The sequence below is a fragment of the Podarcis raffonei genome, chromosome 17 (genome assembly GCF_027172205.1).
Source record: "Podarcis raffonei isolate rPodRaf1 chromosome 17, rPodRaf1.pri, whole genome shotgun sequence".
Classification (NCBI taxonomy): domain Eukaryota; kingdom Metazoa; phylum Chordata; class Lepidosauria; order Squamata; family Lacertidae; genus Podarcis; species Podarcis raffonei.
In genome coordinates this window covers 17,720,489-17,975,485 of record NC_070618.1, presented here as the reverse complement: position 1 = coordinate 17,975,485, position 254,997 = coordinate 17,720,489, and the positions used below count along the sequence as shown (strand labels likewise).

The following is a 254,997-nucleotide window of genomic DNA, read 5'->3' as shown; positions in this document are numbered from 1 at the left end:
GAGCTGCTTCACTTTCAGTTGCCCACAACCTAGTATTGTTCTGGGTTATTGCAGGAAATTTGAAAGGAAAGTGGCTCACAGCTGCCATACAGATTGCAGAATAAGAATGGCAGCAATCCCTGCAAGGCTGTCTTAAGAATATGCAGCACTGGGGTGCAAAGATCCGCCTGGCGGCCCCTCCCCCAAATTATCCAGTCCCAGGCACACAGAAGGGTGGAGCCGGCCAGCCGCCTCAGCCTCTTGCTGGCTCGGTTGCCCCTGAACGTGTGGCACAGAGTCACCCGCAGCAGAAGAGCCCACCACAGTGCTCCGACCAACGGGCAGGCTCTTACCCGGACTCAGCTCTCGGGCCCCAGATTTTTGGCCTGGTGCCCCTGAGAGCCCGGCGCCCGAGTGCCCCGCACCCCTAGCGTCTATGGATAAGACGGCCCTGAATCCCTGGGGTGTTTGGGTAGGAAAGGCAAAGACTCCTGCCTTAAACTCTTGAGTGCCACCCTTGAGTGAATATCAGAATATCAGAAGAGGTTTTTACCTGGTCACAAAAGCGTACTAATGATGGTGCCTGCTGGACCTCACTAGGGAGCAGGGCTTGGCCCCCACCAATGGTGCAGGCCTAGGAGGGTGCAAAAATTCCCCCCTCTCCACTCTGGCTTGAAGTGGCTAGGAGCCTCTCCACCTGACTGTTCACCCCCTAGGCTGCTCCTCTGCTGCTCTGGGCGCACGGGCAAGGCTTGCAGGCTCCCTCTGGGTGCCTTAGCAGAGGAATCTGGTTGCTGGCATGGGCAATCACAGTAACCCTGTGGGGTCGCCTCCCTAGTCGGATGGTGGTGCGAGAGTTGCAGGAGGAGAATGAAGGGGGGGGGGAGAGGCAGAAGTGGAAGCAGCAAGTGGAGGGAAGAAAGCAGGTGGACAGGTGGTAGCGGAGAGGTGGAGCAGAGCAGACCCAATGCCAATGGCTGCAAAGAAAGTCACTGGCAGAGTGCAAAGGGCAATGAAAAGCAAACTCTGAGTTTCTGCTCCATGGTCTCTCCCGGCTTTGGTGGCACCAATTTATCTCACTGCTAAGGGTGCAAGGAGGCCTAGGAGAGCATTCCACAAATGGGGAGCCACAACTGAAAAGGCCCTCTTCTTTGTCACCACCCTCCAAAACTTCTTTGGGGTGGATGGGTAGGACCTAGCCGAGGGCTGCAGATGAAGATCAAAGGGTCTAGGTGGATTCCCAATTGCAGCTGCATTCCAAAAGGTATGAGGGTTCTTTTTAGATAAAAACCAGCCGATGGAGAGGAGCTCAGAGATCCACAGGCACTGGGAGCCAGTGCAGCTGTGTCAAGAAATGAAGCAATGTTCTGACTTGATACATGTTCCCACCACTAAGCAAAGATTAGCATGGGAAGCCAAGGTTATCAGTGTGCTACAGGAAGTGCACTTTCAGTCTCAAGAAAATGAAGTATTTCAACTATTTCTTTTCCAGCGACTTTTGTATTGTTCATTCATTTCTCAAAAAGCTTGCTTGTTAAGCTATGGAATACAGTATGTTGTACACACACACAGGCAACATTTCCTGGTGTGATGCATATTGGGCACACACCTGTCTAGTGCTTTCAAGTTATAGGCACAGTTCTCTACGATATCCCTGGGTACTCCACATCAAATGTAAACCTTAATCTCCCTGAGGTCCTCCTTTCCAACAGGTTGCCTTTCCTTTAATGAAATGCAAATACCTGTCAGCCAGCAAACCTTCCCACTCCTTGTACTTATGAATTGTTCTTTATTTTCTCTTGTACAAAGGCTTTCCCCTCTACTCCTTTTACTGAAGCTTTAGTATTAGAGCTGCTGATGGGGTGAAGTGCATAAGGCTTCCATTGTTTTCATGCTTGCAGGAGCACAATGCCCCTTCTTTAGATAAAAAAACTTGCCTTTCTCCTCATCAAAGCAACATTTATCTCCCCCCCACCCGGTCACTTTCCCCCTCCTTTCCTTTGCAATCAATATAGCCATCAGTCAGAATATACTATGCACACATGTTTACTTCTGAATATCATGTCTTTTTTATTTTTTGAAAAAGCTTAGGATCTAGTGACAGAGCTACTGCACTAAGCATATATGTCTTTTCTTAAAAAACCTTATATTCATGGCTTCTAAGGGTTCCAAAAATAGTTTACATTGCTTATGTGCGTGAAAATATTAGGACAGAATAACAGAGCAGGATAAAGGGGGAAAGGCTATGGTTTGAATTAAGTTAGATGTGTTTTGAGAGAGTAAATTCCCATGGATTTTGCAGTGCTCATGCATTCCTCAATAAAGGAAATCAGCCATAAAACATTTAAGCTAGAGATTCTCTTCAAACATTTACATGGCATCTAAGGGTAATGTCCAAACATTGACCATTTACTGAAAAATCTTAATGGGAATGGATTTCATTATAATAGGTAGGCAGGAAGGAAACAGAGTATGTCAGCATATGTCATGCACTCCAGTAGCAATGATAGAGATTGGGTTTGGCCCAAAAGCAGTACTTTAATTTTCATCATACAAACAAATAGCAACCACTCACCTACATCATGACATGCCCAGGCACAGTACTGAGTGGAGAAAAATTTGCTCCTTACCAGCTACTGAGTCCAGCCAAAATCAAGGCTGCTCTTATCTATGTTTTTTGTTCTGCTGCTGCAATAGAATGCCACAGAGATTATCCCAATATAGTTGGGGCTGAATTGGAGCCTGCACTTCATAAGCACATCAGTGACTAATGGGTTAAAAGGTAAAGAGACCCCTGACCATTAGGTCCAGTCACGGACGACTCTGGGGTTGCGGTGCTCACCTCGCTTTACTGGCCAAGGGAGCTGGCGTTTGTCTGCAGACAGCTTCCAGGTCATGTGGCCAGCATGCCTAAGCCACTTCTGCCGCACCAGATCAGCACACGGAAACACCGTTTACCTTCTCGCTGGAGCGATACCTATTTATTTACTTGCACTTTGACATGCTTTCAAACTGCTAGGTGGGCAGGAGCAACGGGAGATCACCCCGTCGCGGGGATTCAAACCGCCAACCTTCTGATTAGCAAGCCCCAGGCTCTGTGATTTAGACCACAGCACCACCCACTAATGGGTTAAGTTAGTATAAATGAGGGTGAACTATATTAATGTGTCTATAAAGTTTAGTATGACTGACAAGTCTGGTTATCATGTTTTATGCTAGGCATAAGTTTGAGAAGAAGGGGAGCTTTGCCAAAAGTTTATCACAAAGGGGCACATGCTGTATCCAATTCTGGGCACCACAATTTAGGAAGGATGTTGCCAAGCTGGAACGTGTGCAGAGGAGGGCAACCCAGATGATCAAGGGTCTGGAAACCAAGTCATATGAGGAGCAGTTGAAGGAGCCTGGAGAAGAGGAGACTGAGAAGAGATGTGATAGCCATCTTCCAATATCTCAAGGGCTGTCACATGGAAGATGCAGCAAGCTTGTTTTCTCCGGCTCTGGAGGGTAGGACTTGAACCAGTGGCTTCAAATTACAAGAAAGGAGATTCTGACCAAACATCAGGAAGAACTTTCTGACAGTAAGAGCTGTTTGACAGTGGAACTGTCTCCCTCGGGAGGTTGTGAACTCTCCTTCCTTGGCAGTTTTTAGGCAGAAGTTGGGTGGCCATCTGCCATGGATGCTTTAGCTGAGATTCCTGCATTGCAGGGGCTTGGACTAGATGACTCTCAGGATCCCTTCCAAATATACAATTCTATGATTCCATGATATCCCAAAAGCCAACAGAATGTATGTGAGGGCATTGAATGGTGTTAAAAAGCAGAGGATGTGCATATGTGTGAGAGATGGAAGGTCTGTGGGCACATGTGTGTGTGGTCCTCGATTTATTACCCCATCACACACATCCTTGGAATGAGAAAAGTTACCCACCCTGCAAACTCACAGATCGATAATGCAAGTAGAATGAAGAATGCCAGAAAGATCAGTAGTGTTAAGCTATGCAGTGGCTGCCTGAAAAGGGAGTTGGCCTGATGAAATTTGCTGGAGGTTGTTGGGGGTCTTGGAAATTACAGAATATTTTCTACATCATAATGTAATCCTATTATGCATATTTCCTAGAAGTTAAGTTTCACTAACTGTGTTCTCCTTCATGGAGAGCACGTGTTGCGGTGGGGGCCGCCAGGACACTCCAAAGTTGGGGGCGGGCTAATTGATTGTTGGCCACTGGTGCGATTGGGGCTTCCCTTGTTGTTGGGAAGAAGTTAATGTTGCCATTTGTTGATTGGCAGCCAGAAATACTAAAAGGCCTTGCACGAGGCTAGGGCTTCCTCTTTTCGCCCGTGCATCGGATTGCCTGTCCCCCCCCTCCCTAGAATTAGGGTTGTTCGCTTTGACCTTGCTATGCCTGTCATGGGATCGTCTGCTCTTGGGGCAGGGGCCCGGTAGGAATTTTGTCCATCTGGCTGATTGGCTGGGGCCATTTGGTTTTTGCCTACTGCGTAGCAAATCATCACAACTTGTAAGGTTGCAGTTAGGCATTGGTTTATGGTTTGCTTGGTTGAGGGGCATGGATTGGCTGTGCCTGTCCCTCTAATGCTGCTGCTGCAAGGGATTCTGTTAAGGAATCAGGGGCTAACTATTGCTTGTCCACTCTGTCAAGGGGGCTTGGGCCATAGCAATGAGCTCCTGGTTGCATTTGGGGAGGGCTGAGGGCAGGTTCCCTGCTCCGTCACTACCCCCAAGTGTATTCCCATTTTCTGACTTTCACATCGTGTGGAATGTCAGTCTGTCCCCCATGGTGGGGGCAGATAGTCGCAACCAATGCCTAAGCAACCACTCACATTTTTGTAGTTTAATAAAGTTGTGGCCAAAATTATGCCAAAAACCTTAAACAAAAAATTATGTGTGATGTCCGAGTTATTGGGGTGGCCCTGGGGACCTCGACACGCAATGTTTGACGGGGTGCGCAGGAGTTTTGCCTTGGATCTATAACTGTGTCATGCATCACACAGTCCTCAGACTATACACAGGGAAGGGCAAATATATGAATCCTTCCTCTTCCATTCTTTTAAAAGAAAAATGTGAACACAGAAAACTAGCATGCCACTATTTTCTTTGCATTTAAACTTTGGGGAAGCAAAGCTGAAGTGATAATATCTGGCAAGAGCTGTAACGTGATTCTCCTGCTCTGTAGCTTCTCTGTGATATTATAACATTTTGTCATCGTCGTCTTCTTCCTTTAAAAAAGCCAGCTCTTCCATATCCTATGAGACAAGTCCTGGACAGCAATAAATGGTTGGATGTTGTACAGAGATGACATTCTGTTCACCCTAGCACATCATTGTTAGTATCAAAACAACTATCCCACATCAAGGGGCAAGTTGTTATTTCTTTTTCTTGGAGAGCTCATTTTCCTGCAGCACCTGCACATTTATATTTCAACTTGCATACTCCTCACGCCAAAACACAGTATATGTTCTGGTCAAATCACTGAAGCTACACAAACCATCATTGTTCTCCATGCTCAGGGAACTGCACATACAGTTTGGTAAAGACAGTGTTTCTTTAATTTTAAGGGGGTGGGGATTGTGAAGGTGAAGTACATGTCAGGCTCACAGTGGGAACTAGTACCAGGGTCACAAAACGCTGCACAATTGCTGGCCACTGGGGCCCAAATGTATACAAGGAGATCTGCATTTGTGACTTTGGGGTTGAGACCATGACTGATCACAAACCAAAGCTTTAGCAAAGGGGATGTTTTGAGAAAAAATACGGCTAAACAGAGAATGTTCTAAAATGAGTTTTCAGAGAACTCACTGTCTTTTATATGTTGAAGTCTTTCCATTTAAAATTTGCTTAGCTGTGTTTTATTCCAAACGAACACATCCTCCATCCTTCCTCAAGTCTGTTTACTCAGCTGGATGTCCAGAGGGTCCAATTTTCCTTCCAATTGCCCTTGCACGCTAATATAATTGCTGCTCATATGGGTAATTGGTCAGCCTACAGCAGTGCTAGCATGCATTTGTTCATCTGTATTACCTGGCAGCTTCTCAAAATGAATTTTCAACCTCCAGATACTGTTGGAATACATGAAAAGAAGAGCAAGCTTGCAAATGATTTCCGTGGAAGCCATGCAGTAGACAGACAAGTGGGAATATGGAACATATTCCTAGCAAAATATACTTTGGATTCCAAAATACCAAAAGCAAATATGTGCACTCTATAGGCCAGCTCCATAGCTTGTTTACATGAAAAGGATTTCTAAACAGAATCTCTATAACTTCTGTACATCATCACACATTTCACATATGCCATGGGAACTGCTGTGTACATTGTCATTGTGATGGCAGAGTACATTGGAATACAGGAACATAAAAAGTGCCTTGCTAAAGCGATCTAATCTAGTCTTTAGTCCCCAGCAGCAGTCAGCCCTATGTGCTTTGGAAACAATATTTATGTGTGACATCCCTCTTTTATTTATTATACACTCTGGTTCTAACAAAGAAAAACCTGAGTGACAAAAAAACCTACTACATCATGTTTATTTCACCATTATATTTTGCAAATGAAACCACAAATGTGTTATTTTGTATATATAAGAATTGTACAAAAATACAGCAAATAATTAGCAATGTGTGCATTGTAGATGTGACTTTTCAAGGAATCTGGGATGCTTGCTTAACTATTTCATCAAGAGATTCATAAATCTGAACATATCAAAGTACTGCAAAATCAGCTAAATAGTGTGTGTTTTTCTACAGGCAGTGTCCTGATTTTAAAAGAGAAATTTAACATACAATTGTTTATGTTTATTTAAAAAATAAGATTTCCCAAAATACAGTACATAAGACATCTTAACAAAAGTAAATAATAATAATTGCTAACATAATTTGTAAAGAAAAATGGGGATGTTGCATGAAGGAAAACAAATACAAAAATGTTGTTTATAAAGAAGACACATATATCACTATACAGTAATAGCACAATATGATTCTCCAGTAATCTTTTATTAGTCAAATTCAAGTACTAGACAGCTTTACAAGGCCAAATGTAAATAATTTTTCAGTGTTGTTTTGTAGCAGTCTTGGTACAACAGATAAAACAACAACCACCAAGATGGCACTCAGATATGCTCTAAAATGCTGAATTCCTTGTTACAAAACATTATATGCGCCACAATAGAATATACTTTATTATGGCACTTTGGTTGAAGTTGGTCAGAAGAGATATACCATATGACTTTTAGTATAACAGAGAATGAAAAGCTGCTTCAAGTATATTCAGAAAGTACTAAGTTTGTTTTACCCCTCCCCCCCGCCAAAAAAAACCAAGCAAGCAGCTATCACAATACCAACCCTCTGGAAACCTCAGGCGTAACATTTTCACATTGTGTCCTGATAATGTGTATACAATTACATGTGTTTGACTCTATGGCAGGCAATGAGATTGTGCTAGACACAACAAGGAAATGATTTGAGTTTTAACAGGGCTAGGTTGTAGGAAATCCCATACCTAGGGTACCTTCAAGCAGTTTTCAGCTCCATTCTACATTTCTGTTAAGAGCAGTTATTGCTGAAGAACCACTTCATAGATACTTCTAGTTATAGATACAATGGTACCTTGGTTCTCAAGCTCCTTGGTTCTCAAACAACTTGGAACCTAAACACTGCAAACCTGGAAGTAAGTGTTCTGGTTTGTGAACTTTTTTTCGGAAGCCAAACATTCTCCATTTTGAGTGTTACACTTCTGGTTTGAGTGTTACGCTGAGGTCTGTCTGTTTTTGCTATTTACTTTGTGTTTTTGTTTTTGTGACTGAGTGGAACCCAGTTCAGCTACCGATTGATTGATTGTGTGACTGCAGTACATTGTTTATTGCTTTCATTTTATGGATCAATGGTCTTGTTAGATAGTAAAATTCATGTTAAATTGCTGTTTTAGGGGTTGTTTTTAAAAGTCTGGAACGGATTAATCCATTTTGCATTAATTTCTATAGGAAAGTGTGCCTTGGTTTTGGAATGCTTTGGTTTTGGAACGGACTTCCAGAACGGATTAAGTTTGAGAACCAAGGTACCACTGTAAAATGATTTATCAAGCTTCAGTGTGTAATTACAACACAGCAATCAAATGGCCATTATTGTTGGATCATAGATCTGTAGCAATCCTAGAGGAAAAACATTATTTGGAAGTATCCTAAGGAATTCTTACACATTACATTTCTAAGCTACAACATAGCAGCTCATGAGAAATCAAGCTGTCACGCGTGTTTCTCATATTCACTGACACAGGGAAGTAAAGACATGCTTTTTCTGCAGATCCAAAACATCTGCTACTTCTTCTCAGAGAAATTTTTGGTTTGAACCTATAACCACATTTCCATAAACCAGAACAAAACTTTTGACCTTCAGATCCATTCAAATCCCTGACCAGCAGGTGCTGGCTGCTTTAAGTTCCACAATTACTAATACTATAAACATTCCCTTTAGAAAGTTGCTTTACCTGGAAATCTTAGCTATCCCATCTAAGTTTGGGTATGTCAGGTAAGAGGAAACAGCTTTTGTCCCTCCTGTTATAGGATTTTAGCAGCCAGAGGCAGATGTTGGCTAAACAGAAGTATAATTCAATTTGTTGAAATCTCATCCCCAAAAATATATGGGGGAATGGTTTGGGCAACCAGTATCTCTTGCTAGATATAAGCGCTCTTTTATTTGCCCTGTACTGCAGCACTGTTTATTTCTCTTACTTACCTGGGAATAAGTCTCCATGTGTATAGGACTGCACAGTAAATAACTTGTTCAAAGGTTGAGCCCAAAAGATACAGCTCACATGGCCAAACTCCCATTGGTTTTAATGATGCTGAACTACACCCAGTTTTTATTCTACGTTATTTTCTCTTTAGAGCGGCTTTCTGCTACTCCTAGCATAGATTACAGTTATTTCCTCCTGAACTATAACAGAGGCATATTTTAATGCTGATCCACAATACAAAGCTATTAGCTATAAAAGTGAAATCTTTTAATCATTTCATTTCTGATTGTGTAATTTTAAATCACTGGAAGCAAAAAGTTTTAATGCTGCGGGTTTTTCCATTACCTAATACTTTCTAACTGCAAAACTCTACAGATCTTTCATCAAGCTTGCTTTGGTCATCTGTGTGGTGCCTCTGTATGCAAACATTTGTTGATTCCCAGAAATTGAAATTAATATTGCTAGTGTGAGAATAGGTTATCCGATTTACTATAGCAAAACATCCCATTTTGCATTAGAATTGCAGCACATATTTTGGGCATGCCTTTTCCACAATCAAGTCTTCTCTGCCATTTCAACCTATCTTGCCATTAACCTGTTTGCTGAGATACCGTGTGATGATTAAACAAAAAATGGACACAGCTCTCTTATTGGGTAAAATGTTTTCCAATCTTTAACTTGTTTTGTGTGAGGTAGAGAGGAGTATATATACTGTATATGAAAAATGAAACACACTTGCTGGGGGGGCAAACCCCCAAATGGGCTGGCCTCAGGTTTGTGATAGGCCTGTGGCAAAGTGCCCTCTGGTGAGTCTGCTCCTCCATCAGTGGGTCCTATTAGGCTGACCTAGCCATGGGGAGTGGCGATGGTAGGAAAGGCATTCTAAGTAGTGCCGAGTGATTGGCTCGAGCTACCCTTTCCATTTTTCACAATGCCCTGAAGCACTGGAATGGAGCCCCTGGGAGATGGTGCCAGGTGTGGGAATTGCTGGGTCCCTTAAAAAGTTGCTCAAGGATGGTGGGTGCCAATGCTTACATCAACAACTTCCACCTAAACCTGGATTCTTCTTCTCTGGCGATCACTCGTAGCAGAGTAAGATTGTCTTCCATAAACAGGATTTTAACAATGAGTCTGTAAGGGACTGTGGAGGCCAATTCTGGACCCACATGTCCTTCCACAGTGGGAACATTGGTTCCCAGGCGGGAGTTGATCACGGTGTGGATTTGCCTTTCTCCCTTGCATTCTGAGTTCGAGTGTCTTCAAAGTCCATGACACCTTTGGTAAAGGCTGTTCTCCAACTGGAGTGCTCGCAGGCCAGTGTTTCCCAGTTGTCGGTGTTTATATTACATTTTTAAAGATTTGCCTTGTCTTTAAACCTCTTTTGTTGCCCACCAACATTACACTTTCCATTTTTAAGTTCGGAATAGAGTAGTTGCTTTGGAAGACGATAATCAGGCATCCGCACAACATGACCAGTCCAACGATCTTTGCTTCATCCAGTACACTGATATTGGTTCGCCTGTCTTCCCAAGTGATGTGTAAGATTTTTTGGAGACACCGTTGATGGAATCTTTCGAGAAGCTGGAGATTTATCACACTGATATGGTGAGGTAAACACGGAGTACAACAGGACTGTGAAATGTGTGAAATGTGTGCAGAAAGCATGTTGCGCAGGGTGCATGTGTACCAAATCACACATGTAGGAGCTGCTACATGCATCCCTGATTCAACAGGCATGTGCAATACACATTTGGAACCCTACTCCAAAGTGTTGCCTAACTTGCAGGCTGCCCAGAGGGGAAACAGAGGCGCATGCAGATCTCTAGGCTTGATGTGAGCTGTGGCCCAGATGGTATGGCTGCAGTGCCCAGTCTCCATCGACAGGTGAGGTTTGTAGACTTTGTTCTCTTACTTGGTCCTAATGAATATGCTGGTCAGGAATCTCAGCAATCATTGCAGCTGAACATTGTCATTATATCTGCCCAGTGAACCTTCCCACCCACCTTTAGGCAGCTGCCAATAACTGAACTAGGCCTCCCTGAGTCTCCTCACTCACTGGTTAACCTAGGGATAGCTCAGTCAGTAAAGCCTGAGAATCTTACTCTCAGGGTTGTGGGTTCAAGCCCCATACCGCGCAAAAGATTCCTGAATTGCAGGGGGTTGGTCTAGATGACCCTCGTGCCCCCTTCCATCTCTACAATTCTGTGATTCTATGGCATCCTAGCATCACCCTTTGTAAGCAAAAGTGTGCTTCAGTCAGGGAAAAAAGAGTTAAAACTACAGGACACATCATCATGAAATCTAGTTGGTAACTACCCTAATGATATTGGAATGGAATGATAAATTAAAGGTGTTAAAATATATTTTTTTTTCTAATCAAATAAATGAATAAATTCTTCCTAAAGTCTGATTCTTATATTACATACATTTACATAGCCATTAATTATTTTAGGTGCCAGATCACAGGCACTCCCTCCCCACCCCCGCCAACTGCCTCGTTTACAATTATTAATGCTTAGCATTGCATGAACATTATGCACTTTTCAACTACTTCAATTCAGACATCCAAAAATTAAGAGATTATAAACAAACGGCACAGATGCAAAATAAGAGTAGAAAGCTAAGCAGCTGCCCTTGTCATTAAAACACATTTATTTCCAACTAATCTCTCAATTTATTATCCTAATGTTATGTTTTAGATCCACCAGGAAAAGCATTTCCTAGGATTTAAATCTGGGGTTTAGTGGTTATGAGGTGACTCCACAGAACTATCTATCATTATGAAATGGGAGGTAATATTACAGAGCAGATAGCTAGTCCAGTTCCTTTAAACTGATAATTTCATAGCGTTTTACTAGGGGATGGACACTAAATATTAGAGAGAGAGAGAGAGAGAGAGAGAGAGAGAGAGAGAGAGAGAGCGCTTACAACATTTCATTGAACTTTTACCATTTCAGTGGTCTGCTTGGATTTCGTAGCACTATATGCAGAACTGGCAGGAGTTAACCACCTGAGAATTGACAAAGGTTCAATCCCTAATACATCAGATGATGTTGCAAGGACAGATATTGACCACTCCAGGCAGGTTTATTACTAGATATGTCAGCAAAAAAACCTGCCAATCTCTGAGTGTCAGAATGAGCTCTTTGTTTTTTCTTTTCTTTTCTGGATACACAGGGACTGTTTTTCCAAGTCAAGTAATATAAGACATTTATTGCACCATCATGCATCAGAATCTAAACATACTTTCTGGCACAAATCTCAATATTCAAGTATGAAAAAGTGACACATAAAAATACCCTGAATCTTGTTTTCTGAAGTTAGAACATTATTTTTATTCGAGGGTGGAATACCATTGTCATTACATAATTCAACCAAGAGAGGGCACTTTGAGAACAAGAGAAATAAGGATATCTCAACCTCGAATAGTATGTATAGAAACTTTTAGAACGACTGGGACTGTTTTTCTGATGCATTCAAAATTATCTTAGATTTAGACTTTGCACAAAAGGCATGCATTCATAACAGTACCTTAGGCGGTAGAATGCAACAGGCATTTAACAGACATCATTACTGCTTCTGTCCCGAATTTGATTTTCTAAATAAATAATAGCAATAACATAACTGCATAGAGCAACTGTTCCAATTGATATTAAAAGGTGCTAAAATGGAGTTATGGAAACCAGCACACAAACAAGAAAAAAGGAAATTAAGAACTGTGTTCCTTAAAAGGGAAATGTATACCCTGATTCTGTCAAAAATCTGAATGGCTTCTGTGACTTTTGGAAGACTGGTAGCTCATCTCTTTTCTTAATCAATTTGCATGGAACATTTATATTAAGTCACTTATTTAAACTTTCCTAATAGCCTAACAGCAGGCTTTCTCAAAATGAAAGGACCAGAGGGACATTTCAAAACATGAAATAATTGCTGTCATTTTTATGGCGATGCGTGCAGAATTACCAGAATATCCCATTTTTAGAAGAGGCTGGAAGCTGGGGAAGGGGGCTGAGGAAAGGACTAGCCATTTCTTCGCTTGCACTAAAACTGCACTTTCTTACTTACTTGGAAGTATTTGCTAGCAACCACAATGTAATCAAGTTTATAATAAAGTTACATCTCTGTGAGATACAGTTTAGGATGTCTAGTTCTGTTTTTGTAGGACAGATCTCCTATCCGACATGAGTCACTTTAACCACATGCAGTATTTGCCTGCCCAGTACCACGCAGGCTGAAGATTGCTAGGGTGCAAAATCTGCTTGCACAGGTGAGCACCTTTTATATGCAAAAGTGGAGCACAGATCATGCTTCCATGGGCAAAGCGCTTATGCTGAAATCTGGGCATGCGGCAACTTTTGAAGAACCAGAAGGCGTTTGCTTCCTTTGCCAATGCCACCTGCCTGACTCATGTCTGATAGGGCTGGTCGTGCAGCAATCAGCAGCACAAAGGCTCAAAAGCGGGCCGCCGAAGGGAGAGCTGCACACACGCTGTACCTCGGGACGGTTACGACACAAGGTTTGAACTGGCTGACAACAGCACTCGAAAGGAAATAGATACGATAAGGCGGAAAAGCACCAGGACAGCAATGCTTCTTTACCGGCAGTACAACTGGGGTTAAGCCAGGGTTCTTGCTGCAAACTGTGATGCTGTCCTTGATTTAGTGCACTGCTGCTATCTACACAACATTTCTCAGAACTGTTTCTCTGGATCAGCCTTCTGAATAGGAAGGATCCTTTTAATGGGGAGCTATTTTGCTAATTTTTATTTTATTTTAAAGAATTTACCCATCCTCCTGATTAGTACTTGACATAAACCTGAAATCAACACCAACATAGATCTTTGACTCGGATTACCGTTTGATCAGGTCTAATATTGCCGTATAGGTATGCCTGCTTCATCTCGCTTTTAATCACCAACTGCAATTTAATAAATTACTACGATCTCATACACACTTAACTATTGTTTATCTTTTTAACATCCATATTTGCTATATATAAATACTATTTTTAAAAATATATCCCACATATATTACCCAACCTATGCACGCTTGTGATTTAAATTCTATATATTTCTAGCAGTGACTATACAAAACAAGTATTATTTCAGTGACAACACAGTATTTTATATGTTTATATTAGCTATATTTTATACCGATCAGAAAAACCTATAGGTATGATCCAGCCAAAATTAAGCAGTGCAGTCTTCTGCAAGTCTGCTTGGAAGTAAGTCCTATTGAGTTCAATGGGACTTACCCCCCAGGTAAATGTGTTGAGGATTGCAGCGAAAACCCACAGAAACACATGTCATAATAAATTTGTTAGTCATTAAGGTGCTATAAGACCTTTGGATATTTTTGCTGCAACAGACTAGCACAGCTACCATTCAGGAAACCGATGGGCAGGTGGCTCACATGCCCCCCCCCCCAATTAGGATTGAAGAGATGCGTAACTTTGACTCGATCATGCCTAATTTTAAAAAATACACATCTACCACAAAGGGCTAATTATTGCATTTACAAAAATCAGGAAAAGAATCTTTTTCTTCCTTTTAGACTTAGGGCTGAATTCTTCTGCTTTGCTTTACACAGGAACAATAGACACTTTTTAAATATATAAAACTGAGGACATAAGACACAAAATTGCCCTTGCTTTAAAAAAAACCCAGTGTTAAAACGCCACCCTTTTCTAGAGATGAACTGTTCAACTGATATCATGCATCATAAATAAAAGACAACTTTGTGGATTTTAAGCCAGGTAAGCAGGAAAAGGGTCTTGCCACATAATCTAGTAAGTATTATTGATTAAAAAAAAAAAGAATGAAAAAATTCAAGGCAGACAAGACACTTTTGAAACCTATTCATCTATGTAAAACATATCACACTGTCCAATATAAAAACAATTTTGTTCATAACTTTGTACATCAGCTGTGTTTGTTATTAACCTCAAATATTAAAGTAATTCCTCTAAAAAGCTAATTTGAAAGTAAGTACACTTTAAAAGTAAACAGAGAAATGTGCATTTAATCCCAATACGGAATCAAGATCATTATTATTAAAATAAAGCCTGGGGCACATTGTGACGTCTAAGATTGGTGGGTAGATTTTAATTGGCTTGAGGACTGTCATGGTTCTATTATCACAAAACCTGCAACACACTTCCAGCATGGAGGACCCATCTGTGCCCACCATCCATCTGTTTAGACGTGATTGGCAAAGTGGTGGGGAACTCTCAGTGGTCGCCTTTGCCTGAAAGGAATAAACCACAGGATCTTCCAGCGAGTGCCAAAAACTTCTGAGAAGGTCTGCTGCCATGGCTTTCGGGGTCTCGATCTACAGACGACAGCATTATTAGTGAAAGACAGCATTCCCATGGTGCACTTCAGTCAACGAGAACAATGCAGGTTGGCTGGGGAGCCATTACTTGACTCTGATGAATTGCATCCCAGCCACTACAAGAGCAGCTTTCCTTTCACTGCAGCATGCAGATGAGATTTAACTATGAGAAGCACGCACTGCATCTGTATCAACCAAAGGCAGCCTTAAAGCTACGGCAGCCCTCGTGATCCGCACAGTGTTTGCCAACAAAACAGAAACTTTCTCTAGAGCCCATGCTTTGAAAAGGCAGTTTTGATGGCTTTAGATAGGAAAGAATAGTCTGGTGTTGTTTTTCGCTAAAGGGTCATACGAATCACGGCAAAACAGGGCATGCAAGGCTTTCATCGGTGCCTTCAGAGTTTCCTAAATAGACAACCTTTAACTGTATAGGCCCCCCCATTAAGCCTTTAGCACATCAAAACAGAGATACTTACATGTCTTCGCAACAGTTTGCCAGTTTTTCTATGCTTGTAGTGTCCTGTTATAGAGAAGACATTCTTAAGCATTCCCTCGCACAGTGAAGATTGGAAAATAATTATTCCTGCAAATGCATATATAAAAGAACATACATACAATGTTCTAATTCATGGGTAGGCAAACTAAGGCCCGGGGGCCGGATCTGGCCCAATCACCTTCTAAATCCAGCCCTCGGACAATCCGGGAATCAGCGTGTTTTTACATGAGTAGAATGTGTCCTTTTATTTAAAATGCATCTCTGGGTTATTTGTGGGCATAGGAATTCATTCTTTTTTCCCCTTCAGAATATAGTCCGGCCCTCCACAAGGTCTGAGGGACAGTGGACTGGCCCCCTGCTGGAAAAGTTTGCTGACCCCTGTTCTAATTGCATTAGAGATATTTAACACGTCTTACAGAATGAATATGGATATTATTCTGTAGCCAAAGCCAGTGCAAAAAAAATAAAATGAATGCCACGTGAGTGAGATGAAAAAACACCTAGCAATAAAGGACAATGGGAGAGGGTTCACCTCAGCAATATCTCTCTCAAAATTACAAATACCTAAATACAGATGGGTGTTTACTCCTGCTAGATTCAACGTGCAGTTAAAATAATTATTAAAACCAGGCATTCCGTCAGGTAAGAGCTTGCTCCCCTGAAGAATGTAACTTATCATCCCCTATAGAAGAGATATATGAATAGCACCACTTAAAACCAGTGGTAAGACAAGTTTCCCATAGCAAAGGTCACAATCTTAAAGTGGTTTTGAATGTCAATCACCCAGTAGAAATCAGCATTTATTGCTTGCCTGCTCAGGTGGGTGAAGATTAAACACCATATAAACATAAGCAAAAACTTCTGTCTGCATTTGTGCTTCCCCGGTCTCTGTATAAGGCTGTCTATGATTACAGCCCAAGTGAATTTTATCACTTATTTGGTAAAGTGGCGCGAAGAGGTTTAGAAATACATGAGAACTGGGGTGTTGCAGAAGTTAAATTGGAATCTACCTGTAGCTCTTGGGATGATTTGTAGTAAAGCAGCAAGGATTTCTGACTCCCATTTTTCTTTTTAAGCAACAAAAGTAACAAAATTACTTCCCCACCAAAATTAGGCTGCTCAAATGAACAGAAAGCACACCAGGAGCAGATGTTTGTGTGCAAAGATTGCAAGGTCAGTTCAGCTCTGGTATTGAAAAGAAATTCCCAAGCTCAAGAAGTCTTCAAAGACACCTTGTTCTCCCATCCTAACTATGTATCTTTGGCACCTGACTCTCACTGGTAGATCTTGGGGTTCTAGTAAAAAATAGATTATCTCTGACAGGCCCAAAGCCTGCATTAGAGAGCTAACTGGTGTGCAATTGTTCACATGCTCTTTCTATCAGATATTGTACTGCGAAGATTTTGGTCTTCCATGAGCCCCAAGAAGGCAACAGGGTAGATATCCAAATGGATAAAAAGAACAATACATGATAGTATAATTTCCATAATATAACTGCAATAATCCTATTGTGTTCCTACTGTAAATAAAGAGGTATGTGTACAAATAGCAAAAAAAAAGCTTGACGACATTGCTAGGGTGGGGAGAATTAAACCAAATTGCAATAAATTGCAATAAAACATGCTCATATTTTCAAAGCCAAACTGATACGCTGCTCTATTTTGCTAATTCAGAACTTCTTCTATTTTAAAATACCTCCCTATTCCAGTAATATCTTTTTTTTTCTTTTCGGAATCTGAATGGGACTATCAATAGCCTATTTGATATTCAAAAAGGCTGCTCAGCAACCTCAGCTGAACACCATGAATAGAGGGATGGAGAAAAGAAACTACTGCCCTTTGAAAGTTAAATATGGAGACAGCTGAACACATGAAAGCAAGTTTGTCTCTCATCCACCTGCAAAGTTCTCCTACCAAGCAGATGGGCGAAATCTACTTTCAATGTGGAGCGAACTAATTTACCTTATGTGATTTTTTTTTTTTTGGACTGCAACTGAAAGTCAAGCCAGTAATTTGGAAGTAAAAGGATTGAAATATCATTCCTAAAAGAGCCCCCCCCAATGTGGAATGTCTCCCCCCTCCCCATTTGTGTCTCATCACAAAGGATGGGTAACTTAAAAGGGTTTTCCCCTTTTTAAGTTGCTTTTACCCATATGAAGGCCCTGATCATTTGGGACCTTAAGTCCAGGGTCACTGTGGGGGGAGGGGGCTGCAATGACAATACAGGGGCTGTTTAAAGTTAGATTTGTAAAACAGTCTAAATCATAGAAAGATTTTGCCATTCACAGTTTTGTTTATGACCATGTGTAAGTATTCGAGAGAAAAATCAGCAGCAAGTACAGAATACGGTGTCGGTTTAGTTTTAATTTGTGCAGTCTTCTTTTATATAAAGTGTAAAACTTGTAACTGCGCTAAAATTTCTCCTGCCCTATATTTTCATAACAGATACCATTAACAGTAAAGGGTGTTCTCTAGTGCACTCTATGCAGTCTTCATTTGTCACACTAAACCATGGTTTAGCACAAGCCACAGCAAACCATGGCAACATATACTTCCCCTTCCTCTTCCTCTGCAGATAGAAATAGGACTTTTTGTTTTCCCTTAAAAGCAGCTTGTTCTTTGATCCAAACTGTAGGTCATGGTTTACTAGCCATAGCTAACCACGGTTAACTTTCAAAAATCAGCTGTGGGAAACACCACTTAATGTTCAACCACAATTCCTTTCAAGTTGCTTTCAAGGCAAAAAGAAATACCGTATTTTTCTGTGTATAACACGCCCCCTATTTTTTGGGACTTCAAATTAAGAAAATGGTGGGAGACTTCCCAGAGTTATTCAGCTTTTTTATGGGGGAATGCCCAGACTTGTTGAGCTTGGCAATCGGTCACCCGCCTGAACGCAGCTGCCAATCGCATGCCTCACAGAAGACAACGATCGTCTGCCCAATCGCCAACAGCAGCCAGAAATCGCCCACCCAATTGCCGCGACAACAGCCCTTGGCGCATACACCAGTCACCTGCCCAATCACCACTGTATATCTCCTACTCATGGCTGCCAACAATCACCCGCCCCCCCATGCACTACCCTGTATAAGACAACCCCAAATTTTTAACAATATTTTTAAATAAAAAACCCTTGTCTTATACACAGAAAAATACGGCAAGTTTCAATCCTCAGTCATCCTAAGGCTTGGAAATCAGATATGGGGAGATTTAATTTTGTCTGCATATATTATATATATGGCATGGGGGGGGAGCGGTTGAAATATATATTTACACACATTGGGGACAGAGTGACTTTTGCAGCTGTTGTTAAAGTTGAAAAACAATGAAGCACGGAGCAATGGATAAATTTCTGGAACAACAATGGGATATCAGCTCCGCCCAAGGCATGGTGGATAACAGCAACAACCATGGGAAAGAAGGCCATAACATCTTACAAGGACAGGAAGAAACACCACGGATAGAATACCGGTAACTGCCACACACAGGAAGAACAAGGATATAGTTTGAGTTCCTCACTTGCAATTTTATGAATCATTTAATGTGAAAACACGAATAGAAGTTATTAATATCGCAGTTGTTGTATGGGGGGTTATGATGATGACTGGAATGCAGTGGAAATCAATAAGATTTTGGAATGCAGAAATAAAGCAAATAATCAATTTATCAAATCTAGCACGTGGGAGGCCACTTTACCTAAATTGCATAATTCGGTATTTGAAAGATTGTTATTAATAATTGTATTATAAATCGGTATTGTTATAATGAGGCTATTATTGGTTTGTGATTGAAAACTAATAAAAAATATTATTTCAAAAACCCTATGTATGAGAAAAAAGGAAATATATATTTACACACAGAGTCTAAGGAAATATATAAGTTAAAATGTCCAGGTTTTTTTTTTTTAAAGAAGACTGGGATCCTAACAGTTGCATACAGAATGCCAGAATCCACCCAGTTTTCATCCTTTAGCTCCTCACTCTTCCTTCCACAAGCTGTCCTTGATGACTGAGAGACATTCCAGAGGGAACATTTAATAAATAACAGCAACAAGTATAGGATTAGAAGAAACAATGGCCACAAACGCATGCACAGAAATGGCTTCTGCTTATGCCCAGGATGTTTAGATCCCTGCCAAAAGAATTTTTTTCCTCCAGCATTCGCCATTTAACATTTTAGAAGCAATATGACATAAATGCATCTTAAAGGCAGGAAGTGAAGTTAATTCGAACAACGTGGGAAAAATAAATGGAAAATGTAGGTAAGAATTAAACAATTATTCTGAACAAGAGGAAAGTTTGATGTCTAGATGCTTAGCTCTACTTGTAAGAAGGTACAGATGGGCAAAGCCTATGTTACATTCATATCTCCCATCCCAGCTATACAGCAGCCCTTAACAATATTGATTGGTTCAATACCAGCTCAGAAGGTATGTTTCACTTTCTGAATTGCCAATATGTCCCGTGGCGTTTCAGCTTTCTCTAGCAATCTTGTATCTAAATAGTGACCCAGAATGACCTTGCTTAGCTCAGTACATCTCAGGAGATCACAGCTTGAAGTGGGCAAGTGGGAATTCTTGTTCTTTCACTTAATAAGAGCACTTCCTGGTAGACGAGTTGCTTTTCATCTTAATGTCAGTAGTTAAATACTTAAACATTCTTGATTAATCCTAGATCTTCAAGGCTTGTTAAATGAGCCTCTTATACCAATGAATCGGGAATATTTGAAAGTAGGAATCGTTAAGACTAAAACATTACCGCCCGATTTTCCCAGATGAAGCATTGGATATGGTAGCAGGCAACTATCAAAAACTGCTTTGAAAAAAAGTTCAAGTGATTGACTCATCAGCTTGCTTGAGAATTCTGAACCCGAAGAGATTTCATGGGATGGATCCAAGTTGATTCAATAGCTCCAGATGGCAATGAATGAACTGTCAGAGAGGAAGGAGCCATCCACCAGGTTTCCTCAAGGACCAGTGCTGGGCCCAGTGCTGTTTAATATATTCTACAAATGAGTCAGGAGGAAACTCAGATCTACAATTGACGAAAATGAAAAATGGAGAGCCCAGATAACAGGGTACTAGAATAGGAGTACTTGGCAAACAAAATACGCTTTTTTATTTAGAACTCATAAATGCACAAGTGAAAGACTGGGTGCCAGGAAGAAGGATGTAAACGTTATGCTGGAAAATGAGCAGAGACTGGAGCTCTAAAGTTCCATGTACTTTATAGAGCTATATAGATAAATACCCAATATAACAAATTATGTTTTGTTAACAACTCTGCTTTCAGTACTCTAGACCGAGTACAGTCGTACCTCGGAAGTCAAACAGAATCCCATTCCGGAACTTCATTTAATTTCCAAAACATTCAGGAACCAATGCACAGCTTCCAATTGGCTGCAGGAATCTCCTGCAGCCAATCGGAAGCCGCAGAAACCGCGATGGACGTCCAGGTTCCAAAGAACGTTCATGAACTGGAACATTCACTTCTGGGTTTGCAGCATTCAGGAGCCAAAATGTTCAACTCGCAAGGCGTTCGACTTCCGAGGTACGACAGTACTGCTAGACTGAGGCCACAAAGCAGATCTGGGTCTGATCAGTGCCTGCATGAATAACTACCCAATAAACCCACATGGATATGATTTGGGTTCCAGGATGGATATTCCTATAAGAAAAAATCATTGAATAAATAAAAGCCTAGCACTTTTAAGCCCCATCCAGCATATTTCTGGGCAACAGAAAAATATTCACAAGGTAGAAAAAAATGGAGAAGAGCTAGAACTTAAAATAGCTTTGCAGGCACATTCTAGGTGGAATAAACTTTGATATAGCTCACGCAAGTAACTGCATTGGATTTTAGCCTTATATTCCAGACTTATATTACAACTCCCATGAACCACAGCAAGCATGGGCAATGGCCAGGGAAGATAGTAGCTGCAATTCTGCAATATCTGGAGGGCCAAAGGTTCTCCACACTGATAGAAGTGCAATGTTAGCTTTGCTTCATACACTGCTACAATTATTTAGGAGCAAATAGCAACAACATTGTAGCTTTGTTTAGCAGTGCACAATTTAAAGTTCAAAATATGTCCAAGCCAACGGAGGTGTATCGGGTTCTGTTTTTAGAATTTTCTGGACTTTTGAAAAATAATATGCACATTGAACCAAATGTATTCTAGAATATATTTCTAGAATTTCTAGCTCAATTTACAAGTCCCAATTACCACTGCATGACAAGGAGAGTACGGACGAGTCCTTTGTTTCCTCCCTCCATCGTAACATAAGTTTAAGGGGGGGGGAGCCCAAACCCCGATATGTATTTGAATCTGTAGCTTCTACAGTGGTACCTCAGGTTAAGTACTTAATTCGTTCCGGAGGTCCGTTCTTAACCTGAAACTGTTCTTAACCTGAAGCACCACTTTAGCTAATGGGGCCTCCTGCTGCCGCCGCTCCGCCGGAGCCCGATTTCTGTTCTCATCCTGAAGCAAAGTTCTTAACCTGAAGCACTATTTCTGGGTTTCTGTAACCTGAAGCGTATGTAACCTGAAGCATATGTAACCCGAGGTACCACTGTATTGGATTGAAAAGCTAAAACAAAACAAAAACCTGCCACCCCATAAGATACATTCTTACAAAGAGCTGTTTAAGAGGATCGCTTCTCTCCATATGAATCTACGCAGACCCGGAGATCAGCCTTTCTTCATGTGCCTCCTCTGCGTGATGTCTGGGTGGTGGCAACAGAAGAATGGGCCTTCTCTGTAGTGGCTCCCCGTCTGTGAAATGCTCTTCCCAGGGTAGTTCACCTGGCACCTTCATTATACACCTTTAGATGCCAGGCAAAAACGTTCCTCTTTAACCAGGCCTTTGACTGATCCAATTTACATCCTATGCCCTTTTAAAATGTGTTGTGGAAGGGGGGATTGTTGAGTTGTCTTTGTTTTTATTATATATTTTGTGTTTTCTTTATATTGTGATTTTATGTTGCAAACCACTGAGATCTGCAGGTTTGGATGGTATACAAATTTAATAAATAATAACAACAGGAGCCAAAGTTATTCTTTTGGTGGCTGTTTTTTAGAGCTACAGCTTCTTTATAGTTATAGCCATTTACCTAGGTGTAGGTCCCACTGAAGGGTCACGGGTGGCTCTGTGGGTTAAACCACAGAGCCTAGGACTTGCCGGTCAGAAGGTCGGCGGTTCGAATCCCCGCGACGGGGTGAGCTCCCGTTGCTCAGTCCCTGCTCCTGCCAACCTAGCAGTTCGAAAGCACATCAAAGTGCAAGTAGATAAATAGGGACCGCTCTGGCGGGAAGGTAAACAGTGTTTCTGTGCGCTACTCTGGTTCACCAGAAGCGGCTTAGTCATGTGACCACATGACCCGGAAGCTGTACGCCAGCTCCCTCGGCCAATAAAGCGAGATGAGCGCCGCAGCCCCAAAGTCGGCCACGACTGGACCTAATGGTCAGGAGTCCCTTTACCTTTATCTTTTAGGTCCCACTGGACTTCAGTGAGGCTTACTTCTGAGTAGACATGCATGGTTAATCTCATATCAAGAATGGCAGTGTTGTGTCTGAAAATTGTTTGCTTTGCACACCAATAGATGCAAATGCATGTTCCCAGTTGAAGCTTGGGCCCTTCTCATGAGTAAAGCTGCATCTAACATTAAAAGCAACAGGGAATCCCTCATTCATAAAAGAGTTCCACAAAAGCACTGTAGCACAGACTAGATAGACAACATAGGGCATCAAGATTTTAGTAATAAATGTACAATACGTGCCTTTCATGATGTCTGGAATCACTAAGATTTCTTAGATATCCAGCTATTTGAAGCCAAGCATTATTTTCATGCAAAGCAAAAAATTAGTAGGTTTACATCAGTTTCCCACTTTGGAACAAATATGTCTCAATTCCATTTCAAGGCTACATTGTGATTCCAGTTGACAATTTAATTTATAAAATCATTTAGCCCTCACAATGTCCATTCAGTTCAATTGGAAATTTAAACAGCTGAAAGTCACACAGTGCCTCTGAGATGGTACAACACACAAGTCAAATAAATAAATTGTTAAAATTTGTGTGTTTTTTAATTTACCCACTTTGCTGGAAAAGTCGTGTAAAAGAATGTTAATACATAAATGATTAAATTAAATTATCAAATGATAAATTATTGCTTATTGAGTAGTATATATGCCTGTAAATAAATAATCAACTAATTCAAAAGAGCTAAACGAGAGTAGGCTGAGAAAGCTAATAGGGTAAAAAAAAAAAGGCCTTATAATTCCACGATGAAGAAAAATATAGGGCAAATCTGACACAAACCATACATGACTTAATTATTTTATATTTCAGTAGATGTAGACGTAGACCATTATTGTCTTAGAAGAATGCTGACATCCTACACTGATCCTGATTGTTGCTCTACTAAAACTTAATTATAAGGATTAATACTGCCTTTGATTACATTTCTAGCATGTTTGAAAAAACAAGTAAAGCCCTAATTATTAAACTAATCAAAACAGTATTTAATAGATTATCAGATTGAGCATATGATTAAAATATTTTGCTTAATTATAATAAGATGCTTTTCATCTCCATAAATAAGTATTTTACAATATGGCTGTTCCAGGCTCTGGTCTGATGTTCTTATATGAAAATGTTTGGTATCTATTACAGACCAAGAAATCAACACTGTATGTAACAGGGATCAGAATATTATTTCCAATTACAGATGTCACTTGTTTTATGTTAAATAGTTGTTCTTCACAATCTTTCCTTTAAAGAAATTTTACTGAGCCAAACATGATACAATTTTTAATATTCTAAGGACAATTTTTGTATTCGTAATTTATATTTTGCCTGGTGCCTTTGTTTCATATCTTCAGGTGCCGGGCAAAAACATTCCTCTTTTCCCAGGCCTTTGACTAATTAAACATACAGTGGGAGAGGTATTACTTTTGTTTGTAACTGTGGTATGTATTTTTGAGTTTTTATATTGCACACGGCCTTGTGATTTAATAAATAGCAACAATTATGATAATAATCAATTAGGCATCTAGCAAGAGAGATTTTTAGGATAAGGCTACTTAAGCAGAAGTTTTGAAACCACACCTTCCAGCAATACTATATGTGCAACTTGTTTTATGATTGTAGCTGGAGTAGAATTTCCCAGTTGCCCTAAAAGTAAACACTACAATCCACACCAAGCTCCTCTGTGTGGAGGTAGTCCTGCTGATTACAATGAAAGCACCAAGTCATTGTTCACCGCTGTCATTCACTGAAATGGGAGTGGGCAATGAGAGAAATACCGCAAAGAACAAAAATGTAAATGGTTCGACATTTGGTACACAGGACAGAATCCTTTGCAAATTTGAAGGGGACTCAAGTTGTGCAAGAGCAGTTTAGTAAATGCTCCATGTATATTAGCATAGATAGATAGAAAGATAGATAGATGATAGATAGATAGATAGATAGATAGATAGATAGATAGATAGATGATAGATAGATAGATAGATAGATAGATGATAGATAGATAGATAGATAGATGATGGATAGATGATAGATATAGATAAATAGATGATAGATAGATAGAGAGAGAGATAGATAGATAGAGAGAGAGATTTAGAAATATATAGCTAAAATTTTAAGCATGTACAGGGCCGTCTTACCCATAGGCGCTAGGGGTGCAGGGCACCCAGGGCGCCAGGCTCTCAGGGATGCCAGTCTGAGAGTCCGGGGCCCAAGAGTTGAGTCCAGGGAAGAGCCCGCCCATCGGTCAGAGCGCCGTGGCGGGCTCTTCTGCTGCGAGCGGCTCTGCGCCGTGAGTTCGGGGGCAACTGAGCCAGCGAGACACTGATGCAGCCAGCTGGCTCCACCCTCCTGCATGCCTGGGACTGGGCAACCGGGGGGGGGCACAGGGCGGATCTCTGCACCCCAGTGCAGCATTTATTTAAGACAGTCCTGAGCATGTATAATTTTAACAAAGTTTATTTAACCCCTTTCCATCAGTTTAGATCATTAAACGAAGCACATTTCCGTGACAAAATTGGAAGGCCAAGGTAAATTTGTCCATACCGAAGGCTAAGTGCCTCTGAAAAAAGGACATAAAATTCCAGTCACAATCTGCTCTTTTCTTTCCAGAGCAGACCTCAAAATCAACTCACTGTGTCCAGAGTTGGGTGCATGCTGGTGGTAGAGATTGTCAATGCTCTGCTGAGTAAGTTAATAAAAATATAGCAAACTGATTCAAAAGTGTTCTTTTCTGCCCAAAGGCAACTTTTCTGTTAGCTTTTCGCTATCTGTCATACCCTTTGGTATCACTGATCTACATTCACTCCTTGATTTCCCCCCGTTACACACTATCACAGACCTTGTGGTGGCTGTTAGTGGACTCAGTGTCTATTATTCAAGTCTGAATCAAGGTGTGTGTTTATGTGTGCATGCACACCAATTGTGGAGAAGGGTGGGTCTACTGACCTGTAACAGAGCTGGCTTCCTGAAACATCAGTACCCAAAAAGTGTGAACTCAGGAAATGTCCAATACATGCATATATACATCCCAGTCTATTACTAGCCCTGCCAACATGCAGGAGATATTCCAGGACACATTAGGGACAATTTCCTTATATATCAAATTTATGGACTGCTCTTTCACTTTATATTTTTATAATGTTGTTTGTACCACCTCCAGTTCCGGTTCTCTATTTCAAGTGTAATATCCCATTCCTTTCCTCACATAGGTCTTGTGAAATCTTTAGGGCCTGTCACTGATTCCTAGACCCAGCTATAAATGCTGAAAGCCAGACCCCTAGTTATCCCAGCATAATCCAGGATTTCTTTTTCAAACTGTGTTAATTGTCTGGTAGCAACCTACTTTATTGCTGGCTTTGATGTAAATTAATGTACTTGAGCCCAGAACAACCAAGTAGAAGAAACTATGTCCTATATTCTTTTCAATGCATCAACAGTGAGCAATCTACTACGCTTGCAGAAATCCCAAAGTCTATAAAGACCTTTGGAGCATCAAGTGAAGCCTATAAATATATTTGGAGCACAGAAGTAAACTCTCCAGATTTAGCAGGGCGATAGGCTATAGAAATGGGATGTGGGTGGCGCTGTGGTCTAAACCACAGAGCCTAGGGCTAGCCGGTCAGAAGGTCGGCAGTGTCAGGGGTCCCTTTACCTTTATGCTATAGAAATTAAAGGTGACAGAGTGAGAGTAAGTATTCTAGTCCATGTTTTCCAACCTTTGAAAATGGTCAGTATTAAATGTTTTGCTATCCAATCCAAGGACTTGAGTCTGTGTTTCCAAAAGGGACACACATATGACCTTCCTTGGTACCTAAGTCAGTAGAGCATGGTTCATGGATTCAAGCCCCACTGCAAGAGTTGGACTAGAAGACCCTTGTTGTCCCTTCCTACTCTGCAATTCTATGATTCTTTATGTGGAGCCCTCCTTAGAAGAATAGACTCCAGTTGAACCCCAAACCTAGAGTCACCCTTCTCCATGAAAGCGACCATGTGTTTGATTTCATTAGCCATATGGTAGCTTTCCAAATAGTGTTCTTCACATACCCCTCCAGAGAAAAGCATATGTAACAAAGAATGTTGAATTCTGGAGGGGTTGCTACAATATGTAAATATTTATTTTCTTTTGTTAATGTTGCGGTTGCTGTTTGGGCACCCCAATTGCGTCACATGGTTTTGATGGTTAAAGGTAAAGGGACCCCTGATCATTAGGTCCAGTCGTCACCGACTCTGGGGTTGTGGCGCTCATCTCGCTTTATTGGCTGAGGGAGCTGACGTACAGCTTCCAGGTCATGTGGCCAGCATGACTAAGCTGCTTCTGGCGAACCAGAGCAGTGCACGGAAATGCCGTTTACCTTCCTGCTGGAGCGGTACCTATTTAACTACTTGCACTTTGACGTGCTTTCGAACTGCTAGGTTGGCAGAAGCAGGGACCGAGCAACGGGAGCTCACCCTGTAGCGGGGATTCGCACCGCCGACCTTCTGATCGGCAAGTCCTAGGCTCTGTGGTTTAACCCACAGCGCCTAACCTATCAAATATATAGTGGCTTTGCTTCTTCCACACAGCCACATCCCTACCTATGGTTTTCCAAAAATTTAAATAAGTTATATACAGTATATTATTTAAATGTATGGCAATCTGTATCTGTGGGTAACAGACACTGGAGCAGCAAACTGGAATATGCAACATGTAGGAGAATTACATTCAGATAATGTATCATGTTTTATTTCAGCCTGAGCATTTGAAAAAGAACCCTACAAAATTGATTAACCAATTTTGCTTTAAGGCAAGTGTAAATTAACAATGCAAAATTAAAAAAGGAGATGATATATAGCACTGTGTCAAATACAAGCAATAGTGTACAAAAATAACCAATACACAATATAAACACGAGCCCTCTACATCCACTAATTGTTATTATTTTCCTTCTCAAGCCATTATAAACAAAGTGAACTTTTCTATCTTCCCACGCAACTGTTCAGTATTTATGTTCCAATGGTGCCATCACATTATCATATACAGTTAAAACAATTAATTAACAAGGAGCCCCGGCAGCATTAATCAAATTACTAATGTCAGTGCACAATCAGTTGAGGGTATAGCAAAATACCTATTAAACAAAACTATGAGAATGTATTTGGAATTTTTTTTTTAGCAGATGGAGAAATGAAAATTACATTGTAAACAGTACAAAAAGCAAAATATGTCACCTGCATAATGACATATTTATGTTTGTGTCTTTCACTGAATAATATGTCGGGGTGTGAGCTAAATTTATTTATAAAAATCCTTTAACTCTATTAATCATTTGCAAGAGCATATGGAAAAATGAAAATGCATCCTGTTTAGAATTTTAAATAAAAAACAATCAAAGGTAATCCTTAAAATTAGGCTTCAGATTAGTCTCTTCAAAGGATGCAGTTCAACTGAAACATCTGGTAGTGTTATGTTGAGAGACAGACCTTTTTTAACTTTGGAAATGAGATTAGTAGATCAGTTATTTGTAAGTGTCCAAGTAATTTCTAATTATTTTATCTGGGTCACAGATAATCCGCTTTTACTGGCCTCCCACAATGACATCAGAGGATCACTGCTTAAGTGATTATCCTGTTACCTTCCAGCAGCCACTGGGAAGCTGGATTTTCCATTTGTACACACGGAGAAATGGCAAAATGCTCCAAACAAATGGTGTGTCCAAATCAAGACCCAGAGTTTGGTAAGAAAACATTCTGTTTGCAAACCACTGGCAAATCAAACAGTAAGAGCATTACCCTAAATTCCAGCCACCTGAAAGAAAAAGGTTATCTTGCACAACTCACATTCTGTGATTGCATAATATAGTACATGTTTACCATTCTAAATTATCACTCACTTAATTCAAGTTACTAGAAGGTGTGTCAGTAATGAATGACATGATGGATGCATGTACATATTCATACAAAACAATAATTCAACACAGATGAATGATGGTAACATATATTGATGAGCTTAGAACAAGAACTGAAAGTTAGCATACTAGGAAATTATTTCAGCAGCCATAAATGCCAAAAATCAGAAGCAAATGTACTCCATTTGAAAGTTTCTCACTGACCCACCTGCATGAGGTTTGCCAGATACAGATCAAGGGATCTAACCAAACCAACAAAACAAGCATGAAAATAAAATAAAGGGAACAATAAAGCAGCCATTGGGTCTTGGGAATGCATCAAAATTCCCATATGCACTTTGGTTGATATTAGTTTCCAAAATCTTTTCAGGACATGGATAATAGGAGTATGGATTTGGAGTTTTCCTAAGACATACTCCTATTATGTTTAAATATCATTTTTTTATATGTTAAATCAAGTATTTCCATTTTTTCAACGAAATACTGAGTCTTCGTGTCACCTTTGACACCTATGTGTAATTCTTTCAGTACCATTCTATTCCAAAATCTCTCTGTGTGAAATCTAAGACAAATAAGTCTATTTCCTGTTGTCCTACCAGGGCACTAGTCCAGCTCCTCAAAATAGGAGGCTTGTCATGCTAAGCCAAACCATGGCTTGGTGCAAAGCAAACAAGTCGGCTAGTTGTTCTAAGGCAAACCATGGCTTACTGCAAAGGGTACTCCGGAGGAGATTGCAGTCACTTTTGCTCCTCCCAAATCTTTCTGCTGCTGCACTGTGCTAAGCTGTGACTTTGCTTAGCACGTTGTCCAAATGCAAGCTTGTGGTTTATCTCTCTATCCAGGCTTACCACAAGCTGTATACAAGTTTGTCCTCTGGTTTACACAGCTCAAGAGAGCTAAAACCATGAGCCTGTTGTTCAGAAGACACACTAAGCCAGGCATAGGCAAACTTGGCCCTCTAGATGTTTTGGGACTACAACTCCCATCATCCCTAGCTAACAGGACCAGTGGTCAGTGATGATGGGAGATGTAGTCCCAAAACATCTGGAGGGCCGAGTTTGCCTATGTCTGCACTAAGCCAAGTCACTGGCCGAGCTTAGCAGCAGAAAGACAAGGATGGAGAAAAGTGGTTTAGATCTCCTCTCCTGGAACACATGTTGGCTTGGTGTGACATGAGGATCAGGCCATTTCCCCACTTGGATCATTGCAATATATATATTACTACTTTTCCCAGCTTTAATTTTTGTTCGAAAAGGAATGTTGGTTTAACTCCTGTGTCACAACAGTTATGGCATCTCCTCACAATAAGGTTTTCTTCCACTGATTCTAGACTTTGCTACTCTTTATCTCCCTGTTCTCACCTTAAACTATTCATTGCAGTCATGCTCCTTTCTAGTTCCATTCCTCGGCACTTTCCATCAGTCTTCCCTTTCCCAGGATGTTCTCCCATCCCCTGTTCTCTGCAGTGGCTCCCCATCTGTGGTATGCTCTCCCCAGTGAAATTTACCTGGTGCCTTCATTACACACCTTTAGGCGCCAGGCAAAAATGTTTCTTTTAAACCAGGCCTTTGGTTGGTCTGATTTACATCCTATGCCCTTTTAAGATGTTTTTTTTGGGGGGGGCAGCTATTGGGTTGTTGTTTTTATTTTTATTATATATTTTGTGGTTTTATAGCTTGATTTTATTCCGTAAACTGCCTTGAAATCTCTGGGTATAAGGCGGTATATAAATTTGAGAAATAAGAATATTTTAAAATTTAGGCCCCAGTTATTTTTTCTTCTACCTTTTTTTTTAAGAGCAGCTTTCCCATTTCTTACACAAACATTAAAAATCACACAATTACCATTTTTATTTTACTTCCACGACTATTTGAGGGAGAACTGATAGGACAGTTAAATGAGATGAAGGGAGATCCCAGCTTAAATTTGTTGACTTCCATTTTAGCGGCAGATGCACACACATCTGTTTACTATTGGATTCTAATGCATTATTGCATGTTGTTTTATTTGGTATAGATTGTTTATTTTAAAGTTATTGTGACTTTTCATCTAGGATCTGATTGTTACTATGAATGTTTGATATTTAATTATTGTGCGTGCGTGTGTGTGTGTGTGTGTGTGTGTGTGTGTGTGTTGGAAGCCGCCCAGAGTGGCTGGGGCAACCTAGCCAGATAGGGAGGGTATAAATAAAATAAAATAAAACAAAACAAAATAATAAAACAAAACAAAACAAAAATGCCAATTTTATATACCAGGCTTGTGTCACTGCAGAAGGGCATAAGCCATTTCTCTTCATACCATTTTCCTGGCTGAAACTGCCCACTCTCCCCACACTATAATTTCCCCCAACTCCCCATTGCTACAATTCTGATCCAAATCAGCTCCATCATCCCACTCTGTGGCTGCATTTGCCATATGGAAAAAAGAAAAAGAAAAACCCAGTTGTAAATCTCCAATAATCTTGTCTGGTTGTGTTTTGAGTGTACCTCAAGTTCTTATATTTGTTGATATTTTGCATTATAGATTGTGCCTGGTAAAGAATTACATGTTTTTATTCAATATACAGCTTAGCATACTTTTAAGCACTTACACAACAACATGCACAGGGGGGAAATGTTATTCTGAAGGAAAGAATAAAATACTTACATTGAATATACCAGTCAATTGAGTATAAAAGAGTCCCGTAATTCCAATCAGCATTATTAAACCCATGAAGGTAGATATTCTTATCAGGGCAAGTTCATGTCTAAATACAAATATATCCTGTAAATAAAGAAAAATAGAAACAATTTTTAGCTGTCTTTTGCATATAAGAAAGGATCTCCAAAACATGAAAAGGAAAGAAAAAAGACAATTAGAAATACAAGGAAATACAATTAAAGTGAAATTATACTTTTTTTGTTGGGTATTGTTTTGCTCAGCATCAGACTTTCTAAATATATACAAACCAATGAAGGATAACAATGTTTGGCCTCTTAATGCAAGAGGAAGTCTTTGAATTGGCACCCAATCTCAAATCTGAAACAACAGATCTCATATTCGTTCCACAAAATTTACAGCCTATCAAACGATTAGCAAGTTAGAAATGGATGGGTTAAAAAAAAGGGTTCTGTCCTCTTCAGGTTCAAATTGTTCTTCTATTTCAATTTTCTCTTTCTTCCAACAAAGCCCTTCTAGAGCCACATTTGCCAGTCAGGTACTACTGGTGTGGAAAGGAAATGATAGCTTTACAAAGCCCAGTATACACAGCTGTGCAAGCAAAGGTCATGTCAATATGTAGGGCATTATCACCTGGGAGTATTTCTCACTCTTTGAATGAGCTAGGTGTACTAAACTATATATACTAAACATGCACTTTTAAAAGGGTCCATGCAGACAGACTCATGCTTTTTGTACTTATGGAATAATGGAGAACTGTGTTTATAAGACTGCAGAGAACAGACTGTCCCTCACATCAACAGCATAAATCTCCACTAGCTTGTGGACCAGTGATGGAAAACAAATTTCCTAAGAAAACTACTGTGGCTACAAGCTGCAGTTAAAATCAGGCACTGGAAGAGGCACTTATAGAATCATAGAGTTGTAGGGTTGGAAGGTAAAGGTAAAGGACCCCTGGATTGTTAAGTACAGTCAAAGGTGACTATGGGGTTGCAGCGCTCATCTCGCTTTCAGGCCAAGGGAGCAGGTGTTTGTCCACAGGCAGCTTTCCGAGTCATGTGGCCAGCATGACCAAACCGCTTCAATGGCACACCATGACAGAAGCCAGAACACACAGAAATGCTGTTTACCTTCCCACTGCAGGGGTACCTATTTATCTACTTGCACTGGCATGCTTTCGAACTGCTTGGTTCGCAGGAGCTGGGACAGAGCAAGGGTTAGCTCACCCTGTTGTGGGGATTCAAACCGCCAACCTTCTGGCTAGCAAGCCTAAGAGGCTCAGTGGTTTAGACCACAGAGCCACCCCAAGGTCCAACCCCCTGCAATGCAAGAATCTCAGCTAAAGCATCCATGGCAGATGGCCATCCAACCTCTGCTTAGAAACCTCCAAGGAAGGGGAGTCCACCACCTCCCGACGGAGACCATTCCACTGTCGAACATCTCTTCTCAAGCTACAGAATGTCAGTTAAGTACAACCTGCTCTACACTTCCAGATTCTATATTCCCAATTCATTCTCAATGAATGACTCACCCCCCTGACGCCTACAGAGAATGAGCAAAAATTTATGCACACCATACAGCTGTGTGTTTAAAGGGAATCTAGGTAGCAAATAGCAGAAGAAAAGTTTTGGATGAACAGTATTCCACAAAGAGAAATTGGAGCAAGCCAAAAGTGGCACATCACTGAGAGCTTAAGGGCAAGATCAGTCATATATACCAGGCTACCTTGACTACTCTTCATCTGCCACAGCAAAGTACAGTGGTACCTCGGTTTACAGATGCTTCAGGTTACAGACTCTGCTAACCCAGAACTAGTACCTCGGGTTAAGAACTTTGCTTCAGGATAAGAACAGAAATTGCGTGGCTGTGGTGCGGCGGCAGTGGGAAGCCCCATTAGCTAAAGTGGTGCTTCAGGTTAAGAACAGTTTCAGGTTAAGAATGGACCTCCAGAACGAATTATGTTCTTAACCCGAGGTATCACTGTACAAGTCAATGAGAATACATTTGCCCAGGCTGAATACAGGGAGTGACCGATTTGCACTGGTCTGATTGACGAGTGATCACATGCATGCTTGGCACTGCCAACTCGGAAGTGGCCCCCAAATGGGGCAGGGTTATGCACGTTCCACCAATGCACACAGGGGTCAGGAATGGAACCCCCACCCAAAATGGTCGCTGTCTGGACTGCAAAGCTAAGACCACAGTCTTAACACCCTGTCACATTGACACACTGTCAGAAGTACTAATGAAGGCACACCTCCTGGCCTTTGACATCTGAGGTGTGTATTTTCAGGACTCAGCCTATTCCTGTGACTTTACTGTTTCTGAATTTTAAATTGTTGCAACTAAACCTGGGACCTACTGGTGAAGGTAGGCTGGTAATACTACTGCTACTGCTGCTACTACTACTATTCTGCGAACCGCCCTGAGACCCCTGGGTATAGGGCGGTGTATGAATTCAATAAATAATAAATACCACTACCACCACTACTACTATGAGTAAGAATAATGCACTCCTACTCAACCACTTGCTCCTGCCAGAGGAAGACTTTGCAAGTTTCAGCAGCGCCCGTTCCAAGGCCAAAATTCTGTACTCCCCTGCCTCTTGCCCTCTGATCAATCTACTACATCATAGTTGTGACATCATAGAACTGGTCCCTCTGCCCTAAATCCACCTCTGCTCCTGCTCTCTTGCAGCACAAGATTCATAAACCCCCAAGCCACACCTTAGCTCCCATGCATTGTCAAAACAGGAGGCACACTCTTCATACCATTTAGATTTTTAAGCATTGGCTATATCATATTATAAATTGTTGCACTTGCGTTTCTATTAGTACTATATAGCTCTGGGATGATGCCACCCCCCCCCCCAGTCTGAGTACTTTTAAGCAGACAAGTGGATTATAAATAAATGTTATCTAGATTCCTCAGTACATCCTAACCCAAAAGGATTGCAATATGAATCATTAATTTATTAGATATTTAACAAGAAGAAACATGCCCTAATTTCTAGATACAATCACAAGGGAGTATAAGCACTCATGTATCTTCCCTAACATATGGCTGTACATATTCCAAGATATGTTTGCTCATGTGAACATGCAAAAAAGGGTGGTGGTGGAATCACCTACATTCAAACCAAGGAATAATTCAAAAACATATATCACATCCTCAAAATATAATACAAGAAGCTGACCACAGTCATGGGCTCTCAACTGTTACCACTTGAAATCCCAGATTGGACACTTCCCTTTGAAGGGTGCTTAAAAACAAAAACACTCATGTGCACACCCGTGATGTTTTCACATGATCTAGTTGATTGGTCTAAATGGATTTGGAAAAGGAGTAAACCTGGTGTGGACTATGGCTTCCACCAGCCCTGACAAGTAGCATATGGAGATCCATGAAATTTTCTGAAGTTAGAAAGGGTTCCTCGTATTTGTAAAGGTTAGGATTAGAGATTGCCTTCCTCAAACCAAATCAACGTATTTTCCTCCCATATAGTCAGGATGACCACACTGCTTGTCTTAACCTACAAACCAGACGCTGTGGTTTACAACCAGATCTGGTCAGTTTCTCAGCAAGTCAGATTCAAACCAGGGGTCAGGAAGTTGCCTTGTTCGGCTAACCAGTGCTAGCATGGGTCCCTGATCTGCACTAAACTCTCCTGAAGCTCTCCTCCTGGCTGCGTGAGCCCAAGGATTTCAGAGGTTCTTTCCTGCTCATCCATGCAGTGCTGCTGGTGCCAAATCAAAGCCATCTCCCGCTGAACGGATGGATCTACACCAAAAAATATTTGGGAAAGAGTGCAGGCGCAACTTGCTTTTCTGCACAGTTAAAAGTTGCTTCAACTGGCCAGCATCAGGGCACAACCCAAGTTACAATGTAGAGGATCCAAAGCAGCAGATCCTGCTTTGAACAAGACCTTGGAAATCTTCTGCCAGAGCTAAATGAGACAGTGGTCTGACTCCACTTGGCATATTATCATTCCAGCAGATGTAACAAGACACAAAATGTACAGAGATGAAGACCCATGCTAGCCACTCTTACTGTAAGCTGGTCAAGTACATGATGTTGTTTTCATACTTTCTGGAAAGCACAACACTCCCTGGGAAAAGTTATACCTGTCAGATACGAAATAAGCAATCCTTTCTGACAGTGGCCAGGACACAAAAACCAACAGTCCCTTAATAGATTTGTGCAGTTTCTTTTTAGCTCTTGCAGTAACACTGCTCCTCCTACTGGAGGAAAATGTACATTATCTGCAGCCTACTAAACGAATGAGAGAATACATATTATACTTTTAAGGACTTCAATTTTTAAATACTTAAGTTTTTATCCTGCAAAAAAAAACCCAGAAGGTTCCTGTGGATCATACAAATAACAATCTCTTTCATTAAATTAAATCTTATTCAGTAGCTTACAAAGATAACAAAAGTCTTAAGGAACTGAAATGCCCTATGGCTATCAGTTGGAGAAGATTTAAGTGCCGTTTCACAAATTGCAATACAGGTAAATGCTAGTTTCATTCAGGTTTGTTTGTTTTTAATGAGAAGGCGGCAGATAAGTCATTAACAGTGTGATCCTACAACTTGGAGTAAGTATGTGGATCTGTGACAACCTTTGTACCTCTGCATCTTCCTGTCATCATTAGCATTACGGAGAAGCTAAACATTCACAAGAAGCAGTTGCGGCAGTGCAGTTGCTTTGGATCAAATTCTTAGAAAATGTACAAGACACAAAAAACATCTATTCAATGCAGTGGACATATTCTACTGCAAAACGTTGACCGTACTAAGCTATTGTCTTAAATTGTATGTAATTTTTATAGGACAATTACCGTATTTTTTGCACCATAACACTCACTTTTTTCCTCCTAGAAAGTAAGGGGAAATGTCTGTGCGTGTTATGGAGTGAATGCCTGGGGGTGGCGGGGGGGATCTGCTGCAGTTGTGAGCAGAGGATCCATGGTTCCCCTTCCTTCCCTCCTCCGTGGTTACAAAGCATGGATCCACATGGATCCTCAGGATTTTTGCATTGGGCTACTCCAAACTCACTGTCAGATCACATGTCTGTGGCCACAGCATGAACCACAAAAATCATATATCACTATTTCGTTTAGAATATTTTTTTTCTTGTTTTCCTCCTCTAAAAACTATGTGCGTGTTATGGTCTGGTGCGTGTTATAGAGCGAAAAATACGGTAAATGGATTTTGTTTGCTGTTTGTGTCCCTTAGTGTCAAACAGCAGAATGAGCGATTGGGTGGCACACATTTATGGGGGATACTCAGCTACACAGTCAGAAATGAGCCAAATAGTACACTTATCATTTCTGAAGCTGCAGATCTGGCTGAATTCCCATATATTTTCCACTCAGCTACCAATTCTGCAGATTTTTTTTTTTTTATATTGCGGCTATCAAATCATCTGAACCAAATCATTTGCAATATGCAAACAACACTGAATGCCAAAGGCGTGATTTTTTTTTGAAGCAAGAGGCTCTCAAAACATCCAAATCTATAATTTCGGACCTATAATCAGTTTAATAAGTTGAGATATCAACAAGAGTTTTGCCCACATATGCAGACCCTCTGTTTCTCCCTTTGTACGATCAATGATTAAACCAATAAATATGTAATAAACCATAGTTTCCCAAGACTCTGAGCTGCAAAAGTGTGGCCACCAGATTTGGAAACAGTCAGGATCTTAAACCATGGTTTTAAGTTGGTTTAAAATCCTGGTTTGCCCAAAAGCTGATAGCTATGATAATACACCACATTAATCACCTGAGGCCCTTATCTGTGTTCCCATCTCTAAAAGATGACATTTCTCCCTTGATCATTTTCCTTATACATAAAAAATTGTTTGCAAAAGCTGATATATTCCATTCTTTAATATTGCACCTCTCTATCGATTTTGTACGCAATGCCTACACTGTGCTCCTTATCTGTGAGGTCCTTTATGACAAAGCCCAAGGTCCTGTAAAAATACAAGTCTGCAGGGCCAGATTTAGGTTTGATGAGGCCCTAAGCTACTGAAGGTAATGGGGCCCTTTATATGTCCAGCTGTCCTTTGTCAACAACAAATTGTCCCTGTTTTCTGTGTTGAATATATGCTATATGGTAATTTATGGACCTAATGGGTATCTAAAGCCATTTGCATATAACAAAATATGTATTTTATCAAAGTAATTGTTGAACTGAAATACAATTAAGAAGAAGTATATTAAAACAGAGGGACGCGGGTGGCGCTGTGGGTAAAACCTCAGTGCCTAGGACTTGCCGATCGCATGGTCAGCGGTTCGAATCCCCGTGGCGGGGTGAGCTCCCGTCGTTCGGTCCCAGCTCCTGCCCACCTAGCAGTTTGAAAGCACCCTTAAGTGCAAGTAGATAAATAGGTACCGCTTTATAGCGGGAAGGTAAACGGCGTTTCCGTGTGCTGCTCTGGTGCCGGTTCGCCAGCTGCAGCTTCGTCACGCTGGCCACGTGACCCGGAAGTGTCTTCGGACTGCGCTGGCTCCCGGCCTCTAGAGTGAGATGAGCACACAACCCTAGAGTCTGTCAAGACTGGCACGTACGGGCAGGGGTACCTTTACCTTTATATTAAAACAGTGTTGCTGTATGAAGGTTTTATTTTATTTGTTTTTAATTTTATTTGTTTTTTATCTTATATTTTAGAAATGTACATCCAGGGGTTTTTTCCCTTTAATTTTTTTGGGGGCCCACAAGAGAGTAGGGCTCTAAGCTATAGCTTGTTTAACTTAAACGTAAATCCAGTCCTGCATGTTTGACTTCTAGACCAATTTTTATCTGGGGAATATAACAACCCCAAAGATTGTACATTCCTGGGAGAATATACGTTCATGGTTCTTCATGTATATGACATCCTACATCAGGGTGGTTCAACATTTGGCTCTTAATACTTGATATGCCTCTGAGCAAGTACATGTCTCCTGAAGAGGCCCTAATTCAGTAGGACACTATGATCATTGCACATGTGAAAGATGGTGTTAACACTCAGATTCTGCCAACCCCCCCCCCAACAGACTTGATCTGTGTAAACACCCAGGTTGCCACATCTGGAGAGCTTGACCATTGGTATGCCCTGATGTTATGTTACCTAGGTGTTTAAAGGTGCTCAAGTATGTCTCCAAGCTGGTATGGAAAAGAATAATGTGTATCATTGGTGTACATGTAACCATCCTATTTCCTGAAAACATGTGATAGTTGGCCCAACACTAATGTCCTGAGTGGCACCAGAAATGCATAATATAAATAACCATATATAAATAAGCAAAACTGTTATGTTTAAATGCAGTTTAGAATTGTCAGGTGTTAGAATCAATGTCAAGGGTCCAGGTTGCTTTATTTTCTCCCTATAGATTCGCTATAGATTCCTTTAAAAGACTTTGCATTTTGCAGCAACTTTCTGGTTTTGTAAGAGCTATTGTCGGGTGTTTGGCTCCCTCCTTATTTTCCTAGTTGCTAGATCGATGGAAACAAATCCATACATTTACATATGTCAAACCAAATTCACAACTCTACCCTAGAATGCTAGAACAGGTAAAACACACACACACACCCTTATCATACAGTTAACTATGAATAATAAACTGTGATTATGTTAACATTTATCCACATCTTGCAAGCATAATTTTTTTTCTTACCCAATTAACTTCTTTTAGTGGTTCAAAGTAATAACAGTGGCAGAAATCAAGTAGCAGCGTGTAAGAACTGAGAAGTTCTGTGTAGAAGCACAGCTGCAAAAACAGCCAGTGATTATCTTCACCAACGCAGTTATTAATCCTGCAGAAAACAAGTGTAAACACACACAATGGAGCATTAGTCGCTTTCTAAATTTTAACAATGAAATAAGCCTTTCAAGCCAAACCAATGACCTACCAGTTGGGGACAGGGCAGAAGGGAAAATGTTCACCACTTATCTCTTTGTACTTTCATTCCTCATCTACCTCTGTCCACAGTCTTCAGCTGTACGGTTCTATTAGTCATCTTGGCTTTTTATACGCAAAGGCAATTTGGCTTTTGGTAAATAGGGGAATTTGAGGAAGACACATTCTTCCACTCTTTATCTAACATTCTTAGTATAAAAGTAGGGGGTGAAGATTCTGTACTAAATTTTGCTTTGCTTTTGTAACTAGAATCACCACATAGGACAGGTTCAAATCAAATCTTTGGCTATCACAGCCTAAGACTTCCTTCAACCCTGTCTAATGATTTTCTAAAATCATTTCTAATTCTGCATTTTGTTACTATAATTATTGCTTTAGATCCAAATCCTAAATAAACTCATACTTAATGCCTTTTGCAGTAATTTATATAATTCTCCTCACAAAACTTCTTGTAACCCTACAAGCGATGTCAGTTCCAACTCTACAATTCTATGACTCTATGAAATGGGAAGCCATGGTTAACTGGAAACATCTGGGTTTCGTTGCTGGTTTAACGTAAATGGAGAAGAGAAAAGGTTGAGCACATGAGCAAATGCTTATATGGATCTTGGCACGGTATTTTGAAACAAAATTATATTCTAGTATTAATAATCCATTTCCAAAGCTTAATTTTGAAAACCAACATTTACACCTTGAATCCTAAAGTCACTTTTTTGGGGGGGACCTGATGTTTATGGTGATATCATTACTGTGAAATACACAACTATTGGGAAACAATGTCAAACAATGATTACATTAGCAGTCAGTGTGCCTATTTAGGATATGGTGAGGCAATAAACTTACCACGGGCAATGATGGTCCATTTTCCTAACACAGTGTCCACATCGACTGCAATGGTGGGAACGCTTTGGTCTCATCATATTACATTTATTACATAATTCCCAAAAGTCTCTTTCTAAAGAAAGAAAATGCAGAGTCGGTTACTACAAACTCTCCCCTTCCCCAGAATTGCCATTATGTTTTTGCTTCTTTAAGACCCATAAAGCCTTACTGTAGTTGATGTTTTTACAGGAAAAGAAAGGAACGTATAAAAATGTCCCTCGTTTGCATCCCGATAAGCCAAAACACACCAGGTGTTTTAGAAGACCACTGTGATGGCTACAAAAGAGAAAAAGTACAACCCCCCCTTTAATTTAATCAAAGCATATACAAGCTTTCAGTTTCACAGAACTCTTCATCATGCAAAATGGAAAGCTCACAGAATTTTAGGTAATGCGGTCTATAGATTTTACAAACATCAGAAGATGTCTTATACTGAGTCAGACCAATGGCCCATCAAGCAATCTGTTGTGTCCAAAACAATATTTTGTGGTGGGTGCTTGTTTGAGAGGTGCCTATGACAGTTTCTCTGGTTTGTGAAAAGGATAATGACACCTGCCATGATCAAACTACCTGCCTTCATTAAACTAGTGAAGTGACTACAATGAAAATAGCCTCTAAATGGTACTCTTGGTGTACATTAGGTCACTAGAACAGAATTGCAAACTGTTAAGTCCCATTTATTTCAAATTAACTAAGGTGCACCTAACACTCTCTAAATAGCACCGTATTTTTTGCTCTATAGGACACACTTTTCCCCCTCCCAAAATTAAGGGGAAATGTTTGTGCATCCTATGGAGCAAATGCAGGCTCCTTGGCTTCAGCGATAGCAACGCGAAGCCTCCGAAGCACAGAGGGAGCGCTCCCTCCGCGCTCCTTGGGTTCACGTTGCTTTCGCTAAAGCCACCTGAAGCCTCCAGAGCGCAGTGGGAGGTCCCGCTGCACTCCGGAAGCTTCAGGTTCCTTTTGCTGAAGCCAGGAAAGCAAGACTCTCCTGGCTTCAGCAGAGTGGGAGAGCTGCGCAGCGCTCCTTCAGCCAAGCGGGAGGAGAAATGAAAGGGGGAGAATATTTTTTTCTTGTTCTCCCCCTCTAAAACGAGGTGTGTCCTATGGTCGGGTGTGTCCTATAGAGCGAAAAATACGGTATATGTACAGCTATTTTACAATTAATTTGGCTTCTGATAATGCATTTAGTTTTGGAAAGGTGCATTTGCAGTGAAACGGATTTTCATCCAAAGGCTTCCCCCTCTGGAAGGAGACAACCCACAAGCTTGATTATTTGCTTTAAGTGAAGAGGAGACATAATTAGATTTTCATATTTGAGGATGACAAAAGGAAAGGTGACCCCTGAAATGGAAATGGAATTAGGCAAGGTGACATTTGCATGGTCGTATGCTTCTCACTAATACACAGGTCATATATAGAATTGTTTTATAGGGTTTTTCAACCATTTCTTATTGAATTTGCTTATACGGAAACATTTATATATTTATTTATTTATGTAGGCTCAATTTTAAGTCGGAGAGCTGCCATGTTTCTCATCTCGTTGAAAAATGACATCATTTGCACATTGGCAGTATGGAAACCCAATATTCAAGATCATTAAACTAGTAATAATGCCAGATGGGAAACTGATTTTCAATCTGTTCCCATAAAGCCAATGTCACAAAGGTGTTACTCTTTAATAAGAGAGTTACCATTAACAGAAGGCAAGTTTTCCAATGTGATTTAAAACAGGCAACAAATGAATCTGACCATACCAGTTTGTGCAATAATACAGAAACAAAGATAAAATTATCTCTGAAATGGTACAAAACAGTCTAAATTAACAGATACAAAATAACAAAATAATCAAAGCTCCTTTAGTTTTATTTTGCAACAAAGTTTGTGGAGTCGGTTGGGTTTCGTTGGAGGGGATTGTTGCTCTTGCTGTTTGTTTGTTTTTTGTATCTTTATTATAGATCCCATGATTTATGTAGCAATTGTTCAGTTTGGTTGTGTATTTTTAATGTCTTGTATACCATTTAGGACCACTTTTGTTAGGTTGTAGTTATGCTCCCCCCACCCCAAGTTGTAAGCTGCCTTGAGCATGGTTCGAACTGTGGAAAAGTGGCATACAAGTAAAATGATGTATGTAGGTATGTACCTAAAGATTTTAATTCAGCAAAATCCAAAGGAATGTGCATACCAGAAAGAAGAAGTCATGAAGTACATTATGTTTTATCAGAAAGCAAATCTGATAGATTTAAATATGTCGGCGCAAAGTTACTTGGAACCATTTCTAGTGGTACTGATGCAAGACCAGTGACTTCAAAATCATTTCTTTGCTTCTGCTAAACCCCTAAAAGAAATATATACAGTGGTACCTCGGGTTAAGTACTTAATTCGTTCCGGAGGTCCGTTCTTAACCTGAAATTGGTCTTAACCTGAAGCACCACTTTAGCTAATGGGGCCTCCTGCTGCCACCGTGCCACCAGAGCACGATTTCTGTACTCATCTTGAAGCAAAGTTCTTAACCTGAAGCACTATTTCTGGGTTAGCGGAGTTTGTAACCTGAAGCATATGTAACCCGAGGTACCACTGTAGTAGCTTACTGACTAATACACTTTGCTCCTGGCTACAGCAATTCTAGCAATTATATAATTGTATCCCAGTTTTAGAATCTGTTTCCTTCTGATAGGGCCTACACTGAACACCCACCTATCTCGCCTTTCTGTCTGTCTTGCATTATTGTTGCTTTCAGCCTGTGACTATTCCCCCACCCCAGAGCCTTTGCCCTTCCTATCCTTCCCCCCAACCCAATGAACAGACACACAGTTTGCTGCTTAATTAGTCATCTTCCAATCAGCTCAAGCCACCCATTTTAACTCTACACATGGGCAATGCATGGCCCCTACCCCTAGGTAGGAACAGGGGTTTTTTTCAGCTGGAACTCAGTTTTGGCACCTCTCAGGTGGGTGCCATTGCCATTCTAAGACACTAAGAGAAGTGTTTTATGCTGAGTTATGAACTTCTTTTTCTAGAAAAATAGCACTGGGTAGAAGTAACATATATCTATGACTACAATAACACTTCCTGGTGTTGTCGCTATAACTTAGTAGTTTAAAAACACACAGGACAATTCTATTTTTGAATTTTCATTCAATTAAGACCAAACGCCCCCCAAAATGACAGTTCTAATGCCCTTCATTCCTTTACATATCTTATCAAAGCACACATTTCTATCTCCCTGATAAAGATCCAGGTTGTTTAGTGTGCTGCAATTTTTAAAATTTATCTTTTGATGTATGAACCCCATTTTTGCTCCAAGTAGTTTAAGTAGCATATAAGATACAAAAACTATGACCACTATTTCATTTAAAAACTAGCAGGGCACAAAGTATTTTATATTATTGCAGCTAAATAAATGTTACCATCAGACCTGGTAGAGACAGAAAGGAGCAATAGAACTTGATGCCATTAGCGTAATGATAGCGCCATGACTGAAATCCCTTGACAAACCACATCAAGTGGTTTCATGTCGAGATTAAAGAGCAGGGGAGATAAGACAGACTCCAACCACCATGGATGTAAGTTCTACTCAAAGTAGACCCATTGAAAATAACATGGCTATCTTAGGGCCATTAATTTCAATGGGTTTGCTATGAGTAAAACTTGGTTGCATACAACCTCACACCCACTGCGTAACATTTAATTCTCCTTTCACCACATTCTGGAACCTCACTGTAAGATAAAGCAGAACCACACCAATGCACTGTCGGATCTCAGTCCATGAAGGCAGCTTGAAAACTGGATGGATATTGTGGTGAACACATTGGAAGCTGCTGAGAAATCTAGGAGAGTCAACCAAAGCACATGTCTTGCGAAGGGTAACCAAGGCAATATCTGCCCCAAACCCTGGCAAAAACTCAGACTGAAATCACAGAATCATAGAATCGGAAGGGTCCCCAAGGGTCATCTAGTCCAGCCCCTGCAATGCAGGAATCTCAGCTAAAGCATCCATGACAGATGGCCATCCAACTTCTGCTTAAAAACCTCCAAGGAAGGAGAGCCCACAACCTCCAGAGGGAGACCATTCTGACAGCTCCTACTGTCAGAAGGTTTTTTTCTGATGTTTAGGCAGAACCTCCTTTAGTTGGAATACATTCAAAACTGCACCTTTTTGAAAAACAACAACACCAGCAACATAAAGGAAGGCGAACCAAAACTGTACCTGTAACTGGTATCTTTGGGCTTTCAGGTAGTCTTCCTGGATCAGCTACTGAGGCTCTCAGTAATGAGACAACACAGAAAAATGCAACTAGGTAGTAACCTGTAAAATATAACGGCAGTCTTCTTAACGGAAATTTTAACGGGCTTTTCTCAAATTACTGAAGAAAATGAATTACATGCACGTCTCTGAAGGTTCAAATGCAGACTGCTCCACTTTTTGGAAGCAAAAGAAAATATAGGGAGAATACAGAATATGTCTTGCTGCAACACACACAGCAATGATATAACCTACAGGTGGACTGACCTGCCGCACAAATGGCAGAAGCAGGGAGGACTTGTGGCACTTCTGGTTATGAATAAGTAGACTGATGGGCATGGCAGATGGCAGAGAGTCTAGTCTGTGCTACCAACTTCCTCTCCTGTACCCCATACTGCTCCCCAGCTCAGTGGACTAAGAGTATAACCACTCCAAGATATTAAAGGGCTGCAGAGGTACTGCAGCCGATAATAAGGTACTACTTCAACCGCTGGACTTTTACTTGTGAAATATTTGTTAAAATATAATCTTACAGGTACAAGTGGCATTGATGGGAAATGGCAAATCGATTACTCAGAGAGTCAGTCAATATTTCTTGTACGTATCATTCTAGGATCAGTAATCTCAAAACACCCCAGTCAAGCCTAATCTTGTTTGTGAAATCATACATCCCTGGTACCACTCGGTACATCTTTAGAGGGTTAAAAGTTACTTCTTTTGGGAGGAAAGCAGAAGGGATAAACACTGCCCATGTGTGGATGGAGCACAGCGGGAGACACACACTCAAAAAACACGATGTTGCTGTGAAGAGGAAAGGGAAAATGTGCAAAAGAGTACAATGTAGAAGTTTTGGGTGACCTTTTGATATTCTTGAAAGCACTCCCAAACTTGTTTGCAGGCAGAATTACCAGGAGAGCACTCTCAATCACCCTTTCCTTTAGTTAGGGTTGCCATGTGTCCGAAAATTCCCGGACATATCTGGAATACTGTAGTCAGGCGAATATCGGCAAAATGTCTGGCAAAATCTGGACGTATGAAAAAAGCTCAACAACTTTTCTGTCCGGACTTATTGCAACTTTAGCATCTGATCTTGACTTTTAAAGCTATTCATCTCTCCGTCCAGATTATTCTTTCTCTCTTATCTCCATCTGTTCTGCACAAGCTCACCTACTGCCAGCTCCCTTCTCACTCTCTTCTCCCATTTGTATCTCCATACAATCTGTTAAACCGGTTTCTATGCCTCCTGTCTTGAGAATATAGTCAGTGCACAAAGTTAATGCAGAACATATTGGAAAAAAGCTATGGAAGTATCAAATTAGCTTACCTGAACACAGTTACAATAACTGTGGATTTGTTTATGAAAGTCAATGAAAATATTGCTATGATCACCATCTCCCCCCCCCTGCAGTTATTGGGAACTTTTTTTATTCCTTTAATCATGATATTAAAAGAAATTGACTCTTTCCTTCAGAAGCCTCAAAAAAAGCAAAAAGCTGCATACGATATATTTAACTGCTGTAATATGTCCATTTGATTGGCTTTTAACTAATTACCCAATTAGTCAAACAGATAATAATTAAAAGTTTTTAACTGACTGCAGTGGCACACTCAGTCCGAGTGAAATAAAAGATCTAGCGAGAAATGTGACTTACACAGTAGTGTAACCAGTGATATATGCTCCTCTTCATAGTGTGGAAAGAGGATAATTTTTGGAACGAAGAGCGTATTGAAAAGCCAAACAAAGATAATCAGGCCCATACAGAACCAGCCCTGAGGATCAACAACAAAGTGAATCCGTAGTCCCATTGTACATAATCTGAAGGCAGCTTGCTCCACGCAGAAAGGGGGGGGGACTAAGCCTAAGGAGGGGGGGAAAACATTAATTAGTTTAACAATTTTATGAAAGTTCCCAAGCTGTGTCAGTAACACACAAATGAATGGCACCACGCATGAAGGAAGCAACCTTCAGCTGTAGGTGAAAAAGAAGAAGTTAAGCCAAGGAAGCTACCCTTTCATGAAAGAGATGCCACTCCGGGGTTCACACTAGGAAATCAAATAGGATTCCACACATCACTGAATGACCTTTAGCCAGACAGGCTGCCAGGCCTCCATTTCTTGTTGTCCACTAAGTTTGAAATCCTATACACACTTTCTTGGGACCAAGTCACATGAAACAAAAAAATAATTACTTTTGGACAAACATTGCTTATCATTATTTTTACTTATTTATTTTTAGGGGCTTTACATTCAGCACATAGTTCCTGGAGTGGTTTACAAAACAGATGACAGTAAAACACACTAAGAAAAGCATCATCATAAAATAAACAATAAAACAGTATCTTTTTTTTTAAAAAAAAAAGAGGGCAACAGCTGAAAGCTTCAAAAGTTGGGGGGAAATTATAATAATAAGGTTTTTTGCTTGGTGTTGATAAGAGAGGAACATAGGTGCCAGGCAATTCTACCTGGGAAGGGTAGCTATATTAAAGGTAAAGGGACCCCTGACCATTAGGTCCAGTCGTGACCGACTCTGGGGTGGTGGCGCTCATCTCGTTTTATTGGCCAAGGGAGCCGGCGTACAGCTTCTGGGTCATGTGGCCAGCATGACTAAGCCACTTCTGGCGAACCAGAGCAGCACACGGAAACGCCGTTTAACTTCCCGCTGGAGTGGTACCTACCGTATTTTTCGCTCTATAACACGCACCCGACCATAACACGCACGTAGTTTTTAGAGGAGGAAAATCCGTAGGCATGCCACCCGTAGGCATTCCCTCCATAACACGCACAGACATTTCCCCTTACTTTCTAGGAGGAAAAAAGTGAGTGTTATGGTGCAAAAAATACGGTATTTATCTACTTGCACTTTGACGTGCTTTTGAACTGCTAGGTTGGCAGGAGCAGGGACCGAACAACAGTCGCAGGGATTTGAACTGCCGACCTTCTGATCGGCAAGTCCTAGGCTCTGTGGTTTAACCCACAGCGCCACCCATGTAGCTATATTACGTACAGCGCCACCCACTTAGCTATATTACGTACAGCGCCACCCGTGTAGCTATATTACGTACCTACAAAACCTGTACCTTATCAGGATTAAGCTTCAGTTTGTTGGCTCTCATGAAGCCCATTACTGATTCCAGTCATTGATTCAGCACTTCTGCAACTTCACCTGAAATCAGACTTTAAAAAGAAAGAGAGTTAGGTGATTTATTATCCTGTTTCTACTGCCAACTAGCGATGGGGGCTTTATGACATAAAGCATTCTCTACAAATATTTCCCTAATAAAAATAACGAAGAAACATTCCTATAGAACAGATAATTTATCTTAAAAAAGGTGAAAGTTGCACAGCCACCATCTACTTGATCACTTTGCCTAAGAACAAGATATTTGCAACTGGCCAGGTCTTGTTATAGCTTTTGGGGGGGGGGGGGTCTGGTATAGGTTTCGTTAGGAATCATATCACAAACAGCTTTTCCAAGCTGGCCAGAATTACCCACTCTTGCAAAGAGGCATTAACCACATCCACATCCTGGTATCAGCCGTGCCAGGAAAGGGTCTGGAAGATATGTTATTGCTGCGCCTCTCTAAGCAACTCATCCACATCTTCTGGTCAGAGAATCATAGAACTGTAGAGTTGGAAAGAACCACAAGGGTGAACTAGCCCAGTGCAGGAATCTTTTTTTGCTCAACACGGGGCTCAAACCCATGACACTAAGGTTAAGAGTCTTATGCTCTACTAAACCAGACTAACAGGTGTTCTCAACATCTCCCTTGACTGAGCTATAGAAACGGAGGCATTTAAGTCAAGGCAAACATGAACGTTCCTGGACTAGGTTTTCCACAGAAGTACTTGCTCTGCCAAACAGAGAACTTGGCAAGGAAACTAAAAAAAATCCCTCGGATTCCATTAGCCAAACAATACTCATAGATCCATCATCCCTGTGGAGACTACCGCCAGTGTAAACTTCATTGGAAAATGATCCGATTGTGACATAGAATCAAACTCCCACAGGTTTAGATCAACTTGTTTAGGAACAGGCTGTACATGATCAAAAACTTTAAACAAATCGGACGTGTATCTAAGCGGTGGCTTTACTCTACTCCTAATTTCACACTTTGCCTCCAAACCATAAGTACAGACCAACCAAATGTGTTTCAAATCTCTCTCAAGCAACCCCAAACTTCTCCTATACAAATTCTGCACCTGCATCCAATTAAGAATTCAGGTAGTCATATTTAAACTCCTACACCAGATGGGCAGGGTAATACATTATTATTATTACTACTACTACAAGTCAAACTGCATTTCTTCTGCTACACCTACACACTGCCACTGAACTCCACCTAAATTCCTCTCTTCCTTGAATATCACAGATTGCATGAACAGCCTTTCTTAATCTTCTACATCGCATCACAACTAGCTTTAAATAGCCATTGCAACCCCTTTGATTCTGTGAGCCCCATCAAGCACAGGAAACCAAACACAGAGCAGGTTGCCCGACACATTTTCCTGTACTGTGCCATAAGTGCTGAGAATTTCATCAACATGTGCAACAATAGGTGCTGTTTTAGCATATTGTGGTGTTGCTCAGATGAACAGATTTTGCATCCCTTATGATATCTGCCGTATCAGAAAATTGGCACAGGTGTTTTCTTTTTTGCCATAGTTAAAAAAGTTTTCTTTACAAAGGTGTTCCACATGTTAAGTGCAGTTGCTTACATTTGGGTAAGATGGCAAAGATGTTGCTAGGGAGGTTGTGGGAAAGGCCAGCATCACTGCTTCATCTGTTTTCATCATACCTGTCAAGTTACAGATTTGAAAATAAGGGACCAGCAGCCTCAAAAATAAGGGATCAGCAGCCAAAATAAGGGATTTTGCGAGCACAGGTATGTTCGACTTCTGAGCCCCTCCGAGCCAAAGGCAGAAAGCCCAGCCAGCAGCCAAATGAAGCCTCAAGTGGTGGTTCCCACAGCGCAGCAAGCCAGCAAAGGGGATGCAGGAAGGAAACCCACCGTCACCTCTCCGCTGGGAAGCGCTGAGCAAAGGCGAGTCCCCAGGCAATGCAGCCGATTTGATTGGCACAAGGCATGCAAGCTCCACCCCCCAGTCATTCTTAGACTCCTTATTGGGTGAGCAACGCAGCCAAGCAACAGAGTTGGAGCCTCCCTCCTCCCTGGCCAGCAGGGAGGGAGGAAGAGAGAGAGAGGAGCTGCTTCCTTTGAAACCTGGGAAATTTAAGGGACATCATCAATAAGGGACAGCAGCGGGACACGGCGCTGGGATAAGGGACTTTCCCGCCAAATAAGGGACGGTTAACAGCTATGGTTCTCATTTTTACTACCATAGAATCATAGAACTGTAGAGTTGGAAGGGACCCTGAGAGTCATCTAGTCCAATCCCCCGTAACACAGGAATCTTGCCCACTGCTGTCCTTAGGTGCATTATTGCAGTTTTGCCATTAATAATTGGAAGGAACAGCATAACAGCTAGGCATACCAGGGATGGGAAATCTGCAGCTGTCCAAATATTGCTGGACTCCAACTCCCATCGACCCTCAACCAGCATGGCCAATGGCCAAGGATGATGGGAGTTATAGTACAACAGCATCTGGACACCCACAGGTTTTCCACACCAAGGTACACTCAGGTAGGCTCCTGTACGGCTGTGAAGATCCTAAACAGGAAATTAAGTACCACTGAATTCAAAGTAAGCATGGTTGGGAACACGCTGCAAGTTGTCTATCAGCAGAACTCTGCCAATTAGCCTCCTAGTGACAGCAAGAGTGATTAAGCCGACAAATAATTAACGTAATAAAAAGAGCATGAGTTGTGAAACCAAGTGCCACAGAATCAAGAAAAATGCAAGCATTACAGAGGAAAGACTGCTATACTGCTATCAAACTTTGCATAGCTGTCAAAGTGCTATACAGTGGTACCTCGGGTTAAGTACTTAATTCGTTCCGGAGGTCCGTTCTTAACATGAAACTGTTCTTAACCTGAAGCACCAGTTTAGCTAATGGGGCCTCCTGCTGCCACCTCACCACCAGAGCCCGATTTCTGTTCTTATCCTGAAGCAAAGTTCTTAACCTGAAGCATTATTTCTGGGTTAGCAGAGTGTGTAACCTGAAGCGTATGTAATCTGAAGCGTATGTAACCTGAGGTACCACTGTACAGGAGGAATACTTGGTTATCTGTAGTTTCTGGCAACAGTTGGAGACATTTTTGTTTCAACAAACTTCTCCAGCTGCCTTAAGTGTTAATTTTGTAGTGTTTTTAAACCTGTCTTTAGTTATTTGCTTTTAGCATTGTTTTTTTTAAAACTGTTTTTGAAATTATTCTTAGCCATTTTTGTGGTACATCTGTAAAATGCCTTTGAGGCAATTAACACATTAATTTCAAAAACAAATGAATTCAACAAGTTTATGTGCAATCAAACCAAGGGAACTTCAGGGTGCTGGTAACTTTTCTTTGGTGTATGCATGTTTCCAAAGTGACCTTGCTGTAAACCAGCCCTTTTAGCACAAGTATCCATTTGTAAATAATTTAATTAAACAAATAATCTATTTTTTAAAAGCTAATCCCAGTGTGCCACACAAACGTTTAGCAGGCATTTCACACCTTCAGTTGTACTACCTATATCAAATATTGCTAATCTCAGCCAACTCCAAAACTAAAGAGCATGCTTTCACACAGCCAATAAAAATTATTCCCATCAGACCTACTACATCGGTTGGTACATGCTTACACATGGAGCACAACTGTGGTTAAGGTAGAAATAACTATTAAAACTAGGTATATTTTCTAAAAATTTTCTGCATTTTCTGCCAGGTAATATAACAATCACTTAACATTTATATTGGCATCCAGGCACTTCACAGTCACAAACCAGTAATTCAAAGCCATTAGTTCAATGGGTAGCTTGAACTTTATGATCTAATTATGGGCAAAAAAAATATGAACTGAAACAGGTCCGCGGTGACTTCATGGAGATCATTAACCCACTGCTAAGAGCGGGAAATGGCTCCCTGACTCAAACTGAGGATATTTTCTTACTGTTATCTGAAGGAAAGGAGTTTAGTAAACCAGATAAGGCATAGGTTCGTCTCCAAATGGAAGAAGAAGAAGAAGAAGAGTCAAGTTTCTGACCACCATCAACACTGAAAAGGGTTTGTTCCAGTGTAACCAATTGGTATTTGGAGCAGCACCTTCACTCACAAATTGGTAGACATTGATACTATGACCAGTTACAGATACAATCTGGATGACATCACCTAGTGATGAGGATCATATGAAGAATCTGGAACATGTTCTCAAGAGGCTGAAGGAACGTGGATTATGAATCAACTGTGATAAATGTGAGCTCTTCAAGGAATGAGTTATTTTTTGCTCTATAAGACTCACTTTCTCCCTCCTAAAAAGTAAGGGGAAATGTGTGTGCATCTTATGGAGCGAATGCAGGCTGCGCAGCTATCCCAGAAGCCAGAACAGCAAGAGGGATTGCTGCTTTCACTGCACAGCGATCCCTCTTGCTGTTCTGGCTTCTGAGATTCAGAATATTTTTTTTCTTCTTTTCCTCCTCCTAAAACTAGGTGCGTCTTGTGGTCTGGTGCGTCTTATAGAGCGAAAAATACGGTGCATACATGGGACAGACCGCAGGAACCAAATGACTATACAATTCACCTGAAGAAGTAGAACTTGGAGGCACTTTTGTTTCAGCAAGCTTTCCTAGGCATGTAATTTTAGCATGCAATTTTCAACCTGTGATTTTGGTAAAGATCTTTATTTTTAAAATAACTTAACTTATACAACACTATGTATAACCTGTGTTTTCTTTTTCAGTATCTTAAATTAATATTTCAAATTAAGTCACTTAGAGTTATAGAGTTGTAGAATTTGAAGGGATCCCAAGGATCATCAAATCCAATACAGGAATCCTGCCCACAACTGTCCCTGGGTGCCCTGGAACCACCAACCTTCCAGACGCACTGTCCCACTATGCCACAGGAGGGCCAGAAGCCTTTCGTTTGAGTAATCGGTATATAAATTTGGTTACTTAAAAAAACCCTAACAATTAAATAATTACTGCCTTTTAACTGCCCCAGGTGATTGCTTCGTTCACTCAGCACTGCAACCTCCGACCCTACCAGGCACTGGTACTGCCAGTCACTGGGATGGCCGCCCTGGTATTGGTGCTGCCAGTTATTCCCTCTCAATGAACATGCTTACTAGGCACTGGCAGTGCCTTTGTATGCAAGTTGGGCAGCCGCCACCATTCATCTCCCAAATTGTAATGCCCAACACAGGCAGTGCATTTTTGGAGGTATGAGATGAATGGGCGTAGCCAGGATTTTTGTTAGCGGGGAGCAGCCAAAGGGGGAGGCAAAATCTCAGATAATTGAGCACTTGCAACAATTTTCAATAATATTTGTGGATCTAGGCCCCACCCCCTTGGCTACGCCCATTATGAGATGGCAGCTTCCTAGCACCAGTCCTACACATCGCAGATGTAATAGAAAGGTATTAGCCAAACTGGTTGGCCAACCACCACCTTTTTCTGTTCCAAAACAATAGAGAGAGCCAGGAAGACTCAGGCCTGCCTCCCAGGAGAACAAACAGTGGGCTTTCTTAAACGTATGATACCAAGAAGCCAGGAACACAACAGTATTATTATTACTATTATTAATTTAATTTGTACACCTCCCCTTCAGCCAAGCAGCACAGGGCGGTTTACAATATAGAAACGCAAAAATATATAACATAGCAACAAACAAAAACAATAAAAACCTCCCCCCCAGTTTAAATGGACACAGATTGTTGAATTAGCCAAAGGCCTGGGAGAAGAGGAACATTTTTGCTTGGCACCAACCGAACCTACCTGGGGACACCATTCCACAAGCAGGGAGCTACCAAAAAAAGGCCAGTCCTCGTGTAGGCACCCTCCAGACCTCTCGCAGAGGAGGCACACAAAGAAGGGCCTCAGGTCATGATTGCAAGGCGCAGATTGGCTCATACAGGGACAGGCGGTCCCCGAGATATTGCAGTCCTGAGCCGTCTGAGGCTTTATAGGTCAAAACCAGCCCTTTGAATTGGCCCCGGAAACTAGCTGGTAGCCAGTGCAGTCAAGCCAGGATTGGCGTTGTATATTCAAACCATCTTGCCCCAGTGAGCAATCACAAATTCTGCACCAGCTTAAGTTTCCGAGCTGTCTTCACAAACAGGGACAACAAATAGTGTGTTACAGTAATCTAACCTGGTAGTTAGGCTGACTAGATAGGGACACAGCTGAACCACCAGCCAAAGCTGATGGAAGGCACTCCACACCACCACCGAGGCCACCTGAGCGTCAAGGGACAGCGATGAGCCAGAAGCACCCTCAAGCTACGTGCCCGCTCCTTCAGAGGCAGCGCAACCCCTTCAGGTGGGCTTTATTGGTCCTTGCCTGGCCGAGACACCTGGATCTCCTCAACTGCAAGCCAACAAGCTCCATAGAGGTGTCAAAAGGGTGTGTGTTCCTCAACCCCTTCCCAGCTCCAAGCTTGGGAAGAAGGGTTCATGTCTGATGGTTCTTTGGACCATGAGGTGGTGGTGGGGGACACTGGGCTTGCAGATGGCCCTGGTGGTGGAGGAAAGCGAGACTTCTCCTTGCCCAGATGTGAAGGAGAGGAAGAAGGGGAAGGAGAGGAAGAGGAAGAGGAAGAAGAAGAGGAAGGAGGAGAAGGAGAGGAAGAGGAAGAGGAAGGGGAAGAAGAAGAGGGACAGGGAGGAGGAGAGGGAGAGGGAGGAGAGGAAGAATAAGAGGGAGAGGGAGAAGGAGAGGGAGAACCTGGCCCCACACCACTCTCCCCTCCCCTTCCTCCCTTCCCTCCCTTCCACCACCTCCCAGTTTTGCCTCCCCTTGCCCACAAGTGCAGGGGGGCCCGGAGCATACCGGCCCACAGCGCCCCCTTGCGGCCCCTGGCGTCACTCCCCTTCCATCCACTCACCGGTGGGAAGCTCCGCCGACCCTCATGTACCCCATGCACTCGGCCGTACTCCGGCTTCCGGCTGCTGTTCTGCGCACGCGCACCGAGGGGGAAGCCAAAAAAAAAAATGCTCTCTCAGTCGGAGGAAGGGCACGGCGCGCTTCCCGCCCTTCGCCTCCTTTGCTGTCAAAGCGACTTCCTGGCGCTTTTGCAGGCATCCTAGCAACGGGAGCGCGGGCGCAGGGCTCGCTTCTCCCTGGCCCAGAGCTGGAAGTCTTTGAGCAAGCCTGGAGCTACGGAAGTGGAGGAATTGCTGTGTCCCAGGCGAGCAGAGCAGAAGCAGCTCTCATCATAATAACCCAGCGCAAACTTCCTTGGGAGCATTAAGCCCCCGGTGGGACTTGCTTGTGAGCAAACCTGGGAGACGTCGCCTGCAAACAGCCTCGGCGCGCTTCAATTGCTGATCCAAACTGCTCCAAAATAGTTGGGTGTTTTTTAAGCGAGCCAATGCTAACTTCTTTCTCTCTCTCTCTTTTTAAAAAAATATTATTTATTGGAATTTTATTTACAACATAACATAACCCCCCCAATACACAATCCACCCTCATTAAATATGAACATAACATACATTGAGCATAACATACAACAATACAAACAACGAAATAAAAGACTTCCTTTATCCTGTATCTGCCCTCCTTATTTTCTTATAAACTGTTTCCTTTATGAATAATTATTAAGATTTTTCTAATTATAACTTAAATATCCACAGTCTCCTGCAGACATTAATCGAAACAAGTCCAGGTATGTATTTTAGGGTACTGTCTTGTGAAGTAGTCTCTGCATTTCCCGCATGCTTTTTGAAACTCTTGTCTAGTGTGATCCAATGCTAACTTCTCACGTTAGTGTCATGCCTGGGAACATTTGTTTAAAGCGCCCTTTGTAGTTACATGCCTCTTTCTCGTGGTATTACATTTGCAGGCTGAATGTTACTGTTACAGTGAATTCGGAATTACAGTGTCAGGTGGGTGCAGCCACCAGTGTGGGTTACTGGGTGCAATCGGTGCCGGATTTACGTATAAGCTAAACAAGCTATAGCTTAGGGCCCCTCTCTCTTGGGAGCCCCCAAAAAATTTAAAGAGAAAAAAAACTGGATGTACATTTCCAAAATATAAGACAAAAAACAAATAAAATAAAACCTACATACAGCAATGTTGTTTTGTGCAGTGTAGGCTCCTATTTGTTATGTGCAAATGGCTTTAGATAACTATTAGGTCCATAAATTGCCATACAGCATTACCTTCAGTAGCTTAGGGCCTCATCAAACCTAAATCCGGCCCTGAAACTGCTCCAAAATAGTTGGGTGTTTTTTAAGTGAGCCAATGCTAACTTCTCACATTAGTGTCATGCCTGGGAACATTTGCTTAAAGGTCCATTTGTAGTTACATGCCTCTTATTGTTTCGTGGTGTTACAACTGCAGGCTGAATGTTATTACTGTTACCACAAATTCGGAGTTACAGTGTCAGCTGGTTCCATGCTTGCAGCCACCAGTGTGGGTTTCTGGGTGCAATCCTAAACAAGCTTTTTAGGAAATAAGCTGTGCTTTTTTTCTGGGGTGACACAGGGGTACACATACCCCTAAACATTTTGTGAATCTTTGTGCTTTTGCCCATTTGCTGTATTTATTTTTCCCAATTTGAACTATAAAATGGCAATTTTCTTGAGTGAAAATGAGAGTACCCCTAAACATTTTTTTAAAAAGAAAAAAAAAGCACTGGAAATAAGTACTGCTGAACTCTGTGGGATATAGATGCCAGCTCCCTGAGTGCCTGAGCAAAATTCCTCATGAAGGGGCTGTGCACCCACAAATTTCGGCGCCAGTTTCATGCACGCTGCATGGCACCCATGACTCGGGCACCCATAATCGTGGGGCCAAGCCAGCACTCCTGCAGTAAATATATTTAGGAGGAATAAATATGTATTTTGAGGAGGAGGGAAATATTTGGAACACACTGATCAGGAGTGCAACAGAGTGTCAGAAGATACCGGAAGATCATGCTTGTTACTCTGGAGTAAATGTCCTCCCTAATAGAAATTACAGTCCCACTTCTTTCATATAAATGGACACTGGAAGAATGGCAGGGGTGCAGAGTACATAATTTTATTTTAAGGGGCAATTCGCTTGTGATAAGCAGTCTGGAATATGCCTCCAACTAGAGACTCAGAAATGCTAAGAATACCCCACTGGAATCAATGGGAAGTTCCTGAGAGCTGTGAATGCCAATTGCATATGACTCAAATAAAAGAATAACCTACGAATAAAACAAATAATATTTAGAAGGGATGGAGTGGGCCACAGGAATGGAACATATCATTAATCGCATTGATAAAGGTAAAAGTAAAGGGACCCCTGACCATTAGGTCCAGTCATGGACGACTCTGGGGTAGCGGCGCTCATCTCACTTTACTGGCCAAGGGAGCTGGCGTACAGCTTCTGGGTCATGACTAAGCTGCTTCTGGCTAAACAGAGCAGCGCACGGAAACGCCATTTACCTTCCCGCCGGAGTGGTACCTATTTATCTACTTGCACTTTGACGTGCTTTCGAACTGCTAGGTGGGCAGGAGCTGGGACCGAGCAACAGGAGCTCACCGCCGACCTTCTGATTGGCAAGCCCTAGGCTCTGTGGTTTGATAGTGAGCAATAGTTGGTATTAGCAAGGACAGACCTTGAGGAACTGGAGTGGGGTGAGGACCACCCCAGTTCCAGGTACCATCATTCCAATTCTAGAGGGTGTACTGATGTGTTCCTTCTAAGAATCTATTCCTTGCTTTATTTGTAGCTTTATTTTATTTTATTGGAACCCAGTTGTGCCAATTAGAATTTGTAGCTCCCATTATTTCCTACGAGCATTCAGCCGGCTCTCGTTCTTTCCAGCGGGCATCCTTGCCATCCATTTTGCAGATCACAAAATATTTGGGGGAGTCCTAACAGAAATATGCAAATAAGTTGGGTATCCCACGTTTCACATCTGTAAAGTTATTTTCTGACAAAAAATTGCCAAATATAAGGTCAGCTACAATTTGCCAGCACATTATTCAAGTCCAGCAAATTCCCCTTATGTGACTATGGAACAGAAATATTTTAAGAGAATTCTGGCCTGAGACAAATCAGCGATGGCTGGTCGCCATAAGCAGCTCAGAATGGACAGGAGTTTCGCTGCTCCCAGCTGGGAATAATGCCTTGAGCACCCATAACTGATGCACATACACAATCTCTTGGCTATGGAAAGTCACCCCCCATCTGTCTGAGTGGCACGATGCCCACTCTAAATTAGTCTGACTTCTGCCCTCCAGCAAAAGTCCTAAGCAGATCCTAAATTGTAATAGATGAAATGGGTAGTTTAAAGATTATCACCACGCACTGTGATATGTACTTGGTAAAAATAAAAAAGTACTTATTGGATAAATTGTGAGTGCTGTAATATACATGCTTTTAGTAGGATTAGACTCAAGTTTGGAAATAAACTAGAACAATTTCAAATCTCACATTCACTACACATGCAGTGCATGACGAAATGCACAATAAGCAATGGTTGGGGCAGATATAGTGGCAGATCCTGGTAATATCTGCTTCAGCATTTACTGGAGTCGTGCATTCTGTGTATCCTGAACGACAATACAGCTCTGAAAAGGCAGAACCTGGGAGGCTGTAATCGGAAAGCAACTAAGCAGTGCAATCTAAACTGTGTCTACTCAAAAGTAAGTCCAAGTGAATTCAATGGGACTTACACCCAGGCAAGCATAACTCAGACTGCTGCTTTAACTATTTTTATTATGAAACATAAGGGGTGCAAGGAGGCTTGTAAGATATGACTGGCCAATAATTTGGAAATCATAGAATCGTAGAGTTGGAAGGGACCATGAGAGTTATCTAGTCCAACCCCCTGCAATGCAGGAATTTCAGCTAAAGCATCCATGACAGATGCCCATCCCCCCTCTGCCTAAGTTGCTCTGTGTAAACTTCCAGAGGGATAGCATTGTGCAGTAAAACAACAACAACGATGAAGAGTCTTGTATTATCTTAAGAACAATCCTGGGATAGCCCAGTTGATAGAGCATGAGATTCTTAATCTCAGGGTCATTTGAGCCCTATGTTGGGTGAAAGTTGCCTGCACTGCAGGGGGGTTAGAATAGATGACCCCGGGCTCCCTTCCAACTCAGCAATTCTATGGGGCCATGGGCATAGCCAGGATTTTTTTTCCATTTCCATTTTTTTTATTTTTTATAACATTTTTATTTTATTTTATCTTATTCACATAATATACATTCTTTACAACAAACAACTCCAAAATAAGCAGACAACTCCCAAATAAAATCATATGTAACAAAACCGTAAGTCTCATGTTTTCGTTTACACTGATCTCCTCTCCAATACCTTTACTTGATATTTCTTGCTGCGTTCTGTTTTCCTTATAAAATCTTTAGAAAAAATTAAATTTCTTAAATACTGTACCAATCTTTAACAATTTCAGTTAATCCCTTCACCATAGCTGTCAACGTTTCCCTTTTTTAAAGGGAAAGTCCCTTATTCCGAATAGGATTCCTCGTAAGAAAAGGGAAAAGTTGACAGCTATGCCCTTCACCTCCCTCCCCCACAGCCCAGTATTTTGGGGTGGGGTGGGGCAGTTGAGGTTTTTTGGGGGGGATAACCGGTAAAAATCTCCCCAAAAGAGGAGATTACGGGCGGGGTGGAGGCTTCTGCTGGAGAGGGGGCAGAACCTCAGTTAATTGAGTCTTTTTAATGCTTTTCAATAATTTTTGAGAATTTAGGAGGGACAGCTGTTCCCCCCCCTCTTGGCCACGCCCATGGGAGCAGCCAGGGTCCACTCCCAGCCCCTGGACCGCCTCTTCTTAATGGGCAACCCAGTTCTCTCGAAACCCACAACGACAAACTACGCATGCGCTCCGGGCTTGCAGAACATCCGGCTACCCAGAAAGAGGATCGCGGCGACCCTGTCTCCATGGCGACGGTTGGTTGCACAGCGCCCTCTTGCGGCTTGTGACGGAAGTCGGGCGCGAGTAGAAGTGAACTCGCTCTCTTCGCCAGCTAGGCTAACAGGCGGAACCAAAGGGAATGGTTTTGTTTTTGCTCGTGCAGCTTGGAGCATCGGGCTGGCCTGATCCTGCAGGACAACAACAACAACAACAACAAGTTTTCAATTACGGTACAACGGTACAATAATAGCCGCATTATAACAATGCCAAACTGTAATACAGTACAGTTATTAATACCAATCATTCAAATGCCAAATTATATAATTTAGGTGCCCCCTTGCCTGCTAGAATAGATGGTTTGATGATTTACTTTATTTCTGCGTTCCAAAATTTTATTAATTTCAATTACACTCCAGTCTAAATAACAATTCCTTATACAACAATTGCAATATTAATGACCTCCATTTGTATTGACACATTAAATGATTTATAAACCTACAGCTAAAGCAGTAATAATAATAATAGGTGTACCCTGCCCAACTGATTGGGTGTTACTCCACTTATGGTGCAACTCTTCTATGCTCATAGAGAATAGTGTGCATGTTACGTTTGTCACATGCTGCTCCTGAAAACAACCTCTCTGTGGCTCCCTGCCTGTGCACTGTCCCTGGTTGTGCATGCCCTGGTTATCTCCCGCTTGGAATACTGTAATGCTCAACATGGGGCTACCTTTGAGGGTGACTCAGAAACTACAACTAATCCAGAATGTCACAGCTAGACTGGCCCTTTCTCATGTACACAGCTCTTAAAAGGTAAAGGGACCCCTGACCATTAGGTCCAGTTGTGACTGACTCTGGGGTTGCGGTGCTCATCTCGCTTTATTGGTCAAGGGAGCCGACGTTTGTCCGCAGACAGCTTCCGGGTCATGTGGCCAGCATGATTAAGCCACTTCTGGCAAACCAGTGCAGTGGACAGAAACGCTGTTTACCTTCCTGCCGGAGTGGTACCTATTTATCTACTTGCACTTTGACGTGCTTTCGAACTGCTAGGTTGCCAGGAGCAGGGACCGAGCAACGGAGCTCACCCCGTTGCGCGGATTCAAACCACCGACCTTCTGATCAGCAAGTCCTAGGCTCTGTGGTTTAACCCACAGCACTATCCGCTTCCCTACACAGCTCTTACGACATGTTAAAATTCGTCCGTTGGCAGTTTGCTTCAAGCTTTGAACTGGTTTGAACATGGCATCGAAATCACACTAAGTACTGTACACTTTAATCGACTCTCCTTCCGAATCAAATATTTCAGTCCAACGACTTCTGCCTAATGGAATAACTTTTCAGATATTTACACTTCATATAAAATTAGCATCTAAAAAAAACATTTCTTCACCAAATTCAAGTGAAAGGAGCACACTTCATCACATCTCTATTGATTTAGGACACTGGAAAATTTCACTTTTCTTTCTTTCTGGAAAAGCTACAACTTCAGAAGGAATTCTATATTGCAATGGCTGTGGAGAAAAATGTTTGTCTCACAAAATGGGAAATGTGAAGCTGGCTTTTAAAAATAGTGGAATAGTGCTTTTAAATGATATAATAATAATAATAATAATAATAATAATAATAATAATAATAATGAGATGCTTCATACCCAGGCTGTTTGCAATCTTGTTGAGCCTGGTGGTCTTCAGTACAAAGTAGGAACCAGAAAGGTTAGACAGACTATGAGCTTCTCTTTGTGAATGAGAGGATTTAATCTTGTTTTCCACACACTTCCCTGGCACTAGTTACATGAAGTGACAACTTTGTCCCCTCTAATAACCATGCTGCTTGGGGGTTGGCAGTGGGGGGTGATGTGGTGTTAATTGTAGGAGCCATGCACCCCAGCGTCATAAATGGGGCCTCCAAAGGGGCGGGGAGCTGAAATACAACAGAATAAAACGTTTATTCTGCTGATTTTAAAAAGGGCTTGGGAAGAGAAAGGACTTGTGACATTGACCCTTGCTGGAGCAAGACTCAGTCCCAAATGGGTTTACCAGTTGGAGCGCTGAGAAATTCTGCTTCTCCTGGAAAGCAATTAAGTTGTCTGGAAGATTTAATATAGGTCTTCCAACCACAGGGCCAGATTTAGGTTTGATGAGGCCCTAAGCTACTGAAGGTAATGGGGCCCTTTATATGTGATATTTTAGGGAGCAAGCTAGCAGGCGGGGCTCATTACTTACATCATAGGAGCCTACACAACACAAAACACTGTTGCTGAATGTAAGTTTTATTTTATTTGTTTTTTCTCTTATATTTTGGAAATGTACATCCAGGTTTTTTCCTTTAATTTTTTTGGGGGTCCCCAAGAGAGTGGGGTCCTAAGCTATAGCTTGTTTAGCTTATATGTAAATCCGGCAATGTCCAACCACAGTGAAATTGCAGGCATATCAGGTCCACAGAAACAGGCCTGTGAAAATCTGGTACAGTACAGGAAGAATACAGACTCTGTATTCTGTAAGTCAACAGACAGGTTGTTTCTTAAAACATATCTGCTGTTTCAGCCCTCGAGAGAGAAAGCGTCCAGGTATTATGACTTTTGAGTGCTACAAACTTAAGTTTGAACTGTGCAGTTCAGCTGCAGAAAGTCTTTCAGCAATGCATTCTGCAATGATCCTTAAAAACCTGCAAAGCAAAGGAGAAAAAAACAAAAAACAAAAACCCTTTCCGTGTTTGGAAAAACAACCTTGTGTCTGATATTCCTAAATATTGTACAGCCATGCAGAACCTTCCTCGGGAGTTCCCTGATGTCTGTGTTATGTTGTTGTTTATAAATTACCACAGGAACCACCAGCTGTCGTCATAAAAATTTTATTGGCACTCTGTAAATATTAAATCAGCATGCTAAAATCATGCCATGTGTAGCGGCAGCTGATGCTCTCTTATGGAGGCAGCCTGCAAGAGAAGGGATGGCACTTTGTTCTATAAGCCTCCTACACCAGAAGGATATTTTGCAATGCTAATGCAGATTTTGGTCCTTCCAATGCATTTAAGGCATGATCTGTAAACCAGAATCTCCACCTTTTCGTACTTTAATATGCATACCTCCACATGAGCTTTTCACTCCAAACATACGCATTTAGCAAACTTTTCTGATGCTGATGGGCCAGATACATTTTCCCACTTTCAAATGATATGAATGAAACAGAACTAACATGACGTTGGTTTTCCACATCAAGGCAGAGTTGTGCACACCCATCATCTATTCCCCCGAAAATTACACTGGACACATGCTTTGGGTTACAATCCTAATCATATGTATTTGGAATACAGTGGTACCTCAGGTTAAGTACTTAATTCGTTCCGGGGGTCCGCACTTAACCTGAAACTGTTCTTAACCTGAAGCACCACTTTAGCTAATGGGGCCTCCTGCTGCTGCCGCACCGCCGGAGCACAATTTCTGTTCTTATCCTGAAGCAAAGTTCTTAACCCGAGGTACTATTTCTGGGTTAGCAGAGTCTGTAACCTGAAGCGTATGTAACCCGAGGTACCACTGTATAGCAGCATTGAAATAAGTAAGAATTATTTAGGCAGTTGAATAAGAACACTCTGTGGGTAACTATTCTTACGTTGTGAGAAATTTATTGAGAGGATGATTAAATTTTAGTTTGTTTTATTACCTATATATTTGTGTTTGTTTTGTTTTGTTACCTATATATTCATGACAAAATACTGGGTTTTGTTCAGAAGATGCACTAATATTACTACCGACATGGTGCATACAATATATGCTTTAAAATCTTTATCTTCACAACAATCCTGTAAGGTGGAAATGATGGCAAGGGATACTGGCTTTTCAAAGCATATCACGGAAAGCAAGCTCAAACAACTATGTTCTTCCTTGAATATCTGTAACAACAACTAGAACCACCTCATGCTATCTTAACCAGTATTTTTCAGTTAAGGTGTTCCACATATTGAGGAACCCTTGTATGCAGAAAATTAGATGTTAAGGATAAGGGTAGAAGTTTGTCTTTTCCCCTGACATACTGCCGGTACTTTTCTTGTTCATGGCAGGGTATTCAGTCATATGTGAGACTCACCTGTAATCTGAAATGGTTCGGATGAGACACAAGTTTGCCATTTTACAGGTGGCACTGTGGGTTAAACCACAGAGCCTAGGACTTGCTGATCAGAAGGTTGGCAGTTCGAATCCCCACAATGGGGTGAGCTCCCATTTTGCTCGGTCCCTGCTCCTGCCAACCTAGCAGTTCGAAAGCACATCAAAGTACAAGTGGATCAAGAGGTACCGCTCCAGTGGGAAGGTAAATGGTGTTTCCGTGCGCTGCTCTGGTTCGCCAGAAGCAGCTTAGTCATGCTGGCCACATGACCCGGAAGCTGTATGCCGGCTCCCTTGGCCAATAAAGTGAGATGAGCGCCGCAACCCCAGAGTCGGTCACAACTGGACCTAATGGTCAGGGGTCCCTTTCCCTTTAGAACTATCAAGTGATGAGACATGCAATGATACATCTGTACATGTGAATATGTCCTAAGTTTTATTAGAGGTTTATTAGAACACTATCCATGGTGCCAACTAGCCACTCATGTTACTAGAGTCACATACACGTGAATTTAGACTAATAGTTCCTAGGACTGCAGCCTAAATTATTAACATATATGCATTAAAAGAAGCAATACCATATAGTTACCAACTTTTTCACAAAGCAAGATCGTATATGCTTTGAAGCTATTAACAGGTAAATCTAATAATGGACAAAATGGTCAATTTTAATATGTTGCTGATCAAAAAAAAAGGCCTGAATAATTATATTACTAGTATTCTTCTTTTAATAACTTGCAAGCAGTGGATCTTTCAGTGTCAATGGCTAAAATAAAAGTTAAATGGCATTGAAAGGGTTTTGTGCTGAGTTTCAAGGTGTTACAGTTGTCTCCAACTGAACCTCTTCTATCAGCAACCAAAAGTAAAAAAAAAACCCATGCAACAAAGTGTTGATTAAACTTTACTGGCATTTTGAAACTGTGCAGGTATTTGTGGTGATTAATCTGATATTCTAAAGCAGAGAAAAAGTGTACTCTAGGGGCTGACAATTAACTTCATTTAAAAAGTCTTAAAGTTAACAGTCTCTGTATAAGATGCACCATTGCAATAATTGGAAACTGCCCCCCCCCTGCAATTAGGAATAGCTCTGAAAATCCTGTAAAATAAAATAGAACACTATGACAAATTAAAAGCAAAGGGAACTTTGCAGAAACAGTTACCCTGTCTACGTTTCAAATGTGACTACAGTTAACAGTCCCTGGGGTGTATACAAGACCACTGTCCTCTGGCTCGAATTTGTTTTTTCTTCCTTCCTTTTTTTTTTTGGAGCAATATTCCGTTAGCACCTGGGCTCAACTTGCTCTGAATATGGAAGTTGACTCTGAAAATCAGATCCAATTAACACATCCTTGATATAACAGAATACAGTGTTAATTACATGCAGCTGATCATTGCTGGGTTAATTAAACACTCACCCCCAAAAGCTAAGGCACTAATCTAATTAACAATTACTACAGCTGCTGTTTTCCTCTTTATACCTCCTTTCTAAATGGTGCATATTCACAGTTAGGGCCCAATCCGTCAAGTTCTCAGTATTGAAAATTCCCTTTGATCCGGATGGGATTTTTTTGGTAATGAAAGGTTAGAAAAACTGAGTTCTGGTTGCTTTATTCAGAGAACTAAGGACATAAGGATAAATGGCTTGACAAGGTATTATTGCCCATGAGTGCTCAGAAAGATTTGCATAGAAAGAATCCCCCTTTTTTCAGTTTGATAATTAATTAGGTGGCTCCATCAGTTAAGAGGCAATCCTGAACACATTCCTGCATTGTTGTGCCCAGAGTGCAGCTGAACTAACTGGGTATATGTGCACCTAATAAATAAACAGGGACATAATTTCAGTCAGAAATCACAATTACACACATGAAAAACTGTGGTGTGCACCTAAAAACAGATAAAGGGCACCTATAGTAGTAGCTGATAATAGATCAACTCAGCTCTTTAATCTCATGTGTGGAGAATCTCTCACTCACTCACTCACTCACTCTCACACACTCTTACACTTGCACAAACTGTACCAGAGGCTTCTTCAAGATGTTGTGTTGGCATTAAACTGAAGTCCTGGCTATTCTCGCCAGTGATAAAAATCTACTAAGAAAAGTCCGTTTTGAAAGGCTCAGTTTTGTTCATACACATTGGCATGCAGATCTGAGTGCAGAAATCCCATTTTGGGATCTGTTGTTTTCTGAACCTCACACTTGCATTCTTCGACGATCATGACGACCTTGATTACAGGAGCAGCGATTGTGCAATTCATCTCCAAACGTTCCGTGGAAAACTTGGTGGGCAAGCAGTGCGAGCAAAAGGTGTAAAGGCGATCTTCAAGACCGGGAACGTGAAAAGAGCTGCACCTGCCGAAGCACAAGTTGTTTTGCACCACCAGATCCTCGCAGTTCTCATGTGCAATGCTCTGAAAGAAAGCACACCGCTGTTAAAGCACCTTCTATGGCACTTCATTAGATAGCACATAAATACAAGAAATGGAATCATATGGAATACTTTTGATATATGAAGCCATTATTCAAAACGTATCTCAGTAATCTTTAGATCAATGCTCTGCAGTGGGCCAGTAATATTATTTCCATATTACAAATAGGGGAGTGAGAAATAGTGGCTTTGCATCTGACTACCAGTGAGTTCACAGCTAAACAGATTTGAGCCAGGGCTTGTAAGCACATGGCTCAGGCACTCAACTAGTGTGCTACATCAGCTCCATATAAAACCATTATCTTGAATACAGAATTACATTTTTTTAAAAAAATTAAGTCACTTTTTATATTTGCTGCTACAATTACTGGGGGTGGGTGGGAATGGACCCTTTTTCTATTTCAACAGGCATTTTAGGAGAGTTTCTGTTTATATATATATAATTTTATCCACTGTATGGTTTTTTTAATCATCTTTGTGTACACTGCTTAGAAATGTCTAGGATTAAGTGGTATAGAAATAGCCCAGATAAATAAAATGAAAATAAATTCAAGGCAGAAGTATACATTCCTGCATTCTAAAATCTAGCACTGTATATTGTTTTCTGAAACTTCCATCATATAAAATGGGAATCATGCACCTGAAGTATTGACATGCTTCCAAGTGTTTGTAAATTTTTATAAAAACAAACAAATATGAAGAAGTGTGCATGCACACGAAAGCTCATACCAATTACAAACTTAGTTGGTCTCCAAGGTGCTACTGGAAGGAATTTTTTTATTTTGTTTCGACTACGGCAGACCAACACGGCTACCTACTTGTTAACTAGAACAAACAAACAAACAGGCTATTGCAACAAAACTTTTTAGCAGCCCAAAGCTACAGGCTGTCTCTGGCACAGACACTTGTAATGTTTTTTGCTTCTATAAGCAAATTTTGCACTGATAAGACCACGGGCAAATCAGCCCTCGCACTTCTGTAAATATGAAAAACAATGGCCCGCCTCACAGGGTTACTATGGGTGTTTGTGTGTGATCGATTTTGCAAATTAAAATTGCAATGCAAATAGTAGCTTCACTGGATGTTCCTAAGTATATAGAAGGAGCGTTGGGTTAAGTGCTGATTTTAAGATTTAACTTTACCTGAGAGAATGGGATGGTGCTGCAGGTGTCCTGATACATTTCATTTGTCTTGATTGGAAGGACAATCACATCAGACCGTGACTTGGTTTTCAACATGAAAAGGTCCCAGAACTTCTTGGCATCTTTCCTGAAGGGCAGTTCTGCTTCCCTTTTCCTGTGAGGGTGGCAAGGAGCGTTTTGTGTTCTCTCTGGAGATGCGCTTGCGGAAGAAGTTCTGTTTCCCAAATCTTGAGGGGCATGGCTATCTTTATAGGCCAAAAGAAACCTAGGCACTTCTGGCGCATTTTGCCTCTCGCCCTCCATTTCTGCCAAGAGGTGTGTCCCAAACAAACCAGTATCTGCCAGAGTTCCTTCTTGGCCCCTTAGATATTTCAGTAGTGTATCTCTGTCTTGAGGCAGGAGGTGTAGAAATCTCCTTTTCTTCTGCAGTACAGCCATTTGCTCTGTTGTTCCAAGCCATGAAAGCAGCATCATATGGAGCAACAACAAAAACATGACCTTTTTAGAAAAATTCTGGCGTGCTTTCCCCTTCCTCACTTTCTTGCAGTTTCAAAAAAGGCTGAAGGCAGACTGCTATATTTATACACAGGGCCTGAAGTTTTAGATTCCAGCTGCTCCAAATTGTGGGGGGGGGGGCATGAGGAAGAGATAAAAAAAGGGGACCAAGAAGGTGACACCCATTAACACTCATTAACCCCAAACTCCAGGCCAAGGGCATCTTATCCTTCCTTTTCACTCTTGGAGGATGTGTATTCAAAGTTAGGATCTACAATAAAATGTGTTTTCCCTGCCAGGGAGTGATTTTAAATGTTTGGACTGATTGTTTAGCTGCTGTCTAGGAACTGTGGAAAAGTTCCCACTTGTGTATTAGCTTCTTTCTGCCCTGCTGAATATCTCAGGAGAGCACAACAAAGGAATGTAGCCGCTCAACACAACAAAAGGAAGACTGCCACATTTGTAGGTGTAGGTTAAAGCAAGGTTAAATCATCTCTCTGAGCACGATGTGCCTGTATTTGTAAAATTCCAATGGCATTTATGGCCAAACAGACAGCCCCCCCTTTTTACTTCAGGTGCACACACTGTGGCTAATACTGAGGGGAATGCGAGACATTAAATGTGGCATTTAATGCGGCTACGCAGAGAGTGATTTCTGTGACTTTATGAAGTGGCTATCATGTTAAAGAGAACTAATAACATTGTAAAAAACATATACTGTGTGGAGCAGTCCAGTCACTACTGCTAACAAAAAAACCCCCACAACAACGAAAAACAAACATGGCCAAAATTCTTCCAGCCCTGCTTTTTGTTGTAAGTAGAGATAACACCCCCTTTCCCACCTCAGCACAGTCCCACCTTCAAAATTAGCTATCGTGCTTCTGGGCTAGATTTTTTCCCCGCAGCTGGGTATTATATGCAATCCATGTCTGCAAACATTTTGCTTTGGGGAGATCCATTAGCACATCTAAATCAGTTTCAAATTATTCTGTGTAGACACACCTGCATATCCAGATCAGACTCACACCCCAGATAAAATTCCCAATTGTTGTTGCAACTTCCTGGGAGTTAGGATCAAATCTGTCCTCAGGAGTGTTCCGCCCCCCCCAAAAAAATGTTTAGGGGTACTCTTATTTTGATTCAAGAAAATTACCATTTTATAGTTCAAATCGGGGAAAGTAAATACAGTAAATGGACAAAAGTACAAAGATTCACACAATGTTTAGGGGTTTTTGTCCCCCCAGAAAAGCAGCACTGGTCCTTAGATATAAACTTTCTAGGTAGGCTTAAATCTTACCTGGCAGGTAAGCACAGAAATCTCCCCCCCCACCCCAAAAAACCACTCTTTATTGTTAAATTTATACAGTGGAATTTTACTTGGGAGGGTAGTGAATGTGTCTGAAAATAATGGTGTATGTTTTTTGAGGGGGAGAGAGAGCTGTTCGATGACGCTAAGCAAATCACCTTCTGCACCGAGTGGGGATTATACCGGCCTGTTTTTCAGATCCGTTGTCAGGATTGCTGAGACCATGTGCCTAAGGAACCTCAAAATATAATGTAATAAATTTGTACACACGACAGCACAATATAGCACACCCATTTACTGTAAAACCGACCTTGGGAGTCAAATGCAATGCTGCTGCCATGTGGTATCTGGACCAGCTCACGGGTATATTTGATTTATTTATTTGATTAAGTGGTATGTTTTATTATTTGTTATTTTATTATTTATTTATCGCATTTCTACCCCATTTTTCCTTCAAGGAGCTCAAGACGGTGCACCTAGTTCTCCTTTTCCTTATTTTATCCTCACCACAAACCTGCAAGGTAGGATAGGCAAAGAGAGAGAGAGAGAGAGAGAGAGACTGGCCCAAGGTTGTCCAGTGAGCTTCACTGCTGAGTGGGAATTTGAACCCTGGTCTCCCAGGCCATACTCTAAAACGCTAAAAACTACACCACACTGGTAAATACAACTTATGCAAGTTGTGAGGAGGGGGCAGGCTTGTTCTTGTGCCTCAGCTATTGTAGATTCTATTTATTACTAAGGAAATCACTTCCATGTAAAGGTGTACTTAATTAGTGTTGTAGCTTTTGCCGTATGAGTGAGGACTTGCCTGAAAACTACTTTCCTATGTTATTTTAGTTTTCTAGGGTGCAACATTTAACAAATATTACAGGAGAACTAGCCATATGCTAGTAGTGCCTTTCAAACATACACTAGAGAATATAAATTGCAGGATTGTGCACATCACCATATACAGTGGTACCTCGGGTTAAGAACTTAATTCGTTCTGGAGGTCCGTTCTTAACCTGAAACTGTTCTTAATCTGAAGCTAATGGAGCCTCCCGCTGCCGCCGTGCAATTTCTGTTCTCATCCTGAAGCAAAGTTCCTAACCTGAGGTACTATTTCTGGGTTAGCAGAGTCTGTAACCTGAAGCATCTGTAACCTGAAGCATTTGTAACCTGAAGCGTCTGTAACCCGTGGTACCACTGTATTGCATATATTATGCCAAGGTCCTTTACACTCCTCATCACTTCCTTTTTAAAATAAAAGCAAAAACTGAAAGTGGTGTGTCAATCAGCACAGAAATCACAATGGGCTAAGTTCCAACTAAGTTCTGTTCAGGACAGACCCACTGAAATTAATGGACCTAAATTAGTCATGTCCCTTAATTTCAACAGATCTCATCCAACTATTCACAGATTCACAGAATCTTAGAGTTAGAAGGGAACCTGAGGGTCATCTAGCCCAACCCAACATGCAGCTGTCATCCATATGAGGATCAAATTTGCATCACACCATAAACACCTATATCAGGCAATAACTTGTACACCTCCTGTCTTTTTTATTTAGAATGGCAACCCCCAGGAGTTCAGGTCTTGATACCTTCCCATATTAATGCAATACTTATCATGGGTGTAGACAGGATTTCTTTCTTGGGGGGGGGGCTTTTGGGGGAGATCACCCAAAAAGTTGTTGAGCTTTTTTGTGAGATCACCATTATAAATTCTCCCCCAAGATGACATTATGAGGGGTAGACTTATGAGGGGGAGGGCAGTCTTCTGCTGGGCAGAACCTCAGTTAATTGAGTATTTTTAATGCTTTTCAATATTTTTTTGAGGGTTGGGGGGGGGCAGGTGCCCTTCTATCCCTCCTTGGCTATGCCCATGACACTTATTCAACTCCATATATTTTCATCTTGATTTACAGTGCCATTGGGAGTTGCATTGGGCAAGAACCTCCTGGCTGCTATACACGTGAGATCTGGGATCATAACTGAAGTCTTTATATATTTACAGGGGGTGAATGGCAGAGTGAGCTACTCTTTTGCTTCCTGACTTTGGGAGCTAAGACAACAAAAATGCAAAAAGCAATTAAAGTAACTGATTCCAACATAGTTATTCCCTATCGTTCTAACGGAAACAATACAATCCTGTGTCACCATTTTATTATTTATTTTTGTATTGACTGAAACTCACTTTGAAAGATAACGGAAGTGGTGGTGTTGTTAACATTTATATCTCGAGTTTCCCAACACTTTGAGGAGCTCAAAGTGTATCCTGCTTTGCAGACAGACATGTGGCAGGCACGCGCGCGCGCGCGCACACACACACACTGCGTGGCACATAGAGAAAAAGTTTGTGATGGTTTGCAGAGTTTCTCCCAGCCGTCCCTGACAGACTGTAGCCTGGTTTCCATATCCTGCCTTATTTTGGGTTTGCTTGACTGTCTGAAAGCATTCTCTCCGTAGAATCGGATTGTGGATTGGCAAGAGTGAGCAGGATTGTGGATCGCATTAGGAGGAAAGCAAAATGAAAGCAAGCCGGGTGCTTGGGAAAAGCAAATGGCATCAGGAATACACAGACAGCTGTTTACACAGGGATTACAACTTCAGCGACTGGAAGGAAATGAGTTCGGAGGCTGAATGGGGGGAAAATCAGCTGGATTCAAAAGCATGCTTAGTGTTTGGTTTGGTTTGCAGTGTTATTAGTAAGGATAATACATCTTAGTTTGGATTTAAAGTATATTTTAGCCTAGCAGAGTGCCTTGAACTTTCCTTCCATTTTCTTAAAAATGTCAAGGAAATGAACAACTACCTGACTTTTAGAAGACATCTGAAGGCAGCCCTGTTTTTAATGTTTGATGCATTAATATGTTTTATATGTACCGTTGACCATCCAGAGTCGCTAGGGAAATCCAACCAGCCAGACAGGGAATAATAATAATAATGATGATAATAATAATAATAATAATAATGTGCTCTCTCTTCAGTTTATTGCTCAAAACACTGTTGGATGTGAAATAAACAAATATAAAAACTGTTGCCCATAGGCAGCTTCATATATGTAACATAAAGGGGGGGATGCGACTATAGCTTGTATTTTCGAAAGAGACACCCATTACCAATTTTAAACACATTGCATCTAATGTTTGTGTAAGCAGAAGGCAGCTTGTGGAACCAAAGGTGGCAAGTGATCATCTGAAGAAGGCGAACCTATCTTGAGCAATGTGTGCACTACATCCCATCTTTCTGGGTGGTCTGGAGATACCTTAACCATTTGAGGGCATACCTTACACTCTCATTTCATAGAACTTACAAATCTCTCTCTCTTGACTCTTCTAAACAGTAGTGCATGTTGGGACTGTCTGCATGTGTGCTCCAAATCTCAATCCTCAAGGAGCATTTGAAAACCCTGACTTGGGGTAACCGTTTGAGTCCTCCAATCTGAAGGAAAAATAAAAGTCTCCCCTTTTCAGATTCTTCTCTTTCTTAATGGACATCGTTTGGGTTACAAGAGCACCAGATTACAAGGTTCCGGCTGCTTGAGAAGCAGTGTCTCTCATCTACAGAAGTGCATGCATATCTTTTTAGGTCCAATCCCTCGCACTTCTCGAAGCCCCACCACACTCAGAAGGAAGTGCTTCATAAACAGTGAAATTTGCTCTCACAAGTGGTATTGATGCTCACCAACTTGGATGACCTGAAGAGCAAGTTTAGAAGGCTAAAACTAACAATAGCTACTAGCTACAATGGTTATGTTCAACCTCCCCTGTCAGAGGCACTATCCCTTCAAATACCAGTTGCTGGGGAATCACAGGTAGGCAGCTGTCTACCTGCTCCATCTGGTACGCAGGCTGAGACCCTACCTGCCCGCAGACTGTCTCACCAGAGTGGTGCATGCTCTGGTTATCTCCCACTTGGACTACTGCAATGTGCTCTATGTGGGGCTACCTTTGAAGGTGAACCTGGAAACTACAACTAATCCAGAATGTGGCAGCTAGACTGGTGACTGGGAGCAGCTGCCGAGACCACATAACACTGGTCCTGAAAGACCTACATTGGCTCCCAGTATGTTTTCGAGCACAATTCAAAGTGCTGGTGCTGCCCCTTAAAGCCCTAAACAGCCTCGGCCCAGAATATCTGAAGGAGCATCTCCACCCCCCATTGTTCAGCCCAGACACTGAGGTCCAGTTCCGAGGGCCTTCTGGCAGTTCCCTCACTACAAGAAGCGAGGTTACAGGGAACCAGGCAGAGGGTCTTCTCAGTAGTGGCACCCGCCCTGTGGATGCCCTCCCATCTGATGTCAAGGACTTTTAGAAGACATCTGAAGGCTGCTCTGTTTAGGAAAGTTTTTAATGTTTGATGTTTTATCGCTTTATTATTATTAATATTCTGTTGGGAGCCACCCAGAGTGGCTGGGGAAACCCAGCCAGATGGGCAGGGTAACAACAACAACAACAACAACAACAACAACAACAACAACAACAGGATGAGTGCTGGTGTGCTCAGGTGTTTTTTTTTTTCATTGTTAAATATTTTATTTAGGATTTTCTTGTTTTACAGAAGTGTAATGCCTCGTATTTTTTTTTCCCCATGTAACATTTTTACAAATCCGTTTCATTTGTTGAGGCATTGGGGGAGAAGAAAAAAGAAAGAAAAGAGAAAGGGGGGGTGGAGGGAGGGAAGATGGATGGGGGTGGGGTCGGGTGGCAGTGTTTCTATTATGCTTAGTGTATGTAGAGTTTGGTGTCAGCGTTGTTTGTGTTGTTCACTTGTGTTCCTTTGGTAGTGAGAGAGTTTGGGGTTGGCGTAGGGTGTGATTGTTTGTTTGTGATTGGCTGTGGTGATCTTTGTTTTCGTGTGTGAGTGAGGTGGGTGGGTGTTTTGGATCAGGTTAGCCATATTGATTTGTATGCTGTTGGTGGATTATTGTCATTGTCTTGTTGGGCTGTGTATGTGATAAAGGGGAGCCATACCGGGGTGAAGGTGTCTTCTTCTGTTTGTCCCCGTGTCAGTTTCAGTTTATTAGTTAATTTTTCCAGTAGGGCGTGTGCTCAGGTGTTGCATGTGAGCTTACCATTAAGGCATCTACTTGGCCACTGTTGAGAATAGAAGGCAGGACTAGATGGGCCTTTGACTTGATCCATGCAGAACTCTGCCTGTGTTCTTTGCACAGTGGGAGTCATTTCTGAATAAACCCACAGAGGATTGCATTGTTAAGGGTTGTAGTCCAAAACTTGTATTCCTGCATTCCGAGGGCTGGACTAGATGACCTTTGTTGTCCCTTTCAACTCTAGAATTCTACAATTCTATGAATATGAGAGCATGCTCTGGAGAGGAGTAGGAAACAGAGGGCTGAGAACACACCACTTGCTTCTTCTACACTGCAATGTAGCAGGGGCTTTGCGATGGAAAAGAGGGTGTTAAGGTTCTTAGCTTTTGAATTATGGTGCTGGAGGAGACTCTTGAGAGTCCCATGGACTCTGCAAGAAGCTCAAACCTATCCATTCTGAAGAAAATCAGCCCTGAGTGCTCACTGGAAGGACAGATCGTGAAGCTGAGGCTCCAATACTTTGGCCAACCTGGAAAAGACCCTGATGTTGGGAAAGATGGAGGGCACAAGGAGAAGGGGACGACAGAGGACGAGATGGCTGGACAGTGTTCTTGGAAGCTACCAGCATGAGTTTGACCAAACTGCTGGAGGCAGTGGAAGACAGGAGTGCCTGGCATGCTCTGGTCCAGGGGGTCACGAAGAGTCTGACGCGACTAAACAACAACTTAGCACTTTTTCTGCCCTCCTTTTTCCCCTACAACCTCCCCCCCCCCCACTTCCATGAAGCTGCTTTGTCCATTTGGCAAGGTGATAATGCATCTAGAAAACCCAGCTGGGGGGGCTATGACTGGTAGATGAAGGATTAAGCACCTTCCCCCATTGCAAATTGTTCATCCCTCTCACTTTACAGCGATGCTGCAGTTTCCAGCAGCACATTTGCCAGTGATTGTGTCACCTCATAGGTTTAGTGGACTCTGTATCAAAACAGCATTTACAGTACTCTGAAATGTTGAAAGATTATAACTCTATAGCCGAGATCCATTTATAAGAGCATTTTTTTATTAACACTCTAAGTATTACAGTAAATTATGGTACATATCACATGCTGTGTGTAGGGGAATAAAAGTTGATTAGCACCTTTTATTAAATAAAACCAAACCACATTGTTGATAAACAACATTTTCTTGAGCAGTCAGGAAAGAATGTGCACAATTTTTCTTTTCAACGGTCTTAAGAGGAGAAACAATTGTGCACAAAATTTATGATTACGTGTAATTTTATGACTCTTATTACATGTTTATTTATGTCAAAGTTTAACATGGCATTTTTCGCTTCCCTCTGGGAAATCATTCCATCTGGGAAATTATTCTTTTTTGAGATGTTGTATATTAAAGGCTTGCTTGTACACATCACCATTTTATTTCACATCGTAAAACACATGGTCGGCTGATGCATGGTAAAATGTCCTTACTACTAAACAGGATGATGTCATCTTTAGGGGTTTGACACATGTCATACCTCTCTTGGGGAGGTGGTGTTTTCCCTGGTTTCGTCCTCCAAATTCAATTGGTGTTTCTTACAGGGGCGATTCCCTTCTCTGTTGCAGTCCACATTATTGACATGGCTCAGAGAGAGGAAAAATAAAGAGCTTGAAGAAACAGTTTTCCCTGGCCCACACTTGAAAAGTAAGACTACAGTGGTACCTTGGTTCTCGAACTTAATCCATTCCAGGAGTCCATTCGACTCCCCAAACCGAAAACCAAGGCGTGGCTTCCGGTTGGCTGCAGGAGTTTCCTGCATCAGACATTTGGCTTCTGAAAAACGTCGGCAAACCGGAGGGTAAAGCTAATGATGGCTGCCTTTACTACCACAGAGGGAGAGCACATTTGGGAATTACAGAATGGGGAGAATGCTGTGCTAACAGAATGTTGGACTAGGTGAGCTACTGCCCTGATCTACCACAGCTTTTCTTATGTTCTTACTTAGAGTAGCATATCACTGATTATTTTTAAAAAAATACAATTTCTCTAGGAATTCTTTAATGCTGCAATCATCTTGGCTGACAGGTCACACTTATAATGATAGGTAAACAAGGTAAAGGTAAAGGACCCCTGGACGTTTAAGTCCAATCAAAGGCGACTCTGGGGTTGTGGCGCTCATCTTGCTTTCAGGTCGAGGGAGCTGGCGTTTGTCCACAGACAACTTTCTGGGTCATGTGACCAGCATGACTAAATCACTTCTGGTGCAACGGGACACTGTGACGGAAGCCAGAGTGCATGGAAACGCCGTTTACCTTCCCGCCACAGCAGTACCTATTTATCTACTTGCACTGGTGTGCTTTTGAACTGCTAGGTTGGGCAGGAGCTGGGACAGAGCAACAGGAGCTCACCCCATTGCGGGGATTCGAACTGCCGACCTTCTGATCAGCAAGCCCAAGAGGCTCAGTGGTTTAGACCACAGTGCCACCTGCGTCCCTACTTATAATGATATTGCTGGCTTACCATTGGAGTTGTCACCATGTGCCACTTGAAACAGAAGAGTGGCTGTGTGTACTTTAGTTTCGGTTACCATCATAATGTAAACTTTTAAAATCTCACAGAATTACAGTGGTGCCCCGCAAGACGAATGCCTCGCAAGACGGAAAACTCGCTAGACGAAAGGGTTTTCCGTTTTTTGAGCTGCTTCGCAAGACGAATTTCCCTATGGGCTTGCTTCGCAAGACGAAAACGTCTTGCAAGTTTGTTTCCTTTTTCTTAACACCGTTAATACAGTTGCGACTTGACTTTGAGGAGCAACTCATAGAACGCAGTGTACATAGTAGCCTTTTTTGAGGTTTTTAAAGACTTTGGTGATTTTTGAAGCTTTTCCAAAACTTCTTTTGCAGCCATTTGGTAAGTTAAGCTTTTAAAACTTTTTTGGGGGGTTTTGGATTTTGGGTTGGGGTGTTTGGAATTCAAGGACTTGGTGTTGGGGAGGGGTTTGCAAGAATCTGGAAGCTTGTGTGTTTTTTTCTGCATTTTTATTATTTTTTGTGACCATTGGGGCACTCTGCTGTTTTTTAAAAAAATTTCTGGATTTGAATTTCTGTGTGCTGGGTGGCTGGGGGAACAGTTGGGGAGGGGTTTGCAAGAATCTGGAAGCTTGTGTTTTTTTTCTGCATTTTTATGATTTTCTGTGACCATTGGGCCACTCTGCTGTTTTTTTAAAAAAATTCTGGGTTTGAATTTTGAAATGCTCTTTACAGTATGTGTGACTTTAAAGAGCACTTAATAAACTCTTGTTGTACCAAATTTGGCTTTGTTTGGACTTTTTTTGACCATAGGAACGCATTAATTGATTTCCAATGCATTCCTATGGGATTTTGTGCTTTGCAAGACGAAAAATTCGCTAGACGAAAAAATTCGCGGAACGAATTAATTTCGTCTTGCGAGGCACCACTGTATTACAGCTTTGGGCATATTACCATAACATAGCAACATGAAACCGTCATTCGAAAGAGTTCACCATGTTCCCACTTCCATATTTCTTCTCTGTGTGTCGATAAAAATGTTTGAAGGGGAAGGGAAGTAATTTTGATTTCTTTTTTTTTTTTACTTAAAGCTCCAAAATTTCTGTAGCCACTATCATGCATCTTTTATAAACTTTGACCAACAGAATGCTGGCTGTTTCCATGGGCATAGCCAAGAGGGGGAAAAATTAATCAAAATCAATACAAATTTGAGGTTCTGTCCCCCTCCCCAAAATCCTGGCTATGCCCATGGCTTTTTCCCTTTCAAAACCAAACAATTGCAGTGTTGTGAGGGGTAGTGTACCGAGTTCAGGAACGACAAGGCAAGTAACATATGGCTTAATATAAAAAAACTCAACCTCCGCCAACTTCTCTAGCTGTTTCATATTTTATATGTCTTGGAAGAGACTTGATAGAAAATAACTCTGGGGTGAACAAGGCTTGTTCTTCACTCATACTCAATATACCACAAACCCTGGAAAGAGATCAGTCACAGTGTAACATTTCCCCCTATCATTTTTTAATCCCTTCGTATAAAAACCTATTACAAATAGGTCACCTGACTCCCTACCTTCATGCCCTTTCAGCACCCCTGGCTATAAATAAATATAGCTATTTTTATACATGGTGAGGTTTGCATCAGCTGTCTTTACAGTTTCCTAGAGCATATATAATTGTGTCCTTTGCCCTTCCTGCAGTTCTTTCTTTGCCATTTCCCCCTCTGCTGTACTAAAACACAGTTCTTTCCTTTCTTTGAAAGTCGTGACGGCTCTTTCACCCAGTTCGTGAAAGCAACACGGTCTCCATTGTTCCATCTGAACTGGCCTGGATTTCTTCTGTCGTTGAAGCCTGTAACAAATTCAGATGTGCAAGTTGACAGTCATATAATTGACAAAGTGTTCAGAACAACTTGACCAGTCTCTCACAAATATTATTAGGCTGCATACATACCCAGACCCTCCAAGTGTCCCTGTTTTCCAGGGACAGTCCCAGATTTACAAAAACTGTCCCCGTTTCTGAATTGAACCTGTAATGTCTTGCTTTTCCTTAGGATGCTCCTATTTTCACTGGAGAAATGTTGGAGGGTGGGCAGTTATTTGACCCCCAAGCTAAGCAGATAAGGACCTATACAACCTTTAGAAGACATCTGAAGGCAGCCCTTTATAAAAACAAGGTTTAAAAAATATTTAACGCTTTATTATGGTTTATATATGTTGGAAGTCACCCAGAGTGGCTGGGGCAAGCCAGCAGATGGGTGGGGTATTATTATTATTATTAAATAGGATGTCCCTATTTTCATCAGAGAAATGTAGAAGGGTATGCATACCATACATTTAAAGCACATTCACAGAATCCTGGGAACGGACATTTGTTAAAGGTGATGGGAATTGTAGCTTTGTTGGGGGATAAACGACAGTTCCCAGAATTCTTGGTGGATGGGTAATCTGAATGTGTTTCAAACGTATGGTGTGCTTGCAAATCCAAAGAACGGGTTATACATTGGGGGTGCTTTCTTGTAAAAACAAACTCCAATTTAAAACGTAAAACTAGCAGGGGAAATAGGACAGGCAAAGTTGCTTTAAGTGTAGATTTAGTACCTGTAATAGGGAACTACAACAACTGGCTCCAGCTACTGACCCTTGGCCAGGGCTGTGATGCCATCTGGTTAAGGCCTGCTCCCCGTTAGATCCTGAGCCATATGAAGCTGAGCCATGAGCTCTTAGGGCAGGAGGGAAAAGCTCCAGAAGAATGAAGCTGGCTGGGAGAAAGGCCAAACCATTGAAGAGCTCCAAGGACAGAGCTGGCGAGCTGGGAAGTTCAATGCCAGAAACCTGGAAGACCAGAAATTCACCTTCTACACAACAGCAGCAAAGAGAATTTAAGCAGTGTAGTTTTAATCAGTTTTGACCGAATGGTATTTGGAAATTATCATCCTAAAGACCAGGAGAGGGAAAAAATGTCAAACTTGGTGCTATATATTTTGAGGGAAATGTGGGCCAGAGGCTGAAGAGTAGACAGCCTGTTGTACTGTATACCTACCTGTCCAGAAGGGTCTTCTTCCACTGAAGTCCCACAGCCACTGCATGTGTGTTTTAGAAGCCACACTTACTAAACTGCCATGGTACCTAAGATCAGCAAAAAAGAGAGGGATTTTTAGATTCAGAATCATAGACTTGTAGAGTTGGGACCCTGAGGATCATCTAACCCAACCCCCTGCATTGCAGGAATATTCAGCTGTCCCATATGGGGATTGAACCTGCAACCCTGGCATTATCAGCACCATGCTCTAACCAACTGAGCTATCCAGAAGAAGCATCTGTTCTGCCGATAAAGGGGCGATGTACGGTTACTATATCTCAACGAGCTTATGGATAATGAACGTCAAAACTGAGAGTCACTAAAACCCTTTTTTTCGGGGGGGGGGAAATATTGGGAAAGCATGCTGAGAAAAGATACACACAGTGGTACCTCGGTTTTCAGACATCTCAGAAGTCGAATGTTTCGGCTTTCAAATGCCGAAAACCCGGAAGTAACTGCTTCAGTTTTTGAATGCTCTTCGGAAGCAGAACGTGCCACGCGGCTTTCGTATTGGGTTTTCTGGATGTAAATGCTTCCGGAAATGCCTGCTTTGGTTTTTGAACGTTTTGGAAGTCGAATGGTCTTCCGGAATGGATTATGTTTGAAAATCAAGCTTCCACTGTATTGTGAGACAAGCTGTGATGTACATGTTACAGTGGTGCCTTGGGTTAAGAACTTAATTTGTTCCGGAGGTCCGTTCTTAACCTGAAACTGTTCTTAACCTGAGGTACCACTTTAGCTAATAGGGCCTCCTGCTGCCGCCGCACAATTTCTTTTCTCATTCTGAAGCAAAGTTCTTAACCCGAGGTACTGTTTCTGGGTTAGCGGAGTCTATAACCTGAAGCGTCTGTAACCTGAGGTACCACTGTATAAGGTTCTATTTACAATCCAGAGGTACATTTTGTTAAACAAAGGGTGTGTGTGTGTGTGTGTGTGTGTGTGTGTGTATGTGTGTGTGTGTGTGTGTGTGAAACTATGCTTAAGATGTAATGGCTTTGATCAAACAAACTGCAAAGAGAACTTTGGAGTAGGGGTTTAACCACCTACGCTCTACACTGAAATCCCTCACATCCTCCCTAAACCTTTGCAAAAACAGATCTAACTTTGGTATTAACTTTTACTGGCAAGAGTATAATTTCTACAGTAACACACTGGATGCGACATTAAACAGCAGGGAACCAATATAATCCAAACTCTTCTTCTTCTACTACTCCTTACTGTTCCCTGCAATCCCGGGCAGCTACGGTCCACGTAACTTTTGGATTGCTGATCAGGATGTAGCAGCTTCCATCATGATGGGTCCAACCAGGAGGGCAGGTAATCACATTAACACCCTAGAATTAGATGGTTTCATTTCAGTATTATTTCCTTCCGTGTTCCCACCTTCTGAAAGAAGTGTCCTTTGGAAGCTGAGCTAGCTCAGAGAATTCAGAAAATCTGGGCCCTGGCTGTTCCCTCAATGGCATTTGGATATCAGCTGGAGGGTTCAATCTCCTCCGGCTTTTGCCATGAGCCCCTCTGTCCTGCACCACTGCTTGCTTTCCCAAGTAACAACAACAGAATCATAGAGTTGAAAGGGACACCAAGGGTCATCTAGTCCAACCCCCTGAAATATATTCTTGAATGCTGCAGCAGTGACCCTAGAGATAATAATAATAATAATAATAATAATAATAATAATAATAATAATAATTTTATTTATATCCCGCCCTCCCCAGCCGAAGCCGGGCTCAGAGTGGCTAACAACAATAAAAGTAACACAGCATTCTAAAATCAATTTATTCTAAAATCAATTCAAAATCAAATTAATGTCAACCATTGGGCTAGAGTTCTGTGAGGATTACCAAAGGAGGGGGTCAGACTGCGCCTTGGCCAAAGGCCTGGTGGAACAGCTCTGTCTTGCAGGCCCTGCGGAAAGATGTCAAGTCCTGCAGGGCCCTAGTCTCTTGTGACAGAGCGTTCCACCAGATCAGGGCCACAGCCGAAAAAGCCCTGGCTCTAGTTGAGTCCAGCCTAACCTCCCTGCGGCCTGGGACCCCCAAGATGTTTTTGTTTGAGGACCGTAAGGTCCTACCAGGAGAGGCGGTCCCATAGGTACAAGGGTCCTAGGCCATATAGGGCTTTAAAGGTTAAAACCAGCACCTTAAACCTGATCCTGTACTCCACTGGGAGCCAGTGCAGCTGGTATAGCACAGGTGAATGTGATCCAGCAGCAAGGACCCCGTAAGGAGTCTCACCGCAGCATTCTACACTCGCTGGAGTTTCTGGGTCAGTCTCACGGGCAGCCCCACGTAGAGTGAGTTACAATAATCAAGTCTGGAGGTGACCGTTGCATGGGGTAGAGCCATGAAATTGCCCTCCTGAAACTGCTGTCAGGATGGGACTTGGGTGAGGTAGGCGACAGCAAGACTGAGGCTGGGCAAACATTTATTCACCCAAAGAATCTTGGGAACTGTAGTTTACCCACCACAGAGCTACAATTCCCAGGACCATTAACAAACTACAGTTGTCAGGAGTCTTTATGTGGGGTTTGTGTGTTTTAAATGTATGGTGCGCTTGCAGCCCTAGTACAACAGAGGGACAAGGGAAACATGACCAAACAGATCCATTAAATCAGTTTATATATGTCTGTCTGCTTCTACAATCCTGCTTTTGATTTGCTGAAAACTGGCTATTTTGAGACAAATTTAAAGTTTGTGTTTTATTTATTTTCTTTTCCTTTTATTTATTTTTTGAAAATAAACATTCGTCCAGCAGATTTCTACCTGGTCTGCATTACTCCACAGAGTCCAGGAATGACCATCACACTGAAACATCTTCTGAGCAATTCCTTCAAAATGCAAGAGACCCTTCAAATCTGGCGTGCATCTGTTTGGAAAGGAAAGGCTCTGGATCTGAAAGAAAAATGGATTTTTGGCAAAAAAAAGACAAAACAATCAATTTTTTATTTTTTTTTTTAGTCTCTGTCTCCAGCACTGCAAGCCAGTCTCTTGCATTTCTAATGCTAATGTTCTTCATAGCTTTTTAAAAACATTGTGCTGGACAGATTTTTGCTGATAGATGTTTGTACAATCTCAAATATGATATCCCTGAATAAATCAATGAAGATTTGTGATTCAGGTCTTTCAGGAACATCCTTGGAATAGTCTCCACAAGTTTATTGCTTTTACTGTTTTCTTAAGCTGAACAATTTGTTTTCAGAAGATACACACACATACATTATATATGTTTAATGTTGCTTTAAATATTCATCTTTTGGGTTTTTAACTTTTTCAGAATACTGTGCATAAACAAACAGGGAATAGAAGATACCGGAATGCTAGAGTCCGCTTGCGGAACTTCTATTTTCTCGAGGGGAGCCATATTTTTCCTTGGCTCTCTTTGGTTAATTACTGACGTGGCTGCCATTTTGTTTTTGTTAGGCAATGGGTTGTCATCCTCCACTTTGAGCACTGCCATCCCATGGTACTTGATGAGAAAGAATGACCAAACAACAAACAAACAAACAAACAAACAAACAAACAAACAAACAAACAACAAAAACAGATAGAGAGAAAGGATAATTCCTCACTAGTCAGCTCCAAAGCTGTCTTTGTCACAGAACTAAAAAGAGAGTTTTTAAATACAAGCTGTCTTTAAGGCTCAAATTACACATGACAACAGTTTGACCACATCTTTAAACTGGGTTTGCCCCAAATCATGTATAAAATGGAGTGAGGGCCCAATTTTAAGAAGAGCATGCAAATGGAGTTGCTAAACTCCTCACCCTGGTGGTCTACCATGACGTCATTTTTCTGTCAGCTATATTCACTTTTCACAGGAAAAGGAAGGGTTGTTTGGATAAAGGAGCTGGGGGGGGGAGAGAAAATAACGGCCCTTCTAATATATCATGTTTGCTCTTAAAGGAGCTAAACCTGGGCTGCACTTCTCACCTCCATCTTGTCTCAGACATGATTAGTGGCAGAGCCTCTTTAAAAACATTACCATCATGTGCAATTTTAGTCCAAAAGGGAAAAGGGTAAAATGGAATATGACTTTAAAATGGAATATAACTTTAAAAACTCAGTTACTATCAGTAATCAGGTTGTATATACAGGTAAGCTATAACAAAAGAAGGATTAAAGGTGTATGTTGCTGCAAAATCATGTTCTTACCTTAAAAAAGACACCAGTGCCATTTCTAAAAGTGAAAGAAGGACGAACCTGGAAGGAAAAGAAGATCGAATGTTCACAGCATTTCTTAATAAAGAAAGCAAAATACAATTTTTTTGTACTTTAGTGAGATGGCGGGAGTGGAGGTGACAACCTGAGTGTCTATATCATCTATCTATCATCTATCATCTATCTATCTATCTATCTATATCTATCTATCTATCTATCTATCTATCTATCTATCTATCCATCTATCTATCATCTATCATCATCTATCATCTATCTAAGGCTGACTAATAATTCATCTACCTCACATAATGCAAAAAGGAAGAGGGGTGGGGTAGGGTACCCAGCCAGTCCATAGATCACAGGAGGTTCTACAGTAGAACTTCTACCCATATAGCTCCCTATAGAGCTAAGAAGGGCAAATTGTGCCACAACTATTTGCAGCCCTCTAGAGAAATACCTGTAGAACAAACACATCCAGGTTAAGTAAAAGGTTAAGTAAGACGTAAGAAACTCAACCTCGTTTGGGTATTAACCAATCAGTCCTAGGGAACATTCCAAATTCCAAAAGCAGGGGTGGTGATGATAGTGATTCTTACAATTCCATAACACTTAAACATCCTGTCTCTAATTTGGTTAGTTTTATAATCTGTTATCACTTGGGAGCAATTTCTCATTGCAAAGGCAGGCTTTTAATAATCCACACATCTACTATATACTGTAGTTTTGAAAGTGGTTTGTCTGTCTGTCTGGCCCCCATAGGTTGGATGCCCCTCAATATATTGTTGCCAAACTCAATTCGAGGTTGCCACTTTGAATCAAGGTGACAGACTGAACCTTTCAAAATTCTGCACTGATTTTCACATCTGATTTCAAAATTTCTTAGAATTCCCATGCAATGCCAGGTTGGGGAAAAATTTGGACCCCAGGTGGCCATTATGTAGATCCCCAAACCCCAGGAAACATCTGCATAGAAAATTTGAAGAGAGCCTTATCTAGAATGGATTTTGCTCACTAGCTTCTTTCTTCCCACAACAAGACTTTAAATTTCCTAAAGACATGAAGGTGACATGGCAGAAGCATCATGTCATATGATGTACATGCCAATTGCACTGAAATCTTCGGTTTTTCAGACTTTGCCATTCTTTTTTTAAAAAACCCTACTTCAGCAACATCTGTTTGACCCGTAGCAAGACAAAATAAATGGGTACACGAAGGCCAAGAGTGTCCTAGTCACAAAACCTTTGTTGCTCTTGACTGTCGTCTCTGACTGTTGCCAACCTAATCAGTGCTCAGTTCAAAACGAATCATTAAATCATGTGAGATATTCATACAGAAGTACATACACACAGACACCCCAACTTTGGAATAATTGTATCCTCCCACTGTTTGAGAAGCAATCCTTACTATTTTGCCATTTCCAAGGGCTCTTAGCCGGCTCCTTCCAAGATTCACCGAGTTGAATTCTGGTAATTTGTCCCTTCTCTGCACTACCATCTCTTTGGAAGCAGGCAATGGGATCCCTTCCAAATGAACAGTGCCATGCCTGGAAGATGAAGAGGGGCCTGGAAGCAATGTTCCTTTCATCCATAAGTTGTGAATGTTTTGGCTTGAGGAGTGGAATGAGCTGCACTGACCTGAAAGCAAACAAGATGGCAGATGGTCAGTTCTTTTTATATAAAACAGATAGCTGGTCACATTGATGTGGGCGATGAAACAGCTTGTCATTAGGAGTAAGATGATTTTTCATCTGATGTTGATTTGTTGTTTTTCTTTTCTTAACTAGTCCTTGTTTCTGAACTTTATCTGCCAACTTAAAAGGAATTTTAGAAGTTCTAAGGAAGATATTTTTAAGCAACAACAACATCCTTTATTTCTTAAATTGCATACGCACATAGACCAGAATCAGGTTTCCATGGTGGAGCAAAGGCCACTTATTCTTCTCCATCTGAGTGTACTTGACGTTGTTTGAGCCAGGCATCTGCAAGGCCACTGTGCACATCAATTGCTCAGGGGTTGCCCTCCCCATTTTATCCTTAGAAAACCCTATGAGGTAAGTCAGGCTCAGAGTGTCTGATGTATCCAAGGTCATCCAGTGAGCTCCATGGCCTCAGCAGGAAGTTGAACCAAGATCTCCCAGTACACTGGCTCCCAGTATGTTTTCGAGCACAATTCAATGTCTTGGTGCTGACCTTTAAAGCCCTTTGAAATGGTCTTGGCCCTGTATACCTGAAGGAGCATCTCCACCCTCATTGTTCAGCCCAGACACTGAGGTCCAGCTCTGAGGGCCTTCTGGCGGTTCCCTCATTGTGAGAAGTGAGGCTACAGAGGCCCTTCTCAGTAGTGGCACCTACTCTATGGAACGCCCTCCCATCAGATGTCAAAGAGATCAATAATTATATGACATTCCATAGACATCTGAAAGCAGCCCTGTAGAGGGAAGCTTTTTAATGTTTGATGTTTTATTATGCTTTTATATTTGTTAGAAGCCTCCCAGAGTGGCTGAGGCAACCCAGTCAGATGGGTGGGGTACAAATAGTAAACAACTTCTTCTTCTTCTTATCTGCCTTGTCCTGGTGATTTTGGCTCATGGACCAGATGTTCCCCAGCCCTGTCTTAGTCCAAGTACCTTTAAACATGACACCACACTCTCTCTTCAAACTGAACCTGCAATACCTGGGTTTACATATAGTCAAGGCTGCTTTTTAGGGCATAGCATCTACAAGGTGGTATACACAACAAGATAAAAAATGCATTAAGACATATTTAGAATAGCTTATCAATAAAGGTATCCACCGAAACTGTTCAGGGCCTCAAAGCTAGCTTTACTGTTAGGAAAGGTGACCTGGAACAACTAGGTTTCTGTGCCTCCCTGTCTGGAGCTTGGCACTTCCTCCTGGCCATACCCCCTCACCAGCCCTGCCCCATGGTTTTGTCTAGCTGGAATGTGACCTTGAATTCCAACAATGCCTCCTCCTTGTCAGGGAAGCAGGAGTGTGTGTGTTTGTGGGGGGGGGGGAACTAGCCTGCTGTACAAAGTTAAAATTTACATTTGTTGTTTCGACTATTTTTGCCCCAACCCTGCTCACCATTGGCATGCGACTCTCAAAAGGTTGCTCCAAAGGCAACGTGAAAAGGTTCCTCACCCCTAGCCTACATTCCTGGTGCCATTCACAAATACAGTGGTACTTCAGGTTACAGACGCTTCAGGTTACAAACGCTTCAGGTTACAGACTGCTAACCCAGAAATAGTACCTTGGGTTAAGAACTTTGCTTCAGGATAAGAACAGAAAACACATGGTGGTGGCGCGGCGGCAGCGGGAGGCCCCATTAGCTAAAGTGGTGCTTCAGGTTAAGAACAGTTTCAGGTTAAGAACAGACCTCCAAAATGAATTAAGTTCTTAAGCCAAGGTACCACTGTAGTTTGGAAGGGGTTTCTACATCTCAGGGAAGAGTATGGCAGATTCCTTCTGCCGTAGACAAATGGTCTTCAGTCAGGCGAGGAGATGGAATGGGCCCATAATATAGCCTCATGCACAAAACAATGCCCATGCTTCAGAGTTACTGAGCTTCAGCTAATGTGCCCCTAATCCTGCTAGAGTTGTGGGTACATAACTACAGGTCTGAGTCAGTGGATAGGAATTTGCATTCCCACCCCACTTAAAATACAGATGGCACAACACAACCCTGTCCCCACTCTGAAGTGCAAATGGAAACCACAGCGCACATCTTGCATTCAAATGCTTCACATGATGTAGATGCACAATTAGATGCAATACGAGATCAAGATTACCAGCCACGCAAAAGAAACTGTTTACAGACACTTGTTTCTGCACATTGACATTGGATCTCCCTTGCTCAACCGGAGTGCAAATATTTAAGGATCTTTTTTAAAAAACAACAACACCATGATGAGTCCCAGCAATTCTTCTTTTAAAAATCAGCCAGTACATTAAGCAAATGTGTTTTTTTATATTAACAATATGGCTTTTAGAAAGATATGATAGTAATTAGGGACTTCCCCTGAGTACACAGCCTGTCCAAGAAGTGAAAAAGTTCTATAGTTAATAGAAAAGTGTGTGTGTGTGTGTGTGTGTGTGTGTGTGTGTGTGGAAGCTTCACTAGTTCCTCAAGAGGGGCTTCTCATGAAAGCAATGCTGCAAGCCAAAAATCAAACTCATCCATTAGGAAAAGCTCTTTTGGGGGGAAGAGGGGGAGTGCTGTTTTTCCCTCTTGCTCTCGTTGATTCCTTCAAGCTGTGCTTCCTAAGCAGAAGAAGAATAGACATTGCCAGAGGAGGAAAGGTTTGAAACTGTCAAGGCTATTTTCTTTTTAAAATAAAAACACGAAGCATTTTGATCTGAAGGTAAGTGTTAGCAACAACATTTATGTGTTGAAAAATAAGTCGCTTATCAGCCAAGATTGGTCCAGATTTTATTAAGAAGATCAAAAGAGAATACCTCCTTTTGAGTCCAAAATTTTCACTGCAGCTTTTGTCCTACTGCCAAGAACAGCATTCACAGGAGAGATGAGAACCACTTCAAAGACCTCATCGTCTTCCTCTAATCCGTCATAGGTAATTGCTATATTCCACATCTTGGTTGACATCCCTACCAGAAGTAAACATTTTAATTACACTTTAATTGCTTTTTCAATCAACCTAGGTGTCGAAGAAATATATTAATTAACATGTCTACAGCTACAACAGACTAGCTTGTATGTACCATTGTGCTCCTGCCCACTGATTGGACTCCTGTGGTTTTTCCAAATAACACTAACTAGAGACCAAATTTGTTCCTGAGCAATGATGATTCCATTCACACAGTAACAAAGATCTGTTTTCTATAGAGTGGGAAATAATAGCAGGCAGTTTAGGGGGAAGGGCCGGATCGTAAATTTCAAAAAGAAATAAAAAGTGCTCCTCATCTTGAAATCTTAATTACAGAGAATCCACTATTGTTTTGAAATATTGTCATTATCAATCATCCACGACTAGTTCTGTTTTCAGTGTCAAGTACTTTGTTGCAAAGCCGGAGTCTTCATTGCAAATACCACATAATTTGTTGGCATCGCACTGTCTATGAACTAAGGTAACTAGTACTGCATAAAGCTGCATCTGAAAATCACACAGGAGGAAGATTGAGATGGGAATCTGAGTTGCCACTAATACTGAGGCAAAACTGGAGGCTTCTGTTGGGCAAAAGGTCCAAGGAGTTTTGATGGAAGCAAACATCTGTTGGAAGGTATAACACCATGATCGCCACTGAATTTCGCTACGTGCAAAATTGCAAAGCCAATTCTGAGGTTCTCGCCTGGGCAAAAGATCAGAGGAATTTCAAAGGAAGCAAAAAAAGGGGGGGAGGGGAAGAGCCTTGGCGAGAGCGGCAAAACTTCTCACACAACCTTGAAGGAGAAGCTGGCAGGCTACAGCTCTGGAAGTTAAAAGCAAAGGACAATGCTTACCACCCTCCTAGACCATTAAACCCTGACTGGGCTCTGCAAAGGTGCCATAGTTTATTGTGAATGTCTCAGAGCATGGTGGACATGGGTGGCGCTGTGGGTTGAACCACAGAGCCTAGGACTTGCCGATCAGAAGGTCAGTGGTTCGAATCCCCGTGATGGGGTGAGCTCCCATTGCTTGGTCCCTGCTCCTGCCAACCTAGCAGTTCAAAAGCACGTCAAGTGCAAGTAGATAAATAGGTACCACTCCGGTGGGAAGGTAAACGGCGTTTCTGTGCGCTGCTCTGGTTCGCCATAAGCGACTTAGTCATGCTGGCCACATGACCCGGAAGCTGTATGCCGGCTCCCTTGGCCAATGAAGCGAGATGAACACCGCAACCCCAGAGTCGGTCACGCCTGGACCTAATGGTCAGGGGTCCCTTTACCTTTACAGAGCATGGACTGACCACAGGGAAAGACCAAATTCCAGTGCCCATGCTCCAGAAAGGTGCTAAGCTGGCACAGATGTTCTATGTCATGGAGCAGGTTCGTGTGGAGTATCACTTATATGTGTTACAGCAGCCGTTCATACAATAATCTTCCCACAAGACTGTTGGCCCCCTTTGTGGGCAGTCACAGAAATGAAAGGAACATACAGGGATCCTGTTTCCCATTAAGACAATTTGAACATGCAATGATTTCAGCCTGTGTATAGGGCAGCACCCACACCATGTATTTAAAAGCACATTACTTCCCCCAAAGAATCCTGGGAACTGTAGTTTAAATGTGTGGGTGCGCACAGCCTTGGATGGAACGGTTTATATATAAGCTAAGCTGTAATTTTAATTATATCTCCTGCTCTCCAACCCTGAATGCTTCCCAGAGCGGCAAGTGGTTAAAAACAGTTCATTAAAACAACCAGTTACCAACGGTAAAACATTAAAATGGCAGAACTCTTAACAAGAGGTACATGTTAAAACCACGTAAAATCAGCCAGTAAAGAACACACAGACACATATCAATAATGATTTAAACATCTGGACAAATGAGAAGATATTGAAAAGTTAAGAAACTCAATGGCAAGAAACATTTTCTTTTTTTTTTTGTAAGCAATTTTTCTTGAAAAATGTCAACATAGGTAAAGGTAAAGGGACCCCTGACCATTAGGTCCAGTCATGGATGACTCTGCGGTTGTGACGCTCATCTCACTTTATTGGCCAAGGGAGCCGGCGTACAGCTTCTGGGTCATGTGGCCAGCATGCCTAAGCCACTTCTGGCGAACCAGAGCAGCACACGGAAACGCCGTTTACCTTCCCGCGGGAGCGGTCCCTATTTATCTACTTGCACTTTGATGTGCTTTTGAACTGCTAGGTTGGCAGGAGCTGGGACCGAGCAACGGGAGCTCACCCTGTCGCGGGGATTTGAACCACCGACCTTCTGATCAGCAAGCCTTAGACTGTGGTTTAACCCACAGCGCCACCCGCATTCAATTTTTATTGAAAAATGTCAACATAGAATACAATAAAAAGCCAGGAGACTGGCTCTAATGGCTTGAGGATCCACTTCTTACAGGGCATTGCATCCTCATTAAGACAGGGTGAAACCCACCTCTCACCACAGTACCTCTGTTTTGTCTGCACTGAATGTCAGTTTATATCACACTACCTGTTCACCACTTTCAATAAATAAATTTTCAAGTTACTGCCCTCCGAGGCAGAGCTTACCTGGATCAAACTGAATAAGTTTAGAAGGAGCCGCAGTAAAATCCTTTCCTGATGAAGCAGTTACTTCATTGATCTAAGGTAGAAAATGGACAGAAAATGCACAGTATGAGGGGCTGAAACAAAGACTTAGCTGGATCTCTAGAACCAAAGCACACCTAAATGCACTCTCTGGCCAGAGAGAGCCCCTGGCAGAGTTAAAAAGTCACAAAAACAAGCAGCAGTGTAGTGTGGGGATTTAGGCTGTTACACTTTTAATGCCCCATTTAATCTGCGACTGGAGTTTCCCTGTTTCTACCCTTGAACAGACTACATACTTTAGTAAGTTTAAAAAATGCTTTACTTACACAGTTCCAAAATTCAAGTTCATGCATTTATTCATGCAGCAGCAAGTAAACACAGGCAGAAATCTTGGGCTACAAAATATAGTGAAATAGCTCTAAGCATGCAGTGGAGATTGTAGCAAGCAACCTCAGGCACGTCCGATCTCAGTGAGTTCCTTCCAGGTGAGGGGTGTGACCTAGTTGAGTCTAGCAATACAGATCTATGGTATTAATTCCTTCATGCATTGACAAGCAGTACACATGCTATAGTTACAGTATATGAGGCTGCAATATCCCAAAGATTTGTCCAGTTTCTAACTAAGACCAGACCTTATCTCAGAAAGGGGAAACACTTTTCCTAGGAAGGTAAGCATGCCATTATGCTTAATGCCATGGTCTAGCAGAGAAGTCTTTATCAACAAAGTCTCCAGACAAATTCTTAAGTCAATGCAATTTGTCTACAGTGTTTCATTACAGCAAGTTAAAGGTCAGTTCAAACCCACAAAAAAATCCTCCCTCTATGCACCCGAAGAGTAGATGGAGTTTAGAGATTCTAAAAGAGGTTTCAAAATGGTGGGCATTTTTTCGTTGAGTCATCAAGATGCAAGAAGTGACACATAAAATGCCACATGGGGTGAAGAATGCGGCGGGCGCTAGAAGTGGTAAACAGTTAACACGAGTTGAAATTTCCCCCCTCGTTTTTCATGCATGTTTGTATGTACATTTAATATGCTGATGAAGCAATCCAAAATGTTGTGACAACCTCTTGCATACAGTAGTATTCAATCAATGACTGTTGTGGGCAATGTATCTTGTCTGTGATACCAATGTGTCAGACCCTCCAAGTGTACCTATTTTCCAGGGACGTCCCTGATTTAGAGAAGCTATCCCAGTTTCTAATTTGATCCCACTTTTCCTTAGGATGTCCCTATTTTCATCGGAGAAATGTTGGAGGGGATGGAGTTATCCAACCCTAGAGTGTCTGCAGGCAATCCTGTATAGGGAAGGTTTTTTAAAAAAACGTTTAATATTTTGCTATGTTTTTATATACAGTGGTACCTCTGGTTAAGTACTTAATTCGTTCCGGAGGTCCGTACTTAACCTGAAACTGTTCTTAACCTGAAACACCACTTTAGCTAATGGGGCCTCCTGCTGCTACCGCGCTGCCGGAGCACGATTTCTGTTCTCATCCTGAAGCAAAGTTCTTAACCTGAAGCACTATTTCTGGGTTAGCGGAGTCTGTAACCTGAAGCGTATGTAACCCGAGGTACCACTGTATATTGGAAACTGCCCAGAGTGGCTAGAGCAACCAAATGAAATGTGTGGGGTTTATGGAATGGGACGTCCGTATTTTCATCCTAGAAATGATGGAGGGCATGGAGTTGTGTGTGTGTGTGTGTGTGTGTGTGTGCGCGCGCGCATGTGCGCATTACTATTCCCTTAAAACCAGTGGTGTAAGTCTCCCATGCTACACAAAGGGTGATTTTTCTTGTGTGCAGTGGCGTAGCGTGGGTTGTCAGCACCCGGGGCAAGGCAAGTAATTTGCGCCCCCTAACCCGTGGATTTGCGCCCCCTAACCCGTGGATTTGCGCCCGGTGTGGCCGGCCCCCCCTGCACCCCCCACGCTACGCCACTGCTTTTGTGTGTGTTATAAATGCTACCAAGCTTTTGAGACGAGCGTAATAATTCATTTTGTTTTAATGGCAGGGACCAACATTAAAGTAGGTAGCAGCCAAAAAACAACAACCCACCATTTGGTTTAGGGGATAAAACTGCACCCCAAAAGCCTGAGCAGGGTAGTTCTTTCGACACAAGGTAGGTCAGTTGGACTTATTCTGAGAAGACTTGTGAAGGACTGCACTTTGCAAACTAGCACTTTGCAAATCCTTCAACATCCTTAAACTATGCTTTATTTTCAGTTCCTTTTATGACGACGTTACCTTCACTGCAACAAAGGCAGAATCTGTGATGTACCCTGATCGGGTGATCCTCAAAGGCAGCACCTCCACATTTTCGCAAACTTCATAAACATCCTGTTCCATTTCAATTTTTGACCATTTCAGTTCCAGTCTATTGGGGCAAAGGGAGAGAAAAAGAAAACACTGTATGCAGGAGAGGAGGAATTTGCAGAGAAAATCCAAAAGTGAAGTCCCTGATAGTTCAGGATCCAAGACAGCTGACATTTCTTTCTTGCTGTCTGTGCAAACATACATTTTCTACCAATGTATCACTGTGCTCAGGAGGAAACTGGTCCTAAGAGAGAAGCAAACAGGACTTAATTTGATAAAAGGCTTACCAGAGTTAAACCTTGGTTGTGCTTTCACTTTAAGGCTCAGCCCTCAAATTGCAATGTGTATTCACGGGAACAGAAGTGCCTTTGAGAATGCACAGAACATGCATTCCGCTCACCGTGAAGTAGTGACAGCTGGTTCCCATGTTTTTAGAAGGCATTTAGGGCAAACACGCAAACTTGCTGAGCTCTTTTGGGCCCCCTGGCTAATAATTTGGCTGAGGAAGAGACCCTCCCCCCAATGTTCAGGGGGCAGAGGAGGATGAGTGTGGAGCCACAGCTTCTATGGCTGGGTTCTCCTCCTGTTGACCCTGGTGCCTCCTGACTTTTAGAAGACATCTGAAAGCAGCCCTGTTTAGGGAAGTTTTTAATGTTTGGTGTTTTATTGTGCTTTTAATATTCTGTTGGGAGCCGCCCAAGAAAAACCCAGCCAGATGGGCAGGCTATAAATAATAAAATTTATTATTATTATTATTATTATTATTATTATTATTATTATTATTATTTCCACTCTGCTGAGACAGGCAAGAGAGCAGCATTGTAAAAGTAGGCAGCATTTTCCCATCTCCGCCAAGCTAAGCAGTTGGCTCCTTACCTCTCTCGCCCTGACCTAGCCACTGTGATCCACGCGACGGTCACCTCCAGACTGGATTATTGTAACTCGCTCTACGTGGGGCTGCCCTTAAGACTGACCCAGAAACTCCAGCGGGTGCAGAATGCTGCAGCGAGACTCCTTACGGGGTCTTCACTGCGAGATCACATTCATCCGGTGCTATATCAACTGCACTGGCTCCCGGTGGAGTACAGGATCAGGTTTAAGGTGCTGGTTTTAACCTTTAAAGCCCTATACATCATAGGACCCTCGTACCTATGGGACCACCTCTCCTGGTATGTCCCACAGAGAAACTTACGGTCTTCAAATAAAAACATCTTGAAGGTCCCAGGCCACAGAGAAGTTAGGCTGGCCTCAACTAGAGCCAGGGCTTTTTCGGCTGTGGCTCCGACCTGGTGGAACACTCTGCCACAAGAGACTAGGGCCCTGCGGGACTTGACATCTTTCCGCAGGGCCTGCAAGACAGAGCTGTTCCGCCAGGCCTTTGGCCAGGGCACAGCCTGACTCCCTCCCTCGGCAATCTTCGCGGAGCTCTGGCCCAATGGTGGCCAGTGGCTTGAATTTAATTAATTTTATAATGAATGATTTTAGAGTGTTGTTTGTGTTGTACTTTTGTACTGTTTTGTTGTTGTTGGCCGCCCTGAGCCCGGCTTCGGCTGGGGAGGGTGGGATATAAATAAATTTTATTATTATTATTATTATTATTATTATTATTATTATTATGTGCCATAGTCAGACTCAAAGGCCTTCCTACTCTCATATGAGAGTGCCACATGCTACCTTTATCTGAAATGCGGAAGGGATAATGCCACCCAGTGTAGACAATACTACTACTACTACTACTACTACTACTACTACTACTAATACAGCGCCTAACACACTGATGGATGATTGGTCCAGTTTCCAATCATTCTACTCCCTGTGGCACCAGTAGGCTGCTCAGAATCTATAGCTTCCCATTGATTAAAAAGCTTCTGGGCAGCAACTTCTGTTGGATGAAACCCGGGGCATAAATATCACCTGCACCCCACATATGGAACTGCCTGTAAGATCTCAACAGTTTGGAGCAAAGTCACTACTCCTCATTCATAGGTTAGCAATCCTTTTTGAAAAGCTGAATGCAGAGTCATCTAGTGGCCAGTTATAGAACGGAAGCGAATTCTTTACACAACACCATTTCCATGTGCCCCCAAAACAAATGCTTGATTGCTGTTTTCCTAGGAAAAGCGTTGCCGGAACTCACCGTGAACACCCCCTGCCTTGTTTTCTTAAAATGGCAATGGTACCCACCTGAGAGGTGCCAGAACTGAGTTCCAGCTGGAAAAAAATGCCCTGGTTATATCCATCAAGGTTTCTCCTCCAGAAAGCTTGGTTCGGTTACACTAAATTTAGTATCTAAAAGATCTGATCTGATTTAAAAGCCTTCCAAGTTTAAAAAAAAAGAGCAAAAAGAAAAAAAGTAAAAAAGTTGTGCACACAAAACAGAACTGCATGCCCAATTTTTTGTTTGTTTCAGTGGAAGTATATCAGATTTTTGGGACGCGGGTGGCGCTGTGGGTAAAACCTCAGCGCCTAGGACTTGCCGATCGCATGGTCGGCCGTTCGAATCCCCGCGGCAGGGTGCGCTCCCGTCGTTAGGTCCCAGCACCTGCCAACCTAGCAGTTCGAAAGCACCTCCGGGTGCAAGTAGATAAATAGGGACCGCTTACCAGCGGGAAGGTAAACGGCGTTCCGTGTGCTGCGCTGGCTCGCCAGATGCAGCTTGTCACGCTGGCCACGTGACCAGGAAGTGTCTGTGGACAGCGCTGGCTCCCGGCCTATATAGTGAGATGAGCGCACAACCCTAGAGTCTGGCAAGACTGGCCCGTATGGGCAGGGGTACCTTTACCTTTACCTTTATATCAGATTTTAAACACAGGAAGAAGGAGGCTCCCCACCATCTGAGTCTAATACTTACCATAGTATCGGTGCAGCATAAACCAATGAGAGTAAACGGTATTTATAGAAATGCACCCAAAGCAGCCTAAGAGGTTGTAAAGTTGTCTCTACTTAAAATAAAGCACAAGACCAAATAGATGTGCAGCAAGCTTAACTCTGAGCAGGTATGGATGTTGCATTGCCCTTCTTGGAACAATGAAAATTGGGGACATTTAAACAAGCAAGCTTCCCCCAGATGTGGCGCTAATGCAGCTCAAAATGTCCCAGGACCTGCAGGATTCTTTCTTAGATTCATGCTGTTCTACACACCCACTCAAATTACTTGTGCTGCAATTGGATTTGTACGGCTACCTTCTTTATTCTTTATTTGTCATAAACAGAGCACTTGCAGGCAGCAGTTAGTTAAACATTATTAGAGGGAAGAAAGAATTTGGAGGGATATTTCAACACATAGCTTATACCCTTTTGTTATGTGAAGTTTTTAAAAAACTCACTGAAAATTATTCCATATATTTGGGACATGTTACCAACCCAGATCTAGAGTGACCTCTAGCTGCAGAAGGCTGCATCTAGATGCAATTTTCGCATGCACAATTTAGCAACAGAATGTGCTTAATTTACAGTCAAACTTCACATCTTACAAGCACATATATAACTAATAATTGCCATCATTAGTATTATTTCTGTCATATTTCACAGCGGGCAAATAGCTTGCCAGCCTTTCTCTGCTACCATGAAGACTGTGTGTCTTGTCAACAAATACTGACTTAGTAAGAAAAGAGGATAAACCTTCCTAAATCTGAATGCTTGCATATACACTGTGAAAATGAAAAAAAGAAAGAAAACATGATGGTGTTATGCCACAATCCATTGCATATTTGTGCAAACTGAAAATATCACTGTATACTTAAGTACAGGCTCTTTTCACAAATGTGAAATGCCTGGATAGCTCAGTTGGTTAGACCATGGTGCTGATAACACCAAGGTTGCAGGTTCGATCCCTGTATGGACCAGCTGCATGTTCCTGCATTGCAGGGGGTTGGACTAGATGATCCTAAGGAACCCTTCCAACTCTACAGTTCTATGATTCTATGATTCTATGCTTTCTAGAAGTGAAATCATCTGATTCTGAAATCCTTCTCTTTAATCTCAGAAATTTAGATGATTCAGAAAAGATGATTTGTGACTGGCCAATGATATTCTTCTCATCATCCCTTCAAAGTTTCAGGATCGATCTCCAGTAATGAAAACAGATTCCAAGGTTGAAGGTGTAAGGCCATGTTAGATAATGCCAAATACTTTTCTAAATACATAAAGCTGATAGACTTTCTTGAACAAGTATGTAAACTCTGATAACAAGAGTTCCGTGTATTTCAAAAGTCTTCATCTTACTTCAACAGTAAAATGTCGCATTTACCTATTTTCTGCCATTTATAGTCGCATAAATGTTTTCTCTGACAACTTTTACTGCAACACACCGCTTTCTCCTAGCCTGGCATCCTCACAGAATTGATTGTAAGGATAACAGGTTAATGTATGTGGAACACTTTGAATGTCGTAAAAGTCCTAAGTATAATGTACATAATCACTAAGAGCCAACATAGCACCAACTCTCCAGACAATTCTCTTTCTAGATTTTTTTTAAAGGCCTACAATTATTTTTTCTAACTGCTTCCTTCTAGCTCCTGTAAAGAATCCTGTCGCACAAACCTGTGACCCAGTAAAAGGTCTTTGCTTCAAAACCTTCAGCAAGTGACCTGACTTAAGGGAGGAAACAAACAAATGCTATGAGCAATGCAAGTGTTCAGAGAAAGGAAGCTCTAACTTACATCTGAGGCATTGCAGAGTTTCCTTCAGGATCGGTAACTTGAATCTCCAGGTCTTCTGAATTCCCCTCCCAGTAACGGTCAATGACATAAAGTATGGTTTTGCTCTTTAAATCCTTCTGACTGAATTCATGCTGAATAAATCCACCTGAGGAAATGAAGAAATGTGACGTCAAATATAACTCACCATATTAAGGGGCCCTGAGGAATTGGAGTTGACTCTCACTGTATCAAGCACTGAGGCAAATCTTCAGCTAATCTTCAACTGAGCTGAGTTTGGGTGTTTTCCTATTATTTCCTTTGCCCAAGGATGGCCCCAGCCATCTTGGTGCCTGAGATACCTGAGCAAACAGTGCTCCTCCCACTCTCAAGTCAAGAGGCATGGTTCTTAAAGACGTTCAAATTATTTTAGCACCTGAGGCCTCACCATCCCCTGCCTGACAGCAAAAAACCCCCACCCTACAACAATAAATTTAATGATTAACCATTTCCTGCTCCTTCATGATATCCCCGCCTTTGGCAACCACCTCACCCTGTCTAACGGTAGGCCTGGCCCTGCCACAGCACCTGAAGTCTTCAGGTGCATCCAACACATACAATTCCATAAGCCTTCACAGCATTTCTTCCCTACCACTAGTACCTTATGATCAGGGGTGACATTGGGGGAGGGGTGAAGGTCCCTCAAAATTTTCAAGGAAGGGGCTGGGCCCTTCAATATTCTGTGGTGATGTGTGCACACTGGGCATGCATGCTATGCGACGTGCTGACGTCACTCGTGCATGCTGCATGGCATGCTCACATCACACGTGCAAGCCACGTGGCTTGCACACAACATGGCACCATGTTGCGTGGCAAGTCAGTGCTCTTCAGGTGTTATGAAAATTGGTGAGTTACCACATGATGTGTGTGTGTGTGTGTCTGTGTGAATGTGCTAGCTCTGCTCCTGTTTTTGGCGCCTTCCATGAGTTGGAAGACAACCATCTTTCCACAGAGAGCCTCAGGGCTCCATGCGCAAGTGAGAGCCCTGATTTTTACAGGGTCCCACAACACGCAGGGAGCCTCCACAAATACAAGAGGCTCCTTGCTGCTGGTAGTTGCACTACAACTTGCAGAAGGCAACAAAAACGGCGAGAGGCTGTGTGTGAAGCTAACACACTTGTCACTGCTGCCTTTTCGTCATGTAGTAACTTTTTTGTAACTGTATCTGAAGAGGTCTTTTGGTTTTTTTTTTAAGTTCCACACTACTTTGATTAAAAAGCCAACACAGACTGCAAGTGTGGTTTCTTTTTAGGAAGGAATCGTATGAATTTCGTATGAATTTCTGAGTCCCGCTCTGAGTTCATAGAATATAACTGGGTTATACAGCAAAATGAAATAATTAGGTTATGAAAAGAATCAATGACTCCCACAAACTTGGGTCCTACACACTTTTCTGCAGAGGTCTATTTCAGTCTGCTTTTCTGACACTTCATCCCAAAATAAAGTTTCCAGGAAACTTCTTCTGTAACAAGTCTGCTTAGAAGGATCAATTACAATACTACCCAACACAATGTATCTTGTGAACTACGTGGAAAGGGGAAATGATACTATACCTGTTGTTATATTTTGCAAGTAGCCGTACCGAGGTCCTCGCAAAATCTTGAAAATTATTTGTTCATCATCTCCATCACAATCTGATGCCTTCAGGGCCCGGGAAGTAATGTAAATACCAAAATTGCCATTTTTCAGAAGTTCTACATCCGAAGCAGCACAAAGGTGGACAATTTCTGGTGCTGTTTTGGCTGGGCTGTCCACCTAAAACAAATATTAATGCTCACTATCACTGATCAAAGGTTAGATATTGATGGAAGGAAGGAAGGAAGGAAGGAAGGGAGGGAGGGAGGAAGGAAGGAAGGAAGGAAGGAAGGAGCAACACACTCCCTTACCCTTGCCCTATTATAGCCAAGGCTCTGCTTTTGAAGCCATACATATCATCAAAACAGGGGTCTTAAACCCAAACCAGTTTGACGAATTAGCTTATATAAGTCTCAGAACACTGAAACTTGAGATACATGCAATCTAAGGTATGCAAATTACTACAACTTTGTGTATGTATGTTTATGATGAAAAGCCCCCTTCATGCAAGAATCATGTGAAGAGGCATAGAAAGAGCCTATGTCTCTAGCCCCATGCCCCAATTCATGTGGCTTCTCAGTTCCTCCCCCAACATCCATATGTCACCATGGGGAAAAGTGGATGTGCCATTTCTTCACACATTCTCGAAGCCTATATGACTGTGAGCTTGGATGCCTCAAGTTTACACACACAGGCTTTTCATGTTAAACATCCATGTCTAATGTGTGGGCAGTGGGAAATGAGCAGAGACAGAAGCACAGTCCCTTAACCACCATCTACAATTGACGCCCTTTTATGCAATTCACACATGAAGGGGGCTAAAGAAGACAGCAAAAATCAAGGCAACATAAAACACTTCATTTGGCATACAAGCAGTTCAAGACATCCTCATTGATAGAGAAGTAGGAATGTTCCCAATACAAAATAGTAAAAATACAAAGGGAAAACAAGAGAAATAGAAAAGAGAGAAAGAGAACAAACAGGACAAAGTTAAAAGGATAAAAGAAGGAGGAAAAACAAAGAAGGGAAAAACAGAGATGTACTTGCACATCTCTATCTGCCAATTGTAGGTATTTGGGTGGGGGAAAGAAGTCATTTTCCTTGGACTGAGGACACAAACAGGAAGGGGACAGTTGGAGGAGGGGAGTCCCTGCATGAAAGGCAGGGTAGAAAGGGTCTCCCAGGGTGAGAGACTGGGAGATGATGGATGCTCCCAGGTGGGAGATGGGAGAATCTACCTCTCTGTATGTGGATAAATGACAGGATATATATGATGTAATATGGTAAAGGGCCTTACAGGTATTTTCTTCCCTCTTCCTCTTTTTTTCTGTTTTCTCTTTCTTTCTTTCTCTCTCTCTTTTTTTAAAAAATATTCTCGTTCTGTAGACTAGTTTGATTCTTATTTTATTTCATCTCAAAAACTGTCAATACCAATATTTTAACAAATTAATAAAGAAGTATGGAAATGGAATAGCTAACAGTCAAAACTTGGGATATTAAGTTTACTTCTTTATTCTACAGAACTTATCTACCAACATTCTGTAGTGCTTTTGGGATGGTTTTTTTAATAATAAAAAAAAAAGAATAAAATACAGCACAATAGAATCCTAAAGCCTGCATCAAAATGAAGCTAAAGACAATAGTGTGTGTGTGTGTGTGTGTGTGTGTGTGTGTGTGCAGGAACTTGCCTGGATACTGAACGCCAAGGGCTCTAGTTGCACCTTGTTATTTACTATGAAGCCTTCATTCACTCCATCTGTTGCCACAAATGTAAATCTGTCAATCCGAGAGTCCCCTCCTCCATGTCTATAAGCAATGTTCAGATTGTCCACATCTTGTTGGCTGAAGCTTTGCTGCCATAGGCCAGACTTTCTGTTGAAGAGCTGGCCGTACTGTGGGAGCTGTGCTAGGAGAAAGGAGAGGTTTTGCGGATCTGTGTCTGGGTCCGAGAGCTGGAGAATGTCTGGAGAAAGGAATGCAATGCCACCTTCGAGTAAGGTCAAGCCTTTGTTCTTGGCCACTGTGGGTAAGGCTTGGTCCACTGTCTCCAGGATGATCTCAAACTCTCCGTGTTTTGTCCTTAGTCCATTGCTGACGATGAATCTGGCAAAAAGAGGCAAGTGTTCCTGTTTCACCATCTACTGAAATGAAATATAACAGACACCTTTACTAAAGGGTTTGCCTCTCGGTTACTCTGAGAACATATCAAGACCCCAGTCTCTGAAAGAATGACACTCACGAGTGGCAGACACAAAGTCTGTGAACTTAAGAGACAGCATTCAAATGATTTATGATCAAACCAACTGCATAAATGGACTGCAAGTTGTGGGAATGGTTATGAGGATGCAGATACGTCATTGCACCCATGTTTCAGTATTCTGTTATGTTTCTTTTCAGTGACCCCAAATTGCCGTGGAAGTGTTTGTTTACTTTAAGGATCGACATGCCACTTTTATGGTGTTCAACTCTTGTTTCAAAATGTTAAAGTGTAACTGATAAACGAACACAGCTATGAGATGCCCAAGGGAGGAGGCCAGCAGCAATGGCCATGGAAAGAATATGGAGAGGTAGCCGCTGCTGCCACTGCTGCCAATCAGGAAAAGCGCCGGCTCATCCTCCACCCCAAGCTCAGCAGAGATGGCACTGGCGGGGAAAACAAGGACGTTCCGGGATCAAATCGGAAGCCAATATGGCTTTTGTAATTCTGGGACTGTGTACACACACACACAGTAGCACCTTAGAGACCAACAAAGTTTATTCTTGGTATAAGCTTTTGTGTGCATGCACACTTCTTGGTGTATCTGAAGATGTGTGTATGCACACGAAAGCTTATACCGGGGTCAGCAAACTTTTTCAGCAGGGGGCCGGTCCACTGTCCCTCAGACGTTGTGGGGGGCTGGACTATATTTTGAAAAAAATATTGAACAAATTCCTATGCCCCACAAATAACCCAGAGATGCATTTTAAATAAAAGCACACATTCTACTCATGTAAAAACACCAGGCAGGCCCCACAAATAACCCAGAGATGCATTTTAAATAAAAGCACACATTCAACTCATGTAAAAACATGCTGATTCCTGGAACGTCTGTGGGCCAGATTTAGAAGGCGGTTGGGCCGGATCCGGTCCCCAGGCCTTAGTTTTGCCTACCCATGGCTTATACTAAGAACAAACTTAGTTGGTCTCTCAGGTGCTACTGGACATTTATATATATATATATATATATATATATATATATATATATATATATATATATTGTTGATTTAAAGTCTGCTACCACTGTCAGCCAAGTTTCCTCTCTCCAATGAACTATTATTTTGTATAAAAATAAAAGCTGTCTGGCCTTCAAGGTCACAGCAGGCAGGGGTCTTCCTCAGCTCTCCTATCTGAGTGCCTCTGAGACAGGAACAACTCTTAATTGGGGTGTGCATTGAGCCACAGGCATTTTGTTCATATATACAAACCAATGAATATTTGAAACACTTATTTCACCTTAGCCCTAGGTCAAAGGCCAGAGCTAGAACTCTTGAGGTCAGAAAAGCCTTGATACCATTGGGGTCGTGTGCCTGATTCTTGATGTAGAGTTTGTGACCTCTTGGCCTGAGAAAGTGCTGATATTCAAGTTACTACCCTGAAAACTTCCACTGATGATTCAGAGGTGACTAACGTGTGTAGGCATTATGCCATCAAACGGATGGGGAAACGAGCAGGCAGGTTTGATGATTTATAAGAGTAAGAAATATATTTACTGAAGGTAAATATATTCCCATCTGAGAAAAACTGCAGCAGCTGTCTGAACTGACCTAATGCTTGTTCCAGCGGTAAAACGGATGTCCTGTCATCCGTTTAGTTATATCACAGCTTCAGCTGGAATGAAAGCAATGATGTGGATGTAGTCATACTTTGGTTCTCGAACGGCTTAGTTGTTGAACAAATCAGCTCCCGAATGCCAAAAATCCAGAAGTAAGTGTTCCGGTTTTCGAATGTTTTTCGGAAGCCGAACGTCTGACTCAGCTTCCACTTGAGTGCAGGAAGTTCCTGCAGCCAATTGGAAGCCGCACCTTGGTTTTTGAATGCTTTGGGAGCCGAACCAATTAAGTTCGAGAACCAATGTACCACTCTGTAAGGGCATTTTGTGAATTTTGAGGGTGAAGAGGGAAGATGATACTCAAGCGTCGGACCAAATTGTTAAGCGACTTTCCTACCATCAACAAAAATTACTTCCACCCACTGTTCTTGTAAGCAGAGGGATGAACTGTGCTTTCTCCTGAAAGGTTTTCCTGACTGAAGATGCACTTTCCTATTCCCTGCAAACAAATGGAAGTTTGCCCACTCAATTGAATGGAATGAATAAAAAAGGAGCTGACACTAGGATAAAATACTTCAGACCATGTTGCCCTAAAGGACTGCAGTGGCAATTTGCCACAGAACACACCCCCTAAGCAGTCTGGAGACCTCAGAGTTCTGCTGCCCCAAAGAATTGCCTATATGGCTCATATAGTGCTCGTTCATGATGCAAAAATATTAATACTAAAGATTTATTAGATTCTTGCTTTAGAAAGGCCCACAGATATAGTAATCCCAAACCAGAGTAAGGTAAAGGACTTAGCAAACAGTTCAGCACATGAGGATAGATTATCTGTGGTCCAACTTTCAAAGGCAGGCTAGTAATTGCCATGCAAATGGCGTGCATTGCTAGGTCCCCCCAGACAATGAGGTTGTTTGTTTCAAGGAAACACCATGCCCCTTTCTTCCAGCGTGTTGTTTATTCCATGTTTAGTTCTGTTCCACGTTTCCCTCAGGAATGGGAAGCAGCCAACATTCTCATCACTCTGATGAAATTTTTTTTGGGGATAACTCTCGAGCTTAGTTAGGAGGCTGAGTCACGTGACTTGATTTCACCATTACCAAGGTTTTCAAGGCTTTCTCTAGTTCATGGCAATAGAGCTGGCTGCAGGACTTACCATCTGTCATGGCATTTAAAATATAAAAATGGAATCAGGAGATAGTGCCAGCTTATTACAAAACTGATCCACCGTGTCAAAATGGAGGACATTAGCATGTTCTTTTAGCATCCTGCTGCCAGCGTCTGATGTCAGATTGCTAATCACTTGAAGTCATCTGTCCAAAACAAGCACTGCCAAATCCTTCTTCCAGGCCAGCAGCATCAAACAATGCTGTGAGGTTTACGATGAAATAAAGTGCCTTAACGGACGGTAAAAATCTGATCATTTAAACCCTCATTTAATTAAATGTCACCAGCCCTTGGTGTTTTATTTTTTAATAATCTGCCACAGTATTTATATCTCAATATATAACCAACTGCTTGGCCAAATTCAAACAGCCAGGAACATCATTTTAGAGTGATTGAAACAGACACGTATATCTTCATTTCATTAAAATACCTCGTCAAAGTGTGTCTGGTCTGGGCATAACACTCTGGGCATGTCTATAAGCAATGTCACACGAATAAACACACACACATAGTTAGACTGGTAGCTACATCTATGCATCTGAACATGAATATGTACCATCTTAGTTAAACTGGAACAAAAACAATGGTGTGAATCCAGAATCTGGCTTTTCCCCAGTCTACTAATTAATTAAAAAAAGCAAAATCCCAGATGAGGACAGCAAATTGACACAGAACTGCCGATAGATACAAATTTGTTTCATTAATCAATGTCTCTGCTTTTTAACCGCCTAATCAACGAGTTTAAGTAAAGAATTTCAAATTGTTAAAATACCTCATTACACTATATTAAATTAAAATATCTCTTTAAACCACAAAAAAATAATCTTAAATGTGTTGCCTGAATCAAGATATGGAAATAAGTAGTTTGCAAGGCAGTGGGTGATATTCAACTAAGTTTTACTCAGAGCAGATGCATAAAAACAAATGGGTCTAACTTACTCACATCCATTAATTTAATGGGTCTATTGTCAGTAAAACTTAGTTGAATACCACCCAAAATGTTGCCCTGAGCATGCACACCAACTTTATTTGCAAAGTCTTGGTGTTTAAGGAGATCCAGCATTATGTTACATTCTGAATTTTTCTTCCAGCTTTAAAACTGAGTGCAGAAACTGAGCAGCCAAATTAGTGGTGCAGCTAGGTAAAACTTCATTTACTTACGGGCAATAATGCTGATGCCCTAGAAAGGGTTCATGGGCGACCTATGAAAATAATTAACAACCTAGAAAGCAGGTTCCAAATGAGCTCGGTTATACCATATTTTTAATGTGTGCTTTTAGGAGACAACTAAAATGTTAACACACAATCCATTTATGTATCTACCACGTTCCCATTATGGACAACTCCTTAGACCACAAAGACATTGGTAACTATTTCCCATGCGGTGCAGGGCACTGTTCAAGTGCTATTCTTATTTTAGATGAGGAGTGGGAAACTGGTGGCCCCTCAGACTACAGCTCCCCTCATCCCTGACCCCTGGTCACATTGGTTGAGGCTGATGGGAACTGGTGTCAAACAACATATTGTCAGAGTCATGGCCGGCAGAGAGGAATCTGCAGAGGGGGAGGAAGAGGCAGAGGAAAACTTGATTCTTTCACACAACAAAGGTGAGATAAGCCCCCCTCCAGAGGAGGAGGAATTGGCTGCGCCTGAATCTCAAAGAAGTAGGAGGCGGAGCAAGCAATTAGAACAAAGGACGACCAGCAGGAAGAAGGGCTGGAAGCCAGTCGAGTCAACTGATGCCGACAGTGAGGAATGAGTTGTGGGAAGCTTGGATTGCTGTAAGCCTGTTATTGCTAATAAACCTCAACTTGTAAAACTGCCAGTGTTTCGTGTCTTGTGTGAGAGAAGTGCTAACATGGAATATATGGAGGGCCAGAAGTTCTTCAACCCAACATGGATCTCTTTGCATGAAGATGCCATGCCCAGAAGGAGAATGCTGTACCACCTCCTGCCATGCATTGACTGTTCCTACTTCCAATCTTGATGCTACTTTTATTAAGAAAAGCAATAGATTTTTCACTGCTTACCTGAACGTATCCCTTGGAGAAGCTGCCTTGCTATGGTGGACATAGCAGACGGCCTGGCCTGCCACATCCATTTGGCTGAAACTTGTAATGGCAACTCCAGGATAGGTGACATACTCAAGCTGCCCGTACTGAGGTGGGGAGGTTATCACATAGAGGATCTCCTCTGACTTCTCAGTGCCATCGACTGCAAGGAGGACGTCAGTCATCAAGTAGCCTCTGTCGCCCTTCATCACAGTGAGCGGCTTTGTGAAAACTGCAATGTTTCCTATAGGACACATGGAACATAAATATTAACGATATTTTTTGGTTTGGATTCTTACTAGGCTTCTGCTGGTGGGAGTGCTCCTTGAATGAAATTCCATTCACAAGATGTTCCCATGAGCAGAAAAGGAAGAATGTGACTTATATTGATTAACCCTCCCCATTGAAATGTATTCTGAAGGGTTGCCCCCCCTATAATTCTGATGGAAATAGAAAGAGGAGCATAAATTGCGGGTGTTCCTTTATTTGCCCCATGACCAGAATGGAAATCAATCTGCTGAATATGAAAGGTATTTGCTGCTATCAATATATAATTGATAACTCCCCACCCCAAAATGCAGTGTGTTTCCTGTGCATTGAAATGAATAGTGTAAGCTAATACTTAATTACAGTATGTAAAATTCTGCTATCGTAGACGATGAGATGAATAATGTTAGTTTTTGTTAGAAGCTGAACTGCAGCAGAACAGAAACAGGACTGTTCGTGAAGAACATGGGTTGGAATGGAAATTGATGCCTTCTTACAACCTTGTTTGTAATAAGCGTAAAGTCTGTACAACCTCCTTGTGATGAGCTCTATAGGATTAGATCACTGTGAATGTGTGAAGCTATCAAGGGCCTGCTTGGACCTAAATTCATACATACCCAGTGCCATTTTTCTGGAAAAAGAGGTGCTGGAATTCAGCGTGAATGCCACTCTTGTTCTCTTATAATAGCAATGGCACTTATCTGAGATCTGCAGGAATTGAGTTATGGCTGGAAAAAAGCCCTGTACATACTCATATACAAGATCAAGTATGGGCTGCTCCTTAGGAGAAAAAAAATACTAGGAGGAATCTTGCCTTACATGTGAAGATTAAATATAGATATACCTTTTTCCAAGTCCTTGATGGTAATAGGGAAAACCACCTCTGGTGATCTATTGCCTCCATCCCACAGATGAAACACAAAACTGTCCTGCTCCTTTGAGCCAATTGTTCCGGTGTGTATGTATCTCACAGAGTTCATGTCTATGTCATTCTGGGTGCACTTCATCCCATTTTGGAGTGTCTCCCAGTCATGGCCTACCTAAAAAAACCAAACAAAAAAAACCCTGTCACTAAGCAAAAGAAATACTATTTTAGTGATCAACTGTGTGTAATGCTAGTGACGAGAGCTTATAAGCCAGGGGTCAGGGACCAACAACACCTTGGCCTAATTTCATGTGAATGACAAGGAAGAAAAACAAAGGGGAGGGGTAGGTGTCCTGTCCACATTTGACTGTGGCCCTGCTCACTTTTGGCTCTAACCCTGCCTAGCATTGATTCCAGCCCCACCCAGTGCCACATAAATTGCCCTTGAGGGGAAGCAGGATGAAAGACTTTCTGCCCCAGTTTATAAAGCATAGCCCAGGAGTAGCCAACTCTCATCAGCTACCACGGCCAGTGTTCAAGGATGATGGAAGCTGTAGTCCACAATATCTGGAGCCCCCCTTACTGGCTTACCCTACTGTTGTCCGTAGCTACTGTAGAAAGGTAAAAAAAGATAAATGACCCCTGGACAGTTGCGTCCAGTCAAAGGCAACTATGGGGTTGCGGTGCTCATCTTGCTTTCAGGCGAAGGGAGCCTGTGTTTGTCCACAGACAGCTTTGCAGTCATGTGGCCAGCATGACTAAACTGCTTCTGTTGCAGCGGGACACTGTGACGGAAATCAGAGCACACGGAAACACCGTTTACCTTCCCGCCACAGCAGTACCTATTTATCTACTTGCACTGGCGTGCTTTCGAACTGCTAGGTAGGCAGGAGCTGGGACAGAGCAAAGGGAGCTCACCCCATTGCGAGGATTCGAAATGCCAACCTTCTGATCAGCAAGCCCAAGAGGCTCAGTGGTTTAGACCATAGTGCCACCCTCCATATAGCCACTGTGGCCTATGGCAATTATATAGTTCTGAAAATATAAGCAGGGGTACATATTTGGCTCCTGCCAACCTAGCAGTTCGAAAGCATATCCAAGTGCAAGTAGATAAATAGGTACCGCTCCAGCGGGAAGGTAAACGACGTTTCCATGCGTGGCTTTGGTTCGCCAGAAGCGGCTTAGTCATGCTGGTGACATGACCTGGAAGCTGTCTGTGAACAAACGCTGGCTCCTTCAGCCAGTAAAGCGAGATGAGCACCACAACCCCAGAGTTGTCCACGACTGGACTTAATGGTCAGGGGTCCCTTTACCTTTACATATTTGGCACACACAGAATTAAAAAGAACAAGAGCCCCAGTGCGTGCTCTTCACACTTCCTATAATCAACTTCCTCTGAAACAATTCTGCTGGCAGAAGTTCCACTGATGTGAACAGAACATCCACTACTGGATTGTTCCAAGGATCAGAGTGGAAATTATCTTAGGCACTGCAATGTGTTTCAAGCCATGAGAGACTATTAAGAAACAGGAGGATTACACTGATTCCTATTCTAACCCAATAAGTCTGGGTTCTTCCTTTCCCCTCTCCCCCAAGCAATACTTTGTTCGGTTTTTGTAGAAATACAAAAACTGACCTTGAGCTGAAGATGTCCATTTTCTGGGACACTCTCAAATAAATAATAAATTTGTTCCCTTGGGGTGTCTTTATCTTCAGCTGACAGAACAGCACTAGAAATAATTTGGGCTTCGCCCATAGTCACCTCTATCTTACCCTTCCTGCAACAAACAAACAAAGGATCCATCATGTTATTTGTTGAAAAGGAGGATAATTACAAAAATAATGAGAGGAAGAATCACTCAGAGAACACACACACCCCACACAGATTTCAAGCATGCAAGGCGTCATTCTGTTAATATAGATGAAGAACGAGGTCTTCAAATGCAGTACTAAGATCCTAAATTATGGCCCAGTTCATACAATGGCATGAGGAGTTAGGGATAGAGGAGAAATCCAATTGCATTTGAAGGTGAACCTACATAATTTGCCCTTTCCAGAGCAATACACAAACTGAAACACAGTCACCTTTCTAAATTTGCACTTCCCTGGTCACGTGATGTGTAAAAATAATAATGCATACACAGTGGCAAAGTATGCTTGAAATGCATATATTGAGGTTGCTTTGCAAAAAGTTATATATTAGGCAAAAATGCCTATATTGGGAGATGTTTGCACTAAAATGGAAAATACACAAATTTGCCTGCAAATGTGGAGAACTCAATTTTAAATGAGAAACTGATTTAAACTGAAATGGTCAGAGTAACCCAGATAGAAAACTACAGCGGAGAAAAGGTCTGAGCCAAAGTTTGGAATGACCACCAGAGGGTGCAAACATTGTAAACTCGTTGCCTTTGATTTGTATACAATATATGTATATGTGTGCGTTATTTTGTGCATACAAGCTGTGTATCTCTGTTTGTAGGTACCTCGGATTCAGATTTGGCTACTTTGCTCTCTCTGATCATAACTGAATGTCCTTCACCAAGGATTGTTTTTGTGGAGCGCTGTTGGCATTAGTCTGTGGTTATTTACAAGAGATGAGCTCTATTAATCACTAATTTGCTGTTGTGATCACCGCTGAATCACTTTGTCAGAACACATGCACCAAATTGGAACATGAACATGTGGCTTACTTGCTCAGCACTGGTTTCTCGTCATTAACTGGAATGACCTCTACCGAAATGGTTTTTGACACTTTATGTTTCCCATCTGATAGCTGGATTGAAAAGCCATCCGCTAGGCTGTCGGAGTCATCATGCATATACATCAGCCTCATTCCTGGAAGGTGGGATGAAGGGGACAGTAACAAGAGAGAGGGAGAGGGGAGAAGGAGAGGGGGGAGAAAAATTAATCGGTTTCCCTCAAAATCTCTCTCACATCATTTCCCACTGTTTCCATCCTGCTCCCCGCCCCCCACAAGTCTGCTGGTCACAGCCAGCTTGCTTCAACTAGCATGGGACAAGCCTTGAATACAGCAGCTGTTCATTAATCCATCAGCACACCATTGACTCAAAAACACATATCATGGCCTGCTTGACTAATAATGTTCCTTTGAAAACAATCTGCTTTTTTAAAGAGAGAGAGAGAAGAATGTATCTGTTTTGTCATTCATCCATCCCTGTAAAATTTAAAAAATGTTCACCTTCCCTTTTGAGCGCATATAGAAACCATATTTCAACTACTCTAGTGTGATTTGATAAAAATGTTGGGAGGTGCCCCACTGTGGCTCTTCCCAGTTAGCCAATGCAGTATGGGAAGAAACCAAAGGGGTTCCCACACACCAAAAGGACTGTGGTGTAAACCACTGAGCCTCTTGGGCTTGCCGATCCAAAGTTTGGCAGTTCAAATCTGCATAACAGGGTGAGCTCCCATTGCTTTGTCCCAGCTCCTGCCAACCTAGCAGTTCGAAAGCACACCAGTGCAAGTAGATAAATAGGTATTGCTGTGGCAGGAAGGTAAACAGGTTTCCATTCGCTCTGGCTTCCATCACAGTGTCCCATTGCTCCAGAAGCGGTTTAGTCATGCTGGCCACATAACCCATAAAAGCTGTCTGTGGACAAACGCTGGCTGCAACCCCATAGTTGCCTTTGACTGGACTTTACCATCCAGGGGCCCTTTATCTTTTTTTTTTTTAACCTTAATTGGGAGGAAGCTTCATCGAACTCAGTGGACCTGACTTTAGAACACAAGTTGTGAAGCTCAGGCACACAAACCTTTCTGAAGATGCAATGACTCGGGGTGGAGATTGGGGAGGGGGGGGCTGACATTGTGCGTGATGCATGGACGACAGATGTGATGCCATCGTGTGACAGCTTGGCCTCCGTGGCTGGTGGCTCGTCTGCCTTCTGCTCCTCCTGCCACCACCACAGGCTGGGGGCTGCTTCCCCTCTGTGTTAAAAGGAGGAGGAGGAGGATCCATCGTGTCCCTGGCGTCACACACAACAGTGTTGCACCTGGGCATCACGTCCAACTTCGTGATGTCACATCCAATGCCCAGATGAACATTGCGACGGCTCAGCTAACAAATGTTGGGGGGCGCAAAGGGGTCCAGCCTCTAGAAGTCAGTGCCCTGCCTCCCTTTCTGGCTCTTGTGACTCCCCAGCATAGTCTCTGCCCGCTTTCGCCATGCCAAGCATTATTTTATAAATCAGGCTGTGCTTTATAAAGAAATGTTGAAGCTTTGTTGATTGATGGTTTCATTGAGCAGTCTTGGTCTTTTGACAACTCCTCTTCTCACAACCAAAAGCAGAGGGCCTTCCTCTGCACAGCCAACTCAGGCTGCATCTAGCAATTCTTTCATATTATTACAATGCCTTCAGCCACCTATTTTCCAAACTAACTCCCAGCATCTGTAGCCTTGCAAGAAAAGTCCTCCAGCTCCCTTGATCCGTTTGGTTGCAGAAAGACCTGAATGCCATTCACAGTGTAGTTTTATGCATGTCTGCTGAAATGTGAGACTCACTGAGTTTGAGGGCCATATTCCCACCGAATTTACTGTATTTTACTCTGAGTAAACATACGATTGAATTGTTTACATGTCTTAAACAGATTTGTAGCCTGATCCTATCAAGCATCCTTTATTCAGTCAAAGAAAAGAAAAAACCCTAGCAAATTATGGTTAGGGGTCCCTTTACCTTTACCTTTATTCCCATGCAAATATGCATAGTACTGTAGTTTAAATATGATTTTCTCATAGAGATGCTGTGTACACATCGCCAACTTAAAATACAGCTTTTCCTCAATTCGGATCAAAGCTGGTTTGGAGAAAAAAGTATCAAAACACAGCATTTCAAAAAATAAAATAAAATAAAATATTTTTTTAAAAAACACAACATTTCATAAGAAATGACAGTATAAATAGGAAATGCATTAACTATATGTACAGGAAAAGTACAGGGCTAACATGTGTACATCACTTCCCAAACAGTGGGAGTACACTGGGTGCAGGGTAGATGTGTACACAACCATAGATATATAAAAGACAACCTTTGAACCAGGTGCAGAAATAAAACATGAATATTTCTTATTATCCCACCATCTGGCTGTAACTGTTCTGAAGGACAAACAGGCTGGGAGAGCATTTACCGTTTTTCAAAAGCTCCATGGAAAACTCATGCATAGGAAGTTCGTGGTGCTGGCGACCGTCAGTTGCATGTTTATAGCGGATGATGTCATTGCCATGATTCCCATTAACAAGGAAGCCGTGCTGGGGTTGCCGGAGGACAGTAAAGATCAGGGGATCTTGAGGTATGTCCAGATCAACAGCACTGATTACAGATGGATCCAGTTCCTTCATCTCACCCTCCTGAACCTGAATGGTCAAAGGAAGTCAGAATTCTTTTGCATAATGAGGGAATAATATAGACATGGAATTTGTAAGCTTGCTGATGCTCATCTAGTCTGTTCCAATAAGCCATCATTAAATTTTGCTGGTGCTCAAAAGTCCACCTGATCTTAGGTTAAGGTGTATTTTAAAGCATGCATCTCAAAGGTCTCAGGCTCAATGCCTATCTTCTCCATGTAAGGCTGGGAGAGACCTCTGTCTGAAACCATGGAGAGTGGCTACCATTCATTGCAGACAATTATTGGAGGAATTGTTGGAGGAAATGTGGAGTGATGGGAACGTACAGTCATATGTGGTGGGATTGTCCATTGGTTAATGAATTCTGGAAACAGATTGGTATAGAAATATCGGGAATTGTGGGTAGGAAGGTGGAAATATCTAAATTAATGGTTCTTATTAGCCTGAGTAGCACCGAACCAGAAACAAAAGAGGAATGTAAATAGGTAAAACTGATGGTAATTGCAGCCAGACAGGTTATAGCGAGTAATTGGAAAAACGCAGAAGAGCTAGGGGTGAACCAATGGAGGAAAAGGCTGAAAAATATTATAATCTTAGAATATCTGTGATGATACATAAAATCAAATGGTTTAAGGTCAGTGAGAAGGAGGAGGATTGGTTTGAGAAGATATTGAATTATTTGGGTAGGTTTGAACACTTTGGGGCAATTAAAATGTTAAAAGTTAAATAAACCTTGTGGAGGGAGGAGTGTTAATGTATATAGAATTGTACATATGGTTGATTTGAATATGCTATTATTGATTATGTATACCCAATGTATCAGCCGCCTGGGGGGGTTTCACTGTTTGTGTTTTGGTTGTTGGTAATATATATATATATATATATATATATTTAATTAAAAAATCATTCATTGTAGACAATAGTGAACTAGTCTGCCTGGACATATGTTCCTAACTCTACTGCCCAGCTCCAGCCACCATTCCTCTAAAAATGCTGTGCAAACAAATGCAAATAAATGGTGGAACTGTAAGGTAGTAAAAGGATTTTGGGAGTGGCAGATAAAGTTAATGGACTATGCTGAAATGGCTAAAAAGAGCGAACGAGTCAGAAGGAAGACCAATATTTTAATAAATGTATAACTTATCTTAAAGACCATTGTAAACTGTTAAAAATCATTAGTAGGATTGGAATATCACTTGTAGTTCAAGGGTGAATTCTGGACATAATGGGAGAGGTAAAGGGTTTGGATTATCATAAAAGATGTGGGAGGAATTGATTAATAATAGGACCCACAAAGGGGAGGATGAAAGTCCAAGAGATTCCTTGAAAACTTGTTTTTATTATTTATGTTTGTTATATTTCTGTAAAATTGTAAGTTGAAAAACCAAATAAATAAATTTATTTTTTAAAAAACAAATGCAAATAAAAAACATGTGAGCCAAGGGATAGGAGATTGGGCAGCTAAAGAAAATGGAAACAAGAGGCAGAAAGAGCACCCAGGTGATGTTTAGGGACCAGGACAGGTAGCAAGGAGCAGAAGAGCTAAGTGATGGATGGCGACTATGAAGAGTAGGGAAGCTGAGTCTTGAGCCAGAATAAATCCAGAGCAAGCTTGGAGAAAACTGTGACCCTCCAGGTGTTGTTGGGCTACAACTTCCATTGGTGATGCTGCCTGGGGCTGAGGGAAGTTGGAGGCTTCCCATGCCTGGCGTAGAGGATAGAGAGGCAGATGTGGGTTGATGAGGACTGCAAGGAAACCAGAAACTCAGATTAAGACATCTTGAATCATGCATAGTGCACTGGTTTACTTGGGGTTGACTGAATACACAGGCATAAAAGATGGTGTTCCCAGAGGACGGTCTGAAGGCACATGAGGCCACCACCTTGCCGAAGCTAAGCAGCTCTTGATCTGATCAGTGCCCAAACAGCTGATCTCCTGGGAATGACATGATGGGCTTCATGATGGAAAAAAGGCAGGATATAAATGCAAGGAAACAAATAAATGGAATATGCTGGAAGAGTTGTGTGGGGAGGAAGCGAAAGTAAAGACGAGCTATGTTATCTTTGAGAAAGGAACAACCAGAGGAACACATTATATTTCAATCCTTACTGTAATATTCCTTGCTTCAAATTCTGGCACTTCATCATTCATCGGGTTGATCAATACATAAAACGGTGTCTCCATCGAACGATGCTTCCCATCAGTGGCATAAACCATAAACTGGTCTGCGGTTGGTTCTATTCTCCTGTGCCTGCTCTGGACATAGTTTATGTGCAGACCCTTTATGTTTTTCAGCTGAAATGAGGCTAGATGAAAGAAATGCAAGTTCATACTGGATATGCATCTTCTCCTGTCCTCTTTGAAATAACCTTGCCATTCCCTAACATGTACACTCGTTCGGGCTACAGGTGTTTGTAGAAAAGAGGAGGGATATGCTCTAAAATGCTTCTGTGGATGATATTTACACAAAATGTGTTCTGAGACCTGGGGTGGAGCAAACCCCTCAAAACGTTGGGACAGTTTTAACACCCAGTGGCTGTGGGAAACCAACTAGAAGGGGCTCCCAATTCAGGGGTCCCCAGATTTTGCTTTTGTTTTACCCCACTATTCAGCAGTAGTCCCAAACTCGCCAACAAAGCCTCACAAAGCATTTACATGGAAACAATAACCATAAATTAAAACTGCATAATAGGAAAGAAAAGGCAACTTCTAATGAAAAAAAAAAACACATTTTGAAAAGGCAAGTTGAAACTTGCTTCGACACTGAGGATGGGTTGGAATCCACCAACATACTTTAAGGCAGCGGATGGGTTAAGAGGCCCAGGAGATGCTGTATGGCCACAGACAGAAATGTTGGTGGCTGCCTCACTGAGACTCATTCAAATTCAAAAACTCCCCAGCAAGAGTTTTTTCACTATTCCAGGCAAGGTTGGTTCCAAGTTTAATAGACGATGCTCAATATAAAGCCTTCTGATGCTCCCCCATTATACCATGCAGGGCCGGATTTAGGTTTGATGAGGCCCTAAGCTACTGAAGGTAATGGGGCCCTTTATATGTCCAGCTGTCCTTTGCCAACAACAAATTGTCCCTGTTTTTTGTGTTGAATATATGCTATATGGTAATTTATGGACCTAATAGGTATCTAAAGCCATTTGCGCATGTTGCCATGCAACCAGTCCATGCAGAATGTAGGCACCCTATATATAGAAATGAGCAAACCAGTGATATTCTAGGGAGCAGGCTAGTGGGGGGCAGGGCATTCTTTACATCATAGGAGCCTACACAACACAAAACACTGTTGCTGTATGTAGGTTTTATTTTATTTGTTTTTTATCTTATATTTTGGAAATGTACATCCAGGTGTGTTTTTCCTTTAAATTTTTTGGGGCCCCCAAAGGAAGTGGGGCCCTAAGCTGTAGCTTGTTTAGCTTATACCTAAATCCGGCACTGGCACCATGCAGCCCAGCCCCCTCCTCCATATATTTCTGGCAAGTACAGAAATGAGGGACAGACATACCGATGAAGGCAGACAATGACAAAGGAGGGTTAACTTGTCATACTCTGTATTTACCCACATTGTCCCGAAGAGACTTAGCATCACTCTCTTCATCACAATGGCATCCACCTGGCATTCATTGGAAAACCAGAAGAGGTGGGGTCTTAAGGCAGCAGCATTGCAGTGGTGGAGTGGCTCAGCTGGTAGAGCATGAGACCCATAATCTTAGAATTGTGGGTTCGATCCCCACTTTGGGCAAAGGATTCCTGCATTGCAGGGGGGGACTAGATCAGTGTTCCCCAAACTCAAGTCTCTGTTTTTGGGACTACAATTCCCATTATCCCTAAGTAGCAGGACCAGTGGTCAGGGATGATGGGAACTGTAGTCCAAAAACAGCTGGAGCCCCAAGATTGGGAAACACTGGGCTAGATTATCCTAGTGGTCCCTTCCAACTCTACAATTCTTTTGATTCTTCACTGGTAATGGCCCCTGCATACATTTGACCACAGGAAGGCAAAATGGACTGCAGAGGTGTTGGCAATGTGCCTAGATTTAAATACAAGTTGCCTTTTCCTGTAGAACACATACCTATGCTTATTCCCACATTGCTTTTCTCAAAGCCAGGGGAAGGCAATATATACTCTATGTACCCAAATTGGGGAGGAGAAGCTAAAACAAGCTGTAAGTCATCTGCTTTCGTGTCGGGATCAGTGGCAGACAAGTGGTTAATTGTAATGGCAGCCGAGGTGCCCTCGTCCACAACAAACATGGCACCTGCAAACAAATGATACAGTGATAAGTACTAGTCACAGGTAGGTAGCTGTGTTGGTCTGCTGTAGCCGAAACAAAATAAAAAAATTCCTTCTAGTAGCACCTTAGAGACCAACTAAGTTTGTTATTGGTATGAGCTTTCGTGTGCATGCACACTTCTTCAGTGATAAGCACTGTGTGACTTAAGGAGCCGGAATTGCAAAGCTAAAGAAATGTCTCAGATAACTGGTGGCAAAAGCCATCGTTCATCTGCTTGATAGCAATGTTTTCCAGTTGTGCCGTACCAATGACTCTTCATCCTCACCAATTGAATGAGGAGGGAGAAAGAGGGGGGGGGACCACACTTGCAAAACAATTCTGCTGATAAGCTATTCAGTATGGTTTATGCGGTGCTCAAGATTGGTTGTTACCTCTGTTTGTCACAGCATTAATTGCCTGAGAGCTGTTATAAATTGCTCATAATGAACCATTTTTCATGCATCAGTGCTTAATTTCCCTGCTGGGACAATCCTTCATTTCCAGAACATTGCTTAGGTGATAGACTGCAAATCACAAAGTTACTCATACATACCTCATTGAAAAGTAGTGGACATGCACACATTACTGGCAAAAGAGCTGCCTTTCGTATAACGGCACTCAGTTATAAAAAACAAACAACTATTGAAATTGTCACAGAGAATCGATGTAATGTCTGGTCTAGGCATGTAGGACTCATTTAGGTTATGTGATTTTTTTTCATGGAAATCCCTTACTTCAACATTTTTAAGCTAAGCATGCATGGAACAACCATCTTAAACCGTCTTAAAAGAAAGAAAGAGATGGAAAGAAGATTCTGTACCAACCAAGGAGGAGTGGCAGATTAAATTAATGGACTATGCTGAAATGGTAAAACTTACTGGAGCAATAAGAAACCAAGAAGAAAAAAACTTTATTAAAGAATGGGGGAAATTTGTGGAATATTTGAAAAGTTATTGTATACATTTAAGTTCATTGGCAGGATTAATTTAAAACCAAGCAGTTAAAATTAATGTTAAAGGAAAAGTAGGGAATAATTAATAATTGGAATAATGAGGAAAATGCATTGCGAAGAATTAAAAAATATAAGAAACCACAAAGTGGTGGGGTAAATATACATATGTCTATTGGGGAAATATTGGATTTGTATGTTTGTAAAAAAGTTTTAAAAACTGAAAAACAAATTTATATATATATATATAAAACTTTGTACAGTGGCTTGAAAACCTTAAGTGCGTTGTAAATAAATTAGCATAGACAGTTCAGCATTGTCCTAACATGTCCTGAATTATAATCTTAAATTCTCAACAAGCCAGCTGGGCATACAAAAAATAAAATAAAATAAATGTAAAGATGTTTTACCAGTAACAATGGATGGTGGTTGGTTGTCTATAGGAAATATTGTGATGTTAATATCATATACTGGAAAAGATTTATGGAGCGGAACAGAAGGAAAAGGAGATTTGTCATAACAACACTCATTTGTTGGTCCAACTTCATCATCCGAGACAACAAAGGTAAGGATATCAAATAAAGGGGTCAAGCCAATCTCTCCACCTGGGGAAAACAAAGAAAGAAACAACAAGAGATAAAACAGGATATTTTTGCAATGCAAGAAACATTTGTTTAAAATGCCGAGGTGCAAAATATTTTCAGCAATAGTCATGAAGAAGAAACAAGAAGAATGGGAGGCATTTCTAAAATTACTCAATTATGGTAACTTATTCCTTCCAACGATGATGGCTAAACTGTGGTGCTCCAGATTTTGTTGGACTCCACCTCCCATCCACCATGATCAACACAGCCAACGGTCAGGAAGATGGAAGTTGTAGACCAGAAAGCCACTTCCGAGCTGGAGAGGAGGTGGGGTTGTGGGCCCCATGTCCTCCCCATGTGCGCGGGGGCTGACTCACAGCCCCCGTGAGACTGGGGGAATCCTCAGATGCATCATCTCCCTGGCCAGCCAATCGGCTGGCTAGGGAGGTGTGGCCCGGGCTATTTAGGGCCACGCTCCAGCTGCTCGCATTGGTAAGGGTATTGTTATGCAGATGAGAAAGGGGGGAAGGAAGCGCCATCACCTTCCCCCAAATCGAAGGGTAGTCCGGTAAAGGATTCCGGGGGGCGTTGCCCTGTCCGAAGCCTATGGAGGTGTGGGCCTAAGCGGTGACCCCGGGGAGCTCCTAGTTGATGTACATCAGCAGGACTCCCCATACTGGCGGTTAACTCTGATTCAAGCAATCAGGCTGAAGCCGGTTAGTCGATAGGACCAATGCCTAAGCCAATACCACTCAATTCCTGCAATCAATAAAGTTGTGGCCTTTTTTCACCCATTAACCTTAAACACTGTGTCTTGTGTCTTATTTTCCAAGGGGGGAGACGGGTACTCGCCACGCAAACAACTGGAAAGCCGCAGGTTCCCCATTCTTGTCTTGTAAGGAACAATAACAAAGACATCCACATGGTTGTACAGACATCTTTTCTGTATCATACAAATAAGATTAAAAGACTACCCCCAGGAAAAAATGTTAATCTAATGATCTAGAAATCAATACATATGTCTATCACTTAAGAGATAAGCCATATATAGGAATTATTAATGTTAAAGCAATTCTATGTTCATGTTTCTGTATTTTCCCCAATAACCATTTGGGAAACAATTGGCAAGGATTATGAAGTCCCATTGCTTAAAATTGGTATGTTCCAATCTCTTTTACAGAAATAAATGAAACTGATAAGCGCTTCCAGTTGGCTTGGCTATGGCCAGTAAGTTTTTATTTCCAAGATATGAACCAAAAGATTTTAATTTCCAAGGAACATCCATTATTATTCAATAAGGGTTGGATCCAGAGATCGACATGAAGAAGTGGGCAGGTGGAAGCTGATTTCTCTCTCACCCTGCAAACTGCCCCCAGCAGCTCCCTGAAAAGTATCTGCAAAATTACATAATATAATAACAAACAAAACCAATACCCCCCCACACACAATGGAGCATTTATCCCCAAGATAGGGTTGCAACCACTTATAATGGAATTTCATGTAACAGGAATAAAGACTTGGCCTGGATAGATAAAGGTTGCGATACGTCCAGAATTTTCCGGATAGAGCCGGTATTCGGCCCTCGTAAACAGCGTAAGGGTGGAAATTGGTAAAAAAATGTCTGGGAAAATCTGGACGTTTGGCAGCCTATGTAAGAAGTATAGATTTTGGCGAATTTCATTTAAAAATAGCTCAAAACCTTTTTTTGAGATTTTGCAAAGAAAGCTCAACTACGTTGGCCAAACTTTTTGAAATATGGCAACCCTATGATATATGATCAGAGCATTGCTCACACTTACTTGTATGTTCGTATTCCACTGCTCCAGAAACAACATCTACTTGTGGAAAGCGATCCACCACAATCCCATCTTTCTTCACAACCCCATATTTAGGATTTCGAGCGAGCATGAACATCAGCTGCATGTCTTCACTGTCTTCATCAGTAGCATAAAGGTTCTCCGAGGTGATGGCCACTGCCTGACCCTCTGGGCATTCGATGGAGGGAATGAGGTCAGCATTCATGACAGGAGGTTCATCATTTACTGGATTCACCTGGAAAAAATATGCTTGATAGCAAAACTGTGCTGGCCATTCATTTCTGTGTGTAAGCATGGTTGCAAAGACGGGAAGCTATGATAGGATGAAGGGAATGTTTTATTTACAGCAAAGAGTAAATGCTGGTAGATTTGGGTTCAGTTAAGCAGAACACCAGGGACGCAGGTGGCGCTGTGGGTAAAACCTCAGCGCCTAGGATTTGCCGATCGTATGGTCAGCGGTTCGAATCCCCGCGGCGGGGTGAGCTCCCATCTTTCGGTCCCAGCTCCTGCCCACCTAGCAGTTCGAAAGCACCCCTAAGTGCAAGTAGATAAATAGGTACCGCTTTATAGCGGGAAGGTAAACGGCGTTTCCGTGTGCTGTGCTGGTGCTGGCTCGCCAGAGCAGCTTCGTCACGCTGGCCACGTGACCCGGAAGTGTCTTCGGACAGCGCTGGCCCCCGGCCTCTTAAGCGAGATGGGCGCGCAACCCCAGAGTCGGTCACGACTCGCCCGTACGGGCAGGGGTACCTTTACCTTTACCTTTAAGCAGAACACCAGCTACTGACGCTGCTGTTGAAAATAGGGATGTCCTATTCTATTATTATTATTATTATTATTATTATTATTACTATTATTACTATTATTACTATTATTACTATTATTACTATTATTACTATTATTACTATTATTATTATTATTATTATTGCCTAGCCCATCTGGCTGAGTTTCTCTAGCCACTCTGAGCAGCTCACAACACATATAAATTCATTGTAAAACATCAAACATTAAAAACTTTCCAATACTAAGGAATAGAAATTTGGAAAAAAAGGACAGATTAACAAAAAGCAGGTAAAGAAAACATTACCTTAAAAAAGTTATAGGCAACAGTTGTGCCTACAAATTGTGAAAACCCATGTATTCGCTTACAGATAGGCTATCCTAAGGCAGATCTTCGCATTTCATGGTAGGAAATTTGTCAATGTTTCTAAATATAGGCGTGACATCTCCACATGTGCAAACATGAAAGGGAGCACTGACATAATATATTAAGAAAAGAAAAGCAGCTTTGGAATGACAGATATTGAACGGTGGGGGAAGGAGATGTTTAACCTTTTCCCAGCCCATATATTAACTCAAAAGCAGGGACCAAGCAACGGAAGCTCACCCCGTCATGGGGATTCGACCCGCTGACCTTCTGATCAGCAAGTCCTAGGCTCTGTGGTTTAACCCACAGCACCACCTGTGTCCCATGCATTTGGATATAACCCCATAAACGTACACTTAAAAAAATATATATAAATTTTGATGCAGCTATTAAAAAAACAATGCAGGTTTTTGTGTGTGTTTTTTGCTGTCTAACGCAAAAATTCAGAATATCTGAATTTCTTGCTAAGGCTCTACAGATCCATGCTACATTTTAAAGGAGGTATGGGAAATGATGTATCCTTTAATGGTTAAGGACTATAAATGCAGATCACTACTATTATTATAGTATTATTATTTCTTATGTGTATATTGGCTGTTTGCTAAAACGCAAAAAACTGATTGACTGACTTGATGCAGCACCTATTTGTCTCACTGAGGGTCCAGAACTGTAGAAACATAACCCTCTGCAAACACCCCTAGTGTACTGATATCTTCCTAATTTTTAAAATAATGGGCTTTATACAATTCCACGTAAACCTACTGAAATGGATGGACCCAGTGCTTTTTTTCTAGAAAAATAGGTGCCAGTATTCACCATGAAGTTGTTACAGTAAGTGTCACATTTTAAAAAATAAATAGATAAAAGAAGTGCCGGTACTACGTACCCTTCAGTTACCCCCCCCCACAAACAACAACAACAACAACAAAACAACAACAACGCACTGAATGGACCTAAGTTAATCACACCCATTAATCTCCATGTGGCTACTTTGACTAAAACATCCCAATATATCCAACCTGATTTTTGACTTTTAATAAACTAGGGAGTTTTAGCAAACAATGGTAGAGCCAAATTTATACAAAACACAGCACAGTGTTTATTTGCAAGTGGTTTTAAGTCCTTTAAGGATGAAACATTCATACGTAAAAATAAAGCATCTCTCTTTTGCTGATGCATTGCATTTTTCAGCATTTAATTCTGAGTGGATTCATCCCTGACAGTATAGGAAAAACTGAAAGGTGCAGGTATCTCTTACAATAGTACCCATCAAACACATATAACATAATCCTCAAAAGTGCAGAAGAATCCTTATCTCGTCCAAGACCTCCCAGTTTCTAAAACAACCACAAAGCCCCTGAAAATTGTCATCTTCTAGAGAACTAATATTCTGATGAATCTCACACTAACCTGAACTTGCAGATTGAACTCGAAGGAATTGATACCATCTGTAGCTGCAAGCAGGATACGGTCCAGCAGAACCTCAGAACCGTCGTGAAGATACCTGCAGGGATAAAATTCTGAACTCATTTCAAATGTTTGCATTGTTACCACTGCTGCCATCAGCACCACACACCTATTACAATGTGCAATATATAGGAATTCACAGTCCTTGCCCAGAGATCTAACGAATCTACGTTAGTAGTTAAAGATAGAGGTGAAAGGCAAAGAAAGGGGATGGGGCATCAAAACTTAGGAAGGAACATAGGAAAATGCCTTATACTGAGACAGAACATTGGTTCACCTAATTCAGCATTGTTTACATTGAGTGGCAGCAGTTCTTCAGGGTTTCGGACACCCCTAGTCCCAACTGGAGAAGCCAAAGATGGAACCTGAGACCTTCTGCATGCAAACCACTGAACTATGGCCTCATGGTGCATGCTCTAGTTATCTCCCACTTGGACTACTGCAATGCGCTCTACGTAGGGCTACCTTTGAAGGTGACCCGGAAACTACAACTAATTCAGAATGCGGCAGCTAGACTGGTGACTGGGGGCGGCTGCCGAGACCACATAATACCGGTCTTGAAAGACCTACATTGGCTCCCAGTATGTTTCCGAACACAATTCAAAGTGTTGGTGCTGACCTTTAAAGCCCTAAACAGCCTTGGCCCAGCATACCTGAAGGAGCGTCTCCACCCCCAACGTCCAACAGGGACACTGAGGTCCAGCGCCGAGGGCCTTCTGGCGGTTCCCTCATTGTGAGAAACAAAGCTACAGGGAACCAGGCAGAGGGCCTTCTCGGTAGTGGCGCCCGCCCTGTGGAACGCCCTCCCATCAGATGTCAAAACGATAAACAACTACCTGACATTCAGAAGACATCTTAAGGCAGCCCTGTTCAGGGAAGTTTTTAATGTGTGACATTTTAGTTTATTTTTGGTCTCTGTGGAAGCCACCCAGAGTGGCTGGGGAAACCCAGCCAGATGGGCGGGGTACAAATAATAAATTATTATTATTATTATTATTATTATTATTATTATTATTATTATTATTATCTCTCGAGTACAGGTGGACTTCGCCTGTAGGAGAAGCTGGGATACCAAGCAGTTGTTTTGTCTGCTAACCCTTGCCAGGCCAGAAACAGAGGCAAGCTTGCCTTTTGCCCAGTTGCTGAAAAACATCGCTGCGCATTTCAGCAAGGAGTCTTTTGATTCGCAATAAAACCTAGTGCCTGGAATAGATGGGATTGGCATTTGTATGCTTGAGAATCCAATTTCTTACTACTTTTATCGTTCTGCAAAATAAATTTGGGTATTTATTTATTTATTTCAATTTCTATACTGCTTTATATTTTTAATAAAAATCTCAAAGCGGTGGTATTTTTATGTAAACAAAACAAAACAAAATAGGTCCCACAAGCCTGAAATCTGCCCTCTCCTGCTTTTCAGTGGAGCGGAAAAGGCCCTGTCTCAAAAAACAAACACAACCAACCAACCAAAACAAGCATATCAGAGACGATGTTCTGTAGCAGCCTTCACTGGCATTCTAGCTTTGTAGCTGCAGGGTGTGTGTGTGTGTGTGTGTGTGTGTGTGTGTGTGTGTGTGAGAGAGAGAGAGAGAGAGAGAGAGAGAGAGAGAGAGAGAGAGAGAGAGAGATTCCAACCTTTGATCCTCAATCTACAGGTCAATTGCTGGAGTTCATCAAAACTTACATCACAGTCATTTGTTTCTGCTCTCAGTACTGTTTTGATTCATGGGCTGAATTAGCAGAATCTACATCAAGAACAGAGCAGGCATATATATATTCAGTGCCTTCTAACCTGACTTTGGACAGGTGCAGGTCTTCACAGGTGAGCCAGTCCCCCTGATTCATAGGAATCCCAGCCAGCTCAACAGCTCCGTGAAGAGGTGGCCTTAGCAGATCGATGCGGATGTTCTCCTGTTTGGTGTCCACATCTGAAATCAAAATGTGACCCTCTGTAATGGTACATGACTCCCCTTCTTCTACTTTCAAGTTGTTTGTGAACACCTGAACAGAAGGAAAGAGAGAAAAGTTCCAATGTTCCTCTCAGAGGATGCTTTTGTTGATCCTTTTACCTTGAGGTAATCTTTTTTTTACCACATCATTTTGCACAGATGAAAAAGGGGAGATGATCTACCTACAGTATTTGCAGGACGGCCACAGTGCAAGCTTTATACAATTGTAATTAAGCCAGGAATACGATTTTAGAAAAAGAAAGAAACTAGGGTAACCAACGACACACATAAACACACATATATTGGTTGCGTTTTGTGAAATTTGCCCCTGTTTGGCTACATTTAGAGTTAGTGAGATCCCATAAATTTAAAGAAATATTATACAGTAGTATGATGAACTTGTGAGCAGAATTTGAGCTATGGGCAATAGAAGTAATTCGAGTATATTATTGTGGTTATGATTTGATAGATAGACGATCAGGTGTGGCAGAAGGAGAGAAACAACAACTCCATGGAAAAAGAGGTGGGAAGTTGGAAAAATAAGAGAAAATACAAAACTGTGTTTTGACTGCATATGTTAAAAATGTTGAAACAATAAAATATATTTTTTTATAAAGGAGGGAGTAAGCGCTCCCATTACAGCCCACCAGAATTTCCATGCAAATGATACAATCTGCCCTGTATTCACATTAATGAAAAGCCACAAGCTTGGGAAACACATGTTTGTCCAAATAATGTGTGGTTTCTATTCTGAGACAGCAGGATGGAAAGCAAAACTTATCCTTCTTAAATGTGTTTAGGGAAGACATGATCTAATGCTAAAAATATTATACTTTGATTTCATCATTCAAGAGCTGAAACAACAAAAAGGAAAAAAAATCACAAGCCCAAACAACAGCTTCTTTTTTAGCTAAGTTCAACCCTGAACAATGTCGAATATCTAATTTTCTCTTGTTCCTGTTAGCATTACAGTCATACCTCTGGAGCTTGATTGTCTACTGGGACAATGGTAATGTTAAAACAGATCCCCTGCAAAGTGTTGCCATGTCGATTGCTGACTGAAAATGTGAAATGGATATACTGAGGCTCAGGGCCAATATCTTGCAACGGCGGCATGTAAGCAACTTTCATGTGGTTTATGGCATGCTAGGAGCAAAAAAACAAACAAAATGTAAGGGATATATTCACCCCCCAATTCCCAAATCTAAACTTGCATTACTATCCACGGCATAGTATACCTTGTGTTCAATACAGTAGGGTTGGAGAACCTACAACTTCCATCAGCCCCAGCCACTTGGCCAAAGGATGATGGGAACTGTAGTTTAACTACATCTACAGGGCCACAGTGTGCTACTCCTGGTAAACATAAAGGGTATAGTAATAAACTCCACTGGTTTTCTAATCATCATATACTTGCAGGTATATGGCGGTACCAGTGGTACCTCGGGTTACATACCCTTCAGGTTACATATGCTTCAGGTTACATACGCTTCAGGTTCCAGACTCCGCTAACCCAGAAATAATGCTTCAGGTTAAGAACTTTGCTTCAGGATGAGAACAGAAATTGTGCTCCGGTGGCGCAGTGGCAGCAGGAGGCCCCATTAGCTAAAGTGGTACTTCAGGTTAAGCACAGTTTCAGATTAAGTACGGACCTCCAGAACGAATTAAGTACTTAACCCGAGGTACCACTGTATACAAATTTAATAAATAATAATAATAATAATAATAATAATTACAGTAAGATCCCATATACAGTCGTACCTTGGAAGTCAAACGGAATCCAAATCATCAGAAAACCAAACTGCGGCTTCTGATTGGCTATAGGAAGCTCCTGCAGCCAATCAGAAGCTGCAGATGTTCGGGTTCCAAAAGAACGTTCATAAGCTGGAACAATTACTTCCAAACGCTCAAGTTTCAGGCGTTTTGACAACCAAGGTACAACTGTATGAAGTGAGGCTATTGGGTGACAGGTTTTAACCTTGATAACTAACCTGTGTGAATGATATCAGTGACGGAGTAGCAGGATCCTTAATCAGTTTAGGAATGCTGTCAACCATAAACAGTTTCCCAGCGTCCATGTGGCTGTGCAGAATGGTATTGTCATAATAGAGAACACATATGCAGAATCATATAACTTTTTAAATAGCAAAAGAAGATACAAATGTACATCCCAAAACTATTTTCTCTCACCAGAAATAGTCACCATCTCCCCATTAGGGTTATATATTTTTTATTCTGCCCCAACCCCCTCACACAATTATTTCATGTATCATAAAGGGATGGACTTTTGCTTAGAAACACTGAAAAGGGGACTAATTCTTCTCAGTTGTGAAAAGGTCACCCTGAAATGCAAAGTTGGAATCACTGTATTACTACTCATAAATATTAGCACTTAAAAAACCCACAAAAAACTTTATGGAACTCTTTTGAACTTTTACAGCTTTCTGGAACTTCCTAAAACTGTTTTGAACTTTCTAGAAGAAGAATCCAAATATTGGTCTATATAGAAAGCTTTGTGAGCAAACAACTAAACTTAACTTTTAATATTTGTTTCAGTGGCAATATACAATGTCACACAAGAACCTCGGTTTATTCTAAGCAATAAGAAGTGATACACAATGTTTGAAACATTGTACAAGCATTAGAAAATTTGCAAGCTCTATTTTTCCTGTATTATAATACATACTATGCATGTTACATAATACATTATAGAGTTGCATATTCAAAATCGATTTATTGATTTCGGGGTGACCTTTTTTCAAAAGATTTGGAAATGACACTTCATTCCTTTGTTTTTAGGCAAATGTTCATCTAACTAAGCTACAGGAACATGAGGTTGCAAAAAAGTTATAACCCTACTCCCCATCTCTACTGTTTCAGATAATTTCACAATGGATTGGGAAATCAAAGCAAGCAAAATATGAAATGCAATTAGGATTAATTTCCTGTCATTTCATCCATCTATCAGTGCTATGTGAAGTCACACAGGCAAAACCTTGAATGGTGAACTGATTGTAGGGTTCATGCTTTGTGGTCTATATCCATTTGTTTGGACTGTGCTTGTTGCTTCAAAAAAGATCTGAGCAGTCGAATAGGAGACATCAATTCTCAGAACCTAGGGCTGCTATACGTTTGAGATTTCCTGATTTCCTTGGATTCGTCTGTCGGAAGTAGCATCTGGGTGAGTTTTCCGAAAATTGGTACAAATGTCCAGGAAAACCCAGGCTTATGGAAATCCATGTCAGAAGTGTTGATTTTTTGGAGTAAAAATATGGGGGGGGGGGGGAGGTTGCAGAAACAGCTCAACAACTTTGGCCCAAAAAACAGCTCAACAACTTTTGTGTCCAAATTTTCATTTATTTTTTTTAAAAATGGCAACCCTACAGAACTGTACTTTCACATCTTTTCTCAAAGCAGATTTGAATTTTTTTGGGGGGGGGATTTGCTTTCTGCTGGCTCATTATCTTCTGACCGCTGCTGTGCTTCACCATATTAGTTTGTGTGCATTAACTGTTTTACATCTGTTCATAAATTAAGGATGGAAAATGACTTAACTTTCAACTTTCTTGGGCATATGAAATTAACCACAATTATCTTGAATTTTTGCTTAGTCCTCAAGAAAGAAGGGCATTTTCGCTTGCCAGGTTTAATTCAAATCCTTCAAACCTCCTATGGAAGGTTCTTGGGAATGGTGGAAGGAGAAGGAATTTGCCCATGTGAAGACCATCAGGTGGAAACTCTTACACATATGGTTCTTAAATGTAAACTATATGTTGATTTCCGCCAGCAGTTCCTAGATCAACTCTGCATCCCCACTGGAAACCAGAGTTCGAGGTCATACATTATCTATTATTGGGGAATAATCAGGAGCTCACCAAGTTAGTGGCTAAATATCTTTACCTGTTTTTTTGTCGTTGAAACACATTGAAGACGTCTGATCTCCCTGGAGACCTAGAGATGTCATGTTAGACTGCTTTGCCTCTTTCAGTTGACGAATGTTTTGTGTCACTGGGAAGGTGGGAATTCTGTATTGATTTGCTATGGATGTTTGTATGTGATGCCAATAAAAGGTTTGATGATGATGAAAATGACAGTGGTAGCTAGCAAGACCGAGACTGGCACCATGCGGGCAATGAAGAAGAAGGGGAAATGGGCTTTGGTCAGACTCCTTTGAAAACATTCTTAACTCCCCTATCCGAGGAACACAAATACAAATGCTAATTACTAATCACAGTTTTGCTAGGTTATCACCAGCTCTGCCATGCAACATACTGAAAATGCACCTTTTTCTTATGACAAGTAACCATTCACACAAGCCTTACTTATGCACAGAAGAGAAGAATGGGGGAGAAGTTATAGTATAGATGATCTCCCTTTCCTGTGCTTCTCTGTCGATATAACTGAGATGTTTCTTTGTTAGATGGGCGATCTCAGTTTCCTTGACAATTAGATGGCGGCTCGTCCCTGAAATTTCTTTGGGAAGTTGATCATCTGAAGGAATTATGTGCACTCTGACTTCCTAGTGTAAGGATTTAGAAAACCATTATATAGTGGTGGTGGTCAGGACACCCAGGTCATTGGAAATAGTGCAGCAAAAAGGCCATGGTGTTTAGACAGTGTTAGACAATAAGCATTTAGCATCTGCTGGAAGAAATGACAAGACAGAAAAAGATGCTAAAATATTTCTCAAGTGTCCTGTGATTCAATAGATTTCTGTTAAAGTCACTATTTGAAAACTTTACAATGTATTTTTTCATGAGATCTTAAACTTGGGTTCTAGAACTGCCCATGACTGTTGTTTTTAAAGATGTGTACATACAAGTTCAATTTGTTGAAACCCAGACAGACAGAACAGACAGACAGACAGATATTACAAATAAATCCCAGCATTTTCTGTTATCCAGATTGTGTCTAATTATTCACCATATTAAGGCAATTTCAGATTTTCTGTTTGCCTGCTATGCAATCCCTTCCCTGAAAATTGATACATAGACTTGAAATTTGTGAAGCACTTTAGTAATATAATGGGCTGAATTCTTCTGGTTTAAGGAAAAGTAGTCTATCACATTTTACAGTACACTCCTATGTATGTTTACTTGGGAGTAAATCCCACAGTGAGCATGTTTAGGAGTGCAGTCCATGATTATAGATATATTTTATTGATTTGTTTCATTTGCAAAAACAAACAAACTATGCTGCCAACATTAAGTGAAAAGCATAAAAAGTCAACAATAAAACGACATTCATAAAACACAGGTGTCATTGTGTTCTCCCTCGTGGCCTTGCAATATATCCCCCAATAACATACCTGAGTTTCTGAAAGATTGGGAGGATCATTACAGTCACACAGAACAAATTCAATGGAATCTTCAAATATTTCTCCTCCTAAGTGGTGGTAGTAAATGATCCCATTGAATAGATCTTTCTGAAGAAATTTAGTGACAGGATAACCTGGTGAATCACAGAAGAAAATATATTTTAGACCTATAAGAATTAGGGCCTTGTATTTAATGCCATAATGGTGCTCCTGTGAAGGCTTTGTGGTTTTTCTAAAATAAAAAACCCAAGTATTTTACTGATACCTCCACTATGGAGAAGAATATGACCCTTTATAATAAAAAAACAATGGTCAAACTCTCTGCCACAGGCCTCAGTTATCTTCCATTTAGCACTTCTGGCATTACCTTCTCTCTTAAAGCTGCCAGGGATCTTTGGACCATGAAAATATCCTTGGCTGCCCAAGTCCTTTTTAATGAAAAGCAAATAAAAGAAATTTCTCCTGAGAAATAAACATTTATGAGGAAACGTTTGCTGTGCAGTTTTACCAACCAAACTCAAAGCAACTCAGTAGCAGTCTTGGGCATGACTGAGGTGTACACTTTGGTTTTCTTCATTGGCTAGGGATTATTAGACAAAGGACTATAGCATCTAGCTTGCCTGAATGCAAGATAGAGGGGATTTGTGAGAAACTAGCCTATTGTAAAAAGGTAACAGTTACATTTGCTGCACTGCCTCCCACTGGCATGAATGCTGCCCAGAATGGAATGAGTTTCTTAATCTTGAAAAGGCTCTCAACCCCTCGACCCAGGGCCGTCTTTAACATATGTGCCATCAGAGTGCAAAGATCTGCCCAGCGCCCCCAAATTAACTTTTATTGAGCTTTTATGGGGAGGAGGGAAGCCCAAAGTTGTTGACCATCAACGCAGCAGAAAAGCTGCTTTTGTTTCCTTACTCATCAGGAATATTTGATACTACGGAGTAACAGAGCAACGGAGGAGGGGGCTAGGGACTTTTGTTCCATTGCTTTTCACTGCAACTGATCAAGAGGGACTGGTTGGCGCCCCCCAGAATTTGGTACCCAGGTGCCCCACGCCCCTTGCACCCCTGGGTAAAGACAGCCCTGCCTGGACAAGAGTCTCATCTTAAACAAATTCATTATGCAGGGTGCCCCCAAATTTATGCGCATTGCCACTAAATCGTGTGTGCACACCACATCTTGTGATCGATTACGCAGGGTGTGGCTTAACTTGCATAATCAAACCAAAGCTGAAACTCACAGCCTGTTTACTAAGGCCTGGAAAACAGTTGAAATCTCAAGCGTTAAAAATGGATATGGGAATATATCTGAAAGCAAGACATAGACATAGCACACACACACACACACAAGCAGAAAGAAAGATGCTCTCCCCCCTTCAGATTGTCTAACATTTTACCAATTAGGTCTGGTCCAGGTTTCTTCATGATTTCTCCTGCCTGTGATGCTTTGGTTATATTGAAGAGTATGTAGTCATCGCTAGAGTCCATGTCGGAGGCTTGAAGCATTGAGCTTTGGATCAGAATTGTCTGTCCTTCAGGCACTTCTATTTCAACATTACTGATGAGAAATGGAGGGCTGTCATCTTTAGGTAGAATGTTGATTGGAAATTTGTGGCGACTTCTGTGTCGGTTATCAAAGATCCTGAAGACAATATAGTCCTTTGTGGAATCACTGTCATCGTGATGGTAACGGACAAGACCATCCTTAAGGTCTGAGACTGTGAACATGAATCCCTTTCCTCCTGTCAGACAACAGCAGGAACATGATTCATAATGGGTGTATGCTTTTAAAAAAAGTAATACTACTTTAGAAGGTGTGAAGCTTATGAACAGAAATGATTAAGTTTATAAGAGGTAGAAATTGGAGGGCCAAGACCAGGAAATCATAAAAGATTTCAGCCCTGTACAAATTCACTCACTGGGTCACCATTGGTGATCATCCCTCCTCATGAATTGCAGAAAACAATCTTGTTACATAGAAGAGAAGCTTCCAGACTAGCCAGGCCAAAGAATAACCACCATTAAATGAATATGATTCCTTCACTACAAACATCAGAACTGCTTACTGGATCAATGCTGGTTCACTGAGTGACAGACACAACATCGTTTTTCTCTGGAATGTTAGTGAAGCAAACAAGAACATATTGCAACAGAATCCAAACTATGTTGTGAATGCAACAACATATAGGCTTCCATGTCACAAGAGCACATTATCTGGAAGAGTTAATGAGTTACCCACACTCAAAATTGCAGAATAATAATTTTGCAACATGTGGCAATTAAAATGCACCAAACAATTTTCCACAATTTTTTATACAAATAACATGGGGTGCAATTTGACATTCTATCCCTTTTTTTGGTGTGCTTTTAAAAAATGTACATGAAAAATGTGCATTTAAATTAGATATTTGTTCCCTAAAATACATGGTTTGTTTTTGGGTTTTGTTTTACACTTTTCAATGCATTCCCCCCACCTGAAATGGAGGGATGATCACCAATGGTGACCCAGTGAGTGAATTTTAAGTTTTTGTTTTATGTTGTTGTTTTAAAAAAACTGCATTGGAAAATTCATAAACACACATAATCAGAATGACAGCTGCATTCCAATCTGCATATAAATTTGGGACCTGCAAATTAGGTTTCTTTGCTTCGAAATGCAGACCAAACACATTTCTCCTCTATTCCTAGTATCAAGCAGGGGGTTATGTCCAATGTTAGCCATACTCAGAGTGGACCCATTGAACTTGATTTTCATAATTAATTTAGGACTGTTAATTTCAATGGGTCTATTCTGAGTAGCACTTAGTTGGATACAACTCAGTCTTTCCCATCACTGGCTAGCTAATTCTTTAAAACTGTGATACCAGGGACTGAGCTTGGAACCTTCTGCATGCAAAAATATGTGTTCTACCACTAAGCTATAGTTCTTCCCCTAACCTTTAGGGTCCAAAGGTTTAAGAAATACATGCATGTGTCTTTAGTAACTTCATGTGGGGCCAGTACTAGACTTACAGCTGTGCAGAAGTCATACAAAGGCATTTGTAGAAACCATGCCTCACCAGGGTGCTGTGTAGTTCTCACAAGTGCTGTCTTGTCTAGGGTTGCGATACACTTGGAATTACCTGGAGATATCCAGAATACTGCAATCGGCAGAAATTGGTGTCTGGACAGAAATTGGTCAAATGTCCAGAAGAAGCTCAACAACTTTTCTGTCTGAATTTTCACTGTTTGAAAAATATGGCAACCCTAGTCTTGTCATGAGCCCACTAGCGGCTTCCTCCTCAAGTCCTCATTGTCATGGCAGCTGAAAAGGTGAACTGTTGCATGAACTGCACTGACCAATAGTAACATCTGTATACAGACATCAGGGAGGACACAATACCTCTTAGAGTGAGCTGTCCATGCTGTAGACCATCAACAGTGACTATGCGAACACCGTTGATGTCGTCATTGTCTACAATCTGAAACTGCTCCCAAGTTATAGGGCGAGACTGTCCTTCCAGCAGATCAAGACCTAGAACAGAAACCCTGAACCTGTAATTTATTCAGAACAGTAAGAACAATAAGTGCAACCCAGCACTAATGGTGAATTCCTTTCTATAACAAATGCCAACCACTTGCATGGGGCCTTTGCATAAACCATATTCAAACAACCATATGATTTACTCAAAGGTCCCATGCAAGTAATTGGTGTCTGTTAAAGAAAGGAATTAATTTCATCTGTATAGAGCTCTGGAGGTAACTCTTTGAAGCCTCATTTAGCACTGACCCCATCAAGAAACTTCACTGGGGACAATGGCAGACCCTCTAATTGTCCCTATTTTCCAGGGAAAGTCCCAGATTTACAGAAGCCATCCTGGTTTCTGATTTGATCCCAAAATGTCCTACTTTTCCACAGAGCGTCCCTATTCTCACCAGGGAAATGTTGGATGGTATGGAGTTATCTGAACCTCGAGCCATCTGAAGGCAGCCCTGTATAGGGAAGCTATTTAATGTTTAATGTTTTACAGTGGTGCCTCGCAAGACGAAAATAATCCGTTCCGCGAGTCTCTTCGTCTAGCGGTTTTTTTGTCTTGCGAAGCAACCCTATTAGCAGCTTAGCCATCCTGGTTTCTGATTTGATCCCAAAATGTCCTACTTTTCCACAGAGCGTCCCTATTCTCACCAGGGAAATGTTGGATGGTATGGAGTTATCTGAACCTCGAGCCATCTGAAGGCAGCCCTGTATAGGGAAGCTATTTAATGTTTAATGTTTTACAGTGGTGCCTCGCAAGACGAAAATAATCCGTTCCGCGAGTCTCTTCGTCTAGCGGTTTTTTTGTCTTGCGAAGCAACCCTATTAGCAGCTTAGCGGATTAGTGCTATTAGCGGCTTAGCGGCTATTAAAGGCTTAGCGGCTTAGCGGCTAAAAGGCTATTAGCGGCTTAGTGGCTTAGAAAAAGGGGGGGGGGAAGCGAAAAAAAATCGCAAGACTCGCAAGACGTTTTTGTCTTGCGAAGCAAGCCCATAGGGAAATTCGTCTTGCGAAGCGCATCGAAAAACGGAAAACCCTTTCATCTAGCGGGTTTTTCGTCTTGCGAGGCATTCGTCTTGCGGGGCACCACTGTATTACGTTTTTATGTATGTTGGAAGCTGCCTAGAGTGGCTGGAGCAACCCTGTCAGATGGATGAGATAATAATAATAATAATAATAATGGAATAGGACATCCCTATTTTCATCAGAGAAATTTCAGAGGGTGTGCAGTAGCTTTCAGATCACATGCTCGTTTTGATTCAACAAGGGACACATGATACAGATATGAGTTGATATCATGAACCTCCCCTGGGTCTTCCTAGGAGGCAGCACAAAACTAGTGTCACACTGAGCCTGGTTAGCTAGGTTGTGGTGCTAATAACCCCAAGGTTGCAGGTTTGATCCCCGTAGCTGCATGTTCCTGCATTGCAGGCGGTTGGACTAGATTATCCTCAGGGTCCCTTCCAACTCTACAATTCTACGAGTCAACGAGTCTATGACAGAAACAAACTCAAGGACGATTTCTTTCCCCACAAAATAGCATAATCCCATTTGGCTTCTCATTTAAAAAGGCTAAAGAACCTACGGAAAGAATATTGGTTTGTTGCATTTGACCTCTGCAGCCACATCCTGTCTTTTAAAGAAAACTATCAAGCATAATATGAATTCTCACCAGTATTCCATGAGACCCGAGGAGCATTTGTGTGTGCCGTTCTAACAGAGATATAGATAGTAATTGGTGAACTTCTTTCAAAGTACAAATCATGAACTTCAAACTCCACCTGTTACACAAAAATGGAAACAGCATTTTCTAAAGATTACCTGGGAAGATGAAACAGCAGCTGACAAGAGACTATTGCAGAGTGGAGTACCTGTGGCCCTACAAATGTTGCTGGGCTGTTGCTACTGCCATCCCTGACCATTGGGGATGCTGTCTGGGGTTAATGGGATTTGGTGTGTAACAACATCTGGAGGGCCAATTGTTTACCAACCTCTGAACTCGAGAAATCTTGAAAGATTTTGAGCTCAAAATAACATAGGAAAACAACCACAGAGAGGTTTAGAGTGCTAAATGGAACCAGAATGTTTTAAAGACCATATGTTTTCCTCCATAATCTCCAATATCCCCCCTTTTTAAAAAAATGCTGTTCCCTGTAGTCAGTTTGTACAATATACGGCAGGGGTGTCAAACTCAAATTCATTGGGGGCCGCATCAGCAGTTTGGTCACCCTCAAAGGGCCGGTTGTATCTGTAGGACTTACAGTACAGGAGAGAAGGGTTCAGGCAGCCGTTGGATCTGTCACATCACAGGATGGCATGCACTCAATATAAAAACAAGTGGAGGTTTCCTGAATGCATGTAAAGTGGAGGTTTCCTGTGTAGAACGGCCGGCGCCGCTCGAGGGCAGCTACACGGGCCACATGACAAGGTCTGGCGGGCCGGATTCGGCCCGCGGACCTTGTGTTTGACACCCGTGATATACGGTAATTCTTTAAAAATGTTTCACACGTGAGACATTCATTTTAACTTCCACAAGAGGGAGCACTAATTATACTTCCATGGTATTTTTGCAATTGAAAATGAAAATGCTAGGGATTCTTTAAAAGAATAGAAATCTCCCCCCTTTTAACCATTTTTTGAAAGAAAAAAACCCAAACCAGAAATAATTAAGGTAATAGATAAAAATAGGCTAAATAGCAGCTTATGGAACACATTTTCACTAAGGAAAGGGCACTGATGTCTTGGTTCCAACCATACTCACGGCCATTGCTATTTGCTAAAATTTAAAGAGATGACAAAATCCAGTCATAGGTGACATTTATCTTTTCTGTTAAAGCTCTCATAAGCATTTATGTATCTCATAATTCCTTTCTAATGTTATTAAAATGTATAAGTTCTTTCATCTTATTGCCTCTCAACATCAACCACTCCTCACACAACATGCACAACAGAACACGACAGATTCCCTGAAAGGATTAAAGGACGGCATTGGATGAAAAACATTGGTAATAATAATCATAATGATCATAAAGCAACTATATAACTTTCAAATGCTGTGATCCACATTTTTAGTAACTTGGGAATTTATAAGGAAAGTGGGTTTCATGTTTATTAAGGGGCAAATAGCCATCATGATTCTGACAAATTAACCAAGACAGTTGAACAAACTTTAGTGACACACTGAGATGTCATGTTGGTTCACATGTGCATGCAGGTCACCCGATTCCTCATGATTTAACAACTTAACATTTGATGACCTGTAATACAATGTGTGAAATCACTCTGTTGAAAAGTGCTGTGATGTAACCAGAGAATGAGTCAAAAGTCCAGAGTCCCACTGAACAGGAGCCCCCAGTCCTGAAATGAAGTAACACACATTGCAGTCTATAGAGATGGGGTCTAACAAAGCTATTAAGCCCAGAGTCCAAAATTACCTAACTGCCACCACCATGACTGGAAGTCACTGATCTGTTTCTGGGCAATGATACTCAGCATGGTACTCCTCCTGCTGCGTTTCTCAGCCTTGGATCCCTAGATGATGTTGGACTATAACTCCCATGATTCCTAGCCAGCATATAATGAATGATCAGGGATGATGGGAATTGTAGTTCAAGAACATCTGTGACATCCTGGGTTGAGAAAGGCTGGGCTAAGAGATGGCAACTGGCCAAAGGTCACCCAGTGACTCACACAGCTGAGAGGGGATTTGAACCCTGTTCTCCCAAGTCCAACACTCCAGTCATTGTGACACACGAAGGGGGGGAGCTCCCATTGCTCTGTCCCAGCTCCTGCCAACCTAGCAGTTCGAAAGCACGCCAGTGCAAGTAGATAAATAGGTACCACTGTGGCAGGAAGGTAAACGGCGTTTCTGTGCACTCTGGTTTCCGTCACAGTGTCCCGTTGCACCAGAAGCAGTTTAATCATGCTGGCCATGTGACCCGGAAAGCTGTCTGTGGACAAATGTCGGCTCCCTTGGCCTGAAAGCGAGATGAGTGCTGCAACCCCATAGTCACCTTTGACTGGACTTAAGTGTCCAGGGGTTCTTTACTTTTATCTTTACGTACTCAGCAATGAAATTCCCAAGTACCCTATTCGACAACAGAAGTGGAAAGAGAAAGGATTGCCAACGAAGGAGGAATGGCTTGTGAAAATGATGGAACGTAATGACATAAAGAGGACATGATGACAAAGTTTTTAAGGAGTAATGGAGACCACTGATCTATCAAACAATCACCAATATATGAAGTTGCAGGCAGGATTTGATATACAGTCAAACCTTGGTTGTCAAATGCAATCCATTCCAGAAGCCCTTTCAGCTTCCAAAAAGTTCGACAACCAAGGCGCACCTTCCGATTGACTGCAAGAGCTTCCTGCACTTAAGCGGAAGCCGCATTGGATGTCTGCCTTCCGAAAACATTCAAAAAACAGAGCATTTGCTTCCAGGTTTTCGGCATTTGGGAGCTGAAACATTCCAAAACAGAGGTGTTTGGAAACCATGGCTTGACTGTATAAGCCAGGCATAGGTGAACTTGGCCCTCCAGATGTTTTGGGACCACAACTCCCATCATCCATAGCTAACAGGACAAGTGGTCAGGGATGATGGGAACTGTAGTCTCAAAACATCTGGAGGGCCAAGTTTGCCTATGCCTGGTATAAGCAATGGATTACTGAAATATTTGATGGTAGCGGGGTTTAGATAATAAAAATATGTGTATTATAAAACAGCTAATAAAAAGGAATAACAAACAAACATCAGGACAGTAGGAGTAGGAACTCATCAAGAAACTGTCTATGTTTTTTAAAAAGTCTATATTGATAAATGCTTTGAAACCTTGTGAGAGACTTCATTAAAATCTCTTTGGTTACCTCATAATTTCTCCTCTCTGTGTGGCTGCTGTTTGGTGGCTGATAAGCAATAAGCATATCATTGAGGCTGTTCCAGGTGAAGGATGAGATGGGTCTTGTGTGGTCTTGCAGATGAGTAATGTAGCCTTCCTGGGGTGGTTTGGTGATGTTGAAAACGAGCAGGGATTTGGCTGTTTCACTGTCTTCGGCATCCAGTATGGTTGTTGACAACAGGCTCAGAATGAACTGGTCTGCTTCTAGGATTTGCATAGCCATGAAGGCAGCTTGGGGCGGCTGGTTAGGAAACGCACCTCCAATGTGAACGGGAAGCCAAGCATGCTCAGACTGCGGAAGAAGAAGCAGGTGACAAAGTAAGCATCTAATTATGGCTGAATGCTCTTCTGGCAGCCTAACCCAGTGGTGCCATCCAGGTATTTTGGACTGCAATTCCCATAAGTCCCAGCTGGCATGTCTGAGGCTGATGGGACTTGTAGCCCAAAACATCTGGAGGGCACCAGGTTGGCGAAGGCTGGCTTCACCTAAGCCTGGATCTGTCTATGCCACAGTTCCTTCCTATAAGGCCAGGGGTCAGCAACCTTTTTCAGCCATGGGCTGGTCCACCGTCCCTCAGACCATGTGGTGGGGCAGACTATATTTTGAAAAATATATATGAAGAAATTCCTATGCCCCAGAAATAACCCAGAGATGCATTTTAAATAAAAGAACACATTCTAATCATGTAAAAACCCCAGGCAGGCCCCACAAATAACCCAGAGATGCATTTTAAATAAAAGGACATATTCTACTCATGTAAGAACACTCTGATTCCCAGACTGCCTGTGGGAATTGATTGAGAAGGCGATTGGGCCACATCTGGCCCCTGGGCCTTAGGTTGCCTACCCCTGTATAAGGCTTTTACCTTGTAGATGGTCTTGCTTCTGCTGTCTGTGAGATCCAGCCTGATGGGAATGTAATCAATGTTGGGCGAAGGAGGGTCCAAATGCTGGTATCTTAGGCCCATCAGGAGAAAATCTTCACAGCTCACTTTAATGTTCTGTATGGTCTTCAGGCCTGAAACACAGCTCCCAGATGGACAGTTTTCACCTCTCCTACGTCCTAATGGCCCAAAGGAAATCACAGTGGGTTTTTTCTCTCTCAACAGAAACATGGACAGAAGATGCAAACCAGACACCAGAAGCTAGGAACAGTTCACCACTGAAACACCTATGGGAAGGAATGAGGGGGCTATGAGATGTCCTGTGAATAATTTTAATAGTGAGCTCCAGTTCTAAGTTCTGTGTGAATCAGATGGAGTATCTCTCTGTTCATAGAATGCACTCCAAGAGAAGCCCACCAAGGACACTTGCCTGGCGTCCACTCTTATTATTTTTTAGGCATCATGTTAAGGCACATCATTCTATTGGCCATGGTACAACAATAAGTAACCAAACAAACCTGTGTTGCAAAGAGAATGTCAGCAATGTCTACGTAACACGATGACCATGTACATACGCAATGGACAATCTTTTAGGGAATTCCTTCAAACCATAACAAGTCCAAAATGAAATCTTCAGTCTCAAAGTTTCTGAAAATCTTTAAATGAAGCGAGGTACCAGACTTTGTACGATAGAAGACAAGCTGTGAAGCTTTGTGTATTCAGCAAATATGATGTCCAACACTGAACAGTGATTCCGGATATTGACTACTGTTTCGTAGAATTCTTCGTCAGTGTGGTGGGAGGATATAGAATTGCTTCATAAACCCATCTTATTTCGAATGAATGTATGTAAATGAAAATATAAAATGCTGTGGAACTGTGCTCATGTAACAATGTACATGGTCATCGTGTTGCATAGACATTGCTGACATCATTTATTGGGCAGAGGCAGCAGCTTACAAGGGCAATTGGGGGAACTAATGTTGTATGCATGACGTCAGGACGTCGGTTGGAAGGAGCTGGGGCAGAGCCAAACACAGTGGCCATTCAGCTTTAATGGCTGTTGGCTCCTCCTCCCATGATGTTCCATGATGTGTCATGTCATGCCCCTCCCCATAATGTGGAGGCAAGTTGGCGCCCCTGTACAACCTCATCACTGAATGAAGATATTTGTGATGATATAACAGGTGCAGAGAAACAAAGTGTACATACCGGTTGTGGGAGGGAAACTATGAGGCTGATCTCCACGAGGTGGTTCTTCTTCTTCTGATCCTCTGACAAGTTGCCCATGGGCTGGTAGGAAAGTTTCTACAGAAATCAGGCTTATGGTACAATCCAAGTTTATTTTCCTGTTGTAGTCTAAAGTAATTACGTTTTTGTTAATTACATTGGACAAGCCATGAAAGCCAGCGACTTGTAGGGCACTTGAGCTCATCTTGATAATATTACAATCTGGTTCAAGTAACTTTACAAGGAAGGGAACCATTTCGGTAAATGTCTCGGTTTCCGTAAATCTGCAAAGGGCAAGCAAAAAGACAGTTGAATTTTAGCAAGCAAAAGAGTTGGGCACATTTTGGAATCTACAGTGGTGCCTCGCAAAACGAAAAACTCGCAAGACGAAAGAGTTTTCCGTTTTTGAGTCGTTCCGCAAGATGAATTTCCCTATGGGCTTGCTTCGCAAGAAGAAAGCCCATAGGGAAATCTCCGCCGGCCTTCAGAAGAGGTCCTGGACCTCTTCTGAAGGCCGGCGGGGGGCAAAAGTCTTTGCTCCCCCCGCCTGCCTTCCCGGGACAGCGGAGACTTCTCCGCTGTCCCGGGGCGATCTGAAAATGCTGGCAGGCGGCAGCGAAGGCTTCTCTGCCGCCCGCCAGCATTTTAAAAGCCCCCGGGACAGCGGAGACTTCTCCGCTGTCCCGGGCGATCTGAAAATGCTGGCGGGCGGCAGAGAAGCCTTCGCTACCCCCCGCCAGCATTTTAAAAGCCCCCGGGACAGCGGAGAAGTCTCCGCTGTCCTGGGGGCTTTTAAAATGCTGGCAGTCGGGAGGAAAGCCCTCCTGTCCCCGGAGCTTGCGGGGTGGGAGGTGGGGAGAAGGGCTTTTCTTCCCACCGCCAGCCTTCAGAACAGCCTTCTGAAGGCTGGCGGTGGGAAGAAAAGCCCTTGTCCCCCCCCCCCAGCCTTCAGAAGAGGTCGGGGGACAGACTGTCCCCGGACCTGGTCTGAAGGCTGTTTCCATAGGAACGCATTGATTGATTTTCAATGCATTCCTATGGGAAACCGTGCTTCGCAAGACGAAAAACTCGCAAGAAGAAAAAACTTGCAGAACGAATTAATTTCGTCTTGCGAGGCACCACTGTACAACATTTGGTATATTTTAATTAGGCTCTTGAGCTTGGAACCTGCTTGTGGGTTTCCCAAAGACTTGTCTACTGTGATAATACAATGCTGGGCTATATGAGCCTTTGGCCTGATCCAGCAGGTTCTCTCATGTTCTCACAAAAATCAGAAAACCTATTTATGCATTGAGGTGGCTGAACTCTTATGAAGTTCTGTCTCAAACTTCAAGAGTCATCCCTCTAGTTATGCCAACTTATTAATTCATCAGGTAAAAAGGTAACGGTAAAGGACCCCTGTACGGCTAAGCCCAGTCAAAGGCGACTATGGGGTTGCAGCCCTCATCTCGTTTTCAGGCCAAGGGAGCCAGCGTTTGTCCACAGACAGCTTTCCGGGTCATGTGGCCAGCAGGACTAAACCGCTTCTGGCGCAACGGAACACCATGATGGAAACCAGAGCACACGGAAACGCCGTTTACCTTCCCGCTGCAGCAATACCTATTTATCTACTTGCACTGGTATGCTTTCGAATTGCTAGGTTGGCAGGAGCTGGGACAGAGCAAGGGGAGCTCACCCCATTGTGGGGATTCGAACTGCTGACCTTCTGATCAGGAAGCCCAAGAGGTTCAGTGGTTTAGACCACAGCGCCACCCGCATCCCTAAGTGCATGGTTCCAAGTGTATGGTTAGGCAAACCTATTATTTCATTTAATCAACAACATCCTACAGCAGAAATGCAACCTTGAAAACTGGAAAGTATGAGCAATACCAAATGAGCCAGTGAGCCAGTACTTTTCTCCTCACTGGCTTAATCATTTATTTAGATATTTATATGCCACAGAATCGTGGCAACAAAACGGCACTCACAGAGGTGGACAAACACCACAATGGCCAGCCCTTCTGCTGCTGGAGAGGTTTTAAAGAGAGGATCTTTTTGTTTTTGAGTAGGAAGGCCTTCAACAACCCTCAAAGCCTGATTTAGCTCTGTTTGTGTTGTGAATCTAACCCTCTGGGGTGGGTTCACTATCTTGAGATATCTCATTACTGGAACCATAATTCTTCCCTGCTGACAGTAGCAACAGGCACAATCAGTGTTAAGTAAATTATCCATAATTTTAATTATGGGCCAAGGAATAGGATGAACGTACATAATTTGTTTAATGCGTTTGGTTTTGCAACCAATGGGCACCTTGGATTTTTTATTTTCTTCTTTTTTGCACTTAATTTATTTATTATTAATGTTGCAATACATATATGAAATCTTTACATATTTATACATATATATTATATTCGTAAATTCACATTTTCACATGTCATTATGTACCAACATTTATCCATTTCTTATTTCTTGCCCTGTGTCTTCCCTCCACCCGTGCGTGACTTCCTTGTTATTATTATGTACCGGTAACTTTATTATTGAGATTGTAATTTTGTATCTTAATAATTAAGCATTCAATCTTATATATCTGCTTAGCTTAGCTTAACTTAACTTTGTGACTTAACTTTCTTGTTGGAGCATCTTTTGGTCATGTATTCTTCTACACATTTCCATTCCTGTTTGAGATTTTGATTAGATTGCATTCTAATTGTTGCCGTCATTTTTGCTAATTCAATCATTTCAAAAAAATTATTTTGCCAATCTTTCAATGTTGGTACTTCTTCTAATTTCAATTTTTTTTGCAATCAATAACCTTGCGGCAGCTGTTGCATACAAAAAGATTCTCTTCATGTCTTTTGGGATGTCATTTGTTATAATTCCTAAAAGGAATGTTTCCGGTTTCTTACCAATTGTCGTTTTAAACATTTTTTCCAGTTCCTCATGTATATTTCTCCAAAATTTCTTAATTTTATCACATCCCCACCATACATGATATAAGGTATCAGAGGGATCCTTATATCATGGATTTTTTATTTTCTTTGTGACACAATATAAAAGAAAACTCAGAAGAGATCATTCACTTAGCATTACTTTTTAATATTAGGTGAATGGTAGAAACATGCTTGTTCTTTCATAAGAAACACTCCCTGAGACATCACCCCAGTGCTGCTTACCTGTATAACCTCAGCATGACTACGTCTTCATTGAGAATTGGGCATCCGTTGTGAGTGTACTTGACTTCATTAGGAAGAAAATGGCAATCGAACACCTGTTGAAAAATGGGCTTTGTTTAAAGAGGAGGCAGCATATTTCAGACATTTTCCCTTTGGCTCATTTTGGTTTGTCTCGACAAAACGTTTTGCAATGCAGAAGTGATTTACATAATTACCCTGTGGTATAGCGTGTTCTCCTTCATGGAGAGCACGTGTTGCGGTAGGGGCCTCCAGGACACTCCAAAGTTGTGAGGCGGGCTAATTGATCATTGGCCACTGTTGTGATTGGACTTCCCTTGTTGTTGGGAAGAAGTTAACGTTGCCATTTTGTGATTGACAGCCAGAAATGTTAAAACGCCCTGTACGAAGCGTAGAGCTTCCTCTTTTCGCTCTGTGCATCGGATTGCCCGTCCCTCCCTCCCTATATTCAGGGTTGTTCGCGTTGACCTTGCTATATCTGTCATGGGGTCATCTGCTCTTGGGGCAGGGGCCCGGTAGGAATTTTGTCCATCTGGCTGATTGGACTGCAAGAAGATCAAACCTATCCATTCTTAAGGGAATCAGCCCTGAGTGCTCACTGGAAGGACAGATCCTGAAGCTGAGGCTCCAATACTTTGGCCACCTCATGAGAAGAGAAGACTCCCTGGAAAAGACCCTGATGTTGGGAAAGATGGAGGGCACAAGGAGAAGGGGACGACAGAGGACGAGTTGGTTGGATAGTGTTCTCGAAGCTACCAGCATGAGTTTGGCCAAACTGCGGGAGGCAGTGCAAGATAAAAGTGCCTGGCGTGCTCTGGTCCATGGGGTCATAAAGAGTCGGACACGACTAAACAACTAAACAACAACACAGACAGACTGCTTTGGCCAGAATGCTCATTCATATTACACTTGCCTTGCTTTCACTATATTTTCCCCGTATCCAAAAATGGTCCAAGGCATTTTTTGTAACTGAGCTAAATAATAATAATACCCCATCACACACACTCACAGGGTGGCAAAGACATAAGAAGCTAAACAATTTGTCACCATTAAATTATTCCCCCATATCTGTCACCTGGCGGGGCCAGCATCACCTTGCCTAATGGTAAAGGCAGCCTCGCCTGCATTGACGTTGGGCAGTGCATTCCCACCGACCCCACACGGGACACAAGGAAACACATCTGAGTCCCTCTTGCCATTTTCGTCTCACAAATGCAGCCAACGCAGGAGAGAAACCAGATGCACCTCTTAGTCAATGCAGGTTTACATTTCTTCGAAGAGCTAATTTAAGCCCCGCATGTGGAAATGACATCAGGTGCTCACTGAAAGAGCGCTAGGAAGTCAGAGAAGCAATTTAAGGCTCACGTCTCCAAATGCTCTTAGCCCTGAGAATTCAGCTTCCTTCTAATGGAAGACGAGAGCTGCAACATGGTACAGGCAATGCTATCCATCAGAGAACTATGGCCATAATAGTCATAAATTGTGTTTTTCCAGAAGACATCATTAGTTCCTCCACTTAATTGATAACGAGGGAGATAAATAATGAAAGCTTTTTTCCTCAACATGACTCTTGCCGTAGACAGACAATGATTATAAAATAGACACAATCTGCTTTGTTAAAGGGAAACAGCTGTTTTATGCTTCCTAATATGTTTTTCTTTCATATGAACAGGCAGCCATAATTGTCTATAAATTTAACAAGTAAAACAAAGGAGAGCTAAATCTTTTCCTAATTACTGTCTGGCTTTGCTTTTATTTCCACTTCAACTACTTTTCAATTACAATTTGTAATTAAATTGTCACACATTCCTAGCACATTACTCACTTTAACGACAGCAAAGGAAATAATAGGACAGGTTCTTGCATAATGCAGTGTTTGTTGGTTAAAAGCACAATCTCTTTAGCAAAACAAGGGCAAGTTCTGCCATGGCGGGGTGTGGGGGGGTGTGGTGGCAGTTAATAGTTGCCAACTGACCAGAGCATGTTCTGCTTCTATGCTATTAGCATCAGCTCAAAATGAACTGAAGGCATGGCAATCAGCATTATTACCTGATGATAACTGCATATTGCTATTAGGTATAGGTAAAGGTAAAGGGACCCCTGACGATTAAGTCCAGTCGCGGATGACTCTGGGGTTGTGGCACTCATCTCGCTTTACTGGCCAAGGAAGCCAGCATTTGTCCACAGACAGCTTCCAGGTCATGTGGCCAGCATGACTAAGCTGCTTCTGGCAAACCAGAGCAGCACACGGAAACACCGTTCACCTTCCCGCCGGAGCGGTACCTATTTATCTACTTGCACTTTGACATACTTTCAAACTGCTAGGTTGGCAGGAGCAGGGACCAAGCAATGGGAGCTCACCCCATCACGGGGATTTGAACTGCTGACCTTCTGATCGGCAAGCCCAAGAGGCTCTGTGGTTTAGACCACAGCGCCACCCATGTCCCGCTATTAGGCATAGGGATATGCAAAAAACAAACAAACAAACAAACAAGCAAACAACAAACAAACCCCACAACCCTATGTCTAAACTAGAAGGATAGCAGAGGTTACAGATATACTGTGTGTCATTGTTCCAAAATCACTTGCTAATTTCCAATGTCATATTTGTTTCTTCATCATGGCAGCTTTATTCACAGTAAAACATCCCCACACAATGCTTCATCTTAACAAATGAAGAATACAAGTCCTACTGGAGCAAAAAAGAAAAAAGAGGTCTACTTAGTCTAGCATCCTCTTCTCCACAATGGGACAAACAAAGTTTCCACCTAGATTGCTATTTGGTTCTTAGGGCTAGTTTGCAGAAATTAATTTCTTTTAAATGTATGTGAGTAGCCATGCCCACTTTGGGCCGCACCCACCACTGGCATACACTCCTAGGCTTGCCATACGTCTGGAAAATTCTGGACATGTACGGAAATTGGATGCCTAAAATGGCGTCTGGGGGGAATTATTGAATTTTAAGCAGAGATGCTTCTGTTGCTGCCGGTCATCTTCCTGTCCAAAGGCAGCCGGTGCCTTTGAGGGTCCCCCTCCTGCAACATAATGAGTGCAGCCAGATGAAATGCGCAGGGCTGGAATTTTAATTTTTGAAATATGGCATGCCTATGCACTCCTCTAGAGTGAGATGAGCGCACAACCCTAGAGTCTGTCAAGACTGGCCCGTACAGGCAGGGGTACCTTTACCTTTATGCACTCCTAGAGAGCTGGCCGATGCCAAATCAAATTTGGCCACCAAAGCTGTTGTAGGGGGCTGCACCTCTGCTAGGTAACTAGAAGGACTTCCTTTGTGTAGAGAGCAACAAGTAAGAGATATTCGGCTTCCTCTAAAGTATATTCATCCAATCATTTGATGAGGCAGATGGTGAACATGCATTAGTCCACATATGGGGTGAGCTTGGTGCATCTCTGAGAAAGGGCGCAACTGGTTGGTGCACGAGCAGTATTCATTGAAGCAAAATGACCAGAACAATGTTCCTGTTGATAATTGGCCACATTTTTATGGGCTGCTTACTACATAAGAGTGAAACTTCATATCGCCATAGCCAGAAGAATATAAAAAGAGCCCAGAGGAGTCAGAACAAAGGTCCATCTAGCTCTGGATCAGGTTCCCACAGTAGCCCCCAGTAAGCTCATGAACAAGGCATTCAGGCAGCAGACTCCCCCTACCCACTGATATTCCAAAGCGAAACTAGGCATATGGGATTTGCATGACTGCATAGGTTGCATACACACCATATGTTTAAACTACATGCCTTTCCCCAAAGAATCCTGGGAACTGTAGTTTGTTGAAGGTGCTGAACCTCAGGCTCTCTTTGTGTGTGAACTACAGTTCTTAGGATTCTTGTGAGGGGGGGGGGAGCTGTTTACTTTAACTGTTTGGTGTGCACATAGTCCTCAAATCAGACATTTCCCCACCCAGCAGCAGGAGGAGCCAAGTATAATTTTGTGCACCTGACACGTTTATGTTTCCAATACCAGGGTGGCGGAAGAAAACACACATGATCACCGCTCTCAGTGCCAGCCACACTGCTCTCAAAGCATCCCATTCTATTTTGTATTAGTAACCAGATCGAGAAAACGTTGCTTTCTCCACACAGGTTCCCATAAGTAAACCCAGATGGGACAAAAGTAGAAGAAAGGTGATATGGGAAATATGTCTGATGTGGAAAGGAAGCATAAAAAACCCCTTTGTATGTTTACCATCTGTTGATGGTAATTCTTGGGAACTGAACAAGTCCCATGGTATGCTGTGCATTCACATTTTAGTCACGCCATTACTACATGGGGAGCAATTAAAAGGAACCCTTGCTTGTGGTTAAGAGCTGTACAGTGCTGGGCTTTGCCCTGGGGGGGGGGGTCTTATCTAAAATGTACATGAACAGCTGACTTACCTCCTGGTGGCTTTTAATAATAGTTTTGAAAAAACCAAAGCAAGCACAAATTAGAAGCGTTTGAGGGCAAAGTGCTGTTTCATTCAGCAGCAGTGGAGAAAAATTAGAGATAAGTCTGCTTTGCCCATCGATATATAGGTGGGGCTGTATGCAGTTGCTTCAGTTTGGGAAAAGATGTATCAAAAGCTTTTAACTAACAAACAAGCTTCACTCACAATGAAAAGCCACTGAGAGCCAGTCACTGAGAGCCAGTGTGGTGTAGTGGTTAAGAGCAGTGGACTCGTAATCTGGTGAACTGGGTTTGATTCCCTGCTCCTTCACATGCAGCTGCTGGGTGACCTTGGGCTAGTCACACTTCTCTGAAGTCTCTCAGCCTCACTCACCTCACAGAGTGTTTGTTGTGGCCGAGGAAGGGAAAGGAGATTGTTAGCCGCTTTGAGACTCCTTCGGGTAGTGATAAAGCGGAATATCAAGTCCAAACTACTCTACACTACAATGGAAGCCAATGCTATGTTTGAGAATGGCCATTCCGCCGTTCCAAAGTCCAGTTACTTCCAATAAGTCGTCCATTTTCCTCCTCTTCCCAGTTCCCCAAATTGCCATGCCATGATATTTCACATACCTGTGGGGTTAGTTTCCCAACCCTCTGCGTCATCGGCTCGTTCATCACAACTTCCACTTTGCAAGCGTCCTTCTCTCGGGGAATGGAAAACTGCAGGTCCTCTTGCAACAGGAAGATGGACTGGCCCTTCATCACTTTCGCCCCACGGTTGACGTTGACAAAGGAGGAGTGGATGCTTCTCAGATTAAGTGCAAAGACCAAAAGGAGCCAGCTGTTCCCCAAAGCCTTCATAGTGTGGTTAGCAAAGGAGAAAACTCTTTAGGGAAAGGGGGTTGTTTTCTTAGTCCTTCCTGGGAAGCTTCACCAGCTGATCATGGGCATCAGGCTACAGTGTCCTCCATGTGCTTTATCAAGAATATTTCCTGCATAATGGAATCTGGACACGGAACCCTTTTAAAGAATCCTCAGGTAAATGAATTCATGGATCAATCCCAACATTTAGAACAACGGACACGGTTTCCCCCCAAAATCTAGGGGATAGGGGGAAAAGAGAGAGAGAGACAGACAGACAGACAGACAGAGAATGACAGTAATGAAAAGGAAGGTGCTATGCATTGCATCTGTTGCTACAAGTGAACATCATCCCTTGACATCCCACATAATCATATTTCATTTCAGACAACAAATGAGCTATGTTGATGGGAGACAGGCAGCTGAAGAGCTTTATCCAGGCTGCTACAACTCCCCATCTACACCCCCATGCTCAGACCAGGGTTACCAGGCTGCAGCAATTCAGGTATCTTGTGTAAAGGGGGGGAAAGGTGCCGTACTCACCATGAAGTTGTTACACACTTTTAACATTTGAAAAAAAGGTGCTGGTACTTTAGTACCCCCAGAAAAAAAACATTGGTCTTGTGTATGTTACACAAAGCTGGGAAGGCCTGAGATATTTTGGGCAATTTTCAACCAAAATGTCCCCAAAGTACAATGATTGCTGCTTGCAGTTTGGGACTTGAACCCTCTCCTGCCACCAAATCTGCTCCAGAGGGTTGGGGGAAACCCAAGAACAGATTGAGGGGATGGCTTTTTTGTGGTGGTGGTAATGTTCTATTGCACTGATGTTGGTGCCTGAGGTAGAAAAATCCAAATCACAGGGTATAATATAATTAACAAAACAAAACCAAAAACCAGGCATTTGGGTGCCATTTAATGTTACCCTGATATTTTCTGCTTGAGGCAGGTCATCTCATGCTGCCTGTGAATAGAGCCAGACCTGATTATGGACCGGAGATCAATAGTCATAATCATAATCAACAACTCAGACTTCCTCATTATACAGTTCTGTCACCAGCTTCCACTGGGAGATATGGAAGCTTTTTCCAAATCTGGATCTCATGCGTTTATCAGATAGTCCTAGGGAAAGCTTTTCCACCCATATCAGTGTTCACCCATAAAGTTCTACAGACCCTCCAAGTGTCCCTATTTTCCAGGGACAGCCCCTGATTTACAGAAGCCATCCCACTATCTGATTTGATCGTAGAATGTCCTGCTTTTGCTTAAGGTAAAGGTAAAGGTACCCCTGCCCGTACGGGCCAGTCTTGACAGACTCTGGGGTTGTGCGCCCATCTCACTTAAGAGGCCAGGGGCCAGCGCTGTCCGTAGACACTTCCGGGTCACGTGGCCAGCGTGACATCGCTGCTCTGGCGAGTCAGCGCAGCACACAGAAACACTTTCCCGCTAGTAAGCGGTCCCTATTTATCTACTTGCACCTGGGGGTGCTTTCGAACTGCTAGGTTGGCAGGCGCTGGGACCGAGCAACGGGAGCGCACCCCGCCGCGGGGATTCGAACCGCCGACCTTTCGATCGGCAAGCCCTAGGCGCTGAGGCTTTTACCCACAGCGCCACCCGCGTCCCTTTTCTGCTTTTGCTTAGGACGCCCCTATTTTCATCAGAGAAATGTTGGAGGGTAGGCAGTTAAGCAACCCCCTAACCAAGGAGATGAGTAACTATACAACCTTTAGAAGACATCTGACGGCAGTCTTGAATAGGGCAGGTTTTTTTTTAATATTCCATGTTTTATTAGGTTTTTATATATGTTGGAAGCTACCCAGAGTGGCTGGGGCAGCCCAGTCAGATGGGTGGGATGTAAACAATAATGTTGTTGTTGTTGTTGTTGCTGCTGTTGTTGTTGTTGTATAGGACATCCTTATTTTCATTGGAGAAGTGCTGGAGGGTATGAGTACATAGGGAAATTCACAATGGTACACACCATAAATTAAGTTGTACGTTGGGTTGCCATATGTCCTCTTTTTCCAGGACATGCCCTCTTTTCAATGGGTAGAGTTCTCATAGCAATCAAAAGCAGCAGTCAGCAAATGTGTCCCCTTTTTTTGCTCTTCAAATTACGGCAATCCTAAGAGGGGAATGAGGAATTCAACAGGAGACTGTCGCTTAACGGTTGACCCATGCTCCTCTTTATAACACACAGTTCTGTGCAGATCAGCAGAGAACCTAAGAATAGCTCTACTGAAGCTGATGGGAGCTGTAGCCCCAAACAGCTAAAGGACACAAGATTGGTGAAGTCTGGTTTAGTCTATGGCAGTGCCCTGCAGACACTTTCCCATGAATTCCATCATACCACCCACTCAGCAGACAGATGAAGCAGATCCTCTTTGAAAGGCATGGAGTGTCTTTAATTATACAATAATAGTAATCAAGCAAATGTGCTTTGATCCCACACTCCAAGTTTTATATGCAGTTAAAACAAATACCACCCCCCATCAAGACTATAGTCCGCAGAGCATCTTATTTAATCATAGGCGGGCAGCTGAGCCCTGCATAAGTTTTGTTTCATTTCTTAAGTGAGGTAAAGGTAAAGGATCCCTGGACGGTTAAGTCCAGTCAAAGGCGACTATGGGGTTGCAGTGCTCATCTCGCTTTCAGGCTGATGGAACCAGCGTTTGTCCACAGACAGCCTTCCGGGTCATGTGGCCAGCAGAACTAAACCGCTTTTGGTGCAACGGGACACTATGACGGAAGCCAGAGCGCGCAGAAACGCCGTTTACCTTTCTGCCACAGCGGTACCTATTTATCTACTTGCACTGGTGTGCTTTCAAACTGCTAGGTAGGCAGGAGCTGGGACAGAGCAACAGGAGCTCATCTTGTTGTGCGGATTCGAACCACCAATCTTCTGATTGGCCAGCCCAAGAGGCTCAGTGGTTTAGACCACAGCGCTACCTGCATCCCTTTCTTAAGTTGTCATATACAAATCCTGCCTGTAGTAATTAAAAGTGAGCAGTTTTACTTATTAATTAAGGGGGAGATTGTCTTTTCTTATTCCCCCAATAAAAAGAAACCAAGAACCTGCATGCTCTGCTTCTTTCGATAAGTTCACAGTGGGGGGTTGAGTGACTTAGAGGAAATGCATGCCGTGCCCCTAACTGGTCTTCACAATTCTGGAAGACTGTGAGCAAGGCAGAAGGCTGCACCCAAAGCCACGCCACAGGTGTACCACTCATGCAATGGATTTCCCCCTTCTCTCCTCTCACTCTGCCCTCCCCAAATCTGCTCCAGAAGGTCCCTCAACCCTTTAGGGCAGGTTTTGAGGACAGGGGGGCTGCAGGGGAGAGGTGATGAGCAGGGAAGTTGTGCAAGCGCAAGTGGGACATTTGATACAATCAAGAGTCTCAGTATTCTGGCCAGAGCCATCCTAAACTGGCGAGGAATGGCGCTTCCCATCCCCAGTTCAATCTTTAAGAAAAAACCCTTCCATTTCCCCTTCTGTTGACACCAACATGACCTACATACTTTTTCATTCTTTGGGGCTGTGTTTGTGTGTGTGCCAGGGAAATAAAGGAGATCTAAGATGTCCCCCATCACCCCCTAAGACAACATACCTGACCCACCCTGTTTCTGGGTCCACAACCCTTAGAGCATAGCCATTCATAAAGCAGTAGAATTTTCCACAGCCATAGCCTCTGCCTATGGCTCTCTGTCTCTGCCAACAAAGAAAGTGATCTATCATATCCTCTATGCCCTCAGCCACAGTCCCAGGAAGTCTCTTTACTCTATTGTCTTCCCTGTGTCTCATTGTATATTGCAATATCTGTGGGGCAGGAACCTATCCCCTTTCCTCTGTAAAAGACCATGTGCATTGATGGCGCTATATAAAATATCAATACTGGTAGTATAATGAAATGGGAGATTAGATGGCATGTGAATGATGCTGACCTGCTGCTAAAAAACTTTCCTCTATTTATTTATTTTTTACCATGTCCCTAACTATAGGACTCTCTCTCTCTCTCTCTCTCTCTCTCTCTCTCTCTCTCTCTCTCTCTCATTATTCGTAAACTCTTTAGCAGGCCATGTTGTGCTTGCTTTCTATACACTCAACTATTCTGAAAGAGCACTGATAGCCTTATCTTGCCTGCGGTGACTTCATGCACTCAGGCAGTTAAAGTTTATCTGAAAATCAAAGGAAACACAGCATCCGTTTACCTTCACAGCCAGCTTTTATGGAACACTTTGAAAGGCGGCCACAGGCATTACAACAAGAGCAGGCTAACTAAGATTCTTTGTTAGGAAGTGTTTTTTTAAAGCCTCTTAAATGTTGCCGATTCAGGCTTTTTACTTAGCTGAACAATGGGCTGCTAGATCCTTTGCGAAGGCTTATGTTGCCATTTGTGAACAAGGTACTGTACTTCTACCATCAGGTTGGGCTTAGAAGAGTTAACTACAGTAAGCACTAGAGGCAGTGGCATAGCACGGTTTGCTGGCACCAGGGAGGCCGGGCATGGAGGGTGAACAGAGCCTGCAGTGCCAGCTCAGCCCTCACTCCTGATGCTGTCGGAGCGACCCCAGCCCCAAGTCACTTTGAGATCCCAGCCTCACAAAGCGACTCAGGTCTGGCAAGGGGGCATGAGAAGGACACAACAGTCATGCACCCTTCAGAGGGCAAGGCTGGGATTGAAGGGCACATGGCTGTTGCATCGTTCTCATGCTGCCATGTGATCATTTAGAGCAGTTCCCAGACTTGCAAAGTGGTGTGGGGCTGGCAGGGTGGCGTGAGCAGCCCCCCCCCCCGAAAAATGTGCCCAGGACCATTGTCCCAACAGCACCCCCCCCACACACACTATGCCCCTGACTTGCAGCAGGAAGCTAGATGGGGAGGGGAGGAGGACATAGAATTGTCATTGTGAAGGTTGCACTAAAAATCAAGGAAGGTAGTGGTAAAGAACGCCCAAGAATTGTTTGTTCATTTATTCATTCATGCAGGGCATTCATAATTTTCAACCCCGCCCCATATCTAAAATAAAGGCACATGATGAGCACATTTTGCTGAAGCTAAGCAGATCAACAGTGCCTGGATGGTTCATTATACAGAGCTGCCTTCAGATGTCTTCTAAAGGTTGTAGAGTTACTTATCTCCTTGGCTTGGGGGGGTGGGATAACTCCATATCCTCCAACATTTCTCTGATGAAAATAGGGATGTCCTAAGGAAAAGCGGGACATTCCAGGATCAAATCAGAAACTGGGATGGGTTTTGCAAATCTGGAACGGTCCCTGGAAAATAGAGACAATTGGAGGGTCTGCTGTCCTAAGTGGGTTTACTCAACAGTTAATCAACAGAGCTTACTCCTTAATTATTGAGTTTAGGATTGTAGTCTAAATCCTGTTTAAAACTCTATGAGACATTAAGCAGCCTGTTATGCTGGACTGTAGCCCATACCTTGCTTTAATAATGAAGGACATGCTCCTTCATTAGATATTTCATAAAATTATAGATCTGCAGAGTTGGAAGGGACCTCATGGGTCATCTAGCCCAGCCCCCAGAATGCTAAGGCAATTTGGCATCTTAAAATACATTTCATGTCATCTTATGTAAATTTAACACAGCCCCTTTGAAAAGTCTGTCTTTTGCAATACAAAAATCTTCTGACGCGGAGGAGGGAGGAAAGAGAGTGTTTTTCACTAGGTTTTATCATGACATACACATACAGTGTTGCTTGAGAGTGTTGGATATGGGTGCTAATGCATTTCTCAGTCTCACCCACCCGTTTATGGAATGCCTGGGAGAAAGAAGCAAGAGTATTCCTTCTTCCAGGTTTCTGGGGATTCTATATAGAAACCATTTGGAATGTAGGCAGCAGAAGATCTCACTACGTGCCTCGTCGTGAAGAGAGAGTGGGTGCAAGTGATGAATTTGATTTCTCGGTGATCTTGTTAGAACTTAAAATGCTCACTTGTGAGAATGGTACCTCATCCTAAACAAGTATTATATTCTTCGACTATATCACTTAGGAAAGCCTCTATGCTATGGCAAACACAGCACTGTGAGCCTCACAATATTCACAAGCACACACCATGCATTATCTTGCAAACATGAAACCCGTACCGATTCATTTATATGTGCAGCTATCAGATAGGAAAGAGGGAGGAAGAGTACTTACAGGTAGCAGTAGTCCGTGAAGAACTCCAGCTCAAGAAGACAGCACAGCCTGGGAAGGATAAGGAGTCACTGACCCAATAATCTCTGGTTTAAAGGACTTGCAGAATGAGAGAGAGGGAAAGGGAGAGGGAGAACTCCAAGGAGGTGGGGTGGAGGAGCTGAAATTCCAGTCTTTCTGGTCAGCTTGCTTGTATCCTCCTCCCCCCCCCCCGCCCTGTACTAAACATCCACATTAAAAAGGACTTTCAGCGATAGCTGGCTGCAAGACAGCTGCTGGCTTGAAACCTTCCAGAATACAAAAGCTCCAGTGCTCTCTACGATAAGGACATTCTAAAGATGCCTTCAAGTGTTTACACTGAGCTATTATTTTTTTGGCAGAGAGCCCTAGAACTTCCCATTTTCTTCCTTGCTAGTTGACTGCACTGAAGCTGCCTCTCTCCACACAAACACACGCCAAAGACACACACACGCACAGAGCCGAAGAGGCTATGCTGTTCACTCGCAACCACCACCTCCCTGCTACTTTTGTACCCCTTGCATCAGTCTGTCACCCATGTTTCTGAGGCCATCGTGAGATTCGCCAGCAAATTTCAAAGTACTGAGGAGAATGTCCTGGCTGCCACTTGGCAACTCAGCCATGCTGAGTGATCCCTAAAAGGCTGGCCGCAAAGTACCCACAACGTTTCTTATCAAAATCTTGTGATTAATATCATGGTTGCAGATGGCTTGAACTTTCAGATGCGAATCCGAAAGGACATCAGGCCAAGATACTTTTTTTTACAGGAAAGGCCTCAGAATTAAACTCTAAATGGAAGAGCAATGTGAAAAAGTTGAGAGGACAGTCTCTTATAATCCCACTGCAAGTGTAAACAGAGAATATGTCTTATTCTGAAGACAGACATCTTACCTCTGGGCTTTGTTAAGGAGGCCCTGACTGGACTTGAGATGCCTGCCTTTCCATATTGCCTCACACACAAAACCAAAAGGAAACTCTTTAAAGAAAACGGCTCATTAGAGCAAAGCAGATGTTCTTATTTTTCATTAGGAAAGGTATAGGAATACAGGAGGTTGCCTTATATGGAGGTCAGGCCATTGGTTCATGTAGCTCAGTATTGCACATGGGCAGCAAGTATTCAGCTACAATCATACCTCGGGTTATAGACGCTTCAGGTTGCGTGCTTTCGGGTTGCGCACCGTGCCGAACCCAGAAGTACCAGAACGGGTTACTTCTGGGTTTCGGTGCTCGCACATGCACAGAAGTGCTAAATCGTGCTTTGCGCATGCTCAGAAGCGCCGAATCGCAACCCGCACGTGCGCAGACACAGCACTGCGGGTTGTGAATGCTGCGGGTTGCGAACGTGCCTCCCGCATGGATCACGTTCGCAACCCAAGCGTCCACTGTACAGCTGCAAATATAACGTTTTAATCACATTATACAAATGTGACACTAGATGGCAATGGTGTGCTAATGGCAAATTCAATGTTATTTTTAAAACTTTTTTTAAAGCGTTTTCACAGCGTTTTTAAAAAATATTTGTAGATTCCACCCAGCTCTCCAAGGTGACAGGCACTTTTCTCCAGCAGTGCCTGGGAGACAAGGGATTGAAACTGGCAGCTTTTGCATGCAAAACACAGGTTGTGCCCCTGAGATGCATGCCTTCCTCATAACTATGTAATGCACGCCCTGCAGCATTCCTCATAGGGACATTTCTCACACCCTAGAACTGGCCCATCTTGACCCATCATTTTTTGTCCCCCACCCTCCATCACCCTGAGAAAACTCCTTAATCCCTATTATACAGTGGAAAATCAGATGTCAAGACGCCTCTGCTGTGGTACATTTTGGTTCCTGGAAAACCCGGAAGTAACTGTTTCAGTTTTCAAACGATTTTTGGAAGCCGAACGTGCTACGTTGCTTCTGTTTTGAGTTTCCCCATTGCACTGAGACTTCCACTTTCAGTTTTCAAACATTTTGGGAGTTGAATGGTCTTCCAGAACGGATTACGTTTGGAAACCAAGGTTCTGCCGTATGTTATTTGTTTTCTTTAGTAGATTTACAAAAAGAAAAACACACACCAACAAAGAAATTTTAGAGAGGGGCAAGATTAGATGCGAACACACAAAACATTTAATTCCTTAAAAACACCAAGACTCCTTGAGCTCCACTTCACTCCCCATTTCTTCATGCCCAGGGAGACCCTGCCCTCTGCCAACCCCTCACAGCTGGCACATCACACTGGGCTAGGCCCTGAGGGCTGCAGCCTCTCTTCCTCCTCGCCTGCTCTCCACCAGCTGCTACAAGCTGCCCAAGGTAGGAGGCTGGCAGCAGCAGCCATGGAGAGGCAATGGGATGCTCCCTCAGTCCCGCAGCTACTACTATCGCTTGGGACAAGTGCTGGCTCCTCCTCCTTCCCGATTTCAGTGGGGGCAAACTGGCAGGGAAAATAGGGACATTCTGGATCAAATCAGAAGCCAGGACGGCATTTGTAATTCTGGGACTGTCCCTGGAAAATCAGGATGCTTGGAGGGCCTGTGTATACAACCTGCAGCTTGCCCCCACAACCAAATATCATTCATGTGAGAGGTAAGGAAGTTGATCCCAAATGGACTGTAAAAGTGACAGAACTGGAAACAAAAGGAGACTTCTGGAAATGTTGTACTAACTCATTAGAAAAATTCATTTCTAGGTGCAAGGCACTTGCTCCTTGCTTGAGTTGTCTTTATGGACACTGGCTGTTGTTAGAGCAGTGTTCTGTGTGCAGGCATATAACTTATCCTAAGCAAGCTGAAAGAAAAGAAGCAGCTGACAGCACAATCTACCTGCGTTTACTCAGAGGTAAGTCCCCCTGTATACAACAAGACTTACTCCCTAGTAAACATATTTAGATGGTATCCCGAAGAAGGGACCATGTAAATGAGACTTTCAGCAAATGTATATGTTCAGCCAAATCACATAGCAGAATTCTTCTTGGATCATACCACTTCAGATTGCATATTTTGAATGCTCCTACATGGGGGAGGGAAACCTTACATGTAGCGGGGTGGGGAGCTCTTTAAATGTACCAGAGTACTGCTAATAAATCTCCAAAGTTTATGTCTGTGTTAATGTGTACATACCTGTTTGTCAAGGCAGGGATAACGTCTCAGATTTTAGAAATAGACCTGATATTTATGAAATTCAATACATTATTTCTGCATGCTACATTCTCTCTTCCTGTTTTACTGCTGCATTTTGTGGACTAGCTTTCTCATCAGAGCTGCGAAAACGTTTTAACGTGTTAAATCTGCCAGACATAATCAACATTCACATATATCCTGTAACTAAATCCTTTTGATGGGTGGTCTCCCTCTCTATTATTCATTCCCATGCTTGGGATCTGGGTTATGTCTGTTTAACAATAAGCATGTGTGCTGTCAAAAAGCCCCACGTACTGTATTTGCTAGTTAGAAGATCACTTTTAGGCAGTAGCAACAGTGACACATCTTGCCAGGTTCAATATTCATAAGTGCAGGAAGTTTACTTATTGCTCCCAGTCGTACTGAAGTTAGTTGTGATCATGGGCCACTGCAAGCTATGAAACTTGAAGTTGTGATTAACTAATGGCTTAAATGGAACTTAAATATACTGTAGAGATACATATATGCAGTCTTGAAAATTGCTATTCAGAATAACTGACATCAAGAGTTCAAGAGTTCAACTATGGAGTAAATCTTGTAGATAAGACTGTGTACATAAAGGACTCAGGGTATGGTCCTAATACTAATTGCATTGGGACATTCAGTGCATATTATAGTTCCATTGTATATGGAGTTCTGTTTGTTTTGATTAGATTCTATTATCTATATTCCTTCATTGTTGGATACTTAAATGGAACTTAGACATGGGTGTTCATGTCCTCAATATCCCACATATCATATGCCAACTTATTAATTCATCAGGTAAAAAGGTAAAGGTAAAGGACCCCTGTACGGCTAAGCCCAGTCAAAGGTGACTATGGGGTTGCAGCCCTCATCTCATTTTCAGGCCAAGGAGCCAACATTTGTCCACAGACAGTTGTCCGGGTCATGTGGCCAGCATGACTAAAGCGCTTCTGGAGCAACGAGACACCATGATGGAAACCAGAGCACACAGAAATGCTGTTTACCTTCCTGCAGTAGCGGTACCTATTTATCTACTTGCACTGGTGTGCTTTCGAACTGCTAGGTTGGCAGGAGCTGGGACAGAGCAATGGGAGCTCACCTCATCGCAGGGATTTGAACTGCTGACCTTCCGATCAACAAGCCCAAGAGGCCAGTGTGGTGTAGTGGTTAAGAGCGGTAGTCTCGTAATCTGGGGAACCGGGTTCGCATCTCCACTCCTCCACATGCAGCTGCTGGGTGACCTTGGGCCAGTCACACTTCTTTGAAGTCTCTCAGCCCCACTCACCTCACAGAGTGTTTGTTGTGGGGGAGGAAGGCGAAGGAAAATGTTAGCCGCTTTGAGACTCCTGAAGGGGAGTGAAAGGCGGGATATCAAATCCAAACTCTTCTTCTACAACTCCCATCATCCCTAGCTAGCAGGAGCAGCAGTCAGAGATTATGGAGACTGTAGTCCAAAAACAGCTGGAGACCTAAGTTTGGGAAATATTGATTTGGAGTGATTTCTATTGAGAGTCCATAGAATGCATAAGAAGCACCCCTACTGTTGTTCTAGGAGTCAAAAAGAAGTAACCCCGGTTCTGTTAAATGAAGACCCCCTAGAAGGGGAAACACATCCTCTCTTTTTGCTTTTGAATGAATGAAATCTTTATTTGCATCAGCCACCAGCCATATCAATAAAACAAGCAAAATGCAGTATACAGAGGATAAAGGTAAAAAGTCAATTATGCAAAATACATTTTGGGGGTTTGGATCAATAGTCAAATAATGGATCTTATTCTAATTGCACTGGCTAAAAACCTTGGACCTTTACTGTCAGCTGCTCATCTTGATCTGCCCAGAGAAAGGCCACCGTAACAGTGGCTGGGCGACCCGGAATGGACAATAATAGAGGGGTGTGATAACCTCACTTCTCAAATCTTTATATAGAGTGCAAGCCAGGAGGACATGAGCCACCAATTCTCTTTTTGCTGTTTGGTTGCAAACACCTTGAAACTTCTATTTGGGTATGATTTCAATCATAATTTTGAATTTCTGTGTGGGGAAAAAGAGAGTTTGGTGTTTTAAATAATTTTAATTTTGCATCTATTTCAGATCATAGTCAAGTAAATCTGATCTCTGCAGCTGGTGGTGGGACTGGGGGGGCACTAAAGGATTCCTGGAAATTTTTATCTTAATGTGGCCTGGTTGAAAGGTTTTCATCTTTCTTTGGTTAGCAGATAAGGATCCTGGGGAGACCTATTCTTTCTGCTCACAAATAACAGTGAAGCTTTGGTAAGAAGGAACACCAAATGATAGCAGTACGTCAACGCACCACTGATGATTCTTCCTCGATAAGAATCGAAAACATTCCTTTCAAAGGCTTAATGTTACGGAGACCCAAAAACATTTTAAAGGCTCTGTTTCAAATACCTAGCCTTGGGGGAGTTATTTTCAGCTTCAGTGACAAAACAATTGACCTCTTAATTCATGGTCCGTAACTGCCCTGTTTTCTGAGAAAAGAAAAAGCATGTAGCTGTGACCTAAAGTGAAGTTTTAACAAGCGTGTACTTCCATTAGGAAGACAGAAAGGCATGCTTTTCTTCTCTGGGGAAGAAAGGAAGGCAGTTTTTGCTAGGAAAGGCTGCTAATAGCTTATTATCTGATGCCAGCCAACTCCTAAGCACAAAATTCAAAGTGGCTACATTTTGGAACAATAGATTTCAAGATTCAGTATATCCGTTCATGTGTCCCCCACCCCTATGCCATTGCTGTTAAATAACAGTACGTTTTTCCTGCTTATTTTTTGTAATTTTTCATATATGCTATTTGTTTTTTCTTACGTTTCATGTATTTGTGATTTACTGTTATTTTATGTGATGCTGCATGTTAGTGATTTTTGTGATTTTTGAAATTCAAAATAGGCAAAAAGCAAAATAGAGTAAAAGAGAAAGAGATCACCTTGAATGTAGCCAAACGTGTTGATCACTGGGACCTAGAAAAGACCCTAACACTTTGACAGTTTCAACAATTTATGCATCAGGGCAGGGTTTGTTTTTTCAGCCTCACAAAATATTAATGCCATTTTCAAATCAAAATGTACTTTTGCATACTCTTCAACATTTCCCCAATGAAAATAGGGATGCCCCATTCCATAATGATAATTTTTCTATTTATACCCCACACAACTTATTGGTTTGCCGCAACCACTTTGGGCAGCTTCCAACACATATAAAAACATAATAAAACATTAAACATTTTTAAAAACTTCCCTATACAGGATTGCCTTCAGACAGCTCAGGGGTCGGATAACTCCATACCCTCCAACATTTCTCCAATGAAAATACCCTAAGGAAAAGTGGGACATTCCAGGATCAAATCAGAAACTGGACCAGCTTCTCTAAATCAGGGACGTCCCTGGAAAATAGGGACATTTGGAGGGTCTGCTTTTGGGAATAATGGAGAGTTCCATATTTTGAGTTGATCAGCCTAGCTTGCAAAATATAGTACCACATGATTTCCTTGTTAAAGGAACCTCCTTTTGGTCTCTCAATGAGTGGGGAGCTAGGACAAAAGGCAAAGCATGCATACTCCATTTTTCTCTCTGTCACCCCTTTTCCCCATTTTCATGCCACCTGCATGAAAATAGGCTCAATGAGGGCTGCAGATGCTCATTGGCGCCCCCTGTCTTAAAGAAAAGCCACCAATGGACAGGAAGAAGCTAGTAACAGGGGAAGAAACTGTTTTAGAGGAAAGGGGCAAGGAGAAAACTACTAACTAAAAGGCCAGTGGCACAGAGAATTTGAACCATTTTCATAATAGAACTTACTTCTGATTTTTAGTAAATATGTAGTAGTAAATATGGCAAATGACATTGTTGGATTTTTAAAGAGGAAATACAGTACTCCATTAGCTGTGCAACCCGATGCATGGCTACTTAGAGGTAAACTCAACTGAGTTTAATGAGACCTTCTCCTGAATAAGGTTATATAGGATTCCAATCCAAGTGCCAAATGAAGCCACCATTTTAATTCTGCTTGCAGCTGATCGAGGAAAAGCAATGGCCTAGCACTGTTAAAGAAGCACATTGTCAAAGCAACAAAAAACTCACCACACTATAAGCAGGAGCCTTTATATTTCAGTTCCTCTGCCTGCCCTTTTGGCATATACGTGTGATAATATTTATTATGTGACAAATGCAGAGAACGATCCCCACATCCGAAGTGTGTGCAGAAAACACAGTTTCATTTAATTCAAGTCAGGGAGGTTAAGCCACATGGCAAAGCAGCGTAAAGGCATGTCGTATATACATTTTGTTAAATAAATTTAATAAAATGCACAGTGAAGAGGCATAATTTTCCAAGAGAATCCAGGGAATAGGTAATGAAAATGTTTCTGGGCACTTTTTCAGCCATTAAGGAAATAGCATCACTGTCCTATAGTAATCACACAACTATTTGCATGATTTGCAAGCAATGAGATTTTGCTGATTAATTGCTCCTGATTTTATTCCTGCTATATTTTATATAGGGAGAGTGGGAGAGTGGCCAAAACAAGCACACAAACCAAATGAAAGGAAGATTGATGAGAAATAGTGAAGCTGATTATTAAAATATTTACAACTTGGCTGAAGCCAGCTGTTCTCTTATGGTTGATTCTTCAGCAAAGACCAGCTGAGTAAAAAATTGTGTGTCTTTGAGTGTGTGTGAGAGAGAGAGTGAGTGTGTGTACTATCAGCCTGCAGAATCTACTTCTACACATTGAAACTGCCATATTTCTTTTGCTGAACAGCTAATCACAATGGGCAACACCCCGTGATGTCCTCTCACTTGTACAACAACCCACTTCCCTCCAGCACCCCCCTCAAAAATCGGATGTTGGTCCCAGCAGACACCTGCTCATGCTGTGTTGGATCTCAACCAATGTACCTGGATGACATATTCTCCAACATTTCTCTGATGAAAATAGGGTCGTCCTGTTCCATAATAATTCCATTCTGCGTGGCTTCCAATATATAAAAAACATAATAAAATATTAAGCATTTAAAAGCTTCCCCGTACAGGACTGTCTTCAGATGTCTTCTAAAGGTTGTATAGTTACTTATCTCCTTCGCTCAGGGGTCAGATAACTCCATACCCTCCAATATTTCTCCAATGAACATAGGGACGTCCTAAGGAAAAGCGGGGCATTCTGGGATCAAATCAGAAACTGGGACGGCTTCTGTAAATCTGGGACCGTCCCTGAAAAATAGGGACACTTGGAGGGTCTGGGATGACATGTTTTAAAAAGATGGCGGTTATGAATGCACCACTAATAATTGAATGGCTGATCATATTTGTGTGATTAAAAAACATAAAAGCAATGCATTTACTACTTTACTATGGCCCATGATGAACTTGGATGGGACAGTTTAAATATACACATTTAAGCTCTAAATCCCTCACTGCTCATGTTATTTATTTATGTATGTATTTATTTTCCTATTTGCATCCTAGAAGGCCCTGAAGGTAGTTGGTAAGTTGCAACAATAATATGGTAACTAAAACCAAATATTAACCATTTGTTAAAAACAAAACAAACAATCTAATGCAATTCACGTTGACAGAGGCCATGCCAGAGACCAGTGAAGTTTTCAACACTGAAACACACTGCCAGGATATGTATGTGATCCCCCCCGCCTTGTTGGTTTTCGAGGAAAGAGGGAAGAAAAAAACAGACATTAGGTTTAATATATCCATCTTTTAAAAATTACTTTGAGCCTGATTCAGCCACAATTAAGCAGATTGACCTTGCAATTCTAGACACATTACTCAAAAGTAATCCCTGCTGTTTCCAGTGGGGCTTGTTTTCAGGCTGTGTATACATTATTGACTTAAAACGCAACTAAGTGGTTCTTTTGTCTCAGTTCAGGTGCAACCTGGGACCTGTGCACACCCCTTTCATTTACTGCCGTGATGCAGCCCTACATGATATGAGACATAGGGTTGTGTGCAGACTTCAAACAGGGCCCAAACCAAATCAGGCTAATTTGGGGGTCAGGATGGGTTGAGGCAGCCCTGGATCACTGTGAGTCAGGCATCCCAGGGCTGTCAGGGTATGTCATCAGGGAGGAAAAAGGAGAAACTGTGAGAATCATAGAATTGTAGAGTTGGAAGGGACCACAAGAGTCATCTAGTCCAACCCCTTGAAATGCCGGAATCTTTCACCCAATGTGAGGCTCAAACCTGTAGCTTGGCACTGTAGCTTGGCATTATTTGACACAGAACATAAAAGTCCTTGTGAAAGTGGCACAGGATTGTGTAAGTCTGTAGTGTTGTATGTATAGACTGTCTTGCTTGGAACACCATAGAATATACATGACCGTAGGTGGCATTCATCTGCTACGTAATTGTTTTTCCATATGTGCTCTTCCTGACCATTTTATGCCTGGATGATATGTCTCGTGTTCCCTTTTTGTAAAATTTGAAACATGCAAACACTTAGCAGTGGAAGCCACTGCCTAGCCTGTGCCGACCCCAGTCAGAGAGATGATGGACAATACATTGACACTCAACATAGGCAAGCCCCTATAGGCCCCTGTTCCCCAAATCCCATGGAAGATGAGAAGAGAGCAAAAAGCTGCAAAAAGCCCCTACCAGCCTTTTGTTTTGAAGAGTTGCAAAGACAGAAATGTAGCTTGCTTAGAAGTTCCTTTTGGGGATGGAAGGAGATTCCCCAGGCAATTGGCTGCCAGCTTTGTGTTCTAAAGGGCTGAGCCTTTTAACAGCTCGTGGATAATTAACAGGACTTCTTAACAACATATATTTAACAAAAACAATGTGGCTATAAAGTTCCATTGCCCGAAGGCCTTGCCAACTGGGAGAGAACTAGAAACGTGTTATTGCTTTATAGGACTAAAAAGAAAAAAATGTAATAGCAGGCCTGTTTCAGGGAACAAGGAAATTGTATTCTCCAGCACAGAAGAAAGACTAAGGATCTATATAATATTGTAGAATCTAGTGCCAATGTTAAATGTTCAATTTTAACACCTTGGTCCAACATGAGGGTGCTGAGTGTGTATTTGTTTGAGCTGAAAAGTCAGGGAGATTCAGAGTTTTGGCAATAACGCAAGGCCAACTAAAAGGGGAACAAAGAGGGGGAGATTGGGGTGACCGAATTGAGACCTCCTCCCCTGCCCCCCTCCAGCATTCAATAGATATTAGGCAGTTTTGTAGAGCGACAGTAACTGAAACTTATTCTTGAATCAAGGCACTTGGTCTGGAGAGATGTACACAGAAAACATATTCAGATATGTGGCTGTGTACATACCATACATTTAAACCACACACCCCATCCCAAGAATCCTGGGAGCTGTAATTTGTGAAGTGTGCTGGGAATGGTAGCTCTGTGAGGGGTAAACGACAGCTCCCAGAATTCTTTTGGGTCATGTGCTTTAGATGTATGGTGTGTCTACAGCCTAGATTTCCTCCCATTGAATCAAGGCTTGATCGTGTTCGTCCGTGTACGTTGGAGGTGGCTCTGTGTGTGTGATGTTTGTGTATGTTATATGCAGGAGTGTGGCAAAGTCACGCCCAATCTTTGGTCACATTGGCACGCAGGGTTGGACAATGCTTGTGTTACCAGGTGGCGACAGCCACAGCCCCCACGCTTCAGAAGAAAGGAATAAAGACTCTGACAACATTTTATGGAATTAAAATTAGGCCACAACTTTATTAAACTTCCAAATGTAGGAAGACCTTGGCTTAGGCATTGGGCGTGTATCCCTCCCAGCCCCCCAGCCGGGGGGAACTGAGGCTCATCGGGGTAAATGGGATATGGCGGTGTTCTGCGAGATGTAAGTGTAGCAGGCAGCCAAGCCCATATCCCCACACGCAGGGTAGTTCACTGATGACCTTTCAGTGTATGGCCAGTGACACCCAAAATATAACTCATTTAAGAGGGGGATCCTGGAATCGCCAATGCAGGGGGGTGAGTCACCACTTCATGTTCCCTCCTCCCCATATAGGGAAGAAAAGACTAAAGGATTACACCCAAGGCCATAAACTGCCCAAGTTGTGACGAATTGCTATGGGGAAAACAAAACCTGCCAGTGCAGGAAAATTTATTGCCAGTTCTTCAACAGCAACCAGTCAAAGACCGTAGCAGCAACGGCTAAACAGGAAGAAAAAGTTAATCTGCAAACAAGAAACGTTAAACAAAGGGAGGATAGGGAGGGTGAATCTCCAGAGCTGACTGCCTGGCTACTGTTGTCTCCATCCCCTATATAAAAATGGGGCTGGCCCCATGTCCCAGCAAGAAACTTGATTACTGAGGCTGGGCGTGTGCCTCCAAAAATTAACATTGAGAGGCAAGCCAGCCTCTGTTTGCCAGTAAGATCCCTGGAAACTGTAGCACCATGCGCGATCCCGCAAAGGGCACCCACAATGTATAGTGTGAGTGCTCATTTCCAGGGACAGTCCCAGATTTACAGAAGCCATCCCCAGTTTCTGATTTGATCCTGGAATCCAGTTTCTGATTTGATCCAGGACCCCTGAAATGATCAGGGGTCCCTTTACCTTTGTTTCTTAAAGGTAAAGGGACCCCTGACCATTAGGTCCAGTCGTGACCGACTCTGGGGTTGTGGCACTCATCTCGCTTTATTGGCCGAGGGAGCCGGCGTACAGCTTCCGGGTCATGTGGCCAGCATGACTAAGCCGCTTCTGGTGAACCAGAGCAGTGCACGGAAATGCCGTTTACCTTCCTGCCGGAGCGATACCTATTTATCTACTTGCACTTTGACGTGCTTTCAAACTGCTAGGTTGGCAGGAGCTGGGACCGAGCAACCGGAGCTCACCCCGTCGTGGGGATTTGAACCACCGACCTTCTGATCGGCTGCACCTGTCCAAATTTTTATCCACAAGGCTTTTAAAAGACACAGAATCTCTGCCAGGAAAGAAGATGGCATCACTATTGCTTTGAGATTTATGTTATATTTGATTATCACAGTTAAACAGGCCAAAAGAGTGATGTGGTTCAGTTTAAGCAATAAATAAACTACAGTGGAACCTCGGGTTACAGCGGGGATCTATTCCGGAGACCCCACCGCAACCCGAAAATGATGCACATCGAAGCGTTGCATCTGTGCATGTGCAAGTGGAAGTACGTTCCAGTACTTCCGGGTTTGCCGCAGACATTCACTGAAGCGGACGCAAGTGGAGGCAGACGCAGAACGAGGTTTGACTGTATAAGTGTTCCTTTATGTATTTACAAAGGACTTCAAAACGTTAGGAAAGACCTTTCATTTCTTTATGACTTTTCAGGACAATCCTGAAATTGTAAAGTGCCTCTGCCACTTTATAACGCTCTCCCAAACCCAGAGTGGCTCCTTGATGCTTGGGAGGTATTCTGAAGTTTCCAATCTAACAAAGCAGCTTAAATCAACCATAAGCCTCTAAAAAGATTAATTTCCAGGGATTCTCATACCCTGGTGCCTCGCCAAGAGTTTATTAAGACGACAATTTAATTAGAGAAGATTGAAGGACTCTCCTGAGATTTAAAGTCAGAAAAGCCTACCTCCAGACAATGAGGAAGCACTTTCAGAACTCCCCAAGTCCTACTTGTTCATTTGCACAAAAGTGAACCAATCCAGATCACATCAACGTAGTTTTTACAAGTTTAGATCACCTTCATTGCCTCACGCCAGGGATCCTTTCCCCAGACTCAAAAGGGAATGATTATTTTTGCCTGCAACCTAATGTTATTAACACAGTTAGCGCAATGCTACCTTTAGGTTTATAAGATGCAGCGTACTGTCTGTTAAAGGCAGCACAGGGGACCCAAGAGCCCTGCTTCAATAGGAAGTTATTCTCTCTCAGAGAAAGAGAGAGAGAGTGAGTTTTTATTTGGTTTTACATATTCATTCACAGAAATAGTATTCTTGCAAATATTAATTTTTTTCACAAGATTCTTTTGAATCCTAGGACTCCCCTCCTTCCCTCTGTGGGTTCTTTAGGTAACTTTTTCAACTGCATATTGTAAGTCCATCTAGTTTACAATCCTCCATTATATCCAAAGTCTATGTATCATTGCAAGAGTTATTTAAGGCTTGCCAAAGAGTTCAAATGTTTCCAGTGGTCTTTTAAATACAATCTATATTTGTCCCATTCTCTGCTGAAGTTTTTATCCTGCTGGTTTCTGATTTTCCCAGTTAATCTTGCCATCGCTGCATAATCCAATAATTTCATCTCCCAGTCTGCCCTCATAGTTACCTTCTCATATTTCCAGCTCTGGGCAAGCAGCATCCTTGCAACAATAGGATGCTCTTCTGAAAGGGCACAAGCAGTTTGCTTTTTTGCATCAGGAATCAAAATCTCTTCAGTTTTTTATTTCTTTCCCTTTTCTCTCCCATCCCATCCCACTCTCTCTCTTCCCACTTTTCTTCTTCTTTCTGACTTTGTTCTTCTTTAGACTAAGTAGCGGCTTTATCTTAGTATATCACAAAAAATGATACTTTTTGTATAGTTACTAATAAGTAGCAATAAATAAGTAAGTAAATAAAAAAAGGAATCAACATCTCTTGGGCTTGTAATTAGCCATCCTGTAAGTTCAATGTTAGTGCTCTTCAGATGAAGAGTGGTAGGTAAATTTAATCAATATTGACAACAACAACAACAACAACAACAACAACAACAACAACAACAACGTCTAACTCTGGGCGCAGAATCAGAAAGGGAACTAATAGCTGACCCACACTGACATAAGCTATTCAAGTCCCTTCCAACTCTAAAGTTCTATGAAATTAAGTGGCTGGTCAGTGGATCATTCCTGAAATAAGAGATCAGACTAAATGTATCTTTGTTCTTTTGATCTCTTCCATTTATACCCCAGTATTCTTACCCCAGGGAACCTATAGTGAAGTATGTGGTGCCCATCTAGGCACTTACCAGACTTAGGCGTACTTCACTTCAACAAGGTGATGGTTTCAAGTGCTGTTTGGGACTGGACAGAGGAGGAGTGATGGTGGAGACAGTAGCGTATCGGCAGGCAGCAAGTGGAGGTGAAGAAGAAGAAGAAGAAGAAGAAGAAGAAGAAGAAGAAGAAGAAGAAGAAGAAGAAGAAGTTGTTGTTGTTTATTGGGTACTCTGGGCAGCTTACAGCTCTGGTGCCTGTTCATACAATTTTGTGGACCCCCATTATACATTGAAATGAAAGTTAACTATAAAGAAGTTACGTACAATTTCATAGCTAGAAATGTGTCTGTTCATGTACATATTATGTGTACCTCCAAATTGGAGATTCTATTTGCTAGGGAGGGAGTCCCACTGAAATATGCATTATTTACTTTTGAGCAGACATACTTTAAACTGCAGGTGAGGGGTTATTGTTTTTGTATGTTACTATGCATTTTTGGGTTTTTATATTGTAAACAGCTCTGTGATCTTTGGGTGAAGGGCAGTATAGAAATATTATTATTATTATTATTATTATTATTATTATTATTATTATTATTATTAAATAATACTCAATGCTTTCTTTTGAGGTAAAAATGGTGCTGGTACTCACCATGAAGTCGTTACAGTAAGTGACACACTTTTAACATGGGGGGAGGTGCCAGTATTGCATACCCCCGAGTACCCCCACAAAAACCCTATAATAATAACACATAGGATCACACTGTTCATGTTCAAAGCTTGTGCCAATATAAGTTAACCCTTCCCCCCCTCCCCCGACTTGGCAAACCCACCCATGGAATTCACTGAAGTATTCATTGTTCAAGCCAGTAACTTTATTAATTCTGCCTGATCTAGACAACAACAAAACCCCTATTAAGAGTCTAGCCAAAGACTGTAGTTTGATCCTTTTAAGTCATGGACTCAAGTCAGGTATGTAATTACATGGAAGAGAATTACACAGACGGTATCAAAGACTCCTTACGTGTGGCTATGGATATGATCTTGGCTCACAACCTTTTTTAGAGCATACTGGGTTTCACTGCTTCTAGGTCCTTGTTATTCCACTAATTACTTTTTGAGCCTGTGAGAAGGAGGGAGGAAACACTTTTAATACAGTGACAGTAAACAAGATTGAAAAGCCTGATCAAACGTTGACTGTGTGGTACAGCCATTGCTTCGACCATGGAAACCGAGAAATTAATGGGTGATAAGTCCACTAACAGGGGACGCGGGTGGCGCTGTGGTCTAAACCACTGAGTCTAGGGCTTGCTGATTGGAAGGTCGGAGGTTTGAATCCCCACGACGGGGTGAGATCCCGTTCCTCGTTCCCAGCTCCTGCCAACCTAGCAGTTTGAAAGCACGTCAAAGTGCAAGTAGATAAATAGGTACCGCTCCGGCGGGAAGGTAAACGGCATTTCCGTGCGCTGCTCTGGTTCACCAGAAGTGGCTTAGTCATGCTGGCCACATGACCCAGAAGCTGTAGCCTGGCTCCCTTGGCCAGTAAAGCGAGATGAGCGCCGCAACCCAAGAGTCATCTGCGCCTGGACCTAACGGTCACGGGTCCATTTACCTTGACTTTAACTCCACTAACAACTTCGAGCCACAGTAGGGAATGGCTCGGATGAGCAGGGCTGGCCCAATACATTTTGCCGCTTGAGTCAAATGACAAGATGGTTTCCTCATTCCACTCAACATAGTCTTTATATACTGGTATGATTTGCTGTGGCTGGGTGCTAAGCTGAAGCATATCTAGGGCTCTGTCATAATAATGTGGACAGAGCAGTCATTAATGTGGGTGGTGGAAGGGATGAGTTGCTGTTGTGTCTTTCTTATTTCTTAAAAAAACCTTCCATTGAAGCCAATGGAAAAGAAATTTCCCATTGTAAAAAAAAGGTAAAGGTAAAGAACCCCTGGGCAGTTAAGTCCAGTCAAATGTGACTATGAGGTTGCAGCACTCATCTCACTTTTCAGGCTGAGGGAGCCAGCGTTTGCCACAGACAGCTCTCCAGGTCATGTGGCCAGCATGACAAAACCGCTTCTGGCCCAACAGGACACTATGACGGAAAACAGAGCACATGGAAATGGCGTTTACCTTCCTGCCACAGTGGTACCTATTTATCTACTTGCACTTGTGTGCTTTCGAACTGCTAGGTTGGCAGGAGGTGGGACAGAACAACGGGAGTTCACCCCATCACAGGGATTTGAACCGCCAACCTTCTGATCGGCAAGCCCAAGAGGCTCAGTGGTTTAGACCACAGCACCACTCCTCTCATTGTGCACATAGCTTATCATTATTATTATTTAGTAAATCACCTGAAGACCACAGGGTAGTTCACAACATGACTCAGCATGACTCAACCCTATTTTGGTTGTTCCGCTGTTATGTGTGAACATGCACATGCCATTCAGAAATGGTACTCCTGGTTGCAATCAAGTAGTCCAGTAAAGGTTTTAAATGTTTATTTGAACTCTAATTTTCTTCATAGGTCTCACTTCACTACTTCAAAAATATCTAGAAAGTCTCTGAAAAGAAATAATAGTGTTTCTAACACTGGAAATATGGAGGTGGTCGGGGGACTTTGCAGTTGTAGGAGTCAGCTGGTTTTCTAATCCCATTTTGTGACAGATGGTTACAATCAGCCTCACCCTGATAAGCACAAACAGAAACACAAGTTTACATTCTTAGCATCCTCTGGATAATATCGCACGGAACCATTAGTAAATTACATCTACAAAATGGTGCATTTGAGATGTTTTCAAAGGGATTCTTGATTCGTTCAGTTCCTTCTGTTAAGATATGGGTGAAACTGACCACAGTTAAATGGTAGACACATCGCTTAATCATGGAATCATAGAATTGTAGCATAGCTGTCAACTTTTCCCTTTTCTTGCGAGGAATCCTATTCGGAATAAGGGAATTTCCCTTAAAAAAGGGAAACGTTGACAGCTATGATTGTAGAGTTGGAAGGGACCCCAAGGGACATCTAGTCCAACTCTCTTGTAATGCAGGAATCCCATTTGCTTCCACACACATTTGATAATTTTTCAATTTTTTATGGCTAGATTTTCAAATTGATCTTTAAACCTTTTTCTAGACCTCATTATTTGTAAACTGTTTTCACCGGTGTGGTTGTCACATTAATGCCAACATATCATGTGGTGTTAATCGTATTTTTTCTGTCTTGCTTTTTGTTTTGTTTGTTTTTGTTTTGTTTTGTTTTGTTTGTTTATTTTTTTTTAGTCAAATATTGGGTTTCGTCTTATACATTGGTGGTGGGTTTCAGGTTCGAGCTTGGACTCTTGTCCTATTTCTTAATTTTGGATTAAAAAAAATAGGGGTTGTCTTATACAGTGGTACCTCGGTTTAAGAACAGCCCTGTTTACAAACTATTTGGTATACAAGCTCTGCAGTTTGCGAACTTTACCTCGGTCTATGAATGGACGGTGGAAGGGCACCAGCGGTAGGAGGCCTTATTAGGGAAAGAGCACCTCAGTTTAAGAACGGCTTTGGTTTAAGAACGTAAATCCAGAACAGATTAAGTTCGTAGACTGAGATACCATTGTACACGGAAAAATACGGTACTTACCAAAATAATATTGTAAATATACATTATATTTTGTCCCCAGAAACAGGCACAGACCACTTACACAAAGTCATGCATCAGCATTTTGAAGGATTTCACCCTCCTTAATAACTTATCTACAAGTTCTGTTCTATACAAGGAGTCCCAAGAGAGCCAAAACATGAACTATAGGAGGCGTATCAGGTTTATATCACTTCCCACAGTTTATCTTACCAAGCAGGAAGGCAATTTGTCCTGTGTCACTAAGCACATTCATAACATCATACTGATAAGGTAGTCTTGGGGGCCTTGATTTATCCCCTGAGAAGCGAAACAAGAATTGCCAGCTTGACTGTGTCCCTTCCATAGAACCATCTGTAACTGATAAAGGCAGCTCCCCAAAGGAGTTTCAGAAAGGAGGTGGGCAGAAGATGAAAGCCAAAGCAGATTTACATGCAGCAGCCAAGCACAGTTAACCCACAAAGCTCTCCCCCAGGCCTTCTGGCAATTGTTTTTGATTTGGTAATCTGTCTTAAAGACCAGAGGAAAAACATGTAACTCTAGTTGCATAAATAACTCTGAGGGTGTGCAGCAGGAAGGAGAAAAAGCAAGCCTCGGGCAAGTTCTGTATGGCAAAAAAAGTTTAAAAGGGGGGAATGTGTCGTATGAAACAACTCAAAACAACACAGATAAAATGCTCAGAGCAAATGCAATAGGTTTAGATGCTGTATCGGGTGCTTACAGTAGGTTGGAACTGATCTGGAGTAATTCCCCCCCTGGTGTTCATAGGGTAAACTTGCTATTTTTTGAAAACAATTCCATGAAGCTACTTTCTGAATCTCTCTCAGGAAGTGAAAACAGCAAAGAACTTGTGGACCTTAAAGACATTTACGATGGCATAAGCATGGGACAGCCAACATAGTGTGTTCCGAATGCTGTGGACTACAACTCCCATCAGCCTCAGCCAGCATAACATATAGTCAGAGACGATGGGAGTTGTAATCCGAAGTTTTCATGGACTAATTTAACTAGAGTGCACTTTAGCAGATGCATGAAATAGTATCCTGGTTGGCAGGCAGATAATCATGCTGCAGTCTGTAATTCTTGCGTTTCATTTCTTCTCCGATCTCTGGGTCACAGCAGTGGATAGAGTGTTGGACTGGGACCTGGGAGATCAGGGTTCAAATCCTCACTTGGCCATGAAGCTCAGTGGATGACCTTGGGTCCGTCATTCACCCTCAGGATCTGTCACTGGGTTGTTGTGATGATAAAATGGGGAGGAGGAGAACCATGTGTGTCATCTTGCTCATAAGTAACCCCCCCTCTCTCCACCTCTCTCTCTGTGTGCACACACATGCACATACCTCTGAGGGTCTCTGGTTCCTTTGGAAAATTTCTAAGGAGAAGGAGGGGGAAACAATAAATAGCGGTACTGACTTTGCTATTTTCACTCTCTTAGCTCCAATCTAATAAGGTAAAGGCAAATGTGTGTGGATGTCTATCCTGTGGACATGTGAAAACAATTACAAGTATCCAGTGTATTAAACTGGCTAGCTTTACTAACTTTTTAAAGTGTAGTGCCAAAATGTAATCTCAAACTATGAGTAATGGGGCTGCTCCTGAATAACATTTTGAAGAGAGCCCTCCACCCCACCCCGGCCAAAAAAACATTGATTTTCAGTTGGTAGAGTTGTGCTGTAGGCTTCACAGCTGCAGTTGTACTGTAAACCTAGAACTGAAATTTAAATTTCATGCAGAATCCAACATTTGACACTAATTTATTTGCTGAAATCAAAGGGACCCAGAGTCTCTTTAGTATGGGCTAGTGACCCTCCTTACTATGCAAATGTCAAAATAAGAGTAACTCTGAAGAATAAATTAAGATATAGCCCTGGCTAGCATGACAAGAGATTATAGGAGTTGTGCTCCAACCACATCTGCAGGGCTGCAGGTTCCCTGTCTTTAATCTAGCCAAATATAAACTCTCAAGTTCCAACCATACTGTATATTTAAATGGGAAATGTTTCTGGATGTGTTTAATTCTCCCACTGGAACAAATGGGACTAAGGCTGCAATACATGCCTCTGCAGGAGCAAATCTTACTGAATTCAGTGGAATTTATCTGAGTAGACATGCTTAGGGTTACATGTTAGATACTTAACTTTTGGCTGGATTGTGGTTGTGCATTTTCAGATACATAATGGCGATTGTCACCATTGATCTATTATCAAGACAACCACATTGTACATAGTTCTCAGCTGTACTGAAGACTCCTGCCTCTCACCTGAAACACTACTGAAATAAGATCAGGCTATATAGAGCATTTGTTGGAAAAATAGCCTGGATGTTACAATTTAATATATTGGGGGTTGGGGAGAAAGAGAGAATATTCCCACAGCATACATATCACACAAGATTAGGCAAAATTGTTAAGCACCGTATTAACACACTCTTTAATGAAAGAAAAACATGCTTGTGAATTTTTCAACAATGTGGGAGAAAGGAGTAGAAAATTATCTTCAAGATGGGATACCAATGTGACAGTCATGGATGGAAGACAAATCAGAAGGCAGCTGCAGCCCTGGGCTCAACTCCCCCAGGGGCTTCCAGTTGTTCAAAGACGCACCATATGCAAGGCTCTGCAAGTTCCATAACTTGAGTTCCATGCAACATTCAATAAATTACTCACAGACACACAAACTACCCTTGGAATAAAACTATTCTTTGTCACTTAGCAGTAGTGTAAATCTAGACTGAAGCCGACTGAGGCTAAGTAAGAGGATCTGACCCAGAAGGGACTCTAATGTTTTCATCTGCCAAGATTAAATCATGCAAGGAGCACTTAAATTTCAGTTTCCTGGGTTTGACAGCGCAGAAAAACTGTGATTGAACAAACCAGGCAGGAATGCTACATCTGACTCAGGCTACTATCTCCCTTGAACACTGAGATTTTGAGATGAAACTGAATGCCCAAAGCACGCAGTAGGGCTGGGCGATATCTGGTTTTCAACTTCTCGATATATCACCAGCTAAACATCACAATATACTGATATATCACAACGTCTGAAATCAGGATGGAGCTATGCAGAAGCATTGGCTGGCTTCATGTTTCCCTCCATGTTTTAATTTTTGCATAGCACACACATCATGAATTCGCAATATATTGCCAGCTCAAAAATAAGGAAATCAATATCATGATAAGGACTTGAAACTGGTTTTGGATGATATATCGCCTAGCCCTAACACGCTTCATGATTCGTGACATATTGCCAGGTCAAATATTAGGAAACCATTATCACAAGATGGACTTCAATCCAGTTTTGGATTATATATTGATGTATCGCCCAGTCCTAGTACACAGGACCCAAAGCCCTTTCATTTCTCTGCCATGCCCCTGACACAGTAAGAAAACTGCACCAGCCCTGGAGTTCAGAACCAATGGGAGGAAAACAGGGAGTGGGAGAGAGGGAAGACAAACATGAGCACACTGGAATAATCTGAATAAAACCTGTCCCTTCCCCACAACTTCCCCCCTGGCTGGGGCAAGGCTTGAATCCAGTCCACTACACTGTGGCTCCTACACAGATTCAGTGACGGTATAGGTTTCTTCACACATACACAGGTACAAGCTGTCTTGCGTTTATGTGAAAGTGGTTGATTTGTAAAACTCAGCTACTGTGTACATAGGTGCACAGACCGTAGGCCTGCTAATGTTATATGGAAAAAACTCTAGGAGTGAGTACACAGAATAGGGTTGCCATGAGTCCTCTTTTTCCCGGACACATCCTCTTTTTTTAGGGGTAGAATTTGGGACAATTGCATTTATTTGCTTTGAATGGCACATTGATTGAAAACTGATTTTGAAAACTCTGACTATACTTTCTGGTATGAGACATAGACATAACTGGTGGCTGAAGACTTGCTTTCCTCTTCTCTTTTCCCGCCTCCCTCAGCAATATATCACAACTTCTATCGCCTACATATAGCAGGGATATTTAAGATGAGAGTCGTCATAGCATCTTCTTTTTTGCTCTTCAAAATACAGGATAGTACATGTTGCTGGGAGTTGGCAACAGGATATGACTGTTACTTTCCTGTTGTCCAGAAGTAACCGGGTGGCAGCGGCAGGCAACTGTGCTAAACAAGATGGCGGACTAGGCAGTCTGAACATGCAGGATACTTCTTGTGTTCTTGTGGGAGAATGCTATTCTATGCATCATTTTACATTATCCTTAAACACATTTGAATACATCAGCTGGGGGCTCCGAAAGACCAGATTTTTGTGGCTGGTGTGCACATTCTATGTGCCATATGGAAGAATTAATAAGCTAAAACATCACAAGAAATTACCGACATTTTGACTGGCCTTAGGGGGCTTTTTACTGGCAATAAAACTGGTTCGGTCCCAATGGAATTTCAAAGTGTTTCAGACCGGAGCATTAAGAGATCTTGATTGCAGCCTTGTCAAAACCACTGGAGACAGAAAGAAGCCTGCTTGGTGGTCTATATTACAAGCTCGTTTCCAGATGCATCAAAAACTTGCTGTGCTGGCTTTCTGGGAGAGGACAATGAAGTCAGATCTACTGAATCCTAAACTCATAAAGGCAGCTCAAGCTCTCTTAACCAATCCCCAAACCTATTGCTCATCCTGACTTGGCATTCCCCGATTCCTCCTATGCTGAGGCACCAACAGACATGTCTAGAAGCTGTATGAGTACAAAATCGTAGACCAGGACTTAAATGGGGTAGTCCCCATGTTGGATCCTTTCACTCTGTAGTTTCTAAACAAGTTTCTGAATGCTTTTGGCTTTCTCCACTGAGTGATGCTACCAGCAAGGGCCTGGGCCTAGAGATAAGCACTCAGTTGTGTACTGTAATCATCAGGGCCAAATGTCTACTATCCCTTGAAGCAGTTCTGAGTCAGATAGTGCTCGGATCGTCATACAACTCACACAGAAACTCACTACTTGCTCACACTACTCATCTGCCCACCTGCCTAGAAATTAACTACAGTGGTACCTTGGTACTTGGTACTCAAATAGCTTGGCTCCTGAATAAATTGGCCCCTGAAAGCCACTGTAGGAATAATGAGGATGACAGGAGGTTGGATGCAAGTGAGCTGTGCGTGAGCAAGCTGAAGAGCAAGCTTTGCAGAGCCTCTTTTTATTAGCAGAAGTCAACAATTGGAAACAGTAGTGAAATCACCCTGAACATGACATATTTCTATCTAAGCACATTTCCAGCATTATCAAATACACGTGTCAGCAGGTGTTTCTCTAAAACATTTTCCCCGGTACTTGATTGCATCTGCGTCCCCGGTCATGCTCCAGCCAAGCGTTAGGTCTAGCAGCCAAATCTGTGAGAGGACAAACGGTCAGGGGGAAAACCCTGTTTGCTAGCCAAGAGGCACAAGTTCAGGGAGTGTGGGCGCAAGGCTCCTGGGCACACTGTTGCATGCTGGGTGCGAGGTGTGCCTCAGCACAAGCAGAGCATTACCTCCACAGACACAAACCTGGAAGTGAGTGTTCCGGTTTGCAAACATTTTTCGGAAGCCAAACATCCAACGTGGTTTCTGCTTGAGTGCAGGAAGCTCCTGCAGCCAATAGGAAGCTGCGCCTTGGTTCTCAAATGGTTTCAGGAGTCGAATAGACTCATGGAACAGATTAAGTTCGAGAAGAAGAAGAAGAAGAAGAAGAAGAAGAGGAGGAGGAGGAGGAGTTTGGATTTGATATCCCGCTTTATCACTACCCGAAGGAGTCTCAAAGCGGCTAACATTCTCCTTTCCCTTCCTCCCCCACAACTAACACTCTGTGAGGTGAGTGGGGCTGAGAGACTTCAGAGAAGTGTGACTAGCCCAAGGTCACCCAGCAGCTGTATGTGGAGGAGCGGGGAAGCGAACCCGGTTCCCCAGATTACAAGTCTACTGCTCTTAACCACTACACCACACTGGCTCTCATCAGTGGCGTAGCGTGGGTTGTCAGCACCCGGGGCAAGGCAAGTAATTTGCGCCCCCTAACCCGTGGATTTGTGCCCCCTAACCTGTGGATTTGCGCCCCCTAACCCTAACCCCCAGATGTTGCGCCCGGTGCGGCCGGCACCCCCTGCACCCCCCACGCTAAGCCACTGGCTCTCATGGTTCCGTGGTTCCACTGTGCTGCCTTTGGAAAACAGTGTAAGAGATCAGACTTACTACTGCTTCCCATTCCCTAGACCCAGTGATGTCTACTGTTGCCCACAGCAAAATGCATGGACATTTGAAGTATCCGCCCTCCTCAGCAGTTTCCTTTTTTCCTACACACAAAACGAAGTTGTAATGTCATCAGTAATAATACAGAAAATACCATCCAGCTCTTTTTTTAAAAATGAAGAAAACGGGGGTAGGGGTGGAAATGGGAGGCAAATATCAAATTCCGTTAAATTTCAAATTCCCTCCCTCAACGGCCTGGTAGGTAGGAGGACAAAAGCAAGAGGGTGGATCTACACATGGGGGGGTGGGGGGTGGGGGGTGGGGGTGGGGAATACGTTATAAATCAAATCATTATACAGTCAAACCTTGGGAGTCGACGTAATCCATTCTGGAAGACCTTTCGACTTCCAAAACATCCAACAACCGAAAACTGAAAGCGGAAGCCTCAATACAATAGGGAAACTCAAAACGGAAGCTGCGTAGCACGTTTGGCTTCCAAAAATTGTTCAAAAACCAGAGCAGTGACTGCTGGGTTTTCGGTGTTCAGGAGCTGAAACGTTCCAGAACTGAGGCATTCGGGAACCGTGGTTTGACTGTAACAAAAGAAAGAAAGAAAACCTCTATGTAAAACCACATAGAAAAGATTGGTTCTCTACAGCGCCATCCGGTGTTGCATGTTTATAACACATTTAAAACACTGTTTTTTGACTAATGTACCTGAGACCAGAGTCTAAGTGTATGTGAGCTAGACTAGAAGCAGGCAGAAACTGGAGATGTAGAGCGATGCTTGATTTCTGTTTGGATCCAAGGCTTCGGCTATGGGAGAAGAAATACCTTCTTGGGGTGTTAATGTTGTGAACTCCTCTATCAGGCTGTATATAGGTATAAGAAGAAGAAGAAGAGTTTGGATTTGATATCCCACCTTTCACTCCCCTTCAGGAGTCTCAAAGCGGCTAACATTCTCCTTTCCCTTCCTCCACCACAACAAACACTCTGTGAGGTGAGTGGGGCTGAGAGACTTCAAAGAAGTGTGACTGGCCCAAGGTCACCCAGCAGCTGCATGTGGAGGAGCGGAGACACGAACCCGGTTCCCCAGATTACGAGACTACCGCTCTTAACCACTACACCACACTGGCTCTCAACCATATATCCTAAATAAATAAACCATATATCCTAAAGTCTCTGCTGTGCCTCATTCTGAAGAAACTGAACCCTGGGTGAGTGTCAGGAACCCCTGAAATCTCACACTGTTTGGAGTCTGGGGTGGCGTGCAACAATATGTACCTTGGCTACCAAAGGTATGTCTTCAGCATGTGATCAGCCACACCTGGTGGTGGTGGTGAATGGCTTAGGGGCTGTGGATAATAAAAATAACATGTGGTGAGAAACCTGTTTAGTGTTTTTAATCTGAGAACACATCATCAAAAATGGAAACAGACAACCTCCACCCAAGATATCGAGGATTATTTCTCATAGTGCCTGGGGGAAACTGCAAACATACAAAAAATGGGACAAAGATCCAGTTGCCAATCAATAAATGAGAAACAGGGACAGAGGCTGCCTACACGACTTAGTAATAATAATAATAATAATAAATTTTATTTATATCCCGCCCTCCCCAGCCGAAGCTGGGCTCAGGGCGGCTAACAACAATAAAACAATACAAAAGTACAACACAAACAACACTCTAAAAACATTCATTATAAAATTAATTAAATTCAAGCCACTGGCCACCATTGGGCCAGAGATCCACGAAGATTGCCGAGGGAGGGAGTCAGGCTGTGCCCTGGCCAAAAGCCTGGTGGAACAGCTCTGTCTTGCAGGCCCTGCGGAAAGATGTCAAGTCCCGCAGGGCCCTAGTCTGTTGTGACAGAGTGTTCCACCAGGTCGGAGCCACAGCCAAAAAAGCCCTGGCTCTAGTTGAGGCCAGCCTAACTTCTCTGTGGCCTGGGACCTTCAGGATGTTTTTATTTGAAGACCGTAAGTTTCTCTGTGGGGCATACCAGGAGAGGCGGTCCCGTAGGTACGAGGGTCCTAGGCCGTATAGGGCTTTAAAGGTCTTCAAGTTGTCATTGTTCATTTCTGCACATTTGAGTTTTTCTTGCTTGGGTGCCAGACCAAAGCACACTGAAGGAAACAGCTCAGAGTTTGCAGGACCTGTTCATTATTTTTCCCATTGAGGTTTTGAGTTGTGAAACAAACAAAAGAAAAGAAAAAGCCTTTAAATATTGGACACTTGGCAAGACAACCTCCCGGTTTACAGAAAGTAAGACTCATCTCTCTTTCTCACAGAACTAGAATTCCACCCCCACCAAAGAATGTGCTCAAAGCTGTGAATAAGATCTGCCAGAGGGGCCTTTTGTCTTAAGTGAAATAAATTTAAAATTAGGCCCAGCAGCTGCAACAGCTGTTTCAGCAGCCTGGCTTCCTCATGCTCAGCACTCACCATTCTTTTTCTGTTTTCACAGAATCACAAAGCAGGAGGGAATCAAAACAGAGAATCTAGTCCAATTCCTAGCTTAAATAGATTTCCTAAACCTTGTGAGGCAAACTATGGAGTGCACAATTTGTTTCTCATGCATTGGTCACAGGCACTCCAGTCTACTTGCTACCCTGATAGCACCTTGGAAGATGATGATGGACTTCCATTGTAAAACTCTCTGGCCTTTTAGAGGTATTGCTATTTGCACATTACTGGAGGTGAATCAGGGGCGCCGTGCAAACTCTTTCTGGTCCTTGAGTAATTCTGGCAAAGCAAACCAAAGAGTCCAAAGAACACTACAGCTATAGGCCTGTGCAATAAGCTTCATTTGGTATGCAAACATGGAAGACTGCGATTGAAAAGGAACTTCTGAATGTTGTCTTACAAAGGCTAAAATGTGTTTGGGCCATGGAAAAGGAGCGAAGTCCCAACTAAAGAAGATTGGCAACTTAAATTGATGGAATATGCACAGCTTGTGGACCTAACATATACAGTATAAGAGAACAAGAAGAACATATGCTTAAAGAAGATTGTTGATTCAATATATGGAGGAAATTGCGTTTACAGTCATACCTTGGGTTACAGACGCTTCAGGTTGCGTTTCTTTGGGTTACGGACCCGCTGAAATCTGGAAGTACCGGAATGGGTTACATTTGGGTTTCAGGGGTCACACATGCGCAGAAGTGCTAAATCGCGCTTTGCGCATGTGCAGAAGCACCAAATTGCAATCCGCGCATGTGCAGACATGCCACGGTGGGTTGCAAACACTGTGGGTTGCCAACGTGCATCCCGCACGGATCATGTTTGCAACCTGAGCATCCACTGTATTTGAAAACGTGGGCAGTATTAAGATAAATTCAACAGTGTAAATAAGTTTTGATGGCTGTAATAATGGAATACTGAATGGTTTAGTTTATATAAAATATGCAGGGATTTATGCTGTGCAAAATGAACCATGTAAGGAGAGGAAGGGAAGTCATTGATATTTTAAGGTTGTTTAAGTGAATATTCTGAAATATAAAACAGAAATTTGATTAAAAAAAATAAACTCAAATGTGTTTGGGCTATGTGTTGTGGGACAGGTCACCCCATACTTAAAATATACAATGCTTACCTCTTGACGATGGAGCTTTCAGCTGTCAGTTTAGCATTGTTGATAGCTTCATCCTCTATATCACAGATGGGGAACTTATACCCCACCAGAGGTTGCTGTGCTGCAATTCCCCTCATTCCTTACCAAAGGCTATACTGGTTGGGGCTGATGGCAGTTGTTCAACAACGACGGGAGGACCACACATTCCCTCATTCCTCTTCTGTATGATCTATTCTCCTGCATCCTCCAAGCTAATCACAGCCAGTATTTCTTTGTGCAATTAGACTTCTCTATGCCCTTCATTGTTACAGCTTTCATGGGAATTCTTCCCATTTTGTCAGCACCATTTTTGAGCTGCACCCCAAATTAAGCACTGTTCTCCAAACACCCAGCCAGTGGCTGTGGCAGCTTGAAGAATATACTATTCCTTCTCAAACCTGGGCAGTGTACAGACAGTAAGGAACATTGGCACTCAATATTTTCATGCCACAACCTAAATGTCATTTAATTTGTATGGTCATCCAAGTATTGCCTCTGTATAGGTTCAAACACATGTGCCAGTTGACATTGGGATCCTATGGATTGGGTTTTTTAAAAAAGTGCCTTGTGCAGGCATAGGCAAACTCAGCCCTCCAGATGTTTTGAGACTACAAATCCCATCGTCCCTGTCCACTGGTCCTATTAGCTAGGGATGATGGGAGTTGTAGTCCCAAAACATCTGGAGGGCTGAGTTTGCCTATGCTTGGATTAGTGTAAATATGCTGCTTAAAGAAAAAGAAAAGGCAGCGGGCTTAATGTACGAAGGGTTCTCTTTTCCTGCAATTCCCAATAGAAAACTCTTCATCCTGAGCAAAGGGAAAGGGGTCAGAGAGATTAACACATTCCTCCATAGGTGAAATAGTAACTGTTACCCTTTCAGAATAGCAAGCATGGGGAATTTATTTTTTTAATGTATTTTTATTAAATATTTTCTTGCTTTACAAAAGTATGTGCAATGTATCTCTCTTTCTCTCCCCCCCCCCGTAACATTTTTTTACAGAGCAGTTTCATTTGTTGAGACATTAGGAAGAAAAGGGGGAAAGAGTTGGAGGGGGGAAAGGTGAGTGGGGGTGGGGAGTGGTGGCAATGTTTCTATTTTACTTAATATATGTGGGTTTTTGTGTCAGCGTCGCTTGTGCAGGTTCTCTGCTATTCACTTGTGTTCCTTTGGTGGTGAGAGAGGTTGGGGTTGGCCTTGGGTGTGCTTGTTTGTTTGTGACTGGCTGTGGTAATCTTTGTTTTCATGTGTGAGTGGGGTGGGTGGGTGTTTTGGATCAGGTTAGCCATATTGATTTGTATGTTGTTGGTGGATTTTTGTCATTGTCTTGTTGGGCTGATAAAGGGGAGCCATACCGGGGTGAAGGCATCTTCTTCTATTTGTCCCCGTGTCAATTTCAGTTTATTGGTTAATTTTTCTAGTAAGGCTGTTTCCCATACTATTTGGTACCACTGGTCCATTCTTACTCCTGACAGGTCTCTCCAGTGTCTGGTTATGATGTTTCTGGCTGCTGAAAGTAGGTGGGTTATGAGTCCTTTGTGGTGTAAATGGGCATTATTGTCTTGGAAAATGTTTAGTAGGGTCATTTCTGAGGTAATTGCATCAGGAATTTATGAAGGTTTAGTTTGGAGAAAGCAGACAAGAGCAGTTTGACTTTGTGAAGGTTGCCACCTGCTGTGGAAATTAAAGCACAGCACTGAGCTCGTGATCAAGAAGTAAAACACAAGCAGGAAAGACCTGAATCTAGGGCTCTTTTGAACGTCCCTTGAGGACACACCATTTCCCTACATCCATGTCATTGCAATATGCACATTTTGTAGAATATCTGAAGAACTATTATAATTGCATGAAAACGCGAGCAGGATTTGAAATATGAGCAACAGTTGAAAGACATTATGGCTAATTATAGACTGTTAAAAGTTAAAATACGCAGTATTAAAGGATAAACATGGGGTGGATGGGAAGTCAATGGATTAATTTGTTGAAAGTAAAGTATGTAAACTTTTGAGAACTAAATAAACAAAATAGTTTTTTAAAAGAAAACCTAAAAGGTGATAAGTAACTCATATCTTCCAACACAATTTGTTGTCTTCTGTTATTTATGATGAATGTTTATGATACAAAAATGCACAGTCTTCCTTCCAGGACTCATGGCAGCAGCAGTTTCAGTGAAAATTTTCAACTTTCTAATTCCCAAAATGAGCGTTGATAAAAAGTTGTAACATGACCAGGCAATTCAAAAGATATTTTAGTTAAATTAATTTAGTTAAATTAATATAATTTAGTTTCACTTGGTAAGTAAAATGTGTGTAAAATTGCACGGAAATCATTAAAAATGATGGTCAAGTACTTGCAGCTATATTATATTATATTAATTATTTTTATTATATTATATTTATAATGTAATATTGCCTGACATTTTCAGAAGGTAAAATTTAAAAAATGTAAAGTCAGACATAAAGTCAGATTATTGGCACAGTCATTTTTTAGAGGTTTGGCAAAACTTTTTGCAAAAAACCACAAATTCGAGACCAGGCATAATGGCGTTTTATTCCTGTTAGTTTATTATAACACTTGTAAGGTATGTTTTCCATCTTTTTCTCATGCTGGGACACCGTATGAGATGTTTTAAAAAGAAAAGCAGAAAAGGAATGTGATCACTTTCTCAATAGCAAGTTTTTGCTGCCCTCTATAGAGCAGTTTTAGAAGTGGAGACACTCAAAAATGGTCACCAATTGTAGGTAGCTGTGCTGTCGATCTATGGAGGGGAGTAGAGATACCATACCTTTCTGTGTACAAGGCTATGTTTATTTCTTTAAAAATCATGCTAAAAAGTGGGGGTCGTCTTATACATGCGTGGTGCATAGGGTGGACGTTAGATTGGTTGTTGCCGAGGCTGTCAGCAGCTATTGTGCGTGTTATTGGTTGCACTTCAAGACCCCCAACCACCACCCAAAAAATGAAGAGACAGTGAAACGGGATTCTAGTTTAAGTTAGGGGGCAAAATTTGAGCCACAACTTTATTGAATACAGAATGTGAGTGGAATTGGCTTAGGCACTGGAATCATCCAAACTAGATCAGACTCCCACTTGCTTCGTGGGGAATCTGATAAAATGGTGAAACACCACCAGAGGCAGCCCCGCAGATGCGAACCGACTCAAGCTCAGCCCCGGTGCCCCTGTATGGCCCTAGCCCAGGGGTAGGCAACCTCAGGCCCGGGGGCCGGATGCGGCCCAATCGCCTTCTCAATCCGGCCCACAGACGGTCAGGGAATCAGCGTGCTTTTACATGAGTAGAATATGTTCTTTTATTTAAAATGCACCCCTGGGTTATTTGTGGGGCCTGCCTGGTGTTTTTACATGAGTAGAATGTGTGCTTTTATTTAAAATGCATCTCTGGGTTATTTGTGGGGCATAGGAATTCGTTCATTTTTCCCCTTCAAAATATAGTCCGGCCCACCACATGGTATGAGGGACGGTGGACCAGCCCACGGCTGAAAAAGGTTGCTGACCCCTGCCCTACCCCTACCGTGGGGTTTCCAACAAGACCCAGGCCCACCCCTGATTCCTTCAACGGAATACCCTTGAGCTTGGAGGGGCAGGTGATGGACACACCTCCCCTCCCCACACATTGCTGATCCAACGCCTAACTGCCAAACCTTACAAAGTTGTGATGATTGCTACGTGGTAGGGGAAAACCAAATGGCTCTGCCAATCTTCCGGATGGAAAATTTCCAACCAGGCCCCCATTGCAAAACAGGCAACCAACAATGTCCATAGCAAGGCCAATGCACCAGATAAAGGGGGGGTAAGTGGGTGTGTGTGTGATCCGCTGCACGAAGGCAAAGAGGTCCAGCAAATATCGTGCAGGGGTTAAATACCCACAGTTTGTTTCTCACTCTTCCCCTTGCCAATAATCTACAGACCAGACTTTCATTTGGAATAAGCAATCTTTCCCCTACCAGGAGAGCTAAACAGTAAAATAAAAATAGAGTTTGTGAGCAGGCACTGAAAACAGCATGATGAAGGCACTTGCTGGGTGCCAATAAGCATTGAGTTCCAAAGAGCGGCTGCGGCCACACTGAACTATTGATCCCTTGCCAAGTGCAGAGGTGGGGTGCTTATACACAAGTCAGGTGCTCCTACTATTTTGGGTTAGGATGGGGGAGAAGGAGGGACAGGGAACAAAGAACAGCACAGAGTTGGTTTCAAGAGGACTTTCTAGCAGCCCCACATTTTTCTTTATTGCTTCTTATCTCTGATCTTTGATCTCATCTCTGATCTCATATCTTATCTATTATCTCTCTTCTTATCTTTTTATCACCTCATTTTTATCTCCTCTGCTGTAGAATGGAGAAATTTCTGGGGCTATTGAGCTAGAGAAGGATGCATCAGCCACACTGTATGGCAAGCTCAACATCTATAGAAATGTAATAATTAATAAATAATAATAATAATTTTATTATTTACACCCCGCCCACCTGGCTAGGCTTCACCAGCCATTCTGGGCAGCTTACAGCACATAAAAAATTGTAAAACATTAGACATTAAAATTTTCCCGGTAGAGGGTTGCCTTCAGATATCTTCTAAAAGTCAGATAGTTGTTTATTTCCTTGTTTGTTTATTTACATAATTTCTAGAAATTTAATAAAGATATAAATAACCAAACCATCTTGTAATGACCAACTCTCCCCACCCCCCTTTTAAAGCACAGAGTGAAGAGGAAGAAACTGGGCGTTGTGATTACAAAGTTATTTTAACATCTACTTACAATTCACAGTTTAGCATCTCTTTGCCTGTTGTCTGATTTCAATATCTGGCCTTTTTTTTTTTTTTGCTTGTTGATTGAATGTATGTGCAGGAAACATGCTGTGCCATTAGCAGAATTTTAGAACAAGTGTGTCTCCTGATTTGTCGGCAGGAAGATTATTCTTCCCACCTACCCTCACACACATGCACAACCTTAAAGCACACCAGGCTCCTTGTGTTTTCTGAGACACGGCAGAGAATATCATAGCTTTAAGAAATATGATTTATTTACCTATTTACACCTTCAGACTGCATAGAGGGAGTCCAGATCTTAGAGCATGGGTAGGCAAACTAAGACCTGGGGGCCGGATCTGGCCCTATCGTCTTCTAAATCCGGCCTGCGAAATTAGCATGTTTTTACATGAGTAGAATGTGTCCTTTTATTTAAAATGCATCTCTGGCTTATTTGTGGGGCCTGCCTGCTGTTTTTAAATGAGTAGAATGTGCGCTTTTATTTAAAATGCATCTCTGGGTTATTTGTGGGGCATAGGAATTCGTGTTTTCTTCTTCTTCTTCTTCTTCTTCTTCTTCTTCTTCTTCTTCTTCTTCTTCTTCTTCTTCTTCTTCTCCAAAATATAGTCCATCCCCACACAAGGTCTGGGGGACAGTGGACTGGCCCCTTGCTGAAAACGTTTGCTGACAGCTGTCTTACAGCATGGTCATTTGAAGAGGGGCTTGTTGCCAGAGTAGTGCAGCCATGAAGTCTCTCCCTTGGCTCCCTTGAGCCAGCCTGGTCCATACTAGACAATCCATTCAGACTGAAATGCAGATGAGCATGCCAATTTCAGTTTCACTCAATTTTTCATTTTTGCAGTCTTCTTTTTCCAGGCTGTGAGTCCTGGAACACCTGTTCCTTGTCTTGCTGGTCTTTCCCTCCTGGCCTGGAAGGAGCTTGGACTGACTCCAGCTACAACCTACACGCAGCTTACAGCTGGGAGGCTACATTGGAAAATCTGAAGACTTGCGTATTTTGATGCATAGCTGTGCTTTGATTCAATGTGTAGCCAGGGTTTCGAACCGGGGAACCTCCCAGCCCTACCTGGCTGGCAATGCTAGTGACTCTTGCAGGCTGAGGTGATGCTCCACCCGTGAGCAATTACCCTCCCTCAGGGTCTCCTTCAAATCTATTTGTAGAGTCAGTAGCAGAGCCGTAGCTAGGTGATCTTGTGCCCCTGGCAGAACCATCCAGATTGTGCCCCCTAGCCGTGGACAAATTAGCTCTTCTTTCTACTTCTCCTCCACCCATTCAATCCACTGTCTATGGTCTAAACCACTGAACCTCTTGGGCTTGCCGATCAGAAGTTCGGCGGTTCTAATCCACCCAACGGGGTGAGCTCCCGTTGCTCTGTCCCAGCTTCTGCCAAACTAGCAGGTCGAAAGCACACCAGTGCGAGTAGATAAAATAGGTACCACTGTGGCGGGAAGGTAAACAGTGTTTCTGTGCACTCTGGTTTCCGTCATGGTGTTCCGTTGTGCCAGAAGTTGTTTAGTTATGCTGGCCTTATGACCCAGAAAGTTGTCTGTGGACAAACGCCGGCTCCCTTGGCCTCAAAGCGAGATGAGTACCGAACCCCATAGTTGCCTTTAACTGGACTTAACCATCCAGAGGTCCTTTACCTTTACCTATTTAAAACCATTTCTTATGAGGCAATAATCAATATTTATATTTATGGACTTTTTAAAGCCAATTTTGTGCCTCCCCCATTGCCTGCGCCCCTGGCAGGGGCCCACATTACCACCCCCAAGCTATGGCCCTGGTCAGTAGACCTAAGTAACACTATCAAAATAGCATTTCTTGCTTCTTCAACTAAGCAGCATATAAAGCTGCAAAGTTTCTCCTTCCCCAATTGGTGCAGTGCAGGGGGTGGGGTGGGGGAGTATATTTTTGAAGATCATTTGCCTGAGAAATACAATACAGTGGTACCTCAGGTTACATAAGTTTCAGGTTACATACACTTCAGCTTACAGACTCCGCTAACCCAGAAATAGTGCTTCAGGTTAAGAACCTTGCTTCAGGATGAGAACAGAAATCGTGCTCCAGCGGCGCGGCAGCAGCAGGAGGCTCCATTAGCTAAAGTGGTGCTTCAGGTTAAGAACAGTTTCAGGTTAAGTACAGACCTCCGGAATGAATTAAGTACTTAACCCGAGGTACCCCTGTACTGTGAAATGCTTTGATTTTTACCAAAATGGAAAACCCAACTGTCGTTCTTCACCATGCATAAGCCTGACGAAAACCACTTCTCTGGCAAATGCTTGTTATATTCCAGATTCACCTACACAGCATTTCTCTGCTCATCAGGCTTTGTTTCTTCCGCTTTTACAATTGTTCGCAATGATCTGGTTTTCAGGGTTACTGCGTAAGACTAGGTAAACAAGGTCCAGTTGTGGCCTACCTCACAGGGTTGTTGTGAGCATAAAAGAGAGGGAGGAGGACTACATATGCCACCTTGAGCTATATGGAAGAAAGGTGGGATATCAATTTCAAAGTAATTATTTTTAAAATGGCTGGAAAGCACTGGCTTGGCTTGGGTTGTTGTTGTTTTAAAAAATCCATTACAGCAGTTTGATTTCCGTTTTAGTGCACGTGTCTGTGCTTATTTTTAGGGCTGTGTTAAAGTCACAACATTAAATATACACACAATTTCACAAAATGAACATATGTAGACCAGCAGGAGGAAAACTTCCCATGCAAAGGATGGCAGCCCTCTGCGTCTGCTGCTCGATCCTGCAGGCATTTGGCAAAACACCTTTGTGGTGTAGTTGGCTTGCTTAATTGTGCAAAACAAAATCTTGTCAAAAACCTGTTCACAACGGTCAGTGAAAACTGCAGAGCGCTTCAGTTGCTTCACTGCCGCAGAGCAGCCAAGGCACAAGTCTGCTTTGATCAATAGGTGGGGCTGTTGTTGCATTACTTGCGATCAAGACTGGTAGCATAAAACATAAAATGCAAGTTTGCAGAAAGGCTGAAAACAAATTTACCTAATAGTGTGTGTGTGTGTGTGTGTGTGTGTGTGCGCGTTACAGGGAAGGAAACCAATGTAGTTAAAGGCTTTCAACAGCAAAATTTATAAAAGGAAGGTTACAGCATAGGCAGCCCCATCGTCTTGTATCATCATCCTCACCCTGTGTATGTCTTCTAAAAGTCAGACAGCTGTTTATTTCCTTGTTTGTTTATTTACAGAATTTATGGAAATTTGGGAACTAAATAAATAACAAAACCATCTTGTAATGACCAACTCCCCCCACCCCCTTTTTAAAGCACAGAGCGAACAGGAAGGAATTGGGCATTGTGATCACAAAGTTATTTTAACATCTACTTCCAATTCACATTTTAGCATCTCTTTGCTTGCTGTCTGATTTCAATATCTGGCCTTTTTTGTGCTTGTTGATTGAATGTATAGGCAGGAAACATGCTGTGCCATTAGCAGAATTTTAGAACAAGTGTGTCGCCTGATTTGTCGGCGAGACGATTATTCTTCCCTCACACACATGCACAACCTTGAAGCACACCAGGCTCCTTGTGTTTACTGCACATTATCATACGAAGCTGCCAAACGCTGAATCAGACCACTGCGCATCTTGCCCAATATTCTCAACTCCAGCCTGCCCCAATATCAGACATGGCAGCTATTGAATGTTACATATGAATAACTGTATGAGTGCTTAGTTTGACACAGATTGCACACTCAAATGTTCATTTGGTTCAGGAACTTTATTTTCAGTATCAACAGGACTCCATTTTTTGCACCACACACAGAGACACTTTTAATTGTTCTCCAAGGTGAGGGAAGGGACAACGCGGAATCAAATCAGAAACTGGAGTGGCTTCCATAATACTTGGACTGTCCCTGGAAAATTGGGACATTGGAGGGTATGCTAACCGTGTGCTTGAACTCAAGCTGAATTTCATCTTTCCCAAAGCCATTCCCCTTGCTTCTTTTATCCCTTTGGTTTCAGTGACAAAGACCTCAGCCTTATGCAGGAATTCGCCCCGCACCCCAAATCAAGTATCTCCGTCTGCTCATGCAAATTGTCTCCACACAGTAAGGGAAAGACTGGCGTGAAGCTATCATTTACTCTGAAGCTGGAGTCGGGTGCTGAGAACAGGCATCAAAGCTCTTTTAAGTCACTTCGTTCAAATGTTATCCTCTCTGTGATGTCCGTAACACCAGCGTGCCCATACTAAGAAGCCAGCCTCCTGCACTGTCAGAAGATGAGCCAGTATCTAAGGTTACGGTTGAAAGGAAAACTCAGAGCTTGGAGCAAGCGGCTCAGCCTTGCCTCACCTGTCAACCCTCCTGGTGCTGCCTGAGTACAAATCAAACAGGAGGGCCATTAGAGATATTGGTAAGGATGGGGACAAGAACTTCACTGAAGTTGAAAGGCTGGTGCTCGGTTCAAGAGTAAATTGCAAAAGAGCAGGCAATGTCAAGAGCTTTCTTTATACCTCTCTTTGGCTCCAGTTGGAGTCTGCTCTGGATTGCTGAGTGTTTGGGCAAGGTGTTCTCAAACAGGCAAGGCAAGGCATACACCATTGGCTGCTCTTTGTAATGGTGAGTTGCTCAGACTGACAGGCCAGGGCTTTATTGTGGCAGACACTAATACAGTGCAGTTTGAAGTGACTGGAAGCATAATAACTGGCCAGGCCCATAAAGATATTCAAATTTACCAGCAGAATCATAGAGTTGGAAGAGACCTCATGATCTAGTCCAACCTCCTGCAATGCAGGAATATCAGCTAAAGCATCCATAACAGATAGCCACCCAACCTCTGCTTCAAAACTTCCAAGGAAGGAGAGTCCACAAGTTGGATCCTCCTAACAGAGGGTCCATGTTGTGCTGGGTCCTGGAACTCTTCCCCAACCGCTTGTGGGTGGGGCTTGCCCCGCTCCAAGCCGGTGGTGCCTTTAGCCAATCGGCAGCGTGGCAAGGTTGGGGGTATTTATTTGGCAGTGCGATGTAGGGACCTCCTGCCAAGCACCTGCCCACCCACCTGTTAATTAGGTTGTGTTTGGCCTTGCTTTGGACTTCAGTTGGTTGCCTGTTTTGGAACGAGGGCTGGGTAGGAATTTTGTCCAATGTGGCAGATTGGCTGTGGCCACTTGGTTTTTGTCTACCTCTTAGCAATCGTCACAACTTTGTAAGTTTTGGCGGTTAGGCATTAGGGTAATGTGGGGAGGGGAGGTGCGGCCATCACCTGCCCCTCCAATTAATAGGGTATTCCATTAAAGGAATCCGGGGGTCTGGATCTCATCCGAAGCCCGGAGAGGGGCTAGGGCCATGCCAGGACCCCCGGGAACCCCAGGGGTGAACACCAGTCAATATACATTGATGGAGCTCCCCCTGCTGGTTGTTTGACCTTCCAGGCTTCCTGCAGGGTGGGCAGGAGCCAGTTATAGTTTTGATACCAATGCCTAAGTCAATACCAGTCACATTTGTGTATTTAATAAAGTTGTGGCCAAAATTTGCCCATTAACATTTAAACTAAATTCTGTCTCCACTGTGTCTTTATTTCCATGGGGGATGGGTTTCGGGGCTCGGAGCACAACCTCCAGAGAGAGACAGCTCTACTGTTGAACAGCTCTTACTGTCAGAAAGTTTTCTCTGAAGTTTAGTCTGAATCTCTTTTCTTGTAACTTGAAGCTATTGGTTTGAGTCCCCCCTCCTCCCCAGAGCAGGAGAAAACAAGCTTGCTCCATCTTCCATTTGATAGCTATTGAAATATTTGAAGATGGCTGTCATATCTCCCCTCAGACTCCTCTTTTCCAGGCTCAACATACCCAGCTCCCTCAACTGATCCTCATAAGGTTTGATTTCCAGACCCTTGTCCATCTTGGTTGCCCTCCTCTGTACACATTGCAGCTCATCAACATCCTTCTTAAATTGTGGTGCCCAGAATTGGATACAATATTCCAGGTGTGGTCTGACCAAGGCAGAAAAGAGTGGTACTATTACTTCCGTTGACCTGGACACTATACTTCTATTGATACAGCCTAAAGTAGCATTAGGGATGTGGGTGGTGCTGTGGGTTAAACCACAGAGCCTAGGGCTTGCCGACGGGGAGAGCTCCCGTTGCTCGGTCCCTGCTCCTGCCCACCTAGCAGTTCGAAAGCACATGAAAGTACAAGTGGATAAATAGGTACTGCTCCGGTGGGAAGGTAAATGGTGTTTCCGTGCACTGCTCTGGTTCGCCAGAAGCGGCTTAGTCATGCTGGCCACATGACCTGGAATCTGTACGCCAGCTCCCTTGGCTAGTAAAGTGAGATGAGCAGTGCAACCCCAGAGTCGTCCGCGACTGGACCTAAGGGTCAGGGGTCCCTTTACCTTTACCTAGAGTAGCATTAGCTTTTTTGCTACTGCATCACGCTGTTGACTCATGTTGAGCTTGTGGTCCACCAAGACCCCTAGATCCTTTTCACACGTACTGCTAGTAAGCCAGGTGTCTCCCATTTCATATTTGTGCATCTGGCAGGGCTGGCCAGAGCAAGAACTCCTCCCAATACAATACACAGGCATCCTAGCTCAGTGCAAAGGGGTTATGGATTGTGGCCTCAGCATACAGGGAGCCAAGCAACAACCAAACAACTACGCCCCCTATAACATGTAGAACTGTAAAACAAATAGAGCGGTGGAGCTATTCTGCACACTGGGCCATCAATAAACTTCTTTAAGCTCTGATTTCAGGCTCATTACTATTCACAATGATTTTCAAAGCAGTTTAATTTTTCAGACCAAAGGTGGGGATGCATCAGTAGGAGCGAGAAATATCTCATCCACTGTCAGTGATCTAAGCAGATATGACTCCCAATGATACCTTAAGGATATAGTGTTATCTTTCCCCGCACATTACTCCCGTTTGCATTTACAAACAGTAATTTGCAATGATGTGTGATGCTTGGTGAGATGTCAGCATGAAAGATTTTGCAAAACAAGCAGGCAGCCCTAGTGATGCATTGCAAAAGCAAGAAAATGTAAGCCAAGATTCACAGAGTGGGAATAAATGTCCGGGATAAGATGTATCAGCTCCCTCACTTCCTGTTCTCCCTCGCCTCCCAAAATGACCCCTCTGGGCTTCTTTATGGCTTCAACATGTGTCTGGAGTTGCAGTTTTGCGGCACAATCCAGTGTCTCTTTACTAGGGCTGTTCACAGTCTACTTTGATTCACCCTTTGGGTTCTGGCTATGACTCCTGGATCAGGCCTATTTGCCTTGTACAAGCAGGGGACCACCTATCCCACCCTGGATTTATCCCTGATGGTATTTTTTAAAAAATCCTATTTTAACATAGTGTTACAAAAGTGGGGTGGTACCCCCCATTCTCTGCTGAGCAATAGCAAGATCCTAGGGGGTTCCAGGCACTCACCCAGAATTCTCCATTATGGAGAACTGAGACTCAGCAGAGAATGTCATAGCTTTAAGAAATATTATTTATTCACCTATTTACACCTTCAGACTGCATAGGGAATCCAGATCTTATAGCATGGTCCTTTCAAGAGGGGCTTGTCACCAGAGTAGTGCAGCCATGGACTCCAAGTCATCTCTCCCAGCCTCCCTTCAGCCAGCCTGGTCCATACTAGACAATCTATCCAGACTGAAATACGGATGAGCATGCCAATTTCAGTTTCTCTCAGTTTCTCATTTTTGCAGTCTTAAATTCAGTTCATTCCATTTCTGCGTCTTTTTTTTTTAAGCCAGCACAGAAATTCATCTGATTTTTTTCATCTTGGCCATGAGTCCTGGAAGACCTGCTCCTTGTCTTTCTTTTTCTTTTTAACTGATTAATCATTAACATTTATTGAAGAAGCTTTCCCGGGATAATAAAATTGGGAAGTAGTTAATACCATTTGCTTATTTTACATTCCAAAATATTCATTTAGACAACCTTAAATCCATGACTTCCCTTCTTCTCTTTTCGTGGTTCATTTTGCATACCATACATCCCTGCATATTTTACATGCACTAAACTGTTCAGTAATCCACCGTTACACCATCAAAACTTATTTACACTGTTGAATTTATCTTAATGCTACCAGCGTTTTTAAATGCACATAGTTTTCACCCATATATTCAGTAAACATTTCCCAGTCTTCTTTAAACATATGTTTTTCTTGTTCTCTTATTCTATATGTTAAATCTGCAAGCTGCACATAATCTACCAATTTAAGTTGCTGTTCTTCTTTGGTTGGGACCTTGCTTGTTTTCCATTTTACCTGCTCCTTGTCTTGCTGATCTTTTCCCACCTGGCCTGGGAGGAGCTTGGACTGACTCCAGCTACAATCTACACACAGCTTACAGCTGGGTGGCGACATTTCTGTGTCTTTTTTTTCAGGCTGTGAGTCCTGGAAGACCTGCTCCTTGTCTTGCTGGTCTTTTCCCACCTGGTCTGGGAGGAGCTTGAACTGACTCCAGCTACAGTCTACACACAGCTTACAGCTGGGTGGCGACATTTCTGTGTCTTTTTTTTCAGGCTGTGAGTCCTGGAAGACCTGCTCCTTGTCTTGCTGGTCTTTTCCCACCTGGTCTGGGAGGAGCTTGAACTGACTCCAGCTACAGTCTACACACAGCTTACAGCTGGGCGGCTACATTGCAAAACCCAAAGATGTGCATACTGTATTTTGAAGCATAGCTGTGCTTTGATTCAGTCTGTCTCCAGGGGTTTGAACTGGGGAACCTTCCAGCCCTACCTGGCTGGTGATGCTGGTGACTCTTGCAGGTTGAGGTGATGCTCCACCCCTGAGCAATCACCCTTCCCCAGGGTCTCCTTCAGAGTAAAATAGTGTTGCATGTGAGGGACTGGGGACTGAGGCAGAAAGGCTTTGCTGCACCAATAGGGTTTATAAAGCTCAATATTCACCTATGGAATGGCAGAGGGCATGACACAAAAGAGATGAAAAGGGTGCTGGGAGAAAATAAGAAGTTCCTGGTTTGTCAGCTTCCCGGCAGTTATTAATTTGTATGGCTCTGCTGAGTCTAGCAGAGTTTGGCCTGTCTATATTAGCTGGGGACTGGACTGCCTATCTTTTCTACCAGTTACTGAGGGCGGTGTAGGAATTAATGAACTAATTCATCTATGTCTCAGCAACTATCAGCACTGGTGTCAGCTTTAACAGGGACAGTGGTGGAATGGCCAGGACTCTTTTTAACCTTTCACATCCTCCCAGGCTTCAGTGGAAAGGATGCATTTATTCTGTGTCTCAGGATACCAAACATTTTCCTCGAGGGCTAGTTTGGATGCTTTGGATGCGAGAATTGATGCCCTTTTCTCTTTCTGCTGATGTACACCTTGTTAAAAAAAAAAAGCTAGATCTGGTAAATTTTAAAATCTCTTTTTTAAAATGAAATTTGTTTTTTCAAATTAAAAATTTACAGAGATATATCAAACATAAATCATAAAGACAAGATTCCAAGGAATCTCCTGGACTTCCAAGGAATCTCCTGGACTTCCATCCTCCCCTTTGTGGGTCCTATTATTAATCCTTTCCTCCCGCATCTTTTATGGTAATCCAAAACCTTTACCTCTTCCATTATGTCCTGAATTCAACCTTAAACTACAAGTGATATTCCAATCCTACTAAGGATTTTAACTCTTTACAATGGTATTTAAGGCAAGTGCACCACGGGGCCTCTGGAGTCTGCCTGCCTCCTCCTACTCAGCCGCCCTGAGCTGGGGGGGAGGCAGCAGGCGGACCGTTTGGGCAGTGTGAAGCCTGCGTGCACCCAAGCCCAGGAAAGCCCAAGGGGGGGGGCATTCTTCCTCCCTGCCAGAGTTTGCGTCTGCTTGGAAGATGTCCAGAAGAGGGGGGTTAGGAGGAAGAGGAGGTGCCCAGAGCCAGTCTTGGCAACGTCTTCACAGAGGCAGCCATGCCTGAGTGATCTCTCTTGTCTACTAATTTCTTGAATAAAACAGCTGACTTTACTTTGAGTCTCCCTTCTGACCTGTTGATGAATGTGCTCCCCTGACAGCCCCCTAACAAGTGGGCACTTTCCTCAACCCATCCTCCACTCCTAGAAACTAGCAATTTTGGTGCAATATATCCGGCAAAGCAGTTTGAGCATGGGAATAGTCACTTCCCCCTAATCTGCACGGTGCCATTATTTCTCATGTCTGCCTTTTAGGTGTCCCCTCCCACCGTTGAAAACCCTGCTACTTCTTCAGATTAGTCACATGGAAGAGTTCGTTCAGTTGCATGGCGAGTTCCTGCCCCCCCCCCAGGTGGAAATAAAGACACATGACACAATTATTAAGGTTAATGGGCTAAAAAAGGCCACAACTTTATTGGCTACAGGTGATGAGTGGTATTGGCTTAGGCATTGGTTCTAACTGACTATATCTGGCTTCAGCCCATCCGCTTGAAGTCCGGGAAGGGTTAACCACAATAGAGGGAGTCCTGCTGATGCACATCGACTAGGAACTCCCCCGGGGTTACTGCTCAGAGGCGTGCCTTAGGCCCTCACCTCCCTAGGCTTCAGAGAGGGCCACGACCCCTGGAGTCCTTTATCAGACTACCCTTAAATAACGCGGGGCAGGTGATGGCATTACCTCCCCTTTTCCACCTACAGAACTATATCAATGCCTAACTGCCAATACCCAGAAAGTTGTGACAATTTGCTACGAGGTAGGCAAAAACCAAGTGGCTGGTGCCAATTTGCCAAGTGGAAAAATTCCTACCAGGCCCTTCAATGGCGACCAACCAAGGTCCATAGGAAGGTCAAAGAACAAAACCTTATAGGGCGGGAGGGTGGGAAACAGAACAGCTGGGAGATCCCCGGCCGCGTCCTGCCTTTATAGGGCAGGCCACATCCCCTGAGCCGGCCGATTGGCCGGCCAGGGGGTGATGCGGCCAGGAATCCCCCCAATCGCGCGGGGGCTGGGCTCGACCCACTGCGTGTGTGGAGGGGTCGTGAAGCCCGCAACCCCACCTCTTCCGAAGGGCGGAAGCGGCTTTATGGCTCAGTGAATTGGATGACATCTCAGTACTTTGTAGCCAATCATATCCCAATTGTCAAGATAAGAGAGATTGCTGTTAGTGAAGGTAAGTGAAGACAATATGAAGAACAAGTAACTTCCCCCTTCCAAAGACCTGCTTAAAAAAATGATGCTTTTTTGACATTGTTGAAACTTGAGTTTTATCTCAGTCCTAGTAGCTTATTCCAAGGCTTTATTCCATGTGCTTACATGGGTCCTCCCCCCCAAAAAAAGGGTCACTTAATTTTACTTTTTATTATTTCAGTGTAACTTTAGAGCTGTTAGACACGTGCCAATTTCATATTTCATATTGATTTTAGTCTCCCCAGATGAGCTTCTGCATGTCTCAAGAGTGACTTGATATAAAGCTGACATACATCTGGCTGATCTAAAGGGACTTTGTCAAGGATTCTGTGAGAAGTGCCTTAAGTTATGTGCTGATATGCATGGATGAAAAGTGACATCAGAGGGACACGAAGAGAAAATGGAAACACATTTTTCAAGTTCAGGCCGAGGTGGAACTCAGTGTGGCTTCAGAGTGGTTCACACATTTTTTGCCATTTGATGGGCACTTCATTCACTCGCACCATTGAAACCGCACTGTGCCTTTGAGGTGATACAAAAAGCTCTCTCTGTGATGACTTACTCACACTTGCAAGGCATTATTTATTGCTGCAGTCATCAAGTGCAAAGGAAGCACGGGTGAACCACGCCTTAAAATGCAGGTGATAAGAAGAAAGCTGAAGTAAAGTACTGCATACATTTAAAAGTAAAGATGTCTTCTTAAACGCACGCACAAACTTTTCAGAGGGGTGCAGCAAACATGCAAATACCATTAGCTGTGCCATTGAGGGAATGAACTCTGATCTGAATCATAGCTGTCAACTTACAGATTTGAAAATAAGGGCCCAGCAGCCAAAATAAGGGATTTTCCCAGCACAGGTATGTTCAACTTCTGAGCCCCTCCAAGCCAAAGGCAGAAAGCCCAGCCAGCAGCCAAACGAAACCTCAAGTGGTGGTTCCCACAGCGCAGCAACCTGGTAAAGGGGATGCAGCAAGGAAAACCACCGTCACCTCTCCGCTGGGAAGCGCTGAGCAAAGGCGAGTCCCCAGGCAACGTGGCCGATTTGATCGGCACAAGGGATGTAAGCTCCACCTCACCAATCATTCTTAGACTGCTTATTGGGTGAGCAATGCAGCCAAGCAACACAGTTGGAGCCTCCCTCCTCCCTGGCTGGCAGGGAGGGAGGGAGGGAGAGGAGCTGCTTCCTTTGAAACCCGGGAAATTTAAGGGACATCCTCAATAAGGGACAGCAATCGGAGACAGCACTGGGATAAGGGACTTTCCCGCCAAATAAGGGACGGTTGACAGCTATGGTTCAAAATTCCCTACTTATGGATGTGAGCTGGGAGAGAGGAGTTTTGGCCTAGCTTTACCCTGACATGCTAGCTTTCTACATCCAGGTGGCTTTTAATATGAGGCATTCAAATATATTATCTCCACTCGACATAGGGGGTGGAGGGGGCTTCAGCTCCCCTAATATTTTTGGGTAGGGGGCAGCACCTCCCAAAATTGAGGGGGCCGCCATCCCCCGCCACTGCTAGGGACCCTCCGTGTGCCCCAGGCTCTGCCCAGCAGCCAAGTAGCCAGGTGGCAGCAGGGACAGGCATGGGAGATCTTTGCTTCACTCATCTCAGCCTCCACCCAGCAGCCGGGAAGCCCAGGAGCTGGGGCAGGGACTGGGACAAGCAAACACGGAGATCACCCTCCATGTGTCCTCCTTAGCACATGCCAGGCAGCGTCATGTGATGTGTCATGTGACATGTCATGTGACCACACCCCCTCAATGTGGGGGGCAAGTCAGCACCCCTGTCTCCTCCACTCTGATTCTTGGAGGTTTATCTTTTTATTTTTATTTTTAAAAGTTTTTTATTAACAATTTCAACATAACAATTTCCCTCCCCTAAGAACCCTCCCCCCTCCCCCCAAGACTTCTCTCAGCTCCTCTCTCTGATTTCTCAACTCATGTTATTCTCTGCATGCTGTAAAATTGTATATATCCTTTTATTATCTGCCTACTATATTAACCCTCAATAAATTTGTGTATGTTTATTCAAAACCTGCCATGGACTCTAATTCATTTCTCTTCTTCCTTCAAGTTTTTAACTAATAACTTAGATTTATTTCTGTTTAATTTAAATCCTGCCACTACCCCAAATTTTTGAATCTTTTCTATAACTCTAGGGAGAGAGATCTTTTTATTTTTTATTTATTTGCTCTATTGATTTCAAAAAGAAAACAAACTGTCAACCAAAACACTTTAACACATTATAAAAAAGATATACTAATAGTTTCATAATAGAGATCTTCTGTGGCAACTTCCCACCACGCCATCATCGTTCCTGGTTCCTTAGTTGGTTTGTTGCAGATATCTGATTCCTGGATGTTTCAAAGCTCTTACTTCCAACCTTATAATTCTATGATTCTAAGATGGTACAATCACTTGAGGGCAGTACCATTTATCTCCCACTTTTTGGAACATTTAGGGTAGCTGTTAAATATGCCGCTGAAAATTAGAAGACAAACCTGACATTGTTACTTAGCGTAGGAGGGACACACACACACACACACAGAGAGAGAGAGAGAGAGAGAGAGAGAGAGAGAGAGAGAGAGAAATTCCCAGTGAGTGAGAGTAAAGAGGCTGTTGCTGAGCCGGAGGAAAGCCTCGGGAGAGTTGCGCTACATGCTTCAACGCAAGATGAGCTGAATACATTGCTTGAGAACGTTGTAGCTAGTGGCCTCATTTATCATACTGACAAGGATACTGACAGCTATCTGCAGTAATTCATCAGAGCAATGGTTGACTAGCAATGAGGGCTAGCTAGCCGGGAGCTGATGTGGGCTGCCTCTCTCTCTCTCTATGAGAGTGTGTGTGTGTGTGTGTGTGTGTGTGTGTGTGTAAGAGAGAGAGAGAGAGAGAGAGAGAGAGAGAGAGAGAGAGAGAGAGAGAGAGAGATGGAGCTGTTTGAAACAAAAATCCCAGGGTTTTCAACGTTTGCATTGCTTCTGTCATGTTTTATTCATTGTGCTTAATGGAAAGCAAACAGGGTCCCACATTTAATGCAGATTATTCCACTGAACTGTCTTGATTTGCACAACCCTGCAGGGAGGTATTGCTGTTCTTCCTTTCAACTGTGTACATTTGAGTTGCTGCTTCCAGCTGTTGATCATCTTTGCTCCCATGGACGACATAAGAAAAGAGAGTTGTTGCATTTTAAAACAAGTTCAGACTGCACAGACGTGGACAGAGAAGGAATAGCTAAAAATGGAAGCTGGCTTTTTGCACAGCCTGCCTTGGGAATTCAATTGCTCTGACTCATTAAATAGCATGGAATAATAATAATTATAATTATTATTATTATTATTATTATTATTATTATTATTATTATTATTAAAAATCTGCTGCTTATGAAGAGGCAAATGAATGGAGCTGTCTGTCTAGTGACTGATGCATTTCTAAGAGCAGGCTAAGTTAAAAATCCATGGCATCAACGAATGTGTAAAGATGCAATAGGAAATATAACTTTAAATCTAGCAAAGATATGCTGGAAAAGTAACGGGTGCAAAAAAGGCGTGAGTCAAATGCATGCTGACAACACAATGGCTTTCTGCTCTTTATTGTGTTCTTTAGCTGGGGATTCTGTTAGGCTGCAGTGATTCTAGGTCCCTCTGCAGTTAAGTCCGTGTTGCTTCCTTTTAAGAAAGCTCCATGCTTTTTAGCTTTTTTGCAGAAGTGTAGTTCAGAAAAATCACTCCAGCCAAGAAGGTTGCTATGCATAGGAATTTACTGAGGGGTGGCAGCGATCGAGCAAGAGAATATTGAGGTGAATAACTGAAGAGGTGTGATTGCTCACTTCTCTGAGTGATGAGAAGTTCTAGGAGTGAGGCGTTTGGCTTCCTTTGGTAGGAGATCACAGAAAGTTTACTGGCATTTGAAAATACATGAGTTTAATTACAAGTATCCAGGTTGAATGTAGGTGAAGGCATATCTGAAACATTCCAACAGCCAAATCATCAAATCTGTACAGAGCGACATCAAAATGCTACTAGCATATAGAACCAACACACAGTTCTCTGTTTCTTTGTCTCTCTTCGTTTCTCTTGGTCTGACTTGAAAACTGGACATTGTCTTCTTGGGGCAAATTGACACTCATGGTTTTTAACATTAAGGAATGGTTTTCATGAACTGGAGCGGCACATGGCATTGTACTTTTAATATTTATGATGCATTATTAAAATGTGATGCCAGAGGGCATTGCAGAACAACCAGTGACCAGCAGTAAGGAGATAGACATTTTGGTGAAAAAGAACAGAGGTAAGAAACACTTTATTTTATGCCCTGTGACGTTTTAGAACAATATATCCTATATCGTTCTGATAACATTAAACAGATCAGTGTAGATCCAGCCTTGGTTTCCTTCACAGTTACTTAGACTAGGGGTAGGAAACTTCCACCCTACAGGACAAATCTGACCCACAAATTTGGTCCATGAGGCTGTTTTCAGCCAAGTTACACCTAACCTGGCTCAACTGAAATGGGGTTTGCAGGTGCCTGCAAAGCTGCTTGCAAAGCACTCCACATGATTTAATTGTCGGCTGATGGTTGGGTCTTGGCAAAGCCCTATGCAGCTTGCTCCAAAGGATAGTGCTTTGCAAGGGACTTGGCAAGATGTGACAATCAGCTGGTTGTCGGGTCCCTTTCAAAGCATTTTCATGGGGTTTGCATGGGTTTGTTGTTGTTGTTTAGTCGTTTAGTCGTGTCCAACTCTTCGTGACCCCATGTACCAGAGCACGCCAGGCACTCCTGTCTTCCACTGCCTCCCGCAGTTTGGTCAACCTCATGCTAGTAGCTTCCAGAACACTATCCAACCATCTCGTCCTCTGTCGTCCCCTTCTTCTTGTGCCCTCAATCTTTCCCAACATCAGGGTCTTTTCCAGGGAGTCTTCTCTTCTCATGTGGTGGCCAAAGTATTGGAGTCTCAGCTTTAGGATCTGTCCTTCCAGTGACCACTCAGGGCTGATTACCTTAAGAATGGATAGGTTTGATCTTCTTGCAGTCCATGGGACTCTCAAGAGTCTCCTCCAGCACCATAATTCAAAAGCATCAATTCTTTGGCGATCAGCCTTCTTTATGGTCCAGCTCTCACTTCCATACATCACTACTGGGAATACCATAGCTTTAACTATACGGACCTTTGTTGGCAAGGTGATGTCTCTGCTTTTTAAGATGCTGTCTAGGTTTGTCATTGCTTTTCTCCTAAGAAGCAGGCGTCTTTTAATTTCATGGCTGCTGTCACCATCTGCAGTGATCAGATGGCCAAGAAAGTAAAATCTCTCACTGCCTCCATTTCTTCCTGTTCTATGGTTTGCATGGGTACCAGCTGGTTGTTGGGTCTCTTTTGCAACTTTCTTTGCACTTGTGCAGTAAAAATGCAGAGTTTATGGGCAACAAATACTCTTTTCTCTGCCTTGAGCATGCATTTGTTCAACGGAATAATCGCTTTCAAAGGTTCCATAGGCAATGTGTTGAACAACATGGGTGCCAACATTTTGTTGTATTTGCAGTGAAAGGTGTCATTTTGAGGGGTAGGAAACAATCCCCTGGGGTGGTGGGGATTCAGATTTTATTGCAGAACTGCAGCCCATCTCCTCCTTTCTGTAAAACATACATGACCAGAATGGGTAGATCACACTTTGGACTCACTCCCTTTGAGTGACCGTTGCCAGTTAAAAGGAAGCCAAGCTTTCTGTCCTTGTTTGCCTGCCTCTGGAAAGATTGCTACAATGGGCCCTACTCTTCACAGAGAGCAAAACACTCCATGAAAAAAACAAACCAAAAGGGCTATTCAACCCTTCATGTTGCTTTTGTGCTTCGTAATAATACCAGTTGCTTATGTTTCAGCACCAAAATAGCTTCACACTGTCTATTTGAAATGAGGAATTGTGCAGCAGGAGACAAGCACGCTGTTTGCAAGGCAATTATGCAGGCATTATAATTTCCAACCTGATTGCAAACTTGTTTTGAATTGCTGTATTGGAGGGCAGCATAATCTAACTCTCCCATTTCTTTAGCTCCTGGTCCCACAGAAAAAACTCCCTTTGTGTGAAACAATGCAGTGCTCTCCATTGATTACTCCAACAGATAACTCCAGGAAGTATAAAACACACACACACACACACACACACACACACACACACACACACAGATAAAGAGACACCTCTAATTTAGATGAGAGTAAAAGGCTCATGGCAGGTATGGTACTTAGTCACTAGAATAAAGCCATCAACATGGCTTTAAGGAGACATAGAGATTAAGCGCTTTTGCTTAATGTCAATATGATGAGTTGGGAATGTGGGGAGCCTCTCTGCACTGAAGCTAGGTTTAGGAGGGCTCACAAGAACTCTCTTGTGGGTTACATCCACACCTTTAAAGCACTCTTATTCTAATAATAAGAATAAGAATAAGAAGAAGAAGAAGAAGAAGAAGAAGAAGAAGAAGAAGAAGAAGAAGTATATGCTGCCTTTCTGACTGGGTTTCCCCAGCCCCTCTGGGCTGTCATAGCTTCCTCCAGAGAATTCTAAAAACTGACTTTTGTTCAGGGCCTCCTGACAGCTCTTAGCACCCTTTAGGAACTACACTTCCCAAGAGTTTTGGGTGGGAAAACCAATAATAAGAGGTGGGAGTAGACCTATGATGTAAAAGTGTACAGAGGTTGGATGCAGCTGGGAAAATAACCCATAAGGTAATGTGGCTGAAAGGAAAGCGGGGGGAGGAAGGCTGCCTTTAACATAATCCGTTCCGGAAGACCGTTCAACTTCCAAAACGTTTGACAACTGAAAACTGAAAGAGGAAGCCTCAGTACAACAGGGAAACTCAAAATGGAAGCCGTGTGGTACGTTCGGCTTCCAAAAATCGTTTGAAAACCGAAGCAGTTATTTCCAGGTTTTCGGCGTTCAGATTCCAAAACGTCCATCAATGGAGATGTTCGAGAACCGACATTCCACTGTACTAGTGAAAAGGGTCTACAAAATATGTTCTCAGCTGCATTGCTACAGACCTGGATGTCATGACCATGGCTGGATCTACAGTTACCTGTTTAACATTATTAGAACGATATTAGATATATCGTTCAAAAAGTCACAGGGCATACTTGTATAATGAAGTATTTTTACCTGTTTCCCTACTGCTTGTTGCTCTGCAGTGCCCTCTGGTATCACATTTTAATAACACATTATGAATGTTAAAAGTTGGATGTCATGTGTCCACATGGTTATCAATACCCTTCCTTAACCTTTAAGAACCATGAGTGTAGATCTGCCCTAAGTATACCTCTTGATACTTTTGTTGGAGATGACCTTGTTGCGGATGCACGCTTCCAAACAAACCTGCTGGAATAACATAGGGGTGGGGAGATAATTGAAAAGGCCTTCTCTTTTGTGTTGTTGTTGTTTAGTCATTTAATCGTGTCCGACTCTTCGTGACCCCATGGACCAGAGCACGCCAGGCACCTCTGTCCTCCACTACCTCCCGCAGTTTGGTCAAACTCATGCTGGTAACCTCGAAAACACTATCCAGCCATCTCGTCCTCTGTCACCCCCTTCTCCTTGTGCCCTCCATCTTTCCCAGCATCAGTGTCTTCTCCAGGGAGTCTTCTCTTCTCATGAGGTGGCCAAAGTACTTGAGCCTCAGCTTCACGATCTGTCCTTCCAGTGAGCACTCAGGGCTGATTTCCTTAAGAATGGATGCGTTTGATCTTCTTGCAGTTCATGGGACTCTCAAGAGTCTTCTCCAGCACCATAATTCAAAAGCATCAATTCTTTGGCGATCAGCCTTCTTTATGGTCCAGCTCTCACTTCCATACATCACTACTGGGAAAATCATGGCTTTAACTATACGGACCTTTGTTGTCAAGGTGACGTCTCTACTTCTCAAGATGCTATCTAGGCCTGTCATTGCCCTTCTCCCAAGAAGCAGGCGTCTTTTAATTTCGTGGCTGCTGTCACCATCTGCAGTGATCATGGAGCCCAAGAAAGTAAAATCTCTCACTGCCTCCATTTCTTCCCCTTCTATTTGCCAGGAGGTGATGGGACCTCTCTTTTGTAGTCACCTCCATATTTCAGACTCTTGTGGCACTTGGGAAAGGTCTCAGTTTATGATCTCAGGACCTGGATAGGTATACATAAAGAGATGCAATATCCACCAGATGCTAAAGTCAAAAGCCATAAGAGAGGGATTTATTAAGGAATGTCTCAAGATTAGGATGTCTTTTTTGAAAGGGGAAATCCTAACTCAATTTCCACGGCTTCACATCAGACAATTAATGTTATTTCATGTTCAGTTTTATTTCTTCTTACTTACTTTTAAGAAAAAAACACCATTGAAATTGTCTCAGGGGTGCCAAAGACAAGCATTAGACCTATTTTCTGCATGGCTGTGTTAACAGACATGGGTGGAAGGAAAACAATAATATACGATCTAAATTTTTCACTTCTTTGTCAAAGCGAACAAACACAAGACAAGCCTGGTTTAGGCCCTCCGGCGGTTTTTAAAATGAAATTCACACATCTCACTGAATTGCTGATCTTCGGCGTCCACATCTTGTTGTATATATTGAGGAATTTCATGGTGGCTGTAGAAGCCGTGGAAAACTCGCATGCTAGCAACCTGGTTATCATTAAGGAAGCTGTAGATTTTGAAGCCATTCATAATTTAGCTGCAGCACAGCAGCTCCGAGATCCCTATGAGGATCAAAGAGCCTGTTTGTCTGCAAGCCGTGATGATTCACAGTTAAAGATAAGCCATTCAGTATTACGAAACTATAAAGAGGAGATTTAGGGGTGGAGGGAATCTTTCCTAAGCCCAAACATTTCCAGATATTGACTCATCTTTAGACTACATGATCTACATGATGAGCAACAACTTTTTCTGAATGAAGAGCTGAGGTGTTTAGGAGGAAATGTTATTGATCATGTAAAGTGCTGCCCTTTTTATTATTATTATTATCAAAGGGTTGGATTGTAGTGTGTGATGCAGGAAATGAACAGTAATGAAACAACCATTTCTTGAAGGAATGCAGAAATTGACAACATGCTAGACCCCTAGATAAGATTTGCTAAGCCATTTTGCTTTCTTTTATGCTGTCTCTAATCCCTTTTTCCTTTGGATATACAGTGGTACCTTGGGTTATGAACTTAATTTGTTCCGGAGGTCCGTTCTTAACCTGAAACTGTTTTTAACCTGAGGTACCACTTTAGCTAATGGGGCCTCCCACTGCCGCCACACGATTTCTGTTCTCATCCTGAAGCAAAGTTCTTAACCCGAGGTACTACTTCTGGGTTAGCAGAGTCTGTAACCTGAAGCGTCTGTAATTTGAAGTGTCTGGAACCCGAGGTACCACTGTATCTCAACAAAGCTAAGAAAGGCTGAATGTGGATTTTTGCTTTGACAGGTGAAGCTACTGACCCGAATTTTTCCCAAGCCAGTAGACCAGGAGACAGGAAGTGAACTGTTGAGGGGAGAAGGGAAGAACATGGATCTCTTCCACCGACCAGGAGATCAAAATCCTAGTTTTGTGTGGGGGCTATGTTCTGAAACCCCGCATGCATTGGTGGGGTCTGCATAAAGTGTTCCAACGCCCCCATTCTGGCCTTTTAGTGATCTATTAGTGACATTTTCTGGCCACTTCCAGGTTTGGCGCTGCATGATTGAGCATCAATTGGACACAAGTAAATTAGCTGCTGAAGGGATGTGGGTGGCGCTGTGGGTTAAACCACAGAGCCTAGGACTTGCCGATCAGAAGGTTGGCGGTTCGAATCCCCACAACGGGGTGAGCTTCCGTTGCTCCGTCCCTGCTCCTGCCAACCTAGCAGTTCGAAAGCATGTCAAAGTGCAAGTAGATAAATAGGTACCGCTCTGGCGGGAAGGTAAATGGCATTTCCGTGTGCTGCTCTGGTTCACCAGAAGTGGCTTAGTCATGCTGGCCACGTGACACGGATGAGCGCCGCAACCCCAGAGTCGGTCACGACTGGACCTAATGGTTAGGGGTCCCTTTACCTTTTCCTAAATTAGCTGCTGCCTGTAATAATTTTCTGGAACTCCCTGCCTATTAATATTAGGTAGGTGCCTAATATTAAGTGCCTAATATTAGGTAGGTAATATTTTTGTTCAGCCCAGTCTACCAAGACATGTAAAATTATTATGTATATTTGTTTTTTAACTATTGGATATTTACACACACACACACAGTTACTACAGTATGTCTACTTGTTTTCAAAGACTTGATTTTATTGCTATTTTCTTATGACTATTTTATGTCAACTTTTTAGAGATTTTTTTTTAATCCAGTGGTATATAAATCTTGTTATGTAAATTGTTATGTACTGAACTTCTCACCCTGGGCCAGCAGGGGGATACTTTTCACTCAGGTCCACATATGCAAATAAGGGAACGAAAGTGACGTTCAGTGATTGGATAGTTACAGAAAATGGTTACTATTGCGTTCTAGTGGAGCTCTATATAAGCAGGCTGGCTGAACCCTTCAGTTCAGTTCTGTTCTAGCCTGTGAATAAACAAGAGTTGTTTGAAGAATCACTGTGTCGTCTGATATGTTCACCCACAACTTAGCATAAATAATCATATAAACGATCAGTTATTGAAACAAGCCTCACCAGAATGCAAATAGGCAGGTTGTACACTTACCTGCATGCATATCAGGTGTTGGCAGAAGGTGGGTTGGGATCTATTGCTAGGCCACAGTGAACTCAGCTGCATTTTGTTATGCAGACTATAGTTCTGGGCTCAGAAGTCTTTCATTCTTAAAGTATGATCACATCCACACCATGGATTCAAAACATATGTCATGAGATCGGGCATGGATTGGTGGGCTCAGACTGGCTCATTCATCCTTGAATAGTATCCCACATCAGTCACCTGACTTGTCCATTCTCCCTCTGCCTCACGATAGGGGAAGGCTCTGAGGTATGAAACCTGAAAGCTTTGGTATGAACACTAAGCTTTAGAAGTGCAGCGCGGCTCACCAATATAAATGCTTATGAAATGCTGGTTCCTTTTCCATGAATGATTCCATGCTGGCTGCATTGTGAATGCTAACCTGTGAATGGATTTCTAAAACACAGATGAATGGACTGTGCTCCCACAGTCCTTTTTTTCTTGGTTACTGTGCAGGAAGAGAGAGCAAGCTACAGATGAAAGAGGAAACTGATTTATTACATTTGTGAATCCAGAGACATATTTTGCCCCTCCAGAGTGTAACCTGCATCGCCCCCCCCCCGCCTGCCTTATTCATGCCGCAGCCTCTTTCAAGTTCAAAGTTGCTTCCAAATTCTCATCTCGTGGAACTTGTAATGAGATTCCCCTTGACAAACCTTTAGGGAATCTTCACTGGCCGGATTTTTTAATATATATATTAAATCGTTGGAAGAGATGTGCTTCCAAGACTGAGAAATGGTTTATTAAAAAAAGAAGAAGCTTGTACTGAGAAAACATTTTCTAAAAAATATTGTCAGGAACTAAATGATGGTAAAACTTTGAAGATCAGGAGCGGATCTACACTCATGGTTTGTAACACTAAGGAAGGGTTAAGGAACAATTCCCATAATGTAGATGGGCACATTACGTTTTGCTTGTAACGTTCATAATGCGTTATTAAAATGTGACACCAGGGGATGGTACAGAGCATTCAGGAACCAGCGGTAGGGAAACTGCATTGTTAAAGGTAAGGAATGTTTTTAATTGACCAGTATGCCCTGTGACATTTTAGAACAATATATCTAATATCCTTCTAATAACATTAAAAAGGTCAGTTGTAGAGTAGGGACACTGAGGCAGTAGTGAGTACCGTACTTTTCCCTGTATAAGATGAGGTTTCCTTACTCCAAAATAATGTTAAAAAACAGGGCTCGTCTTATACACGGGCAGTGCATTGTGGGACCACGTGATTGGTTGCAGCTGCGAGCTGCAGCTTGTAAGTGGCGATTTGGTGGGTGATGGTTGGCTGTGGCAAGGGCTGCTTTGGATTGGCTGCTCCTGCATTAATTGTTTGGATGATTGGTTCCCTTGGATCAAGGGCTCCCTTGGATTGGCTGCCACTGTGACAACTGGGTGTTCGATTTCCAGCTGCTATTTGCGAACAGGCAGACGCTTGTTGGCTTCTGCGACACGAGCGATTAGGAGCGTTTTTCATTCGGGTTAGTGTTATCTGGGCAGTTCTCCCCCCCAGTTTCTTTAAAGTGAGTCCCCCAAAACAGGGGGCGTCTTATACACGGGGACGTGTTATACATGGAAAAGTACGGTATGTGTGAGACAGAGATAAAGTGGTTTAGGGTGCAAAGCTGCTGGCTGGGAGAGGAGGCAATTGGCAGGGGCGAGAGATGCTTGTGATGGTGAGTAGAAGACAAGGTTGGGAGGGATGCTGCAGATATAGCACAAGCAGGTTTAGCTGCTCCATGGAGTTAGGGGAGTTCAATGGTTTGAATGCAGCAGAAAGTGGGAAATAAGGCATAGGTTCTTGGAATCGCCAGGACCATAGATGGGGGATACGGATGTAGAGAGGCTGGTGAGAGGCAGAGAAACTCTTAGGTCTGTAGTTCTCAAACTTTTTACTCTGGACCACACTTTCAGAAGAAAAACTTGCCCACGCCGCACTGATTTTTAAAAACTGATAATAAATACATTGGAAAACAAAAAGAAACAACTCCTAGCAGTGCTTGATTTACAACATAGGACACAACTACTTTATAATATGTTCACGGGACATTCTGAAACACAAAACAATGCTGCTAAATAAGGACATGAATCATTCCCAAAATATAATTGTAAACAAGTCTTCTCCAGTGCTCTGTTTGAATGGCAATTGTGGATCACAACCAACATTGACCTCAGTATCACTTGATGCTCTTGCTCTCATTTTGAAAATATATCTATCCTGTGCTTTTCCCCCCTAAAAAAATGTTTAGGGGTCCTCTCATTTTGACTCAAGAAAATCACCATTTTGTAGTTCCAATCGGGAAAAATAAAGACAGTAAATGGACAAAAGTACAAAGATTCACAAAATGTTTTATGCTTCCCCCCGGGAAAAAGCACTGTATCTAGCCATATTCTGAAAATAAAAAGAACTATATTAATACCACACTGAAATGACTAAATGTTTCTTTGATTGTCCTCCATGCTTAGCGATGGCACTATATAGATCACCCTCAGCCTAATCATTTTTTTCCTTCCAGTAGCACCTTAAAGACCAACTAAGTTAGTTCTGAAGAAGTGTGCATGCACACGAAAGCTCATACCAAGAACTAACTTAGTTGGTCTTTAAGGTACTACTGGAAGGAAAAATTTTTTTTTGTTTTGACTATGGCAGACCAACACGGCTACCTATCTGTAGCCTAATCATTGTACATGAGGCCTGGGCTGGTAAAGGTTTAGTGAGGGAAAAGCAAGAGTTTGGCTGCAGTTCTCCTAGAAGCCTCAAGATGGAGTGAATGATCTATCATAATGTTTGCATTTCTTCAACCCAACGCCCTTTTATAGTCTGAGCTTTTATTCATCTTGGGTATAGATGCTAGTCTCTTCGTTAGGAGTCACACTATATTTTAGGAAGTGCCACTTCAGGCAGGAAGGCACACGCTGCTTTTATTTTTCATTCATAGTCTTCATGAATGAAATATGATGGGTTAGACTTTGCAGTTCTTAGATCCAGGGAGCTTTGGGTGAAAACACAGCAACCGACTTCCAGCATGCTAAATGTGAGAAAGCTTTTCGTCTTCTTACATATGTGCTTAAAGTGTGGCAGTTGAGACAACTGCGGCTGGCTCTGTCGTTTTCTCTACAGAGAAAACAGAAACGATTTCCAACAGTTTCTTATCCAAATCTCAGACCTGAGCTGTAGGCAGCTGTCAGAGGTGAAGTAGCAGGAACCAGGAGCAGAGCCAAGGGGGTGAAAGGAGAGGACACTGGGGTCCAGCAGGACAAGTCTTTGGGACAGAAGTCAAATGCCCCACTAGGGATCCAGGAAAGCATCAATTTTCCCCATTGCTGCATGCAGTGCTATTTCCGTATCACTGCAGTTTGGCTTCCGAAAAAATACTGCATTATTCAGTGCTCCACACACCATTCATTTCAATGCAAAGGAAACTGAATGGAAATGGGTGGGAAGAGGTGGGGAGCCAACAATTATTTATCTTTTCATGTAGGAGAAGGCTACTAGAGATGACAACATTTCTACCTTCATTGCTGGAGGCAACAATGCTTCTGAATAGCAGTTTCTGGAAACCACAGGGAGGGGCAGTGTGCTTCTGCTTGGGTGCTGCTTTTGGGCTTCCCCAGGAGGGAATCTGGCTGGTCACTGGGAGAAGATGTTTGCAGGTTGACAACAACAGCATCTAATACAGATCTTATTCACTGGACTGACTTCTGTTCCAGATGTTACAAGAATTCTAAGGTCTCAAATATAAATTAAATGTTCATAAATGTACAAGGCAAACACATACGTAAGTATATAAACCACGTATCTGAAATAGTTACAGAAAGGTAGCCGTGTTGGTCTGCCATAGTCAAAACAAAAAAAATTTTTCCTTCCAGTAGCACCTTAAAGACCAACTAAGTTAGTTCTTGGTATGAGCTTTCGTGTGCATGCACACTTCTTCAGATACACTTGAAACAGAAGTTGCCAGATCCCTCTATATAGTGAGGAGGTGGGGAGGGGTATTACTCAGAAGGGTGGTGGGAATGGGTGATTGGCAGATAGCTGTGATGAGCCTGTATCTGAAATAGTACAGGAGAGCAATCCTGAAGCCATTTTGACTCTCCCAAATTGACCTCAAATATTTCTCTGCAAGGAGAAAGGAAATGGGAAAGCCTCCCCATTGTCTTTTGCTTACAAATCCTGTCTTAAGGGTGTATTTGTGTATGAACAGGGTGAGCCTGTGACCTGGATTCAGGATCTAAACTATTAACCATCACAAAAGAATGGCCAGACTGTCCAGGTAAAGCAATCAATGACCATTAATAGGTATCCTGGGAGACAGGATTTCTGCTGTAGATCGCCTCTGGTGATGTATTTCTGCTGTAGACCGCCTCCTTCTATGATGTATGTATGATGTTTTGGGGGTGGTGGTCTTGGGCTACAGGGTGGACAATTTCAAAAGTCTATATAAGGGCTTGCACACCATTGTTCTGGGTTCTCTACTCCCCCCTGAGTGTGGTGAGTGAGGACCCTGTTGCAAGAGTTAATAAAGATCAGGCTTACTAGCCGCTTTGCTTCTCAATATACTCTGGTTGGCCTGTGTGTTTAACCTGCAGTGTTTAAAAGAGTATATATTTAAAGAAGATGAATAAATGAGTAAAGTAAGTTAATTTGGATATGCAGAAGATATCAAAAACAAATTTAAGGAACCGCAGAAAGAGGGGGAAGGAAGTCAAGTTTTGAAATGTCAAAATGATTGTAAAATTAGTGAAATGTATAAACTTGAAAAGTATAAATAAATACATATAAAAGGGGGGGGGGGGACAACAACAAGGCTGAAACACCTCTTGATCAACTTGCTTGCCCTTTCATGAGATCTAGTTCCTGACTTCCTTGATCACTGGCCACCTCCTACAGCTCAGATATTTCTTGGGGCTCCAAATATGCCTCCCTCATCCTGTGGGACTCTCCCTCAGGTCATCTTGCTCAACATGGTTTCCTGATATCCTCCCACTCCTGCTCAGGATCTGAAAATCCCTTCCACAGGGCTTGTGACACTTTCACACTTCGTGATGCAGTTCAGAGAAGGAAAGAAGCAAAAGGAGAAACTGGTGTGCCACAAAATGCTCCCATTTTTTTTGCTCTCTTAGATGTGGCAGCCATTATGCCACATGGCAGGCATTTCCTGTAAGGCCACACCCTGACAGCAGCTGTGTTGTGACTGGTAGCCATGATACTTGCTCAAAATCCTGAAGCTGGGTGAGTTTTCTAAAGGGCACTCGTGCGCAGATTTTGCTTTGTCAGTTTGGATAGGTTTGGAGGAATACAGCCCCTGAGAAATAATCTTCGTTCCTTCCTTCCTTCCTTCCTTCCTTCCTTCCTTCCTTCCTTTTGCAGAGCTCTTGGTTCCCAACAATCAGTGACAGAGGACTTTTATTTGTTAGTTAATTTGCTGTGTCTTATCCGTTCCTCAGAAAGATCTAGGCGACTTACACAAATACATTCAGTGGGATCATGTTACAAGAATTGCAATCTACGTCCAATACGGCCTAGATTTTGTGTCTCTCCTCCACCCCAGCCCAGCAATACTTGGGGGCTGAGGGCAGAATGGGGTTGGTGGGGAAGTGCCCCATTTGCCCTAAGGAAGCATCTTCCACAGCAGTTTGAAAGCACATCAAAGTGCAAGTACAGTGGTACCTCAGGTTAAGTACTTAATTCGTTCTGGAGGTCCGTTCTTAACGTGAAACTGTTCTTAACCTGAAGCACCACTTTAGCTAATGGGGCCTCCTGCTGCTGCCGCGCCGCCGGAGCCCGATTTCTGTTCTTATCCTGAAGCAAAGTTCTTAACCTGAAGCACTATTTCTGGGTTAGCGGAGTATGTAACCTGAAGCATACGTAACCTGAAGCGTATGTAACCCGAGGTACCACTGTCACTAAATAGGTACCGCTCTGGCGGGAAGGTAAACGGCGTTTCCATGTGCTGCTCTGGTTCACCAGAAGCGGCTTAGTCATGCTGGCCACATGACTCGGAAGCTGTCTGTGGACAAACGCCGGCTCCCTTGGCCTGTAAAGCGAGATGAGCGCCGCAACCCCAGAGTCATCCACAACTGGACCTATGGTCAGGGGTACCTTTACCTTTACCTAGCATCTTCCACTGTGAGAAAGCCAGAGAGCAATAATGTTCTGATTATGAGACTCAGTAAGGGGCTGCTGCTGCTGCTGCAAAGATCTGATGGTTTCACCACAGAATTCGCAGAAATCGAATGCCTGAATCATGCCTAGGTCTCATTCGCTTGTCCTGTGACTAGAAATCATGGGTTTCATGCTCATCCCATGCTCTTTCTAGGCACAAATCTGAGAGGTTTTGCTTTAGTCCCACTGCTTTCTCCCAGAAAACCCACTCCTTAGCGCTAATCCAAAGAATTAGCATCTACAATACTATTATGTCCCTTTCTGTCCAAGCAATATGAAGGGGAAAGAGGAGAGCCATCTGTGTATCTGCAAACCAGGGCAAACATCAGGAGTTGCATTCTGGTGTATCTCCCAAGGCCCACAGTATTGGGCCCACTGCTGGAAGCCCTGACCCTGACCCTGCCTTCTCCCCTCCTTGCTATCACTGCTTGTTCACTGGTTGGCTGTAACCCAGTGGTCCCCAATCTTTTTTTGGCCTTACCCCACCTAAGCATCTCCAAAATCCTGATGCCCCACCCCCTGTGACATATAATTCTTATTACTCAAAAAGTGAACTCCTATTCACGTGGAGAAAGCTGAAAGGGCCATTGTCCCCTTTAAAAATCAAATTGGGGATTTGGCTCTGACCAATCAGCTATGCAGGAACAAGGAGCCTCTGCTCATATTTCTCTCTCTCTTTGGAAGGAGGGTGGGGTTTTGACGGACTCCAGCTGAGGCTGCTGAACAGACTCCTGGACTAAGGTGTTGTTTGGGGTGTTGTTGTTGTTGGCATTGTGTGTGGGCGTGTGTTGTTGCTGTTGTTGGTTTTTTGTCTCTTTATTTTATACATTGTAATTTATGTGGAAATTATTTTATTAATTGTTCATGACTACAGTGGTACCTCGGGTCAAGTACTTAATTCATTCTGGAGGTCTGTACTTAACCTGAAACTGTTCTTAACCTGAAGCACCACTTTAGCTAATGGGGCCTCCTGCTGCTGCCACGCCACCGGAGCCCGATTTCTGTTCTCATCCTGAAGCAAAGTTCTTAACCTGAAGCACTATTTCTGGGTTAGCGGAGTCTGTAACCTGAAGCGTATGTAACCTGAAGCGTGTGTAACCCGAGGTACCACTGTACTTTTGTTATGCTGTAGTTATGTATTTTTTTTATGTTGCAAGCTGCCTTGAGCATTGTTTTGAACTGTGGAAAGGCGCCATACAAATTATTATAAATGGCAAACTGCTGGAAATTCCAATTCAGTGGGGGGGGGGCGGTGGAGCAAACAGAAGGGTGGATGAGGCCCTACTTAACTGTTAGGTGTGAGCTGCAATGTATGGCTTGTAAAAGTGACCTTCAAAGTGACTTTATTTCCTCTGAGTGAGATGGAGGGGGGTGGAGAGGGAGAGACTGCAAAACCACAGACATATTGGCTCCCGATAACTGACGGCGAAAAAAAGAGAGATGCTGTGGTTTATTGAACCTTTCAAAGAGCTGTTCTCTTCCCCTCCTCCCACTCCTTCTCCTTCTCTCCCTGTCACTTCAGGGTTTTCTGCAAACTTCACATCTCAGAGATTCATGAAGTTGGTTGCCTTCTCAATATTTCTTTCAATGTTCGGCAACTCGGGATAAGCCAAGATGGGGGAGTGCTCTGGAGGTTGTAACCTGAATTTACAATCTTGACAGCTTCGCTCAGGCGCAATGCCAGAAAGAGCTGGATACATTTAAATAACGATAGGACGGGCTGATATCGGCTCCTGAGGGACAATAGGAAACAGCTTGGCCTTTCAGAAATGTTAGGTTGATGTGCTTTCCTAGGAACATCAAGCTTAAGTGTGGCAATCTTATAGTAAAATATCTCGAGGGATCTCAAGTGAATGAAAGAGGCGCTGTGATAAAACTTCACGCATTCCAACAGGAATGCAGTCAAAATAAGGAAGAAGGATGGATGTGGCAGAGTTGACTCTGATTAGATAAGCTGTAAGTCTTGAGAAATAATGTCTCTGTTGAAAGAGAGATGCTTAAAAATATATAGGTATATATTTGCCTTCACACTGTAGCGTGAATGGACATGTTAATGGGAACTGCTATATGGTTTGGCTGCGCAAGGAATATATACTATTATCTAAGGTTTTGACTTGTAGGAAATGTTATATGATTCTCTCGCTGGGCGCTTTTAGATGGGGCTTAATATTGGAGCTACTGGGTGACTTTTGGCTGTGATGTTGCACTGTGATTTCTTCCTGAAAAACGTTTTTGGGAGCTGCGCACAGCACCCCAATATGCACGTTTTTGGGTGCTGAACCCGAAAAATAATTATTTGTGTGTGGGGGTGGGGTGGATCAAGGTGTGAAATCACGCGAGGTCACAGTGTTCAAAATGGCCGCTGTTCTCTCACGAGAGAAAAACACACACAGGAAAATAGAGTCTGGCAAGATTGTGTTCTGGATTTTGCTGTCAAGGCATTGGAGGATATCCAGCACTGACAATGCAAGACAACACAGCCAAGGGCAGCAGGCAAAATGTCCTCCACAGAGGGCAATGACCCCACTGCTCCCCACCACGCACCCCAACATTTGCCACCTGATGATGGGGCCCTGAATCCTAGGAGGGGAAATGTTGCTATGTTCATCTCCCCAACACAAACACACACATTTATCATTTCAAGTGAGCTGGTTCTGTCAGCCAGCTTCTGTGCAGACTTACCTGAACAGATAATTGTCCACTGTCTCTCCTGACAGTAGTAGATCTCGTAATGATAGTGGCACCTTGGCTGAGAAATGAGCTGAAGCAAGCGATGTAATTTGATGTAGTACAAAAAAAGGGGGGAGGAAGTTTTAGAGCCAATTTAACTTAGCAGATGTAACATAAGGCTACTGCTTCATCTGGTAGTTTCCCAGAGGCTGCAGCTCTTTTATTGGTACGCAGAATAATTTGATCTGTGCCCTCCTTGTATCCCCTCTTTGCCCTGCCTATTTGCTGCCCTTATGTCTCCATGAATATTTCATTGTTTCTTTTACAAACCATAACCCGGCAGGTTATGTGCCGGTTAGTGTGCTGGAAGTTGCATTCTTGTTAGAAGCAGTTTCTCCAAGTTGTTCTTTCATTTCTCTCCCCCACCACCCCGTGTATGCATTTTTCCAAAACACCGAGGCGACTCTGCTAATGCAGAAAATGGCTGACCAGAAGTTGGAAGCCTCTTAATCGCAATGGCCAAGAATTAGGCATGTCTCATTTCCTCCTGTGTAAATGTCCAGGACTGCTAAGGTGGTGGTATTAAGTAACTTTAGACCCTGAACTCAGTGGCATGGGGGGGCTGGGGCTGGGGGGGTGTTGCCCCAAGCCAGTTTTTTGGGGGGCACATTCCTCATGATGCTCTGCCATGTTGTGAGCTGTTGTGTCCTTCTCACACTGCTCTCCAGCTGGACGGTGCCTTGAGAAGGACGCAACAACTCACACTGGGCTTGCAAGGTGCAGTGAGTGTGACCCTCAAAGCAGGCCAGCATCACCTGTGTTGACTGGCTGAGCTCCCCACTTCACGGCTGGGCAGGTGGCACAGCTCCGCTTAGGTCCAATGCTCAGGGGTCCATGATGTGGCATAAGCCAACCCGCCCCAGAGGTCAGTTGGCAACATTCCACCACTGCCTGAACTTAATGGTTTCAATTTAAAAAACTGAAGCCTTCCTTTTAGGAATTCTAGGTGCCAAAATCCCAAAGGAGCAGAAAAGACTATTTATGTATGTGACCACAGCTGTCTGGATTTTACTGACCCAGAGATGGAAAGAAGATAAAGTTTCTACCAGAGCAGAATGGCAGATGAAGTTAATGGACTATGCTGAAATGACCGGAAGAGTTAGAAATCAGGAAGACCAATATTTTAATAAGGAATGGGGAAAGTGTATAACTTATCTTAAAGACCATTGTAAACAGTTAAAATTGTTAGTAGGGTTGGAATATCACTTGTAGTTCAAGATTGAATTCTGGACATAATGGAAGGGACAAAGGGTTCGGATTATTATAAAAGATGTGGGAGGAATTGATTAATAATAGGACCCACAAAGGGGATGGTGGAAGTCCAGGAGATACCTTGGAATTTTGTCTTTATGATTTATGTTTGATATAGCTCTGTAAAATTTTAAGTTGAAAAACCAGAGAGAGAGAGAGAACTTAATGGTTTTATTGGGGTGGAGGTCAGGCATGAGCAACTTCAAGCCTGTGGGCCGAATGCAGTCTTCGAAGATTTTCTATCTGGCTTTCAGGGATTTCTCCTGGCCACACTCCATATGCAATCACCCCCTTCAGTGAAACCTGCTGTGCACCCTCCTTAAGTGTTTTTGCCTGACTGGAATGTGTCATTGAATTTTGATAATTCATTTGGCTTGCCTGGGTGAAAAGAAGAGCCGTATGTGTGTGTGGAGATAGGTGGACTAAATTGCAGGTCTACTGTCTGTCTGGGGAATGGTTCAGCAAGACAAATTTGGAGTGGAAGAGTTTAGAGCAAAATCTGGCCTGGATCAAAACCCCTGATGTTCTTACTAATTATCTCTTGCATTTCTCATATTTTATTCTGTGTCAACAGAAGTATACCATCCAGATCAAGGGAAGTACTAGTACTACTCTGTTCTGCTTTGGTCAGACCACAACTGGAATACTGTGTCCAATTCTGGTCATCACAATTTAAGTAAGGATGATGACAACCTGGAGCATATACAGAGGAGGGCAACCAAGATGATCAAGGGTCTGGAAACCAAGTCATATGAGGAACGGTTGAAGGAGCTAGTTATGCTTAGCCTGGAAAAAAAGGAGAATGAGAGGAGATATGATAGTCATCTTCAAATATCTCAAGGGCTGTCCCATGAAAGAGGAAACAAGCTTGTTTTCTCCTGCTCTGGCTTCAAGTTACAAGAAAGGAGATTCAGACTAAACTTCAGGAAAAACTTTATGATTGTAAGAGCTGTTTGACAGTGGAATGGTCTACCTCAGGAGGTTGTGAACTCTCCTTCCTTGGAGGTTTTTCAGCAGAGGTTGGATGGCCATCTGTCGTGGATGCTGTAGTTGAGATTCCTGCATTGCAGGGAGTTGTATTAGACGAATCTTGAGGTCTCTCGAACTCTATAGTTCTATGAGTCTATGATTCTAAGATTCACTTCTCTTTACCTGTTTGCAAGCAATGGCAGGAAAAGCATGAGAAGTGAATCAAAGCAATTTCCTATGATGTATCAGCTTGCCACACATAACACCTGGTCTGATTTTGGGTCTTTCATAATCCTGCAGAAGAGAAATAGTTGGAAGAGCGAAGTGTGCTTTGGGGTCTGTAGGTGTTGCTGGACTCTCATCACTGACTACTGGCCATGTTGGCTGGGACTGATGGGAAGTGGAGTCCAACAACTTGCTCCAGAGGCATGATGCTGACAACATATGCTATATAACGGTCAAACTAACAGGCGAGTGTTACAAAGCAAAGGGGAATATCTTTTCTGAACTGTGCTTGCTCATTCATGCTATGAAAAACAAAAATCTCTCATCACGGACACAGCTCACCATTTGTAAATGTGTTGTTGTAGCACCCCTGCCTCATTGAATCTGTGCTGTTTGATGCGACTCCTGTCATGCTGTGAAACAAAGCATCCGAGCACCGTGCAGAGTCATTTGACAGAGACAACTTAGGACAGAACTGGAGCGTACATTGTGAGCACGACGCGCAAGCCGCATGAAATCGTTCCACGTTCGGACAGAGAGTGCTTTGCATGGAGCCACACAGGTTCACCATGTCATGAAGCTGATTCCCTCCATGCTGCCAAAAACAACCAAACACCCCCCCTCCCCCCCAAAATGAAGAAGAACAAAGTCTGCAGCTTGGCAAAATCCCTCAGGCTACTGTATACAAATGGCCAACCACACAGTAAGAGCCGCCATATGGAACAATGCAAAATGGCTTCCAGATGGCAGCTACAATATGTGCACCAGCCTGAAGATCAGGGGTGGGGAAGATGTGATCCTTCATATGTTGTTGGATTCTCCTGGTTCCCACCAGCCCCAGCCAGCACTCCCATTAAGCGTGATGGAAGTTGTAGTCTAGCCAGTGGCGTAGGAAGGGGGGTGTGGTGGGTGCAGGCTGCCCCGGGTGTCATCACGGAGCGGGGTGACAAAATGGCAAAAAAAATAGGGAGGGGGAAAGGGAAGGAGGGAGGAGGAGGAGGACGATGGGAAGAAGAATAATGGGGGTGGGGAGAGATTGATCATTTTGTATTTCCAAGAAATCATTTTTTATTACAGTGGGCGTTTGGAAAGCAGGCTCTAGTCTGGACATTATCCACAGAGAAAGGAGGTGGATAGTAGGGAGGAGAGAGAGAGAGGAACAGGCTGCTGCTGCAAAAGGAGCCTGGCGGTTGCGCACTGCTGCTGCTGCAAAGTGTTTTGCAGCCTTGGGGGGGCATGTGTGCGCACACATTCCTGGGCTGGCACTCAAGCGCACAGGGATCTCCCTTTGCAAACTTTCGCCTTGCTATCACTGCGCACACCGGGATTTCTTTCCTGCTCCACTACGCCGCTGCAACCTTGAACTTTGGCAACGGGGTTTGACAGTACCGTGGTGTATCAACCTCCATGCGACAGTTTCTCCAAGAATGATTTCAGATCGGGGAGAAAGAAGAGAGTGGTAGAGGTGGTGGTGCAAAGGGAGTGCGAGCGAAGGAAGGAAAAGTCTCACCAACCCCCCCTCCTCCTTAACTCCTACTGCATTCCATCCATCCAGCCCCCCATCCAGTTTCTCCCCCCCCCTACAGCCCCAATCCACCAGCAGAAACTGTAGCAGCAGCAGCACCAAGACGGAGTCTCTGAGAATAAGAGGGTTAAAAAGTTTAGGTTGGATTTTACCCCAGGAAATCCAGCGCTCAGAGTGAACTTGAATCCCTTTGGCTATTTAAGGAGGATTGCGGTTTGTCGGGAACTCGCGCTGCTCCGCGGTCGCTTCTTCTGATTCTGATTCGCCCGATGACTGTAACATGAATAGATGAGACCGTTGCTCTTTTGATACTTTGTCTCTCTGCAGAAGTGCATTTTCAGAACTTGAGGCTGTGTATCTTTTAATAATTTCAATTGGGGGGGGGAGGGGTGACAAGAAATTTCCCGCACCGGGTACCACCTAACCTTGCTTCACCACTGAGTCTAACAATTCATATATGCTGTAGGTGAAAGGTTGGTTTTTCAACAAGTTTTCTCTAAGTCCTTAAGAAACTAGTGCAACCCATGTGTATTTTTTTTCCCAAAGCAGAAAGATCGGGGACATCCTTAGTGTCAGACATATATTATAGAAATACAATCATGCAGGATACAGAAAACCAAATATTAGCAGTCATCTAGTGACATAGATCATAACCTTGGTTTTGCAGTGAAAGGTGCTGGATTTGGCAGAGAGCCCAGCAGCAAGCAGACCTTGATGCAGGGCAAGGTAAATCCCGTGACAGATATATAATTTCACAGCCAGCGTTATGAAGGAGTTCATCTATTCTGAGATAAAAGCAGTCTATTTTTATAGCCCTGAGCGTTAATAACAGACCGCAGTCTACACTACAGCATTCGAGATCTGTGTTTCAACACCAACTCCAAATGCATCGGGACTCATGTGCCCAGATTATGGAGACGTCTTTTCGAAAAATGGAAGCTAATACCCAAGTGAGCCAGAGAAGACTGAAGGCACTGAGGCACCTGAGTCAGAAAATCAACATGGTGTCCCCACCACGACAGCAAAAATATGCAGTATGATTGTGTCTTTAATTTAATTTGTCCGCTTTGTGGTTGAAAGCTGGCCAGTTGAAATCAGACAAATTAAATGCATGGAAGGCGGAGGACTTAAAATTAAAAAAAAAATAATTGCAGGGTTTTAAGCTTGTGCATGTGTCAGCATGCTGTCAGCGGCTCCTGACTGGTTGCCCAGGAAAGTATAAAGACAAGGGAAAGTTTCTTACAGTCCTTTTTTGTTTCAAACTTTACAGAGAGAGGCTATAGAACCCAGCTTCTTGGATAATGGCATTGTTCCGAGTGAATCTCCACCCCCCGACTCTCCCACTTCCTCATTTGTCACTTTTATGGGTGCCACTAAGTGCCCTCTGTCTTTGAGCTCTTTGCTCTCCTACTTTTAAGGCTCGCCGGCTTCTGGGAGATGGAATCTTCTGGAATGCTTAATAATAATAATAATAATAATAATAATAATAATTTATACCCCACCCTTCCCGGTTCAGAAAAACTGGGCTCTGGGCGGCTAACAACACATTTAAAACACTTAATTGATGCAACAAAAAACAGCATAAAATACAGTATAAAACGTGAATAACAATAAATTCAGAATTCAAAAAACATTTAGGGGGAATTCTAGTGACAATCTGCTCCTCCTCTCCCATTATTTCCCAACTCTTCCCAACATCTGCCTCTGAGCTGTGACTTCCCACAAACCACTGTTGTAAATCTATACCGTCTTCCTCTTTCTCCTCCCTGGAAGGGTCAAGCTGGGGAGGCGGTCTTCCCCATACCTCCTCTGCCCAGTCCCTGACATCATGGCAGAATATCAGAATATAACCAGGGCCAGATTTAGGTTTAATGAGGCCCTAAGCTACTGAAGCTAAGGGGGCCCTTTATATGTCCAGCTGTCCTTTGTCCACAACAAATTGTCGCTGTTGTTTGTGTTGAATATATGCTATATAGTAGTTTATAGACCTAATAGGTATCTAAAGCCATTTGCACATGCAGAATGCAGGCAGCCTATATATAGAAATGAGCAAACCACTGGGAGCAGACTAGCAGGCAGGGCCCACTACTTACCTCCTAGGAGCCTACACAACACAAAACACTGTTGCTGTATGTAGGTTTTATTTTATTTGGTTTTTATCTTATATTTTGGAAATGTACATCCAGTTTTTTCTTTGTTTTTTGGGGGCCCCTAAGAGAGTGGGGCCCTAAGCTATAGCCTGTTTAGCTTATATGTAAATCCGTCACTGAATATAATCAACAAAGAGTAGCTTTGTGGAATGGAATCATATAATTGCAGAGTCAGAAGGGATTCCTGTGGGTCATTTAGTCCAACCCCTTGTGATGCAGGAATCTCAACTAGGTCATACATGGCATGTTATTATTATTTCCCACTCACTGGATCATCACCTTGTCGTGGTGAGTGGGCTTGCATGTTCCTATGACCCTTGTGAGCGAAGCCATCGGGAATCTCGTACTCCCAACAGGGTCACCCAAGGTGGTAAGGTCAAAGGGAAAGAGCCAGACAAAGAATGATCCCAGAAGTCCTCAATGGCAGAACAGGCAATGATTCTTCAACATCAACTTCGTTGGACTGGTCATGTTGTACGGATGCCTGATGATCGTCTTCCAAAGCAACTACTCTATTCCGAACTTAAAAATGGAAAGTGTAATTCTGGTGGTCAACAAAAGAGGTTTAAAGACTGTCTCAAGGCAAATCTTAAAAAATGTAGTATAAACACCAATAATTGGGAAACACTGGCCTGTGAGCGCTCCAGTTGGAGAACAGCCTTTACCAACGGTGTCATGGGCTTTGAAGACACTCGAACTCAGGACGCAAGGGAGAAATGTGCTAAGAGGAAGGCATGCTTGGCAAATCCACACCGTGATCAGCTCCTGCCCAGAAACCAATCTCCCCACTGTGGAAGGACGTGTGGATCCAGAATTGACCTCCACAGTCACTTATGGATTCACTGTTAAAACTGTGTTTACGGAAGACAATCTTACTCAGCTATGAGTGATCGCCAAAGAAGAAATTATTATTATTTAGTAAATTATCTACACTGCCTTTTATCCGGGGATTACAGGGCGGTTTACAATATAAAAACACAAAAATATGTAACATAGTAACAAACAAAACAAAAACCTCACCCACCCACAGCTTAAAAGGCCATAGGGCTAGGCTGTTTAATTAGCCAAATCACACATCAAATGCACCTCAAATGGGAAGCTAGTGGGAAGCTTTAGTGATAGGAATTCTTCAGTAAATGCTACCGGGCAGTGAATGAGCATGAAAAAATGATGACCTACCTCCTCCACTCTGAAAAAAGAGGGAGGAAAAAGGGGGGATGTGTGTCTCCATTTCTTGCATAAACGAGTCCTTTCTGAATTATTTGCTCCGCTCCGCTAATAGGTAATTGCTCCATAAAGCTTTCGAGCGGTGTCGGTGATGTACATTACACCTACTTTTGCTACAGTATCACTGTCAAAAACGAAGGCTGATAAATAAGCCTGATTTAGAAAATGCTCCTAATAGCCAGGCGAGCAAATGCAGGTAATGTTCTGTATAACATACACCTACATTCATAAATTGAAGAGGTGTGTGTGGGGGGGGGGACAAGAGTCTCCCTGCTCCTTCCCTCTACCCATGCAAATGACTCCCAACATTTCCACCCCCCATAGCGAAACAAACGAAACGTGCATCAAACTCAGCCCCCCCCCCACAACAACACAATGAGAAGTAGGATGTTAAGGGAAGGGGAAATGGAGGCTTTAATGACGACAGAGAAGATACTTTTGTTTCGGTGAGACTGCTGGCATGGGGCACTTCCTTTCTTGAAAGGGAGAGTGAGAAATGGGTTTAATAACGAGACCCATACCACCACTCGTTCAAACAGGTACATCATCTAGGCTGCCGATGGCCTGTTTTCAAACAATGGCCCTGTTCGTATTTGGTCATTGAGGGAACCCCTTGCTGTGGAACAACCTAGATGAACGCAATAGTTCTTTTCAAAAAATACATTTATTTTATTTTATTTAGTATGAAGCCATGCAAGGGTTACTGCTTCTTGGGTGGCATTCGGGGACAGATACTTCCTTCTGTGGAGGAAGCCAGAATGAGTGATTCTTTTGCTTTATGACCTCAATTTTGCTTCCATTGAACTAGCGGGCCTGCGATTTTTATACTCCATAAAAGAGAGACATATTCAGAGGTAAAGCGTCATAAAATCCTAATAATAAATAATGTGCACGAACATGTGGAGGCGTAAAGCTGTACCTACATCTTGAGATACAGTTCAATTATACCCCATGGCTGGGATCCTCACCAAAAGGGCTAAGATGAGGAGGCAGCCGATTTTCCAGAGATCTGACGTGGCCACAGGCCAGATTGGAAGAAGGTCCATTGTTCACATGTGTGCGAAGGTCGTAACATGCATTAGGCACAACTAAAAAAACAACAATAACAATATTTCCAACCCACTCTCTCCCGAAAGTACAGAGATAGTGTTAAGGAATAATAAGATAAGGATCAAGATTTAACGTAATAGATCAAACAAAATGTCATTCCACAGTGTCCCATGAGAATCTGGTGGATGGAAGCCATGTTTAATAGATTGTGTGTTATAATTGCACTAGTATTATACCCAGGAATGCTAACACAATAAGCTCCATGTCTGAATGCAGTCTGGGTGGCCTTCTAACTTATACAACCTCTAAAGAAAGAGACTCCACCATATTCCTTGGCAGTCTGTTCATGGTCAAACAGCTTGTACCATCAGGACATTCTTCCTGCCCTTTGTTGTTGTTTAGTCGTTTAGTCATGTCCGACTCTTCGTGACCCCATGGACCAGAGCACGCCAGGCACCTCTGTCCTCCACTACCTCCCGCAGTTTGGTCAAACTCATGCTGGTAACCTCGAAAACACTATCCAAACATCTCGTCCTCTGTCGCCCCCTTCTCCTTGTGCCCTCCATCTTTCCCAGCATCAGTGTCTTCTCCAGGGAGTCTTCTCTTCTCATGAGGTGGCCAAAGTACTGGAGCCTCAGCTTCACGATCTGTCCTTCCAGTGAGCACTCAGGGCTGATTTCCTTAAGAATGGATGCGTTTGATCTTCTTGCAGTCCATGGGACTCTCAAGAGTCTCCTCCAGCACCATAATTCAAAAGCATCAATTCTTCGGCGATCAGCCTTCTTTATGGTCCAGCTCTCACTTCCATACATCACTACTGGGAAAACCATGGCTTTAACTATACGGACCTTTGTTGTCAAGGTGACGTCTCTACTTCTCAAGATGCTATCTAGGCCTGTCATTGCCCTTCTCCCAAGAAGCAGGCGTCTTTTAATTTCATGGCTGCTGTCACCATCTGCAGTGATCATGGAGCCCAAGAAACCCTTTAGCTGAAACCCTTTTTCTAGTCAGTTGAACCCACTGGACTGGGCATGCTGCCTTTCCCCTGCGATTGAGGAGGCTGGCACCAAATGACGTCCATGAGTGACATTAGCACACTGTGCAACATGCCAATGTCATGCGAACACATTGCACGGTGTGCTGATGTATCGCGTGCATGCCATGGGGCATGCATGAGTGACACACCATGCGGGCTTGGCAATTAAGGTAAGCATGTCACACGGCATGTGTGTGCGGCCGCTGCAACTTTTTGGGGAGCCCAGCCCCCTGCTTGATTTTTTTTTTGGGGGGGCTCAGCCCCCTGGTCCCCCCCTAGATGGTGCCTATGCACTGGATGGAATTCAATGTTGTGCTAAGTTGAATGTTGCTTCTGTCCAAGGATTTCTGCTTGTGCAGGGGAACTGTTTCCCCAGACTCTACCTCCTGCGCCCCTGCAAGTATGTTCAAGGGGTTGCTCCGAGCTTCTGGAGATTTCAGGACAGCATGGGGAACAGGGGCAGGAGGGAAAGAAGTCCCATTGTGTTAGCAGCAAGCCTTGAGCTTGTATGATGCAGTACTTGAATACTACCCTCAGAAGCAACAGACAGCAAGTTTGCTCCATCAAATATTTGAAGATGGCTTCCATATTTCTTCTTATTGACTCTACTCCAAAGAACAAGTGAAAAAATAATAATGAACTGGGTGGGAAGGTGTATGTGTGTGGGAGAGATGCTGTCATGGATCTGTAGAAACAATGAGAAATCCAGGAAGGTTCATCTCATTGCCAGCCGAGAAGTTCCTCATGCTCTGCTGCTCACATATATTAAAACAGAGGAAACATCAATAGAGCAATGAGCTGTGATCTCAGAGGTGAATAGTAAGCATTCATCAGGGGGCCCATAATGGGATAAATGAGCTACAAATGGTACAATTCCATTAAAATAAGAGTTTTAAAATGTGCCGACTAATCTCCCAACATGCCTTTTTGATGTCGGCAATTGGTGCAGCTGCCCAAGTATGTTATGTGATTGCCGACAGGAGAGGAGGTGGTTCAAAGGACAGAAGCCAAAGGGCAAGTGGTGAAGCAAAGGTTTAAGCCCAGGCTGTGCAGAAACTGTTCTCTGAGGTTCAGGTTTTCCCCTTATCACCCCCAAGGATGCCAGGCGTGCCATCTTCTGAAAAAGATTGTCACATGTGTGATGTCCTGATGTCACATGTGCAATGTCACGCAATGTCCTGACATCACATGTGTGACATTGCAAGGAGCCATGGGTGGTAGCAGAGCCCCAGGCCCAGAGGCTGGCAAAGGTGAACAAACTGGACAAGGACAACATTGTGGGATTTAAAATTGGCCACAACTTTATTGATTCTAGATGGAGGTAGGATTTGGCTCAGGAATTAGGTGTATATCCCTTTTCAGCCTCCTCTGCCCGTGGAGGGCTGATGCATGACAGAGTTCGAGGATAGGGTTAATAGGTTATCTGCAAAATGCAGGTCTACTGTATAGCCTGCCCAAGCCTCTGGAGGAAGCTCTATGGACCATATGCTGCACGCCTTGGCTTTTGGACAGAGACTTCCGACTAGACCTCTCTAACACAGGGGTCAGCAAACTTTTTCAGCCACGGGCTGGTCCACTGTCCTGCAGACCGTGTGGGGGTCCGGACTATATTTTTTTTGGGGGGGGAATGAACGAATTCCTATGCCCTACAAATAACCCAGAGGTGCATTTTAAATAAAAGCACACGTTCTACTCATGTAAAAACACGCTGATTCCTGGACTGTCCGTGGGCCGGATTTAGAAGGCAATTGGGCCTTAGTTTGCCTACCCATACTCTAACAGATTACCCTGATAGTGTACTGTTCATGGGTGAAGGGTGATGAACAACTTCACCCCCTGCCTGGTGTCAGACTAACAGGATTACACGCAATGCCTTATCTGCCAACGTTGTGACTATTGCTATGAGGAAGGCAAAACCTACAGATGGGGCCAATCTGTTTGCAGGCAAATTTCTTCCCAGCTCTGAATACAGCAACCATGAAAGGACCACAGGAAAGCCAATAACACAAAGCTCTAGGAAGGAAAAGGTTAGCGTACAAACTCAAATCATTGCTAAATAGGGTGGGCTGGGAGGGATGTTCTTCAGCTGACTGCAGTTCCTGGGGTCAGGCACTTCTGGCCTTTATATTTTGGGGTGGAACAGAGTGAAGTCTGCTCCTGTCTGTTCCCAAGTGCCGCCCACTCATCACAGCCAGATTGGTCCAGGATTTGAAAGTTCAGAGGGTGGGAAAGTCCACCAATTAAAGCAGCCGGCCAGGGAATTCCCAACTGCTGGCCCCCTAGCCCCAGCGTTGCTTCTGGGAGGTCAGAGCCTGCTGCTCACCTCTGTAAGTGGATAAGCAGCCATTATGAACCATAAAACTGGCTTTAGTAATGCATGCCCAAAGATCATTTTCCTTGATGAAGAAATAGATTAAAAGATTTGTGCTGCTCTGGTTATTACGAGGTATAACATAGCATCCCCATCAAATGCTCTTAACACCTACATTTTCTTTTTCTGCAAGATATCCAAAAGCACACCTTGAAACCACATATGGTGCTTTACGGCTACATCTTTGTCAATAGCCCATGTGCATTAGCAGAGGCTTTTCTATTTTAAATGATGCTAAACGCCAATGCTTTAGGAGCACTGAATAGCACTGAGACATAAGAAAACATTGTAAAGATCAGAGACATGTTTCCTGCTACCAAGAGGAAATGGGCGTAATTGACTTATGGGATGCTCTTGATATTGGAAAGCCATTTGGAAGAGAAAAAGACGATGTGGAACAGCTGTTGGCAGAAACATTTCACCCTCATTTGCATTTATTTTAGACTTGGGGCCCACCTGAACTATACCTTTCAAGTGTATATCATACCCCTCTAAATAGCCCTGGCCAATTAGGTACAATACATAAGTTATGACATCAACCCATTATCCCAATCTGTTCATTTCAAAGCAAAGGAAAGCCAGGGCAAATGGGAAAGGGAAATGTAATCAATTCTATATTGTTTGTGGACCAAAGGCAGCAACAACAGCCAATACTGAGCATAGTTGCCACATGGACTTCTGTTCTGGACATGGGACGAATAAGCGAACCCTTGTCTCTAACCCAAGGTACCACTGTACTACTACTCAGTGCAATTTTTCTAGAAAAAGAGGTGCTGGAACTCATCACAAACATTTCCCTCATTCTCTTAGAATGGTGCCCACCTGAGAGGTGCTGGAACTGAGTTCCGGTGAGTTCCAGCTGAAAAAAGACCTTCTACTGTATGTGTTGCTCACAAAGTGTCCTAATAATAATAATAATAATAATAATAATAATAATAATAATACAGTGGTTACATATGCTTCAGGTTACATATGCTTCAGGTTACACACTCCGCTAACCCAGAAATAGTGCTTCAGGTTAAGAACTTTGCTTCAGGATAAGAACAGAAATCGGGCTCTGGCAGCACGGCAGCAACAGAAGGCCCCATTAACTAAAGTGGTGCTTCAGGTTAAGAACAGTTTCAGGTTAAGTACGGACCTCCGGAACGAATTAAGTACTTAAACCGAGGTACCACTGTAATAATAATATTTGTATGCCACCCATCTGACTGGGTTGTCCTAGCCACTCTGAGCAGCTTCCAACAATTTTAAAACATTCAGCACAGTAAAGCTCAGAACTAATTAAGAACATCCAATAGAAATCTTAAAAACGCAGCTGAAAGGCAGAACTTAAGCGATCCCACTCTGCTGAAAGAGGAAGCAATGCCACTCGTCAAATTAAGGGTTTGAAGTGCTGGGCGAAGAGAAAACTATTTGCCATCAGCCTAACAATAAAGATGGCAGACAATGCACCTCTCTGGAGAGAGCATTCCACAAACTGGGGTGGGGTGGGGGCAGAGGTGCACCACTAAAAAGGCCTGATTCTGTGCTCCCACCCTCTGACCCTCTCAAAGAAGGGCCTCAAATGATGATCACAGGGTCTGAGTCATTGCATATGTTGGCTTACATCTCATCAGCGCTATGGCAGAGCCATTCTCTGATGGGGGGCAGGAATTAATCCCCCTGTCCTAAATCTGAGTGTGTCAGAAGAGGTGGCGGGTGGGTTAGACACAAAGCAGAAGATCTTCCAGTGAGGCCTTTCTGGTTCGGTTACTGGCACTTTGGGCTGATTGAATTCCACCACCGCCCTAGCCACAAAGCTGCTTAAAATCTCTTTCTCATTCCAGCGATAACAGGGTTGCTGGAAAGGGCAGGGCAGATCAACCTCAGCATTCTCCGTGGCTAGATTTGCTCACAAACTTGCCTTGACTTTTTAATCATGGGAGTAGGAGGCTTCCTTCCCTCACTCTAAACTTCCCCGCTTCTTGCTTTACTTTAATTCTCATCTCCTGGCCTCTCTAAATGGATCTTTCTGGGAATCCAGAGCAGCCAAGATTGCCCTGTAAAGCTCTGCAAGCTCTTTTTAAGTCTTAGCGGCCTGAGCAAAAGCACACACGTGACCTCTCTGAACAGCAAGGAAATAAGGTACAGGGATGGGTGGGAGGCTCAGGGTCTGTCTGCACAAATATCTGAAACAGACAATCTTGTCTGCTGAGGCTGGCAAATGGAGCCTCGGAGCAGCCACCTTGATGACACGGGCAACTCAAGAGACTTGTTTACCCAGAGAAGCTACTGACATTGAGCAAGATTCTTCCCTGGGGTTACAGAGCCCTGTCTCAGGTGCATTTGAATTACGACTGGGAAGTTGCAGTAAAGCACAAGGTATTTCCTGTGTGCATTTCTCTGTCATTTCACAGAGTGCTGAATCCAGGAGGATCCGAAAATTCAAGCGGAAGAGCTCTCGAAAGGGCATGGCAGAGCACTGCTCTTACAGCCAAACAAAATGTGAGACAGTTCCTGCAGCTAGCAATTGTATCATCCGGACAAGGGCAGGTATAAGGAGACTGAAACCTTTGCCTCCCACTGTGGTCTCAAGCCAGATCTCCCCCCCTCCCAACCCCACATCCTGCAACTTGATCTTAGAAAAAAAGATCGAAAACAATCTCAAATTATATTAATGGGTGAAAATCTACCAGGGGCATTTCCAGATTGATGGGTTTCTTTGTGTGGCTATATTCTGCACCATGTCATTGACACAATAATAGTGCACAAGTGGTGGATTTATAGGGGACTGTCCACTAACCGTAGCTCAGTCAGTAGAGCATGAGACTCTTAATCTTAGGATTGTGAATTCGAGTCCTGTGTTGGGCAAAAATATTCCTGCATTGCAGAGGGTTGTACTAGATGACCCTCACATTCCCTTCCAACTCTGCAATTCTACAGTTCTAAAAACCTATGACCATTGTGCTTTGCATGTTGTTTTGCAATGCTTCCCCAACATTTTTGTACTATTGCTGCCTAGAGGTTCACTCTTGAGCCAGAGCACAACAAAAGCGTGATCCTAAATAAATAAATATCCTGGAACCATTTGTGGTATGAAAAGTGAAAGATTTCAGTGGGCAGTTACAGGACATGCACTGATTGGGAGCAAAGCAGAATGGCCACCCCCAAAACGTTTGCAAGTCAAAAGGTATTGGAAAGGCAACAGTGATTTCTGATACCATCATGAGCACAAATCATAAACGCACATTACAAAAAATTCCCTGGTTTGGGCCTCAGAGTTTATGAGCATCCTGAACTATGCTAGAGATTTTGACATGGTTGTTGATGTTGCAGTGCTCTCACAGGTGAAAGCAGCTGTTTAAGGCACTGAGCCTCCATGAGGAATGCTTTAGGGTGAGTAGTGCAGCTTTGTTAATCAAGCAAGCAGCACACAGCTATGTACTGTGACTTACCCAGACCTTGTTAACAGGCCCTCCTCCCAGGTGTGCACCAAAACCAGGAAATTTATCTGCACATGAGTTGTGGACTATTATGTCTTGCTTGTTAGGTTATGAGTTGGGCAGATGTGCTTTAAGCTATAGGCTATTCTACCTTAGAGCAGGACATGGAAGTACATCAATGACAAAGCCAGGTGTACAGTTCCAGGACTTGGTACTTTCAAATCTGACTCCCATCAGATGAATATCCTCCCATCTAAATGACCAAGCACCATCCATCCATTTGCTCTCAACCTGTTCAGTGGATGTTTCAACTCGTCTCGGCATCCTGATCTATCACCTCCAAAGAATCGTTTGGGTGTGGCTGTCTCTTCAGCATCACTTAAAGGGAAGATGGATGGAAGGAAGGCATTTTGATCTTCTGCAATCTCCCTTTCATCTGTCATATCACAGACAGAATCCTCTCCCAGGGACAGACGGAAATGAACATCTTATCTCAGGGACGGCCTTTGCAGGTGTGATCAATGACCTACCGAACCAATTCCCCCCTTGTCAGTCCACAGTTTCTACTGCTATCTTCTTGCTCTCAGTGCTAGAAGACTAAATGTAGGCTATAGTTCATAATAGGAGAGACCCATGATTCTCCATTTGCTTTTTTGGGTGGGGGAAGAATTTCAGATTGCAGTCCCTGGGAATCTTGAGGGTAGAAACTCAAATTGTTGCCTATATGACTAGGGTTGGAATACCAGTCAACTGAACAGTCAGTTGAATTGCTGCCTTTCTTCCTGTTAAAAGAAAATCTTTTTCACAGTTTGCATACATTCAGCAACTTGTGCCCTGAATTTTTTTGCGCCCAGGGCAAGTGCCCCAGTGGGAGCCCCCGCTACACCACTGAATATTGCACCTCAAGCTCCTTGGAAGATAAAAATGTATAAATAAACAAAAGCCTCTCAGGAACCAGGAACCATTCTCGCCTGAGATTCTGGAGAGCCAGCTCCACAGAAGAAGTAGCTCTGGGGTGGACAGGAGTACTACAGTGTAGTTTCAGATGCTTTGATGACTCCACTTATATAATGAGATACATAGGTGGAAAGGTCTACAGGCTAATAAAGACAGATCAGATACCTCATAATGCTTAATGCGGAAAGAGTTTGAGTTCCGCCAACCATTAACTCCACTCTGTGTATTTAAAGCTTGTAATTGTTTGAACAGGATGAAATGGGGCAAGTTACAAAGGAACTCATTCTGCAGGATGCTGGCGGGAAAATATTTCGTATGGCTTCTTAAGTACCTTGGAAGACAGATCTTTAAAAGATTGCTAAAATGAATAGACTTTTCAGGAGTATAAATCAGCCAAATATTATTTGATGGCCCAATTATATTCTGCTCAGCCTCTGTCTGGGTCAGAGTCTTCCAAGGATCAATACTTGCTTGCTGGCTTTCTCTTCCGTGTGGCTAAAACCCCATCAAAAGTACAGCTTAATCAGGTCTTTACTCATCGCTGGAGGTCAAGAAGCCAGCGAGTGAGCAGAGGAGGGTATGGAGAAGAGGGAAGAGCAAAAGGGCTTGTGGGTTTTTGTTTTTTAAAAAGAAAAACAATCTATTTGGTCTCCCCTCTGGAAATGTCAAATATCTTAACAGCACACATTTCCCATCTAAAATGTGAATGATGTCATATGAGTCAACAGCTTAAGGCAATGTTACTCAGTTTGCTGCCTCAGATGCACAGAAAAGGAATCCTATATATAACAACATAAAAAGCACCCTGCCAGATCAGGCCTAAGTCTCATCTGGTCCAGCATCCTGTTCTCACAGTGGTCAGAAATATGCCTATGGGTAGTCTGAAAGCAGAACTTGAGTGCAATACGGTTCTCCCCACTTATGTTTTCTAGCAACTGGTGTTCAGAGGCTATTCTGACAGTAGAAGTGGAACACAGACATCATGGCTAACAACCATTGATAATTTTATCCTTCAATAATTGGTTTAATCTTCTTTTAAAGCCATCCAAGTTGGTGGCTAGCACTACATATTATGGGAGAGAATTCCACAGTATATAGCTATAGCTATAAAGGTAAAGGGAACGGGACCCCTGACCATTAGGTCCAGTCGTGGCCAACTCTGGGGTTGCGGCGCTCATCTCGCTTTATTGGCCAAGGGAGCTGGTGTACAGCTTCCACGTCATGTGTCCAGCATGACTAAGCCACTTCTGGTGAACCAGAGCAGCACACAGAAACGCCGTTTACCTTCCTGCAGGAGCGGTACCTATTTATCTACTTGCACTTTGATGTGCTTTCGAACTGCTAGGTTGGCAGGAGCAGGGACCGAGCAATGGGAGCTCACCCCGTCGCGGAGATTTGAACTGCCAACCTTCTGATTGGTAAGTCCTAGGCTCTGTGGTTTAACTCACAGCACCACCTGCATCCCAGCTATATAACTATAGCTAAATATCAGAGGAGCATATTCCAACATAGCTTAGAGATAAGGAGGGGCATTGCAAACCAATGGACTAGAGGTGGGATTAGTACCAAAGGTCAGATCTTACTCCTTTGAGCCCATTCCTGCCCTTAACTCAACCAATAGCAGTGATTTGTCTATGTAACAATCTTCAGTGGGTGGGACCTTATTGACTGGCTCCCTCGGCCTGAAAAGCAAGATGAGTGCCACACCCCATAGTCGCCTTTGAGTGGACTTAACCATCCAGGGGTCCTCTACCTTTTACTACTGTTGACTCCAGAAGTTAGATCCTGAAAATACCTTCATACATGATGCATGTAGCCTGAATTTCATAGGAATATAAAAAAGACCCTTCTGGATCAGATCTAGAATCCATCTTATTTAGTATCCTGTGTCCAGCAGTGACCAGCCGGATGCCTCTTGGAAGTGTGCAAACTGGACTTGAAGGCAACAGCCGTCTCCCATTGTTTGTTCAGATGTTATTCTGACCACAGAGGTTCCAATTAGCCATCATGGCTAATAGCCATTGATAGACCTATCCTCTATTCACATAAAAATGTCCTGAAGAATCAGTCCTGATTTGCTCATGTGTCCTCTAAGTTGGAACATGAATTAGACTTCAGGCAAAAAGTTGCTTGGTTTTGTATTATTATTTTTTTCATTTGAGGATTGATGACCTTGGCTGATGCCAAAGGAATTAACTCTGGCATCTTCCCAAAGTTATAAAGATTTTGATTGTCCTCATCCAGACTGTTATTTACTCAGATGAAAGCCAGAGGGAATTATAATGATATTGATAAAGGACTCCATTAAAAGAATGAGGTTGACCGCAATGTGAACACATCATATCTCCAAAGCTAGGTAAGCAAATGAGAGCTATTACTGGAACACTGTTATTTCAGCTAGAGGGCTAAAAAACAAAAACAAAGAATTCTGTGCATGTCATTGTAAGTAGCTTAGCAGTGTAGATTGGATGCTCTGGACAACTTCCAGTTTGTGTTTATAAACACAAGATTCCATTAAAAACCAATATGGTCAGGCAGATATGCTAAGATGCTGGGTGCTGGGTGCAATTAGCTACCAATAACGGAGCACACTATGTCTTATTTTAAAAATAAATAAATTGGGGGCTTTTTAAAAAGGAGAACGAAGATGACTTACATTTTTGGGAGGCTCCCTTATTGTTTTCCTCTCTCAGAAAAATCCCTAGAAAACAAAGTGCAAGTCCAGAGTCTGAAAAAACATGTTGGAAATGGAAGTTGTTCTTAGTGTCTAATTCTAATGCAAATCACCACCACCTCCACCTCTTGTTCTACTCACTTTGCTCTTGGTCTCTACCATATCCATTTTCTTTCATCACATTTACACCATGGGCAACATTCAACTAGGTTTTATTCAATTGAAGTTAATTTAAATAGGTCTAATAGGAGTAAAGGGACGTGGGTGGTGCTGTGGGTTAAACCACAGAGCCTAGGACTTGCCAATCAGAAGGTCGGCAGTTCGAATCCCCGCGACAGGGTGAGCTCCCGTTGCTCGGTTCGAAAGCATGTCAAAGTGCAAGTAGATAAATAGGTACTGCTCCGGTGGGAAGGTAAAGGGCATTTTCGTGTGCTGCTCTGGTTTGCCAGAAGCGGCTTAGTCATGCTGGCTACATGCCCCGGAAGCTGTACGCCGGCTCCCTCGGCCAGTAAAGCGAGATGAGCGCTGCAACCCCAGAGTCGGCCATGACTGGACCTAACAGTCAGGGTTCCCTTTACCCTTTACTTTTAATAGGAGTAAAACGTAGTTGACCTCCCCACACACATTCGTATCACTTCAACATTCATGGTGTCCCCCAAAGAATACTGGGCAGTGTTGTTTGTGAAGGATACTAAGAGTTTTTAGAAGACCCTTCAAAAAGCTACAATTCCTAGCTCCCTGCAGCTATATCAGTTCAGTTTTTTAAAAAGTCGTCCACCTGGAAATGTATCCGCAATTTAGCGTGAATTTTTCCTAATAGACCCAGCTGTATACACAATTTTGCCTAATATGCACATTTTTGCAAAGCGGTGTCTCCTAATACAATACTTTTTTGTATGTTATTTTCACTAGTATCTTCATTTTTTATGCATACATGCCTTTTTTGTAAACATTCCTTGATTGGAGCACTGCCTTGCAAAATTCAGACGAGTGCAAGTTTTGAAAGATGGCTGTGTTTCAGTTCTCTTATTGTTTCAGAAAGTGTGGATTTGAGAAATCTGGCTTTAAATGAGAACTACATCAAATTTATCCCCTCTCCCCGCTCCTGACATCTGATACAAAGGGTTGTGGTGAACATTTTGGGGGAAAACAAACAAAACACCCCTCTATTTGATTGCTGTTGACTTTTCTTTATAGAAAGCTTTTTGCTGTGTTGCTCTTGACTCTGCTCACATGATGTTCTTCTCTTATATACACAGATACATAAATAAAACCAGTTCGTATATCTACGTACACCTATACAGTAGATATGTATGCATGTGTTTAGCAGAATTGGTGGCGACCTCCAGCTGCTTTCATTTCCAACCCATGTCGACTGATTTATAGCTTTTCTTTTTCCTCTATAATTAAAATGCAATGATTATTTTTCAATTAAAAACACTCTGTTTTCTAAGGTTATTTCTGACATATGCGGAGGGTAGATAGAAGCCCAGAGCATATCTTGCAGGCTCAAATCCTTTTATTGAATGGCACTTGGATTTTTTTGCATGCAAAGTGCTGTCCAACCTTTATTTCATTCATCCTCACAAGCAATCCTAGGAGGCATGTTATTAACATTCCTGTCGTACAGATTTGGGAATTAAAGCCGAGACAGTGATTTAAGCAAGGCCACCCAGTCAGTCCACAAGGAAGCGAAGATTTGAACCTGGGTCTCCGAGGTCTAAGCTTGATGCTTGATCCATTAATTTCATTCTAATGACCTCTAGAGTGTTGATTTTGAGAGGGAAGTGCTGCTAATAAGGGGGCAGCCCTTTTCTATTCCTGCAGGAAGCAAAGTCTAACAAACAATATCAGCGAGTCTCTCCTATAATTAACCGAGCTTTGGACCGTCTAAGGTTTATCTCAAGCAAGAAGGATGGTTTTGCATTTCCCCCTCATATTTTCCCCAGCCATACTTCTGCAAACTCCATTATGGGTACCTCTAAAACTGTCCTTTATAAATTTATTGTGATGCTATTCACACTTCCTTCTGATGCAAAGGCGAATACAAATGAGGCGTTTTACTTTGAACGTGGCTGCCACAAGACTTCCTTGCAGTTTTCTGGGGCTGACCTAAGCTGGCAGAGGAGGAGAGGAAATGATCTCTTTTGTTTCTTCACCCGTCGTGGAACTTTGGGAGTTTGGTGATATTTCTAAAGGAACACAAAGCCACACACTGTCAAAAGGACAAAGCAAACAACCAAATCCAAGCAGCAGTTGAATGGTGTGGCCATAAAGGCTGAAAGGTCAAAAAGTAAAAAAAAGTAAACTTTTTTTTTTAAAGAAAGGAATAAAGCCCTATATAAAGCTTTTTTTAAAGCTTTATTTAGGGCAGGGATGAAGAACCTGTGGTCCTCCAGCCCAAAATACACTGACCAACATAGCCATTGCAAGGTCAAATTATCCAAAACACGGTATAAACAAACAAACAAACAAACAAACAAACAAACGAAAAAGGGTGTGTGTGTGATCCAAAGAAGAACTGACTGCAGGGAGCCAGGGCGGAAGGCCTTAAATACCCTGAGACCTGAGGGAAGCCTATGTGCTCTGTCAGGTCCACCCCCAAGGAGAACCCTGTCTCCAGGCCTGCCTGTTATTGGACAATCTGTAAGTCATTTTGGAGCCACTTCCCAGCTGGTGAGGTGAACATTAAGTCTCCTCACCAGCTGGTCAGCCCCAGCACCCAGGAGTAGTGTCAGTTCATGCAGGGGAAGGTGGCGCTGGCCCACAATGCCTCTGAACTGGGTAAGTGGACTTCTCCATAGGAGCCAACTCTGAGGGCTCCTTTGCCCCAAAGTCCCTTTGCCCCCACAATAAAATATTTGAGGGGGGCTGGGCCCCCAAAAGTTGATGGGCATTGCCATTCAAATGGTGTGTGTGCACCATGTCATGTGATCAATTATGCAGGATGGGGCTTAGCTGCTCCCCCCACCCCAGTATTTTATTCAAGTTGGCTCCCCTGGACTTCTTGATATCCCTTTGCCAATGCCGCATGAAAAGAGTGCAGTCCATAACACTTCAGCCACCTGAAATTTCCACCTGAAAAGCCACACTGCAGTTTCACAGTTAAATCATCAATTCAGTCTTCAAAACATTTTGGCACATAATGAATTCTCACTTGATATCCTCCTACAGAACAGAGGAAACCCAGCCTCTTCATAGCCAGAGCACGGCAAAAGATATGCTAGCTCCTTCCCGTCATTTTCCTCTCTTAATTCTGTTATCTCTGCAGCCAAACACAGCTCTGTGAGGAGGCCCTCTAGGAACAGTAATCCTGTAAACCCATGGTGGTAGAAACACTGCTTTCCATATCACAGCTTTGGCATTCTTTCTCCTGGCTTGCTCCCCACCCCCAATCCATCCAACGAATCCAATTGCTCCGCCACATAGTTCAAAACAGAAGACCCCTCATTTTGCAAAGGAGAAGGTAGCAATAGTAAATGCCTGGGCGCTTGAGGAGCACAACCAGAATAGCACAAAGCATTTGCATTTGTAGTTCGGTTTTCAAGAAATCAGCTCTGAAGCACCAGGAAGAAACATGTTTGGCTCAAAAACAGCATCCTTTCTTGAACAGTTCAAACTTTTATCCATGATTTTGCAATTGCGTTTTAGTGTCTGTAGAAAGTAGCTTTAAACAACAACAACGAAAACTGGGGATATATCTTACAGGGCTGTAGATAGGGAGTGGTGAGGAAGGCCACCACCAGGGGTGCAGGTGGGAGGGGCCACAAAGTTGACTAAAATATGTCCATAAATATGTCTATTGGGTTTTCTTTGAAAGAATTCATTACAAGGTGAAGTGCATGAGGAATTGAATGGGGGGGGCGTGGCGTTGGAGGTGGAAAGAAGATCTAATTTGCCCATGGCTAGGGGGCACAATCTGGATGGTTCTGCCAGGGGCACAAGATCACCTAGCTACAGTTCTGATACCTTAGTAATAGAAGAGAGAGGAAGCTGGCATCATTTGGGCATGCAATTAACTCACTTAAATTCCTAAGATCAAGGCTGCATTCAGATCTTCTCTCAGAGACAAACTACACACACAATTAAACTCATGGCTTGGTATTGCATCAATATGGGGATGGTGGTGGTTGTGGTAGAGGAATTAGGAAGCTGATGTGTCATAAAGGTTCTTTTTAAAAATCTGTATTTTATTATTTGCTTATTTTAAACTTTTCAGTTGTTGTAGTTTTGGTCACAAAGAGAGAAGTAATAGGGAAAAGGAAGGAAAAGGGAATAAACACACACACACACAATTAAAAGGAATAAAGGAAGAACACCTCATGCTTCCATCATGCTCAAAGTGGTGCAAGCATTAGCTCATTCCATTCCATATATAGATTAAGAAGATACTGGTCAGATTTTGTGAAATGTGTCTTAATGTGATTTAATATGGGGAGGGGACTTCACAGGCAACTGGTGCTAGGAGTGGTACTGGAATGAACATCTGGCAAGCCTAGATGCTTAGCTGTCAGCATGGCAGCTTCCCCATCCTTTTGCCAATCTCCAACTGGGGATGTCAGAGAATTCTGTTGGAAATGAAAACTAGAGGGGAATTGCTGCAATTCACACATTCTTCCAAGGCCAGGAAGAGAATTTGCTATCTTTTTGTAGTCCTCAAATTAATATTGTTTTCTGCATTGTTCCTGACATTTCCATTCCATTGAAATTCATCAAAATTAATTACACAATTAATTACATTAGTTGCAGCCATAGTGGATAGATAGCATGAGAAGACTAGATGGGTTTTAGTGGAAGCCGAACTGTAGTGGAACAGAAACAGAGCTGTTTGCAAGGAACATAGGATAGGATGGAAACAGCTGCCTCCTTCCATCCCTATTTCCAATAGCCAGGTGTGTGCCCTATCAAGAAAGATCTCCTGTCTCAAACAAACAACTTAGCTAGGATCAAGGTGATTTTTAACTTTCTTCAGAACTGAGTTCTTCAGAACGGAGTTATCACTGAGCAACTCCAATGTGGTGTAGTGGTTAAGAGCGATAGACTCACAATCTGGGGAACCAGGTTCGCGTCTCCGCTCCTCCACATGCAGCTGCTGGGTGACCTTGGGCCAGTCACACTTCTTTGAAGTCTCTCAGCCTCACTCACCTCACAGAGTGTTTGTTGTGGGGGAGGAAGGGAAAGGAGAATGTTAGCCACTTTGAGACTCTTTCGGGTAGTGATAAAGTGGGATATCAAATCCAAACTCTTCTTCTTCCACAGGAGATGAGTATGGTCTGTCAGCACTTCCAGCCCCCTTCATTTGGGAAGATGCCCAAGGATCAGAACTGGGCTGCTTACTTTAAAAAAAACCTAAAATAAGATGAGACAGAGTTTATCCAATGGGGACCCACTGGCCTTATTTTGGCTACAATCTCATGCAGAAGTTACTTCTTGGTGCAGCAACCAAGAGACAAATGTATGGTGTGTTCAAGCACTTGCTCTTCCCTAGTTCTAGTAAAGACAACGAGAATTCTTTGGAATAAAAGACAGCGTTCTTAACGTAATACACAAATAAAGCAGCTGTTCTGAATTCATCTTCCCATTTCTCAGTTAGGCCTGAGACTGCAAACCCTATTTGTGTTCTCAACTGCTTTGTAATTATCATACCAGACTAAGCAAAAGTTCTAAAGAACGGCAATCAAATTCTGAAAAGAGATGATTAAATTGACAGTGGAGGCTAAATGCATATGAGATCAGGTGTCTAGAGAAATCCTAACAATGAAATAAAACTGTTCTAAACGTAAATGGCACTGTTAGTTAGCAATCATTGTGTTTATTTCACTTTCTCCAGTTAATCTCCTAGGTCTACGTAAGTTCATTTCAGATTAAGTATTTTAGAGACTCGAGTAACTTGACACTCTTGTTCTCTGATGTGTTTTTGATCACATTGTTTTGGAAGAGTTTTTCCTCCTTCTTTTCATAGTTGCCCAACACAAGTTGCTTCTATAACTTAATGTTGGTCTTTTTGCTCTGTTCGCAGACTTGGAAAGAGGAGGGCTGTTATTTCTGCGTGACAGCTAAAAGCATGTTTGATCAGATAGATGGGACTAGCAATATATGGATAGGAAGACCTCCTCTGAGCATGGTTGGGAAAGTTCTTCCCATTAAAGGAGTGCAGAGGAAACTTAGAATTCTTGCCTTTTATGATAGTACCCTCAGTATGGATGTAAGAGGGCATTAGTTTCAGTTCCTACCTGTATTTGTTATGTACAGCATGCACTGTTGATTCCATTCAACTGCAGTTTGGATTCTGACAAACACTAGGTTATTTGGCTTGCTGTCTGCTGCTGTGGGATTTTATGTAACTAAAGACATAATGAATTACCGTATTTTTCGTCCTATAGGGCGCACCGGCCCATAGGACGCACCTCGGTTTTTTTTGGGGGGGGGGAAATGAATTAAAAAAATTTATTCCCCCCCAGCCGCGGCTGCTGCCCCAAGCCTTGCGCACACCTGCCCAAAGCACGGGGCACCCTCTGGAGGGCTCCGCATGCTTTGGGCTGTAGGCTGCCGCCCCAAGTCTTGCGCGCCCGGCGGGACCTCCTGCCGGGCGCGCAAGGCTTGCGAACACTCGCCCGAAGCACGAGGAGCCCTCCGGAGGGCTCCCTGTGCTTTGGGCGACAGGCTGCCGCCCCAAGCCTCACGCACTCGGCGGGACCTCCCGCGGGCGCGCAAGGCTTGCGGACACTCGCCCGAAGCACGGGGAGCCCTCCGGAGGGCTCCCCGTGCTTCGGGCGACAGACTGCCGCCCGAAGCCTCACGCGCTCCGCGGGACCTCCCGCCGGGCGCGCAAGGCTTGCGGACACTCGCAGGGGCTGCAGGCTGCTGCCCGCAAGCCTTGTGAGCCCGCGGGAGGTCCCGCCGGGCTTGCAAGGCTTGCGGATAGCTTCCTGAAGCCTGGAGAGCGAGAGGGGTCGGTGCGCACCGATGCCTCTCGCTCTCCAGGCTTCAGCGAAAGCCTGCATTCGCCCCATAGGACGCACACACACTTCCCCTTCATTTTTGGAGGGGAAAAAGTGCGTCCTATGGGGCGAAAAATACGGTATGTTACCATTATATTATTCCACACCATGCATTTAGGCTATTTGTTTCACTGCAACGAAGAATCACAGAATTATAGTGTTGGAAGGAATGCCAAAGGGTTATCTAGTCCAACTCCCTACAATGCAGGAATCTCAACTAAAGTATCCATGACAGATGACCACCCAACCTCTGCTTACAAACCTCCAAGGAAGGAGAGTCCACAACCACTCAAGGAAGTCTGTTCCACTGTTGAAGGGCTCTTACTGTCAGAAAGTTCTTCTTGATGTTCATTTGGAAATTCATTTCTTGTAACTTGAAGACATTGCTCCAAGTTCTACCCTCCAGAGCAGAAGGAAAACAAGCATGCTCCATCTTCCATGTGACAGCCTTTGAGACATTTGAAGATGGCTATTGTACCTCCTCTTAGTCTCCTCTTTTCCAGGCTCAACATACCCAGCTCCCTCAACTGTTCCTCATAAGGCTTGGTTTCCAGACCCTTGATCATCTTGGTTGCCCTCATCTGTGCATGTTCCAGCTTGTCAACATCCTTCTTAGAATTCTCTATCAATCCTGATCCTTAGATAATGGTTTAAAAAGTTACAGGAGAGGGATAAAATTGTGGGCATTCAGTGAATGGGGCTCATGGATTTCATTAAGGCATATACCTTTCACCCCAATTAGAGCTCTGATTTTGCACCCATAATATTCCATGTAGGGCGTTCAATATATCACCTGTCAAAATGGTCGGCCAATTTCAGCTCCCAGTTCTGTGCTTGAAAACAGAGCGGTTAATTCATTCACATGCCACAGCCAGGAAGATCCATCAATGCCCCTGCTACTGTATAAAAACAAAACAAAGGCAGCTGTGTTGGTCTATATAAGAAAGGAAAAGCACACACTCCAAAATCCACAGTTGGGCAAGAGCAGCCACTATGTGACAAAATAATGAGCAGCAGTTTTCAAGTTCTCTACAACTGTTTATCAGGCGAAAATCTAGTAAGTAGATGTTACACAGAGCAGGGGTTGTGGAACTGGGGGAAAAACAGTAGACAATAGGCAGGTTGCCGAAACCATGACATCTACATTTAGATTCTGACATGAGATTATTGCATTAGTTTTGCTGGTTATAATGCCAACGCCTCAGTCCTGATTTCTGAAGATCCCTTTACATTACAGTACCTGTTGCATTTTGGAACTGTGGCTTTTTAAATCAATATACCATCATGTCACACTAGGACATGGAAAAAACCCACCCTGTATGCCAAGATAACACCCCCCAATTTTATCACATGAAATTACAATGCAAAACTCCAGCGATTGTCCAAGTTAACGAGGTTGCAAATTGATTTCTTTTGGAGATAATTAACATGGAAATTAGCACCAAGCTTCCACTAGATTTCCATAAGTGGCTTTTCCATTATGTGAAAGATCACATAAAATGTGGGAATCATCAGGCAAACAAACATCAGGAAATTGAACTAAAGTGCTGTCTGTTTGGGTCAACCAGTGTCATATAACCAACATGCTTAATTAATGCATGAAAGGGTTAATACCATAGAGTAAGCTGTTCTGCTGGGCTTAGCTATGTCACTTTCCCTCATTTTGGGAGGAAACAGGTAATCAACCTATTGTTGTATTCAGTATCACTTTGAATCCAGTGTGTTAGGAACTTTGGGTTGGTTCCTCTAGCTCAGCTGCATGGCTTCCGCCAGCTTCTTTTGTGCTCTTATACCAATAGTTTAGGAATTTTTGCCACTTTGTAGCAAAGCTATGCTCTACTGCCTGTGCAAGTTTGCTGACTGATGTATGAAAAGCACATGAATCTGATCTTTGGGGAGTTTGTAAGTAAACCATTTTTGATGGAAAAATGGGAAGGGGTAACCATGGAAGGAACTTTTAAAGGGGACAATTTTTGAACTCGTATCTTTAAGGTCATATCTTAAAAGTTTTACAGCCTATATTTCCTCACTTTACTTTGCTGCTTATTTTGTGATTTTAAATCTTTGCTAGAGTTCTCTCAACAAAGAGTACTTGCCCCTCTTGGCATCCAGGAATTCTCATTTCTTTATTTTATTTTATTTGTACCAGTATTCTGAATGCTGTCTGTCTGAAGATGTCAAGTATAAACTGAATTCACCTTTGCTAGTTGCTTGCAGGTATTAGGTTCCCCTAGGATCCTAGGATATGGAAGCAATGACTGATCTGTACAGGGTAGCAAAAAAAATGGACTTCCACTGTTTTTGAAAACAACATTGTTTCCCCCAGATCTGTCACAATGCCATTGTTCATGCTCAGATGCTCCCTTTCCACCACATCACAGGTCCACAAACATTAAGAAAGAGCACACTCTCAAGGCACTGAACATTTGTTCACAATAATCAAACCAGTTAAACCAACAACACCAACCTCATGCTTATATAGGGTTGCCATATTTCAAAAAGTGAAGATCTGGACACAAAGCTTGTTGAGCTTTTTTTTTGGCAAAATCACAAAAACGATGGTGTTATTTTTAAGGGAAATAGGCAAAAATGACACCACCGACGTGTTGCCGTATGTCCGGATTTTCCCAGACATTTGTCTGATTTCAGCCCGGACACTGCAGTATTCCGGGTATGTCTGGGAAATTTCAGACAGATGGCAACCCTTTAGAAATACTTGTCTTCCGTGACATTGGCTTAAAATGGTTTATGGCTTGATACTGTCCTGAGTAAACACCAATTAAGTTAAATACATACCAGGTGATGCATACCAGGGATAGCTGTTCACATATCACAAAGCTCTTTCACCATCACCAGTAAATACCTTCCCCCATAGACAAAACTATCCCTGCTTAGAGCACTGCGGCCCAAATTCAACAGTAAGAAAACTAAAAAAGCAGCTTTTATCCCTTTACAAAGTCATTGCCTCTTTTTAAGGTACATGCTTGCTGAAGACAGGAATCTCCCCAGGCATTAACCCCCCCAACAAACATCATTCCCTTCTCCAGCTCCCCATTATATACAAAATTTGGAAAATGAGAGGAGCTTCGCTGACAAGAGGAGAAAGGGGCAGGAAAACGCATTGCGTGCCATTTTGTACTGTCAGAGCTGCATTTTGCAAAGAAATATTAGCAGAGCGACCCTAACGATAGGAACCTGTCAAACTGAGGTTGAAGGCTATAGATCAGAGGTCAGCAAACTACAGTCCAGGGGCTGGATGTGGCCCGAAAGGGTCGTGAATTCAGCCTGCACGGCCATTTGAAAACCCCTGCCAAGTGCCCGAGGCTGAAAGGCTGTGTCGGCGTTTACCTCAATGCGGGGCAGGGCGGCAAGCATCTCTGATGCAGCTTTCCAGCAGTGCAGGGACTGATTGGTCAGTCCCCACGCTGCACTGAGGTAAACTCTGATGTGGACTTTCATTCATTGAGCCACCGCCAACACGCAGCCACCCATGGCTCCCACAGCAGCGGGGGGCTGAGCAGAGAGCAAGGCGAGAGGGGGCCGGCGGCTTTGGCGAGCTCGTGGGGCTGGTGCTGAGGATGCAGCTGAAGTTGGGCTTCCTCTTGTGCGTGGTGCTGCTGCTTGGCTCCTTCCTGGAGCTGCTGCTGCTCTGGTCACTGTTCTCGCCTGGGGGACAGGATCCAGGTGAGTCGCTGCTTCCCGGCTGAGGGAAGGCAGAGGAGGAGGCGGGGTCTCTGTGCCCGGACGGATGGTAGACCTCCCCCCACCCCCAGTGTTGGTCCTTCTCCCTTCACTGCCTGCTGCTCGCCTGCTTCGGAGGTGCCGGGCCGAAGCCCTCTTTCTCTCTGCCTGCGTGCCTTCCTCTTCAAGCCTGGGCCAGCGGGCCTGGGTGCCTTCCTCTTCAAGCCTGGGCCAGCGGGCCTGGGTGCCTTCCTCTTCAAGCCTGGGCCAGCGGGCCAGGAGGGGGCAGCTTTGGTGCTGGCAGCGGCTGCTGTCCCTGCCCAGACTGAGGCCTGTGGCATTGCCGAGGTCTGAGGAAGGGGGGGAGCAGCGAGGGGGCCAGCATGGAGTGGTGGCGGTGCTTGGGCCCTCCTCCCACAGCGGGGCGTGTGGCCGCAGGGGCTCCCGACTCCGGCTCTTTCTTCCTCTTCTCCCCACCCCCGTGGCGGTTCATATTTCCCCCCAAAATATAGTCTGGCCCCCCGCAAGGTCTGAGGGCCAGTGAACTGGTCCCCTGCTGAAAAAGTTTGAGGACCCCTGCTATAGATGGCTACTAGCTTTTGTGGCATACTCTGGAGGCAATAATACTTCCAAATACCTTTTGCTGGAGACCTATAGGAGGAGAGAGGGCCAGTGTGGTGTAGTGGTTAAGAGCGGTAGGCTCGTAATCTGATGAACCGGGTTCGCGTCCCCACTCCTCCACATGCAGCTGCTGGGTGACCTTGGGCTAGTCACACTTCTCTGAAGTCTCTCAGCCTCACTCACCTCACAGAGTGTTTTTTGTTGTGGGGGAAGGGAAAGGAGATTGTTAGCTGCTTTAAGGCACCTTAGGGTAGTGATAAAGTGGGATGTCAAATCCAAGCTCCTCTTCTTCTTCTTCTCTTCTTATGCTCAGATCCTGCTGGAGGGTTTCCCACAGGCATCTGATTGGTCATTGTGAGAATAGGATGCCACTGGCCTGATCCAGCAGGCTCTTCTTATTGGGTTACTGGACACTGTGTGCAGAGACATTGGGGCCAAGTCCAGTGGGTGTATTCCCATTTCCTCCCACTTGCTTCATGAGCACATCTATGCGCATGTGAAAAGTCATAAGCTCTCATGGAGTCATATAGCCCAGACACAAATTACGAACTATCCATTGTTTGGCATAGGTTATAGCAATTCTGAGTTGGAAATGTCTCCCTTCCTACAATTCCCTGAAGAGTGAGAGCATTATTATTATTTATTTGCAAAAAATGTCTGTACCGCCAAGATTAGGGGGGGGGGACATCTTGGTGGGGAACACAATAATACAACACTAAAATTACCAGTAACAGCTCAGAAGAATGCATCAACATAGCTGGTTCACACCTCAGAGTAAGGATGGAGAAACCTGTCAATGCTGTTTTTTCTCGGTTTCTCATTTTTCCAGTCTCAAATTAAATCCCCCACATTTCCACATCGGTTTGTGATTACTTGTTTAAAGACCTCATGAAAATTCAACAGCAGTTTAGTGCACATGCCTCCCAAAATACACGTTTTTGCAAAGCAGTATTCCCCAATATAATGATTTTTTGGCATTTCCTTAACGTTGCCTTTTAAAAAAAATAAAAATGAATAACCCAGTGCAACAGAATTTAGCAAAAGCTAATTCAAGGGGAAGGTGATTGCATCCCTCTTTTCTCCTCATTTGGTCACCAAAGATTCAATTTCATTTCATTTAAATGTGTGAAACCTAGTTAGCTTCTTTCCTCTCTCCACCAAATAACATTAGATTTCAAATATATATGTGTGTGTATGCGAATGGCTGCGTCTTTGCTGAAGGCAATTAAAAACCTCTCGTGTGAGCTGATCAAATTAAATAAAGCTTCTGTGCTGTTGAGATTCACATCTACTGATGTGCCAACATTTATTCCACGGTGCCGTATTTATTTGTCAAGGCAGGCAAGGTCAGCTGGGCTTCCTTGCTCTGGCAGCTACCTAGGAGGGAAACAAGCTGGATTCTCCCTAAGAAAAAGAAACAAAAACCATGGATGCTGAAATTCCGCCTTCCGGTTTCCCTTCCTGCCCAGCTCAGAGCAGCTGGCCTTGCTAGATTCCACCAGATGGCATTCTTTCTCCAGTGAAAAGAGAAACAGACTGTCTTCCTCCATCCTCCAATCACCTCTGAGCCTCTGGGTTTATGTTTTCTTTTTCTTCCCCCTGCTGTAAAAGAGAGGGTTTAAACTACCGCCAGCCTGCCAGTATCTTATTTGGCAGGTAAAGGCAAGGTAAAATAATAATCATAAAAGAAATGGACAGACCCTGTTGAGCGTTTGATAGGTGTCAAACTGTAACCTGAAGAACAAATGTTGGAAAGTTCCCAGGAGTAAAACTGCTCCCGGATTGTATCTCTCCAGACTGCAGGGTGGGGATTGTTCATTTCCATGCTGCACAACTTTCAGGGAGAATCTAAGCTCTCTTTGTGTGTGGAGGCTGCACTCTCTAAAATGGTGAAGTCCAAGAACAGTTGTGCAAGTCAGGGCTTTGAGAGTGGTATGTACTAAAGAAAACCAACCCTAGGGAAACTGTATTTTATAGTAAGCTGGACCCACTGAGCTCCATGCTGTGTACTGACAGTGGCTTTCCAGGGTTTCAGACAGGGCAGTACTTCAGCCTTATCTGGAGATACAGGAGACTGGACTTTTTTTCTCTTCCACAAAGCCATCTCTCTTTCCTACAGGAGGGTGTGAGGAAACACTGGGGTCTAGCCTTCCCAGAGCATACTCCAGAGAGGAGTGGGGTATTGCTTTCTGTGCAAGTGTAAGAAGCCACTTTAATTTGTGTCAGACCATTGCTTCAGGTCATTTTACACAGTCTAGCTCAGGAATTCCTCTGCAGCTTGTCTTCTTCTTCTTTGGCGATCACTCGTAGCTGAGTAAGAGTGTCTTCCATAAAGATGGCTTTAACAATGAGTCCGTAGATGACTGTGGAGGCCAATTTTGGATCCACACGTCCTTCCACAGGACATTGGTTTCTGGGCAGTTTCTGTGGGTAAAAGCCTCAGCGCCTAGGGCTTGCCGATCGAAAGGTCGGCGGTTCAAATCCCCGCGGCGGGGTGCGCTCCCGTTGCTCGGTCCCAGCGCCTGCCAACCTAGCAGTTCGAAAGCACCCCCAGGTGCAAGTAGATAAATAGGGACCGCTTACTGGCGGGAAGGTAAACAGCGTTTCCGTGTGCTGTGCTGGCTCGCCAGATGCAGCTTTGTCACGCTGGCCATGTAACCCGGAAGTGTCTTCGGACAGTGCTGGCCCCCGGCGTCTTAAGTGAGATGGGCGCACAACCCTAGAGTCTGTCAAGACTGGCCCGTACGGGCAGGGGTAAAAGAAATGAAACTTTTTTAAAAAAAAAAAAGAAGAAAAAAGAAGAAGAAAAAAGAAAAAAAGTAAAAAAAAGGAGTTGATCACGGTGAGCGTTTGCCAAGTGTGCCTTCCTCTCAGCGCATTTCTCCCTTGCGTCCTGAGTTCGAGTGTCTTCAAAGCCCATGACACCTTTGGTAAAGGCTGTTATCCAACTGGAGCACTCGCAGGCCAGTGCTTCCCAGTTGTCAGTGTTTATACTACATTTTTAAAATTTGCCTTGAGACAGTCTTTAAACCTCTTTTGTTGACCACCAGCATTATGTTTTCCATTTTTAAGTTCAGAACAGAGTAGTTGCTTTGGAAGACAATAATCAGGTATCTGAACAACAGCTTGTATTTCTTCCTTCACAACCCAAATAATCAAAATCCTACCATTTTTTAATTTCTAGGGTTTTGGGGGGGCTCCCCCCAAATCTGTAACAGTCATTTAGGCGTCTAAGGCAGAGAACTACACAAGCCCAGTGCCAGAATATAACAATAATGACTAAAATAAGATTGCAATTCTGTGCCACTCATTAGCTGTCTGTGGCAGGAATGGGTCTAGGAATCCATAAACTTTTCCAGGGCTGTGTACACATTACTGCTTACTCTGACTCCAGTTCATTCCAGCTAGGGGTGTTTGAAGCTGAGTAATATAGATGGAGGCTAACATCTGATGTTAGCCTCAATCCATATGTAGCCTGAAGTTTTTTGAGAAATACCCTTGTTTGATATGTGTTCCCCTCAAACCAGCCTCCATCTGATTTGAAATCAGAACCCATCATTACACTGAGGTGTACAGATCTGTTGCACATGTGTAGACGACAGCTTCATGGATTAGGAGTGGTGGGAGAGGTTGCAGAATGAAACGAAACAGATCAGGTAATGCGCATCAGGTGAAAAAGACTCTCCTCCTGCAAAGAGGGGAGTGGTTGTGGTCGGGGCCAGACTCCGCCTCAAGCAGGGGGCATTAGCCCCCTGCGTCCCACTCACCTGGCTGGCGCCCATGCCCACTGACAGGCACCCAACCAGGTGCCTTCGAGGGGGCGTGTACAGCAGCGCAAATTGCTGCCGCGCCAGCCTCCTGGCCTCTCTCTTCGTCAGACCAACCCCTCTCTGGTGTGTACAGGGGGGGGGGGATGTGACTTGAAATGTAGTAAAGAGAACCGGCCTTGCTGTGTTTTAAGCCGTTAATGTATGCTTGTAGAAAAGGGAAATTTAGCAGAGTGCTGTTGTTTTCAGAGACAAAAGAACAAGGGCACAAATGCAGCTGTAAGGAGAACACCAAAAAACAATGAAGACAGATGCTCAGGCAGACTGGTAGTTCCCAATGCATACTTTGAAAAGGAAAGAGAAAAAGTTGCTTCATCAAGGGAAGTTTATTTGGATGTGTAAAATATATTGGAAAAAGCTCTGTGTTGCTGTACCAAAGAAATTTCCCCAATAGAGAAAAAAAAATGCATTGGGAACTGTCAATCTGCAGAGCTATTTCCCCCTTCCTTCCAGATGTTCTTGTTGCTGTACAGTGCATTGCACCTGTCACAAATCTCCTCTTGTGTGTAACTGCAAAGGTACAGGAGTCCTTTGCATCTGCGAGGAGGAATGAGAACTGAGCAGGGCAGGTCTGCTCCAATAGCATAATCCTAGCCATGACTACTCAAAAGCAAGTCTGCAGAGTTCAATGGGATTTACTCAAAGATAAGTGGGTGGAATATTGCAGCCACAGTGACTTTCATATGTCATTCCTCCATTATGTTGCGTTCTTGTACGTTGAGCAGACTGGAGCAGGATTTTCTTACTTTTGTTCTGAATGTTTGTTCACATCTTTGTTTTTCTACTTTGACTTTACCCTTTATGCAATAAGATGAGCCTTGCTGGATCAGACCAAAGGGCCATCTAGTCTAGCATTCTTTAGCCACTGCAGCCAACCAGACACATATAGGAAGGCAACAAACAAGACAAGTGCGCAGCAGCACGCTCTTGATCTCATGAAGCCCAGCTACTGGTCCTCAAGTGCACACTGCCTTTGATTCTGGAGATGATATATAGCCATCATGACTAGTCTGCAGTCTCCACCAGGTCTCCAGCTCCCATCATCCCCCATCAGAATGGTCAATGGTGAGGAGGATGGGGTTTGAATTTTTTGGCTTTTCGGAGGGCCACACACTAGCCACTCATAGTCCACACTCTGGGCAGATACATCAAGATAAGGAAGCTCTTGGTTGTGCCCTCTGGAATACAAGGGGTGCCATACAAACTAACAAACTGTATCTATTTGGAATTTTAAAAAAGGTAAAATAATAATATGCTCCATGGCTGGGGATTTTGGCACCCCAGATTGTTGTCTATGGGAAGGGAGGTCGCTCAGTTGTAGAGCATCTGATTTGCATGCAGAAGGTCCTTGGTCCACCACCTCTGGTGGTGCCAGGGATTGAACCAGGGACCTTCTGCATGAAAAGCAGATACATTTTGGGAATCCCGGAGAGCCACACCCACTCAGTGCAGACAATGGTAAGCTAGAAGAACCAATGATCTGATTCAGTAAGACAGCTCCTTATGTTCCTCGCTGGTCTCTGTCCAGTCCTGAAATTAGGACTTGAAGAGCAGCAGCTTAGCGGCCCACGTACATCTCCATGCCAAGGCTTTAACAGGAGGACTCCCCTGTGTGAGTGCCTGAGGGCCCTGCTCTTGCCACTTACCATCTGGCCTGGGGCGGGGCCTGAAGCCTCATAAGAACTGCGTGGTGCTTGCTGCCTGCTGCCCAGGAGGACTCCCCTGTGTGAGTGCCTGAGGGCCCTGCTCTTGCCACTTACCATCTGGCCTGGGGCGGGGCCTGGGGCCTCATAAGGACTGCGTGGTGCTTGCTGCCTGCTGCCCAGGAGGACTCCCCTGTGTGAGTGCCTGAGGGCCCTGCTCCTGCCACTTACCACCTGGCCCAGGGCAGGGCCTGACAGGCCTCACCAGGACAGTTGTTACTGCCAGGGGGGCACAGAGTGTTTTTAGAGTGTTTTTAAAATGTTTTTAAATTTTTTCTTTTGGATTTTTTGTATGTGGCGGGTGGGGGTGGGATTGATGTTTGGTTGGGCTTGGGGAATTTTTTTATTTTTATTTTGATGTTTTTGTAATTTTTACATTATTATTTTTTGTTTGTTTGTATTGTTTTATTGGTTTTGTTTGTTTGTTTAAGGTGTTATTTTGTTCTTAGGGGGAGGGGTCAGGGCTGCCGGGGAGTGGGCCCCAGCCCACAAAATGGCTGGGGCATGTTCCACAGGGGGGGATGCACTGGGACAACCGATCTCAGTGATCATGGGTAGGAGGAGTTACGCTAAGACTAGACCACGTCATTACAGAGGGGGCAGGTTTAGTCGTTGTCTGAGGACTATTCCTGCCTCCGGGTCTGGTCCTGACCGGATGGATACTGGAATCAGCAAGGGATACCCACATGACC

General features: G+C 42.9%; 3 protein-coding genes across 12 annotated transcripts; all 3 read right to left on the bottom strand.

Moving 5' to 3' along the window:
• Positions 1-12,774: 12,774 nt before the first annotated feature.
• ZDHHC21 (zinc finger DHHC-type palmitoyltransferase 21) lies at positions 12,775-54,753 on the bottom strand. Of its 4 annotated transcripts, XM_053370639.1 has the most exons (9): positions 54,637-54,753; positions 47,720-47,831; positions 46,310-46,516; positions 44,622-44,720; positions 40,373-40,484; positions 39,287-39,425; positions 31,609-31,725; positions 15,531-15,574; positions 12,775-15,051 (listed from the first exon to the last, which is right to left on the bottom strand). In XM_053370639.1, the coding sequence occupies exons 3-9, from the start codon at positions 46,461-46,463 to the stop codon at positions 14,919-14,921; spliced, it is 798 nt and encodes a 265-aa protein (XP_053226614.1). In that variant the 5' UTR covers positions 46,464-46,516; positions 47,720-47,831; positions 54,637-54,753; the 3' UTR covers positions 12,775-14,918. The 4 variants fall into 4 exon arrangements, with proteins under 4 accessions (XP_053226614.1, XP_053226618.1, XP_053226616.1 ...); XM_053370643.1 differs by lacking the exon at positions 46,310-46,516; XM_053370641.1 differs by lacking the exon at positions 47,720-47,831 and having other exon boundaries at positions 54,637-54,725.
• A 10,920-nt stretch (positions 54,754-65,673) lies between these two features.
• Positions 65,674-68,859, bottom strand: CER1 (cerberus 1, DAN family BMP antagonist). The gene is made up of 2 exons (XM_053370762.1): positions 67,276-68,859; positions 65,674-66,116 (listed from the first exon to the last, which is right to left on the bottom strand). Exons 1-2 carry the CDS (start codon positions 67,768-67,770, stop codon positions 65,823-65,825), a joined length of 789 nt encoding a protein of 262 aa, XP_053226737.1. The 5' UTR covers positions 67,771-68,859; the 3' UTR covers positions 65,674-65,822.
• An 8,866-nt stretch (positions 68,860-77,725) lies between these two features.
• On the bottom strand, positions 77,726-156,186 carry FREM1 (FRAS1 related extracellular matrix 1). 7 transcript variants are annotated; one of them, XM_053370478.1, is made up of 37 exons: positions 155,750-156,184; positions 149,361-149,830; positions 144,327-144,421; positions 141,157-141,458; positions 139,927-140,123; positions 139,029-139,352; positions 135,835-135,943; positions 134,031-134,162; positions 132,046-132,390; positions 130,641-130,783; positions 129,655-129,851; positions 127,324-127,414; positions 126,311-126,478; positions 125,176-125,384; positions 123,327-123,420; positions 120,755-121,007; positions 118,782-118,976; positions 117,222-117,407; positions 115,247-115,443; positions 112,920-113,145; positions 110,468-110,612; positions 109,411-109,552; positions 107,754-107,949; positions 106,622-106,886; positions 101,304-101,718; positions 99,594-99,795; positions 98,005-98,149; positions 93,275-93,404; positions 91,015-91,087; positions 88,312-88,461; positions 85,259-85,488; positions 83,849-83,896; positions 83,007-83,162; positions 82,460-82,588; positions 80,913-81,028; positions 79,656-79,741; positions 77,726-78,464 (listed from the first exon to the last, which is right to left on the bottom strand). In XM_053370478.1, the coding sequence occupies exons 2-37, from the start codon at positions 149,589-149,591 to the stop codon at positions 78,265-78,267; spliced, it is 6,522 nt and encodes a 2,173-aa protein (XP_053226453.1). In that variant the 5' UTR covers positions 149,592-149,830; positions 155,750-156,184; the 3' UTR covers positions 77,726-78,264. The 7 variants fall into 7 exon arrangements, with proteins under 7 accessions (XP_053226453.1, XP_053226446.1, XP_053226449.1 ...); XM_053370474.1 differs by lacking the exons at positions 77,726-78,464; positions 79,656-79,741; positions 80,913-81,028; ... (7 more) ...; positions 98,005-98,149; positions 99,594-99,795 and having other exon boundaries at positions 101,654-101,756; positions 155,750-156,185; XM_053370475.1 differs by lacking the exons at positions 77,726-78,464; positions 79,656-79,741; positions 80,913-81,028; ... (7 more) ...; positions 98,005-98,149; positions 99,594-99,795 and having other exon boundaries at positions 101,665-101,753; positions 155,750-156,185.
• Positions 156,187-254,997: the final 98,811 nt, after the last annotated feature.

Coding starts and splice junctions, on each gene's coding strand:
- ZDHHC21 (XM_053370639.1), bottom strand. CDS start 46,463: ATGGGACTACGGATTCACTTTGTTGTTGATCCTCAGGGCTGGTTCTGT. Junction 39,426..40,372: donor ATGGACCATCATTGCCCGTG/GTAAGTTTATTG, acceptor TGTTTTCTGCAG/GATTAATAACTGCGTTGGTG. Junction 15,575..31,608: donor AATTGACTGGTATATTCAAT/GTAAGTATTTTA, acceptor TCTCTATAACAG/GACACTACAAGCATAGAAAA.
- CER1 (XM_053370762.1), bottom strand. CDS start 67,770: ATGTTTTTGTTGTTGCTCCATATGATGCTGCTTTCATGGCTTGGAACA. Junction 66,117..67,275: donor GCACCATCCCATTCTCTCAG/GTAAAGTTAAAT, acceptor GCTTTCTTTCAG/AGCATTGCACATGAGAACTG.
- FREM1 (XM_053370478.1), bottom strand. CDS start 149,591: ATGAAGGCTTTGGGGAACAGCTGGCTCCTTTTGGTCTTTGCACTTAAT. Junction 132,391..134,030: donor TGGACAGCTCACTCTAAGAG/GTATTGTGTCCT, acceptor GTTGTCTGACAG/GAGGAAAGGGATTCATGTTC. Junction 130,784..132,045: donor ACCTGGACCAGACCTAATTG/GTAAAATGTTAG, acceptor GTGATTCACCAG/GTTATCCTGTCACTAAATTT.